At 48.0% G+C, this 281094-nt stretch overlaps 13 protein-coding genes, 1 long non-coding RNA gene and 1 other non-coding gene across 39 annotated transcripts; 3 read left to right on the forward strand and 12 right to left on the reverse strand.

Moving 5' to 3' along the window:
* Positions 1 to 102: 102 nt before the first annotated feature.
* Rhot2 (ras homolog family member T2) lies at positions 103 to 5670 on the reverse strand. 3 transcript variants are annotated; one of them, XM_027425099.2, is made up of 19 exons: positions 5571 to 5670; positions 5424 to 5482; positions 5256 to 5337; positions 5111 to 5154; positions 4276 to 4329; positions 3893 to 3945; positions 3707 to 3815; positions 3507 to 3608; positions 3265 to 3363; positions 3066 to 3174; positions 2869 to 2989; positions 2507 to 2591; positions 2290 to 2396; positions 2106 to 2206; positions 1900 to 2030; positions 1709 to 1789; positions 1442 to 1564; positions 1146 to 1348; positions 103 to 763 (listed from the first exon to the last, which is right to left on the reverse strand). In XM_027425099.2, exons 1-19 carry the CDS (start codon positions 5605 to 5607, stop codon positions 637 to 639), a joined length of 1827 nt encoding a protein of 608 aa, XP_027280900.1. In that variant the 5' UTR covers positions 5608 to 5670; the 3' UTR covers positions 103 to 636. The 3 variants fall into 3 exon arrangements, with proteins under 3 accessions (XP_027280900.1, XP_027280899.1, XP_027280901.1); XM_027425098.2 differs by having other exon boundaries at positions 1142 to 1348; positions 2290 to 2432; XM_027425100.2 differs by having other exon boundaries at positions 2290 to 2432; positions 5571 to 5669.
* On the forward strand, positions 3594 to 6068 carry LOC118239178. The gene is made up of 2 exons (XR_004770845.1): positions 3594 to 4693; positions 5159 to 6068. It is a non-coding gene; the product is annotated as an uncharacterized LOC118239178 (long non-coding RNA).
* On the reverse strand, positions 5736 to 22936 carry Wdr90 (WD repeat domain 90). Of its 5 annotated transcripts, none has more exons than XM_027425096.2 (41): positions 22517 to 22936; positions 22242 to 22418; positions 22055 to 22163; positions 21712 to 21882; positions 21382 to 21496; positions 21222 to 21289; positions 20778 to 20872; positions 20490 to 20708; positions 20053 to 20121; positions 18378 to 18488; positions 18157 to 18302; positions 18021 to 18078; positions 16717 to 16835; positions 16465 to 16626; positions 16254 to 16384; positions 16072 to 16188; positions 15466 to 15701; positions 15146 to 15285; positions 14857 to 14987; positions 13731 to 13861; positions 13289 to 13450; positions 13037 to 13165; positions 12702 to 12817; positions 12587 to 12627; positions 12288 to 12419; positions 11860 to 12051; positions 11545 to 11642; positions 11070 to 11172; positions 10768 to 10889; positions 10456 to 10615; positions 10170 to 10360; positions 9698 to 9866; positions 9502 to 9613; positions 8977 to 9148; positions 7982 to 8104; positions 7691 to 7865; positions 7449 to 7579; positions 7222 to 7365; positions 7034 to 7153; positions 6812 to 6896; positions 5736 to 5904 (listed from the first exon to the last, which is right to left on the reverse strand). In XM_027425096.2, the coding sequence occupies exons 1-41, from the start codon at positions 22850 to 22852 to the stop codon at positions 5876 to 5878; spliced, it is 5547 nt and encodes a 1848-aa protein (XP_027280897.1). In that variant the 5' UTR covers positions 22853 to 22936; the 3' UTR covers positions 5736 to 5875. The 5 variants fall into 5 exon arrangements, with proteins under 5 accessions (XP_027280897.1, XP_027280895.1, XP_027280896.1 ...); XM_027425094.2 differs by lacking the exon at positions 5736 to 5904 and adding an exon at positions 6003 to 6450 and having other exon boundaries at positions 22517 to 22934; XM_027425095.2 differs by lacking the exons at positions 5736 to 5904; positions 13037 to 13165 and adding an exon at positions 6003 to 6450 and having other exon boundaries at positions 22517 to 22935.
* Positions 22937 to 31871: 8935 nt separating this feature from the next.
* On the reverse strand, positions 31872 to 37031 carry Mcrip2 (MAPK regulated corepressor interacting protein 2). 2 transcript variants are annotated; one of them, XM_027425101.2, is made up of 6 exons: positions 36874 to 37031; positions 36661 to 36790; positions 33846 to 33946; positions 32801 to 32928; positions 32459 to 32560; positions 31872 to 32213 (listed from the first exon to the last, which is right to left on the reverse strand). In XM_027425101.2, the coding sequence occupies exons 2-6, from the start codon at positions 36742 to 36744 to the stop codon at positions 32143 to 32145; spliced, it is 486 nt and encodes a 161-aa protein (XP_027280902.1). In that variant the 5' UTR covers positions 36745 to 36790; positions 36874 to 37031; the 3' UTR covers positions 31872 to 32142. The 2 variants fall into 2 exon arrangements, with proteins under 2 accessions (XP_027280902.1, XP_027280903.1); XM_027425102.2 differs by lacking the exon at positions 33846 to 33946 and having other exon boundaries at positions 36874 to 37030.
* Positions 37032 to 44657: 7626 nt separating this feature from the next.
* Trnag-ccc lies at positions 44658 to 44728 on the forward strand. Its single transcript has one exon. It is a non-coding gene; the product is annotated as a tRNA-Gly (tRNA).
* Positions 44729 to 45084: 356 nt separating this feature from the next.
* On the forward strand, positions 45085 to 46588 carry Mettl26 (methyltransferase like 26). Of its 2 annotated transcripts, XM_027425104.2 has the most exons (6): positions 45085 to 45316; positions 45541 to 45703; positions 45794 to 45853; positions 46053 to 46120; positions 46206 to 46284; positions 46356 to 46588. In XM_027425104.2, the coding sequence occupies exons 1-6, from the start codon at positions 45120 to 45122 to the stop codon at positions 46401 to 46403; spliced, it is 615 nt and encodes a 204-aa protein (XP_027280905.1). In that variant the 5' UTR covers positions 45085 to 45119; the 3' UTR covers positions 46404 to 46588. The 2 variants fall into 2 exon arrangements, with proteins under 2 accessions (XP_027280905.1, XP_027280906.1); XM_027425105.2 differs by lacking the exon at positions 45794 to 45853.
* A 290-nt stretch (positions 46589 to 46878) lies between these two features.
* Wfikkn1 (WAP, follistatin/kazal, immunoglobulin, kunitz and netrin domain containing 1) lies at positions 46879 to 51436 on the reverse strand. Its single transcript, XM_027425103.2, has 2 exons — positions 49091 to 51436; positions 46879 to 48419 (listed from the first exon to the last, which is right to left on the reverse strand). The coding sequence occupies exons 1-2, from the start codon at positions 49268 to 49270 to the stop codon at positions 46941 to 46943; spliced, it is 1659 nt and encodes a 552-aa protein (XP_027280904.1). The 5' UTR covers positions 49271 to 51436; the 3' UTR covers positions 46879 to 46940.
* A 135-nt stretch (positions 51437 to 51571) lies between these two features.
* Rab40c (RAB40C, member RAS oncogene family) lies at positions 51572 to 86723 on the reverse strand. The gene is made up of 7 exons (XM_027425106.2): positions 86670 to 86723; positions 86383 to 86567; positions 63426 to 63486; positions 62635 to 62695; positions 54788 to 54865; positions 54297 to 54519; positions 51572 to 53405 (listed from the first exon to the last, which is right to left on the reverse strand). The coding sequence occupies exons 2-7, from the start codon at positions 86522 to 86524 to the stop codon at positions 53125 to 53127; spliced, it is 846 nt and encodes a 281-aa protein (XP_027280907.1). The 5' UTR covers positions 86525 to 86567; positions 86670 to 86723; the 3' UTR covers positions 51572 to 53124.
* Positions 86724 to 92102: 5379 nt separating this feature from the next.
* Positions 92103 to 109097, reverse strand: Pigq (phosphatidylinositol glycan anchor biosynthesis class Q). Of its 5 annotated transcripts, XR_003487044.2 has the most exons (12): positions 107973 to 108129; positions 103659 to 104348; positions 100243 to 100374; positions 99981 to 100101; positions 97747 to 97873; positions 97350 to 97503; positions 97123 to 97234; positions 96618 to 96698; positions 95978 to 96092; positions 94289 to 94350; positions 93901 to 93985; positions 93316 to 93454 (listed from the first exon to the last, which is right to left on the reverse strand). XR_003487044.2 is itself a non-coding variant. In XM_027425108.1 (11 exons), exons 2-11 carry the CDS (start codon positions 104336 to 104338, stop codon positions 93302 to 93304), a joined length of 1737 nt encoding a protein of 578 aa, XP_027280909.1. In that variant the 5' UTR covers positions 104339 to 104348; positions 108996 to 109097; the 3' UTR covers positions 92103 to 93301. The 5 variants fall into 5 exon arrangements, 2 of the variants coding, with proteins under 2 accessions (XP_027280909.1, XP_027280908.1); XM_027425108.1 differs by lacking the exons at positions 93901 to 93985; positions 107973 to 108129 and adding an exon at positions 108996 to 109097 and having other exon boundaries at positions 92103 to 93454; XM_027425107.2 differs by lacking the exon at positions 93901 to 93985 and having other exon boundaries at positions 92103 to 93454; positions 107973 to 108128.
* Positions 109098 to 109168: 71 nt separating this feature from the next.
* Positions 109169 to 110461, reverse strand: Nhlrc4 (NHL repeat containing 4). Its single transcript, XM_035448063.1, has one exon. The coding sequence runs from the start codon at positions 110148 to 110150 to the stop codon at positions 109509 to 109511; it is 642 nt and encodes a 213-aa protein (XP_035303954.1). The 5' UTR covers positions 110151 to 110461; the 3' UTR covers positions 109169 to 109508.
* A 2122-nt stretch (positions 110462 to 112583) lies between these two features.
* On the reverse strand, positions 112584 to 114616 carry Prr35 (proline rich 35). The gene is made up of 2 exons (XM_027424835.2): positions 113574 to 114616; positions 112584 to 113229 (listed from the first exon to the last, which is right to left on the reverse strand). The coding sequence occupies exons 1-2, from the start codon at positions 114614 to 114616 to the stop codon at positions 112584 to 112586; spliced, it is 1689 nt and encodes a 562-aa protein (XP_027280636.1).
* Positions 114617 to 122878: 8262 nt separating this feature from the next.
* Capn15 (calpain 15) lies at positions 122879 to 149768 on the reverse strand. Of its 7 annotated transcripts, none has more exons than XM_027425112.2 (13): positions 149513 to 149758; positions 137757 to 138045; positions 128672 to 130148; positions 127930 to 128138; positions 127648 to 127831; positions 127357 to 127580; positions 126592 to 126717; positions 126358 to 126525; positions 125152 to 125313; positions 124846 to 125072; positions 124574 to 124740; positions 124316 to 124494; positions 122879 to 124241 (listed from the first exon to the last, which is right to left on the reverse strand). In XM_027425112.2, exons 2-13 carry the CDS (start codon positions 137930 to 137932, stop codon positions 124064 to 124066), a joined length of 3477 nt encoding a protein of 1158 aa, XP_027280913.1. In that variant the 5' UTR covers positions 137933 to 138045; positions 149513 to 149758; the 3' UTR covers positions 122879 to 124063. The 7 variants fall into 7 exon arrangements, with proteins under 7 accessions (XP_027280913.1, XP_027280911.1, XP_027280917.1 ...); XM_027425113.2 differs by having other exon boundaries at positions 124064 to 124241; positions 126358 to 126510; positions 149513 to 149755; XM_027425110.2 differs by having other exon boundaries at positions 124574 to 125072; positions 149513 to 149757.
* A 3218-nt stretch (positions 149769 to 152986) lies between these two features.
* On the reverse strand, positions 152987 to 228583 carry Rab11fip3 (RAB11 family interacting protein 3). 5 transcript variants are annotated; one of them, XM_027425118.2, is made up of 15 exons: positions 226577 to 228583; positions 197102 to 197195; positions 188162 to 188268; positions 180007 to 180218; positions 177165 to 177314; positions 175408 to 175542; positions 172346 to 172381; positions 167942 to 168035; positions 161026 to 161129; positions 157566 to 157706; positions 155929 to 156010; positions 155554 to 155691; positions 155205 to 155360; positions 154937 to 155077; positions 152987 to 154842 (listed from the first exon to the last, which is right to left on the reverse strand). In XM_027425118.2, the coding sequence occupies exons 1-15, from the start codon at positions 228215 to 228217 to the stop codon at positions 154729 to 154731; spliced, it is 3345 nt and encodes a 1114-aa protein (XP_027280919.1). In that variant the 5' UTR covers positions 228218 to 228583; the 3' UTR covers positions 152987 to 154728. The 5 variants fall into 5 exon arrangements, with proteins under 5 accessions (XP_027280919.1, XP_027280920.1, XP_027280921.1 ...); XM_027425119.2 differs by having other exon boundaries at positions 188162 to 188253; positions 226577 to 228582; XM_027425120.2 differs by lacking the exon at positions 175408 to 175542.
* A 25844-nt stretch (positions 228584 to 254427) lies between these two features.
* On the reverse strand, positions 254428 to 263354 carry Decr2 (2,4-dienoyl-CoA reductase 2). 2 transcript variants are annotated; one of them, XM_035447966.1, is made up of 9 exons: positions 263126 to 263354; positions 262100 to 262168; positions 261195 to 261246; positions 260563 to 260698; positions 258764 to 258888; positions 258599 to 258692; positions 258305 to 258409; positions 257561 to 257778; positions 254428 to 254717 (listed from the first exon to the last, which is right to left on the reverse strand). In XM_035447966.1, exons 1-8 carry the CDS (start codon positions 263317 to 263319, stop codon positions 257561 to 257563), a joined length of 993 nt encoding a protein of 330 aa, XP_035303857.1. In that variant the 5' UTR covers positions 263320 to 263354; the 3' UTR covers positions 254428 to 254717. The 2 variants fall into 2 exon arrangements, with proteins under 2 accessions (XP_035303857.1, XP_027280924.1); XM_027425123.2 differs by lacking the exon at positions 254428 to 254717 and adding an exon at positions 256766 to 257257 and having other exon boundaries at positions 263126 to 263353.
* Positions 263355 to 264896: 1542 nt separating this feature from the next.
* On the reverse strand, positions 264897 to 268284 carry Nme4 (NME/NM23 nucleoside diphosphate kinase 4). 2 transcript variants are annotated; one of them, XM_027425125.2, is made up of 5 exons: positions 268200 to 268284; positions 267173 to 267306; positions 266898 to 266999; positions 266656 to 266768; positions 264897 to 265277 (listed from the first exon to the last, which is right to left on the reverse strand). In XM_027425125.2, exons 1-5 carry the CDS (start codon positions 268282 to 268284, stop codon positions 265154 to 265156), a joined length of 558 nt encoding a protein of 185 aa, XP_027280926.1. In that variant the 3' UTR covers positions 264897 to 265153. The 2 variants fall into 2 exon arrangements, with proteins under 2 accessions (XP_027280926.1, XP_035303813.1); XM_035447922.1 differs by lacking the exon at positions 266898 to 266999.
* Positions 268285 to 281094: the final 12810 nt, after the last annotated feature.

Raw genomic sequence — 281094 nt, forward strand, 5'->3', positions numbered from 1 at the left:
GCACCAGGTACATACACAGTACACTTATATACATGCAGGCAAAGCAAACATAAAAGATAAACATGTTTTTAAGAAAAAAAAAGCCATCTTGAGAGACCAATATCCAAGAGATGGAAAAGATGAGTGAAGTTTAATCAGGAAACCCAATTCCACTTTCTCTGAAGCTGGTACAGTGTGGGTAAAGCTCCCACTACATAGAAAGGTGAGAACTCTGTGACTATCAGGTCCCTCCCCGATTTGACCACCATCTCTTGCCGCCCCCCCCCCACATGCCTACTGGCTATACTGAACCAGGAAGTACCCTGAGAACTCCTGGTCCTGGTCCCTGGCTTCCTTACCCACAACTGAGTCCCTGACACACAATACTCCCTCCAAGACTAAGGCCTACACCTGCCACCTGTACTCTCAGGCACAGCTGGACAAGGCAAAGCACAGCCCTCTCATGGAGCAGTAGGTTTTTGAAACCAAGGTTTAGAAACAAAGTCCCTGAGCAGGTCCCCCACATCAGTCCCGGGGACCCTGTAGCCACACAGCCATTACACCACCAAGCTGAAAACTCATACTTCTCTGCCGTGTGGGCACCCACAAGGCAGCAGTGTGCTGTGCCTTGGTTAAGAGAGGCTCATGGGTCCTTTATCATCGGCTCTTCACTAGGACCCTGTATAGTGAGAAGCTAAGGACAGCAGCCACCGCAGTCCCGACAGCCACCAGCATTCCTCGGAGCCAAAAGGAGGGGGGGTGCAGCTCTGTGTGCATCAGGTGTCTGTGGAGAGATGAATGTGCTAAAAACTCACTGCTGAAAACCCATGTCCCAATCCCAGCACTCGGGAGACAGAGGCAGGCAGATCTCTGTGAGTTCGAAGCCAGCCTGGTCTCCAGAGCGAGTGCCAGGACAGGCTCCAAAGCTACACAGAGAAATCCTGTCTTGAAAACAAAAACAAAAACAAAAACCACCACCACCAACAACAACAACAACAAAAGAAAACCCGTGTCCCAAGCAGTCAGAGGCCAGGCCAAAGGAGGAAACCCAGGACAGCTCTCTGGGCCACAGGCCCCACCCTGCAGCTCTGACACCTTAGTACCCAGATGACAGACTAAGCCCTGGGATAGCCACCCCACACTAAGGCTGTGTTAGGTGTACCCACGGGAAGGTGGCCATGGTAGCAAGTTGGGTAAAGACGGCTGGGCTGGGCTGGGCTGGTCCTAAGCAGGAGAATGAGGTGGGGGCAGGCAGCCGGTGTCTTCTGCAGAAATCAGCCGGTGACAGGCCTGGCTCGGCAACACCTTCAGGGAGATCAGCTTTGGAGGAGATAAAGAGGCAGGGGGTTTGCCCGTCCATGTAATGGTGCTGTCAGGAAAGAAACAGGAGAACTGAGTTTGCTGGCCTAGCTAGCTAGCCAATGGTTGTGAACCCCTTGCAGGACCCAAAGTCAGGACTTGCCTTGTATATGGTAGCACAGTGTACAAAGGTCTTGGGGTCACTGCTATCAAACATTAAGCAGGCAACATCACAGGTAGGGTCCAGAGAGGCATCCAGCAGGCTGTCAGCACTCACTTCACACAACTGGGACAAACAATAGCCTTAGCAGCTTCCCAAGGCTTGGTCCCCCAACAGCCACCCTGCGACAGCTCCATCAGGAGATAGAATGGGGAACATGGGGTGTCACAGGTCTACCCTCCAAGACAGGGTGTACAGTCCCTCACTCACAATCAGGTACTTCTCTTGTCCGCTGACCCGCACTGTATTGATGGTGTGCATGGGGTGTTCCTCGGGGAGTTCTCTGGCTTCCTGTGTGGAAGAAGGAAAGAAGCCTTTATCTCCTGGCTCCAGAGTTCCCTGTGGTACCTCGCCTGCCCCTTGAGTTCCCTGGTAGAGGTTGGGGCCGCCACAGTTCTCACCTTCAGACTGTGGCCAAGGAAGGCTTGTAAGAAGGCGGACTTGCCCACTCCTCGGGCTCCCAACACTTTGCACATAAGGACATTGCGCTGTGTCTGCCCTTTCTCCTGGTCTATCCTCTTTTCACGGGTAACTGTAAAGAGCTCACATGAGGGGGTTGGGCACTAAGGAGGAGCTGGACCCAGGAGCCAAAAAAGTAGCTACCCACCTGTGATGGCCTGTGCTTGGGAGTCCTGCTCACAGAGGGTGGGGTAGCCCAGGTAGCCAAGGTGTGCAAGGCATTGCTGGACATCTAGGTAGGTCACCAGGCTGGGGGTAAAAAGAGGCACAGTGCTAAGGGGAGTAAGGCAAGAGTGGGTAAGAATAGACAGACAGGTGCAGACTGTACTTACGTCCATTGGCAGAGATAGCCATGTAAGGTCAGCCGGCCAGCCTGAGTGGGGACTGTGTATGGGAGCTCCGGGCCCCAGGGAGCCACTGAGAACACACTGAAGAGATTCTGTAGCTCCGTGGATGAGAGGGCACCATCATGGTCCTATAAGCAGAGGGGCTGTGGTGACATATGCTTGGTGTCTGTTGAGGGGCAGGTGAGGTAGTAATGGTGCTCACCTGGTCATGCTTCTCAAATACCCGCTGCACAAACTGGTAGCCACGGTGGTTGAGCTCTGTGCTGCAGCCAGGGGGTACATGGAGCCTGTGGGGATTCAAGAGGCAGTCTAGTGCACGTCAAATATCACAATGCAGGATCTGCCTGGGCAGTCAGGCACCCCAACAGAACCCTCTGGTCACATGGTTGGGGCTAGGAAAGGGGAGTGGCTACGAGTGTGTGTTGAGAGGCCAAGCTGGAGTCCCCAGGTCACAAGGCAGATCCAACAGGAAGCCAGAGCTGAGGGCCCCAACCCCAGACAGTCCCGGTGAGCAGGACCCACCCCAAGAGTATAAGTCCCACTGCCCACCCGCTTGCAACTCACGGTGGGCAGAGGTAGTCAGGCGTCAGCTCCAGTGAGTCACTGTAACCAAAGCGCCGCAGGATGGTCCACGTGGTCTCATGACGGCCACGCTGGATGAAGAGTGTGTTCAGGAAGAGGAAGCCTGTGAAAGGATGGAGGACTAGCACTCAGACCAGCCACTCCCCACACATACGGGCATAAGATGATGTCCGCCTCACCTTCCAGGGTCAGCTGGTTGTCCTGCACGCCACCTGCCACATTCTTGCATACTACCCTCTTCACATCATCTAGGGCCTGTGGGGCCAGGGGATGGCCAAAGCAGGACTTCTACCTCCGGTAAGAAAGTGCTTCACGTCAGTCAGCTGCTCATGATCACTCTCTTATGAGGGCAGCTAGGGTCTTGGGGTAGGGCCACACCTGGAAGGCATTAAGCTCCTCATCGCTGAGTGCCTGGTCTAGGTCCTGATCCGAGAGCCTGAAGATGCGTGTGAGAGCCTGGGCGCACGCAGGTCTTAGCTGCAGGGATACAACACCAAGTAGCCCTTTCCCTGTTCATCCTGCCAGTGCTCCCATTCACTTGCTCTCCTCATCCATCACCTCACATAGGCCTTGGGATGAGTCTCGGGGAAGTAAGTGTGTGGCCCTCACCCGCTACTCACCTGTTTGGCCTCAGGGTCATAAAGGGGGGCCGTGGGGTGCAAAACAGCCTTCTGGGCATAGTAGAACATCTCTGAGATATTCCTCAAGTGCTTGGCTGAACACTGGACGAGGGTGGGGACAGAATCAAAGAGGGATCCAAGACAGACCTAGGAGGCTGCTGCAGGTTCTTAACACAGCCCTTCTTAATCTCCCTGCTCACCTCCACACAGGTCTCTATCTCAGGAAACTGGCTCATGATGGGTAGCACAGCCTCCATGGTACTCCCTGGTCGCAGGTCTGACTTATTGCCCACCAGGATGATGGGCAACCTGGGAGAGAGGCCATGATCACCAGGGATGGGGAGCAGGTAGGGTCTAGTCCCCCTAGCTGAGGCCCTGCGGGTCACCTGGGCCCTGCTGCAGTCCTGCCATTCACCAGGGGGATCCACTTGGTTCGGATCTGAAAGACAGAGTTCAAATGTGAAGGAAGAATGCACACATGCTTCCCTACCTGGGGCTAAACAAGCTTTAGGAATGGAGCAGAATTGGAAGCCAACTATGGTCCTGTGGATGAAGCTGGTGGGAGACTGAGGATGACAGAGAGGGATTTGTCTGTTCCCAACAGCTGCAATCTCCCCAAGCAGTCCCTAGCTCAAAGGTATGGGGCTCAACAGAGATGAAGCTGGGAATGAGGATGAGGTTGAGGAACAAGAGGCCAGGTCAACTGCCAACTAAGCCAGGCACTAGCAGCAGAGGCTGAGAATGGACAAGGAGCTCCCCTCTTGCTCACCTTCTCAATGGTGGCTTCCTCAGACACATCGTACACCACACACACTACATTGGCCTAAGGGAAAGCAAGACACAGGGTGACCAGAGGCTACCTGCTCACTATAAACAGCATGGGCCACTCCAGAATGTCCCAGGTGCTCACAGCAGGATGGGCTATGAAGACTGGGAAGCCCACTTTTACCAAACAAGCCTCTCTCTGCCAGCACTCCCTAAGAGACACCAGACACTAGCACCATGGCTCTAGTCAGCATATCCTTGTCCTGTGTGCTTAGGACAGACCCACCATAGGCAGGGTACAGTCCTGACCAGAATCTCTCACTTTCTAGCTCAGTACAAGCAGCGAGGACACATTGGACAAGAGCAAGAAGACACTGCCAGCCATAGAATACAGAGACTGAAGGACTGCATTCAGGAACATGGTAACTCTGGCAATGGCTAACTCCTAATTAAGATGCTATCCACCACAGCCTGGGAACCAGGCAGTAGACTGGAGTACAGAGCCATGATACTGGAGAAAGGGAGTTTAGTGTTTAAATAGAAGCAGTGAAGGACACATGTATCTGCTCCCCTTAGACCCTGGGAAGGACCAAAGAAGGGAGGTCCCTTCTCTCCCTGAGCACTAATGGAGGCACTGGACCAGTCCTGGTTCCCAGAAAGCTGTGATCTGGGAAAGCCACTAACATTCAGTGCTGAAGGTCACAGCAGAATTATCAGGGTCAACCACAGCCAGTCACCTAATCCGGCTCTGCAGAAGAAGCCGATTAAGACTAGGTGGCAGCAAGTTAGGACCAATGAATGGGGCTCAGTACCCACGGGCCCTCAGGATCTCCACGCACCTTGTGGATCTCCTCCTGTAATTCCTCCTCTGTCTGCTCCGCTTCTAGAAGGAAAGAGAAAGCGATGCTGAGAGGCTGTTGGGCTGGCTGCAGACCGGCTGCAGGCCAAATACACACAGGCTGAGGGGGCAGCACTTGGAGATACCTGAGTAATCCACGATGTGGGTGGGCACCTTCTCCGGGGTGACGTCGGCGGGGATGGTTATCTCCTCGGCGCGGGCAGGGACCTGTAACAGGTGGGTCGGGGTTGACTGCGGAGCCCGGCCTCCCAGAGCTTCGCTTCCGCCCCGAGTGTCCAGTCCAGCCGGCACACCTCCTCGGGAAACTCCTCGCCGACCAGCGACAGGATCAGAGAAGTCTTGCCGACCTGGGCTGCGCGCAGAGAGGCAACAGTAAGTAGTCAGGAGCATGGCCGAGGTCACAGCGACCCTACCCGTCTGCCCGCGGTCCCAGCGCCTACCCTCGCCTAGCAGCAGGATGCGCACGTCGCGCCGCATGGCTGCCGCCCGCAACAGCACCCCAAACCCACCCCTCCCGGCCCAAAACGGACCAACTAGACCTAGACCCAACCCCAACCCCAACCCAGCCCTCTCCTTCAACCCGCCCAAGCCCCCACACTTCCTGTCTCTAATCCCGCCTTCATCCAAACTTCCGGGCCCGCCCGCGCAGCTCCAGCTAGTGGTTGAGCTACGCGTCGGCGCCGCCGCATGGGTGCTCTTAACGCTGCAGGTGATGCAGCCAGTTCTCTTGGACCCAACAAGCTTCTCAGGTGGACAGGCCAGTGGCGAGAAAGGCTAGACAAACGACAGGATTGGGGGATAGGGGCAAAGACTGAGCTCAGGACAGAAGTGATGCAGAGATGTAATTTATGGGGCAATAATAAAACAATGTATCAATATAGCAAATGCCAGATTTTATTTAAACTGTACATAATAAAAATAAAACAACCTTCCCAGTATGCTAAGTCTTCTGTGGTCGGGGGTGGAGGGAATGGTTCTGGGGATCAAATCCGTGTCCTCACACACTCTAAGAAGACATTGCCACACCTTCAGCTTCCTTAAATCTTTTCAGGTCACCCCCATGCAAAATGGTGTAGTTCTGAAGCCTGTCCCAGCCATCCTGGCTCAGCATACATCAATCCACAGCCTGGCTTTTCTGCCTGTTCCTAGCAATAGTTCAGGGGCTGGGGCTGGTGACTTCCCACACCAGGATCTCATTGTGAGCAGCTGTGAAGAGCAGTCTGCCAGATGGGGTGAACCTACACAGGTGTACTGAGTCATCATGGCCTTCAAAGTCCTGGGCAGTCCCTGACTCACAGTCTAGGAGCCTCAGCATGCACTCTGTGGGTAGATGACAGGATGAGAGGACCAGGCAGCACCCAGAGGGATGTCCAATCCTCTTGTGCCCCCAGCCTGACTCAGTGCTCCCACCAAGGAATCTTGCTGAGAGGAGTCAAGGCCATGATCAATTTCTATATCCCCAAACCTGCTATGGCTGAAGGCCATAAAAGCTACCCTATTTGCCTCAGTGCAGGTGTTGCAGTTAGTTGGTGACTTGCACCTTGCCTTTGAGCTTAGGCCCTCTTTGGGGCTATGCCTCCACACTCTTCAAAGAGAGGGAGCCCCAGGGCACAGAGATGAAGAGTAGGTGAGCCAGTTTGCCACTCCCCCAAACAGTACAAGTGTGTCTACCAGCACTCACCAGCAAAGCCAACCACCATGAGCTGGGCTCCTGGGGACAGGCTCAAGGACATGGCAAAGAAGGGCAGCGGTGTCTTCTGTACCACCTATAGGAGGACAGCAGACAGCGTGACACTGAGGACTCCTGCTAGGGACACAGCCCAGGCTCCATGGCCTTATGACCCTGTGATGCACAGCCCTGGATGCCCACCTACAATGCAGCATCTATTATGAATGCACAAACCTGCTTTTGGCGGAGACTGTAGAAGATCACCTCTTCATGTGCACCAAGACCAACGCACACCAGTATCGCCCTATCCCAAGGGCAGAAGGCAGCAAGAGAGGGGGGCAGGAGGCCTAGAGCCTGTGAGAAATAGTATGTTGAGTTGTGCAGGTCCCAATTCCCACCCATATGCCCCTTGGAACTCTTACCTCTGAGGTGGCAGGTGCAGGAAAGCTCAACCACTCCAGAAGTTCACAGCGGTCCCGGAGCCAGTCAGAGGCCCAGACACTGACCCGCTGATCCCCACTTGCAGCCAGCCACAGGTCTACACCCTCTACCCCTAGGTCTCCATACTGGGAGAAATGAAGGACATGAGAACCTGCCGACTGCCCACAGCATCCAGACCTCTTCCCACCATCACATGAGGTTGCCTTACCTCTTTGCTTATGCTCTGGATAGCAGAGATTGGAGCACCCCGGTGGTCACTGAGTACACGGAAGGTCATTCCTGTGCAGGGGTGGCTTATAGCCACAAGCCCATCCTTGTCTCCAGATAGGATGGTCTGACCTGTGCCAGATGGAGACTATGTTGCCACACTGTGAGCCTAGCCCATGCCCTGAAGTGTGATGTGGGCTAGATGAGGCTGGCGCTTCACTCTCTGTGGCCCCATCTCCTCACCATCACTGGAGAAGGCAATGGCTGTCAGAGCAGTCCGGTGGGGGTGCATCTTGAGCTCCATTGCAGTACGAGAGATGCTGAAGACTCGAAGTGTGCCATCACTGTAGCCTGCCACCACCTGCTGCTGTTCTGGGCGTCCACAGGATGGGGGGGTCCACGCAAGGCAGAGGCAGCTCTAGTGTCCCCAGGGAGGTGACAAAGGCACCAGTTTCAGCCCACGGGAGCATAGCATATGACCTGGGCTCTGCTTTGAGCATACACTAAGTCTGCCTCCCAGAACTCCCCACTTACCTGGTTTAGCACTTGGAACTGGATCACCAGCTCCATGCTGGCCAAAGACCACACCCTCACACTCCCATCCTCACCACAGGTGGCACAGTGAGACTCGTTGGGGCTGAAGACCACCTCGTTTACCTGTGGGATCCCAGTATGGGTGAGGGAATGCCCAGATGGGCCCTTCCTACCTGGTCTCCAGGACCAGGCTACCCACAGAGAAACATCTGTTTTTTGCCCAAGCCTACTTGGCCCAACCACCTCCATGCGAAGGTACATGCTATTTCCCTATACCTGGGGATGACCCCATCAGTAGGTGGGACTTGGAAATCCATGGGAAACATTAACAGAACCTAAAATATATAATGTGACCCAGTGTCTCTGGCAGGCTAAAGACTAAAAGCAAAAGCACAAGATGCTTGGCTGTCTCCAGTGCTTGTGACATGAGTGGCTTTTTTTTTCCCCCTTCAGGCTGTTGAATGTCTTGTTGGAGAAAACAGATGTGTATCTTGTGGACACCACTGAGAATCAGGATTTTTGGAGAAAGGTGGCACAGATGCCACAAAGCAATAAAATTCAGTGTAAACTGATGCATGCCATTTCCTGGAGGAAATTCAAGGTTGAGAGTTGGTCAGGGGTCCCGGGTCTCATCTCTAGCTCCATTCAGCTGACAAACAGTGGGACAAACATGACAAACATGATGTTCATAACACAGCTTCTGGGTCTGGACCTCTTATCAACCCTTAGTGCTGGAAAGCAATCAGGACTGCCAGCACATCTCAAGGGCTCAAGACCCAAACTTGTATGAGAGAAAGAGCATGCTGGCTATTTGAATAATAGGAGACTGGCCACTGACACACACAGGCTGGATGAACCTGGAAATCTGATGGACAGTGAAGGGAGCCTGATACAGGCCACATGCACAATCTATCACATGACTGTCAGGCTTGCCACCCTAGTCTGCCCTGCCTGGGGTGGAAATCCTGTCTTCCTTAACAGCCCAGCAGGTTCACCTTGCTCCTGTGGCCACTGATGAGGCGGGTGCTAGTGCCCTCTGTCCAGCTGATGTACCAGAGCGTGCCAGCTGTGGTGCCCACTACACCCATGTCCATGCCACTGTCAAAGCTGGCACTCACAATAGCCCCATCCAGGGTCAGCTCACGCTCCATGAAAACAGAACTGGATCTAAAAGAATAAGAGAAAGGAGTCTTGAAGCTGAAGACATGAGCCAACTGAGTATGCCAGGTGATAGAGGAAATAGCAGCCATCTGGTGCTGTGCTCTCATGGGTAAAGGAACCAAGACCCTACAGAGCCCAGGGGCTTCAAGCCAATGTCTTCTTGCTCTGTAGCCTGCAAGGCCCATGCTATGCGTGAGTGTATTCTCAAGAAGGGACCCAGCTGATGACAGATATATAGGGCAGCTTTCACGTAAGAACTGTGCTACAGGAGTGCTGACTTGCAGGAACCATCAAGGACTTGAGACTTTGCTGCCAAAACCCAAGGGAATTGTGCAGGGCAGAGGCCCATGGCAGCTCACCTGGCACTTGAGCCCTTGCGCCTCAGCTCTGGCACAACCCCCACAGCCCAAAGGCGCAGCCTTTTTGTGTTACTGCCACTGACCAATCTTGAACCCGAGCACAGCAACACTCCTAGAAGACAGGGTGGGTAGAGATGTCCATCCCCCAGGTTGTGACAGCTAGTACAGAGGGCTACAGAGGTTGTTGGGCACCTACCAATCTCGCCTTCATCAGCCTCCCAGGCCAGGAAGCAGCGGCTAGTGCCAGTGTCCCAGACACAGACCTGGCCAGAGCTGGAGCCACAGTAGAGCAGGGGGCTGGCCCCATAGCAGAGTGAGGTCAACTCAGATGCCCCCAATTCCTCAGGGACTGGTTCCCGGTGTACCTGACAGAGCACAAGGGTAGCTGTGGGTCAGTGATGTCCTGAGGCAATCAGATTCCATCCTTTGAAGCTGCCCATGAAACACTTCAGGGCTGAAGGCTCAGCAGTTAAGATCACTGGCTGCTCTTCCAGAGGCCCTGGGTTCAATTCCCAGCAAACATATGGCGGCTCACAACTGTCTGTAATTCCAGTTCCAGGGGATCTAACACCCTCACACAGACATACATGCAGGTAAAACACCAACGCACATAAAATAAATAAAAAAAGAAAAGAAAAAAAACACCTCAGGTACCATCAGTCTGGTACCTGAAAGCTGGTGTCTGTTCCATTATGCTGCAGGAGCCAGAAGGTAATGGCACTTGTGCCCACACTGATGAGCTCATTGGCATCCCAGGGGTTGAACGCCACACCATGCACAGGCTCTGGGAGGCGAGTGGATGACAGGAGTTCATAGGTGGCTGTGCTCCACAGGACAAGCGTGAGGTCAGCATAGTCCCCTGGGGACACAGAACAACGATGTCAGGCATGGTCCAGCCTCAGAAGCTCCTCAGAAGTCTGCCCATTCTCTCTCTGTTTACCCAAGCCCACCTACCCAGTGTCACAAGGAACTCATCATCTGGTGAGAAGGCCAGAGCTTGAATAGCTGTGTCATGGTGGGAAAGGAGGTGCTGACAGAGGCCCTTGGAAACATCCCAAATGCGGATCTGGCAGCGGGTAGCTGTGTTGCCACAGCAGGAGGCAGAGGCCAAGACCTGCAAGCAGGAGGGTAAGTGGTCAGTGGAAGGCAGCTACGTATGCCTGCCCTTGCTGAATGGAGAAGAAGCTGGGACGGTGCCCTTCATGCTGAGCTAGAACCAAGCTCTGTTGTACACTATGTGCCCATGTACATAGGTAGGGTATGCACCTGGCCATCCTGGTTGAGTGCCAGAGTAGAAATCTCCTGGGGATGGCCAAGCCAGTGCCGTTGGGTACCAGAATGCAGGTCCTCCACCACCACCAGTCGACCACATGTGTAGGCAAAGAAGCCTGTAGGCAAGGAAAATGCCAATGTCTCTGTCACTGCTGGCAGTCAGACCACATGGAGCCCTGGCATAACAAGGACATGTGCCAGTGCCCTGCACTCTAGAAGCTTCAACTGTCATCCAGTGTTCATTTGCTATGGAGGACCTGCCCTAGAGGATGAGACTGCCACTGTAGCAACTCTACCTGTGTCGGGCCTCCAGACCATGTTGACCCGCCCGTTCCCATTGTAGCCCACAACGGCCTTCAGTCGCAGCTGCTCCCTGCCAACGGGAGGGAAGGAGACACTCTACAAGGAAGCAGACCCTGAAAGTTGGTAATCAGCACAGCTGGCCCCAAGACTACACAGGTAAGCTGATTGGAGATACGCAGTGGTCAGGTAAGGGACCCAGGGTATAAATAAGGAGACAGGTGGGACACACGGAAGCCATAGGAATTTGATCATCCTGGAGTGTGGAGGGGCCAGGGGCAGCACTGGAGAGAGAGCATCAACAGAGCACCAGCAGGTTGAGTATATGTGGGTGCAGGACGGATAGAGTGAAAGCTACCCTTCTGGAAACAAGACCTAAAAGAGACCCCAGAGAAGACTGAGGGGGCCCACATTCACCAGAAAGGAGTACTCTCAGAAACCCCTTGAGTGGCAACATGGTACGCTGCCAACCTTGACCCGTGTAGAGGCCTTATATCGAGCTGTGAAGTGCTTGTAAGAATCCGGACGGGTGGGGAGCCCAGGCTTTACTCTCCGAAGGCTCCAATCACCTGACAGAAGAAAGAGGTCATAGGATACTGAACGGCCTACTACCATCTGAGACCCCTCCCCAGACACAAAGCCCAAAACCCGGCTAGGCTGAGAGAGCTGTGTTCCACCTGTTATACCACAGGTATAACAGGATCCCCAGAGTCCTGGAGGTGACTTCAGTTCATCTTTGAAGGAAGATTACTACAAACCCCCAAATTGCCCTGAACACCTGCTTACTTGTCTGGCTGGGGTGATAAGGAACTACAGCTGGTGCCCAAGAGCCCTTTGCAGCCTGCCGAGAACCATCCCCAGCTCCACTGGCCTCCCTCTCCACAAGCACAGGTGGGGTCGGCGCCTGGGCTTGCAGGAGTGCCTCAGAGACATGGTTCTCCTCACAGAGTCCTTCCTCATCTGATGTGGAGAAGGTACCTAGGGTTAATGCCAACAAGGAAAGGGAAACAGACATGTTTGGCATGATGATGAAAGGCGCACACCTTTCATCCCAACAAGCAGAACCAGGGAGTTTGAGGCTACCTGGTCTACAATGCAACATAGTGAGACCCTGTCTTGAAAGAAAACATCTACCTGACACCACCCCAGAATCAGCACCAAGGCACACACTGAGCCCATGTACACTCAGACCTGCCCATGACCTCAACTCTTACCAGCGCTGTCTTCAAGGGGCCTGTCATGGATACTCAATGGGGGTGGTGATGCCTGAGATGGTATGGGTACTTGCAGCCGAGGGAGTCCACTGGCCCCAGATGCCAGGTCCTCCAGTTGTCCTGCAATGGAGTCTAGAAAGATAAAGGCCATTACCAGGGCTGAGCGTATCAGATCTGTCTTTTAGACAGACACATCAGGCATGGGGGAGGAGATGGCGCCACCTGCCCAACCGCGTGTCAGCTGCACACCAACTATCACTGCTATAACCTCTTCTTCCAGCTAAGCCTGGGTCACTCACCGGGCTCATGGACTGAGAACGCCCCAGATTCATTTTGGTCACTGAGAACAAGAAAAGGTGTTAGAGGCCAGCCAGCAAAAGGCCCATGCAGACATGGTGAAGGGTGGATACTTGCCTCTCAGGAATGTCCAGAACATCCCAGAGGAAGATGGCATCCCCCACACTGAGGACCTGCTTCTGATCAGGTGTGAAAGCTACAACACGCACAGGCTCTGAGTGGCCAATGTAGACCTAGGGACAGCAAGCATCACATACAGGGACCCTGAGCATGCCCAGGATTCTGTGCTCCCAGTATCTAGGTATCCCCATGTAGCATTTGGCCTTAGCAGGTAGAGGGTTCTTCACATCACCTTCCATCTTTCTAGTCCCTGCCTTCCCTCACTTGGTCCTCCAGGGGTCTCCTCAGCCACCTATGGGGAGCCACAGCCTCTTGCTGACCACAGCACATACCTGGCAGCTGGAGTTTGGCTGTGTTGGATAATCCCACACTGTAATGGTCCGACCAGTGGCTGCCAGCAGCAAACGGGCATCCACACTAAGAGCCAGGGAGGGGCAGGCTCTGGAGCGGACACTGGAAAACTAGAATGAAGTATTCTCAAAGACACCTCTTTGTGGTGGCACAGTGGGCACGGGGATGGGGGGGGCAAGGCTGCAGGAACAGGGAAGGATCAGCAGGCCAGCTGCCTTTGTCCCATGACTCACCTTCCGGAGAGTGTGTCCCGACACAGCATCCAGTACTACAACCTTGTTAGAGGAGGTGGACACCAGTAGATGGCTTGAGTCCCCAGGACTAAAGCAGACAGCCACAGCCCAGTCCAGGTGGTTGCTGGCCAGGTTGAGGGTGCTGACATCAACACGTAGTAGCTGGGGAACAGGTGACCACTAGCCTCCAACTCCAGGGTTAGCGGGGTACCACCCAGAGCTTGGGAGGGAAGTGGCTTCAGGAGTACCCACCCACCTGGGTACCCAGACGCAAACCTCACATAGGAAGCTGACCTTTTGGAGAGCATGGTAAGCCCAAGACCCCCTTAGCATGGTGGATAGGTCTGTGACTGCTCCTGAGCAACTACAGCCTCTTACCTACTCCTGGACCACTTTATACTCTATATCTAGCCAGGCAGAACCAGTCAGGTCCCACACTCACCTCGTCCAAGGAGGCTGACTCCATGACTGTCACCGTGCACTTAGAGGGGCCCACAATGGCCAGCCGGCAGCTGTCTCCACTGACTGCCAGAATGTTGGGCTTGGGGCGGCCATCCTGACATACCACGTTGGCTGTAGCAGCACGGGGCAGTGGGTCAGCAGGTATGACAGGATAATTCAATCCCATCTCCCCTGCAGCATACCCTGGCCCTCTACAGCTTCCACAGAACTTGTACTTGAGTTCACCAGTTCTCACAGGTCATGGTCACATAACCACTTGGCAGGCATAAGTCAAGGTGGATCACCAGAGGTACAGATGCCCTTGGAACAGGTCTCTCCCAATCATTTCCCTGGTGCCCAGGCTGCCCACCTTCCACAGCAGAGTAGACACAGACCCTTATTGACCCTTGGCTTGTGAGGAGGGTTCAAAGACCCTTCCTTGGTGGGAGGGACATGGCATAATATAGGTCCTGAGTGTGGGGGTGATAGCCCTGCTCTGGTTAGATATTTTTGTAAACTTGACACAGCAAGGGTCATCTGGGAAGAGGGAACTTCAATTGAGAAAATTTTTCTAGCAATTTGCCTATAGACAAATCCGTGGGGACATTTTCTCTTCCTTCCTTCCTTTCTCCCCCCTCCCCCCTTTGGTTTTTCAAGACAGGGTTTCTCTGTGTAACAGCCCTGGCTGTCCTGGAACTTGCTTTGTAGACCAAGCTGGCCTTGAACTCACAGAGATCCACCTGCCTCTGCCTCCTGAGTGCTGGGATTAAAGGTGTGTGCCACCACTGCCCAGCGGAACATTTTCTTGACTAATGACTGATGTGGGAGGGCCCAGCCCATTTTGGCAGTGCCACTTTTGGGCAGATGGTCCTGGGCTGTGTGAAAAAGCAGGATGAGCAAGCCATGGGGACCAAGATAGTAAACAGTTCTCCTTCATGGCATTTGCTTCAGTTCCTACCTTCAAGTTCCTGCCTTGATTTCCCTGGGTGGACTGTAAGCTGTAAGGTGAAATAAACCCTTTCTTCCCCAAGTTGCTTTTGGTCATGGTCTTTTATCACAGCAATAGAAAGCTAACTGAGACAGGTTTCCGCAGTGCCTTGGAAGCAGTGTGTGGCTTGGAGCCTGACCTGCCACACGCAGGACGCAGCATCGGGAGACAGAACAGTTGTACTGGACCAGGGAGCCCTGAGAGCAGGAGCTGAACAGGAATCTGCCGTCGGGAGTGATGACCAGACTGGTGATGGTCCCTCGGTGACGCCTGCACCACACATAGGACACTCACTGACCTTGGTCCTGAGAGCTAAAATGGGGTTCATGGTAGCACTGGCTTTCCTCCCCACCTGGGATCCCACATAGCTCCTCAGCTTCCATGATCACTGCTAGTGTCTGTGAGCACTGGTCCCCTGGGGCACTCACGTGTGTTCTACCAGGACTTCAGAGTTCTCCAAGCTGAAGGAGCGTACAGCCCCACTGCTGAAGCCACAGAAGAAGTTTGGCAATGTGGGGTGGAAAGCAACGGCACAAGGAGTTTCATCAGAAGACGAGAAGTCGTACAGCTGGAGGGAAAAGGCCACCATAGAGGGTGGGTAGGGGCCAAGAGAACCCAAGAGACAAGAGTACCCTGTGATTTTAACACTAAATTCCAGAGATTGGGCTGGGAGGACCAAATCCCCTGCCCATAGCCTTTTTGTATGGCATCTGGACCTATCCCCTGTCTGCCTTTTGTCACTCCCCACCTGTTGGAGGGTAGCCAGATCCCAGATTCGGACAGTATGGTCAAGGGACACAGTGGCCATCTGTCCCCGGTTTTGTTCTGTAGAAAGTGCCAGCACTGGAGCCATGTGGGAGCGTGTGAGCACAGTATATTCCCGGGAGGGGATGTCCAGGAAGCCCAGGTGGCCTGAAGTAGTGGTGGACAGCACACGCATGCCATCGGGACTGAAGGAGACTGAACTGACAGGGCCGTCGTGTTCTGTGGGAAGGGTGGGTTACCAACCTCTGGGGCCCAGCAAGTTCCAGAACTAATTCCAGGAAATCTCATGCCACACTATGTGTGCACTGAGGTCCCCAGGGTACAGACCACCTGTTCTGTTGCTGCCAAGGTCTCCAGGGTTTCGAGAGTATCCTGCCCACTAGCTACTGTCCCCAGAGCCCCTGTGAAACCAGCCTGCAGCCAGCACTGGTATTGATAGGCAGCCAGGCTCAGGACAGCCCCCTGACCTCACAACTCACTGTCCAGCCCAAGAATAGTGTTACCAAAACCAGAGCCAGAGGACCCCAACCTCCCCTATGGCAGGGCCAGCTCTCCCCAAGTTAGGATAGATAGACATCTGTCGTCTCACCAGCCTCTAGGAGCACTGAGGAGAAGTCCAGGGGCCAGAGTCGCAGGTAGCCATCCTCGGAGCCCACGGCACATGTGGTAGTAGAGACGCCGAGGCTGCTGATGGCAATGCCGGACCCTGGGAAGGGCAGGCATCAGCACCCCAAAGTGATGTCACTTCCCCCGGGGATGGGTGCCACCTACCCACGCTGAAGCTCTGCTTCTCGGTGAGTGGAACACCGGGGGACTGTGTGGGCAGCAAGCGGCGGATGTGCCGCACAGCCATGCGCTGATGGTCAATCTCCAGGATGTGGCCACTATGGCTACAAACAAAGCTGCCCAAGGAAGGTAACAGGTGAGGCAGGGTACTCAAGGTACAGGGGTGGACTGGGCAACAACAAAGGCAGGGACTCACAGTATGCCGGCCAAGGACGCCTGGTGGCCATCCAGGGCCTGTGCAAAGGCAAGGTCAGTGAGCTCCAGCGCACAGTACTCCCCCAGGTCCACGGCACAGGATCGCAGGGCACCACCCCGCAGTCGCCACAGCCGCACACTGCCCCTACCACATGACGCCATCCTGTAGGCATGGAGGCGTAAGTCATGTGGAGCAGAGGGGCTCGAGGCCCAACAGACCCCGCCCTAGTACCATGTAGCCTGGCCACATCACCTGGTTTCATCAAAAAAGGCAATCCGGAAGGCCTGGATATCAAAGTCAGTATGCACCTTTGCGAGAACCACTACCTCGCCACCAAGTCCCACCTGGTCTGTGCCCCAGGCTACCACCACCTGCAACAAACCCACCATGAACTCCAGTTGTAGACATCGAGTCCTGTGAGATCTTTGCCTGGCCCTGCCCTGAACTGAAAGGACTAGTTGGGGCCCAGCCCCTCAACAGACAGAGGCTTTCACCTGACTCAAGAGATTTGTCCCTGGACTGTCTGCAGTGACAAGTCTGCATCTGTAGCTGTCAGTCGATATAAGCAAAACCTGACTGAGGCTGGGTATATCTATCTCAGTGGCAAGGCAATCGTCTAACAATCCAATGCTAGGATTGGATTCCTAGCATTCAGGGGGAAAAAAGCCAGTGTAGCATACATTGAAACTCTGGGTCACTTCAGAGCAGCTAAATGACTACAACTCTGACAACGGTGAGCATTTAAATACAGATCTAGAGTATGGAGCTTTGGCTGGCCTGGAGCTTGCTATGTAGACCAGACTGGCCTAGACACATGCCTACCTGCCTCTGCCTCCCCTATGTTAGGGCTTTAAACCCAGCACTAGAAGCAGAGGTAGGAGGATCCCTGTGAGTTTGAGGCCAACATACAAGTTCCAACCAGGATTGTTCCACAGAGAAACCCTATCTCAAAATGAAATAAAAGGAATGTGCCACCACACCCAGTCCATCTTGATTCTCTCTGTCTCTGTCTCTCTGTCTCTCGGTTTTTTGGTTTTTTTTGTTTGTTTTGAGACAGGGTTTTTCTGTGTAGCTTTGGAGCCTGTCTTGGAACAAGTTCTTGTAGACCAGGCTGGCCTCAAACTCACAGAGACCCACCTGCCTCTGCTTCCCGAGTGCTGGGATTAAAGGCGTGCGCCACCACCGCCCAGCCTGATACTCTCTTTTTAAAAAAAAAAAAAAAGATTTTATTTTTATTTTATGTATGTTAGTGTTTGTCTAAATGTACGGCTGTGCACCACGCATGTGCAGTGCCCACAGAAGCCAGAAGAAGACATTGGACTGGGAATGGGGATCCAAACAGCTGTGAGCCTCCATGTTGATACTGGAAGTGAACCCAGAGGGCCCTGAAAAAACAGCCAGTGCTCTTAACCACTGAGTCATCTCTCTAGCCCCATCTTAAAGCAAGGCATACACACTACTTTAATAAACAGAAATAAACAAAGACAAGAGTTTTAGAAACCAGAGGCTGAATGGAGCTCACTATCTTAAGTATACTAGTTTTATTGACACATTACCGTCCTTCCATGTCTGTCCTTGCCCACACCGCAGAGGAGCGCCCCACTGCCTGAGAAGCTGTAGAGGTGGAAGATGAGGTCAGCAACTTCTGGCACCTCCCATGCCCACTGCTGCCCCGCCCCAAGGCTAGCGCACCTGAGGGAGCAGACAGTGTGCAGCGGGCTGCGGAAGAGGGACAAGCATGCCCCAGTCTGGAAGTCCCACAGGCGCACCATGCTGGGAGGCTGCACCTGGGCTGAGGCTAGCAGTGCATCATTCCTATCAAGTGCCAGGGCAGAGACCTGGAGAAGTATATAGAAGAAGGGTATGTGGCCTGTAGGCTCACCTCTCCCCACCCAGGCCCAAAAGGCACATACCTTGTCTGTGTGGCCAAGGAAAAATCTCTGCTGTCTAGTGTCAACCCGTAGGATGATGATGACTGCATGGCAGGGGTAAACAACAGCCATGCCATCTTTGGTCCACAGGGCCTAGCACATGAAAGCCAGAACCAAAGTCACTCACAGAAACCTAGCCAAGTCCCTCTTGGCTGCTTAGAAGGGGAGGCTAGTGCATGCACACACACACACACACACACACACACACACACACACACACACACACACACACACACTCACACAAAAAGGCATTTGGCCACCCAGAGACATATCTGTCCCCCCCCATCGCAAGCATTTGTGGAGAAGACAACTAAATCTCTTCAACATAAGAGATTGGCCATCTTGGTAGCCAAAGATCAAAGACTTAAAGACCATGCCAAGAAAGGCCTGGTGAGCCGGGCTTTGGTGGTACACTCCTTTAATCCCAGCACTTGGGAGGCAGAGGTAGAGGATCTCTGTGAGTTTGAGACCAGCCTGGTCTACAAGAGCTAGTTCCAGACAGCCTCCAAAGCCACAGAGAAACCCTGTCTCGAAAAACCAAAAAGAAAAAAGAAAAAAGAAAAAAAAAAAAAAAACAAAAAAACAAAGAAAGGCCTGGTGAATACCCAGGGTCCTTGGTGGGCAGGAAGTAGGGAAACATTATTCCTTTCTAACCAAGGTTTTCCCTCGAAGCCATTGCATATGCTGGAACCAACATTCCACATCACACCCAATTTCAACAGGTCTGGTCTGGATCAGAGAGACCCTTACTCATGGATGGTCTAAAGATGTAACTGGGGCTGGAGAGATGGCTCAGCAGCAAAGAGGGTTTACTACTCTTGAAGAAGACTCGAGTTCTGTGCCAAGCACCTACATGGTGACTCACAACTGCCCTTAACTCTTGCTCAGGGGATCTGATGCCCTTCTCTGATGTCTGTGGGCTTCTGCACACATGCAATAAACATATATACATTCAGGCACACACATACACATAAAATAAACAAATCTTTATGGGGCTGGAGACTCAGTAGTGTAAAGCTCTTGTTGCTTTTATAGAGGGCTAGGGTTCAATTCCTAGCACTCACGTGACAGCTCACAGAATATAACTCCAGTTCCAGGGTATCCAATGCCCTCTTCTGACCTCCCCGGCACTCCTGGGACACATATATACATACAGGCCTAACACTCATACACATAAAATAATTTTTTAAAAAACATGTAATCCAGGGCTGGAGAGATGGCTCAGAGGTTAAGAGCACCGACTGCTCTTACAGAGGTCCTGAGTTCAATTCCCAGCAACCACATGGTGGCTCACAACCATCCGTTATGAGATCTGGTGCCCTCTTCTGGTGTGCAGATATACATGGAAGCAGAATGTTGTATACATAATAAATAAATAAAATCTTAAAAAAAAAAAAAGTAATCCAAAGCTATTGGGTCTTTGAGAGCCCTTTAATCCAGCCATTCATTACCTGTCAGACCTTGCCAAATGAATAGAGGGCACCCATGACTTGTCCTACATTTGTCCACAAGGAATGAACAGATATGGTCAGGGCATGGCTTTTTAAGGACCATAGGGAAGAGAGTACCCAAAGACAGGACTAGGAATCTGTCCTTTCCAAAAACTCACTCATGCCACCCAATGAGAACTGGCCTGGAAACAGTCTCAAAGCCTCACCCATTGGGTGCTGTGACCCCCAAAACCGATGATTCCCTTGAGCCTCAGGACTGGGTCTGGGAGGAAAAGCTGCAATAGGAGAATGAAAAAATCAGACTTGAGGAAGTCACTCCATCCCCTGCAAATGCCCCACCTGTGCTACCTCTCAAGGAAAAGTTTGGGTACAGGGCGGGAGGTGAGAGAGTGGGGGGCAGGCTCATTTAGCAGTAATCTTCTGCTTTACAGTAGTAAATCTTTACAGTAGTAAAGCCTCTAGAAACGCCATGTCCTGTCCCTTGACAGACTATCTGGGGTGACCCTTAGAGGAACAAACCCTTCTTTATTCATCAGTAAGGTCTCTTGCTCAATGCAAGGAGGATTAGAAGCCCATCCACTGTGAATGCAGCTCACGGGCCTCCATCTCACTAGTGCCCAAGTGCCTTTAGATGGGCACTCACCTTACAGGAGCCAAGGTCCTCAAGGGCCACGGGCACGCCAGATGATTTGTCGGCGAGTGCACGTCTACCACTGACCACTGTGTGCGCATCAGTGGCCTCAACCCAGGCGGAAGGGTGTTGGCCAGGGATGCTGGTGGCACCTATGCTGGAGACCTCTGGATGCTGGTAGGTCAGGCTGACCTCCGGGAGGAGTCTGGGTGCTGAGGGGACCTTGCAGGGCTGTAACAGAACATGTACCATCAGCACCCTAGGGTCACCAATCCCTAGCTCTTTCCCAAGTGCACTCACCAATACGGGACTAGATATCTGGGCCGCAGAGGACCTATTGCTCAGCAAAGGTTTGCCAAAGACTGCTGGATGAGGCGGGCGCTGTGACACATGCCCTAGGAAGATTACAACAGAGTAAAGAGCCTGAATGGAGTAGCAAGATGCCAGCAGAGGTAGCTCCCCTCACCCATTCTATAGACACCACGTAACAAACACTGTCATCACTCTACCCCAGACCCTGCAGCTCCCTGCCCAACTGGAAACCTGGGAGATCAGATGCCATTTGCACAGACCTTAAATGTGGTTCTAGAAGCTCAGATGACCACCAGCTAGGCCCTTCTCTGCACCGACCTCCAGGCTGCCCCAGGCACACACAGTTAAAGTCTCCACACTCCTGAACCCCTCTCAGGATGCCTGATCCTGTTCCCACCAAGCCCCATGCACCATGTAGTGCCATAAGCCTACCTGTCTCTGGAGGGTTACAGCTCTTTTCAACATGCTCAGAAGGTGCTCTTGAGCCATAACTTGGAAACCTCATGGGTGGCAAACACAGGCAGAGGCAAAATCAGTATCTAGGGGCTGAAGGTCACATGGCCCCTACCACCAGAGGTTCAGAACTGCTCACCGAACGTGGATGTAATGGTCATGCCATCTCTCCCCTTTCGGCACTGGGAAGGCCATTTCTCGAGGCACAGGGCTGACAGGCAACTTTACACGCCGGGCCTCAGTGACAGTGACAGCTACAATGATCAGGTTGTTCTAGATCAAGGGGAGTTTATCCTATCCCTTGCCATCCCAGGCAAGATGTAATATCAAGCATCTGCCAGTGTACTGTTGAGCCACCAGCCCACCCCATTGCTTTTTCTAGAACTGGGGGCGTTGGTGCATGGCTCTCATCTGCCAAGGGAGGGTTCTAGCCTTCTGATTAGGATGGGACATGAAGTGTGGACCTTACCAGGGTCAAAGCACAGATCACTGGTGTAGAGGTTTCTGACTAGTAGGTTGGCACAGAGCCTGATGCTCTTGAGGTGGCCATAGTGCCGGCTCAGGTAGAATATCAGAATGTCACGAAGGTCCAGTTGTAGGCAGGTCCAGCGGGCATTAGGAGGAGCTACACCTGCCAGGTCTGCATGATAGGTGCAAGGTCAGCACTGACCATTTTGTTTCCCCATTTCCATAGTTGCAACCCTCTCAGCCCCAGACCTCAGCAGTCCTCGAGACCACACACAAGCCCAGCTGGGCCTGTACCATCCCATTCTAGGCCTTCAAGCTGTCCCTCCTGAACCAGGTCTCACTACCTCTTCTGGGCGTCTTAGTCTCGAAGACAAAGGGGAACTGAAGCCATGTAGCAGAGGACTTGAACTCCTTAAAGAGGTTGGAAAAAGATACACGGATGACCTGGCCGTCCTGTGAGGCAGAGCGAGGCCATTAGATGGAGATTACGGGGGAATAAGCATCAACCAACCCTCCTTCCAATCTGAGCACCTCGGTGGACACGTCCAGGTGGATGACAAAGTGCTTGGTAGGCAGGGGCCGGAAAAGCACATACAGATACCGCCCAGTCAGCCCCAGAGACTGGGTGCTAGTTCTAGGGAGCTGGATGTAGTTGCTGGCAGAGACAGACCCACGAATGCGATACACGGAGCTCTTCAGGACCTTGTCCTAGAAAGAGAGAGGAGCTGCGAACAGCGCAAAGCTGGAGGATACTAAGAGTGCCCACCACAAGATTTCTGAGGAGCAGGAAGGCCCCCGGCCAGTACCGTCACCAAGGCCACATCTCCCTCTTTGCTGGACCGTTTCCACTCATCCACCCTGAAGTGTCTGAATACGTTGAGGAAAGGGAGCTGCCAAGATGCAGGAGAAGGGACGCCGCCTGAGCACCGGTCCTGGGCAGAGCGCCGTGATCCTCCCCCTCCTCTTGCGGGACAGGTCTCCGCGCGAGGAACAGTCAGTGACGCAGGAGGCACCTCGGACCCGGTACTCCCGGGACGCGAGACCCGACCACAGCGCTCCAGGCGCGCACAGCTACCTCCGGCCATGGCGCTACAGCTCGCGCTTCCCGCCTCAGCTGACGCCGTCCTACGCAAGACACGCATCACGGCGCCTAGCAACAGCCGCCAGGCAACGTTGCGTCACTTCCGCCAAGGCGCCGCACGGAACTCCTGTGGCTGCGTGACATCCGATTGCCTAACAGCCTCCCACACCCCTACCCCAGACTCTTGAGAGTTCCTCGGCCTCCCTAGGCTCGCCCTAGCCACTCCCACCGCTGTCACTTCCTGCTTGGGCCTCTGCGGCCACGCCCAATCTCTCCTCACCCCCCCCCCCGTCCCCCCCTCCCGCCCCGGACCACCTGTTTTAAGTAGGGTAGTCGCCAACGCTCTCTGAGGCCTCCGTATTTGAGAGGCTGAACCTTTTTTCTGTATGTGAGCAGGAGAGGTTATGATGAGTACTGCCCATGTCCGCAGTCCATCCTGAGCCTCATCTATGCTTTCCAACACTGTGGAGGCACCTGATCAGCACCCAGTTAGTCTGGGTCTGCTTCAGGAAAACAAGTTACCAATGCCTGCTGGGGCTAAGATTCCAAACAACTACAGTCAACACAGGTTCACCATATGCCCAAAGACGCTTGGGACATCTTTCCCAATATCCCCCAGTCAGGCCTACGAGCTTGAGAGAGCAGGCAGGACCTGCAGTCTAGGGCTAGGATCCCATTCCAGTTCAGTCCCTGTGTAAAGAATGGACTCAGCCTCTAAGTGTAGACATGCCCTGGTTAATCCTATGTCAGGGACCTGGCTAGGGCACCAACCCTAGTAGTTAGGATTCACCTTACAATAAAGTGCATTTTTTTTCTTTTTAGAATCCCTGTCTCCTAGTGCAGTCCCTCCCAGTCAAGCCACTGTAAATTTAGGCTGGGTCTGCCAGTCTTTCTGAGGCCTCACTGCGGGGTAGGGGGCTGGGGATGGGTGACTTTTTCTTTCAGACACTGGCCAGGGATTAAGTATGTTTCTAAAACTCAACTAATGTGTTGGATTTCTTGTGCTTTTTCAACTCTTTTGAGACAGAATCTATGTAGCTTTGGCTGTCCTAGAACTTGCTGTGTAGACCAGGCTGTTTTGAACTCAGTGTCAGCCTGGGGATTTCAGGGATTAAAGGCCTGGGCCACCTCCCTCTGCCTGTAGCTAGGTGGCTGACCTCCTTATCTGCTTCATCTGCAACAGCAAGTCTTTTGATCTCTTCCTTCCAGGCAGATTAGATTTACAGCTTGCCTGCCCTAGGGTTTTTCTTTTAAAGGCTAGTAAATCCCCAAACCCCTTGAGATTATGTTGGTGTCCATTCTTTTTTTAAGACAGGTTCTCTCTATGTAGTCCTGGAGCTCACTTCCTGGGACCAGATTGGCTTCAAACTCAGAGATCGTCCTGACTAGCCCCTTAAATTGTTTTTTTGTTTTGTTTTTTGTCTGTTTTTGTTTTATCGAGACTTGGTTTCTCTATAGCTTCAGAGCCTGTCTTGGAATTCGGTCTGTAGATCTGTAGACCAGGCTGGCCTCAAACTCACAGAGATCTACCAGCCTCTGCCTCCAAGCGTTGGGATTAAACGTGTGTGCCACCACCCCAACCGATGCCTTTTAATTCTTTAATTAGCAGAGAAAATAAAATATGCACTGCTGCATCCCTAGCCAGCATCACCTGATTCTTAGGATCTGACTTTGGTGTCTGTCAATTGCCAAGAAGAGGTAGTAGAGTCAGATAGGACAGCTTGGTTCTGCATACTTCCCATCAACCTGGTTAAACTCAGCATGACAGGGCATGCCTTTAATCCCAGCACTCTGTGAGTTCCAGGCCAGCCAACTATCTCAAAAATAAAAAGAGCGGGACAAAGCTATAACTCCTGCTAATTACTCCTAGAGATGTGGTTACCAGGGGATGTTGCAACCCAACCTGTAATCCCAGCTACTGGTGAGGCAGGAGGATCAAAAGTTCTAGGCTGGTGACACACATCTTTATTGCCAGCATTTAGGAGGCAGATAGGTCTTTATGTGTTCAAGGCTAGCCTGGTCTACACGGAAAATTTCAGGTCAGCCAAGATTACATATTGAGACTCAGTTTCAAAAAGAGAAGAGGAACAAACAAGTAATAGTAGTGAACAGAAGGCTAGGTACATAGGTCAATAGTAGAACTTATACCTCATATGCGTGAGGTCCTGAGTTCAATTCTTGTGGGGGACCAAAATCTTTCCGCTATGGAATATTTTGAAAAAAGATAAATCGGGTTATTTAACCCTTAAAGCAGAAATGTGCATAAAATATATATAAGATGAAAATGTCAGCCAGCAGCTGACGAAAAAAGGTAAAGCGGGTTATTTAACCCTTAAAGTAATGGAAGATGGGCAAATGAGAGAATGTCAGTCAGCAGCTGATGAAAATAGGTAAAGCGGGTTATTTAACCCTTAAAGGAAGAGAAAATGCAAACAGTAGGTGTGAGACTGAAATGTCAGTCAGGTGATTAAGTAGTAAAATGTAATGTGTTAAACTCCGGAATGAAAAAATGCAGGTAATTGTAAATATGAAACAGGAATATTAGCCAGATGGTAAAGAGAAGTAAGTTAGCCTTGAAAGTAAAAATGTATATAGTTAGAGAAATCTGGCAGGTAATTGTTAGTCAGATGATTGTATATTTATTTACTTGGGTATAGTTTAATAGCCAGGAAAGCTAAAACAAAGTGAAAGCAAGTACAGGAGATTTTAGAGTTTAAAAGTTTTAAAAGGATCCTTGCTTGCAAAAGCCACTGCCATGATGCAGCATTTCGAGTTGTGCAGGGGCTTGGGAAGACAGGTGCGGCCTCGCATACACGCAGGCCCTCGGGAGATATCTGGGAATGTAATGGAGAACAGAAACCTCCGCGCCTACTTAGGGGCAGCTGGATGGTAAAGAATATACAGGACAAATGATTGGGATCAGCAGGGAGAGAGAGTTAACAGAGGCTGATAGGGAATATTACTGTAGAAGCCTCACCCCTAGGAAATTGAAAGCGGGTAACCAAGGCCTGCCGGTCAGGAGGAGGATATTTGTTATAGAGAGCAGGCAGGGACCTAGGGAGTTAGTTCAGAATTGATTTCTAGGCCTGTATGGAATTATACAAAAAAGTTAGAGACACAGGTGTTGGGAACTTTGATTGTGAAACAGCTAGCTATGAGAAGGCTGGTACTACATGCCAGACCTCGCTAAGGCCTCACAGGAAGAGGACTGATGTGGCGAGTTCATTAAGAATTTTTCAGGTATGGACCTAGCTTACACTCAGGGATGGGCGATGGTGGCTGCCTTACAGGAAATTCAGTTAAAAATAAGTTATTCCAACACAGAAAGTGTTAGACCCCCGAAAACTCAAGTATCCGGGGTCTCAGGCCAGGTTCGAGGTCACCCCAATCACCAGGCAGATTTGAGAGCTTGCTGCAAACTGCACGAGGCTTTATTGTAATTTAACGAACTAACCCCATGTTAGCTCGGGTCTTTTACCCACCCGCCATGGCGGACGGCTAGCAAAAGACGGCTCCTACGGGCTCCCAAAAGATCTTATAGGGCAGCGTAAGGGGAGTGTCTAGGGGTACGCACAGGCTTACGCACAGGCTCATGATTGGTGTGCTTCCAGGCTTGGAGGGCTTGCCCTGTGTTGATTGGTCAACTGGTTGTTATGGCCCATAGGCCCTCCCAGGGTGGTTGCTATGCTCTCTACGTCATTGTCGTGCGCTTGTCCGTAAAGCACACCCAGGGTCGTAAAGCATAGCGCCACCAGGTAACTTCTGATTGGCTCCCTGTCACGAGACAGGCATCTGACTTTCTAGTGTCTAGGTCAAGGTCATAGAAGCACATGTTCGACCATTATGGCTGCCAAAAGGGAAGCCGGTTCCTTCAAAAGCAAGGCATAGGGAGGAAGAAATGCACAGAACCTTCTAGAGGTTGCTTTGGACATGTTCAGGAAGAGCTCCAGGTCAGACAGAGTCCCAACAAAAGAGAAAATAAGGGATCAGCCTTGTGCCCGAGATACAGCCGTAGATTTTTCAGCGGCCCAGAGGGCATAGCCGAGCTAAGGCCAAGGTCAGCCGTGGCAGCAGCCGAAGTCTGCCGGCCCTCAGCCAGCGGCTTGGTGCCACCTCGTGCAGGCATCTGCGGCAAGCTAGAAAAAATGGCTGATGGGGCAGCGGACAGCCTGCCTTCTCGTGGTAACTTACAGCCTTGGGAGGTGGCACCATGACTGATACCTAATCTATGTATATAAATGCTATTGATACAGCCAGACAGAAACTGTTTTTGAGACTTATAGAGGAGAAAGGGCAACATATTTAAGCTTAGAATTATTCAAATTTTGTATGCTCATATATCAATGATTGACTATAGCTACTATGTTAGAAATTTCAATTAGGGATTTTTCTTTTCAACAAACTTATCATAACCTAGGCAAAAGGAGAAATGTGAGACATATGCAAGTTATGAATGAACGGTGTGGCCACACCTGGATATGTGATGGATTATGAATTTATGAATGCGGATGAATGGAAATGTCTAAATTGCCTTGAATATGATTAGAGAGATATTTACATTGCCTCGGATATAGTTTTAAAAATATCATGAAGGAACTGGCTTCCCTTTTGGCAGCCATAATGGTCGAACATGTGCTTCTATGACCTTGACCTAGACACTAGAAAGTCAGATGCCTGTCTTGTGACAAGGAGCCAATCGGAAGTTAGCTGGTGGCGCTATGCTTTACGACCCTGGGTGTGCTTTACAGACAAGCGCACAGCAATGACGTAGAGAGCATAGCAACCACCCTGGGAGGGCCTATGAGCCATAACAACCAGTTGACCAATCAACACAGGGCAAGCCCTCCAAGCCTGGAGGCACACCAATCGTGAGCCTGTGCGTACCCCTAGACACTCCCCTTACGCTGCCCTATAAGATCTTTTGGGAGACCCAAGGAGCCGTCTTTTCTAGCCGTCCGCCATGGCAGGTGGGTGAAAGACCCGAGCTAACATAGGGTTAGCTCGTTAAATTACAATAAAGCCTCGTGCAGTTTGCAGCAAGCTCTCGAATCCGCCTGGTGATTGGGGTGACCGCGAACCTGGCCTGAGACCCCGGAAACTTGGGTTTTCGGGGGTCTAACAATCAGAATCACTTTAATATGGTCAAAAAAAGCATCCAGTAAGTCAGTCAATGTCTTAACAGGAAAAATTATGATTTGAGCCCTAGGAAATAGTCAATTAAAAGGTTAGCAAAAGCCTATAGCGTTAGCTTAGAGACATGAGGAATCTATGGATGATTCTGTAAAATTTGACAGATGAGAGGATACAGGTCTTGCTAAATTTTTATGGTTAAAAAAGGAAATCTAGAAAATAAAAGTTGATACATGATTTTAATAAGGGTTTGTGAAAAGCCTCAGGAGAGAGCCAACCTGTTAGGTTCTCAGCTTGATTGTGTATTTGCATATGCAAATTAAGCCAGGTCAGCTAAGATGCTAATGAGGTCTTATCAGCTTGTCAGCTTCGAAGGTTAGATTAGAAAAGGCTACTCAGAAACTTTAAATAAATCTGGAGAATTATTAAAGACATGTTGTATTCTAAAGAAATTAAGGCTTAATAGATAGCAATTGGAAAAGATAGTTTAAAATCTTTAAATGAGTTTTTAAGAAATTGTTATAAAATATTCATTGGTTAAGTATCTTTTTTGGAACATCTAATGATGATTTAAATCCTTTAAGTAAGATTCTATAAGGAGATAATGATCCAGATGTACCCAGACAGCTAAGAAGGTAGACAAGTTCTATAATTAGAGGAGATGATTCAGCATCATCAAGATATATTGACTATACAAAACCATGGGAAGCTTATGTACTCCCCACAAAGCATAGTCCGACTTCAGTGCTATGGCAGAAGGAACCATTACTATGGTTGCGCCTAAATATTTTAAACCCTTATTTTAAAGCATTAGCCCACATGGTACAGAAATGCCATATAGATTCTAAGAAGTATTTTAGGAGAGAACCAAGTATGATACATGTCTCCTACACTAAGCAACAGTTTAATTGGTTGTTTCAGAACAATGAGTCATGGGCGATTGGCGATTGTCTTTGCTCAGTTTTCAGGAGGAATCAATAATCAGTTTCTAGCTCATGGACTGTTACAATTTGCACCAATACATCCTTTTGTATTTCCAAAATTGCAAAAAAACAGTCCTATAAAAATATGCTATGTTAATTTTTACCAATGGTTCTATTGGGAGAGTCACTTACATAGATTATTAATTAAAAGGAATGGATAGAGCAGACAGCTCTGGCTTCAGCTCAAATAATCAAACTACAAGCTGTTGCAATGGTCTTTCAGATCCTGGTAAATAATTCATTTAATTTGTATACTGACAGTCACTATGTCTTTAAGGATCTTGAGGTAATAGAGACAATTCCATACATAGGATCCAATATTAGATTGATTTGAGCAAATTCAAAATGTTATTCACCTAAGAGAATTATCATGTTTATGGGTCACACTGGGAACCTATTAAATAGGCCTTTCCCTGATTACTAGCCAAAGGGAATGAATTAACTAATTAACAAAATTGGTTGATTTGCCTTAAATATAAAAAGCTCGACAGGCTTGTAACTTTCTTCATCATAATAGCAAGTCTAAGAAAGAAATTTGGCTTAACCAGAGAGACTGCTGGTCAAATCATCAAACAATGTGGAATATGTCCACAATATGGCTATGGCTAATTTAAGGGTGAATCTTCAAGGCCTGTTCCCCAACCATTTATGGCGAATGGATGTGAATCACATTACAGAGTTTGGCAAGTTAAAAATGTGCCACTCCACAAACAGGAGAAGCCACCAGGCATGTTATAAGTCACTGTTTAAGATGTTTTGCTTACATGGGAGTGCCAAAAGTTATAAAAACAGATAATGGGTCTGGATATACTAGCAAAGCTTTCCAGCAATTTTGTGATTAATGGAAAATTGATCAAAAAACATGTATTCCTTATATCCCCAAGAACAAGGAATAAGAGAGCGGGCCCATAGTGCCCTAAAGCACAGCTTCTAAGACAAAAAGGGGGGAGCTGTGCCCCCAGTCTCCACATGATGCGTTAAATCACACACTGTTTATCTTAAACTTTTTAAATATGGATGCCAATGAGCAATCTGATGCAGACAGATTCTGGCATGAAGGAACTCGAGCAAATTTTGCTCAGGTCAAATGGAGAGAAAAATAGAGGGGACCAGACCCCGTAATTATTTGGGGGTCGAGGGCATGTCTGTGTTTTCTTGCAGGAGGAGAACGAGGTGCACTGGCTACCAGAAAGATTGGTGAGATGCATGGAACTGAGAAAAATGGGACCTGGGCCCACAGGGGACCATCTGAAACAGCTGGAGTGAAACACTGGACCTGTGTTCCTGAACCTTGAGGACATCTGACCTACAGCGGAGGAAGAAAGGAGACACACCCAGTTCCAGTTTCGAGATGCTTTCCAGAGTTCCAGCCTCCCTACAGACGGGCTACATTCACCTCTCCGAATCCGTGAGTGCTCATCCAGGAGCAGACTAAGAACTTGATAAAAAAACAGCTTGCTTTCTTGCCACAAACAGACACACAAAACTGTTTTGCCAGTTTTCTCATTGGGAAAAAGGACCCATTTAGGACAGTCGGATACTGGCATAAACCAAAGTGGCAGAAGCTCCTTCACAATGCTTAAACAAGAAATGGACAAAAGACTTTTTAGTTAACTTTCAAAGACTGTTTTTACAAACCTGATGTTAGAACTTCGGACTTTGAGCAAAAAATAGATAAGTTTCTAGGGGCATTGAGTCCCAGGTAGGGAATAAAAGAGGGTTTACAATTGTGAAATTGTTCACACCTCACAGATTGTGAGAATATCTTATTGTCTTTTGATTGCTTTGTAACTCACCCTAATGTATGTTCATGATGGAATTGTTAATGTTTGTAATCTTGCTATATGTGTTATGTAATTGTTATTAGAAACTAGAAGTCAGAGCTCATTCTTACAGGAATGTAACGTACAGTTTACAAGCCTTAGGATAGAAATATGTTTTAGGGAGCAAACTTTAATAAGGTCCGTATCAGAGGCACTAGAGGCATTGCCACAGATTTTAAAAAGGCCATTTTAACTTTTACATGTCTTCATCCGCAGAAGATTTGCTGCCAAGCTGAGATGCTTTTCTCCTGTAGGTTTCTTGCTGATTCAGAACACTTGGAGCAGGACTATGGCCCATCCTCCACTAACCTTATTTGTTTTACAGAGACTGGTTTCAGCCAAAGACGGTAGGGTTTTCCTTGCCTTCAGGGAATCCTAAGACAGAACACGCATGATGGAATGCGTGATTCCATGACGGGCACCCCTGGTGTAGGTTGAAGGGAGCTCCTAAAACAGGCACAGTCATCTGTCCTGATGCAGAAGCACAGGTTTCTTTTTATTAATTTAAGAGAGAGGAATTGTGGGGGACCAAAGTCTTTCCGCTACGGATTTTATTTTGAGATCCGGCTTTGGTTTCACTAAACATGGAGCACCAGAAAGTTCCGGCACACTATTGTATTGTTAATGCCAGTAAAGCTAATACTGTTTACCATGGCCTCAGGGTAATATGCCTCCTAATTTGCATCTTTATGCGCCTAAGCATCTGAGTAGGCCCTCACCTGGACAGAGGAGCCAGAGGTGTGTGAATAACTTGTGAGGACAGAAAGTTAGGAAGGAGGAGAGGCAAGCAGCCAGAGCAGAGAGAGAACAAAGAGGAAAATGGTTTTCCTCGTGGTATTGGCAGGATGGTTAAGAAACAGCAGAAAAGATGGCTAATAAAGAGAGCTCTCTGAAGATGACAAGATGCCTGTGTTTGATCTTTATCGCCTTTGGGTTGCTAGGAGCTTCCAGGTCCACACCCCCCCACTCAGGTAGAACCTCATGGCTGTCATGGGTTAAAGCTGAGACAAGCCGGGTCAAGACAAATTCTGAGTATTGCAAAGGGCTGGGGGAGTCTAGAGTCTGAGACTGAGAAACAGAGGTGGATAGGTGGACCCAACACCCCCCCCCCCCCCCCCCGTTTCCCCAGGCACTGACACTCTAAGGCAGTTTTTCAACTTTATTAGCCTGGGCTCCTCCCTGCCAGCCCCAGGGGCTGGTCCCTGGGCACAGTGAGCAGGATTGAGGTTAGACAGGTTTGGCCTCTGGCTCTGGCAGCTTGGGATAGCCAAGCCAAGGGAACAACAGGTGCAAAAGTCCAAATGTTGGCACTTCAGGTGTGGCCGGTACCCAGCCAGGCCACAAGGTGGACCGGCGCACCATGGTCCTCTTCGGACAAAGGGTCCACTATGGCAGCATTCCTTCCTGGTCAGGTGTTAGGAACAGTTGGTGATTCTAGCCAGGAACTGTTGTGCCCACCACTCATCCAGGTCAATAGGTACAAAGTCTGTGGGTAGAATAGATGATGGGCAGTGATGCTGTTTTCCAAACTGGACAGCACCTCTGCCCTCCAGCTGACCACAGTCCTAACCTGGACTCCTAGTATAGTACTCAATGGAAAAGGCGGGGGGGGGGGGGGGGACACACGACACGGACGGACAGTCTGGCCCAAAACTTCCCTCCCTAATCCCCTAGGGCTAGAACCTTGTGGAGAGGACTCTTTAGGGATGTAGGGCATGAGGAAAGACTCACTCTGCAGCCGGGGATCAGGAGTGTTCTCCACATACTGCACAGGCCGTGGGGCACTCTCATCGGCAGGGCCGCCATCCAGTTGTCGCTCTACCTGCTGCCAGGCTGTGAGGGAAGGACAGTTAGAATGAACCAGGCCCCTGATATCCCTCCCACCCCAGAATCTGGTGGTCACCTTGGACTCCAGCCCAGTTCAAGGAATGGACATGACCAGGCAGAAAGCCAAAGAACAGTCTAGCCCTTGGGCTGCTAAGAGTCAGGCTATAGTGCGGAAGGACAGGGCAGAGCCAGGTCCACACTACTGGGATTCTGCGGCCAGGGTCACACCCCCTGGTCCCTTACTACCTTCGGACACAAATCGGACGTTCTCCTCGTGGGCCAGTGTGTAGGTCTCTTGGGTTCCCTCGAGGGATGTGGGTGTGGTGAGGGGCCGCCTGCCATTCACTCGATTGAACACAAGCCTTGGCCCTGAACTGTGAGAGGGTAGGAGAGAGATACAGTTGGCACAGCCAGGTCCAGGAGCTATTCTGAAGAGTTCAAGAGCAGCCTCAGTATTTACTCAGTGCACCTGCACAGGCACAGACCCAAACTAGATCCTTCCTTAGTCACAGAGCAGTGCCCTCAGCTGCTGTGGGACAAGGCCTCTCTGCTGCAGACCCTGAGCTTTCTGCAGTTCAGCTCACACCTGTAGCCCCTGGGGCCAGGGAAGGTTGAGTGACTGCAAGTCAGAAAGAGTCCCAGCTCTCTAACCAGACCTTTGGCAGGGAACCGGAATACTCCACCTCTGCATTCCTAACTCCCCACCTACAGAGTGCTCCTGTGCACTCTTAACTCCTCACCCAGAATGCTCCTCTGCACTCCTAACTCCTCACCCACAGAGTGCTCCTCTGCACTCCCATCCAGGCAGGCTTCCAGGAGCCCGGTTTTAACCTCTGCCTGATCAGAACTCTAGTCCATCCCCACCCACCGGGCACAGATACCCCTTCCATCTAGAGATGCCCCACAGACCCAGTCACCTCAATGACACCCCCACTGTTGGAAAACAAACCAAATAAGGATGGATCAGGATTTGCCCTTCCCTCTCCCTGGCTGCCCCCAGGGAGATGAGCACAGAATGCTGGGGAGGACCCACTCCTCAAGGCAAGAAAAAAGGGGCAACTTGAATGAGATGCCCTCCCATGGCTCTGTGCTGCATTCAATATTCAGGGGTGAGGGGTGGCTGAACCCCTCCCAGCTAAGCAGGCCCAGGTCAGGGCAGGAATGTGCCATTCCAGTTTACTGGCTGGTGGCAACTGGCCAAGCCCTGTGCTCATGAAGCCTGGGGTGGAGCCATGGAGGGAATAGGGCCGCACCTACAGTAGGAGGTGGGAGCCAGAGTCCTGGGCTGCACCTGCCACTCCGCCAGGCACTCGCGGTCCCGGTAGGCCTGCTCGCCTTCCTGGGCTCAGGTGGCCCACGCCGCTCTGGGTTCCTCCTCAGGTGAGAGGGGCACTAAAATAAAGAGGAGGGTCTTGAGGGGCACAGGGTCCTGCCAGTCCCAGGGCTGGCAGGGTCTGGTGGCTACAGAAAATCTTAAATGTGCAGGTGGGAACCACAAGGAGGCAGGACTCCTCCCAGACCCATTGGGTACCTGAGGTTTTGGTGAACCAGAGGGCATGAAGGCATTCTTTTTTTTTTTTTTTTTTTGGTTTTTCGAGACAGGGTTTCTCTGTGGCTTTGGAGGCTGTCCTGTCTAGCTCTTGTAGACCAGGCTGGTCTCGAACTCACAGAGATCTGCCTGCCTCTGCCTCCTCAGTGCTGGGATTAAAGGCGTGGGCCACCAACACCCAGCTTACACTTTTTTTTTTTTTTTTTTTTTTTGGCATGAAGGCATTCTTAATGGAAATCCCCCTTTGCTTACAACCACCTCTATACCTCAAAAGGTTTCAAATGATGAAAGCTTGAGGGCTGGACAGTGATTCTTTTTGCATGAATGTTTTTGTTTTGTTGAAGCAAGGTGTAGACACGCAGAAATTGTCCTAAGTACCAGGATGCAGGTGGGTGTGTACTACCACGCCTACCTGGGGCTTACTCTGATTCTTAAAAGAAGGAAATCCCAGCCAGGGGCTGTGACTAGATCAAGGTGGTGGCCCTGACCCAGAGGGCAAGGGCTACAAACCCAAAGCTAAGCCCGGCCCCACCCCTGCTTGGAGGCAATGGTTATGTAAGACAAGGCTCTGTAGGGGAAAGGGCACAAGTCCCAGAGTGCACCTGTACCCACTCCTGGGAACAGTGACTGCAGTGCCAGGCCATAGTGCCCCACAGACCTCCTCTCATGTACTCCCTCAAGGTGACTGGTCACCCATTTTTCATACTGGGAAGAGAAACTTCTTGCCTGTGTCATGCAACAAAGGTGGTCAATCTAAGATTTAGCAGTATTTTGACTCCAATGCTCACAACTTTGACTCTGGCCCACTTCTCTTCTGCCTAGTGGTCCCTGAACATTCATTCATTGCTCCATCTACTTCTGGGGGGCAGGTAATCAGTCATATGATCTCATCTCGAGTCTCTCCCATCTGTCTCTTGCCAGGACAAAGGATGTCACATCTGACCATCATCTCGGGCAGCGCCTATACCCAACTATTTAGTGAGTTGAAAGATTTGAGATTTTGCCACATGCCAGCAGGAGGATAACCAGCGCCTCCCATGTTCCCTTCTCCTAGAGCTTGTCAGAGAGATGGTAGCTGAGGAAAGCTCCAGGGAAAACAAGAACGGGAAGGTAGTAAACACAGATTTTGAAGGGTGGCCTTGAGAAGATAAAAGATTAGATGTAGATGTATTTGTGGAATCCCTATAGGAGCTGGAAGTTACCAGTATGGGGTCAAGGAAGGAGCAACTCCCCAGAAACCTCGAGGAAGTAGGGGGGACACCTTGCCCTGTCTCCTCAGCTCCCAGAGCCTAGAAGTACTTGAAATCACTGTCCCTCACGCTTCAGGTGCTTTAACTGGCCACTGATGGGTGACTCGAGGCCTCCACATCAGTCTAACTTCCTATTTAGAGTAAATAGCCAGTGTGGTGTCCCTTGCAACTTATGGAGTTCTGGAGACTGTCCTCCTCATGGATATCACCCTCAATATTGCCACAAACCTGTCCTTGCTGTCCCCCAACAATGAGGACTTAAAAGGCTATTCCAGCTCCAGACTCCCTGTCTGGTTGACCACTTTGTGGTTACACACCTGCACCATAGAGTCCTCCCAGAGACATAAGGGCAACGGGGACATAAACTGATATCATCAGGAAGCCCCCTAGGAACTGCTCATCCAGAATGTAGCAGAGTTGCCAACATGCCTCTGTAGCAGGAAGCCCTCAATTCTGCCAGAATGTCAAACACAGTCCCACACAGGTGTCTCCTACCTATGGCATCTGAAGCCCAGTAGCTGAGAGATGGGGTAGACTTCACCACACCGACTCTCCAGCTGAGGCTAGTCTAACTCTTGGCCTCCTTACAGATTAGCCTCAACTTGTGCCCCAACTGAGAGCCTAGGGCCCTTAGCTGGTCACATGCCACCTATACCAGCATCTTGAGCCCAAAAGCCTACATGCCTGCAGCGATCAGGAGCAAAGTCTATTGTCACAGGAAACAGTAAATTGAGCCAAAGAAGTATAAGGTTCAGCCTTGAAGGGGTGGGACCATTTCCAGGTCACAGTAGCTGAAATCCAAAGTAGTCTGGCCTGAGCTTCCCTGGGGCCTTGGACACACTGCTAGTTCTGAAAGTGAGGAAACTGTTGGGTCTGACAGGCCCTGACACTGGCTGGGGAGGAGGGCTCCAGTGCCCCAGGGTGTCAGTGAAGGGCAGGGACCTGATAAGGCCAGCGGGGAACACGTGCGCTTTTTCTGCAAGGACAGGGCCTGAAGACCTTGAGGGCCAGCGCCTTGGGCAACTTTCCCCAACTTTGACCTCGACCGCTTCTCAATGGGTTCAAGTTAGCGGCCCACGGTCGCCAGGTCCCTCGGTCTTGGGTACCTGAGGTCCTTGACAGGCAGGTGCGGTCGGAAGCCCGCAAGGCCCCACGTGGCCACCAGGGTCCACGCACGCCAGCTGGGCCCAGTAGTAGCCAGCGAGCCGAAGCGCGCGAGCCGCCTGCGCCCCGCCCCCTGCCCGCCAGGACGCGTGGTCCTCATCACCTTCTCCAAGGTCACTCTCGTGCCGGGCGGCCCCGCTCACCTTGCCAGTGGCCAGGGTCCCTGAGACTGTGCCGAGGGCTGCTCGCGCGCGGGAAGCGCGGTCGGCGGCGCGGGCTGCCGGCATTTCAGGAGCTCGCCGAGTCTGCTCTCTACCTGCTGCTGTGTGGGACCTGCGGGCCGGGCGGAGGGCGCGTCAGCCGCCGCGGGCCAGCGGTCAGGACGTCCCGCCTGCCTGCCCGCCCGCCCTGCGCACCTGTGCGGCGCTGCGCGACCAGCTTGCTGGGCCCCTTGGTGATGGTGTACATGGTGCGCCGTACCGCCTGCCCCTGGCAGCGGTTAGATCAGGCACCCTCCACCAGCTTCACTCTGCGGTCCCTGGGGCACGGCCCCTTTAAGGACGGAGGACAGACTGGGAGGGGCGGAGCGACCCACACACGCCCCCTGCCCTTAAAGGAACCGCGCCCACTTGGTAGCCTTTCCAATCCTTTAGAAAATTGGCCAAGATGCTAGATCTGAGCCAGAGGCGGGGTACACTCACCAACGAGTATGCCAGACTGTAATCCATCATCAGATTGGAGCGTGTGTGTGTGTGTGTGTGTGTGTGTGTCTGTCTGTCTGTCTGTCTGTCTGTCTGTCTGTCTGTCTGTCTGCCGGCCTTCTGTCTTTATCTGATCTGTTGTCTGGTATTTCTGGTGAGGGAGGCTCTTTGAGTGGGCGAGGGACTTCTGTGTGCTGGGGTAGTTCTCTGAGCTAGAGATCCTGTGCAAACTCTGAAATCAACAGTATTCCCGTTCATATTTGAGGCCCCTCAGCCAAGTGCTTGGACAAGCCTGGGCTGATGGGGATCACCGTTGTCTTGGATCTGCTTAGAATGAGTGGTCTAAAACAAAAAAGATGTGTTTAAGTAGAATGAAGTTCTCTGACTTTCCCCAGTGAACAAGAATATCAAGGCTGAGCCGGGCGTTGGTGGCACACACCTTTAATCCCAGCACTCGGGAGGCAGAGGCAGGTGGATCTCTGTGAGTTCCAGACCAGCCTGGTCTACAAGAGCTAGTTCCAGGACAGCCTCCAAAGCCCCAGAGAAACCCTGTCATGGAAAAAGAAGAAAAGAAAAAGAAAAGAAAAAGAATACCAAGGTTGCCCTACAGGTATCCTGAAAGCCTAAAACCCAGAAAAAGACCAGAGGATATAAAACTCGGGGTGGTGGTGGGGTAACCCAGCCTTAAGGTACTAACATTCTCCTCACGGTTATGTCCTGAACCTTCCTGGAGGTGGCCCCCTTTCTCAACTACTGCAGAAGCTAAAAACCAGGTCCCATCAGGCCTGTGGGGAGAGCCATAGGGTTTCCCAGTATACCATGATGGAAGGAAAACCCCCAGAATGGGTGGAAGCAGCCTGACCCTCCTCCAGTTGTTCTAATGACCCCTATGAAATGAATGCTGAGGGTTTGAAATGTGTCTCCCAAGACTTGAAGAACACTGTTGCTATATTTGAAAAGGATCAGTTTGCTGCCACCAGGGACTTGGGGAGGCAGGTCTTTCTGTCAAGTCTTGGACCACTCAAGCAAGAAACACAATGGGGAAGGGGTGAGGGTGGGTAGTTGATCCACCTCAATCCCAGGGTACCCCAAACCACCTGTGTGGCTTGCCAGTGGAATTCCAGAGGACTTCTACCCAAGATGGCCAAGCTGCCATGATTCTTCCAGCCCAGGGTACTTTGGCCTTACATTATCCAGAGAACTGGAGAACAAAAGGCCTCCCCTTCTCCAGCCCTGGGAAGACTCAATTGAGTGTGTGACAGGCACAAGGGAGGCATGAGAAATGACGACACAGCTGAGATAGTACACAGACAACAGACCAAAGAAAGAATTCCACCCAAGTCTAGCTGGTGAGCCAGTGACTTTCTTGAGGTCACTTACTGGAGCAGGTAAGAGCACGACCTTCTTGAAGCTGTATCACTGAAAAGCCCACCGAAGTGTAGGTGACAGCTCCTGAAAGCTGAATTGTTCCTTCCCAAGGCTACTTCAGAGTCTCCTTTTGGCTCCTGATTGTATAGCCTTTGGGGAAGAGGCTTTCCCAAGCTTCACAAGTCTCAAATTTCCTTTGCTTCTTGAGTCTTAAGAGCTTCCTCTCCTTCAACCAGGAGGGAATGTTTCAATCCCCAAGATTGACTATCAGTCCTGTGGCTGCAAAGGCTGAGTGGGGATATGGGAAGAAGTTGTGTATCCTCCCCACCCCACCCCCCAAGCCCTGTCCCTGCCCAGGGAGTCAAGGCCTGGACATTTATGGAAAGAAAGGGCTACTTCCTGGCTAAATTTGTTCATTCCTACTTCCAAAATGCCTGACCTGCCCCCACTAACCACCAAACTGCCAGTCCTGCCAAGGCCACTGTAGCCTGAATCTAGTGGCCTTGAGCATGCTGCTCTTAATCACTCATTCGTGGTAGGGAGGCAGGATAGGATACTGGGGGCTCATGTTGGTTTTTGCAGTTTCCCCTGAAATGACAGCCATACTGAGGGCAGGGGCAGGAAGGATCAGTTGGATCAGAATGAAGCGCTTATAGTCAAGGAGGTGCAAGGCCCTGGTGTGGGGCGTATGCACCCCATACATAACACTGACAGAAGCTCTCTGGAGACAGGTCCCCCTACAAAGAACTTACAACCCCAGCTACTACCACTGAAAGCCTAAAGCCCAGCTTCAAACAACCTCATCAATGGAGAAACCCGGTCTTTGCCTAAATAATTGTTGGCCCGAACTAGAGGACAAGGCATCTAGTCAACAGCTGCATCAGAAGTCCAAGGTTGGGTGCAGAAAGCCCTTAGATGGGCTCTCAGAAACAAAAGGGTGGGGGCTCTCAGGTGGGCTTGTTCTAAGGCTGGGGCATAGGCAGGTGAGGCTGGGATGAGGAAATCTGGTGGTCCCTAAGGAGCAGGAAGCTGAGGAGGTGGAAGGACAAGCTGGAGGGGCAGACAGCCTGTTAGGGGCTTGTCTTCTCAGGCACACTAGACCGCATTAGACCACTGCCACCTGAGGATGGAGCCTTGGTGGGGTACCAGTCGTGAAGGCTGATGTCTGAGGCAGGGAGTGTTATGGAAGATCACAGCTAGAGCCAGCAGTAGAGTCCTCTATCTCCTGACTATGCCCTTTTCAGAGAAAGACCAGGGATCTGGAACACCAAGGAGTAGGTATGAAAATGAAGCAGACTGGAGTCATAGTCAAGGGGCCAAAGCTGAAGGTACTGATAATGATCCAAAACCTTTATTCTGGACTTCTGATCTCCAGAACTGTAACAAAATGGATTTGTTTTCAACTACCAAGCTTTGGGTTAATTTGTTACAGTAACCACAGAAGGCAGAGTGAGACATGGAGAAGAAGGGCAGCAGCAAGGGGTGGGAGAAAGTCAGTGTGACCCTGGACTCTCAGTGGGGCTGAGGATAGTAACTATAAACACATGGGACTGGGCCAAGCAAAGAAGCAGAGTCCTGCTCAGTGCAGGGTGTGGTGAGACAAGCCACTGGTAGTGGAGAAATGTAGTGTAATTAGACACTCACTCAAGGGTTGCCCAAGCCCTACTCTTAGGCATACCCCAGGACAATAGCAAACAGGTAGAAGTGGGCCCAGAGAGGGGAGCCAGGACAAAGGCCAAGGCTAGGGGTGTGTGGGAGGACCAGAGCATGTTCCTAACACAACACAAAATCTAGGACTTGATGCTCTCAAGGGCCCTGATAATTTGGTAATGAAGATAAACTCATTTGGAAAAGCCAAAATCAGCTCCAAGAGCTGACACTTCTGACACTTTTTTTTGTGAGGGGGGCAGTTTCCAGACAGGGTTTCTCTCCCCCCCTCTCTCTCTTTTGTTTTTTTTTTTCGAGAGACAGGGTTTCTCTGTGGCTTTGGAGGCTGTCCTGGAACTAGCCCTTGTAGACCAGGCTGGTTTCAAACTCTCAGAGATCTGCCTGCCTCTGCCTCCTGAGTGCTGGGATTCAAGGTATGTGCCACCACTGCCCGACGACACTTCTGATTTTAAAAGGAACCCAACATCAACAACTATGCTCCCCATGGCTATCTAAGAAAAGTTCATCTTGGGCTGGAGAGATGGCTCAGAGGTTAAGAGCACTGACTGCTCTTCCAGAGGTCCTGAGTTCAATACCCAGAAACCACATGCTGGCTCACAACCATCCATTATGAGATCTGGTACCCTCTTCTTGTGTGCAGATATACATGGAAGTAGAATGTTGTATACATAATACATAAAATCTTTAAAAGAAAGAAAGAAAGAAAGAAAGAAAATTCCATCTTACATGATCCAGACCATGGCCAGCATTGAACACTCAGGCTTTCCAGGACTTAGGTGCCCTCACAGGCCAACTGCAAGCCATGCCTCCTGATCCCATCTGATGACATCTGTGCCAAGTACAGACCAGAGCAGTGACTCCTGCAGGAAGGTATTAACCAGAAGCCAGGAACCCTTAAACATTTTGTTGGGTACCATTCAGCTTCACTGGGGGAGGGGAAGCAGGAAGATCAATCTCAGGCTTGTCCTAACCCAGTCCCTCCTCCCCTTAGCCAGTGCCTAGAAAATCCCATTTGAAGTTTACATAGCTCCCTGGCTATCACAGGCCCTCTTCCTGGGGTCTCCCTTGAGAAAGGGAGTCCAGAACAGTGTTGGACTTTGAAGGAGAGAAAGGGCCATCCTCAACTTCTCCTGAACTTGGTCGTTCAGAAGACACTCACACCATACTCCTCTGCCACCTCAAATAAAATTCTATGAAGAATCTATAGAAAGGTAGACCAAGTGATAGAGGTTAAGGCAGAGAAAGGGAGAGCCTGATGCAGGCCCAGTCAGGGTCACATTCATATCCACCTATTAGGGGCTGCTCAGAGTTAGGTCCGGGGCTGAGCTTCAGGACTCTTGTGTAACAGGTCTTTCCAAATAATGACACAGAGACTTTTTATTAATTGTGAAAGCTTGGCCTTAGCTTAGGCTTGTTCCCAACTAGCTCTTAAAACTTAAATTGACCCGTTCATATTACTCTATATTCTGCCACGTGGCTTGTTACCTCTCCTCAGTACCTTATATCTGACTTCCTCCATGTCTGGCTGGTGAATGTCCAGCCTCTGATTCTTTCCCAGAGTTTCTATCTCTGCCTATCCTCTCCTGCCTAGTTATTGACTGTTCAGCTCTTTATTAAACTAATCAGAAGGTGTCTTAGGCAGGTGAAGTAAAACAGAGACACATCTTTACACAGTGTACAAAAAGGTTATCCCCAACACCTCCCCTTTAAGTCCAATACAAGGCTCTTTCTCTAACACCAATGGACTATATAGAATAAGAACAATTGTCAGGTAAGAAAACCATTCACAATGCCCATTTGTATTTGGCAACTTTGAGGAAAGTACTCTATTATCTATCCTATCTGGGTGAGTCAAAAGTTTTGTTTTTTTAAATATTTATTTATTTTATGTATACAAGTGCTCTATCTGCATGTGTGCCTGTACACTAGAATAGGGCATCTGACCTCACTAAAGATGGTTGTGCGCCATGTGGGAATTGAACTCAGGACCTCTGGAAGAGCAGCCAGTGCTCTTAACCTCTGAGCCATCTTTCCAGCCCCAAGTCCAAAGTTTTGTACCTAAACCACTTTCTATTACAACTTGTATTACCAACCTAAAAGTATATTTTTAGACATTAAAACATTTTATATTAAACAACTTAAGCTTTTATGTCTCTCAACCTTTATAAACTTCACATCTCTTTTGTGAGTTTATTTTCTGAATTTAGTAACAAGGAAAACTAAAACTATAACTATCTAGGTGGTGGCACACGCCTTTAAGCCTATCACTAGAGAGACAGACAGATTTCTTGAGTTCAAGGCCAGTCTGGTCTACAGAGTGGATTCCAGGTTAGGGCTACATAGAGAAACACTTTCTTGAAAAACTAAAAACTAAAAAATAAACAAACAACACTGGCTGCTCTTCCAGAGGTCCTGAGTTCAATTCCCAGAAAAAACATGGTGGCTCACAACCATCTATAATGAGATCTGGTGCTCTATTCTGGTATGCAGACCGAACACTGTATACATAATAAATAAATCTTAAAAAAATAAACAAACAAAACACACACACACACAAAAAAAGCCAGGCTGGGCATTGGTGGTGCACGCCTTTAATCCCAGCACTTGGGAGGCAGAGAACTCTGTGAGTTCGAGGTCAGTCTGGTCTACAGCGAGAGTTCCAGGACAGGCTCCAAAGCTACACAGAGCATCCCTGTCTCGAAAAACCAAAACAAACTAAAACAAACAAAACAAAACAAAAAAGACCCACAACTATAAATATTTAGTCTTCAACTCCATCAGAGACCTGAGAAGGATAAAATATTACTTGAGTAAACAGGAAGTACAGAGCAAGCAACTTTCAAAAGTGGCTGTGCCTACCACAGCCACTCTGCAACAAAACTTCTAATAAATGTGTAATTACGGTTGCTACGGTTGGTAGACTTGAATTTGAGAGGCCTCTAGGGCGGTTCCCAACAGGGGGTTACCTTGCTTGTCCCTTGTTAATCTGCATTCACTAGTCCAATGCTGGCCTTTTGCCACACTTGCATCCTCTGGAAGACTGGTATCTTCTTTATGACTTATCTCTAAAGAAACATTGTTTGTAGGAACGCTTGCTTATAATCCCTTTTGAATTGACCTTGTCTTGCCAAGGCAGAGGTAGGAGGACTGCTGAGAGTTCAAGGCCAGCCTGGTCTACAGAGTGAGTTCCCAGAGAGTCAGGGCTGCACAGAGAAAAAAACCAACCAAACCAAAACAAAAAAAAACCCCATGAACAAAAAAAGGACCTAATTATCCTTTTATTTATTTTTTGGTTTTTCGAGACCGGGTTTCTCGGTGGCTTTGGAGACTGTTCTGGAACTAGCTCTTATAGTCCAGGCTGCTCTCAAACTCACAGAAATCCGCCTGCCTTTGCCTCTGCCACCTGAATCAGGTGGAAGGTGTGTGCCACCACCGCCCAGCCTAATCGTCCTTTTAAAAGCATTCTGAATTATGCTTTTAAATTATCAAAAGCCAAGGATTCAATTAATATTTGTCTGACTTCTGGATCTGATATTATTTTATTTACAGCTGGGGTCTTGCGGAAAAAAATCAGTGAAGTCTTCTTTTGGGCCTTGTATAGTTTTAGTAAATGACTCAGACCTCTTTCTAAATTACTCAACCATTATCTACACTCACACCTCTATCCACCATGCTGACTGGACACACTTTGGACCGACATCTCAACAGCAACCCCAAGCAAGAGTAGTAGCCCATGTAAGCTTTGAACTGGCGGTGGACGTTTTTTGGTTTTTCGAGACAGGGTTTCTCTGTAGCTTTGGAGCCTATCCTGGCACTCGCTCTGGAGACCAGGCTGGCTTCGAACTCACAGAAATCCCACCTGCCTCTGCCTCCCGCGCGCTTGTATTAAAGGCGTGCGCCACCAACGCTCGGCTCTGGGGCATTTCTTAGAAAAAGAAAATTTGCAGACACTTTGAGACATGGATGCCCTCCACAACCACAAAGTACCCTTGTCTGCACACTCGTCGCCTCGCATTTCATTTCACTAGTCATTGACTGCTTTCTGTTATCTATCCGTGGACCTCGAGCTGGTGCCAGCTGTCTCAGCGTCACACTCAGCTCATCTGAGCCCCAGCAGTCCTAGCCATGGAGTCCTGCGCCTAGGACTGCAAAGCTCCACTCCGTAGCCACCCATTACGCCCTCAGGGTCTGACCCCGGCCTCTTAGTTTCCAAGTGCTCGCGACTGCTATGGTTTCCATGGAGCAGAACTAAATCCTGGCTGTCTATAAACCTCGCGTTCCCCACCTTTTCTCCTTTTCATCGGATGCCAGCAGCACTTTGGGATCTGGTGAGCTACTATGTCCTGCAAACCCTTGTCAATTGGAAACTGTAGGGCAATAGAAAAGACACAAGCACAATGCTCTTGCATTGGCCAGTGTACGTCACAGTTCGTATACGCTGTGGACTAGCCGAAGTCTCAACAGCGCCGCTGGTGTAGTGGTATCATGCAAGATTCCCATTCTTGCGACCCGGGTTCGATTCCCGGGCGGCGCAGTAGTCTTTTTCTGTTCATCTCTGAATGCTTTGTAATCTTAACCTCCTTCATAAAAAGGTGTGGCGTAAACGTAACAAACTTTTAGTGTGACAAACACGCTGAGAACACTGGCGCTTAACGAGGTGCTGGATTTTAGAGACTCCAGTAAACCACAGCCTCTACTCGATCCTTGATACCTACAGCCAAGCCTAGCCGCTGGGGCATCTCCTGCAGGTGCCGACCCATTAAGGAGTTGAGCGGTCTCCTAACAGTTACCCTGCAGCAGCGCACCCCCCATCCCCCACCCCGGTCAGTACGACCACAACTCCCGTAGTGCCCTGCGCAGGAGCTGAACTACAGCTCCCGTCATGCACCGCGCACATTCCTAGCTGGGCGGGCCGCACCGCAGCGATGATGGTGGCTGCGGCTGCTGAGCGAAACAAGGGACCCATCCTGTGCGTGCTCCGCCAGTATGTGGATCCTGCCCAGCGTGGCGTTCGCGTGCTCGAGGTGGCCTCCGGCTCCGGCCAGCATGCCACGCACTTTGCACAGGCTTTCCCTCACGCCGAATGGCAGCCGTCGGACGTGGACCAGCGCTGCCTGGACAGGTGTGGCGGCGCGGTGTCTCCCACTTGTGGCGGCATGGGGCTGAGCGAGCGACGGGGCTGGCGGAAGGGAAGACAGGGCGGGACAGGTCTGGGTGGTGGGACTGAGGAAGTGGAAGCGACCAGCTGCAGGACCGACAAAGCTACCCACTGAACGCTCCTAAGGACTTAGCCCCAGAGCCACTCGGGGGCTTGTGTGGCCCTCACCTATGCACTGCCCTTCACAGCATTGCCGCCGCCACTCAAGCCCAAGGGTTGTCCAATGTGAAGGCCCCGCTGTACCTGGACGTGACCTGGAAGTGGGAGCAATGGGGGGGGATACCGCCGCGATCGCTGGACCTGTTGCTCTGCATCAATATGATCCACATCAGCCCCCTGAACTGCACTGAGGTGAGGACCACTGTGAAGCACAGCTTTCATGTTGCAGGTAGGGAGGCCTGAGTTTCAAGCGTCCAGCTTACCCTGCCTCCCTCTCTTCAGGGGCTCTTCAAAGCAGCAGGACAGCTGCTTAAAACCAAGGCTGTGCTGATTACCTATGGGGTGAGTGACCGGCTCTACCTTAAGAGGTCCATAGCAGCCTTAGGGACCCAGTCTCCCGTTGCCCTGAGGCTAGGTCCTTGCCCTTTTCTTTCTTGGGAGCAGAGAGTGTTCTTTGAGTATTCTGGATCCCAGCCTACAAATCAGTCCCATGGGAACTACTGACCTTGGGCCCATGGATTGTGTCTCCTTGTTCCCACAGCCCTTTGCAGTCAATGGGAAGATCTCTCCCCAGAGCAATGTGGACTTTGACCTGACCCTCAGATGCAGGTCAGACCTGGGTGAGAGGCGGCTTGGCTCAGAGGGCAGGAGGCCTGGATAATTCTGCAAGTAACCTCTACCTCCCTCCCTGCAGGAACCCAGAGTGGGGCCTTCGTGACACAGCCCTCTTAGAAGAACTAGGCCAGGCCAATGGCTTGGTCCTGGAGAGGATGGTAGGTAGGGCAATGTGGGGGTGGGTAGTCTCCTTGTGACTAAGGGCCACTCCAGCAATGCATTTTTCCAGGTGGACATGCCAGCCAACAACAAATGCCTGATTTTCCGGAAAGAATAGCCTATTTCCTACTTCCCATGTGCCTGCATCTCTGACAAGGGTTCTGCCATGGTACAAACTAGACTTCAGCCCCTCCCTCACTGAGTCACTTCTTGGGATAAATTAGCCCCTCCTAGTCTGGTGGCCACAGGGCTGCAGAGAACCTGGGTCCAGTGGGGCCTTGAAATAAAGCCTTTCCAGCCAACTGTGGGACATCTATATCACACTGCTGGCTGGGAATACCTGGGGGAGGGCAAAAGGGGCTTAGTCTGAGGGAAGATTAGAGCATAGAGGGGTGGCTGAAGCAGGATTGAGCTGACTTTCCTCCTGTGTCCCTAGAGAGAAGCTTGTAGGTCTGTAGGAGGGCACCCAAGAGTGACTTGGTGCTGCTTGGTAACCTCAAGCAGAAATTGGAGCTCCATCTACTCACAGGACCCCAACTGAACAGACAGTGGTGATGGGGGTCTGCAGTTAGAAGGGAACCAGAGGCTATGAATCCCACAGGTACAGACATTTATTTAGCAGGAAGGAGGACAGGAACGGGGATTGTGGATAAAGCTAGTCTTGGAAGCGGTTGAGCAGTTCACAAGCCTTCTTCTCAAGCAGCTCTGCAATCTTCTTGACTCGCTTCTCACTGGCAGCACGAACATAGCTGTTGGCATCCAACATGGCCACACCTTCACGAACCTCACCCATGATGACCAGTGGCCCATCACCAGCTGTCACATTGGGGCATGGGCAGGCCCAGTCCATGCCACTCAATGTTACCTCCAGGTATTTGGTGCCCAAGAACTTGAGGCCCATCTTGTCATCTTTCAGCACATCATCTAAAGCCACACGAGCAATGCCACCCGCAGCCTCGGGCTCCTCCAGTACCTCTGTGAGTCGACCCACAATGGCAAAATCACTTCGGCACAAGCTCAGAGCCAGCTTGCTCTTGAGGCGGCAGGTGCGACAGGGTGGTGTGCGTGGTACAGGACAAGCATCTTCACAGCTCTCCCGGCTCTCAAAGTTATTGCTATTGCCTTCACAGCCACTGTATACAAAGGGGTGGCACTGTTGCAGCAGTGGGCTGTAGGCCCAGCGTGGTTCCCAGCCCTGGCAGGGGCCCTGAACGGCAGGTAGTGCACAGGCATCCCCAGGGCCACGGGCACAGGCCTGTTGGCATGCCTCATAGGTCTCAAAGCCCCGGGCAGCCCCATCACATTCGAGGGCTGGGAAGGTCATGCAGCTACCTCGCTGTGGGTCAAAGCGCCAAAGGACATGATGAGGGGTGGGGGGTCCAACACAGGCCTGTGTGTTAGGCTGGCACTCAGCCAGGGCCAGGACTCCTGGGTCCCTGTCCTGAGTATTTGCCCGCTGCAAAACAGAGAGGGGGAAGTCAGCCCGTAGCAGGCCAGCAGCATTGCGTGCAGTGCAGGTATACAGGCCTGCATCATCCAACTGGGCATTGTAGAGCACTAGCTGCCCAATACTGGTGACAACCACGTTGCCATACATCTGGTCAGGGCGCATGATCAGGTTCTTCCGCTGGTGGCTCTGTTTCTCCCACGTCACAGCAGGTGGCGGACGGCCGCTAACATCACAGTGGAGACTGGCTGTTCCCCCGACATGTACTGCCTGTGGTGAGGGGCTGTTGTACAGGGCAGGTGGCATGGGAGCAGCCCCAGGGGTTGGTCGAGCAGTGGTCTCAGGTGGTCCTGGGCTGCTGGGTGGCCAACTGAGAATGTGCTTGCAGGGTACAACATGCAGGTGGAGCCCCCGCAGGCAGGCCTCTGCATCCATATAGCAGCGGTTATAATAAGTGAGGCCATCAGATGCACAAGTGAAGCTGGGTTCTTTCTCGCAGCGGTCACGGCAGCGGCAAACTGGCTGCCCGTCCCAGATGTCACAGTCAGAGCCCTGTTGTGGGCACTGGAAGCCTTCACAGGAGGCTGCTGTCTCAGGTTCAGCTGGGCCACCACTGGGGAAGCGGGCTGCCACACAGCTCTGCAGCCCACATACATTGGTGCAGCACTTCTCAGATGCTGCACAGTCCTGAGGGACAGGGACAGTTTAGTGGAGCCCTGACCCCTTCCCAGCCTTGCCCATGCACTCACTACCCTGGGAGAAATGGCTGCCTCTCCCAAAGCTTGCTTCCCTATGGAAAATGGTGGCAGTACTTTCTGAACAGTGTGAGCAGCAAGGCCATACTGTGTGTCACCTTATTCAACCCCCTCAAAAAAAAAAAAAAAAAAAAAAAAAAAAAAGGCCACATTACCCCCCCCCCCCCCCCCCCCGTGCAGATGGAGCAGTGTGCAAGCAGCTGCTCTGCCATCAGAGGGCACACCACTTATGGAGATCTTTGTCCCCTTCCCAGTATGGAATATAAGGAAAGGATCACAGGCAGGGCAGGACCATCTGCAGGGGAAGGTCAGAGGCCTGGGTCCACATGACTTAAAGTGGTCAGGCAAGTCAGACAGAACTGGTGAGGATGAGTCAGTACAGGGATTGGAGATGTTCTTATTCTTCAGAGGTGAGGGCAAAAGGTGGCTGGAAGTGTGTGTGTGGGTATCCTTGACCCCTGTGTACAGGTCATGGCCCTAAATCTAGGTAAATGAGTATGGAGGAACCTCGGAGAAAGTGGACTCCTAGGGTTGGGGTCTACTCCCCCCACTGAGTAAAGAGCTGGGGTGGGGCCCAGGATCCCACGAGATGCCAGTGCTCACCTGGTCCCTGGTGCACTCACGCTCACAGGTGCTCTGGGCGTCCACCCACAGGTGGGGGCTGAGCTGGTTGGGGCACATGCCAGGGTGGCTTCCAGGATCTGGCAGCAGGTTAGTCTCCGAGGTCAGATGGATGAGCCCGAAGACAAAGAGCAGAGGCAGGAGTGGCTGTGGGGCAGGCATGGGGACCACAGGGCCAGGGGGTGGGAGTTTGTGGCCACCAGCCACTCTTGGAGCCAGGACTCCCTACAGGCATCCACCTTATAGGGTCCTGGGCCTAGGATTGCTACCCCTGCCTCAAAGGACCCTGTTCTGTGACTTCCTCGGCCCCCACCCCCTGAATATTGGAGCCCACAGCTGAGGCTCCTTTCTGGCAATGTGAATAGGTATTCTGGGGTCTCTCAGAACCTGTCCACAAAGTACTGGCTGGCCGTCTCCCAACCACTGTAGGTGGCTCCCAGGCTCTGGTCAGCATAGGACTGGGAATGGAAGAAGAGGAAGGGTTGGGGAGGGGCCAGAGGCCCTGAAGCTCAGAGCAACTGACCACTAGGGTCACCAAGGGGCGGAGAAGGGCCGGCTACATCAGGGAGGGGAACGCTGTAATCTGAGCCCCCCCCCCAAGCTGAAGCCCAGCAGGGATCAAAGTCTCCTTAAAGACCCTCCCACCCTCTACTCAGGGAGGAGGGGCAGGGCTGGTAGATTTCAGCTTTTGTCCTCAGCCAGTCTCCAGCCCTAGCTAGTTTAGGTTTTCTCCAAAGGCTGCCAAGGATGGCACCTGTCACAAGTATAGGCAAGACACATCTTCAGCTGGCAAGTGGTAGAGGTTCTGTTTTCTGTCAGGAACCTTCAAGTGTCACACTTGCCAGCAGGTTTTGGCATAGAATAAAAAACCTCCTAGGGTATCTGCCATGGTGGTGCACACCTGTAATCTCCTGAGGAGCAGGTGGTGGCAGGAGAATCCAGACTGAGGCCAGCCCAAAGCTACACAGTAAATTCCAAGACAGCCTGGCTACATAAGGAGACATTGTTTCTAAAAGACAAAAAGCAAACCATGTCAGGGCACAACTCAGCAGGATTTACCCTCCAAGACACACCTGTTTTTCTACAACAGGGCTCCTGGCTCCATAGCCAGGCTGCTATGCCACTCAGCTCCTTCAAATAGGCAAGGCAGGAACAAAATAAAATGGCTACCTTAGCAGGGTGGTGGTGCACGCCTTTAATCCCAGCACTCAGGAGGCAGACAGAGGCAGGTGGATCTCTGTGAGTTCAAGCCCAGCCTGATCTACAGAGTTTCAGGACTGACTCCAAAGCTACCAAGAAACCCTGTCTCCAAAAACAAAACAAAACAAACAAACAAAAAACCCCACAAAACAAAACGCTAGCTTGTCTGGGTGGAAACATGATCCGTGTGCACTGGCCAGAGACAGTCTCATGGCAGTGACTGTGGTGCATAGTATAAAAAAGGGCACAGAGAAGCCACCAAACTGACCACACACAGGGCTAGATATGTGATTGTCTCAAGGGATGGCCAAGCACATCCTTCAAAGACCAAGCATCCTAGATGTTGCTCAGGGATCTAAGTACATTCAAATCTTGCTCCAACAACCCATCATGAGGGCCAGCATCTATTCTTTAACTGGACTAGAGGCTCCACCACTGTGGGGGAGGGCAGGGAGATCAAAGCTGGTGGCAAGACAAAGGGCCTGCCTGGAATCTGCCTTTCCAAACCGTTTCTGTGGCTCCAGAAGTCCCCAGGGAGTGGTTTTCTCAGAGACAGGAAGGAAAAAGTCTGTGTGACCTTTTGTCTGACCTTCTGACCCAGGAGGCAGGGTAATAAGAGCCTGGTCTGGCCAGAAGATCAAGAGATGGCTACCAGGCGCCAGTGTCTGCTGCCTTACAAAAGAGCTGTGGGTGAGCTCTGATTCCTGGTGATGAGGGGGCAGGGATGCTCCTGAGGAAAAGTGCAGGTGGTACCTAAGTCAGAGGCCATGTTTAGAGTGAACTGTACTGCCCCACTCAGCTTTGCCTTCCAGTGTATCAGACATAACCCTAGCTGAGCAGGGCCCTGCAGAACCCCGTAACTGCTAGATGGTTTCCTTCAAAAGTTATCAGCTCCAGGTCCCACTTGCAGATGTCCTTGAAACTGTGGTAAACTATGTGAGATGGTCTGCTGTAGGCTATGAGCAAAGGCTCTGTGAATAGCAAGGCTGTCTGATACTAGCCTGGCCAGGACCAAACCCCAGGAAACAGTGTGGCTTGTAACCAGGCCTGGCTACTTTGCAGCTGGGAATGTGAACCCAGTGGATGGATGGTTGCAGGTCACCAAGGTCAGCTGCAGGGGACAGTTAACAAAGCCTGGGATCATTCTGGCAGGCACAAAGCAGTGGCTTCTATGGTAGAGCACAGTTCCAGACACCCCTCACCACCCCCAACAAACCACTGCCCAATGAAGTCAGACTGATGTTCACAAAGAAAGACAGGAGCTCACTGCTGAAGTACATTTACTGTACAAAGAAGTAAGAACAAAGAACCCAGGAATGGTGGAGTCCACAGCAGCAAGGGTAGTGTTGATGGTGTGCACGCAGGCCAATCCAGGTCCTCAAAGTCTACACCATTCTACTAGAGATTCAGAGAAAAGGTCTCTATCAACAGCAACAGGACTGGTGGGGAAGGGTGATGCTTGATTGTATCCAGCCTCTGGGCCAGGTCCCAGGGGCTGCTGCTTATCAGGCAGTTCCCACAACCACAGCCCTGTCCCTACAGGCATTAACCTAATCTCCCAGAACAGCAGGCCGGCGCTGTGTCTACCAGTGCCCTCGTAACACCCATGGCAAGATGGTCTTAAGAAATGTGCACTAAGAAGGACCCCAGTAAGGGGTCATGGCTCCTGCTATGGCCAAAGCCCTGAGGGCAGGAGGTAGAGTTAAGCACCAGCGTGCCTGAGGGCTGTATCAACAGGCAAAGACAGGGAAGCAGTCACATAGGACATCCACTGGGGACAACATCCCCACAGGGGTGAAGGCTGACTAGAACAGATTGGGGTAGGAGGAGCATTACGGAGGAATAGTCCATGGCTTCAGAAGTTGCTCCAGCTAGTGGGTCCCTAACAAGGGGCTTGATGTCTACCCCTATGGTTGAGGCTGCTGTTCCAGAGAGTGTCACTAAGAAACAGTTTAAAGAGATTCCAGTGACAAGAACTTATAGGCAGAAGGGCCACAATAGGCAAGGAGCAGCTATGAAACACAGTCAAAGTTGATGAGTTCAAGCTGCTGGACACTGAGGTCCTAGGCCCTGTGCCCAATGCCCAGAACCACTGGAGGCCATCAAGCACTTGAGTCTACAGAAAGCTCTGCCTCAACTTGGAGATGCTGAGTATATAGTAAACATCACCCAAAGTGCCAGGGCACAATGGGGAGGGATGCAAGTGGGGTTCCCAGGTACAACCAACTTTTCTCCTAGGCCTCAGGAACAGAACCCTTGCCTATGTCTAGCATACTGACCACCTTTGTCAGAATGGACGCTGCAGCCAAGTCTGCTGCCAGAGCATCTGTTTCCCACTGGCCTCTGAGCAACATCAACACCCAGGAAGGGTCTTTGTAAATCCAAACATCATCTGGCTTCAACACTGAAACCCTCCATCACTGCTTCATTCCTCCTTCCCTGACATCCTGAGCTTCCCCAACGGCTGATGTGGCTATGAGGGGTATATAGGCTTCCCTGACAGCCCTTTAAAAATGTACAAAACAGGTAAAATGTTCTCCATATAAATAAGGGGAGCCAGGCTCACTCCCAGCCTGGAGTCCAGAATTGGTTCAGACCTGGTCCCCGTAGCACCAGCAGCCCTGCTGCCTGGTCCGTGGAGCATGTTTTCTCCTGCACGCCCCTCCCCTCCACTAGCTCAGATGTGGAGGAAAGCCCGGAGAGACCCAGGCAGGGTTGTGTAGCCAAGTCTTCCTGCACACAGCAGGGCCTAGTGCCTGGCCATGAGTGCTCCAGCGTAAGCCCCGAGTCTGAACAGGCGGAACCCACAGGTCCCGCTAGGAGATCTTGCAGTTGCTCCGAGAACAGTTCTGAGGTGGGCTCTGGGGGGGGCGGATGGACTTGGACCTCTTAAGACTGTTGCCCTTGCTGCCACTGCCCCCAGTCCCACTTGCCAGGGAGTAGGATCGGCCGTGCATCATGACAGCGTTCATGCCGTTGGCCATGGAAAAGGACTTGAGGTGGCTCTTGATGGTGACAGGTAGTGGAAGCTTGTCAATGAGGTGCACGGGGGTACAGGAGACAATGGCACGGCAGCAGAGGTCCTGCAGGCTGAAAACTGTGAAGAGAGGGTAAGAAGGAGGGGGGAACAGACAGGTAATGAGGTTTTGTGAGAGGAGCTGTTAAGAGGTACATGGTCCTCAGACTACCTGTAAAGCCTGGCTGAGTCTTAAAACTCCTGGTGGCCTCACCAGCTCAGGCTCCTGGATGCCCCACTATCTGTCCAATGGGTGGCTCCCAACTCCTGCCTTCTTAGAGCAGAAAACACTACAAAGTGTTGCTGGGAGAGGCCAGTCTGTCCAGCTGCTCTATGAGACTGGAGGTGGGTGAGGAGGCAGACTAACTTTGGAATACAGCCCTTGCTATAACTCTGGTTGGGGTTAACTCAGTCTTTCCTGGCTATATTTGGAAGAAGTCTTTTGGCTCATGAGAGGGATTTAGTTACCCTGTTCTCCTCCGTGGCTTCATCTTAGGGTGACATTGTGATCATCTTTGTGCCCTACTAGAAAGTACCCCAAGAATAAGGTCATCGTTAAGACAATGATGGACAGTGATGGACATTGCTGGGCTGCACACACTGTTTCTGTGACCACCAGCAGTGAAGGTGACTGTGCAGAGATCTGCTCTCAAAGCATGGCAGAGGAAGAGATCACTTGATCTAGGTCTGGGCAGGCAGCCCATGTGACTACAGCTTTTTTTTTTTTTGTTTTGTTTTGTTTTGTTTTTCGAGACAGGGTTTCTCTTTGTAGACCAGGCTGGCCTCGAACTCACAGAGATCCACTTGCCTCTGCCTCCCGAGTGCTGGGATTAAAGGCGTGTGCCACCACTTCCCAGCCAGCTTTCAAGAGACTACCTACACTCCGAATCTACTATTGATGCCTGCAGCTCCACCATCAGCCCCCAGGACTCCACTAGCTAGCATCCTAGATGAACTAAGCCTCAGTCCCACCTCGATTGGGCCTCCAGATCTTCTCCATGCCATGCCGCATAAGCACGATACGAGAGAGCTCAGTAAAGGACTCAATGACGTTGAAGTTGCACAGGGGGCTGACTTCAAAGAAGGTCATGCAGTTCTTCTCTGCGTAGGCTCGGGCCTGCTCCGTTGGGACTTGCCGCTTGAAGGCCAGGTGCAGCCGGTTTCCAACCAGGATCCGGGGAACACCAGGTGCATGCTTAGGAGGGATTCAGAACTTAGCAGAGGCACAATCAAATGCCACCCCCACCCCTTAGCCATAGGCAGAGCTCCTAGTGTCTGCATTCTGCAATGAAGCAAGTCTAGGAAGGTCTGGACGGAACCAGATAGACAGCGGAGTCCAGTTGTTTATTGTTGAACAATGCTTCCAGGGTAGGAAAAAACTACAGTGGGCAGCACTACCAGGCATGCCCCAATTACAGCTTGGTCCTACAGTCTCTCCTGGAGAGGCCCAAACCCATGCCTACCTCATCGATTTCCTTGATCCACCGGTCAATGCCATCAAAGGACCAACGGTTGGTGATGTCATACACAAGGAGGATTCCCTGTGAGTTAGATGGATGGAGATTATCCACAGCCATATCTGGGCCCATTCCCAGGAAAATCTTGCTGGATAGGAGTAGTCACAATTCCTAGGTAGGGCTAGGAATATGGCTCAGAAGACTTTATAGATCATTATTAGCATGGTCATGACCTACAGGCGGGAAATGCATTGGCCACACAACAGGAGAGCATCAGGGAGGGACCTTCTGTGAATTAAATTGGCCCATCCCACATATGCCATCCTGTCCATCCCTTGAGAACACGGCTGGGGCAGAATTGACTTTTTAACAATTGTTTAAATCCAGGCCAGTCACAGGCATTACTCTGAAATCATTCAAAAGACACACAGGTTAAGCCTCCACACACAGGTCTAAGCTTTGGTTGGGGGAGGGGTTATGAAGAACTACAGAACTCACTAGAGGGCCAAGTATTCCGAAAAGTCAGTCCATCAGCAAACTCCGCCCTAGGGGCACCTGGGGCTGAATGGAGGCAGCTCTGAGTTTTTCAACTCCAAACTTGTACAGCAGAATGTCAGTCACTCAAGGAGCAGTAGTCAGTGAGAGCTGCCCCAGTCAGGCTAAGCAGGATTTGCTACAGGGCCTTTCCTGCCACATCCCTTAGAGACCAATTACTGGGAGTTCAGCTCTGGGCTGTCTCCATCTGCCTCAAACATCCCAGGGGGGCCACCATCACGGATTCTCCAGCAGGGGCGATAGTGAGCACACTGCCCACCACACAGGGTTAACACACAACTCAGCCTCTCCGGCCTGAGTTGACTTTGAGAGTTTCAGCAACCTGAGTCCACCCACTGAATCACCCACTCCTCTTCCATAGGTTCTCATACATGGAGGCCAGAGAAGGGCAGAGATGGGAGGAGGAGGAGGAAAACAGAACTGCCATTTCTGAAAAACTCAGGCTAGCTCCAAGTCTTACTAAGACAAAGGTACCCTTAACCAAGAGGTAACTAACAGGCCTGGCTTGATCAAGCAGGGCAGCAGCTGGGGAGGAACTTCTCTAGCCTGGAGGGGCCCATACCTACCTTGAGGTCCGATATTACCGAGAGGAGCCAAACTGGATGGAATGGTCGGACCTCAAGGAGCCGGGTCAGTGGGTGAAAAATGTTAATTTGTTTTTGGTTTTTGTCTTTTTTCCAAGACAGGGTTTCTCTGTTTAACAGTCCTGGCTATCCTGTAACTCACTTTGTAGACCAGGTTGGCCTTGAACTCACTGAGATCCACCTACCTCTGCCTCCCAAGTGCTGGGATTAAAGGTGTGTCACTACCACCCAGCTGAAAAATGTTAATATTTATTATAATAACTAAACATGGCAGAAATGGAGGTCCACATTTATAATCCTATCACTCAGGAGACTAAGGCAGGGGGACTGCTGCAAACTAGAGGCCACTCTAGTTACTAGTCTAGATAGCTAGGTCTAGGCCAGTCAGAGATACATAGCAAGACCCTGACTCAAAAACTATGATGGTTTAAATGAAAATAGCCCCCAGAGGGGGCCTAGTCCCCAGCTGATGAACTAATTAGGAAGAATTAGGAGGTATGTCCTTGTTGAAGGATGTGGGTTGCTAGGAGTGTCTGTCTTGCTCTTTCCGCCTGTCCACAGATCAGGACGTAAAGCTCCCAGATACTTCTGTAGCACCATGCCTGCCTGCATACTACCATGCTCTTGCCATCATGAGAATAATGAACTAAGTCTCCGAAACACATGCCTCCAATAAATGTGTTCTTTTAGCCAGAAGGTGGTAACTCACACCTATAATTCCAGCACTTGGGAGGCAGAGGTAGGTGGATCTCTGAGTTCAAGGCCAGCCTGGTCTATGAAGAAAGTTCCAGAGCAGCCAGGACTACACAGAGAGACCTTATCCTGAAAAACAAAAAACAAACAAAAAAAGTGTTTTGTAATAAGAAGTTGCCTTGGTCATGGTATCTCTTCATAAAAGCTTAACAGTAACTAAGTAACTAAGAAAAAACCAACCAACAATTAATAACCAAGTCTCTACTCCCTTCCCAAATCAACAAATAAGCACATATCTAGGATGAACCTGTTGCTTGAGCACAAAGAAAACTCTCATCTGCTGAGAGAGTCCAGACTTTGGAGGTCACTGTCCCACTTATAGCATCACAGCATGTAGCGATTCAAAGGTGTGCCAAAGACCACCCTCAAAGGACTAATCTCAGCATGCTTTAACAATGAAGGGTTTCTTTTGGGGAGGTGTGGGGTAAGAGGGGGCAGCTACAACATAGTTCAGTTGCATAGTTATAGCCTAGAATACACGAAGCCCTGGATTCTAACCCTGGCACAACAAAAGTAGGAGGGAGAAGGGAGAGAGGGAGAAAATGTCCAATGATAAGGGGCTGGGTGTATAGCTAAGTGGCACAGCATACAGTTTGCAAAGCTCTGAATTCTATACAGAGCATAGCAAAAGCAACAAAAGAAAAAAGTTCTAAGTAATTATAGTTAACAATAACAGTAAATTGGGAAGTGGGAATACAGATTCCCTTAGCTATGCATGCTGACACTTCAAAGAATGAAAGTATAAACAAAGGACACGATGTATAAGAAGTTTACACAAATAAGAAACAGGTAGTACGAGGCTAGATGGCTTTTAATCTCCTGTTTATGTAGACCCTAACTTTTTGCCATATCCAGAATTTATGTTCTATTTAAAACAAGTGAGCAGAAGGCCCACCTCCTGGAAGACATGCCCTGGCCCTGGCTACCCCTCCTAGCTAAGTCACTCCCAGCTTTGCTCTCAGTCAGGCCCTAACTGGGACAGTGTATGAGTGACAGTTGGAGTAGAGAAACTAGAGCTGCTGTGGGTTTCACAGAGAAAACCATCTGTGATAAACTGCAGACAAGACAGCTGAGAACCGAAATGAAGTTCTTACTAGAACCAGCTCCAAAGTCACCAACTGTGTCTCAAAGAGAAAGTACGAAAGACAAAAGGACTCTCTGTAGAGACATTCTGTCTTTTTCCTCTTTCTCCTCTCTTTTTGTCCAAGACAAGTTTCTCTGTAACAGCCCTGGTTGTCCTGGAACTCTGTAGACCAGGCTGTCCTGGAACTCACACAATACGCCTGCCTCTGCCTCTTGAGTGCTGGGATTAAAGGCGTGTCACCACCACCTGGCCATATACACTGTTTTTGTTCAGTTTAATATATAAGATATATTTTGAGAAGTGAAGCTAGGCCTAAGAGTAGATTCCTTACTGTTACAACTATTATTGTTATTTTTCAATACTATGTAGCCTTGGCTGTCCTGGAACTCACTACATAGACCAGACTGGCCTCAAACTCAAATCCGGGCTCTGCCTCCCTATTGCTGAGATTATAGGCGTTCATTGTAGTGCCCATCTTTTTACTAGGTGCTAGAAACTGAACTCAGGTCTTATACCTGGCTGGCAAGCACTACTGACTGAGCCATCTCCCTACTCTTTAATCTATATATCAGAAAACATCCAAGTTGAGACAAAGACATTGATGAGTTTTTTGACAAAGAAATATACCCATGTAATCGTCATACCCAGAAATGTAAACGGGGGTGGGGCAGAGACTGCTGTAAGATGTCTTCCTTACGCACCACGTGTGTGTGTGTGTGTGTGTGTGTGTGTGTGTGTGGTGTGTGTGTGTGAGAGAGAGAGAGAGAGAGAGAGAGAGAGAGGGAGGGAGGGAGGGAAGGCCTCTTACTGAACCTGTAGCTTGCCAATTTGGCTAGACTGACTGGTCACTAAGTTTTAGGGCTCTTGCTATCTCTACCTCCCCAGCACTTGGAATACAGGTATATGTTACTGCACTTGACTTTTAATATGGGTGCTGGGGATCCAAACTTCGGTCTTCAAGCTTGTATAGTAAACACTTCACTGACTGAATCATCTCCATAGCCCTCTAAAGTACTTTTCAAAAATAAAAATTAGAGTCAGTGGTGGTGGCACACGCCTTTCATCCCAGCACTTGAGAGGCAGAGGCAGGAGAATCTCTGTGAGTTCCAGGACAGCCTGGTCTACAGAGCAAGTTACAGGACAGGTAGAGAAACCCTATCTGGAAAAAACAAAAATAAATAAATAAAAATTAAAAATTGGGCGTTTAATATCACACTCAGGAGCAGCACTCAGAAGGTAGAGGCAGGCAGGTCTCTGAGCTCAAGGCCAGCCCCATCTATCAAGTTGCAGGTCAGCCATGGTTACATAGTAAGACTCTGTCTTACTCTGTCTCAAAATAACAAACAAAAAAAACGCTACAAATAACTTTTTTCAAGACAGGGTTTCTCTATGTAAATAGCCCTAGCTTTTCTGGAATTAGCTCTGTAGACCAGGCTGGCCTCTAAGTCAGAGATCCACCTGCCTCTGCCTCCCAAGTGCTGAGATTAAAGGCATGCATCACCACAGTCTGGATAAAACCCTAAAAATTAAGCTTGGTCACCAGGCGTTGGTGGTGCGTGCCTTTAATCCCAGCACTTGGGAGGCAGAGGCAGGTGGATCTCTGACTTCAAGGCCAGCCTGGTCTACAGAGGGAGTTCCAAGACAGCCTCCAAAACAATACAGAGAAATCCTGTCTTGGAAAAAAAAAAAAAAAACTAAAAACAAACAAACAAACAAAACTTAAGCTGGATCTGTTGGCACATGCTTGTAAATGAAGTACTTGGGAGGCTGAGGTAGAACTGCTTTGGGATCAAGGTCAGCTGATGTTACATAGTAAGGCCCTGGGGGAGGGAGAGGAGCAAGGAGAGAGAAAAGAGAAGAGGGGGAGGGTGGGAGAGAGTGTGCACCTGTCATGGTTCTACACACCTGTTACCCTATCACCTAGAAGGTAGAGGCTGGAAGATCAGCTCAGGACTAGCCTCAGAGATGGCTCCTGCTGCCAAGCCTGACAACCTGAGCTTGATCTTGGCGATCCACATGGTAGAAGAGGACTGACTGCCAAAACTTGCCCTCTGACCTCCACTAATGCACACTCTCCTCAAATAAATAACAAATGTAAATAAATAAGCATTTAGCACATATAATGTATCTGTGCGGTTAAAACTCCCAAAGCTAAATGTTCTCTCCTACATACCCCTACCTACACGCACGCACGCACGCACGCACGCACGCACTACCAAGTGGCACACTGATGTTCTCCTCAGCGATGACCTATTCGTGTGTATCCTTTACCACTTCTCATAGAAACCCTTCCATGTAAACAAACCTACTTCTGTCCTCAAAGGACATAGCACCCAACCACATACTTCCTGTACTAATGGAAGTAAACCCGGGCCCATCTGGACAGCACCTCCTGCTGGCACTGGTGTGGCCCCACCGGCAGATATTGTCAAGCCTGTCTTAGTACCTCCATATACCAAGCCAGGAGGATCCCACTCTCTCCCAGGAGGCAGAACAAGACTATAGGGATTAAGAGGCCACCTCAGGACTCAACCATAAAATCATTTGAGCTTGGCCACTGGTGAGGGTTAAAGGGATTCAGCAGCAGCCACAGGGCAGTGTTACATGTGACATGTGACAAAAGCCAGTGCCTTTATTTGTGCTATGTGCAAGACCCTGAGGGACCCAGAGGGCCTCTTTGGGTTGACAAAGGGTAGGAGAGCAGGGAAACATGTCCTGTCAAGATGGCTTGTCAGGGCCGGACGGTAGTGGTGCATGCATGTCTTTAATCCCAACACTAAGGAGGCAGAGGCAGGCTTCTCTGTGAGTTCGAGGCCAGCCTGGTCTACAGAGTGACTTTCAAGACAGGCAGAGAAACCCTGTCTCGAAAAACAAAAAACAAAACAAAAAACATGCCTTTTCAGGCCTGATTGTGGACACACCTTTAATCTCAGCATTTAGGAGAAAGAGGCAGGCCAATCTGTAAATCTGAGGCCAGCTTGGTCTACAGAGTTACAGGATGGCCAGGGCTACACAGAGAAACCCTGTCTTGAAAAACCAGATCAGGCAGTGGTGGTGTAGACCTTTAGTCCCAGCACTGTCTGAGTTCAAGGCCAGACTGGTCTCTGGTCTGCAGAGTGAGTTCCAGGACAGCCTGGTGTTTGTGTGTGTTCTCTTTTTCTCTCAATGCAAATAATAATAATAATAATAATAATAATAATAACAACAATAACAATAATAATAAAAAATAATGTAAAAGATACCCATCATTCCTCTCTTAAAAGAATAATGAGGCAGAGAGCAGTGGCTCGTGTATGTAACTCCAGCAGTTGAAAGGCTGGAGAAGGAGGGTCCTGTAGAGTTTGAGGCCCACTTGGGCTATGCAGTATGAGATCCTGTCTCAAAAATCGGGGAGAGGAGTTGTGGAGATGTCTCAGTGTCTAGGAGCATTGACTGCTCTTCCAAAGGGTCCAGATTTGATTACCAGAAACTACATAGCAGTTCAAAACCACCTGTAATTCCAGGCCTAGGGGATCTGAGGCCCTCTTTTAACCTCCATTGCTACCAGGCACACATGTGGTGCACAACCATATATGCAGGCAAAACACCCATATACATAAAAAATGTACGGGGCTGGAGAGATGGCTCAGAGGTTAAGAGCACCGACTGCTCTTCCAGAGGTCCTGAGTTTAATTCCCAGCAACCACATGGTGGCTCACAACCATCTGTAATGAGATCTGGTGCCCTCCTCTGGTGTGCAGATATATATGGAAGCAGAATGTTGTATACATAATAAATAAAATCTTTTAAAAAATTTACATACACATAAAAATACAATTTTAAAAGAAAAGAGAAGTGAGGGGCCTGTAGAATTCATCCTTAACCTAATGTTCCTCACTTTTTCATTTTTCTCTGAAAGTAACTAGACTTCAGAATATGCTTTTCCCCTCAGGGTCTGCCTCTTTGTTCCCAAGGCTTTTCCTGGCTGTCTAGAAGTAGGGTCTGAGCCTGGGGGTTGGTTCTCTGGCTCTCCCAGAAGTTTGGCATACATCACCAATGGAACTGAAGAACTTCTACTCACACCCTCATGTAGAAAGTAGCACAGGATCTAAAGCAGTTCTGTTTACACAGGTCTCAACTACTTCCCCATCCTCTAGTATCAAAGCGATTAAAAAAACAAACAAACCTGAAAGCACGCAGGGAATCCCAGGGAACGGAATAGCTAGCCATACCATGCAAGTACCCTGCGTGCATGCATGCATAGTGCTCTTCTACAGCCAAGATCCCCATAGCCTATTTCCTGTCCAGAGAATCAGCAACAGCCCATCTTTAGCATTTCTAATCTGCAGAGTTCTAGCTTTGATACAGCCCAGGTCTCCTCCACATCCAGTCACACCCCTCAGGAGGTTTACAAATCTGTGTGAGGGAGGTATTGGGGGACACCTTTGGTTTCTAGTAAAACCGATAAGTTGCACCTCAACAGCTTGAGAGGCCATAGCCGTGGTTGTGCCAAGCTTAGGGCACATCCTGAGGCACCATGAGAACAGCAAGGGCTCATACAAAGAGACTAAAGGTAGGTACAATAGATACTCAGCTGCCTCCCACACAGGCAGTCTGGAAATGGAGGCTCCAAAGCTGAGTATCCTTCCTTTACAGATGGGCTTTTGGAGACCTAATGTGTGGACATCAAAATACTTGGGAAAAAAGGGCTGAGGATGCAGCTCAGTAATGGAACCCCACCTATCATGCATATGGCCCAGAGCTCAATCCCCAGCACTGTAAGAAAACAAAACACATCAAAGGGAATAAAGTACTTAGCGAACTGGCAGGATAGTGATCCAGGTTCAGAAAGCATCAGGAGAGGCATATACCGGACAACACAATGGTTCTGGTCTTACCTGCGCACCCCTCGAGTAAGACCTGAAGATGGTGCAGAATCTGCCCTGGCCGGATGTATCCCTGAAACACATGGAAGGATCAGCAGCAGGTACAAACAGTCCCAGTAGGAGAGGTCAGTCCTGTCCTCTTTTTTTTTTTTTTTTTTTTTGGAGACAGAGTCTCACTGTGTAGTTTTGACTGGAATTTGCTGCATAGAACAGGTTGGCCTTGAACTCACAAAGGTCTCTGCCTGCCTCTGCCTTCTGAATACTGATTAGAATTAAAGGCAAGTGTACACCTGTTTTTTTTTCCCCCTGAGACAGAGTTTGGTTTCTCTGTCTAATAGCCCCAGCTGTCCTGGAATTCGCTTTTTAGAAGACCAGGCTGGCCTTGAACTCACAGAGATCTGCCTGCCTCTGTTTCCCAAGTGCTAAGATCACAGGCGGGTACCTCCAACCCAGCCTTAATTTTTAATTTTGTGTGTATGAGCAAGACATGCATGCCTGATGCCACTGGAACTGGAATTACAGACAGTTGTGAGCTGCCACATGGGTTCTGGGACCCAAACCTGGGTTCTCTCAAAGAGCTGAAGCAAGTGCTCTTTCTTATTAACCTCTGAGCATCTCCCTGGCCCCATAGAAACAAGTTTCTATGGGTAAAATTTGAGGAGGCTTTAAAATAAAACATCCTGGGCTTTTTGTTTGCTCATGATGGAGAAAAATCCAGTTTGAACAGGGTCTATTTAAATGGTTATTGCAAATAAGATGCTTCCTCACTTGGCTTCCGTGTACTCATTAGATCAACAACTCACCAGAGCTCCAGCTTGACGCGCCTTCCGTCCAGTAGAATGGTGGTAGTCTTATAGTCAATTCCTGTGAGGAAGCAGAGAGTTGAGAGTGTCCATCAGCAAGTGGCTTCACTGTGTGGTCCTCCTGCCCAAGTCTGTGTTGTAAAGCAGAAAATAATACTTCCTCAAACCCCACAAGGACCCCTGGGGAAGCAGGAGCAGGAGGAGTGTGCTCACTGCCTTCAGTTATGGCTCTCTCAGGGCACTTGCCTAGCTCACATTGTATGGTAGCCACGGGAGAGGCAGAAGCTCATATCAGGATAGGGCATCAGATACACTCCCCAATCCTAGCTCTGAAGAAAGCAACTGCCTGACTACTAAGCTACCCCTAGATGGTGCTGTGACCCTAGGCTTGCCAAGAGAGCAGTAGCTGCAATGGAACAGTGGATGGATACCTGGGAAGAGACATTGAGAGAGACAAAGAGAACACTGTTAGACCTATCAGCAACATAAAGACCTATGCTGATGGACCTGTCACTGTTCTCAGCTGGGTTCTGAGGTGGTCTCTGCCACTGACCCAGCTGACTGTGACACTGAAAGTCTCCCCAAGCCAATACACCTGCCTTTCAGAATGAAACACATTTGCATCATTCTAGCAGTAGACCTAAAGGAACCCCAGCACCAGGAAGGCCTGGAACACTTCTAGCATGGAGACACTTTGCAACTCTGGGAACCAGGTTAAGCATCTCAAGAGAGGAGTTGACCCAGGGGTGGAGGGACTAAGGGCCTGCTCTCTAGTGACTGCTTAGCTGTTGTGTGCTCACCTAGGAAACATGGGACAGTCATCAGTTAGTCCGTGAACCAGCCTCTCCCCATCAGGCTTTCAACATTCAGCAGCTTTTTAAAGGATGAAGCCCAGGGTCAAGCACAGCATTAAAACATGTGATTTGCATACATACACAAAGGTCTGGGTTCAAGTCCTAACACAGAGTGGGAATTTTTATCAAAATAAATCAATCAATAAGCCGGTCGTGGTGGCACACACCTTTAATCTGGAGGCAGAAACAGGCAGATCTCTGAGTTTGTAGCCAGTCTGGTCTATATCATTCCAGAACAACCAGGACTACATAGAAAGACCCTGCCTCAAAAACATAAATAAGTAAAAATAAAAATAGTCAGGTAGTGAAAGATGGTGCACACCTTTAGTCCCAGTACTGGGGAGACAGAGGTAGGCAGATCTCTGTGAGTTGAGACCTAGTCTACAGAGTGAGTTCCAGGTCAGCTGAGGCCACACAAAGAAATTCTGTCTCTAAGAAAAAAGAAAAAGAAGGAAAAGAAAAGGAGCAGTTTAGTTATGTGGTACTGCATAACTACCAGCGAATGTTCATTACATGCACCCACTGAGCTAGACTTTTCGGCTCTCCCGCCAGGTAGGGCAGGTGCTGCCTGGTAGACCTGGGTCTTGAGGAGGTCACAGGGTCAGTGGCAGGTGGCTTTGCATCAGTATCTTCTAGCAGCACTCCCCCACCCCTCTTTTTTTTTTTTTTTTTTTTTTTTACAAAGTCAGGAAAGTGAAACCTGCTTTCCTCATCCTGGAAAGCATCTCTACCTAGATTTCTAGTCTTCTAGCCTGGCTGAGCTCAAGGCTATTCAAGAACACAGCCTCCCCTGAGCTTCCTCCAGATTTTGGGCCTTTCTCCCCAGCAGAACTGGGTGATTTTAATGTCTTAGGTCCCAGTTCAGTGAGGAGGACCTCACTACTCCCATTGCTCACTACACAGTTCTGAAAGGGCTCTACACTAAGCAACCATAGAGAGCATAGTCCAATAGAAGTGGATGCTTGGGGGTCTAATGACAGTTCACATTAAAGTGTTATGCCAAGATTACCAGGGAAGGAGCCCCTGGCTTGGAAGTGTTCTAAAAGGAGCAATTATCCAAGTCTTGAGGGTAAGTAGGCCTAGAAAGGAGGGGGGCACAGAGGTGGAGGAGTGTGGTGGAAGAGGCAGAGCAGTGACCTGGAATGGGGCCTGAACCAGACACAAGAGAGACAGCAGGCATGTGGGGCATAGGCTGGCAGGGCCGCTGGCAGGGCCACCAGCAAGCTTGAGTCTGAATGTCACTGTAAGGGGATTGGTGAGTGTCAAGAGGATGCCTATCTATCCTAACACTTTCAGCACCATTCATTTTCCCTTCTGTTTAAAAATGTTTTTCTTTTTAATCAGCTAAGACAACACAGCTTAATTCAAGACACACAACCCAAAGGAGGACCAGCTGCCCCCCTCAGGACCCAGATCATCTGTGCTAAGGCTTCTCTAAGACGTCTCTAAGAAGTCTGTTGACCTACTGGATCTGAAAGCCTCACCTAACAGTTTGGCTCTGTCCTCATAGTCAAAGCGCTGCTCCTTTGGCAGACATGAACACGATCTATTAACAAATGTGCATTGGTGTTTTGCCTGCATGTATATCTGTATAAGGGTATCAGATCCCTGAGAATTGGAGTTACAGACAGTTGTGAGCTGCCATGTGAGTGCTGAGAATTAAACTTAGGACCTTAGAAGAGCAGCCAGTGCTCTTAACCACTGAACCATCTCTCCAGTCCCCTGAACACAATTTTTAACCTTATGAGATACATACCAAACAGGGAAAGTAAGGCAAGGAGGTTATAATACTTGTTCCATTTATGAGAATAAAACCATTAGCCAACATCCTGGCTCTGTCTACCATACAGCCAGGGCCTTTTGTTCCCCCATTTAGAAAGGACTTGGGTTAAGAGGACTCTGTTATTAGTTCCTTGCTTCTCTCCACCCTCATGCACCCGGTGGTGTCTGGTGTCCATGGCTCTATTCTCTAAGAGAATAAGCCTCCTGTGTTTCCTGGTAGAGTGGGACTTTGACATGCCAGCCTCTGGGCACCTGCTGAATTCAGCAGAATCCCTGTGACCACCCCACCCCCTTCACTCAGCTATCCTGCCTCCTAAACCAACAGCCTCTCATCTTACAGATTCATGTTTTATTGTTTTCATTTATTAATTTTGTGTATACAAGAGGTGAGCATATCACAGCACACATATGGAGGTCAGAGGACAACTTGGGGGAATCAGTTCTCTCCTATCATGTAGGTTCTTTTGTTTTGTTTGTTTTCAAGACAGGGTCTCTTTGTGCAACCTTGGCTGTCCTGGAACTTGCTCTGTAAACCAGGCTGGCCTCAAACTTACAGCGATCCACCTGCCTCTGCCTCTTGAATACTGGGATTAAAGGTATGCATCACCACTGCCCATCTTACTGTATGAGTTCTAAAGATCAAATTCATGTTGTCAGGCTTGGTGGCACCCTCACTTGCTAAGCCATCTGGGTGATCCCAGGTTTATGTTTTTCAAGACACTTTACTATTACTCAGTGGCAGTTCACGTAACAGCAGAGTTCTGTAAACTCCTACCTCACAGCAGGCATTGTTTTCAGGTGCAGCTGCTGCCAGGTTCAAGTGGTGACTGGAGGCAGGGAGGTGCTTAACACATGAGCCTGACAGCCTGAGTTAGAGACCCAGAACCATGTAAAGACGGGAGGGAGGATGACTCCACAAAGCTGTCCTCTGACCTCATACATGAGTCATGGCATGTGTACCCATATCCACAAAATAACAAGGTATTTTTTGTTGTTGTTGGGTTTTTGTTTTTGTTTTTCGAGACAGGGTTTCCCTGTGGCTTTGGAGGCTGTCCTGGAACTAGCTCTTGTAGACCAGGCTGGTCTCGAACTCACAGAGATCCGCCTGCCTTTGCCTCTGGAGTGCTGGGATTAAAGGTGTGTGCCACCACTGCCCAGCTTGTGCTGTCTTCTTCTGTCATAGGGTTAAGTATGTTTTATATATATTCAACATTTTGAGTTGTGAAAAATCACAATACTGTAATATCCCACTTTTCAGATTACAAGATTGAAATCCTTACAGAAAAATGCTAACACTAAACTAGATTAATAGTAAAATGGAGAGGCTGGAGAGGTTAAGAGAGCTTGCTGATTGGCAAAAGACAGTTCAAGTTCCTAGCACCTCTGTCAGGGAGCACACAACTGCCTAAAACCACTCCCGGGGATCTGACACCCTCTAGTGGCCTCCATGGGTACCTGAACTCAAGTATATATAGCCAGAAACAGACACATAATTAAAAATACACATAATTAAAAATAAATCTTAAAAAAACAGAAAACAAAAAATTCTCATTAGTGTCTGTCATTTGCAATATTTCAATGCAGCATCTGGCTGTTAGACCACCCAGCCAGTATTCAGGGAAGGTCTGCTCTCTTTCCAAACAGGCTCCCCCTATTGTGTGACTGCACTTTCCTGGAGAGGGCTGGAAGCAGGTATGGGATAGAGCCCTTGTTCTCACTGTGAAGCAAGTGCCCATGCCAGTTGCTGGTTTCCTGTAGAGCACCCAGAATCCACTTCTAGGAGGTGCAGCACTCCACCCCATCTAAACACAGTGCAGCCTACATAACTTCAGAACCAGTCCCAAAGTGATAGAAACAAACACCACTGGATGCAGCTGATTACTTCTTGGTGTGTTACTGTTAGGGAAGAAAAAAGGCTCTGGTCATGTGTCCAGAGGTAGACAAAAGATCAAAAGAGGAATTCAGGGGTGGAGTGGGGGTGGTCTCCTAGTAACAGAAAAGGCCTTTTATGTTAACTGGTAGACATGTAGAGTGTGGCACTGGTAGACATGTAGAGTGTGGCAGGGCTTTCTACCAGCAATCCAGGCTAGCACAGGGCCCTCTGGAGATTGGGGGCTCCAAGATCCTTCTACAAAGGCTGCCAGGAGCAGCTTAAGGCAAGGCTATAGTAATGCCTGTGTCAAGGATTTAGAGGGGAAATCAACTCTACAGATATTCAGTAAGTCCAGACTCAATGCTGCTCACAACAGATAATCTTGGCATGGTCTACAGTCTGCTTACTGGGACTCAACAGTATTTGAGAGTAAGTGGAACCTGACACTTGTCTCTGAGAGAATGAAGCCAATAAATGGGGTTACTCCCTGTGTCGTGTGAGACTGGATTCTGACTTGCTGGCTTAGGAGAGCCACCTATGGTGGCTTGAATGAGATGTCCCCCATAATCTTGGGCATCTGAATTCTTGGTCCCAGTTGATGGCACTTTTTGGCTTAGGAGATGTGATCTTGTTGGAGGAGGTATGTCACTGAATATGAGCTTTGAGAATTTAAAGACTTATGCGATCTCAAGTTTGCTCTGCTTCCTGCTAATGGTTTAAAATGCAAGCTCTCAGTTACTGCTCCAGCTGCCATGCCTACCTGCTGCCACACATCCCTCACTGTGGTGGGGATGGACTCTTACCCTATAGAACCATAAACCCAAATAAACCCTTCCTTCTACAAGTTGCCTTGATCATAGTTTTATCACAGCAATCAAAACATAATTAATATACCACCTTGAGGAAATGCCCACATGGACAGGATCCAGGGGTATCAAACAACCCACAAGGAAGGGATCACTCTCTAGTCAAGGCTCAAATGAGACCTAGCTTGCTCAACACCTTGCTTGATTCAGTCTGTGAGAGGCTCTAGAACCTTGTAAGCACCACCTAAACTGTGCCCAGGTTCCTGGCCTATAGTAGAAACTCTGTGTTGATAAGGCAGGTGCATAACAAAAAACAGAAGTTGGACACAATACCTCAACAAAGTATCTAAAACACAACTGCCTGTGACTTAACCAATGGATCTGAAAAATATACAGAGATTTAGAGAATGGTCTAAGATGCTGCCTGAGAACCTTGTGAAGCAGTGTTTTGAGAAACAATGAGTGTGGAATTCTGGCATCTGGTCTCAGCATGGTTTGTTATACCTATACTACAGAGCTCCAAAAGCAGGCACAAGCTCTTGTGCTTTCACAACCCATAGTCTACAATAGTATCACAATGCCAGGCAATACAGGGACAATCCTGCTTCTGCCCCCATATGTGGACAGAAGCAAGTTTTCTTAAATTTCTGCACACACTTTTCTTGAGTCAAGATAGATAGATGGTGGTTTTTTATGTTGTAAACATGAGTTTGAAAAAGACATGTGCCAGGCATTGGTGGCACACGCCTTTAATCCCAGCACTCGGGAGGCAGAGGCAGGCGGATCTCTGTGAGTTCGAGGCCAGCCAGAGTGAGTGCCAGGATAGGCTCCAAAGCTACACAGAGAAACCCTGTCTCAAAAAACAAAAAACAAAAACAAAAACAAAAGAAAAGACATGCCTAGTGGTTTCTTTTTTTTATATTTCAATGCCATAAAGATTTTTTTCTTCACTTAAAGCAAACTTTGCTAGGAATAGTGGAACATGCTTGTAATACTAGCACTTAGGAGGTTGAGGCAGCAGGACAAGTTTGAGGCCAGACCGGGTTACACAGTGAGAACCTATATAAAATGTGCGGGAGCACACACAAACACAAAAGCAAAACTCAGGGGAGTGAGAAAGAGGAAGAAAACTTTTTGAAATATGTGGTCAAAAGAGTAATAGTTCCCGTGTATGTATGCCCTTTAACTCCTAGTTTCTTCATAGTACAAAACGGACACAGCTAGGATTAAGGTATGATTAAGGCATAGCCAGGCAGTAGTGGCATACACCTTTAATACTAGTAGTATTTGGGAGGCAGAGGCAGGCAGATCTCTTTGAGTTTGAGGCCAGACTGTCTACAGAGTGAGTTCCAGGACAGTCACAGAGAAACCCTGTTTTAAAAAACTAAGGGGGGTGGGGAGGATTACTTAGAAGCCTTTCCCAGCTGAGTTAGAGAGAAGAGAATCAATCAAAACCCACCCTTGCTGGCTCTGAGGATAGCACACTCTATAACTTAGTTTGCAATCAGAAAAAGAAATATTAGTCTTAAAGCCATAAAGAACCCAATTCTGCTAATAACCCAGTAAGCAAGGAAATGAAACCTCCTCCAGACTTAGCCACCAATGCTAGCTGCCATCACCTTGTTTTTTGTTTGTTTGGATTTTTTGTTGTTGTTTATTTTTTACTTTTTTGTTTTTCAAGACAGGGTTTCTCTGCATAGCCTTGGCTGTCCTGGAACTTGCTCTGAAGACCAAACTGACCTTAAACTCAGAGGTCTGACCACCTCTGCCTCCCCAGTACTGGGATTAAAGGCATGTGCCAACACCGCCTGTTTGTTGGGTTTTTGTTGTTTGTTTTTGCTGTGGTAGTGCTAGGGATTAAACCCTGGGCCTGCCACATGTTCGATAAATACTTTCCCACCAAGGCACACTTAGTTCCCTGCCAATACACTCATTTCAGCTCAGAGAATAGCCCTGTTATGACCACCAGCTCTGCAATAGTGTTTCAACAGTAAAAGAGCAGCTACAGCAATATAAAAGTTACAAATGGGTATCCACTTTGGTTTTGTGCTTTATTCTTAAACTGGATACAAACTAAAAATCTACAGACTCAGGGAATGGCTAAATAACATAAGCTATCTCCACAGGATAGAAACTGTTCTCTGGCTGTTGCACACAAACAGGCATCCACCCATTAGCAAGGCTGAAATGAAAGCAGGATGCAGAGGAATTACCTTCCAGTTGAGACTATTTAGTAGTCTCTTAGGCTGATAAATACATGAATAACCTGTAACCCAGCACTTCTCTAACAGAAACCCACACACATGTTCACCAAAACCACATATGAATTCTATTTTTATTTTTTAAAATTAAGTGTATGTGGTATGTGCACACAAGTGTCAGCATACTCAGAGGCCAGAGGCATTGGCTCCCCCTGGACCTGGAGTTACAGGAGGTTGTGAGCCACCTAGGGTCCTCTGAAAGAGCGGTACACACACTTAACAGGTGAGCTATCTCTGCAGCCCACTTATGAAAATTTGTAAAGGAGCACTCCTTAGAAGAATTCAAATGTGGGAACTATCCAAATACTCATTGTCTACAGAAGAGACAGGCTTGTTCCAGTATTCACACACAGGATGCTACACAGTAGAAGGATACCACATACAACATAGAAGAACCTCAATGAGATGGAAAAGGGCCAGACACAAAGAATATAGAATGTGACTCTATTTATGTATTTTTGTTTAAATCTAGAAATCAAAAACTAGCCTATAGTAAGGTCAAGACTGACCTGCAGTTGCTGGGGCTAGAGGCACACAGAGGGTGGTCAGACAGCAAGGGGCTGCACATGGTTCTGGTCTGTCAACGTTCAACAAAAAATCCCAATTTTTCTGTATGTAAATTTATCTCAGTGAGGTGGAGTAATAAATAAAGAGGCTGATAACATCAGACACTGGACCAGAGCTTACATGCTCTGCTAATGAGAACACCAGGTACCACAGACAGCCGTCGGTGTCTTTAAAACGACCCACCCGATACCTCAAACAATACTTACTCATTTCTAGGTACTTATCTGAGAGAACTGAAACATACCCACAAAAGGATTTGTGTATTGTGGCTGTGTTGAATACCTTTTAATTCAGAACAAAAATAACCCGATGTATACAGCAGAAAACCAGAGAAACAAATTGGTTTCTTTCACATAAACACTACTACTCAAGGGCAGGAGCTCCTGGTATGTGTCATGAAGGGATCAAAAAGTAAGTGACCAAGCACTGGGGAGTATGAGGCCAGCCTAGCTATATAAAGAAATCTTGTGGTTTTCTTTTTTTGGGGGGAGGGGATGGTGGTGGTTACTGACACAGAAACACCTTCCATTTGTGGCATTCTGGAGCAGGCAAAAGTAACCTGTAGGGAGGGACCAGCAGACTGGTAGGAGCAGTAACTAACCACATGGGCAAGAGAGAACTTTCTGGGGTACTAACACTGTATCTTAATAAGGGGACAGGCTAGCTAGATATCTACATCTGTGATAGTTCCTACAGCAGTGATTCTCAACCTTCCTAATGTGCAACCATTTAATACAGTTCCTCCACCATAAAATTTTTGCTTCTATTTCATAACTAATTTTGCTACTGTTATGAATCGTAAATATTCTGAGACAGATTTGTCAGAGATCACAACCCACAGGTTGTCCTAGAGCCAGACTTCTAAGATGAGTACATTTATAAACTAACTATATCAATAAAATCAATTTAAGAGCTCATCATTCAGGAAACAGAGGTCAGTGGAAGTCTGAGTTTGATGCTACCTGCATGGTGAGTTCCTGGCCAGCCAGGGCTACACAGGGAGACTCTCTCTCAAACAAACACACAAAATAAAAAAGAGAGGGAGAGGGGGAGGAAAAGAGGAGAAGCAGGAAGGAGGAAGAAAAACCAAATAAAAAATTCCTAAAACCACAGCCAGGTGTGGGTGCACACCTTTAATCCAAGAACTTGGGAAGCAGAGGCAGGTGTATCTCTGAGTTCCAGGCCAGCCTGGTCTACAAAGCAGGTTCCAGAACAGCTAGAGCTGTCACACAGAGACAGAAAAACCTTGTCTCAAAAAACCAAAATAATAATAAAAATAAACCTATGCAAGATATTGATCTGCCTTTAGATTAGTATGTCTTCTTTCAAATGAGAAGACTGAACTGCCTGCCAAGATGGACCAGAATGCAGAGCGGAAACAGAGGGAGAGCCCGGGATCTGAGCTGCAAGCATACAAAGTCTGACTATTGATGGAGGAACCTACCAAACTGTGGAAATGTGCTACTCTGCACATGCTGTACCTAACAGATGTCCTTCAAAAATAGGGACATATGCATCTGCTGTCATGAGCAAACCAATGCCTGCAGCAGTACAGGACAGGAGGAGGATGCTAATAGGCACAGAAGTACCTTCTATACTGACATGCCAATGCCAGACAACAGAAAGAATGCCAGGGGAGTTGTACGTAGGGATCTTGTAGTGTCAAAGCTTTTACTTACTGTTCCAGAACCCACATCACACCAGATTTCTTCTATCTACTAAGAGCAAGCACACTCAGCATGGAAAGCTCAGTGAAATACAAAACACTCAAAAACCATGACCATTTTAACAACAAACCTACAGAGTCTTCATTAACTTCACGTGTTTCATTACACTTTATTTCACTTTACATCTGTACAGTATACAGTCACAATTGCCCACTGTATCTATGAGGTCCACATCCATGGTTTTAACAACTACAAACAAAGTTTTAAAAGAAAATTCACCGGCAGGTTGTGGCTCACGCCTGTAGTCTTGGCACTTAGGAGGCAGAAGCAGGCAAATCTTTGAGTTCAAGACCAGCCTGGTCTACAGAGTGAGTTCCCGGACAGCAGGGCAACACAGAGTAACCCTGTCTCAAAAGGGGAAAAAAAAAAGGAGGAGGAAGGGAGGGAGGAAGAAAATGCATTTGTACTGAACACATGCAGATGTATAGATTATTTATTTATTTATTTATTTTTAGGCAGCGTCTCAGTGTATAGTTCTGGCTGGCCCGGAACTTGATATGTAGGCCAATCTGGCCTCAAATTCATAGAGATCCACCTGCCTCTGCCTCTGCCTCTTGAGTGCTGGAATTAAAGGCATGTACCTCTGTAGCTGCTCAGACTTTTTAAGGTTTATTTTATCTGTATAAGTGTTCTGCATACACGTATGATGTCTGTGTGCCAGGTTTGTGCAGTGCCTGTTGAGGTCAGAAAAATGTTGATTTTCTGAAGCTATAGTTAGAGATGGTTGTGAGCCACCTCTGTAAGAGCAACAAGTGATGTTAACTGCTGAGCCACCACCCAAACCCTCATGTTCAGACTGACAAAAAACCATTATTATTATTATTATTATTATTATTATTATTATTATTATTACTATGTGTGCGAGTGTGTATATGACTATGCGTGGGGGAGGGAGGCAAGAAAGCCACAGCATATGTTTTTGGAGGTCAGAGAACAACTTGTGGAGTAAGTTACCTCTTCCCACTTTTACATAGGTTCTAGGATTGAATTCAGGCCACAAAACTTGCACAACAAGCACCCTTACCTGCTAAGCCGCCTTGCCAGTCCATGACATTTTTAGTATCAGTATTCCTTCAACACCATAGACTATTTACTTTGCCTTTGGTATGTAAGTCCTCTACAAGTCATTTAAAGCAGACAGAAGGATGTACAGGGTTAAATGCAACTGCTGCACCTTTTTCCTATCTTCCTTTTTGTTTTGCTTTTTTGAAGCAGAGTTTCTCTATGTAGCCCTAACTTTCCTAGAACTTACTTTATAGACCAGACTAGCCTTGAACTCAGAGATCTGCCTGCCTCTGCCTTCCAAGTACTGGGACTAAAGGCATGTACCACCATGCCAGGCTTCTTTCTTGTTTTTGAAACAGGGTCTCTTTATGTGGCCTTGGCTATCCTGGAACTTTCTATATAAAACCTGGCCTAAAACTTACCTGGGATTTAAGGGTGTGGGCCAGTACTCCTGGCTGTGTAGCATTTTATATAAAGGACTCAGGCATCTATGGATCTGGATATCCAAGAGGCTCCTGATACTAATCTCCTATGGACATCCACAGATGATGGCATTTTCCCCCACTTAACAATGTGTCAGGGATATATCCCTGTTTTAATAAAATTCATTAAATGTTCCTCTCAATAATGACATTTGTCAGAGGACTGGAGAGATGGTTCAGTGGTTGAGAGCACTGGCTGCTTTTCCAAAGGACCTGGGTTCAATTCCAAGCACCATATGGCAGCTCACAATTGTCTGTAACTCCAGCTCCAGGGCTTCTGACACTCTCACATCAATGTACATAAAGTTTAAAAACAAAATCAAAAAATTTTGCCTGGTAGTGGCAGTGACCCACACCTATAATCCCAGCACTGGGGAGGCAAAGGCAGGCAGATCTCTGTGAGTTCTGCAAAGAGAGTTCCAGGATGTTACACAGAGAAACCCTGTCTCCAAAAAACAAAACAAAGAACATTCAAAGGTTGCATAATTCACCCTATGAATATAAGCACAACATGTTCTATTGAGGCATTCAGACCATTTGTTTTTCACTTTTATTTAAAAACAAAAAGTCTTGGTTCCCTCTATTTTAGCTAGAATTTATTTCCATAGGAGAGAGTCCTAATTACTGGCCAAAGAGAAGGATTTTGGGGATGCTGATACATGGCTGTTCCCTTAGAAGCACACCCACACACCTTGAGCTCTGTGAGTCACCGGCTTTAGTGTCTGACTAGCTTTATGGGTAAACACACCCTTCAGCTGAGTTTAGGGTTCAACCTCTTTCTATCCTTTTCCATTAGTATCTCCTCTCTCTACACTGTACGTGTGGTCATGGACAGCTGTCCTGAAACAGGGAAATATTTCCAGTGACCAGACTGACCTAGCAGCACAGGTCTGAGACAGTGTGCATATACCCTGATCTGGTCCCGTGAGTTCCAGATCCTTTTTAGTAAAAAGTGTGGGGGAGCCTGTGCAGGAAAGCTGTGAACTTACTGTGAATTATGGATGGGTCAGAATACAGAATGCTCTTCCTACAAGGTGGCCTTCCTCAAAGAACTGCATAAACTCTGAGAAGTGAATGCACTTGAAAGCAAGGACACCAAGGGAATGCCTTGCCAGGTCCACATTATCTCTGTGGGAAAGGCAAAGGCCTGGGAGGAATATTCTTGGCTCTTTTCCCATGAGCAAAGATGATAAGACAATAACAGCAGGTGCATTCCCTCACTATACTTGTATTTGCTTAAAAGAACTGTAAATGTCACTTCACGTTATTCTTGTTTTAATAATAAAAATGAGAAGTGCTTTGTTTGCACTACTCTTAAACTCAAAAGCCCTGAGTCCCCTGTGTAGGTTTTTTTAAATTTTATTTATTTTTTTAAATTTTATTTATTTATTTATTTATTTTGTTTTTTTTTCGAGACAGGGTTTCTCTGTGTAGCTTTGGAGCCTATCCTGGCACTTGCTCTGGAAACCAGGCTGGCCTCAAACTCACAGAGATCCGCCTGCCTCTGTGCCACCAATGCCCGGCTCCCTGTGTAGGTTTTTAGAATTTATCTTTTGGCTGGGCGTTGGTGGCACACGTCTTTAATCCCAGCACTCCGGAGGCAGAGGCAGGTGGATCTCAGTGAGTTTGAGGCCAGCCTGATCTAAAACGTGAGTTCCAGGACAGTCAGGGCTGTTACAAAGAGAAACCCTGTCTTGAAAAAACAAAAAAAAACAAAAAAAAACAAAAAAAAAAGCCTAGACTGTTTTCTAACACAGCTTGCTTGCTCTGTCTGTCTCTTTTAAGAGAGTCTTACTTTGTAACCCTGGCTAGTCCGATACTCTACAGACCAGAAATCAGGCTAGCCTCAAAATGCCTCTGCCCCCAGAGTGCTGGGATTAAAGGCATGTGCCAGCTAATCATGATGGTGCAGGTCTCAGGAGGCAGAAGCAGGTGGATCATCTGAGTTCCAGGTTAGTTCTGGACACACAGTGAGACTCTATCTCAAAATAAAACAAAGCAACGCAAAGCAAGCATCAATAAAATCCCAAATACAACTGTAGTGATGTCTCAAAGTTAAGAGCACTGGCTGCTCTTTCAAATGGCTGTGTTTGACTGCAACACCCATACAGGGCAGTTCTAGGGGATCCAACACCCTCTTCTAGCCTCCACAGACACTGAATAAATGTGATGCACAGACATACATGCAGACAAAACACCCATACAAATGAAATAAAAGTAAAGGTTAATTTTTTTTTTCCTTGGGGCTGGAGAGATGGCTCAGCAGTTAAGAGCACTAGCTGTTCTTCCAGAGATCCTGAGTTCAATTCCCAGCAACCACATGGTGGCTCACAACCACCTTGAATGAGATCTGGACCCCTCTGCTGGCTTGCAGGCCCAAGACTGTATACATAATAAATAAATAAAATCTTTAAAAAAAAAAGACCTAAAAAATTTTTTTTTTCTTGGCTGGGTGGTGATGGCACTTGCTTTTAATCCCAACATTCTGGAGGCAGAGGCCAGCCTGGTCTACAGACCAGGACAGGCTCCAAAGCTACACAGAGAAACCCTGTCTCAGCGGGGGAAAAAAAAGGGGGGGGGCACGTGCCACCACACCTAGTAAATATGTACACATATCATTATGTAACATGGAAGGAAAAATCAAAATTTTGTGTTAGGCCTAGTAAACCTGGTACCAGGAAGGCTGAGATAGAAGGACTACTGTGATTTCAAGGCCAACATAGGTTATATGATGAATCTAAGGCCAATCTGGGCTACATAGCAAGATCCTGCCTTTAAAACAACAAAGTTTTCAATGCCATGAGTTGGGTTTTTGTTGTTTGCTTATGTGTGTGTGGCCCAGGAGCTGGAGTAATATGCAGTTCTGAGCTGCCTGATGTGGGTGCTGAGAACAGAACTTGGGTCCTTTTCTAGGGATGTGCACTCCTAACTACTGAGCCATTTCTCCAGTCTCATGGTTCTATCAGTTTTAAATGCCAATCCAGCTCTACACATGTGGGAGCTACTATCTCTGTCTCTCACATGAGCAAATATTTATTAAAAAATGAGAATTTTAAAGAAAGCTTTAACTCCAGCAACAGGAAAAGATTCCTGTAAAGAGAGCAAAGTGTGGAGGAGAGCAGGCCTTGGGTTGAGTGCTCCCTAAGGGCCCCTTCCCACAGAATCAAGGTCCAGAAATAATGCAGACTTCTGACTGGACTTAGAGCCCTTCTGTTCACACAGGCAACACCCTCGGTATTACTCACTTGCTCATGAACTATGTTTAACTACCTGTGGAATCTTAGATGCCAAAGTCCTTCCAAAAGGCTCAATGAAACAATTTCTTAAACTCAAGATTAGATAGATTTCACCTTGCCATCCCTATGCTTTGGACACACTGCATTTGCTGTTATGAATAGTAGTATTTTGTAAGTATTCTCTACTGAATAAGATTCATCTAAGAAAGTAGCCTAATAGGCTAGCTATAAGCTGGGTGTTGGTGGCACACGCCTTTAATCCCAGCACCTGGGAGGCAGAGGCAGGTGGATCTCTGTGAGTTTGAGGCCAGTCTGGTCTACAAAGCTAGTTCCAGGACAGCCAGGGCTATTACATAGGGAAAACCTGTCTTGAAAAACAGCAAAAACAAACAATTCAAGGCCATTCTTACCTATACATGGAGCTTTGAAGCCAGCCTGGGTTATATGAAACCATGTAAAAGGCATTATGCCTGTCCCCATGAAAGAAGAGCCAGGCTCTCTGGAGAAACAGCTAGTTCCAGGCTAAGCAGGGAAAGCATGTACTTAAGGCATCAACTGCACCAAAAGCAGGGGGTGATCAGGCACTCAGGACACAGCCCAGAACTGCCCAAAGAGGCCCCACAAGCAGGGCACTATGTGAGAACCACCAGGAAGACAGCAGAAGGCTATCACTTTACCACTGAGAAAGTAAAGGAACATCGCTGGCACCCATAATTCCTACAGGGTGGGAATCAGTGGGTACAGGAGACATCAAAGAATCCAGAATGGACCACCATTCAATGTCTTCCATCTGTCAGGGTCCTATTCTATCTGTTCCCAGAGCTTACGGTCCCTGACAAGTGGTGTGGCAGATCTCAGTCTGAAAGATTGCTGACTCACACTCCTTGAGCAAAGTGATGGCATGGGGCAGGGCAGAGTAGGCAGCCTGGGCAGTGACCCAGCTTTCTCCACTCCTTGAGCAAGGATTTTCTGAACCTAAAGAAGAAAGTCTTGGCCACACTGATAAATGTCACTGCAACTGCAACCTATTCACATAGGTTTATTTGTTTTGTTTTATTTTGTTTTTCGAGACAGGGTTTCACTGTGTAGCCTTGGCTGTCCTGGAACTTGTAGACTAGGCTGGTCTTGAACTCACAGAAATCTGCTTGCCTCAGCCTCTGAAATGCTGGGAGATTAAAGGTGTGCGCCCCCACTGCCCGACTTCACACAGGTTTCCTGATGCATTTACCCTATTAACTACCTTCCCATCTAGGTGTCACGCAGATCCAAAAGGTTAACAGTTAACACTCTTGTCTAAGGACAATGGGAAGATGTCCACAAGCACAAGATGTAACACACAACAGAGTGCACAGGTGGAAGGAACCAGGTCCACTTCAGTGATAGCATTCAACTTAACCTGTCCTCACACACGCCACAGCTGAGCAGAAACAGCAGCCTGGCCTCTAGGCACACAAACACATGGTTATCATATGGCTTAGCTCTTCCTCCAGGGCTGACGTTAACTCACTAGCCCAGAACTTCTGGCATTTGGCTGTCAACTCTTCGAAACAGTTCACAAACTATGAAGTTTCCTGTCCCAGTCCAGTACTCAGTTCTATCCCCTGCTCTTTTTCAGATAGATATCCCTCTCAGGACAGATGTCCTTTCTCAAAGTTAGTTAAGGGCATGTGTCATCACACAAAGATTTAAATTGTACAGTATGGCTTCAGGACTACCTCCATTGGAGATAAGGGCTGTTCTGCTTCTTCTGTCATCTAGAGACACAGCATCAACTCTGGTAAACCACAGCCCTTTCTGCAGCCCACAACATCCCGGCAAAATATCGATGGCATACATTGGTTATAAAACCCCTCCAGAAACCACAGTCCATCTCTCCTTCCTCCTTGCCTTCTGGGGGCCTGGCCACTTTGAATACTTCCCAACTTGCCCACCTGATATTTATTTTACTATATTTATTTTTATGTGTATGAGTATTTTGCCTGCATGCTTGTATGTGTACCACCTGCACACCTGGTGTTCTCAGAGGTCAGAAGAGGGAGTGAGAGCTCCTGAGACTAGAGTCACAAATGGCTGAACCATCATGTGGGAGCTTTTTGGTTTTTCCAGACAAGGTTTCTCTGTGTAGCTTTGGAGCCTATCCTGGAGGAACAAGTGTTCTTAACTGCTAAGCCATCTCTCCAGCACCCCCCCCCCAATCATCTGGTTGCCCCACTGTCTTCCTGCTCAAGTCTTCCTTTCTCTATCATTCCCATCCTCTCTACTTTCTGAAAGACAAATGTCCACAAATAAATGCTGTATTTGATATTCTGAGTTCAGCAAAAGAGCCATGAACTGGTGCACATGAGAGTTACCTGTCACTACCAGGCTGGCTGATGACTAGGACACCTCCTCTACCCAATATGTTCAAAATCTGAGCTTACCTTTTTCATTTACCGTCATTGCTATAGGACTCATAGGGCCTAGTTTTCCATCTATCCCCTGCCATAGCACAGTCCCCTAGACACAGGTGTTGGCCCACTCAGCCCCTCTCCCTGTGGATGCTCTGCTTCCCATTACCTTCTCACTGCTGGTGCCCAACACCTGCTTTACAAGCTGGTGGCCAATCAGCCTGGCCACCTACGTTGCCTCCCTTCTTGTCATCTTCAGCTTTCTCTCAACCAGCATGCTAAATGCTGAAGACCATTCCCTGTATTCTTAGGTAGCAGAGATGATAATGCTCTGGCAATGTACAGTTCCACAGCTTCCTGTTCAATGTGTCCTAGTTTCAGGCTGAGTGAGGGCAGCTTCACGGGGATCAAGCAAATTCATACCTTTCCAGTTTCAATCTTCAAAAAAACAGGAGGCAAAAGGACCTGCCAAGGGCCAGTTCCTTCCCTTGGTGTCCTTCCCACCCACTTCTTAACTCCTTGATACTGTTTCCTTCCTGAAATGCAGTTAAATTTAGATCACCTCCAAGCCACAAACAATCACACTGATGGAAAAGATGACATTATGTATGCAATGTAACAATCTCAAGTGTGACCACACACTACAACCAGAAACCTGATGGGTTATGCTGTGTACTCGCCATTTTGAGCATTTTCTGTGTCATTTGGTCTTGCTTATGACAATGCTAAGGACCAACAAAAAACAATTAAATATTCTAGTAAGGTGTGGTAATCTTAGCACTCAGGAGACATAGGCAGGAGGATCACTTCAAGTTCAAGGCCAGCCTGTTCTACACAGTGAGTTTCAGGCCAGGCAGGGCTACATTGAGACACGGTGTCTCAAAAGCAATATAAATTAAATAAAAGCAAAGTGTCTCTAATCTGCTCTGCCTTGTACACTGAATTCCTGGTCTATAGCCAGGTCCATTCTAAGACACTCAGAAATACATGACTGAACAAATGAATGAAATGATGAAGCTGCGGTAGAGGTACATGCACTGTGAAAAAAAGAGACCTAGTTATAGCAAAGAAACAGAAGGTAACCAACCCCCCAGGAGGTGACCTACATGCCCCGAGCCAGTGATGGTATGCACAAGCACAATGAGAAGCCTAGGCTATACTCGGGTATGGTGGAGGACAGTATGCTTCTCTGGGAATGGGACAGGCAAGTCACCATTTGCAGGGCCTGTGACAAACTATAATAGTATGTCAAGAAGTGACAACTCTCAACAAGGATGATGTGGCTTCCCAGATGATAGCTGGGTCAGGTAGGATCTGGGACAGGTATTACAAGGTGTGAATCTCAAATAAGAAGCAGTGGATGTCTAGCAACCCCAGGCACAAAGAAGGTAAAGAGAGGCAAACCACAAAGTGCCATTGCTCCACTGTTTGAGGTCTGGCCACCTCCCTATCAATGAAGGCTAGAAAAGAGCCAACCAGGAACCCGATGACCATACCACCCAGGATAACAGCAGTCTGTGCTCCTTAGGGCCTCATCTGTAAAATGGGGATGATGGTCTGGTGAAGATTAAATGACAAACAGGGAGATACACACTCAACTGCATGCCTGGAACAAATCACACACTGGAGGCATTAGCTGTTACACCACAGTGACTGTTCCTATTCCTCCTGGGCCAACAATCTACCAGAAAGTCTGGCATCTAACATAAGAAAGGCAGCCACCACCCCCATAAGTTACCCCAGAGTATCTACAGTAAAATCTAGACCAAAATGTCCAGCCTTGGACAGAGAAGAGAAAGGACTGTGAGGGGTTACCATGTGATCATGTGGACAAGCACCAAGTAACAGTCAGTATAGGGAAGCTGTACACAAGGTGTTCGTTCACTCAGAAATTCACATTTAAGTGAGGAACAGTGGATCTGTAATTTTAGCACTAGGGAGGCTGAGGCAGAAGGATAGCAAATGCAAGGCCAGCTTGAGGTTTACACTAAGACCCTGTCTCAGAAACAGATGACTAAAAAAGCAAGAGGGGGCTGGGCGGTAGTGGCGCACACCTTGAATCCCAGGCAGAGGCAGCTGGATCTCTGTGAGTTTGAGACCAGCCTGGTCTACAAGAGCTAGTTCCAGGACAGCCTCCAAAGCCACAGAGAAACCCTGCCTCAAACCCCCGCCCCCCCCAAAAAGCAAGAGGGGTATATGCAAGCCTCGTGCTAGTGCTGGAGATAAAGCAATTGATGAGACATATGGAATATATGATATAAAGGCAGGTCCAAAATGGAAAATACAATGCAGATGAGAGTTTTAAATTTATCCTTGCTGGGCAGTGGTAACACACACCTTTGATCCAGCATCTGGGATGTAGAAGCAGGCAGATCTCTAAGTTCAAGGCCAGCCTGGTCTACAGAGTGAGTTCCAGAACAGGCAGGGCTTCACAGAGAAACCCTGTTTTGAAAAAGAAAAAAAGTAATTCCCCTTGAGGGGAGCTGGAAAGTTGGCTCAGCAGTTAAGAGTACCTGTTACTCTTGAGGAGGACCTGGGTTTAATTCCCAGCACCCATGTGGTGGCTACAATCCTCTTCTGGCTTCCATGGGCACCAAGAATATACAGGGCACACAGACATACATGCAGGCAAAACACTCTTGCTTAAGCCTGATCTGAGTTTGAGTTCCAAATCCCACATAAAGATGGGAGAGAGAAACGACTCTCAGAAGCTGTCTTTTTTTTTTCCCCTTATTTTACTTATTTATTTTCGTATTTTTGAGACAGGGTCTTACTATATAGCTCTGGCTGTCCTGAACTCACTATGTGGACTAGGCTGGCTTCAAACTCACATTAAGCAATTGATGAGACATATGGAATATATGATATAAAGGCAGGTCCAAAATGGAAAATACAATGCAGATGAGAGATCCACCTGCCTCTGCCTCTGCCTCCCAAGTGCTGGGATTAAAGGCCAAAAGCTGTCTTTTGAATTCCATGTGAGTACCATAGCATGTACATGTGTATACAAACACACACACCCCAATAACAATAAAATAAAACATTTAAAAATTCCCCCTGAACCTGTCACTTAGAGAAATGGACTTCAACCCAAATGAGAAGAAGCATGGAACTAGGATTGTCGTAAATGTTGCTGACCTCTGGGTCATCGACTCTAGCAGGGACCTATGACATAGGCACACATTATCCTAACTCTTTCAGGGTGCATGCAACATCTGATTCCACAGACATCTCCATAACCATCAAATTCCAACATTCATGGCAAAATCCAATGCCAGTTTGTCCTATAATCTGCCTCCTTCCCAACTCCCTGGGCTCAAAGGACAATGGCACTCTGCAGCTTTCTTCTATAAAAACACTAACTCCCAAAGGAACAGAGAAATGAAACAACACCCATGGACTCATTAACAGATGTGAATCTTTCATGCTATGAGCATATAAACTACAATGGATTTTCCTGAAGGACCTAACACTTAGGAATCTTTGTCAGAGCTAGGGCAAGATGTAATTGTCTTAACAGAGGATGTTCAAGCCCACAACACGAACAACGACAGTCTTGTGTGTTGTAGCAATAATGTTTCCTGGGCTCAAGGGTGAATACCCAGCTGGCTGACTTGAGGCCAACACAGGCCTATCAATTCCAGAGCCACACATTAGAACCAGAGGCAAATCCATCCATCTACATCCAAGCATCTACATCACCAGACCTGGGGGCTCCTGCAGATGCTAGGCATGTGGCCACAGTAGCATATTGTCACTGTTTCAGGTGCCAGTGCTAATTAAAAAAAAAAAAAAAAAAGAAGCTGTTTTGATGACTCACATGTTTGTGAAGTCAGAGAGAGCTGATGTTCACACCTGAGGAACAAGCTAGACGAGACTAAGACAGGTAAATAACCCAGCTGTGATCAAGACAATCAGGGGCCAATGTGGAGCAGCAGGCCCCTTCCCAGGTGGGGATCACCCTACTGATAATCAGAAGAGTCCTAAACCTTGGAAAAAACAAAACAAAACAAAACAAAACAAAACAAAACAAAAAAACCTAAAGCTTAAAATGTCTGTGTGAGGGTGTTGTATCTAAGAGTTACAGACAGTTGTGAGATGCCATGTGAGTGCTGGGAATTTAACCTGGGTCCTCTGGAAGAGCAGCCAGTGCTCTCAACTGCTGAGCCATCTCTCCAGCTCCCATACTGAAGGGTTTTTGTTCTGTTTTGGTTTTGGGGGGTTCTTGGGTTTTTTTGTTTGTTTGTTTTCATGACAGGGTTTCTCTGTGTAGCCTTGGCTATGCTGGAACTCACTTTTTAGACCAGGCTGGCCTTGAAATCAGAGATCCCTCTACCACTGCCTTCCAAGTACTGGGATTAAATGTGTGTGCCACCACCACCCAGTCTGAAGATTTTTAATGATGACAAAGAAAATGAAACATTCATCTATCCTCTAAAAGAAGCAGAAGTCCAGCTCTTTCAACAGCAAACACATCAATCTTCAGAATCAACTATTTTATTGCTTCTAAACGCCTCTTCTATGAGGAGGCCTAAGTATTCTCAGATCCACCCAACTTCACTCAGTAAAGAATGCACCCCAAGTCAGTGACCCAATGCTCTGACCACAAAGACCTGATATTTGTGCTGTATGCATTTCAACCCGACACAAGAAATATGCTGCTACAACAGAGGCACTCTTTCCCCTCTCCTCCATATTGCAGGAGCCACACAAGGACCTGCAAGCATGCTCTGGCCTCACAGCTTGTGCAGTGTAAAGGCATTTGGTGAATGGTACCCTGGGATAAGCTGCCCACAGTCAGTCTCACACCTCTATACTTGTTAAGTGCTATGGGCCCCACTTCAGTTAGCATGTCACAGGAAATATGGCAATATACAGTTGACAGAGGAGATGAGGAAAGAGGGCCCAACTGGAGGTTGTGTGCACATGCCTGGGTGAAACTGGTGGAGCTAGTCAGATTGGAACAGGGGGCCACAAGCTGACTCTCCAAAGCACAAGTTACCACTAAGCACTTCCAAAGCCAAGCCCATCCCCTTCCAGACTTCCCTGCTAGAAAAACAACCCCAAAGCCTATCTGAGCAGAACTATCACTCTGGCACATCCAGTCAAATGCCAGTCAAGGTGGCCTGGCTGGTGCAGAGCTCACTTCACATACCCCAGAAAATAAAACCATGGCCCTTCCCTTCCTGAACTTGAAGATGTCTACTGTAGACTGAGGATGAGAGCAGGAGCTTGGGAAGGAGGTACAGAGAAAATCCAACACTGCTCGGAAGGAAGGGTCCTCCACTAAGGTCCTGATGTTCATCACCCTTGACAAGCTCTAAGTCCAAAGAGCGGGAGATGTCTTACTCACACTCACCTGTTATTTTCAAAACGGCCAGAGCTCAGAACAGTAAGACAGGGTTAACAAGATCCCAGAGAACCAGGTAAGGAGGTAGAGAAAAGAGACCCAGGAAGGGATGAAAAAGGTAAAATAAATCCAGTGATATAAGAAGGAAAGGCCCACTGGACATTAATTCCTCCGGAGTCAGCAGCCTACTCACTCAGTAGCCTGTGATCCAGTCCCACACACTGTTAACTACAATTTTACCTTAAATACCTAAATTAAAAGACAAGCTCAGGCAAGTGCTAGTGATGCAATCTACCTTGTGTATTTTTTGTCATGCACCCGGAAGTTAACAAGAATCACATCGCGGCCGACGTATTTTCTCCCTGCACAGGGTGCGGTGTCCCTGAGCTCAGGGGCAGTGCGGTGAGGACCCCGTGCGGTATCTGCTACATGGCCCACTCCAAGCCCCAAGGGACTCCAAAGACCTGCCAGTGAGACCTCTTACTAGACGGTCGCCCCCACCCCGGCCCGCTCGCCGACAGCTCTCTAGGGCAGGACTGAAGGGTACCGCAGCGACACGCGCAGAGGCCGCCCGCGCCCGCGCCAGGCCGCTCCCGCCCCGCGCGGCCACCGCCAAACCCGGCCTACCGTTGCTGTAGGCGTATGGGGACTCGGCGGCGCCGTCCTGAAGGCTCTCCAGGATCTCGCCCTTGCCCACGTCGCTGTCGCCCACCAGCAGGAACTTGAGCAGGTAATCGTAGCTCTTCACTGGGCTGCCCTGGGTGCCCATCCTCCCGCCCGCCGCACCGCGGCCCACGGCGCCGCCGCCAGATCTGTGGGCGAAGGCTGGTGAGCGGCCGTGCGGTATCCACGCTAAGGCTCCCGCCCGCTGGACACCGCCCCCAGTGCACCCGCCAAGCTGCCGCCAGCTTCACCTCAGCCTTCTAGCCGCCGCCGCGCGCCGCCGCCGCCGCGCCGCCCGCCGCTTCCCGCACAGCACGCGCAGCCCCGCAGCCCCGCCCCCGGATGCGCAGCCGCCATTGGCCACGCTCCGCCGGCCCTCCCCGGGCCATTGGCCTGGCAGACTGGCCGTCACGGTCGCCCCGCCCCACGTCTCCACACACACACACGCACACACACACACGCGCACACACTCACACAGCGCCGTCGAGCCCGGCCGCCCCGCCCTGCCCTGCCCACTCGCCACTACTATTGGTCTCCTGCCATCCTGTTTCCCACCGCTGTTGGTCGAGACGTTTGTCCGTCAAGTCAGTCCCGTCCCCGCCGTTTCGTACACAGTACTGCGGAGGCTGGCTATTCCCCGCCTCCTCACTGTGACCATTGGACACTTGCCCCTGATTTTTCTGAATCATTGGTCGCCTTGGCATGTCCGTCCAAACCTTCTACCTACTGCTTCCTGCAGACCGCCTCAGAGCCATCGCAGCCCTGTTCACGGATCTGCAACACCCTGGTCTCCCGCCCCCTCGTCATCCCTATTGGCTACGGCTGCTAAGGCATTTGTGCCATGTCCCATCGATCATAACCGTTTAGGTCCGCCCCTTTCCTAATTCTCGCCAATCAGGAGTCAAACATTGCACAAGTCTACCCCTCCCCCTTCACGGACAAGCGGCAGGATAGCCACAGCTCCAGCCTTAGGCCACATGACTGAGTCCGGGTGGGCCAGACTTTCTACCAGGCGGCGGTGGCTGCTCTCACAGAGACCCAGAAGGGAAGAAACGCGACTTGGACGTACAATGTCGTACTCGCTCTCCCCTGGGGGCAGGGCGGGGGCGAGACTCTCCCTGGTAGGCTGTTCTAAGAGGCGGGACTTCCTCCTGGCTGTGGAGTGGGCGGAACCACTGCCGAGAGCTTAGGCCCACCAGTCGTTCAAGTCCGCTTCAGAGCTGCTCTTTAGGGATTCTTTCTTGTGCGGACATCCCTCAGTTGGGATCCTGGAGGCGTGAACCAGCCTCCCGGAAAGTCTGGCCCACCCGGACAGGGCTGACCCGGCGGATTCCAGGGTGGGCAACCCGACGCTGGTGCGCTCGGTCGGCCAGCTCCAAGGCTTGAGGGCCACCAACAGCGTTTTTCATGAATGCATTCATAAAGCCATGTAATCAATTGCAAGAAATTGAAAAAGTAAACACAAATTGGAGCCAATGCGCTTGCGATGTAATCCTTAAGATATGAATTTGCTCTCTCTCCTGTGGCTTTCCATCTGTAATTCCCCTCATCCCCCCCACCTGCCCCCCCCTCACTTCGGCTCCTCCTGTAAGAAAGTAAAGACAGAATTTGTCCAGAAGTTCGAGGACTAGCTGTCCTGGAATAAGCAGCAAGCGGTGGAACAAGAGAAATCCTGTTTTAACAAGGTGGAAGGCCTGAACTGACTTCTGAACATTGTCCTCTGACCTCCACACACCATAGTCATATATACTGTAGTCACAAACATACACTGTACCTTGGAATAGTTTTTACCTATCTGTGCAGACTTCCTGAACATACAGCCAGATGACAGATAAAATGAGGGGCTGGATAGAGACTTGGCTCAGTAGTTCAGAACACTTGTTGCTGGTTCCAGTTCCCAACAGTAGCACCGACATGATGACTTAGAACCTGTAACTCTGGTTTCAGGGTTACACCTACACCTTCACCTTCTGACCTCCACAGGCACCAGGCATACATGTGATCGTAGACACACATAACAGGCAAAGCACCCTTCTGTAGCAGGCTTTTTGTTTTTGTTTTTGTTTTTCAAGACAGGGTTTCTCTGTGGATTTGCAGGCTGTCCTGGAACTCACTTTGTAAACCAAGCTGGTCTCAAACTCACAGAGATCCTCCTGCCTCTGCCTCCTGAGTGCTGGGATTCAAGGCATGCGCCACCACTGCCTGGCCCAGGCTTTTTCTTTAGGGCCACCAACCAGCTTCCAAATCATGACACAGTGACTTACTAGTTTTGAATGCTTGGTCTAGCTTAGATACGTTTCTGGCTAGCACTCTTAACTTGAATTAACCTATTTCTCTTTATCCACTTTTGGCATGGAGCTTATTATCTTTCTTCTGTATATCTTAATTTCACTGCTTCTGTGGCTGTCTGGCTGGCATTTGCCTAGTTCTTGCCCCAGTTGTTTCCCTTGTTCTCTCCTCCTCTTGTTCTTCTTTCCAGCCTAGATTTCTCCTCCTATTTATTTTCTCTACCTGGAAGCCCTGCCTATCCCTCTGCTGCCTAGCTATTGGCCATTGAGCTCTTTATTAGACCAGTCAAGTGCCTTATGCAGGCAAGGTGAAACAGCAACACATCTTTACATATTAAACAAATGTAGCATAAATAAGCGTAACAATCTTTGCCTAGTTAAAATAATATTCCACAACACCCTTCACATAAAATACCTCCCCCCCCCTCCGCTTTTTTGGTTTTGGTTTTTCCAGACAGGGTTTCTTTGTGTAACAGCTCTGGCTGTCCTGGAACTTGATTTGTAGACCAGGCTAGCCTCAAACTCAGAGATCCACCTGCTTCTGCCTCCTTGAGTGCTGGGATTAAAGACATATGTCATTGTTGTCTGGCTAATAAATTATTTTTTTAAAAAAGTAATGAATCTTGGCCAAAGGTGATGGTCAAGCTGTTTGATAACCAGCATTCATGAGTCAGAGGCAGATGGATCTCTGTGAGTATGAGTCTACAGAGTATGGTCTACAGAGTTCCAGGTCAGACAAGAAAACTGTGTTTTAAAAAAGATAATAAGAGCTGGGCAGTGGTAGCACATGCCTTTAATCCCAGCACTCCAAAGGCAGAGGCAGGCAGATCTCTGTGAGTTCAAGGCCAGCCTGGTCTACAATGTGAGTTTCAGGATAGCCAGAGCTGTTCTACAGAGAAATCCTGTCTTGAAAAACCAAAAAGACAAAAACAAACAAACAAACAAACAAACAAATAAAAAAAGACAATAAGCTGCTATTGATGGCACAAGTTTATGATACTGGCTGCTTGGGAAGTTGGGACAGGAGGCCAAAAGAGAAGTTTCCAGCCAAGCTAACTCAGATGCTGCCCCTGTAACTCAGGTGCTGCTTCTTCATAAGACCACTGAACAGTCAACACTTTCTGAAACACAGTCTGTACAGGAAAAGCCAGGGTGCTACCACAGTGATCAGGTGCCCATGGAGTACTGAGCATGTCCACAGCTGACATCTATTCTGGCTGCTGGGAAGGCAAGGAAGTCCCTAGTACTCAGGAGAATGAGGCAGGAGGATTGCCATGAGTTCAAGACAAGCTTGGGCCACAAAACAAAACCCTAGCTTTAAAGGAAGGTGCTGGAGTGATGGCTGAGCTGTTAAGAATGGTTGCTGGCTGCTCTTCCAGAGGACCTGGGTTCAATTCCCAGCACCCACATCGCAGCTTACAACTGTCTGTAACTCCAGTTCTAGGGGATCCAACACACCCCTCACACAGACATACATGCAGGCGAAACACCAATGTATATAAAATACAAATAAATTACTTTTTTAAAAAATGGTTGCTGAACTTGTGCAGGACTGGAGTTTGGTTCCCAGTACTACACCCCCAAAGCTCACAACCACCTACAACTCCATTGTCAGGGGATCCAATGCCCACTCTGCCCATCCTGGACACCCACACTCATACATACATACACTCACACAGATGCACATGTATAACAGAAATGAACCTTTTTAGATCCTCATGTCAACAATGGCCAAGCTGTGAAACAGATGCTGTGTCCAGCAGCCACAGAACAGCAGGTACAGTTTACAGCAGATGCTGATCTGTAAAAGGATAAGTATGTGGAAAAGCCAGGGCATCTACCAGACTCCCACACTGAAAACTGTCTCTTTAGTTGTGTGAATACGTCATTGACACTGCTCTTGCCGTCTCCACTGATTGGTTTCCCAGATTGTACAGAGTGGAGGTCAGCGGACAACCCCTCAAGAGAAGAGCAAAAGGCACAAAGGACCAGCCTGACGTACATGAGACCCCATTTCAAAAGAGAAGTTTCAGTTACTCACAAGTCCTGGCCATAGCCTAGCAGCAAGGAGAAGCCCCACAAGCCTTGCATAGTAGACAGATCCAGACACCTGGATAGACATTGTAGCTAGTGAAGAAAGAATGAGAAGGACAGGCTATTTTTGTGTCCCAAATGTCTGTAGACAAGTTTTTAGTTACAAAGGAAGGCAGCTTAAGATAGGAACCCTGACAGCTCCTGGGGAGAGTCACCAGTTTGACAGCGCTAGGCACCTGTCTACCAAGGTAATGTCCACACAGGTAACAGTCCTTGTTACAAATGCATGAGCTACGTCTGAGAATCTTCAGAAAAACCTCCATGGACACAGCTCCCTGCAAGAGGCAACTCCTGTGGCTCCAATGCCAGTGTTCCTTCAGCCAGCTCTGGTGCCAGGTCCTGACTGGTCCCCAGAAGGGCAGACAGCCCAGTACTCTGCTGCACAGAATGACAGCTGCCAGGCAAATCTTATGACAGGGCTGCACAAGAGCCAGCTGGGCTGAGATCAGCACCTTCTCCCGATGGGAGTCCAGGAGTGGAGGAGTGAGAACAGGCAACTAAAGGATGTATAAGGGTGGCCAGGCAGAGTGCGGACAGGATGCAAGTACAGGAAGTGGTAACCTATGTGCAGATGAGCCCCAAAGGATTACCAAGAAGCCCAGGTCCAAGGCCTCTGCACTTGGACCAAAAGACAGCTATGGGACCTACCTAAACCTAACCTCCAGTATTGCAAACGATAGAAGCCACTTTCAGCAAGCTCTGGATGGACACAGGCTCACACTGGGCCATTTGGCACTTCCCAGCTGGCCTCTACGGATCCCTTGAGGAGCCCCAGACTAGGAAGCAACTGAGGGCTTCCTCTCCATAATCAGGACAACAGGCCTGGAGGCATCTGAAGACTGCAGGTGGTAAGAGTCAGTTCAAGCCAGGTAGTGTTGGCACACGCCTTCAATCCCAGCACTTGGGAGGCAGAGGAAGAGGCAGAGGCAGAGGCAGGCAGATCCTTGAGTTCAAGGCCAGCCTGGTCTACACAGCAAGTTCTGGGACAGTTGGGGCTATGTAGAGAAACCCTATTAGTCCAGGTCAGTACTCTATCTTGTATGGAATCCACATATTCAGAGTTCAGAGTAGACACCCCACCCCCCCTCCATCCTCTCAGGGTGAAACTATAGCCAGAAGCCATGAGGCCCTAGGTCTGTTCACCTATCTAAGAGGTCTTTAAGGGTTTAGGGCTGCACAGCCACACAGCAGAGCCATTGTAGTGGCCTTGGGCAGGAAATGATGGCAGTCATTATGGAGTAACACAATGCTCCATCTAGCCCATGCACCTAGAGCCTGGCCAGACTTGAATCACACCCAAACTGGTACTCCAAACTCATGAGAGGTTTTATTGTCACCACAGGGTCAGGATTCATCTTCACCAACACCCTCCATTGGGTGCTTAAAAGTTGCTGTGGCCTACAGTAAAGGGAAGCAGGCACAGATGAACCAGTGTGGATAGTCCTGAGTGCCCCTGAGAGACAGACAGGGCTGGCTGCCCCTTCCTGCCCACAGTGGACACTTCTAGACCATAAGGCAGTAAAGCTTCCTACCCCCTAGGGACTAGCTCACATGGAATCCTACTAAGTGGCAGGGAATCCTGGCCATTCCACCTCCCCAAAGTCATTCACACACTGAGCAAAAGAAGTGCCTGTCCATAGGGGAGCTGTCTGGTCCTGTAAGAAGTCAATGAGAGAAGAAAGAATATTTTGCCAAAGGGCCTATCCTCTCATGGGGCACTAAGCAAGAGCAGGGCAGTAAGGTGGGCAGGTATCCAATTACCCCACATGGTATTACTTCAAGCAAAGGACACCCAGTGGCTTATTAGCAGCAATTTCACAAAGCAATCTCCATGGAGCAGCAACAAGCAAACCCAATGAAGTACAGAGTGAGGGATTAGTTCGCTGGGGCAGGGGATCAGCAGCTGCCTCAGTTTTCCAGATGGGAATGTTCTGCTGAGGCTTGTGGAGTGCACCAGGTACCCAGGAGTGTTCCTACCCAAAGCAGCCAAGGAGACCTGCCAGCATATCCCAGAGTCTGAGCACTCCTAGCAATAGGCTCAGTGCAACGACTGTAACAAACCAGGTGGACGCCACACAGCTGGTGCTAGAGCAGTGGTTCTCAACCTTTAGGTTACGGCCCCTTTGGGTGTTGAATGACCCTTTCACAGGGACAGGGGTCACCTAAGACCATAGGAAAACACAGATATTTACATTACAATTCATAACAGTAGCAAAATTACAGTTATGACATAGCAACGAGAATAATTTTATGGCTGGAGGTCACCACGACATGAGGAACTGTATTAAAGGGTCGCAGTGTTAGGAAGGTTGAGAACCATTGTGCTAGAGAGATGGAGTTCAGGACTGAAGCTGACAGGGCCTGAGAGCCAGAGTAGCAACTCAAAGGTAAGGCCTGCCTACATTTAGCACACAGAGAGTCTGGTTGGCCCAAGTGGGACCTGAGATAAAGCCATGGTCAGTGCTATCCTGGTAGTGAGCGTGATGGCTGTGTCCAGCTCCTCAGTCCTGTTTGTCCTCTCTCTGCCTCCAGGGGTAGATGAGCTCTCCGAAGAACAGCTTTCGGCACAGGGAGCCCCAAGAGTGCTTGGGGTGGCAGCCACAGCTAGGCAGGCGGTAGGTGTGCACCACATGGCTATAGGGCAGGGGGTTTATCTGCAAGGGCAGGGTAATTATTAGTGGGGTACGCAGTCATGGGTGCTTCAGTTGTGTCTACAGAGGAAGGTCTTGAGGACTGACACCCTGGGCCTGACTAGCCCTCGAGAGAACCTTTGGCAATTGTAGGGCGAGGCCAGCTAGGCCCTGACAAACCTTTGCCTGTGGGATAGCCAAGCTGATCCTCAGAGAAGCAGGCCACAATGCACTTTGATTCCCTGAGGAAGGGACTGTGACAGGGGAGCTCAATGTCCCTTTGGGTCAGTAATGCCCTATCTTAGGACCACTCTGCATCTGAGAGCTGCCTGGGAGAAGGATCATGCAGATGCCTGAGTGTCCAAAAGACGCCAAGCTTGGACTTGGCCTAAGGTACAACTCATACCTGGCCTGTCACCCCAAAACTTGTTCTGCTCCCTCCCATTGGGGCCAAGAACTCAATACTTAACAGTGAAAGAGCCAGGGGTCCAAGTCCAACAGGAAATGACTGCTTGTCCTGAGGCCTTTGTTAAATCATTTCTGCTTCATCACAACCTTGAGCATGATGGGGTCCAGGGCAAATCATGATGTCTGTGACCCAGTACAAGGGGCCCCCATCCACAAGCCAGACTATATATCAGCTATGTAGACATAATAGGTGCTCCCAACCCTGATGGGGACACTCTAGACACAGTGAGTTATGATACTCAGGTGCCTGGGAATCTACTCCTTGGCTACATTGGTCCCCTCTACCTGTATCTGACCTCTGGCTGACCCCAGCTGTCCCAGAACACAGGCAGAACATGGGGAAAGGGATCCCAGGTTTGGGCAGCAATGAAGGGCAGAGGGAGTTCTTACCTGCATCAGGAGGCGGAGGGGCCTGCCTGCCTCCTGTTCCAGAACTCTGAACTTCACACCAGCTATTAGAAAAGCAAAGTACTTAGGAAGGAAAGTGGCAAATCTCTACTCCCAGTTAGCCTCACGGGTCCCACTGTAGGTTAGCAAAGGCTGTTGCAGATGGTGAATTCTAACACTAGAAGCCCCTTTGAGCCTACCAGGCAGCAGCAGACCTGCTAGGCACACACGGTTCTCTCCTCCTCCTTTCCCACCAGCCTTTTTTTTTTTAAGTTTATTTTTTATTTTTATTTTATGTTCATTGGTGTTTTGCCACAGGTGTTGGCAGACAGTTGTGAGCTGCTGGGAATTGAACCCGGGTCCTCTAGAAAAGCACTCACTGCTCTCAACCACTGAGCCATCTCTCCACACCCCCCCCCACACCAGCCCCTTTTTATTGGGTGTCTGTCTTATGGTTTTCTATGTCTGGCTGACTTGGGGACCCACAGCACTCCTGGCCTGTAGTTTGGGCTCCCAGTGTAGAAAAGTTCTTAAAAAGAGCAGGAAATAGCCAAGCAGTGGTGGCACACGCCTTTAATCCCAGCACTTGGGAGGCAAAGGCAGGAAGATCTCTAAGTTCAATTCAAGGCCAGCCTGATCTACTTAGTGAATTCCGGGACAGCCAGTGCTATACAGAGAAACCCTGACTCAAAAAACAATAAACAGCAGGAAATGAAGTTTCCTTGAAGCCAGTGAGATGAGAAGGGACAGAACTGTGGACTGCTAGGCAAAGTTAAAGTGACCTGGACAAGCTATTGGCTCCAGGCTAGGGAGGAAGAGGCCCTGAATCCCAGGCTGTATCTGGGTCTACTGTGGCCCTCCTGTCTTTGTGTCTGAGGTGAAGAAGTGGAGGCAGAGGGTATGTGTGCAACATTGTAAATGAGTCTTTGGCCTGGGCCTCCTGAAGTTAATGGAGAAATTAGCTAGAAGGATGTTCTCAAAATGTTTTATAGGCATTCAGTAGCACTGCGATGCCTGCAGGCAGACCTAGATATTGATTCAAAGCCAAGGAATCTGCACATCCCTATCAAATGGCTCTGAGCTAGCTGGAAGTCAAATGGGCATACTGGTCACCTTAGAAATCACCTGAACTAGAGGTGAACATTGGCTATATCAGGTAATCCTGAGGCCCCTGCTGTATCCAAAACCCCAGAGACAAACAACATCATGTCTAAAAGACGTAGATTTCCCTCAAGGACTCTGGAATCAGGGGATTCCAGAGATTCAGGGGAACAGCTTAGATGATGATTATAGGCAGTGCAGGATGAGCCTGGCACAGTCTAGCAGCCCTCATTCTGTCCTGCTTCCAAGGGTGAGGGCCATCAAAAATGCAGACATATAGCCTATAACCTCATTGAGATAGACTGCTCTGAGCCATACCCTGCACAGACCCTGCAGCAAGACTCACATATTACAGGAAGGATGAGGCCTCAGGTCTTTATGTCTCTGAAATATACTCTCAGGGAGACAGAGCAGACAGCATGTTCCCGGGGCCAAGTCTATCTTCTACTCTACTGTGTTCTGCTCACCCATGCCACATCCACCAATTCTTTCAGGCAGGAGACACATGAGGTTGGCACAGGTGCTTTTGCAAGGCCTATGGGTATGTTGTACCATCTGTTAGAAGCCAGCCACCCTGAACCCAACACTTACCAGCCAGCCTATAGGGTCGGCAGAGTCGAAGGCCAAGGGAGTATAGCGGCAGGGAGTTGATGAGGTCCACAAGAAGATGGATTAGGCCCTGCACAGTGATCACCAGGAGCCGGAGCTGTCGCAAAGGTCACATTCAGGGCCACTGACTGGGGCTGAAGCCACACATCAGACTAAGAGGAGAGCAGCCCAATAGGCTCTTGAGCTATACTCACTAAGGGTGACCAGAGGCTCAGGAACCCTAAGGAAAACATAGACTCCACCCTAAAGAGACTAAAGAGCTGGCAGCAGAGCAGCTGGCACTCTTTCCTAGTCAGAAACTGTGTATTAACATTCCCAACACTTACAGGTCAAACCCAGAGGGCCTGAGCCATCTGGGGATCACTTATCTCATACTGTCCAGCCTGGTGTTGTTCCTCTACGATTCTATCCACCCACTATGGGGCCTGACCTCCTCTGTAACCAGCCCAGTCCAGGGCAGGACCCCCCAACTGCTTTAAGACCAGCATATAGTTCCCAGAGAGTTCAGAACAGCCACAGTGATGTGACCCGAAGAGATAGATGGCCCGTTCCCCATGTGACTGGCTCAGGCAGTGACCAGTCCAAGTTTTGTAGGTCCCAGAACAGGAGGTACTGGACTCACCAGGGTAAATACCAGGTAGTACAGAGCGGTGGTAGGCAGCAAGAAGACCAGGATGGTAAAGAGCAAGGTCCCAATGAACAGCTGTGGGGAACAAGCACACTTGGTATTATAAGACCAAAACCAGGGGAGGCCACTCCATCACTCTCCACACACACCCATCGTTAAACTGCTGTTGGGATTTTTTGGCCTCCTGTGCTAGCAAGGGTCAGCATGATCCCTTTACCATGAGGGATGTGTCCACATACCTTGTGGACCTGGTGGCTTGTGGGGATATAACCAGCAGGGTATACAGGCAAATATGAGGTTAGGAAAAAGTGCATATCAGGTCTGGGTGAGCAAATGGAATAAGCCAAATCAGGCCTTATGCCCACCTGAGCAAAGTATGTGTAGGTCTGCTGGCACCTCCCCCCAGGCCAACTGTCAGAGGATAGTTACAGTAGGCTGGTCACTGGTAGTGTCCAAGGAGTTGCCCTGACAAGGTCAGCAGGCTCAAAGCTGTAGGTACCTGGTCAAGATCATAGGAACAGGAATCCACCCGCTGGCGCAGAACATTCCACTTCTTCCCCCGGAACAGACGCCAGAGCGAGGAGAGGCCATAGATCTTCAGGCAGTACAGCCTGTAGGACACAGGCTCATGAGGGCCAGCTGGGAGCCTGTGCCACGCCTCACCCATCTGCTCAGACCCTGCTGTGTGCCCATGGCTTAGAACACTACACTTGGGTAAATACGTACCTGGCACCATAGACATAGAAGCAGTAGATGTGGAAGGTAAGGAGGGCGATGATGTCGGAAAGGATGGACAGGGCAACAGTCAGTCCTAGGCAGGCTGAGAGGCCCACATGCCACAGGATGTGCTCAATAAAGGGGGACATAAGGTGGATATAGCCTGCAGGATGGAGTTCAGCTATGAGTAGTGCCCAGCGAGGCACAGTGAGCCCCAGTTCCTGAGAATGGGCACCTAACACTTCAGGACACCAGTGAGTACAGACCCAGCCACTGGCCCGACACAATTGCTTCATATAAATGGGAGGCTAGAAAATGGAGGCAGAGGGGATGGGGACTGGCTAGGGTTCCTGTTCTCCTCTATCAGCCCTACTGGGCTGCTCAACCCTGCCCATCAGGCACTCACTGATCCACAGATGGATGTGGTACAGGAAAAAGCGGCCTAGCACCTGATCCAGTGCCCGATTCATCTTGAGCCCAGCAGGAGCACCCATCAGCCACTGCAGCAGATGCTGGAGCTCCTCAGCCACGCGCTACAGAGACATGGGGCAGGGAAGGGATGACATGGTCACACTGAGGTAAGTGGGTGGGTGGAAAATTATCCATAATGGGCTCCCACTATAGCCAGTCTATCTGGGCTGGGTAAGGGCAGCCACTTCTTCCAAGGTTCAAATCATTGTCCTTTTTTTTGTGGGGGGAGGCAAGGTCTCACTATGTAGTCCCAGCTGTCCTAGAACTCACTCTGTAGACCACACTGGTCTCAGACTCACAGAGATCTGCCTGCCTCTGCCTCCCCAGTGCTGGGTTAAAGGTGTGCACCACCATGCCCAGCAAATCATTGTCGGCTAACATTGCATAGAAGCAATGTTTCCCAAATTCGCCTGGCCACTGGACCCCTGACCCCTGGTCACAGATGATTTCTTTCTTTCTTTCTTCTCTTTCTTTCTTTTTCTTTCTTTCTTTCTTTCTTTCTTTCTTTCTTTCTTTCTTTCTTTAAATTTAAATGCACTTTATTTTTAAACAACCTACATTACATGTTTTTTTTCTTTTCTTTTTTTTAAATTTATTTATTTTTACTACATATATAGTGTTCTGTCGGCATATTTGCCTGCACACCAGAAGTGGGCACCAGATCTTATGAAAGATGGTTGTGAGCCACCATGCAGTTGCTGGGAATTGAACTCAGGACTTCTGGAAGAGCAGTCCAGTGCTCTTAACCTCTGAGCCATCTCTCCAGCCCCAGATCATTTATTTCTAAGATCCTGCTCTGAAGCATCTTCCAACATAAACCAGTTCCTTGGGCATGTGTCCCCACGGGATATCTACCTCAACTTGAGAACTTCCTTCATGCTCACTATCTTGCCATTTCAGTCCTGGAACCATAAGGCCTTAAACCCACGATACCTAGGTATGGCTGAGGTTGGATTGACCCTGGCTCAATTCAAACAACGCAGGGGAACTTGAGAATACTGAAGCTCTTGGTCAAGACCTCTCTCCTTGCCACTTGCTACCAGAGGTTAAGGCCACCCAGCAATCGATAGCCACCTTGGGTGAATGAGAGGGTGTCAAACCAACCAGGGACTAAGGAAGCAGGTTGGAGCACTGGAGAGCAAGGGCACTCAGAGAAAAGACAAAATTAATTGAGCACAGGGACTTCAACAGTAAGCAGGAAAACTGGACCTGGCTGCCACAGGAGTAACTCCTGTATCCCTATATGCTCTTTCCAAAGCCTCTCGCAACCCTGTGCAAGAGCCTTAGGACCACCAGGGAAGACAGCAAAACCTTCTTTATAAATAGGGCTTATTTAATATTTAAAGGATAAAAGCCTGGCAGCGGAAAGAGACTCCACTTTTTAATTAAATATTTATATATATATATATATAGTAATTTTGCAAAAAAGAATTCAGACAAAGCTGGCCAAGAAACAGAATATAGAAACAGCCTAACCCCTTCTACCCAACCACTTTCCTACTGGGATGCCCTCCATATAGCTTACATTTCAGGTAGCCGAGAGGAACCCACTGCTGCTCCCAGGTTCCCAGCCTGGAAACAAGCAGACCTGACATACGCCTGCACTGATGGGAGACCTTCAAGGCTTCCACAAGAGAGACAGGGCTTTGGCTCTACTGAAAATGAGATGCAGAACTGAAAAGTTCTGAGGCTGGGTGGAAATGAGGAGGTGGAGGAGGCCAGAAGAGCAGGAAGGGACCAGCATGATATGCTGCACACACCATGCAGGGGAACACTGGGAGCACAGAGGACAGGCCTGTGCCTCTTGTTCTCAGGATAAGAGCAATCTGGGAGTAGTGTCTGGCCAGCCCAACAACAGCCCAGAGCACCGAGGTGTCCTAAGGTTGACTTTCATCTGGAAGATCAGCCCAACATGGAAAAGGGGCCCATGAAAGCCTGAACCACAAGTGGTCCCCAGACACTGCCACCTTCAAAAAGCAACAGCAGACCTTGGCCAATACTGCTCTGGAAGACACAGGTACCAAGAGCACCTAGGGCCAAGGTCTCAGGCTAGGGCCAAGGGCTATGTCTCTAGGGTGAGGACAGGGAAGAGCTGCTCCGGCCAGCTGAAGGATTGCCCAGGAGGATTCCCCACCCTTAGGAAGCTGGGCATCACCCAGATCTACTCACATCAGCCACGGGGACCAGGGCATTGGCCAGCTGTCCAATTCGGTTATTGCTGTGGAGCCAAGAGAGCAGCAGCAGGCCCAGGGCCACATCCAGTAGCACAGAAACGAGCATGTTGGCTTTCCTGCAAGAAATGTCAGGAAAAGCAGTTGAGAGACCGCAAGACAGCCTGTGACCCACGAGGGGCCTGGCTGGAGGCACAATGTAGAGCAGAGGTGGAGAAGAGGACGGGCCATGCCACCCATCCTGGTAAAGCAAACCATACCTCATCAGCTGCATGGGACTCTGGGCTTTCTGGGTGCTAAAGATGAAGGAGAGGTGCTTGAGTCGGTGCTGAAGCTGTTCACAAGTGGAAAGCTTGCTTCTGATGAAGGCAAGGGGCCACAGCTTCCACAGCCTGGGGAGAGTATAAGGGCTGAGGCTGGCAGCTCCAACCTAGTTCTTTGGTTTTCCTGCCAAGGTCCCTTACTCTAGAAAGAAAGGGCCAGATCCACTCAGCCTGAGCCCTTTGGTTCCACTCCAAAGCTCAGCAAGGCCTAGGCAAGTATGAAGGCCAACACAGCCAAGCAAGGATGCATAGCACCCTCCTGAGCACCCCACCCCTCGCTATTCCGACTGTTACTCACAGAGCCTCAGGCATACCTGAGCTCACCAGACAATACAAAGATGAGTCTCAAAATGGCTGAAAAGTGAGCCAGGAGTGGTAGTTCATGCCTTTAATCCCAGTACTCAGGAGGCAAACAAACAGATCTCTGAATTCAAGGCCAGCTTGGTCAGGGCTACCCAGTCTCAAATACAAAAAGATAGACAAAACAAAACAAAACAAAACTGGGCAGTAGTAGTGCATGCCTTTAATCCCAGCACTCAAGAGGCAAAGACAGGAGGATCTCTATAAGTTCCAGGACAGCCTGGTCTACAGAACAAGTTTCAGGACAGCTAGGGTTACACAGAGAAACCCTATCTCAGAAGTGGGGGAGCCCAAAAGTGGGGATTAAATAGTCTCCCACCCACCCAGGACTTCCCCTGCTCAGCAAGGTTCTGGTGGGATTCCTAGTAAGACTGGATTCCTCACACAGGAGGCACAGAGATATTCCCACAGATGCTCACAGTGAGAGGAAATGTCTCTGAACCACGCCTGACAGCAACTGGGCTGCACTCATGTGAGCCAGGACATGAGTTGAGGAGCACAAGAACAGCAGCATTAGGGGCTGTATTGCCATTTAGAGCCCTTGCTGGAGGCAGGAGGGACCTAAGGGCTCCTGGGATGTGCAGAGCTGTGTGTAACCTCAGGGGAAAGAGCAGGACTTGACCTTGGAAGGTTTAGAGGCCTCTCTTCCACAGTGCAGCTTTGAGTCAGTTCTAAGAACTATACTCAAGGAGCTGGAGAGATGGCTCAGGGCTTAAGAGCACTGACTGTCCTTCCAGAGGTTCTGAGTTCAATTCCCAGCAACCACATGGTGGCTCACAGCCATCTATAATGGGATCTGGTGCCCTCTTCTGGCACACACTGTATACATGATAAATAATAAATAAAATAAATAAGAACTGTACTCAATAGAGCCTTCCCTTTCAAATAGCCAACCATAGTTACCTCTCACTGGCCACATGAAACTCCCAGACTTCAGGTCAGTCCTTCATGGACCAGGCTCACAACAGCCTTGGGGCTGTTTGAAAAGGGCACGAAATCATGACAGCCTTGCGTGTACACCAGCATCATAACCATTGCCTCTTGCTTAATGGGTAGGCAGCTGTCTACAATCAATACACAAGGGTCTTTCCTGAGTCCCTGGAGAGGATAAAGAAAACTAGGACTTTCTTGATGTAATGGCACCTGGGCCCACATATAGCTCCACCTTATTAATTCCAAAGTTGTCACAAAGTCTACACCATACATCAAGACACCCAGCAGCTCCTGCAACCTAAAGTGTATCCCATAGGTTACCCAGGGCTCCCTTTCTGGGAAAGTATCCAAAGGTCCCCAGAGCCCCTGGAAAAAGTGGCAAGGTCAGCCAGAGCCCATACCAGACACTAGTCTGTAGAAAAGGAGGGAGAAGCTGAAGAACTACAGCTGTTCCTTATGGGCAGCAGCACCAAGAAAAACATCATCTTAGCTTAGCTGCTAGACTGCTTGCCCAGTACCATGGTGGTGCATGCCTTTAATCCCAACACTTTGGTGGAAGAGGGAGGTGGATCTGTGAGTTCAAGGCAGGCTGGTCTACATAGAGAGTTCAAGGATAGCCAGAACTTCATAGTGTCACACTGTCCCCAAAAAATAAAGTTAGGGCTAGAGAGATGGTTCAGGGGTTAAGAGCACTGGCTGTTCTTCCAAAGGTCCTGAATTCAATTTCAAGCAACCACATGGTGGCTCACAACCATCTGTAATGAGATCTGGTGCCCTCTTCTAGTGTGCAGGCATACAAGCAGGACAAATACTATATATAATAAATAAATCCTTTAAAAAATAAAAACTAAAATAAAAAGTTAAAGGTCATCTATGGCTACACAGCAAGTTTGTGCCTGGCCTGAGATATATAAAAACTCAAAAAAAAAAAAAAAAAGGCAGAGTTGAGAAAGTTTAGAGAGAACATTTGTGAGAGCTCTTAGGCTCTCATTCACAAGCTAAACTATGGTGCTATCCAGCATTCCCAGGACTTGGAAGGACTTTTCCAAATCTCTCACCAGGCCAACAACCCATGATTCTAAAGCCTGGGTGGGGGACACCGCCCCAGGAAACTGACTGGCCTAGAGAGGAACCACATCAGTAGGACAGAGAAGCAGGGGAGTGGGCAGCTCTGTATCCTCACAGGCCAAACAACTCCAGGCTAGGCAGATATTGACTTTTAATCCCAACACTCCCAGAAGCAAAGAAAGGTAGAGTTTGAGATCTACATAGAGAATTCCAGGCCAGCCAAGGCTACATAGCTGAAACCCTATCTCAAAACAAACAAACAAACAAAGAAACAAACAAACAAAATAGTAGAATGAGCCAAAGAGACGGTGCAGTGATTCAGGGGACTTGGTGCTCTTACAGAAAATGCTGACTTGATCTCCTACACACACATGGTGGCTCAGAACCATCTGTAACTCCAGTTCCAAGGGATCTGACCCTCTCTTCTGACCAGGGACACACATGATACACATATATAAATACAGACCAATATTCATATATATACATTTTTTTAAAGGGTACAACAACCTAGTTTTGTGTTCATCACATTTTTGTTTGTTTTTTTCGAGACAGGGTTTCTCTGTGGCTTTGGAGGCTGTCCTGGCACTCGCTCTGTAGACCGGGCTGGCCTTGAATTCACAGAGATCCGCCTGCCTCTGCCTCCCGAGTGCTGGGATTAAAGGTGTGTGCCACCAACGCCCGGCTCGACATTTCTTTTTTAGATACTTGAAGTATCTATGGTTCATTCTCTACCCAGACAGATGGGCCCCTCACAATCAGTCTACAGGAAAAAAATTCTGGACCCAGAGGGACACAGGAACAGCAGCCTCTACTAGGACATCCTCTGAGATGCAAAGGGAGGGAAGGTAAGATGAGAAAGGGGTCTCCAAACAACAAACAACATGCACCTCAGGAAGGACCCTGGCTGTCAATGTCACTACATACTGAAGGGAGAGCCTATGAGTCTCATGGGACCAATTTCTTGCTCTACCCTTCCTGTCTGATATACCTACCTGCAAGCACTTGCAGCTGAGAGCAGGGACAGCAGGGAGGCCATCAGCAAGCAAACAGGCCCTGAGGCCTGCTTGGCCAACTCCACAAGTATGCTGGCCTCCATGCCCTCTGACTGCCAGTGGCTCAGGCGTACCGGGCCCTCATCAAATTGGTCATTTCGGAAGAGCACCTCACTGTGTGCCACCGTGTCAAAGATGTCAGCTAGGCCTCCAGTACTGGCTGTGGTCTCTCCAGCCTGGCAGTCAGGCAATGCTGTTGGTGGATGAAGCCAGGAGAGCAGCAGCTTGCGCTGATCATAGAAGATGAGCATGACCTGGTCTTCAGTGGGTGTGCCTTGCAGCTGATGGTAAGTGGCCTTGCAGCTCCAGAACCTGGTACCCCTCTCCCGGCATAGCTGCAGCCAGGGATCATGGGAGAAGATAGCACCCAGGCCCTCTAGGAAGTGCCCCAGGCTCTCCTCGGGTTCCTGCCGACGGTGGCACCAGGTGCCTAGCACAGCCACTTGTACTTGGCTGGCCTTGTGCACCTGGGCCAGAAGCTCCTTGACTTGGATGGGGATGAAGGGAAAGTGCGCCACAGCCAGGATCACGGCACTATTCTGTTCTGGGATCCACCGTCCCACTAGTAGGCCACTGTCTGCCGAGGCACAGCATGTGGGGAAGAAGGCCTTGAGCACCATGCCGGGGACCCTGGAAGAGAGGAGAAGGTGTTGGTTTAGAGCTGCTGCCTCTGTGGCTGCTAGATGCTGTGCCATGCTTATGGATCATTCACCTGGCCATAGGTTGGGAAAGCATGGTTCCAGATTTGGTGGCAGAGACTGTGGGTCATGGCTATGCATCTCATAGGGACTAAACTCTTCCAAGCACTGGCCCAGGGAGCAGCACTATATGTGCGACAGCAGGCTAGCGCTTCCTCACATTCTGAAACAAGCAGCCCAAAGGGGGGCAAAGTGAGGTACCCAGGCAGATGCTGTTGATAACAGTAGGGGGGCTGAGCCTCAGGTCTTTAAGGACCTAATGAGAAAGCCTTCCTTATGAGTTTCATATACAAAAGCACACAGTATGAACATGTACACAAATCCTAACTTTAACAAGCCAGAAGCCAGTTGTGTAAGGCATACCTGTAATCCCAGCAGTGGAGAGGAGGAGGCAGGAGTACCAGGAGTTCAAGGCCAGCCTTCAAAAGAAAAAAGAGGAAAAGGAGGAAGAGGAAGAAAAAGATGAAAGGATGTCTCTTGACTATAATTTCAGTACTCAGGAAGCTAAAGCAGGAAGATCACTGAGTTCAAGGCCAGCCAGGCCTACACGTGAATTCCAGAGATGCCTAGAATACAAAATAAGGCCTTGTCTCAAACAGCAACACACAGGATTTGCTTAAGCAAGAATTAAGATAAAAGTTTAAAACCTGGGACTGGAGAGATGGATCAGTGGTTAAGAGTACTTGTTGCTTTTGCAGAGGACCTGGGTTTGATTCCTAACACCCATATGGTGGCTCACAACCATCCATAACTCCAGTTCTAGCAGATCCATGGGCACCAGGCACACATGTGGTGCACATGCATACATACATGCAAAACCTCATGTACATAAAGTAATCAAATCTTAAAAATTATTAATCTGTTTTGGAGAGCCAGGGATAGTTTTGTTTTCTTTCTTTATAATTTTATTTTGTGTTTATTGTTGTTTTGCCTACATGGATGTCTGTGTAAGAATGCCAGAAACCCTGGAGTTACAGGTGTTAGCTGCCATGTGGATGCTGGGAATTGAACCCAAATCCTCTAGAAAAGCAGCCAGTGCTCTTAACCATGGTTTTCAACGGTAGAGTGCTTGCCTAGAATGTTCAGCATTCTGAGTTTGATCTCAAATACCACTCCCCCCCCAAAAAAAAAAAAACAAACAAAATAAAAGCAAAGCAAACCAAACAAATTGTGTTTGGGGCTCATGAAAACTAGATGCACACATTTAGTACTGGTCCTAGAGCTGAGTCTAAGGCCTAGGACTCAGAAGGAACCTATCCTGTAGCAGGGAGCATGTCCTTCTGCCACTGGGTTCAGAGAACAGTTCAGTCAGAACGGATTGCAAATTCAAGGCCTGCCTGGGCTACAGAGAGATCAAGGGCAACTGGGTCAATGTGGGGTGACACTCTGTCTTAAAGAGGAAAAAAGGGGAGCAGGGTGGTGGTGGCACTTGCCTTTAATTACAGCACTCAGGAAGCAGAGGCAAAGGCAGAGGCAGATGGATCTCTGTGAATTCGAAGTCAGGCTGGTCTACAAAGCGAGTTCTAGGACAGTCTCCAAAAGCTACAGAGGGAAACTCTGTCTTGAAAAAAACAAAAACAAAAACAAAAACCCAAGCTCTCTCTGCAACAGCCATTTCCAGGTAGATCAAGTAAAAAAAGCCTCAGGAAGCCTCTCCATAGAACTCCAAGTCAAAAGTCTCCAGTAAAACAAACTCCAAAGCGCCTGGAGAATGCAGCAACTGGCAGGTGTCCAGAGAGAAACCCCGATGCCCAACACTAGCCCCTAACCAAATCCCCAGGGCCAGTATCAAGAACCAATTTATCTGGTCCCTTCTGTGGGAACGTCTTCAGAGGGCCATGACATGGGGGCAGTAATGCATTGTAAAGAGTACTAGAGCAAGTTGGGTGGTGATAGAGCCCAACTTTAATCCCAACACTCGGGAAGCAGAGACAAGCAGATCTCTGAGGTTGAGGCCAGCCAAGCCAATACAGAAAAACCCTCTAACCACTCCCCCCTCCAAAATGGGGGTTAGAGCGATTTTGCTTGTAAGAGCCCCAGTGCACCACTGTTACAGGGGACCATTTAGCACAGCCCAAGCTTTTCTACAAACAACCCTGTAAGGATACACCAGCCCAGCCCAGTGAAGTAGTAGCCATCTGACTCTCCTGGGGAACACTTCATAAAAACCAGGGGAAAATGCTCACAACAGTGTGGGAAGAGAAAAGCCCTTGGTCTGATTATAAACAGATGGGGGGGCGCTAGTTTTGAGTCTGTTCATAATGAGTAAATTCAGTGTGCTATACACAGTTTGTGCATATCCGTTTAGTAAGGCATGCTTCATTTTCAGTTTACCTTAAAAAAAAAAAAGCAAAACAAAACAAAAAGCATCTCAGGTCAAAGGAAAGAAGACAGAAGGAAGAGGTTGGTGTTCTGATCTGTGGAGTACTGAGAGAACTCAAGGAGTTATGGGGCAAATTCCCACCCTCACTCCCAACTCAGGAACCACTAAAGTGTAAAGGAGTGTGCTTTCACTGGGCTGCTGGGATTCCAGCAGCAGAAAAAGATGAAAGAGCGGGCAATCGATACAAGAGAAGGTGAGAGGCTGGAGAGAGAAGGCACAAACCTGGGCAGTGTGAACATGTTTAAAGATGCTGATTAAAAGAACAGCTCAAACCTGGGAAAGCTGCCTCTGCTAGGAAGGAGTTAGTGCCCTCCGCAATAGACCATTCCCAGATAGGTTTAATAAAAGATGCATCAGGAAGTCTCTTGATAGAACTCCAGACTTCAGTAGAAGCAGAACTGCTGCTTACCTCCCCTGCATGACCAGGTTTGAGGGATGGCCCAGCTAAGAGGGGCCAGGGACACATCATAGTTGAAACTCTTCTTTGTGAATTTGCCAGGGTTCATGCTTATTCCACGTTCAAAACAACCAAGAAGGGAAAAAAAAAAAAAAACACACACACACACAAAAAAACAAAAAAACAAAAAAACAAAACCACTTTTCTGGCTGGAGATGTAACTCAGTTGGTAGAGTGCTTGCCTAGCCTGCAGGAGAACCTGGACTCAGTCCCCAGAACATCAGAAACCGGCAGTAGTAGTACATGATGTAATCGGGAAGTGGAGGCAGGAAAATAAAAAAATTCAAGGTCATCCTTTGCTACACTGGTACTTTGAGGCCAATTTTAGCTTTAAGAGAACGTGCCCAGAAACACTTTCTTGCCTCTGTAAATGCTTTCCTTTTTCATTTCAAAAGGAGGTGGTAAATCTGTTTCAGATCTTTACTGGGGTGAAGGACAAGTGTGAGCCTCTTTGCCTGTGCTCCAGGAATCTTCCAGCTAGTCCCCGCCTGGAAGAGAGGAAGGCCGCTCGGCGCCTTCAAGCTCCGGATTGCAGGCTAGACCCACAACGGGTGCCGCCGAGCCTGGAGGTCAGCTGCGGGGTGGCCACCGCTCCCTCCACTCCGGCCTCCGGATTTCCCATCTCAGAGTATTAGAAGACAGGCTGAGGACCAAGAGGCCTGCACGGCCTCGGCATTTCCTCCTCCTCTCCCGGCCCCGCCGCCCCTAGTGCTCACCGGCTGCTTCCCCGGGCCGCGTCCCCGAGCGGTAGGGAAGGGACTGCGTTAGGCACCGCGTCCGGCGGGCCCGGGAGGACGGACAGTGCTCGCGGCTCCCAGGCCCGCCGCGGGACTTCAGCCCCATTTCCGCCGGCTCCGCGCGTTGCCGCGCGACGGTCCGGTCCCCAAACGTGCACGGGCTGTCCACCAACTGAGCCCCAGAGTTCCGAGCTCGCGGCTCCAGCCATCAAACCTACTCCCGCCTTAAATGTCCTGAAAGACCGGGTTAAACCAGCTTGTAGGGACACAGATCTCTTTATTCTCACCTTCATGTCCTGCCTAGGCTAAGCCCCGGGCCCTCCCATCTGTCTCTCCATATTGCAGGTAGGGGTCACGCCGACATACGTGGGCCACCTAGCTCGAGAGCAATATCCCTAAAAACGCAGCAACTAATGTTTATTGAGCATCTACTTACACGTAAAGATCTTACATTGTCCATCAATCCCCCACAACATAAAGATCAGGGTATATTGGGATAACCTGGAGGGACGACAGATGTGTCGGTATAAACCACAGATCTCAATGTCCAGGTGACAGGCTGGGTATGCCACCCCACAGCCCGAAAGTTCAGAAGCAAGCACGTAGCAAGCACTTTTTTCTTGTTCCTTCTCACATGATCGGGACTAGTAAGCTCTACACATTCATTCTCTCTCTCTCTCTCTCTCTCTCTCTCTCTCTCTCTCTCTCTCTCTCTCTCTCTCTCTCTCCCTCTCTCCTCCCCTTCCAGATCTCATATGTAGCATTGGAGGAAAGGCCACCATTTTCCTGGCTTGAAAGCATATGAAAGGACTTATGCCACCCAGACCCTCCCAATACCCTACCCAAGAGCTCAAGAGTGGTTTGGACCTGGATTTCGAGAGAAACTGAAGACATCTTTCAAAATGGGACGTGTACAGGAGAGGACCTTGAAACCCCACCCTTAACATGTGTCCCTTCCAGGACACCTCAAGAGCTTGCTCCTCTAATTTGCCTACCCCTTACCTCTGTTGGGCCCAGAGTTGCTGCTGGAGGCTCAAGAATGGGGATGTCTCTGAGGCTGGGGGAGGGGGGCACTAAGAGACCACACCCATACCCCAAGCTGACCAGCCTAGCCACACCCTTCCAGCCTGCCTGCCTGCCTCTGATTAGGATGTAGAGGTTGGGGCACCCAGCACGAGATAATGATGCCTGGCTATGCCCTTGCAGATAGCCTCAGCACCCCAGAATCTGTAGCTTCAAGTGTCACCTCAAAGCCCAGGACTCCTGAAACCTATGCTAGCAGAGCTAGGGACTGGTGGCCCTTGGGGGTAGGGAGTATGAAGGGCCAGGGCATACTGAACAGGGACATGGAGATGGCCCAGTTTAGAGCCTCATGGGGAGGTGGTGATTCATGGCTGCTAAGTAGACAGGAGCATTTGCCAAGAGGATATCAGAAGGCCAGCTAAGGCCAGGTGTCAAAGCAAGGAGCCCACTAACCTTCCACAATAGTACAAAGGACTCAGGGCTGGCCTACCCTCAGGCCATCTCTCCAAGATACTGGTACACCTTGATGCAGTTGTCCCCTGCATCTGCCACTACCAGTTGGCCCTGGGGAGCACAGGCCATACCTAAGGGCCTCTGTAATCCCTCCAACTGCAAGCAGATGGGTGGCCCAACTCGGGGAAACAGGGTTACCTGGTGCTTCTGCTCATCAGCCACAATAATGCTACCCTGTGAATCAGCGCACACACCTGCTGGATGGCCAAAGCTATGCCCAGTCAGGGTACCCAGGGAGCCCAGAGGCTGGTGGGCACTGCCAAACAGCTGCACATCCCCAAACTCTTCACTCACAGCAAGGCCCCCATCAGGCCCTGGACCCACCCAGCAGGGGCCCTCCAAACCTAGTATGGAGGTTGGAGCCAGGGGCTCCAAGGTTGGTCCCAACATGAAGCTGTGCACAGTTCCAGGCAAGTAGTCTGTCACCAGGAAGTGGCCAAAGGCATCCACAGTTAGCCCTCTGGGGGACAAAAAGGTACCTACAGTCACCCAGCGACCCTGGGGTTCCCGGGAAGTGTACTGAAGAGCACACACGGCCCCATGGATGAGGTCACTGACCACCACAAGCCCTGAAGCTGTCACAGCCACATCCTCTGGAACAAAAGTTCCAGTTGTGGGCATGTGGCAGGGTAGTTGACAAATGGAATGTCCCTCAAGATCCAGCACATGGACACAGGATGCAGCACCAGCCGTCAAGAAGAGCAGGCCATCTGGGGAGCAGTGCAGGCCTCGGGGAGACCCCGAAGCCCCTGCTGGCACCAGGATTTGCCCCAGCAGCCGGGGTTGCCAGGAGCAACTGGCATCTCTAAGTTGGTCCAGTCTGAGATCAGGCTCTTGGGTGTAGGTGGCTGGAGGTAGGGGTGGCCCGGGAGGTCAAGGAGTCAGGACAGATGGGAGGCCAAGGGCAGCAAGTCAGTCATCTCAGCGTCTCTGCAGCTGCAAAGGAGTTGGAACACCCATGTGTGTTGATGGCAGCTGAAGGGTGCTGGCACCATCCTATGGTACTGGGGAAAGAACCGAGCTAAAGTGGGAGGGGGAGGGTAAGGCTGAGCTGTATTCATGCTCAGTTCCCCGAGAGCTCACCTGGTCCCCAAGCCCAGCAGTCACACAGGTAACAAGGTGTCTGCAACACTGGTCTGAGAGACACCGCCCTTATCCTGGACACTTCCTACTGACTCAAGAGGGTCAAAGTTTTTGCTCTAAGGCCAAAATCACAGGCACAGCTGTGTCCCAACTTGGGAGGGAGGGTGAGGGGAGACAGATGAGCAGCGTTTCTCAAACTCACCAGCAGCCCTGGGACAACTCCAGAGGGATGGCCTAAGCCCCTGTTAGTGTCAGGCCCCCAACACCACCACCACACACAACACACAGCTCCTCTGCTTTGACCAGAGACAGCCCAACCCCAGGCTCCCAGGGTTCTCCACTAGCCCCTTCCATAGAGACCAGGATATCCTTACCTAGGGTCAGGATCCTGCTCTGGCCTCAGGGCTTTAACTCAAGCCTCTGTTGTTGGAGACAGCCTGTGAGTGGTGGGGGGATGGTAGTAGGGGAGGAGTCGCCAGATGAGTCCCCTGCAGGGACAAGTTAAACAAGGAAGGAGGGAGGGAGGGGCTATTTGGGCTGAGTCCCTGGCCTCCAGGCCTGCACCCTCTTGCTTGTGTCCTCCCATGGGCCCCGCCCTTATCCTGGACACTTCCTACTGCCCCTTCATAGCTGAATGTCTCTCAGACAAACCTGCCCTCCCCAGAAGGCACCCATAGTCCTCTACAAATATAGGCCACCCCTCCAGGCAGGGCATTTGTGTCAGGACCAAACCTTGGTCACCCTTTTGCCACCTCCACCAGGAGGTCAAGCTGGCATTGTCTCTGTTCAGGGGAAGCTGGTGATGTTATCTCCCAGAATCAGAAACCAGGATGCAGTAGGCATATGGGGGTGCTGAGAGGAAGCTGCCTCAGATTTAGGACTTGAAGTTCCTTGGACACCTGGTTGTGCCCCCAGCAGTTCCCCAGGAAGCTTCCAGGTCAATGGTGTCCAGCTAGCATTTGGCCTGCAGCCACACAGCACCCCTGATCTGGCCAGCCAGAACTCTAGCCCCAATACCACCTGTAATGCCTCACAGTGGGGGGGGCTACCTGATGCTATCACCAGGTAGGTGGTTAATGGAGCAGCTGAAGGTCCTGTTTGGTCTGGCCCCAGCCTGGCCAGTCCAGCCCCAGTGAGAACAGTGCCTCCTCTGAGGGCAGCTTGTACTTCAGGGCATTCCTGGGTGGGCATGGAGGCTATAGCCCAGCTCCCCAGGGAGAAAAGTAATTTGCTATGGCTGGGGGGCCCCAGAAGCCCTCCCTGGCTGTCTCCCACCCTGGTCTGTGGAAGGCCAAGCAGGGCTGTACTGGGAGGGAAGCAGTGAGCTGTGAAGGCCACCGATGCCTATCATGGCTGCAGGGACTGGCGGGGGGCCCAGGAAGGCCACACGGGGTGAGCTGCCTGGAGCCATGGAAGGCAGGAGGCTTTGGCCACCACAGGCAAAGCTGGCATTGGGCTGCTTGGATGGATTCAGGCCCAAGGACAAGCAGGGTCCTTGCCCATCCTCAGTGAGCTGAAACAGGCCAGGTCATCCTGACATGTCTGCCTCTCTGCCACTCTTCTTTGATTCCTCTAATTGAGTGTACCCAGCCCACCCATTGGCCCCAGACTCTTTGGAAGAACCAAGTCTACAATAAGGACTTTGAGGCTGAAGGTGAACCCCCATGATGTCCAAGACACTGCTCACTGGGATGCTCAGACCAGGGACATGTCCTCGAGGTTGCCCAGGTGCTTATGCAGGGACAGAAAAGGAAAGAGACCCAAGTAAGGTGTTTGAAGATGGTTTCTATTTTAATGTCTGGAACTCTGTTTAATAAATAAATCATGACCTTGGTATGTCCATATGACCCCAGAGACAAACCTCTACCAATGGCTGGTGGGGGGAATGGGGGGATCTGTCCAGAACACATGCACACCGACACTGGACAGGTCCAGACAATAGGACCCAGGTCAGGGAGAGGAGCCCAAACATTAAGGTGGTTGTGGACAGACCTCAGTGCCTGGGAGGATCTGCAAACTTGGGGTATCTTTAGGGGTCTGGGAACTGCCAGCCCCAAGACGACTGCCCCAGCCACTACCAGGAATTACATGGTCCTCAGGGGCCTGGAGAGGGAGGACAGGAGGTGGGACACTGGAGTCTGCCTCACACTTGGTGGTATGGCTGGAGAAAGGCTCCAGTACAGGGCCCAGGATGCCGGAGGGCTCAGAGGCCACCCTTGCCAGCATGGGGCTTGGTTCAGGCAGCCCCCAGGGGTCTGCAGGTGCCTTAGTTCCCTTGGTAGGCACCCGCTTCACTGAAAGGTCCAGGGGTGTGTCCAGTGGCCGAGCTGCCCGGGCCAGTGCCTGATGGATGGTGAACAGCTCACGGCGAATCTTGCCAAGCTGCTCCCGTAGGGGTCTAGGGGCTAGATCCCCAGCCGGTGCCAGCTGCCCCAAGCACTGCTCCACCCTGGCGTAGTCACCAAAGGCCTGGGTCAGGTCCTCTCCCACTGGACCCGGACTTCCCAGTACTTGGCCTTGTGGTTGCTGCAGAAGGTGGACATCAGAGCCTGGAGCCTCAGGGTTACCTGGCTCCTTGTCCTCAGGCCAGAATATCAGGGAGGACCCTGTTGGCAGGCTGAGAAGTAAAAGCCAGTCAGAAGGCTATCCTAGCCCCAAAAGTCCCCCTAACCCCAGCCTGTGTCTTCTGCTCAGTGTCACCCATACCCCAGGGAAAAGAAGAGGCCCTAGTCTAGAACTGGACACCAGAAGAAAAGAAAAGAAAAGAAAAGAAAAGAAAAGAAAAGAAAAGAAAAAAGAAAGAAAAGAAAGCAAAGAAATGAAAAGGGACTCTGGTATCTGGTCCCTCTGTGGGACTCACTGGAGTCTCTACTCCTAGTGAGTAAGCTAAAGATGGCTTAATCTCCCACCCAGCCCACCCCTAACACCCCCACCCAAGACCCCAAAGCTCCTGATACCCACCTGCTCTGACAGCCAAATTTTGCCAGGTTCAAGGGGGCCTTTGGGAGCTCAGGCATATTGCCCGGGGGCAGCCTCTTCTGCTGGTTGCTCTGAGCCACTCGTTCCAGCTCTCCTTCATGCCCTGGGTCTCTGGAAGTGCCATGGGGCCAGGGTGCCCCTGGCCCAGGCCCAGGCACCTTCAGCAGCCTAGGGGCAGCCAGAGCCCCAGGAGGCCCCTTGAGGGGCACAGAGGACTTGGCAGGGGCAGCCCTGCCTGCTGGGTGTCCTAGGTTGTGCTCTAGTAGCAGCGGGTAGTACAGGCGGGGAGCCAGGCCTGGGCGCTCGGGTGTCTGTGGGGCTGGGAAGGCTGCAGGGGGCAGCAAGGGGCTTGCTGAGGCTAGGAATGGCATGTGGGCTGCAGCAGCAGCCAGTGAGGGCCCCAGATAAGAGAAGAGGCCTGGACCAAGAGGGTAGTTGACACCCAGCAATGACAAATGGAGGCTCTGGGCTTCAGGGAACTCTCCCTGGGTAGGTGGTGGGTAGCAGGGCACACTACTCTCAGAGCCTGATGAAGCTACAGCCCCTAGAGCCCCACTCATCAGACCACTACTTAGCCCTGGCTTCCATGACTCTGTCAAGAGACCACTGGGGCCTGGACCCTTCCGGATGGCTCTAGCCAAAGGGGGCAGTGACCCTGGGGACTCCTCTGGCACAGGTTTGGGCCCCCTGCCACAACGACGCTGGGAAAGGCTGTCAGGCTGGCTACCAGAGTCTGAGAAGTCTGTGGAGCAGTTGGGGGTGGGCACCCGAGGCCTGGGGGAGGGTGGTGCTCGGCGGCACGCCCAGTCAGGAGAATCTAACAGTAGCGAGAGGGAGTCTTTGCACAGACTGTACTTCATGTGGTTATAGAGATGTGACTTCTCCAGGCAGGTGAAGGGGCACTGGAAGCACTTATAGTTGTACGGCTTCCCCCAGGGTCTCGGGATGTAGTGTGGCTTCTTGGGCTTCCGTGACCGTGCCCTTGTCCCAGTGCCCACTCGGCATGAACCTGCCTCTCGAGACATGGCAGCCTGCTAGCAGGCAAGCCTGGGCACCATGGCTACCTGCAGATAGGAGAGACAAGGACCCAGTTAACACCAGGCCTTCTCACTCTCTGCTCCTCTTCACTAGGGGTCCCTTCGTCAGAACCCAAGAAGCCCCCATTTGCCTTGCCTGAAGGCTGGCAGGCCTTTGCAGTGCAGGCCTTTCATTCTTTTGGGAGGGATGTGGTGGCACTGGCCTGTAATCCCATAGTTTGGGAAGCTAAAGCAGGGGGATTTCTGTGAGTTCTAAGCCATCCTGAGCTACAAAGTGAGACTCTGTCAAAAAAAAAAAAAGGAGAAATAAGCAGGCGTTGGTGGTGCACACATTTAGTCTCAGCACTCTGGAGGCAGAGGCAGGTGAATCTCTGTGAATTTGTGGTCAGTCTGGTCTACAGAGTGAGTTCCAGGACACACCCAGCACAGTTACTCAGAAACCTTGTCTCAAACAAACAAGAAAGAAAGAAAGAAAGGAGAAAATTAAAGGGGAAAAAATGAAGGCCCAGGTACCCAGGTAGACATAAGTAAGTAGTTTGTAATGGTCTAAGATGACCTAGAAATTATGCTAAGAAAATATTCATTGTTTTTCTGAAATTAAGTTTAACTGGGTATCTTGTATTTTATTTAGCAAGTGACCCTGTAGAAATCCCCACTGCTGGAGCCAAGCTGGCCCTGCAGGTCAGCTTCTGGGATAACTGGTTCCCATTTAGTCTCTGCTCTTTGCACCAGACAGGTACCCACTGAGCATTTGGTAAGAGAATGAAAGCAGCCGTGTGTGACTAGAGCCACCAGTTTGATGGCCCTCTAGAGACACTTTCTTGGTTGAGCCACCTGCCCCTGCCAGAAACAGAAGCAAAGCACCGAGATTAGAAGCCACCAGAAACTTGAGATCCGACTAACACTGCATGTGCAAATGTGTGTGTGAGTGCATGTATGTATGCCCGAGCCAGCTAATGGAGTGTCAAGTAGACACTGGAGGTCTCTCAGGGGGGTCAGCCACACATGAGGTCCCCCAACCCAGGCTGGGGGGAGTGGATGTTACAGCATGGCCCCATGGCACAGCCACCTGCTCAACCCAGCTCCATCTGGGTGGCTTCAGGCGGGTCAGCGACTGAGCCTGCAGTGACCGCGCTCAGCCAAGACCCTCTTCTCCTCCCGTCCTGCACGCTGGCTCCGAAGCGCCTCTTCACTCCATCTGGGCCACCACCTGGGCCGTCCACTATCATAGCACTTGTGCTCGTGCATGGTGCATGTTCGCATAGGCTTTGGGTGTGTGCATACAAGCATGCAAGATTCCCAAGGAATCCTTGCTCTATGCCTGGAGGAACAACTGCTTGGCTGAGCTAACCAGGCACAGGGTGTGCCACCAAGGGCACACACATCCCTACCACTTCCCACTCAGAATGGATATGGCTGTCCACAAGGATATACCCACAATACAGACTATGTTCAAAGACACATGCCGACACGGCTGTGACTCACACTTGGACATAGACTCATCATATATGCAGACACACATGAGTCTCATGATTTGAACAGCAGGGTTGGGAGTGGAAGGCAGTTGCTGAACTCAGCTTTCTTGCCAGCTGGCCATTGCCCTTTGCCCATGGTAGATATTCATCTTTATTCTCACCAAATACCAGGTTGGCACCTTAGGTGGGCAGCTAGAAGGGTGAAAAGCATTGCATGCCAAAAGATTTGGGACCACACAGGGGCGTCCACATGGCCAGGCGGGCTCTGGAGATGGGGCAAACACAGGCTGAGGGAGACTTCTAGGTTGGGAGATGGATGCTGGCTCAGGAAAGGGTCAGGGGCTCCCTGAGGGGTTGCAGACCCAGCCTGGACTTGGCATGTATAGAAGAAGCCTCTTCTGCCTGCATCCTGCTCTCGCTCCCGAAAGATGTGATGACAGATAAGCATGTGTGCTCAGGCAACACAGGCGTCTGTGCGGGGCCATCGATCACCGAGCCCTGGGAGCCACACAGCTGTGCTGATCGGTGCTACTGCTCAACCCACCTCCCAGCCCTGGCTTGGGGGTCCTCCTGGGTCCTTGGACGCAGAGGTTGGGGCTCCTGTGTTTCCCTCCAGATCAGACACCCGAGGTGCTGACCTCTCCAAGACCGAGAGGATGCTGGGCACTGGTCCACCACAGTGCACATCCCTCCACCACACAAACACAAAGGCACACTCATCCTGCCGCCACCCAGTCCCAGCCCCAACTTATGACCTGACACGAGCTCCCAGACGCCCTGGCTGCGTGCCTGGTCAGGGGAACTAATAGCTGGAGGGGCCAGTCCACCAATTCATTAACCCTCTTGGGATTCAGTACCCTACAGGGATCCGCACAGGAGCTGAGATGGACAGCTGAGATCCCCAAACCTTCCTTTTGCCTCCCCGCTGCGGGCACCGCCCTGATGATACCTCAAGGTGCCGGGACCACAAGCAGCCCTTTACAGCCATTCCGTCCGGAGCCTGAGCCCCAACTTCACTGGAAGTGCTGCCAGTCTGCCTTACCGCGTCTGCTGAATTGAGCCTATGGTGTCTGCCAAGTGTGCGCCAGGCCCCGTGGAAGGGCAAACTTCCACTTGCGGACACCGCGGGGTAACTGAGGTCCAGAGCTGGAAGCGGTAGCGAATCCGTGATGCCACTGCCGCCGCCGCCGCCGCCGCTTTTCGCGTCCCTCGACGCCGACTCCCGGGCGCCCACCAAAGTTGGCAGCGAAGCGCGTGCGCCACTGCGCGAGCTCCCAAACGCAGCGACCTCGGACCAGGCTGGGCAAGGGAGGCGGGACAGCCTCAGCCGCAGACGGCTCCCACCTCCTTGCACGCCGCCCCGCACATTCAGTGGACGCGCTGGGACGGCTCCTGAAGGGAGGGAGGCTGGACCCGCCACGGTGCTGCAAGAGCTTGGAGTGGCGCGCAGGTGCGGGCCGAGTGAGGGGCTCCTGGCATCGTCCCCGCCCCCGACGCCTGCAGGCTGCCGCGGGGGTGCGCAGAGGCAGCCAAGTCTCCCGGGTCCCCGCAGCGGAAAGAGGGGGCGTCAGCACACATCCGTCAGGTCTCTGGCCCCTGTCAGCCGTCTGTCCACCCAAACCAGGGCCTGGGTGCTGAACCCTAGGATAGGGAGTCTCCAGAGCGGACCAGGAGGGGCCAAGTCCAGAGCTCAGGCGGTGGAACCTAAGAGTCGAGTCCTCGCCACCTTCCCCTGGGCAAGTCAGAGTGCCTGTGTGGTTCCTTTACTCCAAACAGGAGGCGTCTCCCACGCCCTTTGCTCGACCTGCTAATGGTCACGATACACTAACACCCCCAACTCCTGCATTCAACATGCCACTCCCGGACCTCACCTCATTCTCCACTTCCTAGAAGGTTCATCCCTGCTTCGGGACAGATGCAGTGCCTGTGCCCACTGTCTGAAGTGTCTCTTTTCCCCCACTGATGGCTTTTCCTAGAAGGACTGTGAGGTGACAAAGGACCCAGGAGGATTGGGAGTGTCCAGCACACTATAAATGCTGGAATTTCCTTCCCTTTAATGTGTTCGTGGCCAGAGCTGCTCCTGGGTTGTCACAATTTCACACCTGGGGTCACACTTCCTAGACAGGTCCCAGGGGAATTTGCCTAACTGTGGTGAGTTCCAGAGGTGCATGTGGGCATGTCATAGGGCACAGACAGATAATTCTCTCTCTCTCTCTCTCTCTCTCTCTCTCTCTCTCTCTCTCTCTCTCTCTCCTGCCTGTGAGTGGGGAGGCCACCTTAGCCCAGTAGCCCACTGTCTGTCATTTCAAGCATGAAAGAGTGATTGCTACCCCAGGCCTGCACTGCAGAGGCACAGAGGTCAAGAGGCTCTAGGAAACCCAAGACTCGGCTCCTGGCTCCTGGAACCTCTCCAGTTTAGATCTTGTGGAAGAAGGGAAGCTCTCTGGTGACTTTGGGTCACTACATGGGGGTAGTCATAGGGTGGGCAGCACTCAGAGTTGAGTATTTTTGGTCCCATGAACCTGGACTTGATTCTCATGTCTGTGTGACAGACAATATAATGGCCAAGGCCCAGCTTTTGGCCAAAGTCCAAGGGTTACTGGTCAAGGAGTAGGGCCTCTCCAGTCTAGTTGGCTCCTGTCTCCATGCCACCTTCCTCGAAAGCGGCCCACCCCCAACTGAGGGACACCCAGAGCTGGAGATGGTGCTATGGAAGGTATAGCATGCCTTTCTGCCTGCCTGGCCCAGCTAACCAGCTGACCATGCATGTGGCCTGGGGCTGGGAGACAGCTTGAGCAGCCATTGTGCCAGTAGTCCTGGGTCCAGGGGTCCAGCTCCTCATGGGCACTAACTAGAGATGATGGCAGACTCAGGCCACTCTAAGACAAATGGGGACACTAGGCATACGTGCCTTATTCCTAAGGATAGCTCTGTACCTTCTAGCCATGCCCTTTCTGGGAATTGTGGAACAGCTTCTGTCTGATAACACCAGGGGCAGGCTGACAACACCAGGGGCAGGCTGGAGGTTGCCACCACTGTCCAGGGATGGCCTGGCTTCAGCATGCAGAGAGCAAAGTCTGGTGCAGCTCAGGGTGACTGCAGAAGAAACCCAGAGACATGCTATGTAGCATCCCAGGCATGAGGTCAATAGCCCTAGAGGTGATCACTGCTTAGGCCAGCTCTATGGAAGCACAGAGAAGGGAGATGGCTAGAATATGTTGATACCCAGAACGAGAAAAGCAGGAGGGCACTGGAGGGGCCCATATGCCCAGCAGTACCACCTTTCACGGGCTTTTCAGAAATCTGGGTGAGAGGGGAGGGAAAGACTACATCCAAAAATGACCCTAAGTTTTTTCTATCACCTGGATGTATTTATTTCTGGGCTTCCTAGAGGAGAAGCTCCTGAGCTCTGGGCCTTGCTCATGGAGATCTGGAGAGCTTGGTATGCCCGATAGTCCCTCACCTTCTGCCCATGATGCTCTCAAGCACATCCATCCTTTTCGTGATTTCCCCTTCCTCTCCTGCCTCGGATTAGGCCTCTTCTGGGGTCTTCCACCCACCCTTCTAGCAGTGGGGTTCCGTCAGCTCTAGGCGATGGTTCTGCTTCCTGACGGGAGGCTGAGACTCCATAGCTTTGTGTTTGGGCTTGTCACCCTGAGTCTGAGACCCTGCCCACACTCCCTAAACAGCAACCCTTTCCTCTCCAGAGTAGAGAGCCCTAGTCTTAGCTTCAGGCCCTAATAGTGTCCTTCACTAGGACAGGGACCTGGTGGTCTCTTCTGGTGTGGGTCTTGCCTTTAACCTCATCTGGAGGCTTTTTTTTTCAGCTATTAACCTTCTCTGCTTGATCTGCCCATGGCTGGCTGCCTGTCACCTCCATTAGCACTGGCCCCGTGTGTGCTGGAGGCTCGTGAGCTGGATGAAGTTCCTGGACTCTGCACTGTCTCATTCCCTCAGCATTGCAGCCCTCACCAAGACAGGTATGGGGGCTGGCTGGTACTTCACAGTAGGCAGAGGGACAGAGATTAGAGCCAAACAGGGTCTAAAGCCCACGCACAGAGGGATTCCATAGAGTGGCAGCAACTCTGAAGCCCCAGCGTGCCACACAGTATACTTGGCTGCAGCGCATTTTACACCTTACAAGTACAGGGCCCATGGCAGCATCCAGAGTCCATGTGAAATCCCTGGTCCACAGAGGAAGAGACATCTTTGGGGTTTCACCTTTCTCGCACATTCAAAGTGTCCTTGGGGCCTGTAGGCTAATGGGGGAGCAGACTGAGGACGTGACTGCAGAGACAGCATTGTGCCTAAAGCTCTGTACCAGCTGGAGGCTGCAGGTCTTGATGGCCCCAGGAAGCCACAGTGGATACATGGTTTAAGAAGGGAGGCAACAGAACCTGGTAACTGCATAGGGAATGCCTAGGCTCAGGAGGTTAGGACATGGGTGGAGCCCATGGCATCTGAGTGGCCCATTCTGGGACATGCTGGGTTATCCACCAACTTGGGGTCGGAAAGGGCTGCCACTATGTGCTGGGCAACTGGATGGATGAGACTCCAGTGATCCCTGAGGATTTGAGCCAGGTGCTGTTTATGTGTGGGTGGTGGTGGTGTTTGTAAACTCACTTTCATGGGAATATTCCAGCTGGACAGGGGCCTCTTCCTTTAAAGGAAGCAGTCGGCCTGTCCAGGTGGGTGGGACAAGCTCAGGCTGCCCACGCCCCCACCCAGTCTCTGAGCCTGGCACTGGTTGAGCAGTGCCTGGGGCCGACAGCAGCCATATGTTGGGAAGTCGAGCTGTGTGCGTTGCTCTGCGGCCCCCGGGGCCAGCCTTCCTGGGCCTGTCATAGATGATTTTCCTTGCCTGAATGGCAGGCAGGATGGCGGGTGGGGCAGTGGGGGGCCTGTGAGCTGGCCCTCTGTCCAGGCCCTTCTACTGCCTTCAACACTGGGGACTGACACTCCTGGAGTAACCCAAGGGCTGGGCCTCAGCTTTGAAGCCCCCAGAATTTCACTGAATAAACCCTGTGGTGGACACTCCTTTTAACTCAGAGTTGGGGTTCAGGAGATTCCTGGTAGGTCAGCAGGGAGGGACCTCCTGCTTGGTTGTGAGCAGTGGCCAGGGGTCCACACCAGGCTGCTGTGTGCCCCGGGTAGGTGGAAGAGGGCCGGGAGCTGCAGCCCTGTCAGCCCAGTGCCCAGAGCTGTGCACAAGGAGGCAGGGAGGCCATGGCTAATTTGTACACTAAGTGCTTCTGACAGGGATGCCTCACAAGTGAGAACAGCCACTACCCACTTTGGGAAGGCCATAACGGTTAGCAATGAAGACAGTGGGTCCAGGAGAAAGGGCCATGGGGACACAGGGCCAATAGGGACCAGGAATTTGGGGAAAGCCAGGCACATGCTGATGGCTATTGGAAAGGTAGGACTTAGGAAGAAACATGGCACCACTGTGAGAAGGGAGGATGAGATGGACAGACAAGGGGGCAAAGCCCCTCACAACTGTCATGTCCACTGTTTGTGACTAGTCTTGTTGCTTTGACCTTTGTGACCTCCTGCTTATGACAATCCACCCCTGACTAGCCTAGCTTGTTGATGCTATGGTGTGAAGTCTACTTACTGCTTTGACTAGTTTGTCCACATCCCTCCTCCAGGCCATTTACTCTAACCAGAATCAAGCCTTCAGCAGCCTTTTGAGAAACCCTAGCCCCCTCCCAATACTAGCCAGAGTTGTGCTTATTTGTACACCTCCCCACTGAATAACCCTTTGTTCCCTTCCCCCATATGCTGGGGTACATGGGGAAGGGAAGGGGAAGGTATTTGCTGGGACCAAACAGAGTGGGTGGGCATGCAATAGCTAGACCTCCATCTTGCCCTGACACCGGAGTCCTGCCTTTTCTTGAGTTGTTCTGGGGCTGGAGTTGCAGAGGCCAGTGTGGTGGGTGCCAGGTGGAGTAGGGCAGAGGAAAGAGTAAGTGATCTTTAGCTGTCAAATGTGCCCAGAGCTGGCTCCTGCCCCAAGTATGCTTAGGTGCAGATCTTGCCCTCCACTGTAAGAGAAGGTCCAGCCTGGTGCGCAGTCGCATCGGGGCAGGGAAGGCGCTGTGGGCGGTGAGGTGAGATGTGTTGTGGCAGCTGCCCCGCTGCCCGAGGCCCGCCTGGAGCGAACACTGCTGGTGGCTTTAATTGCTTTCACATTCGATGGGCTGGCCTGTGACAGGCCTCTTACGCAGTGCACTCTGGCCGTGAACCCCCAGTCCCCGCTTGCCCAGGGGCATCTTCTAGCTCCTGAAGGGGCCTGGGCTGCTGGCCAGAGATGGGCTGAGAGGCTTAACGTCACCTGTGATATGAGATGGGCCCAGCCTGCACCAAGACGGGAGGGGACACAGCACACCAGCCAAGAAGAGAGCAGCAGCTACAGTCCCACTCACCCTCTGGCTCCATCTGCTCCTTCTTGGTGACTGATGGATTCAGACAGCCTTCATCCCCCCCAGTGCAGGAAAGAAAAAAAAATAGTACTTGCACACATGTTGTCCTGCCCACCATGTTGGTCCTACCTGGCTGTGGGGCTAAAACCCTAGGGTCTGGCTCCAGCCTGTCTCACCTGGATTCTCACCAGGAAGTCTGGCTGGCCTTAGGCAAAGTGAGAGCTGTCACCCCACAACTCCTGGTACTCTTGTGCAGAGTTCTATCCAGGAGACCCCCCATTCTGGCCTTTGGAATAGGCTGTTTATGTGTGCATAGGGACAGGGAGGGTGACAAAAGACTGAAAGCTCCCTTACAAAACAAAACGCTTTTATTTGGTCCTTGGAGCCTGAGTGGAAACGGCCTGTGGAGTCATCGAACAAGGAAGGGACTGATAGCTGATAAAATAGTCTCTGTGTTCGAAGAGCTGGTCGTATTTACAGGGTTAAAAATATTCACAGCTCAGAGTAAAAGGAGGCCCAGAGGGGAGGGGAATGTTTCTCTAGATATAAAAATCCTTGCAAGCCCCATGGAGGCAAGGACAGTGGGCATGCAAGCTACCCACTACCTAAGGGGTTGCAGGACAGTGGCAGCCAGGTGGGGGCCCAGGAAATGACTCAGGCGTCCATGTGGCAGATAAGGGCTCTGATCTTGACAAGCAGCTAGGGGAATGCTGGGAAGGTGGGCAGCTTGGCTCCCTCCTCTAGGGGAGGGAGTAGTCAGTCACACCTTACATGTGTCTGTGACGGGACTGGGGTAGGGGGTGTCCTTTGTGGACAGACTGAGGCCATGGGACAGTGCTGATTGTGGCCAGGGAAGCTAAGGACAGAGCGCTTCTCCAGACAGCCGGGCTGGGTCTGGTTCCTGACCTGCCACCCCATCATGGCTTCGATCCTGGCAGGTGCTCCAGGAATTGCATAGTGTTGCAGGAGGGGCAGCTGTCCCCAAGCCCTGGCTGATGGCTACCAGGCATCTGCTTCCTGCAATGTGCCACTCATGTGCCAGGGATATCAGGACCCTGTTCATTAGGCAGGGAGCTGGGATTGGGAACAAACCAAGGGGGGAAGCAGCAGATCGGAGCCCCCACAAAGGCTTGTCCAGGCTCTCAAGGCAGGATCATGGCCTCTGAACTCCCAGATTTGGTTCTATGAACATATATCTGGGCTGCCTCTCTACATCAAGTGACCCCATATTCACAGGAAGGGCAGCCCCATTTGGGCCTTGGCCACCTGAAGCTGTCCCCAGGGCTCAGGATAGAAGTACTGGAATGAAGCCCACCTGGCTCGAGGTATTCTGCATGGCAGCTGGGAGGCCTGGTGGGGGGGTGGGGGTGGGGGGGAGGCCCAGGGGAGGCTGCACCCTGTAGCCGGCGGCTCCCTGGGCAGGGTCCTGAGATTCTGGTTCAAGCATCCTCCATTGGGGGTCTCCCTCATAAAGTGCATGTAGGGGAGGGCAGGTGGGTGGATCTGCACACAGCCCCTGCCCTAGGGAACTGTAGTCATAGTGGCCGGGGTCCATGTAGACCAGCCACATCAGGTGTGAGTGGGGGACTGTGGGTACCCCTAGAGGCTGTCCAGTCGCTGAGGAAGGCCTGGGCTGCCTTTCGATGTGCCAGGCGGTGGGTGATAGAGAATCCGGCATTGCCTTCCAACTGGGACAAGATCACCAGGACCTGCCTGCAGGAGAGGACTGATGAGAGCCAGCGGGAGATCAGGGCCTAAGGTGGGGGGAAAAAACAGCAGGTACTCACCTGTGCAAGGGTGGTACACTATCTTGGGTGCGCAGGCTGCCACGTGTGGATACCACATTGAAGCTGTCGGTGCAATCACATTGCACGTGCAGGTAGGACTTGGGGTGCCGGTTTTCCACTACCACGATGAGCCCCGCCCAGCCATGAGTCAGGTAGTAGCAGGTCATGCCCTCACGGCCCTGGGCACAGGCACAGGGTGGGTGGGCCAGGGCTGGTGGTTGCCCACCCGCTGCCCTCCCCCATCAGGACCCCACCCACCTCATGCCGCTCGCCCCGGCTCTCAGTGAGCAGGATGATGGCATCGGCCAGTGTGGTTGGCTGCGCCTCCACCGGCTCCACCATGACCAGCCTGGAGCTGTACACTGCGAGTACGTGGCCGGGTGGCTCGGGGGCACCTCGGGAGACCCCTGCTGAGGGGCTGGAGGCTGTGGGGGGTGTGGATAAGGGAGCCAGGAGCTTTCCCGTGGGTGGGCTTTGGGGCTCAGAGGGTGGGAAGGCGGGTGTGGGCCTCATCTGGCTGGGGCCCTTACCCTGGGCAGGGGGCCCTGGTGGAGCAGGGTTCCAGTGGTTGAAGGCACAGCACACCACAGCATACTCGCCAGGCTCCAGCATGACATCACAGTTCACAAACTTCTTAACAGCACGTTTGCTGTGGGCCAAGAGGCGGCCCAGGCTCAGGCGGCCACCAGTGCCAAAAGTGGCCCGGAACACCAGTATGCACAGATCCAGGAGGTGGCTGTCTACTGAATCCGAGCGCCTGAGGGCCAGAGATAATGGGCTGGGTGCTCATGTGATCATAGCCATGAGCTTCTAGCTTGGGATAGTGCTCAACCTACCTGCTGCCCTCCTGAAAAAGGGCAAACTCCAGTGAGGCACGCTCCAGCACTGTGAGTGCCGTCACACCCACTGGTCCACTGGCAGTGCTTGGGAAACATCCCTGAACCCGAGCCTCCTGCCAATCTGAGTGTACCTTGCAGATGTCCACGGAGTCAAAGTACCTAGACAGTGAGGAAAAGGGCGACTGAGCATAGTGCAGCCCAATGCCCCACCTCTGGAGCTCTGGGATGCGGTGCTCACACTATGGTCTTTCTTGCTCAGCTTTCAGCACTCATGACAGTCTCCCTGGTTCACTGTTCTCTTTTAGTTGTCTCCTACCACCCAATCCCTGCCATGGGAACCCCTTTCTCTTCGGGAAAGGACCTCTAAGCAGGAAGCACTTCTCTAGGCCATAACCCTGTTGTGGTTTGCATGTGAAGTATCAGCAGGGAACTGACCTCATCAGTGGGTGAAGCCACTGATGAGTTCCTAGCTGAACGAACAGGCTATCAAGAGGGGGTGACTGGTTGGAGGAAGTAGGACACTGGAGGTCTGGTCTTTGAAGGGTACATCTGGCCTCTTCCTGTCTCCTGGTTCTCGGAGGCAACGAGGTGAGCAACTTTGCTCTGCCTTGCCAGATCTATAGCAACTGAGTCAGCTTCATGTGCTGAAATTTTTGAAGTTTTGTTTTGCTTTTGAGATGGGGTCTCATATAGCCCAGGCTGGCCTGGGACTCATTATGTACATCAGGAACTTGAAATCCTCCTGCCTCAGATGCTGGAGCGTTGGGATTACAGATATGTGTGCTAATATACCTATTCACTCCTGCTGTTTTTTTGTTTGTTTGTTTTTGTTTTTTCGAGACAGGGTTTCTCTGTGGCTTTGGAGGCTGTCCTGGAACTAACTCTTGTAGACCAGGCTGGTCTCAAACTCACAGAGATCCGCCTGCCTCTGCCTCCTGAGTGCTGGGATTAAAGGCGTGTGCCACCAATGCCCGGCCCACTCCTGCTTTTAAACTGTTTCTCTCCAGTGACAGCAAACTGACGTTTCCTGAACGCCATGGGGGTGCAGAATAACACACACAAGCCCTGCTTCATATAGACCTAAATTCCTTGGCCAGACCAAGAGCTGCCTTTCAGAAGCCTGTAGCAGCTAGGACACCGACAAGCTGTTTCCCTAGGACAGCTCCCTGAGGATCTGGCCATGGGATGAGGGCATCCAAGTACCTGATAAAGTCACTATACTCCATCCAGAAAACACCCTCGCTGCTACCGTGTGGCATGAGCTCAGCTCGCAGGTGCCCTGGCCAATGTGGCCACTCATCCGACCAGCTGCCATTCCAGGAGAAGCGGCCCCATGGGTTCCGAAGTCGCAGGAGCCTGTGGATCACAGGACTGAGAACCAAGACTATGTGCCTCATGTCCACACACTTGTCCATCCTCAGACAGTTGGGCCCTTACCTGGAGCCCTGAACATCACGAACATCCAAGACAGAGTAAGCGTGGCGGGGACGAAGACCCAGGCTCTCATAGGCTGCATCATCCACTTTCATGTTACCTCCCCCGCAGGAGGCACCCATGAGGAACCTGTGTAGGCAGAGTGGCCCTGGCTGATGAAATGGATGGACAGCAGGGGAGATGGCCCTTCTTGAATGTGGGGGTATAGTCTGGGACCCACGTGGCACATGCTTTCAGGAAGCACTGGCCCACTCTGGATGGGCTCAGAATGCCTGGGCTAGAACAAGCTGGTTTCTGAAGGCTTAGGCCTGACATGGTTCATAAGCAGTAAGTAGCACTGCCCAGGTTCAGCCCGAAGCAGGGATTCTGGCATTCTCTCCTAGGCCCAGGGCTTCTGTAGGTCTTTGGGTCTACTCTGGAAGGCCTTGGGAAAGGTAGTGAAGGTTCACAACACTGACTGGGGTGACATGTCTCAGAACACCTCCTCCCACTCCTCAGGGTGCCTCTATGGACTCACTCTTGCCTGTCTTTTCCTAAGTGAGACATAATGAGATCTGGGCTCTTCCTGTGTGGCTACTTGGGGCAGGATATAGCCTTTTCAGAGTGGCTACCAAGAATGGAGTACTAGTTACACTTCTTGGCTATGCTAGCTGCACTAGAGCACCTTGTTAGACACAGGCACAGTCAGAGGGTACTGCCCCCAACTTCGCCCCCACTCCACCTCTTCTGTCCTCCCAATGCCACAGACCATGGCAGTGACCGCCTTACCCAGCCTCCTTAGAACTCAGCATTTTGGCCCAGATGAGGTCAGTGTCAACAGGTTCCTCTCGGGGGTTGGTGGAGCTGACCTGCAGTGCCAGGCTCTCACAAGGGGCACCAGTGAGTGTGGCCAGGCCCTCAATGGCACGGCCTGCCTGGAGGGCAAAGTAGGAGCCGTGCAGCTTGGCCAGTGCCTTCTCAATGAGGGCCACCCACAGCTGCTTCCGCTGTGCCTGGGGGAGGGAGTAAAGTCAGAGGCTGCCTGGTTTCCTGACCCTGCCTCCCACCTTGTTGTCCCACCTGTGAGAAGAGCAGAAAGCCAGCCTCATCACAGGGCAGCATGTCATCCACCAGCACTGTTGTCCACGTGCCATCCTTGCACAACCGCACCTGGTAGGCACCCTCTGCACACAGGCTACGTGTGACCATCACTCTCTCCACAAGGTCAGGACGTTCAGCCAATACTGCCAGCGCACTCAGGAACCTGGATGGAGCCAGGCAACTTTATAACATGCCCAGAACTGGACCAGCAGCCTCCATCCTCCTCCCCTAAGCTTGTCTGGCAGGAACCTGGAGCCTCACCAGCAGTTCCCCAGCAGCCCCTGTAGGATGTCAGAGGGCCTCAGGGTGTGGAAGACTGACCACGGAGTGCCATGGTCCCTGAAGACAGAGCAGTTGATTTCGTGGGGCCGCAGCCACTGTTTCACTCGTTGCTGGACGCTGTCACCCACTGGGAAGCCGACAGATGCAGGGCCGGGTGGGAAGCTGTCATCCACAAAGTTCACACTATTCTGCAGGAACATGGCCGGACACTCAGGCTGGGCAGGGCGGCCTCAGGCCCAGAATGATTCCATTCTACCTTTTGGGGGAAAGACCCCCACCCTCCCAAGAGAGCTTTAGAAGACTGGGGTGGGGCTCTTGCACATTAGACCAACCTTGGGGCTAGGGCAACTCTGAATGGTTTGAAGGGCTCACCATCAGGATGATCCTGAATGGCATGGGGACACTGCAGGCCAATGGCAAGCAGCCACAGTGAACATTAACATTAGCCTGGGAGGATGGCACAGCTCCAGCTGCTCCTTCAGCTGACCCAAGGGTGAAGCCACCCAGGGCTCAGGCTCTGCAGTTCAAGCGAACACCAGGTGTCCCAGCCTTGAGCTTTAACAGGATATGGTTCCCCGTGTAGGACAGCCTCATCATATCCTCATCTCTCTGTGGGCTCACACATGGGAGGTCTGGGACTCCATGTGAGGGAGTGTAACATGGATAGTGGAGGTAAATGTTACTTTGGGCCAAGCTGGCTTTCAGAAAAGAAGCTACTTACCTCTCTGCAGAAAGCCACTATGTTCTCCCAGAGTGCCTTGGCCTCGCCCTCGTCTGTCTGCCTCCGCTTCTCCACATGCATGCTTTCCCTGCGCCTCAGGGGTGTAGTCCCCCGGCACTGGGTCACCAGAAGTTGTGGTGTATGGCAGGCTGCACAGTGCTTGGCCCGAGGTGTGTTAATCAGGGTGCAGGCAGGGCAGGCCCATTGGCCCAGACGATCAGGCAAGAGACGGGCAGCCTTGTGTGCTGAGGGAGCTCGTCCACAGGAACCAACACAGGGGCCAGGCTTGTCAGCACCACAGTCGGGGCAATGGGTAGGGGGTTCACTGTGCTCCTGGAAACCATGTAGCTTGGAGCCACCACACACTGAACACCTGGGGGCTGTTGTGGGGTTCCTAAGTGTGCACCTGGCACATGACCAGGTGGTGAAATCAGGGCTGGAGGGGCTGGCAGGTGTGTAGCGCACAGTGTCTCCAGTCAGGTCAATGACATCACTGCACGACTCACATCGGGCAGGGCTGCTCTCCGGGGCCTCCTCCTCCAACATACTCAGTCGCTTGCCTGATAGCAACTCCTTGCCTGATAGCAACTCAGCTAGGCGGGAGGCCCCAGCTGCAGCTCTACCAGGGCCCTGTGGAGGCCCTTTGGAGCTTGTGGAGGTCGAGGACTGAGCAGCCTCAGGCACAGGTGGCTGAAGCTGAGGGGGGACCTCCCGGCGGCTTCTGGGTACAGGGTTGTTCTGTAGGGTGGGTGAGAAGGAGCTGAAGGGTAGTACCCTGGGGGGCTCCTGGTCAGTGGAGGTGGGACCCTGGCTGGTAGAAGGAGAATCAGCTTCAGCACTTTCTCCAGGGAGGATAGGCTGGGATGGAGCAGGAACAACATGGAAGCCAGTAGGGGCCACAACCTCTGGAACCACCAGGGCCTCCGGGGGGATGCGTGGCAATGACAGTTTCCGGGGTCCCCCACAGGCAGAACAAGAGCTAGCCACTGGTGTGTTATGCAAGGTACAGCGCTGGCATGCCCAACCACTACCAGACTCTGCCCCTTCCCCTTCATCTTCCTGTTCCTTTTTTTCTTCTTCTTCCTCAGAGTGCCCTCTGGCTGGCTCCATGGCCACCAGCCCTGCTGTCCGCACAGGCCCTGCTTCCTCCTTGCAGTTGCCCTTTGGTTCCACCAGTATGGTGGGTGGCTTGGGCAGGACCCCATTGATAATGGGCAGCAGAGGGGCTCCAGGAACAGGCTCTGGGGTAAAGCCACACACTTCGCAAGCCTCTTTGCCTAAAAAGTTCCGGAATGTACAGCGCGCACAGGGCCATTTCTGTTCCTCTACACTGAGCCGCAGGATCTGGTCAAGATCTGGCTTGTGCCTGGGGGCCTCACAGATGGAGCACTGGCGTTGGCCGGCAGGGTTCAGGAAGGTGCAGCGCGCACAGGACCACTCCCCAACTGCGGCCATAGACCCAGGAGAATGTGTGTGGCTGCAAGGGAAGAACCTGATTAGTGTGGCTCCTTTGAAGCTTAAAGTCACAATGTCCCATGGGCAACAGGACACTTTTCCATGGAGAGTAACTGGGACTGAGGGAGATGCCTGCCTGGCTGCAGAGCCAGCAATGTGGAAAGTGTGGCCAACATAGGGTCAACAATGTTCTGTTTAGAACATGCTCAGGAGGTATAGAGTGGGAGTGGCCATCAGTCAAGAATAATCTAAGCCTTTGCTCAATGTGCATTCTCAGCTTTGTAGTCGTCCCCCCCCCCATCCGTAGGTACCACAGAGACCCCTTGAGCCCCAGTTCAGGGCATAATCAGAGCCTGAAACTGGGCATTCAGGCCTGTTCCTTATGGGTTTGGCATACTCCACACCACTAGGCTTGCAGCAGGGTGGCAGTGAGTACTGGAAGCTGTGTGGATCCTTCTTGGAAAGGAGACCTGAGCACAGCAAGGATACAAAGCAGACAGACACAGGGTGAGCCTGGATGGAGGTTCAGGTTATGAGATCTTGCATTATCCTAAGAACTTCTGGGCTTCAAGACAAATGCATAGAGTACATGGAGTGAATCTCTGTTGTGTGGCTGCGGGTTTCCTGGGCTCTTGGCCTGACTGCTTGCTCCCAGGATGGGATCCTCAGGTGGATAGAAAGGGTGCTGGGCTCCATGACAGGGCTGAGCTGCAAACATACCTCCACAATAACCATCTTTTGAACTGACCATAGGTGTTTTGCTTATATGAAAATCAATTGGTTTTTACAATGAAGCACAAAGCTTATGCTTCTAACCTTTGGCTCAGGAAGAAGGAAAACACGCCTCTTCAGAAAACAAAACAAAACAAAAAATAATTCTTCCCTACAAAAATATGAGTTGCCTAGGGGCCCAGAGTTGATTCTGATTCCACCTGCCTGTGTAGGTTAGGTAGCCCCAGGAGAGACAGGTAGAGAGAAGTTTAGGCTCATGTGGAGAAGCTGTTGAGCTGCCCACAGCTTTGCCTACAGTGGGCAAAGCCCAAGTAGACAGAAGGGGCTCTGAGATCCCTGGAGCAGCAAATGTGCAGGTGCAGTAGACTCAGCTAAGAGTCTGGAGATCACCAGACCTCTCTCCTCAGTTCCTTTACTTGGAGAGGGCTCATGATTAAGGACAGAACACAGCTTGTGCCAGCAGAGAGGCTGCCCCTGACACCTCTCTCATAAGCACTACTGTCTCCAGCTGCACATCTACTTCATAGAACAAGCAAGATGGGCATCCCAGAGGGTCCTGGTGGACCACAGTGAGTTTGACGGGTCACTTCCCAGGAATCTCTTGAGGGAAGTCAATCCTCATGAAATACTCTTAGGGGACTCTTGGGACATTCTCTGATTCAGCCTTAGGCTGCTGACTGTACAGTCTGAGAAATGTGATAATAATTAATGTTTACTGTCACCTTGGCTGGATTTGGAATCACACAGAAGACACATCTTTGGCAGTATCTTTGAAGGTGTTTCCAGAGAGGTTTAACTGAAGAGGAAGACCCACTCTGTAGTCCTGGCAGGCCTCAAACTTACAGAGATTTCCTACCTCTTCCAGTGCTACGATTAATAGCATGTCCCATTACACCTAGCCCAGAAGACCCACTTTGTGTGTGGGCAGCACCATCCCATAGGCTGGGATCCTAGATTAAATAAAAAGGGGAAAAGGAGGGCCAGTAAATCTGATGAACTGAGTTTGACATCTGGTGACCCACATGGTGGAAGGAAAGAACCAACTCTCATAAAGTGTCTGCTGGCCTCCACAGGTGGGCCATGGCATGCATGTACGTGCACACACAACATGAATTATTATTTAAAAAAGGAAAAAAAAGCAGAAAGCATGAGCCTCTTTGCTTCTTAACTGCAGACAATACAACCAGCTGCCTCATGCTCCTTGAATAATGGCCTTGCTTTCCTTGAATAATGGACTATATACCTTCTGTGATGGTTTGAATGAAAATGACCCCACAGGCTTACAGATTTGAATACCTAGTTAAGATTTTCTGCAAGGCCTTGAGAAGGCACAGTGCTATGAAGATAAATTCCAAGATGCAATGAACACCCCATGATGCTGGAAATGCCAGGACCATAAAATGTCTTCTGAGGAAAGCTGCATGAATGGAGTGGAGTTGGCCTAAAAGAGAGAGGCTATATGTGGTGTAGATAGCAGAAGTGGACAATGGGATTACTCAAGGCTGTTGGAGTCTAGATGATGTCACAACAAGCCACAGATGCAGAATTTGGGTTTTCAGAATTCTACCTTGCTATGCCCCATTTCCTCTCTTTTGGAATGGGGTATGCTTACTCTATGTCATCATATATTGGAATTATGTAAGTTTCATGGTTAAGAGACTGACTTGAATGTTGGCATGAGCCAGGTGTGGTGGCGCATGCCCATAATCCCAGCACTCTGGAGGCAGAGGCAGGTGGATCACTCTGGTCCCTCTGAGATACACCTCTGACTCCCACCAGCAAACCTTCTCTATTATGGAATATGAACACACAAAAACTGTAAGCTAGCCGGGCAGTGATGGTGCATGCTCTTAATCCCAGTGCTTAGGAGGCAAAGGAAGGCTCTGTGAGTGCAAGGCCAGCCAGGTCTACATAGTACTATGAGAAATCCTGTCTTGAAAAACTAAAAACAAACAAAACAAAACAAAAAACAAAAAAAACCTGTAAGCTAAAATAAATCCTTATTCCCTTAAGTTGGCTTTGTCAGGTTTTTTTGTTATAGCAAGGAGAAAAATGAATAATACAAATTTCAAAAATACTATGAAGGAAGATCAGGTTTCATCTCAGGAAACAGCCAGGGTGGCCAGGGTCTGGCTTTAGCTCAAATGAACCTAAAGCACAGCCGTTAGCTGGGATGAGAGGTAGATAGGGGAACCACATGGGAAACTCTTAGTAGATGAGCCAAATGAGGAAGACTTTATCTTTAATATAGGGCAGCTGCAAACACAACAACACCTAAAGATCAAACTTGTTCCTGGAAGTGGGACAGATTAGTCAGAGGCCACCCTGTGGTCTGCTGTAACTAGAAAACCTGTCATGACCAAGGACTCTCAGGGTTATCTGTGGTCATCTGTGTGCTGTGAACCTCACAGGGCAGGACCCCTACCTGTCACCCTCTTTGGTTCATTTGGCTAATGCCTATAGTCCATGGCCAGTCCTATACTGCAAGGCCTGGGAAGGACCCAGGGCTCAAGACCTGAAGTTCAAAGGTAAGACCAAATCACCACTAAAGTCTGCAGTAAAAGTCTGTGCAGTGCTGAAGACCCAATGCAATCTGTATACAGACTCTGGCAAAACCACTGAGGAATTCTCAACACCAGGGCTAGAGTGTCGCTAGGTGGCAGAGTGCTTACTTAGCATGTATGATACTTGATCCAGAAGCGAGAAGAAATTAAAAAGGGTTTTTGTACTTGATTTTCTAGAATTCTCAAAACAAACTCTCCTAAATCATGGCACATGAGCTCACAAAGTAATTTCAACTCTTCAGGACACCAGCTCACAACAGAGAGCATATATTGAGGCAACTGCCAGAGAAGTCCACTTAGAACATGGGCTTTGTTGTTAGCTTCCTGGGCATATCAACACTAAGACCTCATGCAAAGGGAGGTGACAGGCTCCAAAGCTACAAGAGTCTACCTGAGTAACCAGGAAATGAGCACCCAGGGGAGCGAGAGGCTGCTACCTCCTGCTGTGGTCTTGGCAGCAATCTTTTCTCTCTTAGGAAGAACCAATAAAACTACTAATCAGGCCACTAAAAGACGGATGCCCCTGCCCAACAGAGCAGCTCCATGTCTTGCCCTTGCCAGTTTCTTATCCCTAATGTGTGCACAAGTTAGACTGTCCTGAGGGCCTATATAAGGGTGAGGGTAGTGTCTCCCTTTCTAGGGAAATGTACCAGGCTCTTCTCCTGGGCTCTTCAGCTTGGCCTGCTCAGCCTTTCTGGATGGGTGTGTCCTGTTTGTCTGTCCCTAGGTAGCTAAAGCTAGCAGTGCTGACAGATATGAGGAGCTGCTATGGCTGCTAGTTTCCGCCCCAGGCTTCTCTCGGCCCACCTAGTGCCCTATAAGTGCTGGGGAAAAGGCTGTCTGTTTCCTATGCTTGTGTTGTGTTACTTCTGTGTGAGTGTACACACATTATGTGGAGAAGAAGTCCTGAAGGGTGGCCACAGAGTAGTGTCACCTCCTGCTTTCCTGCCATCCGTCTAGCCAGTAACCCTCTGATGTCCATCACCTCTCTAGCTTTGATATGTATAGATTCTTCCAGATCATTAACAGTTTATTTCTGATTCAAGTTGGATGCCAGCTGCTTACTGAAGTCCTAGGCCTAGTGAGAGCTAGTACATATTGGGGACATCAATTTAGGGGAAGACTGGAGCAATATGGAGTGAAGACACATCCTCATGCCTTGGGTCTCTCTCCTCCTACTTTATCTCAGATGAAAACTGTCCAGCCAAACAGTCCTGGGTGTCTTAAATTTGTTTTTTCTCACATAGTCCAGGCTGTTCTTGAACTCCTGATCCTCCTGCTTCTGCCTCTACAGTGTTGGCACTATAGGCACACACCATCATGCCTGGCCATTGTTCTGGATTTAAAAATTTGTGATTTATTTATTTATTTAGAGCCAGGGTCTCTCTGTGTAGCCCTGGCTGTCCTGGAACTCACCATGTAGACCAGGCTGGCCTCTAACTCAGAGATCCACCTGCCTCAAAAATCTTGTGCTTTAAAAAAAACTATTCATGTGTATGTGCTGAGTGCCATGCACACGCTGCAGCCCCTAGAGGTCAGAAGAGGCACTGCAATCCCAGGAGCAGAGCTCCAGATGGTTATAAGCCACAATGTGAACTGAGCCCAGGGCCCCTAGAAGACGGTTCAGTGTTCTTAACCACTGTGCCACCTCTATAACCTCCCAAATCTTGTGCCTTTACTTGTGTTTTTTGAGACAGGGTCTCACTCAGCAGCCCTGGCTAGCCTGGAGCTCACTATGTGGACAAGGCTGCCTCAAACTCTCAGCAATCTTACTATGCCTCTTGCCAAATTCTGCAGCTATAGGTGTAATACACAATGTTGAGCAACCCGTCATGCCCCACCCCAACTCACTTAAAAATCAAACAACAATGACCTTGAACTTTCATTTACATACATGAACTTAGTAAAATATAAAAGTAGGAGAGCCATCCACCCATATGACATGTATATGGTGACATTCTCTGCTGGGGCACTGCTTACTAATACAAGACTGAGAAAACAAGTCCAACATATAGCCGCAGCACACAAAGCCACAGTGTGGGCTTAGCAATTCTACTCAACATTTTTTCCTTAGGAGATACATTCATACATATATACACACACATATGAAAACATGAGATGTTCAACACTAACAGCCATCAGAAAAATGCAAATTAAATCAAGTAAAGCTCCACCGCACACCCTGCAGGATGGTTAGAGTCAAAGACAGATGATAGCAAGCATTATCAAACTCAGGGACATCAGAACCCTGTCAGCACTGTTAGTGGGAATGTGAGTGGGCCAACCCCCAAGACAGCAAGTGCTTCTCAGATGTTGCATAAACTCACCACAAACACAGTAGCTCCAGATCGGGGATATACCCCAAACCATTAACACATGCCCACATAAAAACCCTTAGCATGAATGTTCATAAAAGCTAAGTGGAAATAACACACTATTTATGAGCAGACACGCCAAAGGTAGCTTATTTTCACAGCAGAGTACCACTGAAGCATGTAAAAGAGGGAGGCCAGTCCATGCTGCAATGTGGATGAACCTTGAGGACAGTATGCTGAGTGAAAGAAGCCAGTCAGACACCCAGGTCACATGTGAAATCTCTAGAAAAGGTAAACCTACCAACAGGAAGCAGGTTAGTGGCTACCTGGGGCCAGAATGACTACAAACAGGATCTCTTTTAGGTTCAAACTAACTCATAAGCTTTGAACTGTTTGAAAATGACCTGAATATACATTGGTAACAGGTGAATTTGATGGTGTGTGTGTAGTTTTATGTCGACTTGATACAAGCTGGAGTCATTTTGGAAGAGGGATCCTCAACTGAGAAAATTCCCCCACTATCTGGTTTGTGAGCAAGCCTGTGGTGCAGTTTCATGATTGATGATAGATGTAGGAGGGTCCAGCTTACTGTGGGCAGTGTCACCTTGTATTGGTGGTCCTGGATGCTATGAGGCAAGCTGAGCAAGCCATGAGGAGCAACCCAGAAAATAGCACTCCTCTATGGCTTCTCCATCAGCTCCTGCCTCCAGGTTTCTGCCCTGTGTTCTTTCAGTGACGGACTGTGCTGTGGAACTGTAAGCTGAAATAAATTCTTCCCTCCCCTAGTTGATTTTGGTCCAGGGTATTTTATCACAGCAACAGAAAAACTAAGACTGTGTCAGTCACATTCTGAGAAAACTGCTTATAGGAGTTAAAACTTGCATTGGAGGTATTGCCTGTAGCATCTTGCAGTACTAAGGGAACGGAAGCACTGTAATGCCTTCATGCGCCTTCACTTGCTTGAGGTCCCTGCCAAACTTCTGCTTGTCCTGTCTCTCTGTACCTTGAGTTCCTAATGGTTGAGTCTCCCAACCACTAGCCTGACTCTGCTCTACAGACTCACACAGTCTCAGTGCCTTCTTCCAGCATCTCCTAAAGGTCACTTGTCTGCCAGCTGACCTCTTGGTGTTAAAGGCACCTCAGAAGGCAGTCTCTTGTCTGTGCTCTATGTTCAGCTATCTTCCTATGCCTGACAGATGGGTGAGTGAGCTGTTTGTGGAAGTCATAACCATGCACTTCTCTGAGTAAAGAACAGATCAGTGTTATCTGGGTCTCTAGAACAGAGCTACTAGGTCTGCATCCTCTCTGAGGTGGAGCCCTGGATATTTAGGGGGTGCCAGATACTCTTCCAAAAGGAGGCTAATGACATGCATGACTCCTGTGGTTCCCCACAGCCAGAATGGCATCCCTAGAGGCAGCTATACTGGAGTGTAGGTACCATAGGCTGGTAAGGGAAACAATGTTCAATTCTGACAATTGTGTGAAGAAAGCCAGCACTTTTTTTTTTTTTTTTTTTTTTTTTTTTTTTTGACAGGGTTTCTGTGTGGCTTTGGAGGCTGTCCTGGAACTAGCTCTTGTAGACCAGGCTGGTCTCGAACTCACAGAGATCCACCTGCCTTTGCCTCCTGAGTGCTGGGATTAAAGGAGTGCGCCACCAACGCCCGGCTAGAAAGCCAGCATTCTTAATGCATGCTAGCTACAAGGGCTGAAGTCATCAACTTCCCAGGCAGGGGATCTCCAGACAGCCTTCATAGGAATTGAGCAGGCCCTGGGCAAGTACTGCTCAACAGTGGGCCGTAGCAGAACCTTAGACAAAGGAAAGCCTCAGACCTTCCAACCAAGAGCAGCAATAACCCAGGATCAGATCAGCTCCTGTACCTTCAGGGGAAGTGAGTTGCCAGAGAGCACTGATAAACAGAAACCCTGTTCTGAGCAAGCATCTGTGCCAAGGAGGGACACATTGAAAAAGAAGTCTCCCTGCCTAAGACCCCTCAGGGTTGCCCCTCCCCACCTTCTTACCTTCGGGCCCGGGGACGTGGGTGCTGCCTGGTGACCAGAGCACTTCCCCAGACAGTCTCCCCAGGGCCGCTCCTACACCAGCCAGCTGCTGTTGGGGGCCCTGGGTAGGGTGGCCCCCCAGGGAAGCCGTGGTCTGACTCCGTCTCGGCAGCCAGGGAGGAGGCAGAGCTCCCCATGGCCCCCCTGACAGTGGCCACGTAGAGAGCGGGGCCTGGTCACCTCTGGCCGGTGGAACGCGAACGGAAGCATGGAGAGAGGAGAGGGCCCACACCGGAGAAAGGGCAGCCGGCTGGTCAGTGACACAACAACAAAAATAAACAGAATAAAAAGAGAGAAGAAACAGTGTGATTCACACAGATGAAACTCTAGGCCCTGGGAATTTCCCAGCATGCCAGGTGGCCTGGAGTACACAAGGACAAAGTGAGGTTCAGGGACCTGGGCATGACTTTAAAGAATTTAGCACTTTAGGGCATATCCTATAGACAAGACCCACAAGGGAATATAGGCCAGAGGCCAAAGGCCAGTACCAAATGGAGCAGCAGCTTATTAGGGTTTCAGGGTTATCATCCTGATCTGAAAGATCCATCATCCCTCTCAAACTTGTCTCTAGTCTTCAAAGGGGCTTTATTTCTCAATTAGGAGAATAGTTTTACCTTATTACAGAGGAAACTATCAAGGACATTTAGCACACAGGAAAGGGAAAAAAAATGAAGGCGCAGAGGGCACAGTGGGATGGTACTTGAAGATCTAAGAGGTCAGGGCCAAACTGTGCCTTTAGAAGGGCAGCAGCTGACTGTGTAAACACACATACTTACCAGGCAAACCCTAGACCTGAAGAATGTCAGGGAACCTGAGAAACTGTCCATGCCTAGGAGGAAGAGGGTAGACTGCTTGTGTTGCAGGGAGAGCCATTTTACACCTGCTGGCTAGGAGGGGGTGGTAATGAAACCAAACAAATCTGAGTATGATCCTTGGGACAGGGAGGACTTGGTAGTTGGGAGACCAACACACACTGGGTATGTGTGCAGGTCCCCTCTTTGGGCTCTAGGTTAAGGTGTGTATCATCTGTGCTGCCCACTGACTGGGTAGATCACAAACTTTTGTTTCAGCAGTCCCTACCCTAGGTTTCCTATCACCTGCTGACAGCACTTTTTCTGGCTTCTGAGTAAGCCTCTATAACACTGACTTTGGTAATAGGGTATAGATGATGAGAAACTGATAGAAAGAGCCAAGAGACACACCTACAAAGTACTTTGGGCTCAGGGGACAGCCCCACATGACAGATAAAAGCCTGCGTACTCCTCTGAGAGCCAGCACTGAGAGAATTACCAACATCAAGCCCAACTCCTCTCCAACACACCCAGTCATGGGGCCAGGTAGTTCTGCAAGAGGTTTCAATCAGAACCAGCTGTTTCTCTCATGAAGCAGCATTTCCCTACCACCTCTGAGTTAGCATGTGAGGGCTGCTTCTGCAAGGGACTGGCCCTATTGGCTTGGTGACCCGGTGAGATTTGAAAGCTTTTAATTCGTACTTTGAACTGGCTAGAAAACAAAATGAGCCATGTGATGGTGGCACACACCTTTAATCTCAGTGTTTGGGAGGCAGAGGCAGGTGGGTCTCTGTAGGTTCAAGGCTAGTCTGGTCTACAGAGTTAGGTGTGGTCCCCTGGCCCCCTCGAGACAGTGTTTCTCTGTATAACAAGCCCTAGCTTGTTATACCAGGCTGGCCCTCAAATTCAGAGATCCACCTGCCTCCTGAGTGCTGGGATTAATGGAGTGTGTCATCACTGCCAGGCCAGAGAAAGAAAGAAAAAAGAAAAAAAAAAAGAAAGAAAAAAAAAAGGAAGGAAGGGAGAGGGAAAAAGGGAGAGAGGAAGGGAGGGAAGGAGGGTGGGAGGGAAGAAGGGAGATGAACTAAAATGTCACATACACACTTCCTTTTTCTGGAGACAGGGTCTCACTATGTAGCCCAGATTGGGTTTAAACTCAGAGTCCTCCTGCTTCTGCCTCCCAAGTGCTGTGATAACAAGTGTAAGCTACCATGTCAACTTGAAATTTACATTTTAGTGTCTACAAATGGTTTTGCTAGACAAGGCTGTGCCCATTTATTTACATGCTGTCTGTGGCTTCTCTCAGAGGCCACACAACACAAGATCTGCAAGTGCTCCCCAACTGTTCCTTTAAGGAGGGCTGGCTGGCCCAGACCAGACCTACAGTACAGGTTCAGGCTTCCTGTAAACTAGAGGAGGCACAAGGAACTAAGAGAGGGCTGGAGATCTGGCCAGAACCCCCAGTGGAAGAACTCCCAAAACAGTCTGCTGACCTCCACATTTGTGCACATGTTCCCTGCCCCCCACAATGATGATGATGATAATACAAAAACTAAAAAAGAACAGGTAGAGCTGGGTATGTGCACATCTGTAATCCAGCACTAAGGAAACTAAAGCAGACGAATCAAGATTTCTAGGTCAGTCTGGGGTACATACTGAGACCCTGTCTCAAAAATGTACAAAGCAGGGAGCCTGAGAGATGGCTCAATGATTAAGAGTACTTGTTGCAGAGGACCTGGGTTGGATTCCCAGCATCCACAGGATGTTTCACAACCACCTGTAACTCCAGTTCCATGCTCTTCTGACCCTCATGGGTACCAGGCACACACACACATGCAGGCAAAACATTCATACACATTAAAAAAAAATCCCCCACAAAACAACAAAAACAAAAATCAGGTAGACTTCAGCACATTTTGTGTAAACTAACATATCTAGAATGTTGTCCTGTCAGTATAATATTACCGCAAATGACATTGAGTTACTAAGTATCCATTTTCTGGTCAAGGTGCTTCTCCCAACTCCCCCGCCCTTTCAGGATGTTACTAAGTAATCTTAGCTAACCTCACACTCCTACTGGCTTTGATTGTTTTCACATAGGGTCTTATAGTGTAGCCTAAGCTGGTAGCAAACTCCTGATTCTCTTGCCTCAGTTTCCTTAGTACTACATATATAGGTATGACCATGGCACTTGGCCCTGATCAAGATTTTTTTTTTTTTTTTTTTCCCCGAGACAGGGTTTCTCTGTGTAGCTTTGGAGCCTATCCTGGCACTTGCTTTGGAGACCAGGCTCGCCTTGAACTCTGCCTCCTGAGTGCTGGGATTAAAGGCATGCACCACTAACACCGGGCTCCTGATCAAGATCTCTTCATGGGACTCAGTAGCCACATGTGCTAATGGCTTTGTTTGGGGCATCAGTGAACTGTTGGTGGCAGGATTCTGTTTAGCTGTCCAGCAATATATGCTCCTATCTATCAGCCCCACATTACAATGGTCACCTAGTATATTGGCCTTTCCTGTGGTTGTGTCAGTGCCAGAACTATCCCCCAAACTGACAAGCCCTGCCATGGGAGTTTCCTCTTCGAGGCCATCCTGGTCTACAGAGTGAGTTCTAGGACAGCCAGAGCTACACAGAGAAACCCTGTGTTGAAAAAAACAAAAACAAAACAACAAAAAGAAGGCAGGTGGTGGTGACACACCACATACCTTTAATCCCAGCACTTGAGCGGCAGAGGCAGGCACATCTTTGTTGGTTGGAAGCCAGCCAACTAACAAAGCAAAACTACAGAGCAAGTTCCAGGATGGGCTCCAAAGCTACACAGAGAAACCCTGTCTCTAAAAAAACAAATCAAAAAACAAACAAACAAAAAAACAAAAATCAAAAACAAAACCCATGGCCTCCTGTGAGAAATATAGTCCAGCATGTCTTGTGCTCTTCTCTCATTCAAACCCTGAGCCGGTGAGAGGGAGGGAAGAGTACTGGAAGCTGGGCTGAGCAGAGATGCCCATGGGGCAGAAACTGCTTACAACAAGGCCCTGAGGTGATCTATTGACAATACTGGCCTTGCCACTTCACTTGCCTAGGGAGCCCTCTTATCTCAAGAAGCTAGCATCAGGACGTCTCTGTTTGTTTTCAGATAGGGTCTCATGTATCCTAGGCTAGCCTAAAACCATAAGTACCCCTGATCCTCCTGCCACTGTCTCCCAAGGGTAGGATTATAAGCATGTGTCACCACACCTAACTGTGCATGGGTGCCTCTTGAAACCTACCTTCCTTCTGCTGGCTTTTCAGCACAATATAGGCCCCAGCACCTTCTGTAGCCTGGTGGTTGACAAGTCCACACGTATGGTAGGCAGCTGTGCAAAATTCTACATGCCTTCCTTCTGGGTTCTGACAACTATACTCAGGGATCTCTGAAAGGGTAGAAGGGGGATCCAGCAGCAGCCTTAGCTACAGGCCTGGCTGTTTCTCTGGCTTGGTCAACCCTCTATAGAAGCAATTACCACATCTATGCCACTTTGCCAAGGACACTGGGCCCTTCTTTGAGTGAATGAAGCTAGCCCCTCCCAGGTCTTCCCCATCTAGGCCAGAGCACACCAGTATAATTAGCATGTGGTGACAGGTGGGGCACTGAAGAATGCCAACACAGGTGGATCCAGTCTTTGTTCACATTCTGGTTGCCTAGGCCGTACTCCAAAGAGAACACGAAGGAGAGGGCTTCATAAGAACATAGCTTGGCTCCCACTCTGGGTGGCAGCCCTGAGCCACCCCAATGGTTGTCCTTTCTCTTACAGGACTTGTTGGTGGACAAAGCCCCCTCCCTACTGCTGAAAGCACTTACTTCATTTGCTCCTCATTTTACTCCAGTGTGTGTGTGTTTAGCAAACACCGTTTGACCTCTGCTACAAGTCAGGCTGTCTTAGGAGGTTGGGCACAGCAAATAGTGATTCTCAGAGATCCCTGCCCCAGACACTGCCTCACTGTTTCATGACTTAAGTGTAACCACACTAGAGGCAGAAGGCAGGGTGAACTAAGAATCACAAGATTTGAGAGATAGGTTCACCTATCCTCTCAGCCCAGGGGTTTATGCCTTTCCCACTCCAAGACCTACCAGCCAGTTCCTCCCTTATTCGCATTTGGGAACTGTTCTACTTTTAAATGGGACAGTGGCCTAGATCTGGCCTCAAGGAAGTGGGACTGTCACTGCTCTGAAAGACAAAGTGTTAATTATCAAGATGTATTAGCATGTCCGCAGCCCTGGTGTGAGATGTTCTCTGCATATGCTGAGGGCAGCTGGAGAATATTCCCAGGACAAGCACGAGAAACAGGATGACACCTGCATGGATGCTGCATGGTCTCCTCTCAGTCAGGAGGCCTAATCCTAGTGATAACATCAACAGCCTCTCTCTGTTGTCCCCAGCTTCCTCTTCAGCCCCAGGGCCCTCTGAGAGGTGTTGGCCATGACAGACCACCGGGAGTGAGATACTTAGTACATCTCAGGTAGGACAGGCCCACTCTTCTTCCTCATGGGTGCTCAGGGCTGGAGGTTGGGTGGGGACCATAATGGCTCTCAAAAGCCACAAAACCTAAGGGCTGCAAACCCACTGTGAGAGCCCCTTGTTATAACCTGTCTTTTTGTTCCACACTGCCACAGCCTCGTCAGTACTTCTTGCCCAGAGCTCCCCAAGATTTGTGGGATGCCTGATTTCCAGGACAATCTGGGGATATCACCAAGTCATGACCAGGGAGACCTTGTGTTTCTAGAGCTCTTGGTATATGAAGTACAATGTCTCTCTGTCTCCCCATTTGGGAGTGCCCTGAGCAAGAAGCCCAACTCCAGTGAAATAAGAGTAGAATGGGTTTCCCACACCAACTGATAGAGTACCTACCACACAAGCCCCTCCTCTTGGTAATTTTACAAAGGGCCATCCTCTCTTATTTTAACTGCAGTAACCCCAATATCACTTCTCTCTTGACACAGTGGATGGCAAGAGAGTGCAGCAGTCCTAGCCCCACCTGGTACCAATAGCTATCCACCATACCTTAGCATTGTACCCACCAGGGCAGGAGGCAGCCAGTCCAGAGGTAAAGCCAAGAATAAACCACTGTTGGGAAGCAACTCTGTCAAAAGACAGAGGATATTAAGGCCAGCTCCAGAGGAAATGCCTGGGGATAGGAAGTGAATCCTCCCAACAAGAAACTGGGCTAGAATCTACCCCAGGGGAGGACTCAACCCTGTGAGAACTGGCTGAACAACATTCCCTAAAGATAGGTGGAGTACCTCCAAAGGAATGGACCATCTTTAGCTCTTTGAGTCTCTTTTTGGCCAAGATACTCTATAGTGTAAGAACTCCACGTAGAAGCCATTGACAGACCATAGGGGAGACATCTCAGGTGGTGTATCAGGAGGGTATGAGGCCCAAGTGACAGGACCAAAGCCCACTAGCATAGCTTTCCCAAAAACAGTTTCTGAAAAGCCAGAGAACCTAGCAGGCAGAGTATAGCATCAGGCTGGTCATTAGAGAGCAGTGGCCCAGAGAAAGGGGTTCCTCCCTTCCACCTAAGCACTCCAACCCTGCTGCTCCATCAAACAAGCCAACAAACAAGCCACAGCACTTAATAACTAGCTCACCTGAGGCCAACCAGATGAAGAGATGTCAATGTGCCCACACCTGAGTTGCTGCCCTGGGAAAGAGACTCTGAACAGGCTGACCACTGCCGTACTCACCAAGACAGCATGCTCCTCCTGTCAGGGTTCAGATTCTGGGCAGGAATGGCAAATGCAACCTTTGGGATTACCTGCATGGTCAAAGTCCTGCAAATGAGTCTGACTGGCCATGTGGCTCAGGCCCTGCCCTATTCTAGAGTGCTACAGTTAGAGCCTCTTGGAGAACTTCATTTACTGCCCCACCTAAGCATATGCTGCCCACGGACGCCTTTCCTTTAAAAAGTTGTGTCTGTTGTATAGCCAGAGACCATAGGGGACAGCATGGTTTGCTGGCTCTTCACTGCCATTGTCACAGGAACCAACCTGTCCCATGGCAAACAGGCCTGTGGCTAATCCTACATTGGTAGGACAACAGAAGGGGTTATTCAAAATCTTGTCTTGATGTTCTTCAACTTGGCTCTGCCCTTTGGCAGAGTTCATATCCAGGGCCACGGATCAGCAATAGTTGGCAAGGAAGCCTAGGAACTGTGCCCAGGTCGGGGCAAGGCTCAGGGGAACAGCGGAGTGGCACCAAGATTTCCTGGATGTAGGTCCTGGCACTATTCAGTCATTCCAACTGCCAACAGGTAACCACTGTTTCAAACTGCAAAGCTCTGCCTCTCTCAGCACCTGTTTACTACGGCAGGGAACTCTTGTGTCCTCATCTTGCACTTCCTTGCTGGGCCACTGCCTTCTCATATGAACAATACTGGAGACAGTGGCCATCACTTTCCTCCTGCACAGTGGGACAAGCTGAACTCATAAAGTGAAGCAGTGATTCTATTGAAAATGAAAATTTACCTAAGGGCCAAGTGTAGGAAAAAGCCTTAGGAAGAAGGGTGTTGTCCTAAACACCCCCTCTCACTCTCCTAAATGGAAAATGAAGCCAAAATGCATTACAAGGTACTTCTCAACCCTGAGTTCTAGATTTTTTCCATTCTTGCCAAATACTTCCTCGTCTCCAGCTCACAGGCAGAAGTAAAAAACTAAGGCTGGAGCTGGGCTTAGTTTGCACACCTTTATTCTCAGCACTCAGAGGCAGAGGCAGGTGAATCTCTGAGTTCAAAGCCAGCCTGGCCTACAAAGTGAATCCAGGATAACCAGGGCTGCACAGTCTCAGCACACAAGCATACACACACACACACACACACACACACACACACACACACACACACACACACACATATGCAAATACAAATTCAGTGGGGGCCTCCACCTTAGGCCTGTTCAGAACATATGAGACACACTCATCCTACTGAGGTGAACTATAGCATTTTTTTGTTTTTTGAGACAGGGTTTCTCTGTGTAGCTTTGGAGCCTATCCTGGCACTTGCTCTGGAGACCAGGCTGGCCTTGAACTCACAGAGATCCGACTGCCTCTGCCTCCCGAGTGCTGGGATTAAAGGCGTGTGCCACCAACACCCGGCTCTACTATAGCAGTTCTTGAGACTGGGACTTTGCATCCAGCGTCTGAGGCAAGGATAGTCTGAGACATCTACATGCTGGCCTTCTAGACAGGGAAATGGTCACTGAGCACCCTTCTCTTTCTGGAGTGGCACACCACCTTCATTACACGTTAGGAGAAGGGAAATTATGTTTTTCAAAATGGTACTGCCAGCAAAACAAAGGATTTCAGTTTTCAGTTCACAAGTTCAGTATTGTTTAATGTGGGTTACAACCTTAAGAGAAAAGGTAGAAGGCAGCCTGGTGGTCTTGCTATCAGCAGAACAAGAAATATGGGGCACTCAAGCTCACTGCTGGATCAGGACCATGAGGGGCCACAGCACGTCTCTCAGCACTCCCTTCCCCACTGAGCGCTGGCCTTTCCACATCTGCAGAAGAGCAGGAGCTGTAGAACTCATTGATTTTTCCATCAAATGGTGTATGGTCAGCAAGATCAAGAAAGGGACAGAAAGTCTGCAAGTTCTTTAAATCCAAAGGGCAACATTTTAAGAACCATGGAGGAGGGCATGGGAGCACACTCTTTAGCAAGGAGCACTCTGCAGCCTTCCCATCCTGACTATGAGCAGCAGGTATGGCTCCACCTTGACATTTTCAAGCAATAACTACCAACATGATTTCCTTCCAATATCCTAAAGCTCTTTCTAAGCCCATCCTCCAGCTTAGCCACCTGGGAAGTAAGGCAGGCAGTATCAGGGAAGCTGAGACATGGGATATGCAATAGGAGAGCCAGGACTATGCATTTGTCAATACAAGAGGGTTGGGGTCAATGCAAGTATTACACTCTGTTTCCTAACATGGAGACCTGAGCAAGACTGTCCTGGAGCCTAGTGAATCCTTACAGACGGTTGGCTACATCACTTGTTTCCTACACAGCAGTTGTGCAGAAGAGTACAAAAGAATAGTAAGACAGCCCAGTATCTTATGATGACTTACCTTAGGGTCCCACACTATCATTCTTGTATTTCCACACTCTGGTGGAGTACTCCTGTTCTCCTATAATTCTACCCCTAAAAACTGTGTGCCTAGTAGGACCAGCCTGGGAGGCAACATGTTGTTCACATCAAGATGCTTTCTGGTCCACTGGTCACAATGTTTCCACACACCTATGCCATGACCCACAAATAATAATAATCGGTGGCTAAGCAGGTCTCCAAGCACAGCCTTAACCCACAGCCTCCTCTGCTTCCTTTCAGTGACACTTATGCAAGGGTCATAGGCTGGTAAGTTCACTTCTGAGACTGAGAAACAAGATGAGGCCAGGTTCCTCTTTCCAGAGACCACGTGCTGCCCTTTTAGATCAGGAGATCTATCTCTTCAACTTTAGAAGTCAATTGACTCAAGGCTACCAATGGTCAGCAGCCAACTGAGGATGCTCATTGGCTACCTGGACTGAGTTGGGTACCAGGACCTGTCAAGAAATAACACACACGGACAGGCGATGGTGGTGCACGCCTTTAATCCCAGCACTCAGGAGGCAGAGGCAGGCGGATCTCTGTAGTTCGAGGCCAGCCTGATCTACAGAGCTAGTTCCAGGACAGGCTACAGAGAAGCCCTGTCTCAAAAAACAAACAAGCAAACAAACAAAAAATAAGAAATGACACACACAACTTGAGTAGGAGGGACTCAGGGAGCTGGGGTGCCCCCAGTAGACCCCTGGGAATAAGCCAGAATGATATCAGAGGTATAGGGGTCAAATGGCTCCAGACAACCAAGACATACTGGGGGTGTGGAAAGGCCAAATGGCAGAGACTGCATCCAGCCTGAGGAGTTACAAGACTAGTTAGAGCTTCTGGAACTAGGAGCTCATGCACTTCAGGATGCTCTTGTCAGGTGACACAGCCAGTATGAAGTAAGGAAAAGGACAGGGTAGTCAAGAGACGCACAGCCAGGAAAAAGAACAATCCCCACCCCTGGGGAGGGGTGGAGGTGGAGACAGGAAGTGTCCTTTTTGTAGGCCTGAGCCCAGAGCCTTAAGACCATAGCTGTGTTTTTCACATCCAGCCTCCCAGGCCAGGCAGTGTGCAAACCAGGACAAAATAATGTGACAAGTCACCAGTGATCTTGGGTTCCGTATATGTGTTTTCTAAAGAGCTCAAGGTTTTTTCATTTAATTTTGCCTTCTCAGCCCCAGCAACTGTTTAGTGCAGTGAGAGGCAGTGCTAATTAAAGACAACAGGGCTGGACAAGGGACTCCTCTACGTTCCTCAGACTCTTAACTGATCTGCTCATCAACAGCACATATACAGAAAGTTTTTAGGCCACCAAAAGGGCTCTTCTCTCAAGTGCCACCAACGAGAATGGAAGAAGTGACCCGGAATCAGAACTCCACCTACCCCTCCTCTGACAACCGCTGTCCTACAGTCTCAGTTTCCTCATCTGTAAAATGGGGCTTACCTGTTTTGCCCCAAGGCCTAGACAATGTACAACAGGGGTCAAGAAGGTTTGGGAGTAGGCAAAACCCAACAGTCAGAACCAGGGCAAAGCCCAGATCCAAGGATGCAGAGAAAAGAAACCCATTTCTTCTAGAGGACAAGCTGAGGCTGTGGGGTCAGGAATTGGTTCTGAGACACTATGACCAGAAGAGGTTTTGATAGTTAAGTCATTATACAGTTGTACAGTATCTGAGCCTTGGATCCAACAAGGTTTAAATCTGCATTCCTCGAGGTCACTGACCTGTCTGCCATTCAAACAGTTCCAGGGATTCTCAGATGTTGGAAAAGAAATGGGCACATCTCTCTGAAGAAGAAGAACTTCAAAGGAAGCAGGATTAACTATCTCAAGGAAACAGGTTGCTGTTCAGTAAGACACAATTATCCTATACTACAGAACTGTGGTTCTGAAAGCATCCCTGACAGCCTGGAAGCTGGGAGAAACTCAGAGGAAAGCTCCACATCTGTGATTTACAGCTCTCCAGACTGGGACAGGGGAAACTGCCACTGGAGGGGCAGAACTCACAGTTCCTTACTGAGGAGAGATTCTTTCTGATGCATGGCATGTATCGCTGAGCTAGCTGCAGGGCCAGCCCCAAACACCCACGAAGGTTCTCAGGTTCTGGGCCTGGTAGTTTAGAATCCTGAAGCTCAGGAAGGTATCCTGTTTTAGAGTCTAGGTGTTTCACGGTCCTGTTACCAATGTCTAGTAACAAACTACAGGCACTCCAGGGACCCTGAGGGCCAGCGCAGCAAGGGCCATCTGGCCTCACAACAGGGTTCCCAGATAGACCTGGAAGTGCCCCCTTTTCAGACAAAACAAAAAACAAAAAACAAAAAACAAAAAAAAAAGAGAGAGAGAGAGAGAAAGGAAGAAAGAAAAGGAAATCCGCAGCTGTCAAGGGACCACTCTAACTTTCCCTTGACTACTGACAGGCCCACAAAAACCGAAGTGTGGGATGGGAGGGCACACAGGACGCCCTGCGCGCTACTCTCGCTGCTGCCCCAGGTAGCCGCAGGTTTCTGCAGACCGTGCCTCCACTACAAACACCCTCATACAGTGTGGGCCAAAGCTTAGTCTCGGACAAGAGGGCATTCAAGGACAGGCAGGCACTGAGGGTCGCCTGCGTCTGAGGTTCCTGGGCTGGCCTCGAGAGACCCATACGACCAGCAACCCCCCCCCCCCCCGCGCCCCGTCCCCGAGCTTGCCACAAGCCAGGCTGCTGCTCCCAAGGCAAACACGGAATATCCGGGCTGATGCCCGGAGGCCGAGGTCTTCGGAGTCCTAGGCCGGCTGGCCCACCACCGCCTACGGTGGAACTCACCTTAGCGAGCCGGCGGCGCCTTCTCAGCGCTCTCGGTCTGGCTAGGCGGGCGCGGCCCTGGTGCCGGACCTCAGTCGGTTGACCCACAACTTGTACCGGAGGGAACCAAGGCCCCCTTCGCGCCAGCCGCGATGCTCCGCCGGCTGAGCGCGTTTCGGCACCGAAGCTCCAGTCTCGGCCCGGCAACCTTACGCCGCCTCCGTAGCGCCCGCCGTCCCGCCCGGCCCACCCCGTACGCCTTACGCCTCCTCCGTAGCGTGGCGCCCAGCCGGGGCCCGCGGCTACGGAGCGTCAGGGGCGCACGCGGCCCTGGGAATCGCGCCGGGACTACGGCTCCCACTGGGCAGAGCGACGTTGTTCAAGGCACACCGGGAGTTGTAGTCCACGGACGGCCGTATTCACTGGCCCCTTTCCCTGAGATCTCGCCCTCCCAACACGGCAGGAGCAGCTCAGTCCACCGATTCAGGTGGTAACCCCATGCCAGTTCAATGATGCAAACTAGATCCAAGGAAACAACGGACTACAGTTCCCAGGATGCTCTGCGAGGGACTTCTGGGTGGGCGTCCTCACTGCATCAGGGGCGATGTCTGGATCACACTTGTACAAGGTCCGAGGCAGTTGTCTGAGGCGCTGAGTCAGAAGGTGATCCAGCCCAGCCTGGCTGCATGGATTGCTCTCCACCTCTTCCAATCCCTTCAGCGACTTGTGGCTTCTGTCCAAGTGGTCTGAAGTAGTAATCATGCTGGACCTGCTCGGGTCCGAGGCCCCTGGTTACTCGTGTGCCAGATAGGCACATCACTTTTCCTAGAGAAACACTGGCATCTAACTGAGGCATCTTCCCAGGTCCTATGAGTGATGTTCACAAGAGCCCCCAAGTTATTTCTCTTTATGGCCCTTTGGCTACCAGAAGTAACTATTCCTAGCCACTTGTCCTCTGCAATCCCCAAGATGCACTAAGAATCAGGCTGCAGAGAAGGCACCACATAGCAGAGGGACACCAAAAAGAAGCCCCTGAATGCCCTGCACTCTAGATGCTGTATTGGGTGACATTTGCCCCAGGACCCAGAACACTACAGGTACTTGGTCACCTTTCTGGGAATCATTCATGCTCCAGAAGCCAACAAGCCAAAGAGAGGCCGCTCAACCCAAGATGCCGTGTGGGGGACACCTGTGTCTAAATGTGGCTGACAGCACATTTTGGCAAGATTGCAGCATCCTCTGGTATCTGGAACATACCTATGATTTCCAAAGTTGGGAGGTAGAGACAGGAAGATCTGGGCTGTCCTCAGTTACATAGTGAGTTTGAGGACAACGCAAATCACCTAAGACCGTCTCAATAAACAAAACAAAAAGGTATAGTTATAGCTGAGTAGTGGTGGTGCACGCCTTTAATTCCAGCACTTGGAGGGCAGAGTTAGGCGGATCTCTCTGAGTTTGAGGCTAGCCTGGTCTACAGAGTTCCACAATAGCCCAGGGCTACACAGAGAAACCCTGTTTCAACAGCCCCCCCCCAAAAAAAGGTAGTTATAAAGGTGCATGCTGCAGATATAGTTTAGTGAGAATGCTTACCTAGCACATATGAAACCCTAGGTCTAGTGAAATTCAGAAGCTATTAGAGAGTCAGAAATCTCCAATGGATCAACATGTGCTTAAGCATGACTGGCAGCTCAGCCAGTCTGGTCTAAAACTTGGGTTTAAGTTTCTCTGACTTCCATGAGTGAAATATGACATAAGCCAGAACACCAACCTTATAATAAACATAAACGGAGGGGCTGGAGAGATGGCTCAGTGATTAAGAGCACTGATTGCTCTTCCAGAGGACCTGGGTTCAATTCCCAGCACTCCCGTGGCAGCTCACAACTGTCTGTAACTCCAAGATCTGACACCCTCACACAGACATACAGGCAAAACACCAATGCACTTAAAGTAAAAATAATTAAATTTTTTTTAAAAGAAGCAAATGGAGGTTCCTGGCTAAAATTCCTGCTATATACTGGGTTCAAAAATGCCAGCAACTTCAGAGCAGATAGGTCTAGGCAGCTGCCCTGGGTTCTAACCAGGTAGAAAGGCACCTTCCTGGGTTCACCAGTAGTGGGTATTCCCAGGGTGGTCAGGGAGGTTGGTGTCAATTTAAATTTGCAGAGGCCAAGCTTCGTTTCTGTTGTTTTTATGAGACAGGGTCTCTCTGTGTAATAGCCCTAGCCATCCTGGAATCTGCTTTGTAGACCAGGCTGGCCTCAAACTCACAGAAATCTGCCTCCCTCTGCCTTCAAGGGTGCTGCGATTAAAGGCATGCATCACTACACCTGGCTGTTTATGCTATTTTGAATGGATAACTGACCAAGACTGGAAAGAGAAGAGCAACTCCAAGAGCCAACTGGAGACAGGATCTGCCTTGGGAAGACAGTTCTGCTTGCTGCAAACTTAAGAGTTGGCAAGCGCCAATGGTCACTCCCTTCATACCTTTCATCAGAGGTACAGTGAGGAGCATGCTAGGGGATACCAACCCTAGGCATTTGTCCCCCTTCAAGAAATTCTTGGGCAGCTCTTTCTGGAATGTTTCTACTAACAACCCATTTCAATCATGTGATCCCCTTCCACCATATCCCAAATGGAGAGCTGTCTTTCTGGGGTTCAATGCCCTCAGGATCTTCCACTAGGGGTTGACTAGACTATACTTAATTGAAAGTCAAACTGAGGAGCCGCCAGGCAATGATGTCCTCCTGGTTTCTAGCTTCTCCTAGGAACAAATGGGCCTTGCTGGTGCCACTCAAATGCCCGTGGTTAGAACCTGGGTGGGAGTGCAAAAGGTGCATGGTTTGCTGCTCTGGCCACACCCTTTAGCACTTCCATGGTGATGCCGGTGACCACCATGCCACAAGTCTTCAGAAGTCCTTCGGCCCTTCAGACTGACTTTTGAGCCACACTTGCCCGTTGGCTTTTGCCTATTGTCTTCCCTGCTCTGGTGTTCTGTGCTGGCCCCTCCTGAGGATGTTCTTCCTCACCTCTCTATCGCTCTGAATAGTTCAACCCTGACCATACTACACAGCAACTCCTCTCAGACATAGGATGTGTAGCCCAGAGGTAAGAGCACTGTGCCTGAGATCTGTGATCTACACACCTATATTCCCCATTCTTCCCATTTACCAACCTCAACTGAGGCTCACTGTGGCCCTCCTGGGCTGTATTCAGGGCACAAGATCCTACATGTAAGGGGTCTTGGAGGTCACTGGGACCTTGCCTTTAGAAGTGACTCTCAGTAGAGCTACTCCCTTCAGGATCCAGACCCTGCCCAGGCAAAAGCCCAGCCTAGAGGAACAATCCTGGGCCCTCAGGGTGGGCACAACCTGATTAAGGGAGAAAATGAAGGGTCTGTATTTAAATGACCAGTGTCACCTCCCTAGAAACCCAAGGGAAACAAGGCCAGGCCCATAACCACCCAACCCACCACCCCTGTGGAGAAAGGAGCCGGCCTCTGTGTGCGGTAACAGCTTTAATCTGTTGTGGCTGACACATGGGACAGGATCCTGCTGGCCTCCCATCCTTCCATGCCCTGGAGAAATAGCTATTTCTCAGGGAGCTGAAGCAGATGCTGTGAGCAAGTTGGTGATTGGTGTGTTTCCCAGTGTCTCCTGGAGACCCGTGTTTACAGTGAACACTGCAGGGCAGACAGCAGAGACAGGCCACAAGCCTTATACAGGACTTGGACCTGGGCACAGAAAGGCAGGGCTCCAGTATTGATATATTATACATATATATATATATATATATTTCATATGTATACACAGATAGTTTTCTCTCTGGAAAGTATTAAAAAATTGATCAACCTTCAATCTATAAAAAATACCTACTCTACATGATAGAAAAATCTCTCCTCCAAGTTTACACTGATTTACACACAAGGCTTTCCCCAAAATGTACAATACGAGGCAACATCTTAAACCGTAGTGTAGAAGGTACGCAAGGGCGGGGGATAGGCAGTGAAGGGATGCAGGGCAGCATGTGTGGGCACAAGCATACATACATTCATACTTGTGTGCACACTCATGCATGCACACACACACACACATACACACACACACACACACACACACAGCCTATGGTGTGGTCTCACTCAGTGTGCCCAGATTCCCGGGCTAGTGCTCAGGCTCAGGCCCATGGATGCTGCACTCTGTGAGAGTGGTGCAGGGGCAAGCAGCAAGCCTTCCTTCCTCTGCCTCTAGGTCTGTGTAGAGCCTTGTCCACCTACCTACTCACCAGCAAAATGACTCCTGGGGCACACCCAGGGACTTAAAGTCAAAAGCAGAGAAGGAAATTTTGTTTCAGAGGCCTAGACTATTGTCTGGGAAATGTCAACTTTTCCCAAGGCAGTAAAGTCAGCCTGAGGAGGGCGTAGGTCCAGGAGCCAGGGTAGGCCACACCTGAGGAGAAGCAGCACCTGCACCTGGGTGTTGACCAGTCCAGGAAGTGAGTTCCATAGTCAGCATGAACTAGCTGCCCTAGCCCCCACAAGAGGACCAGAGCTGACGAGTTACTGTGTGAGAGTCTGGACAAAGAATGGCTGTGTGGCTTGGAGGCCCTAGGTCCAAAGGTGAATGGAAGCCCATCTGGTGGGAGAAGGCTTGAGCAGCGCAAGGAGAACAGGTAGCCTGTGGCTCCGGACCAGATCCCACATATGCCATCTTTACCTGCCTGTCTTTCCAGAACTACCATGTCTATGTCCAACTTGTGGGTCCTCAGCTTGCATACCATGTGGGAATGGCCAAGCTTGGGTGGCACCATGTCAACATGAGTGAGAGGCAGCAACTGAGGTGAGGATTCATTTTCTCCCTCTCTTCCTAACAGGCTGCATAGCAGGAAGAGGGGTTTGTCAGAGAGTCATTGAGGGGCCCCTCCCAGCTTGAGAGACTATCCCTACACATTTTCATTCTGCTGAGCAGACATGGATGTTGCTGGCTAGGCCAGCTTACGGTGGGAGGCCCTGGCTTCCTGACATTCAAGGAGCCCAGCCTCATTCCTTGTCTGCTGTCGACTTCCCTTTCTTCCTCTTTACTGTTCTTTACTCTTTACTGCAGCCCTTATCTTTACTCTCCCAGTCCAGTTGCATGAGGCCCCGTATACTCTAGGTTTGGTAAACTGGAGGACCTGCAGGTCTTGGCTCAGTCACTCTGGTGCGCTGTGGAGTCTATAACCAGCCCAAACTGGGCTAAGATGTCCTACTTGACCTCTAGGATGGATGGGTTGGTCTCCAGGATGGCCACAATAATCCTGTCAATGTAGTCCTGCAGGCGGAAATTGATCTCCTCCTGCTTTTGGATTGCTTCCATGAGCTGCAGAAAAGCAAAGGGTCAGTATACAGTGAAAGGAAGGGACCTGTGCAGAACAGACAGACACCTAGGGGTATACAAAGGCAGGACAAGCTACCTCATCTCGGGAGACAGAGCTGATCTCTGCAGCCAGTGACTCAGAGAAGGACGTGGAGAAGAGGCTCTTGGCACCCTGGATGCTGAGGGTGATGATCTGTCCATTTAGCTCATCATTTTGCTCCTTCAGGTTGCGGTTGTCCTAGGGGACATGGCAGTGTTACACTGGGCTATGCCCCTTGCTGGGACAAGGAGCTGCCAGGAAGGACCTCATCTTGCTGCCCCCTCTCATGAGCCTCTGTGAGGGTAGGTGGAAAGGCAGAACACACCTGTTTGAGCCTGCGGACCTCCTGCTCAAGCTCACTCTCCCGCGCACGGCTGTTGTACTCCTGCAGGCCCAGGCTGCTGCTGCGGCCTCGTCGTTGCTCCACCTCAAGTCTGAGGAGCTGCAGATGTTCTAGCTGCTTGCGGAGGTCCTCGATCAGCTGTGAGGCAACCACAAGGTGGGCTCCTGTTAGTTGGCTTGACCACCCTCTCCTGGGAAGGTGCTGACCTGTGTTCTAAGAGGCTGCTGCATACCAGAGTATTAGAAAACAAAAGGGTTTCCTGGCCTCTGTCAGGGAACAGGCAGCATTCGACAATATGAGAACATGGGGAGGGACAAATGGCCCTGCTCACCTCCTGAGTTGCTTCTTTGTCTCTCTGGAATTGGTGCCGCTCATGGCTCAGCTTGTCCCCCATCTTCCTCTTATTCTCCTGTTCTTCACTGAGACGCTGTGTCAACTCTTCAATCTCATCCAGCATCTTCTGCTTCTCCTGCAAAAACAGACACCAGTGTGGACAGGTACTAATGGCACCAGTTTACCGGTATATACAGCCTAACTCCCAGTCCACTGACAGACATTACAGTTCCCACTTTCAGTTCATGACAGAGTTACCAATCTGCCCCACCCTTGCCCCCCAGAAGACCATACTGATTTGTCAGGCAGAGGGTTGAGGACAGTCTTCATTCCAGGCAGGGCCTTTCCCACAAGTACCAGGCCAGGAGCTCACCTCTTCCAGGCGCTCAATGTTGGCTTTCAGACAAGGTGTGCAGGACCGCAGCTCACTGTTCTCCTCATCCAGCTGCTGCAACCTGGGACACAAGAACAGGTTAGGGCATGTTCCGCCTAAAATGTGTCTCCAAAGGACAAGGAAGGCCTAGCTCTAGAGGAATACTCACACCCTGGGAACTGTTTTGTGACCCACAATAATCCCAACTGCATGGCCAGTCTTTACCTCACTACCCAGCTTTTTTGTTGTCTGTTTTTTGTCTTTTGAGATAGAGTATTATGAAACCCAAGTTGGTCTCAACTTTCCTGTGTAGACATGGATGATCCTGAATTCCTGATCCTCTAGCTTCTACCTCTTAAATGCTAGGAGTACAGGTATGTGTTACCTTGCACTGGCCATGATGACTTTAAAAACTCTAGAAAGTGCAGAGTGTCTGTTTTGGTTTTCCTGCTTGTCACTGTGCCACATCACAACCTGTGCTCAGCCGGATCACACTATTAATCAATGCACACATTCCACCAAACCTTAGGTCTTCACACATTATCCTTATGTCTTTTATATTTTCTGGTCTGTGTGCCTCCCAGACTGTCATACTGCGGTAATCTTGGACATATATTCTGCAAAATGTGCCTCAGACTAGTTTTTGGTGTTTATAGACTTGTGTGTATGGCAGGGGTGCTTAGGGAAATTTTTGGCATAGTGAGGTCCTTGTCACACTCCCACTACCATCATGGGTCACTTGGTTAAGCTGTGTCTACTAGGTAGGTATCTCTGCTGGTCCCTTAGTTTATACCTCCAGAGAGGGACCCCACACAAGCTCCTGGAGGGGAGTATGCAGACACTATTTGTATTTCTATGAGAGCAAGACTCTTGTCTTCTATCTACAGGCTGACAGTGTGGCTGAGGACTCCTGCCCGTCTCATTTACACCCTGTCTATCCTCCCATGGGATTGTTACCATTGCCATTCGCAGCTCTGGTCACTGGAAGCTCTTTCAGTTGGCTCCAGTGTCCCTTTGGCACAGTTCCATCAGTGTGTAAGTGTATATGGATATTTCCGTTATCAGTTTCTCCTGGATTATGACTGTTAATGTACCAAACACCCATGGTGTCAGTTCCAAGTGAACACAAAATTAATTCTGCCAAATTCTCTTAAAATAAAAGTTGATATTTTGGGGATGGGTTGGGGGGATGAAGTCTCTGTTTCCCAGGCTGGCCTTATGTTCAACTGAACCTGAATTTAATGCCCAAAACCCACATGGTAGGGGAGAACCAGTTCCTACAAGTTGTCCTATTGACTTCCACACTTGTACATGTGTACACACAAACACATAATGAATTAATGTAATCTAAAAATTAAAAAAAGAAGTTTTGGCAAGGCAGTGGTGGTGCATGCCTTTAATCTTAGCATTCAGGAGGCAGAGGCAGGAGGGTCTCTGTGAGTTCGAGGCCAGCCTGGTCTACAGAGGTAGTTCCAGGACAGCTAGGGCTGCTACACAGAGAAACCCTGTCTCAAAAAACAAATAAATAAGAAGTTTTAGGCATCTTTTCATGTGAGTGCCCCTTTTCTGTTATGAAGCTTCTCCTTCTATCTTCCAGGCTGACAGATTTCTGCTGCCTGCTCCAGAGCTTTGCTTACCTGGCCTGCAGGTTCTCGATCTCAATGCTCTTCTCACGTTCCATCTTACACAGGAGCTCCTTCTGCTTCCTGGTTTCTTCCAGGACCCTCTCTTGGGCTCTGAGCTCCTGCTCCTTCAGTTGCTCTTCCAGGGCATTGGCTCTAAGGGAAAAGGGGAGAAGTGTATATCTGTAAAGTATATGAAAGCTGTCCCAGTGAGACCACTACAAACTCAGATAAGTAAGGCCTGAAGAAAGAGCCAGAAAGTGTTGGGGTCTGAGGGCTGCAGCAGTGTGTAGAAAGCAACTGTGACAGCAAGTCCACGCTGCTAACACAAGTACAGACTTCATTGGCAGCACAGTTAGATGTGGTGACACTTGAGGGGCAAGACCAGCTGCTTGGTACATGTGGACCCCAAAGGCTGTGGTGGAGCTGCACCTAGAGAAAAGGATTCATTGTGCACCTAGTTCCCTCCAGGATCACTTACAGAAGATCCCTGATAAGGCTTGAGACTCTGGCCTCTTACAAACTGGGGACAGTCAGGGGTAATCCCTGAGAGAAGTACTGCCAGCCTCACCCACAGCTGTGAAAAAGCCATAGCCCCAGCATGTACACCTTAGCTCCTCTTTGTTGTACAAGAATGAAGACCAGTTAAGAGCACCAGACAGCACAGGAGTCTGGTAGCACAATGAACAAACACGTCATACAGGCATCTACAGTTTGGAAAGCCTTATGTCTGGTGCTGTGAGGAACTAAGAGTGGCAAACTATGGGAAGAACATATTTAAAAACAACTCTTAAAGCCAGGTGCGGAGGTACACACCTTTAATCCCAGAGACAGGCAGATCTCCGAGTTTTAGGCCAGTGGGGCCTACAGAGCAAGTTCCAGGACAGCCAGGACTACACAAAAAAACCCTGTCTCAAAATAACAACAACAACAAAATAACTCAGGATATACACAACCCTCAGCTGACTCTAGTAAGGGACAAAGTGGTAACATTAGAGATTATGAAAATGAAGAAAAAGTTCGACTATATCTACCATGACCAGAATGAAGAGACGAGACTGTAGACAGAGCTTTAGGATTCTCTGAAGGGCTGGCAAGATGGCCTGGCATGTAGAGGTGCTTGCCATCAAGTCTAACTACCTGAGTTTGAGTCCCAGAAACCACAGGGTAGGAAAAAACCAACTGCCTCAATCTGTACACACACACACACACACACACTTCTCAGAGTTAAAGACTGAAAGTCAATGCTCAGCACAGAAACCTGACAGCCACATGGAGACATCCAGGGAATACAAAGAACAGCAGCACAGGCTCCTTCCTAGGAAGGTCAGCCACATTCAGAACACATCTCCAAGGGCTCCTGATCCCCTCGCCTCCACCTCCTAAGTGCTGGGATTACACGACCCCAGACATGGCTCCTTATCAGTTCTTTCTAAAAGATTTATTTTTAGTTTATGTGCATGTGTGTTTTGCTTCCATGTATGTAAGTGTGCCACGTGTGAGTTTATGCCCATGAGGAGCTGGAGTTGTAGAGTTGTGAGCTGCTACGCAGGTGCTAGAAACTGAACTCAAGTCCTCTGCAAGAGGAGCAAATGCCACATCTCCATCCCCTTGGTTTCTTTTCATTTCTGGCCCCCCTCCCCTTGTTTTTTATGTCACTGTGGTCCAGGCTCCCTTGGAACTCACCACATTCCTGCCTCTTTTCTTTTCTTTTTTTTTTTTTTAAAGAATTTGAAATGACCTTTATTTCTTTCTCAAAACCCCCCTCTTTTCTTTTGCTCTATGCAGACAGCAACTCTGCCACATTTCACCTTGCCCATGTGAGGAGATCATGCCACTTGCCTTCCTGTTCAATTTGCTTTTTGGTTAAGCAGCTTGAAAATGCTGAGGTCTGCAGAGGCCATGCCCCTGCACAAGATCTTCCTTACCTGTTCCTCCAGGACAGAGCTCTGTCCTCAGCCCCACAGCCCTGCTGTCCTCTGAGGCCCTGGACAACCATGTAAGCTGCACTAACTCCATTTTCTCATCTGGAAAACAGAGAAAGTGTCTGCCTCCCACAGTTACTGAAGGATAAATGAGGGGAGCAAGAGCCTCAACACAGGGCCAATGCCACGGCTGGAATGTTTTCCCTGGGGCAGGTTCTCAGAAACAGAGTCATCAGAGGCTCCCATTCTATGAACTGGCTGCACATGGACCCTGGGTCAGTTCCACAAAGAGTACCAAGTGCTTCAGAAAACTGACCTGTAGCCTTTAATCCCAGCACTCAGGAGGCAGAGGCAGGTGGATCTCTGTGAGTTTGACTCCAGCCTGGTCTACAAAGTGAGTTCTAGGATAGCCAAAGTTACACAGAGAAAGCCTGTTCTGAAAAAACAAAACAAAACAAAACAAAAAACAAACCAGAAAAGCGGCCTCAAGGCTCTGGGTGCAGCGACGCCCTCCAACTTTGAGGGTCTGTCTGGAACTCAGCCTCATACAGCACATGCTCCACTACTGAGCCCCTCCCCACATGATTTATTTATTGTTTAATTTTTGAAAGATTTGTTTTATTTTTATTTTATCTGGGTGTTTTGCCTTCATGTATGTCTGTGCACCACATGTGTGCAGTGTCTGTGGAGGCCAGACGAGGCGGTGGATTCCCTGGAACTGGATTTACAGAGAGGTGCAAGCTGCCGTGTGAGTGCTGGGAAACAAGCGTGGATCCTCTTAGCTGCTAGGCCATCTCTCCAACACCTTGTTTTAAAAATTTTAAAATCTCGGTGTGTGTATGCAAGTGCATGAGCACGTGTGTGTTGTCAATGCATGTGGTGTCATCCTCAGGAACACTGTCCACTTCCTTTGAAGCCCGATTAGGCTACACTGGCTGGCCAGCAAAGCCCAAGGGTTCTCTTGTTTCTACCTCTCTAATTCTGGGATTACAACTGTGTGTCCTCATGCCTAGCATTTACATGGGATTTGGGGATAAAATCCAGGTCTCCATGTTTGCCAAGACAAACACTTTACTGGCTGGTACCATTTCTGATACCATTTCATATAGTCTAGGCTGATCTTGGACACACTATATACCCAAGAATAACCTTGAACTCGAGACCCTCCTACACTCCCCAAGTGTTTGGATTGTGCATATGCATCACAATGCCCAGCTCTCCATTTTAAGCTGTACCTCCCCAACTGCTTGTGATGGACAGAACTATCTCACATGCATTGAGTCAAGTAGTACCCTTGCTCACTTTTCTGGAACCCTACTGTCTATAATATTGTGGCAGATATCTGCCAGGGTAAGAGTATTCAGGTCAAAGTCTCAGATGAACCTGCCATAGACCTCTGGCCATATCTGGCACTCATCCAGTACCTGAATGGATGGATGGCCAGGTAGGAGCTAGTTCTCTGCAGATCCTGCTTGGTGAGGAAGAGAATACACAGGGCAAGAGTGATACTGTGATGGCTCCAGGCAGTGCCAGGCCACAAGCACACTCACCTGTGCACCAGCTGGAGGTTCTCTTGCCTCAGTCTGCCATGCTGCTCCCCAGCAGCTGCACTATCCTTCTCCAGCTCTGACACCCGTCTCTCCAGGAAGATGACCTAGGCAGAGAGATAAAGGTTTGAGGAACAAGCAGAAAAGTAGAAGCTGTGCCCCCAATGGAACATCTGCATGTCAGCATGGGGATTCCCATACCACCTGCCGAGTGGAGCCATGCTCATCCTTACAGACATCTTATAAACCCACAGCAGTGCGGCTCCCACAGGGTCACACTTGACGCAACAGAACAAGGCAAATGTCATTGGAAAATACAAGCCCTAAAGGGTACCAAGAGTACCTTCTGGCTTGTGCTTGGAACCATGAGGCTCACCCAGACACACATTCCCTTGTGAGATTCAAATGCCAGATAAAAAACACACAGAGGTGGCACAGATGTCTGAAGACAGTACAGATAGAAAGGTCCATGTCTCAGTCTTTTCCTCCTTCATGGGAGAATGTACTACGAGGAAGGATGGAGACAAGCAGAGGAAGGATTTAGCCTCAGAATACAACATAAGACTCTGAGGATTCTGAGAAGTGGGAGAGCAAAGGTAAGGCTGGGAGCAGTGAGAGATGAAGCATGGCAGAGAAGAGGCCTAGCAGAAATAGGAGGAGCCACGGCATTGTGAGGAGGAGACCAGGTAGGATACTAAGACAAAGCAGGCACAGGTGAATGCAAGGCAGAGTAAAGAGGAGATTAGGTGGCTAGGGAAACCTTAGTGGATATCATACCAGTACAGTGTGAAGAAAGGCAGGTGTACAGGCAAGTGAATTGAGTACGAAGAAGTTGGAGCTGGAAGACAGGGTGAGATGAGGTGCAGGGGAAGGCAAGGCCAGGCACAGATGCCTGGCAGGTACAGGAGGAACCATGTTAGGGTTGCTGCTGCCACCCTTACTAGACTCAGACTGGTCCTTGACAAAGGGACATGACCACAGTGAGGCTCCAGGTCAGGCTGCGGCAATGTACACAAGCCAAGCCCATGGGGGAGTTACCGCTCTGTGGAATTAAAAATGAGAATGGCCTTAAAGGACTCATGTATTTGAATAGTTGGTGTGATGGCTATTTTTGTTTGTTAGCTGACTACATCGGACATGAACTAAAACCCAAGCAGCAGAGTACATCTGTCAGTCCCAGCCCAGGAGGGTGTCAGCAGTTAAAGTAACAACATTAATTAATGACATTAAGAGTGAGATTGGGGGCTGGAGAGATGGCTCAGAGGTTAAGAGCACCAACTGCTCTTGCAAAGGTCCTGAGTTCAATTCCCAGCAACCACATGGTGGCTCACAACCATCCGTTATGAGATCTGGTGCCCTCTTCTAGTGTGCAGATATATTTGGAAGCAGAATGTTGTATACATAATAAATAAATAAAATCTTTAAAAAAAAAAAAAGAGTGAGATTGGGTAACTTGGGAAGGGGATGTGTGGGAAGACCCTATTGGAGCTGAGGACATTGAACCCTCAGGCTCTCAAGGGTTTATCTCACTTGAGGCAGTATTCTCTCCACCTCAGCAGAAGAAGTACTCCCACCCAACACTCTGAAATATGGCCTATTCTGCCTTTGACTGAGGAAATTAATCCTTCATTGTCTGCTAAACCAGCAATGACTTTGTCTGAAGGAAATGCCAGATAGCACAGTACTGATGTCCCTCATGGCTGGCCAACAGTTGCCTCTAGACCTATAATGAGACCTAAGGCTAAACAGGCTCTAGAGGGGAGGTAGAGAGTATAGTCCATGAGGTACACCACACTACTAAAGAGCTTAATGAGTTTGCTAATTCATTCCAGCACAAGTCTGGGGAACATGTGTGGGAATGGATTTTTTTGGGGGGAGGGGGTTGAGACAAGGTTTCTCTGTGTAACTTTGGAGGCTGTCCTGGAAATAGCTCTGTAGACCAGGCTGGCCTTGAACTCACAGAGATCCACCTGCCTCTGCCTCCCGAGTGCTGGTATTAAAGGCGTGTGCCACCACCACCCAGCTTGTGGAGATGGATTTTAAGGTATAGGATAATGGTAGATGGAACATAAAACTGGATCAGGTTAAGTTTATTGATACGAGCCCACTGAGTGGAGATTCTAGGTTTAAAATGGAAAAGTTTTGTTTTGTTTTTTAAAAAAAAGGGTGTCAAAAATTTTTTTGAATGTTTGGCTGGAACATTCGTCAAAAGATGGCCTACTAAAAAGGAGTTGGAGATGCCTGATATCCATTGGCTTAGTGTTGATGAAGGCATTTTTAGGCTCAGAGAAATTGTAATGCTAGAGTGGGTACACTGTGTAAAAACAAATGGGAAGACCCAGAAGACATGCCCTTCACTAACTGAATAATGGTGAGAGGGGCACCAGCAGCACATTTGAAGAGCTCTGTTGTCACCTTTTCCCTTGTGCCAGTCCTTAGCTTGGAAGAATTAAATACAATGGGTTTTACTGGGCCCAGAAGGAGCAGGGGCCAGCTGGCAGCACTGAATTGCCAAAGGCAAGGAAATCTAGTTATTGTAATGGTCAGCACAAAGTGACTTTTATGGTGGCATGACTCACATACGGACCTTTGGTACTGGCTAATCAATCCTGGTGTTTCCGGGCATGAAATAGATAAGAAGCCTCCTGTATTTTTGTTTGATCTTTTTAAGCAGAAAAATTCTCAAATGAAAGAAAGGTTATATTAGATTGTGGAAAAAGGGAATCTAGGCCTGTGAACCAATTTCCAGACTTGAGCCAGTTTTCAGACACAGTTGTTAGATGTAATTATGAGATGGTTATTGTTTTCATCTGGAAATTAAACATAACATGAGGAAATATGACTATATGTTAAATTGACAAGGGGTGAACTTGTGATAGGTATTTTTTGTTGTCAACTTGACTACAACTGGAATTAACTAAACCCCAAGTAGCTGGGCACACATGAGAGGGATTTTTTTTTTCTTTTTCTTAGGCTTTTCAAGACAGGGTTTATTTGTGTAACAGCCCTGGCTGTCCTGGGACTTGCTTTATAGACCAGGCTGGCCTCAAACTCCCAGAGATCTGCCTGCCTCTGCCTCCCAAGTGCTGGGATTAAAGGGATGCACCACCACTGGGGATTTTTTCTTAAATAAAACACCTAAATTGGGAAGACCCAAATTTAATCTGAGCCACACCTTCTGCTGGCAGCCTCTATAAGGACATGGAAGAAGGGAGCTTGCTCCCAATCTCACCAGCAAGTCCATTCTTTCACTGGCATCAGAGTCCACTTTTCCGGGATTCTGGCTTATACTAAAGACCAGATGAGATATCTAGCCTTGTGGATTTAACAACTACTAGATTCTTGGACCTTCCATTGGTAGATGGATTACAGACTGCAAACTATTCTAAGGGGGAAGAGGGAGAGAGTGAGGGGGAGAGAGGAGGGAGAATCATTCTATAAGTTCTGTTCCCTTACAGAACCTTCACGGCTTTTTTACAATGTGAGCTCTCAGCTACTACTCCAGTGCCATGCCTGCCACCATGCTCCCTGCCAAGATGGCAATGGACTCTTATCACTTTGGAACTGTAAACCCCAAATAAACTCTTCCTTTTTTTTTGTTTTTGTTTTTTGGTTTTTTGGTTTTTCAAGACAGGCACTCGCTCTGGAGACCAGGCTGGCCTCGAACTACAGAGATCCGCCTGCCTCTGCCTCCTGAGTGCTGGGATTAAAGGCGTGTGCCACCAACGCCTGGCTATAAACTCTTCCTTCTATAAGTTGCCTTGGCCATGGTTTTTTATCACAATAATACTGTCAGGTCTAAAAGAAACTTAGGATAAAATGGCTAACTGTAGTACTACTAGCATACCAAAGTATCTGCTTCAGTCTGCTGGCCATGTTCCGTCTACTACTTTCTCTCCTTGCTCTGCACTCTTCCAGAGGCCTCTGGCTGTACTCTCCCTCGTATCTACAATAAAAATCTTCTTCTTGGGCTGGAGAGATGGTTCAGAGGTTAAAAGCACTATGTCTGTTGTTCCAGAGGTTCTGAGTTCAGTTCCCAGCAACCACATAGTGGCTCACAACCATCTGTAAAGAGATCTGGTGCCCTCCTCTGGCCTGCAGGCAACATGCAGGCAGAACACTATACACATAATAAATAAATAAACCTTTAAAAAATAATAAAAATAATAAAATAAAAACCTTCTTCTCAGCCATACCTTGTAGCAGCCATGTCCTTATTTCATTCAAGTAGAATAAGATATTAGTTGGTATCAGGGGGTGGGCTATTTCTGTTGCAGGCCTGACCATGCTGGTTTTTTGGAAGAATGTCGAGGACATTGGGACTTTGGACTCAAAGTGTTGAATGCTATAAGCAGAGTTTAACCACCTGTCCTCATAGGAGATTGGAAGACAACAATGCTGAGAGCACTGTGGACTATGGAGGCCCAGCTTAACAAGTTTCAGAGGGAAACAATATTAGCAAGTAGGCTAGAGACCATTTTTAGAGTATTTTGGCAAAGAAATGTGGTTGGTCAACCTTTACCCATATCCTAAAAATCTGTCTGAGGCTAAACAGAAAACTAATTAACTAATTGTTTTGGCAGAGGAGATTTCAAGATGGCCTAATATTGACTCCATTGTGTGGTTATTAGCTATCACCCTTATGCAGTTCTACAGTGAAAAAGAGCAAGTGGGGCAAAAAGAAATTCAAAATGTACAGTTTGAAGAGGAAAAGAAAACCAGGAAACTAGCCGGGTGTTGATGGCACAGGCCTTTAATCCTTGCTCTGCACGGATTAATAGGCCGTGCAGGATTAATCTGCAAGGATTAATCCTTTAATCCTTCCTCTGCACTTGAGAGGCAGAGGCAGGCGGATCTCTGTGAGTTCCAAGCTAACCTGGTCTACAGGGCGAGTTCCAGGACAGGCTCCAAAGCTATACAGAGAAACCCTGTCTCGAAAAACCAAACCAAACCAAACCAAAACAAAACAACCCCCCCCCCAAAAAAAAAACCAGGAAACAATGTTAGAGCCAGGGCTTGTGTTGAAAGAGATAAAGAAAGGCCTGATGAGAAATGGAATAAAGGGAGGGGTGACCTCAGAGCAAGACCCTCACACCCCAACCCCGCTAAGTTTCCAACTTGTAAAAAGGAAATGCCTGAGGAATTTACTGCTACAAAGCAACAAGAAATGTAATGTGACTTAAGGAGACTAGGTTCCATCCCAACTACATGTTTCTGGCTTTAGTTATACAGGATACCTGAATAAAGGGATTACGGAATCTTACTCCGAGGTTAAGGAGAGCAGCTGAGGCCAGGCATGTCACAGGGAAGCTGTGAAAGTGAAGCCTGGATTCTGTTAGAGACCCGAGGATGTCGGAGATGCCAAAGTCATGAGATGTCTGCCAGGGAGAGCTGCATACAGGGAGTAGAACCAGCCCAGGAGAGAGAAGTATGTTGAAGTCAGGAAGGTTGGAAGGATGGAGTCATCTGAACCCTTTGACATTGGACATGGAGCTATAGGATTTGGAGTTTGTCCTGCTAGGTTTTGGTCTTGCTTTGGTTCAGTATTTCCCCATTGTACTCCTATCCCTCTATTCTGGAATGGTACTATATATTCTGTGCTACTGCATGCCAAAGTATATATTTCTTTTTTGTGTTTATATGGGGTTATGATTAAGAGATTACAACTAGGTGGTAGTGGCACACGACTTTAATCCTAGTACTTGGAGGAAGAGACAGGCAAATCTGTGAGTTGGAGGCCAGCCTGGTCTACAGAGTGAGTTCCAGGTCAGCCAGAACTACACAGAGAAATCCTGTCTAAAAAACAGAGAGAGAGAAGAGGAGGAGAGGGAGAGGGAAAGAGAAAGAGAGGGAGGGAGGGAGAGAGGGAGGAAAGGAGAGAGGGAGGGAGGGAGAGACAGAGAGACAGAGACAGAGACAGAGAGACAGAGAGACAGAGATTACCTTGAGACTCAGACTTTGAACTTTTAAATTATGTTAAGACTGTGAAAGATGATGGGATGTTTGAAGATGGACTATATACATTTTGCATTATGATATGGCCACAAAACTATGGAGTCAAGGAGTGAAATGTGGTGGTTTGAATGAGAATGGCCCCCATAGGCTTGTATATTTGAATAGTTGGTCCCCAGCTGAAGGAATTGTTTGGGAAGGATTAGGAGGTGTGGTCTTTTTGAAGGAGGTGTGTCACTGGGGGCAGACTCTGTGTTTTCAAAAGCCTCACCCATTTCCAGTTAGTTCACTCTGCCTCATGATTGTTTCTCAAGATTTGAGCTCTCAGTTGCTGCTCCAGTATCATGCCAGCCTGTTGCTGCCATGGTTCTAGCCATGATGGTCATGGGACTCTATTTTCTGAAACTGGAAGCCCCAAGTAAACTGTCTCTGGAATCTCCTTGGTGTTCCTTTGAAATGAATCACATAAAGGAACCCGGCACAATCTAATCCCAATAACTAATGGCAATCTGCTGAGATAGTTCACTGGGTAAAGCCACTTGCTTGCTACCAAACCTTACTATCTAAGTTCCATCCCTGCAACCCACATGGTTGAAGGAGAGGACCACCACATGTGTGGCATTAGTACAACCATATACATATACAATAAGAAAAAATTTAATAAAATGTGGCTCTGGTTTGGTTCTACTCCTTGTGGCTTGCTATGCCCAAATGCTATGAAATACCCCTCTTCTGTGACATAGGCATTTGAGGGATCCAAGCCTGAACAATGGATTTAAATAACCAGACAACATCATTGTCAATTCCACTGAGCTGTCCCAACAATATTCCTCAAGTGCTAAGAAGAAACCAGGTGTTCCCAAGCACCACCCACCACCTCACAGAGCACACAGGAAAGGCCTCAGCCCATTGCATTCTGGTAATATTGGTCATCACCTTGTCCCGGCTCTCAACACACAGCACCTACCTTGTCAGCAATATCCTCCTCTGGACACTCCACAGGTTCCGGGGGAGGGTCGTCCAGGGCCTCCATGGTCAGAGTCCCCGACTGGTGCAGATACCTACAGAAAAAAACCAATAGCAGAGGGAAGAATGGAAAAAACCAAATGATAAGCTCTTCTAACAAGAGTACTTCCAAGTCCCTCTGAAAGGCAGACATCAGCATCATGGAGCACATGCCCTCCCCAACTCCTGGGGGGTAGTTATTCTCCTGATCAAAGCACCAAAAAGGGGTGTCCCTGGGCCAGTCAGCATTACCAAGGGGCTGGGGACAAGCAGATTGCGCTCTGTAGCTTGAGTCCTCCCAGCACTCTCTGGAGCCTGTCAGCACAACCTTTCCCCTGCCAGCTGAGCGGACAACAGGGTACTTTGGACCAAGGCACAATAAAACACATCATTCCTCACTGTGATATGAATAATCTCAAATCCACCAGAGGCCCATCAAATAGTAATTTAGAATCTTGACTCCTGAGTATCATACCTACATGTGTGTGATTTGTTTTTTGGTTTTTGGTTTTTTTTTTTTTTCTTTAGAGATGAGGTCTTTCTTGCTATATAACACAGACTGGCCTAAAACATGAAATCTTCCTTTCGCTTCCTGATTGCTGTGGGCCACTGTGCCCAGCTCTACCTGAATTTTATTTTTGTTCTGAGACACCTCTTTCTGAGTTGATTGACTAGTCTGGAATTCGCTGTGTAGACCAGGCTGGCCTCAAGTTCAGAGATTCACCTGCCTCTGCTAGGATTAAAGGTATGTACCACCATACCCAGCTTCTACCTTCTGACAGTTGGTTTCCAGTGTGCTCTCTGTGGTACTGAAAGTTAGGGATTCTAAGGACATTGTGAACGAGATGAGTCATTCAGGTGGAACTTAATACAGGTGAACTAGGGAAGAATCCAGGTAAAGTCCTCTGGAGCACAAGTGCCAGTGGTCAAGGCTAGACCCAGGCACCAGTCCTGCAGAGGAACCCTAAGGACCCTCATTGCGTTCTTGGCAGGGGCCACGCCTCAGATGCAGATGTCTGGGCAGGTGTTGAGCAAATGGACACTGTTTGTGGCTCAGACTAACTTGCTTAATTGTGGCAAGTCTAATTTAGCAGCAGTTCATACACCTTTCAGGGTACTTGTACAGAAGTGGCAGTAAAGCTGTGTATTGAGTCTGTCCCACATTTGGGGGTCAGGATCTAAACTTGATGGCCTGATGATCAGATCTGTGTGACCTTGAAAAAGCATTCAAGCTCACTGAGCCTTCTCTTATGAAATGGGAAAAAATCTACAGGCAAGTAAGGCGTTTTCAACCAGGGTATTTTATAGACAGCGCTAGTGAGGATTCAGTAGACTGAGGATTCAGCTGTGGCCACTTCACTTTATCAGTGAATGGAGCTGTTTCCTTTCCCACTGACTGAGCTTGCACATTTTCTTTCTTTCTTTTTTTTTCCCTCCTGAATATTTTAGGGGGGAAAGGAAGCAAGCTCCTTTACCCCAGGACTATAAGCCTATGCACACTGGGAGAGCCATGTTCTTCTAGAGCCTGCTCTAGTGTTTCCTCAGATTCTCAAGAGAGTGCTGACCAGCACTACATTCTCAGTCAGTCACTGCTCTTTAACAGGACCTTGACCTCAATTTCATGCCACTCCCTGGAAAGGAAACTGCCCACCCTAGACCCTAGAGGCCACCCTGGGCACGAGCCAAGGCCTGGACCTACCTAAAGTTAGGGAATATGCTGTCCCTGAGCACCCAGCACGTGGCCTCTTGGTGAAGCTGAGGTTGTCTAGAATGGAGTGTGGCTTATTTAACCCCCACGAAGAAGAGTTCTTCCTTCAACTCAAGAACCCCCAGGAGAAGGGACCGTGGCCAACAAGAGGAACACGAAGTTCTGAGACTCCCCAGACCCACATTTTGCCCAAGGGGTGGAAATCATGTCCCTGTTGTGAATCTCACTGATCTAACTCTATGCTAGCTGCCTCAGGAAGGGCCACTTCCATAAACAGGGACAGGGAGGGAACAGCTTCATGGACACAGCCAGGTCACAGAGTCACAGCTGGACACTGCAAAATACCCATCTTAGCCACAATGTATAAAGGGTTAGACACCCTGAAACATGAATTATAGGACAGCCATTCTGTGTTTCCTGAGAATTCTTGGGATAGAATTAAGAGCACAGTGGCAGTGAATTAAAACCTGCATGTAAACCAGGCAGTGATGGCACATGCCTTTAATCCCGGGTGACAGAGGCAGGTGAATCTCTGGGTTTGTGGCCAACCTGGTCTATAGGGCGAGGTCCAAGGCAGCCAGAGCTGTTACACAGAGAAACCCTGTCTCGAAAAACAAACAAACAAAAATCTGCATGTATGCTCTGACATTATTCAGGTACACCACAGGGTGTACTTTTGATGCATAAATTAGCTATAAACATGAAAGCTGACTTTTGATGCAACAAATACACCTGACAAGAAAAATACATCCTCAGAGACTATTGCAAAGGATCAGACTTCACTGCCCAGCCTTCTCAGGGCACTGCCAGGAGATTCCTCTGATCCTAGATTTCCTCTAGACACAAAGCCTGGCAGCTGCCCCTGGCCCTGTCAGAATCTCAGCAAGAGAGGCTGAGCTCACCTCTGACAGTTCCAGCCACAGCTTGTTCGGGAGGATGTAAGCAGGGCAGCCAAGCCATTCCTTGTGGAACTGTAACAACGCACAGCTGGGTGGCTCTGGAGTTACTATGAGCTCAGTGCCCTCTTGAAGAGGTGACAACCAGAGAAGGTCGAATGCAGATAAGGCCTGTTTCCCACAAGCCCCAAGCAGCCAGGAGGCCACTGCTCCAGGATGAGGGGATGCAAAGGCACAGAAGACAAATCTACTAGAGATGCTAGTAGCTAGCTTCCAGGTGAGAGGGCTCACCTTTACTTTGCTCCTCATAATTAATGAGAAAGAGGGCTTACAACAAGACTCGTGAAATTTATTATCTTTTTCTTTTCTTTTTAAAATGATTTTGGGAATTGAGCTCAAAGCCCACATGCTAGGCATATACCCTACATTCCCAGAACTTTAAAAAAAAAAAAATTTGAGATACAGTCTAAGTTGAATCTCCTGCCTCAGCCTCCCTAGTAGTTGTGAATACAGGCCTACAGCACCAGAACCAGCGAAAAGTCTCTTGAGAAGCAAAGAAAACATCTTCCAAGCTTCCACAGAGAGAAAAGTCATAAGGAAACAAAGAAGTTAGATTTAGTAGCAACTCAGGACCAAAGGCTGTGACCAATGACTCCAGAAAAATCTAAGGAATATTCACAACTTTGGCCCAAAACAACCAGAGGAGACTCCCGCCTAAGGTCTTGAATTTTATCCCCTGTTCCTTCTCTTCTCAGAAAACCACAGGAAGATATGCAAAACAAAAAGAGGTAAGACAGGAGAAGGAAGGCTGGGGCAGGGAACTGGATGACTCAATCTCTGAAAGAAAGGATTCACAGGGTGTGGGGAGACATGCAAGGGCCTTAGCTGTGAAGCTAGGAGATACCCTGTGCAAAATGGGAGGGATGCTCCCTCATGTCCCCAAGAGAGGGCTGGGCAGTGAAGACAGCCTAGAGACTCAGAGGACAAGGAAGAGCATGAAGGTGATCACTGACTCAGCTTGTCTTGGGGAGGAAATGGAGTACTGCCTGAGCCTGGCCATACGGAGGGCATCAGCATGTTAACCCTGAACACTGACTTCAGTGAAGACTATCCAGGAGCCAATGGGAGGGCAGAAGCACAACTCACCTTTTATAGCAGGAAGCCAACAGCAGCCAAACTCCAAAAACAAAAGCTGGCCTTTAAGACTCTAGCAAGGCCAGGCAGTGGCGGTGCACACCTTTAATCCCAGCACTTGGGAGGCAGAGGCAGGTGGATCTCTGAGTTCGAGGCCAGCCTGGTGTACAGTTTCCCGACAGCCAGGGCTACATAGAGAGACCCTGTCTCAAAAAGTAAAAAAACAAAACAAAACAAAAAACCCAAACAAACAAAAAACCAATACACTAGCAAGACCATTCCCACCCACCCCTCTCTCCTCTCCATGTGAGCCACTGGGTTGACAGACCATAGGGCGGTCAGGTGGCCACCCAGAGCCAATTCTAAGAGACCAACTCCTAGAGCAGACACAGGGAAACTGTAGCCCATTGCAGCCCTTACAGGAAATCTATATCTAAACCCGCAGCCCTATAAATCCCGCCCAAAACCTCTCCCCTCAATTGCTTTCCATCCCAAAACATGAAATACAACTTGAAAGTTTGAATTTAAAAAAAAACCTGGAAAAGAATATTTTCTAAATGTTTTACAGAAACTATGACTACCAGAGTATTTCATAAGATTTTCAGTAAGTGATCGAGGCTCTGCCTACCTTGCCACCTTCCTGCTGGAGAGCCGCTTGGCTGGGCTGTGCAAAAACCAAACAAACAGGAAAATAGTGTCAGGGAGCAGACCGAAGGACAAGAGGAAACAGGAAGCTTGGGCTGGGGAGATATCAGGGCACAAGCATGCAGCCCCTTGTCCCAAGCCACATGCACGGAATGCCCACTCTGCAAGTCAGAGAACATGCACAGCCCCTTTCATAAAGGTCTTCACCAGATCTAATAATTCAGTCCTAAGACCTTAAAAGAAACCAAGCAGGCTACAGTACCTGACCAAGCCCAATGCCTAAATCCACCAGTGACAGCACCTGGGTCCACACCATTGGCTTCTGTCATGTTCTCGAGTGGTTCTAAAACCATTACCCCAGTTGACTGGCTATCACACTGGTCCTCCTATGACAGGAGGGCCTGTAATCGCTTTTGTTTGGGTCCTGACACTTCACACTCCAAATATCTATATGGTGAGGATTTAGAGACCCTTCCTGGAGCCATCCTGGATCAATAATATGGACCACCTACAGCAGCAAGAGCAGGCCCAACAAGTCTCGTCTGGCTCTGAGGCCAATCAGAGCATGGCCTGTGTTCAGGCACCTGTCTTGGCTCACAGCAGACTCACCAGCTTCCTTTCCCTTTCTCAAGGGCAGGCAGTCAGGCAATCTACTTGGAGAGTCATTCCTTTATTACTACTTCAGCTGGGTTCAAAATCATACTTTGAAGTGGCTCGGGGAAGTTCACTGTTGGGATGCATTTTCATTTGTGATGCTACATTCTGCCAATAGAGGGCATTGGAGAGCTGGTGCTGATAGCATAGCACCTAAAGATGTCTTTGCCACAGTTTCCACAGGGTTGCCGGCTGCTGAAGGGCACAGATCTTCTCCTGGGTGGATGGTGGGATTTGGATCCCTTGGGTGGTGCTTGCTACTGGTGATCATCGGAGCTCTTGCCATGCACCGGCGGCACCTTATGTTCCTGCCCTCACAGCTCTGGTCCCTCTGCAGCTACTGTATGGCTCCCTCTCCTGGCTGGACTCTTGAGTAGCACTGTAATTTTAGTACACATCTGCTTTTATCTTCCTATCATGGACACTCTTTGCATATTAAGAACCGACTGCTCCATCTACCTATCAGCTTCAGGAAAAGCAAACCCTGCAACAGTTTACAGTTTTGAAGACACACCTCTGGGTAAATAAGACTTCTTAGTTTCTATAAAATGCATTGTTTTTACAGATGCTCCCAGGTACCTAAAGAACACAACAGCTACAGGAATGTTATGTTGCCCACTAGGCAAACACCTGAGACATAATGTAAACCCTATTGTTATATGGTGAGTTCATAAAGTTTATCCTGAGGAAATCCATGCAGGCCAGGAGGCACAAATCAGCTCTCACTGGTATTGGGATACTAGTACTTGACAGCTGTGTCCTAACTAAAGTTAAAAGTCTGTACACTTAGGCAGAGCCTTTTAGGGGGAGAGGCTCCACCCATTTATGCTGAACCATATACTAGCCTGACCTCTGTGCCACAAGGCCTAACTGGTATGATCAACATCTTAGAGGCAGGTTTTTGTTTTGTTTTTTGAGACAGGGTGTTTCTCTGTGTAGCTTTGGAGCGTATCCTGGCACTAGCTCTCTAGACCAGGCTGGCCTCAAACTCACAGAGATCTGCCTGCCTCTGCTTCCCAAGTGCTGGGATTAAAGGCATGCGCCACCAACACCCAGCTTAGAGGCAGGTTTTTAGCACAGCAAAATCTTCAGTGACGGAGACAACACATGTCTTCTTTAAATCACACCTGCTCATCAGTAGGAGGGCGGTTCACCAACAGGGCACTGCCAGTCCCCAACACTCAACACATACACAGCAGGTGAAAGCTGTGTCCTCTACAATGGAAGCCATCAGGGTTTCTGGAATTACCAGAGACCGGATTTTTTCCCCTCATGTCTTGCAGAGACATGCCCTCAAAGAATACTTCTGGCTTCTAGCATTGTGATCAGGACCCTACCAGGTTCCCTCTGATCTTTCCCAACTGGCCAGGATCCTACTACACTAGGTGTTGGCTAAAGACCTCTAGCTTTGTGATGCTGCACAGAACACAAGACAAAAAGATAACATGTCAAGGGCACTAGGACAGGAGCTGGAACAGGACAGAGCTGTAGATCTACCCTGTCTAAAGCCCTGCAATGGCAGGGCAGACAAGGTGCAGCCTCTAACAGACTTCCAAGCATGCTGCACTACTGGATGATCTATCTTCCTTTCTGCCACAATACTTCTGCCCAATTAGAGCCTGTGTGATCACCACCTCTGCTTAGCAGGGGATGCCATCCACAGCTTCACATGCAGCCCATCTCTTCTGCAGACCTTCTTCTTCAACAACCCTCCCTCCCCCGCCAAGGACTCATCTCTACACACTGAGCCAAAGGGATGTCAGGGGGTTGGCTGACACGAACAAAGAACCTAAAGATGTTTCCTATGAGTTTGTGAAGCTACAAGGAACCAGCTGGTTCTACTGGGACTGCTCACAGAGATGCAGGGGACAAAGGGCAGAGATGAGTAACGCACAGGTGAGAAAGAAACAGGAGAGCAGGCAAAGGAGCTGCCAGGCATGGCATATAAGAGCCAAGCAGCAATGTCGAGTCATCTGCATTTGAATGTACAGCCATCCTACAGAACTGGAGGTCCCTGAGCACAGGTGATCATGATAACCTAGCATAAATTTGTTTTTAAAAAAAAATCTTTAAATTCCCCAGCTCTGCCTCCATGACTCAGCTGAAGGAAATTTTGGTAAAACACTGGAGTATCCTCTTTCACATGTTAGGTTGTTTCCCCATTCAGGGACAGCAGTCAACAAGACTGCCACATGCATAAAGGAGAAGGGACACAAGCAGCAAGCTAGCTCAAGGCATGCAGGGATAGGGTCCGCAGGAAGAGTCCCATCGTCTGAGTGCCTTGCTAGACTAGGTGACCAGAGCAAGAGCACTTTGGGCAACACCCAACAGGGAGCACTGCAGTGGGAGTCTCCCTGGGAGCACAGAACAAGACCAGGTTCTCCATGTTACCTATTCATCTCAAGATCAGTCAGACGGGCAGAAAGATCTTCAAGGCGGTTGATCTGTTTGTGGCACTGGCTACAGTAAAACTCAAAGACCTCATCAGTGAGGGCGTTGCGCAGCTTTGAGGCAAGAGGATTGGAGCTAGAAAGACAGAGGGCCAGTCAGGAGAGAGGAGGCCCTGTTAGGTTATCTTTGCCAGGCATGAGGTGGAGGAGGGAGGGAAAGGCACTGGACAGAAGTAGAGGAAGAGAACAAATGGTCCAGGGTGCTGGCTGTGCTCTGGGGACTACCATGAGACCTTCCTCACATCACCTGAGGAGCCCAGAATATCCACCACCTGGAGCAGCCAGGACTGCCACACATTCCCCCCATGCCAGGCAGTATACAAAACCAGGCAGTAAGAGCTGTAACACAAAATTCACTTTGTCAGAAAGGTAAATGAACACGCAGCCTTCTCCCCTGAGGAAATCACATGAATGTGACAGCAAAGAGTGTCTCCAGGGGGAGGTTATTTGCTAGGTTTTGTTGTTATTTTGAGATAGTCTGTCTCAAAAAACCAAAAAGCCAAAAGATACATTGGCAGATTTGTGCTTTTGAGACCTGTGTTAAAAACTCAGGATTCTTCCGGGAATGCTAGCTAACTCCTGTGATTCCAACTCAACAAGCTGGTGGACCATGACACATCTGTTCCTGGGCATGAGGTCAGGGAAGCAGCCTCATCTCTGGGGAAGGATCCACAGGCTGTAAAAAACTAACGTGGAAGTTCAATTTAAAGAAGGGTTGAGGGGGAGGTAGGGGAGGACGGGAGGGAGAAGGGAACTGGGATTGTCATGTAAAACAATCCTGTTTCTAATTCAAATAAAAAAAATAAAAATAAAATAAAATAAAGAAGGGTAGAAAAGAATACATAAAAATGTAGCGGGAAAATTACACTTTAGATTGGAAACACCAGTTGGAGATCGGGCAAACTGCAAAAACAGGAGAGAATACCACAGCTCAATAGACATGGATGCAGAAATGCCAAATTCTGGAACAAGCCCATTACCTCCAACTCAAAGTCCCTAGGACTTTGCCCAGAGGGACCGTGCACCAAGGATGCACTCAGAGCCCACTTCACAGCCAGTGCCATTTTCAGGTGGCATGTGAGCAGGAGGGGCTCATGTTTAGCCTACAGAAAGCCCTTCTAGCATTGGCTCCACAGTTCTGTGCTGCCATGATAACCAGGCTGAAGTGAACAAAATCAGGAACCAGGAAGCAAAAGGGAGATGTGGTCAGTGTGGAAGAGCTGGCCAGCCAGGCCTGAGTGCTCAGGAGGGGCTACTCAGGCCTTCAGTCAAAAGCAGTCAGGTATGCATACAAGTCAGTCACCTGAAACACAACTGAGGGAAAGCAAGTGTCTTGTCTAGTAGATGCCATAGTTTGATTAACTCAGAGCTAGAACCTTTCAGAAAATTTGGGGGGATATCAGGACATGGCAAAGCCTGGTTTATGACTCTACAGTCTCCCTCAAAGTCAGTCACTGGCTATGAAGTGACCAGTGACCAGCGGCTTCAGTGGCTCAGCAGATGCTTAAAGGTCTGCAGTGTACTGCAATGAAGAGATGTGAGGGGTGCAGCTAGCCTTCACACTGGGAAAGACTCAATACTTCTCCCCATGGTGTTGAACTACACAGCAGCAGAGAAACCAGCACAGGACACCGCAGAGAAGTTTCCCCATAACTAGGCATGGAGAGGGAGTGGACCATGCATAGTGCAAGGTGTCACCTGGGGCTGAGAAAAGAAGGGTCTCCGCAGTCCAGCTCGCCATTACAGAGGGCCTCCGGGGACAGCTCTGCCTCACTGCCCTCACCGTAATCTTCAAAATGTTCCTCACTGCCAATCACCATGACAACAGCCTGGCTGTGAGGGTGGGTTCTACAAAAGACAGACAAAAGCAATTCTGAGTCACTGCCACAGGCATCTGATGGGATGCATACTATTCAATAAGCCATAAGCCTGAGTTGCATCACCCAAGGAGCCACACTGCTAAAATCAAACAGAACTGAACCAGAAACAAGTGAAATTGATTAGTAATTGTGTTACTTAAACCATTTAATAACAGATAGGAAACTGCATCACTTAGAAGAAGCTGTTCTTTTGGGATAAGGGAGACAGTAAAGTGACAGACAATGCTAAGGGCAATCAGTAGGGTCAGCAGGGCCTATGCTATGCCCTTTGGCTGACCACAGTGCTCCAACAGGGTTGCAATTTCCAGTTTGACACCCATGGAACTCACACACAGCCAGTTTTAGCAACTGGAGACCATATCATTGAAGGCCAGGAGGTGGTGCATGCCTTTAATCCTAGCACTTGGGAGGCAGAGGCAGGCTGATCTCTGTGAGTTCCAAGCCAGCATGGTATACAGAGCTAGTTCCAGGGCAGCCAGAGCTATGTAGAGAAACTCTGTCCCAATTTAAAAAAAAAAAAAGTGTGTGTGCACATGTACACACACAAACACACACACACACACACACACACACACACACACACACACACACACACACACAAAACGTCACAGATAAACAATTCATGACTTTTTTTGCTAGTGCTGGATCTAGAACCTCAGACTTGTGTGTACATTAAGCAGTCAATATTGAAGCCACAGCACAGTCCAACAGTTTTAAATAAATAACTTACAACAGCATACTATTATACTTTTTAAGTGTTTTCTTGTCATTTTTCCTGTCATTTTGTTTTGTTTTTGTTTTGAGACAGGGTCTCATTGTAGTTCTTGGCTGGCCTGCAACTCACTGTGTAAACCAGGCTGGCTTCAAACTCACATATCTACCTGTCTCTGTATCTTGAATGCTGCAATTAAAGGTGTATACTGCCACACCTGCCAATGTTTAAGTTTTTAGTGATATATTTATTTATTATTTATTATGTCCCCATGTGGTCAATGCAGGGTATCACAAAGATATGTGAATACTATGTCCTCTTGCCCTGGTGTCGAGATTGTGCTAGGGGTGGCACACGCCTTTCTTTAATCCCAGCATTTGGGAAGCAGAGGCAGGCAGGATCTCTGTGACTCCAAAGCCAGCCTGATTTACATAGTGAGCTTCATGACAGCTAGAGCCACATAGTGAGACCCTGTTTTAAAAAATGATTTTGTGGCCAGGTGGTGATGGTGGCACATGCCTTTAATCCCAGCACTTGAGAGGCAGAAGTAGATGGATCTCTGAATTCAAGGCCAACCTGGTCTACACAGTGAGTTCCAGGACAGCCAGGACTACACAGAGAAACCCTGTCTCAAAAAACAATAATAACAACAATAATTTTTAAAATGTGCTAATGGATTGAAGATACAGCTCAGTTGTTAGGAGAGCTTCTGAAGATGAGCATTAGCTTCCGTGGCTGGAGAGCTGCTCAGAGTACTGACTGCAATTCCAGAGGGCACACACGGCAGTTCACAATTGTCTGTAACTCCAGTCTGAGGGATCCTACGTCTCTGGCCTTTCAGGCACTTTCACTCACATGCACATACTGGCACACGAATACACACTTATATAATTAAAATAATAAAAATTAACTTTTTTTCTAAAAGTGCTTGTGTAACACACAAAGTTAGAATTGATCCCTGACACTTTATAAAACACCATCACTTGAAAAAGATCAGAAGCACAATATCATCCCTGCCCATATAGCAAGTTCAAGGACAGCCTAGGATATGAGGCCCTAATATTTTTATTTTATTTATTATTTTTTGTTTTGTTTCTGTTTTACAAGATAGGGTTTCTCTGTTTAACAGTCCTGGCTGTCCTGGAACTTACTTTGTAGACCAGGCTGGCCTTGAACTCACCTGCCTCTGCCTCTCAAATGCTGGGACTAAAGATGTATGTCACTACCACCTGGCTATATGAGACTTTACATTTAAAAAAAAAAAACCTGTGCTTACAAATCTCAGAAGACTGAGTTAAGGTTTATCTCTTATAGTTTCCCTGTCTCTACAGCCAGATCCAGTAGGACATTAAATTCATGAGTGTCCTAGCAGGAGAAGCATAAGGGGATGTGAGCTGGCTGGAAACCAGAGAGGTGCAGCTCCACAGAGACAGTAGGAAGCTACATATGGCCCAAACTGTTCTACCACTGCAGACAGCATAGTCTCGGGAATCCACAAGACACACAGGGACACAGAGACACAGGACACATGATGGGGGACGTCCTTCTGTGTATATTTTGTCTTACTGATTGATAAATAAAGTACTGTTGGCCAATAGGAAAGCAAGATAGGTGGGACTAGGAGTCGAGGAGGATTCTGGGAAATGTAGTAGAGAGAGGAGTCGAGATATGAGCCCGGCAAGAGAGGACACATGCTGCCAGCATCCTCGAAGTCTTTATAAATATATAGATTAATGATTATGGTTGATAATTAAGACTGAGCTAGCAGATAAGAAATCCTAGTCATTGGCCAGCAGCATTATAAATAATTAAGTCTCTGTGTGTTATTTTGGCTGCCCATGTAGCAGCGGGGCTCTGGTGGCTTGGCGGAAAGAGTTACCCCTACAGACACAGACACAGACATAGACACACACAGACACACACACACACACACAGTATGGGTACAGACCTGCCTGGGAGCAACAGCAATGCACCATGGTCAGGCTCCTCCATCGTGTCTAGGCACTCTGAGGGCACAGCTGAGCCACCAGCACTATCAGCGTCCCCTTCAGGCTGAAGCTCAGGGTGCACCAGGGTGCTGGTGTCTTCATCTGTGAAGGTCTCACACTCACTGTAGGTACTCTCAGACCCCATATATGCGCTGTCTGTCACCTCGTTGGCCTAGGAAAGAAAACCAACAGTTAGCTTGAGCAGCTATGAAAGCCACATGGCATAGACGGCATGGCACCAGCAAAAATAACAACCACATCCCTAAACCTCGATGTTAGCTTATGAATCAGGACTCAGTGCATGTGTATACTGGCAGACTAAACACAGGGCCTCTCGGGTGCTCTGTGTGTTCTGCCATTTAGCTGTACCCTCAGCCCTTTACTTTTAAAATGCAAACGAAATGACAAAAATATGCATCAAGATGGGCGTGATGGAGCACATGCGTGCTCCTGGCGCACAGAAGGCAAAAGGCAGCAAGACCTCGAGCTCAAGAGCAGCCTGGGCTAAGTGGAGTCATTTTAAAGTCAGTTGAATAATAATACATCTGAAAGATACAAAGCACCCCAGAGTCACAAATATTCCCAACGGAACCACCTGCTTTGTGGCTTTCAGCATGGGTACTACTTATAGTCAAGGAGTTAATATACAACAATGTAAGACTGTGCCTTTTAAAATTAAGACACCGCCAGCTGGCAGAATGGCTCAGTGAGGAACGGCACCATCCGACAAACCTAATGATCTGAATTCACTCCCCAAGACACAACACAAATAGTAGGAAAAAACTGACTCCCCAAAATTGTCCCTCCACAAACACACTGTGACACCCCCATAAACACATATAAATTAATAACAATAAAAATGTAGTAAAGATCAAATTAAGATACCATCACCAACACTATTTTGCATATTTAGGCTACTGCTGGTTTTGGATCTTCTTCTTCTTCTTCTTCTTCTTCTTCTTCTTCTTCTTCTTCTTCTTCTTCTTCTTCTTCTTCTTCTTCTTCTTCTTCTTCTTCTTCTTCGGTTTTGGCTTTTCAAGCAGGGTTTCTCTGTGTAGCCTAGACATCCTGGAACTTTCTTTGTAGACCAGGCTGGCCTCAAACTCAGAAATCCACCTGCCTGTGCTTCACCAGTGCTGGGATTAAAGGTGTGAGCCACCATGCCCAGCCAGACTACTGCTTTGAAATATGAAGTGGCCAGGCATTGGTGGCGCACACCTTGAATCCCAGCACTCGGGAGGCAGAGGCAGGAGGATCTCTGTGAGTTCGAGACCAGCCTGGTCTACAAGAGCTAGTTCCAGGACAGCCTCCAAAGCCACAGAGAAACCCTATCTCAAAAAAACAAAAAAAAAAGAAAAAAAAATGAAGTGAAGATATAACTTCTAATACTTATTTGTCAATCATCTACCAACTATTATAGTTGTGTCTGTTTTCCCAATCATACCTGTTTTCTCCTATGGACAGAACACAGCACAGGATCCAACTTATAGCAGACTGTCAGAATTTAAATAATATTAACGAACTTAAAACTAAAGAAGGATAAAAGAGGGCATTTTCTACTTATAAGTTGAATTTTAATTACAACAAAGTTGCAAGTCTCTGACATTTCATGTTCAGAAGATTCTGAGGTTAACAATGTGTAAATAGGATTTCAGAAAACTTACAGTTCTAGCAGGAAAAAGACGCCCTTTGTCCCCAAGGTCTGGTGTTCCCAGGAGTGTGAGTGAGGACAACAGCAACAGCATCCACCTGAGCCTGCAGGCATCCTGGAAGACCTGAGCCTCTGAGAAGCCAGCTCCAATCTTGACCACCACTAACAGCACCGACTAGAGCTTCAACCACTAAGGGAGCTATAAAGATGAATCTTAAGGATTCCAGTGGATGACATGAGTGGACACTTTGTTTTGTTTTTGTTTTTCGAGACAGAGTTTCTCTGTGTAACAGCCCTAGCTGTTCCTGGAACTAGCTCTGTAGACCAGGCTGGCCTTAAATTCACAGAGATACACCTGCCTCTGCCTCCTGAGTACTGGAATTAAAGGTATGTGCCACGACCCCCTCGAAGGTGGACACTTCTTACAGTAAGGAAGAAAACAAGACTACAGAGTGCAAGCCTCCAGAGGGCACAAAATTCATCAATACTAAGTAACTTGTAGAAAACAGCCAAGTCAAAAATCTAAAACCAAAGCCAGACAATGGTGGTACACACATTTAATTCTAGCACTCAGGAGACAGAAACAGGCAATTCTCTATGAGTTCAAGGCCAGCATGGTCTACACAGTAAGCTCCAGGCTACCAAGGAGATAGAGTGAGACCCTGTCTTTAAAGAAGAAAACCCAAATAAGAATGACCTTTGCAATCTAGCTCTGTTTTGCCCACGCACCTAAGCAGCACTCTCCTGAATGAGGCAGGCCAGGACTCCATCCTGCAGAAGCCAGTTGAGAGACGAGCAGGCAGGTACAGGCAACTGTCCAAGGCCTGGCCTACAGGTGATGGTGGACAAACAGGACACCCTGCTGTACAGACTCCTGATAGTCCATGAGGGGAGGCTGATAGTCACTTACCCAGGCACTAAGAAAACCCTGCAGATTTCCAAGAAGAATAAAAACAAAGACTAGACATGTCTCATTAGTAGTAAGCAAAAACTTCTAAAATAATGTTGCCCCTGGTGCACAAGTATGGCCTCACAAGAGACCCTGCTCAGCACCAAGCTGTGGATCTTAGAGAAGGGAGCAGCAGACCCATGAGCTGGCCAACAAAGCTCCAACACTAACAGGCAGGACCTTCCAAAGACCTCAGAGTAGGTTGCTGCTTATAATAGAAAGTGACCTTGAGGTAACTTTAAAAAGCTTTAGACTTTTATTTTTGTTTTATGTCTACGAATGTTTTGCCTTCATGCATGCATTTGCACAACATGTATGCTTGTTGATTCTCCTGCGAGATGGTTATAAGCTACCATATGAGTGCTGAAAACTGAACATAGATCTGATGCAAGAGCAAATGAACCATCTCTCCAGCTTGAGGCAGCTCCCCCCACCCCCCACCCCACCCCGTTAGACAGGGTTTCTCTATGTAACAGCCCAGCTGTCCTGGAACTAGCTCTGTAGACCAGGCTGGCCTCGAACTCACAGAGATCTGCCTGTCTCTGCCTCCCGAGTGCTGGGATTAACCACCCGGGTTTTTATTATTTTTTTTTAAATTTATGTATGAGAGCTCTGCATGTATACCTGAAAGCCAGAAGAGGGCACCATATTCTATTATAGATGTTGTGAGCTACCATGTGGGTGCTGGGAACTGAATTCAAGTTCTCAGGATCTCTGAAGAGCAAGCCAGTGCTTTTAACCACTGAGCCATCTCCCTAGCCCTTGAGGCAGCTTTTTAAAAAGCCAACCTAAGTGGGTTTTTTGCAGATTCTTTGTCTCATATTGCTTTGTTTGTACATTTTTTAAAACAAATCTTACTGGCCTTTTGCTTGAATATTATGGTTTCTGATTTTGTGTTTTTGTGGGTTTCATTTTTGTCTGTATGTGTGTCTCAGGGTGTGAATTTCTGTGCTTTTTCATGTTTTTTTGTTTGTTTGTTTTTTAACTTGTTTTCTAAAAAAAAAAAAATAAAGAGAGAGAGAGAGAAAGACAGAAAGAAGATCTGGAGTTGGATGGGTAGGGAAGTGGGGAGGATCTGGGAGGAGATGGGGGAGGAAACTACGATCAGAATATATTATATGAATTTTCAGTTAAAAAATAAAAATATCTACAAGCGGTGGTGGCACATGCCTTTAATCCCAGCATGGATCTCTGAGTTCGAAGTCAGCCTGCTCTCAAAACAAAACAAAAAACAGATGACTCATCTAGTAAAGGCACTTGCCATCAAGCGGAATGACTGGAGTTTGATCCCCAGGATCCAAATGGTGACCTCCACACCTTCGATGTAGAATGCGTAATCCCCCACACCAATTAATGTAGTGATTTGGTTTTTTTTAAACCAGGTGCTCACTGCTCCTCCCTGGCCATGTACACCCAGGCTTTCCAGCACAGTTTGGACACTTGGAAAAAGTGTAACAAGTTCTCAGTGCAGTCAACACATTTCTTCCTGGGATGGAAAGAGTCCAAAGGCTGGAATCCACTCCTCACATGCAGTTATCATGATGCTAAGGGTGGTGTCTATGGGAGCATGGGCCAAGGATGGCACCTTCCTGGGAGTTCAGGTAGAGTATGAGAACAGAATCAACTCTACCAACATGAGGGCAAAGAGGCAAATGTGAGCGTCTCCATCTGTACCACAGATCCTGGAGGGAGACTGTCTGACACAGTCTCAACTCATTTCTAAAGGAGCAGTCCCTTCTGCAGCACTGAAGAGTAACTGCAGAGCCCCAGTCACAGAGAGGGAGACATGGTTCATGAGTAAAATTCAAAGTAAACAAATCAGGTCAACAGGTCCCATCCCCAAGCACTGTAAAAAGCACTCAGGGTCCTCTGTGGGATGTGGGACACAAACAGAAAGGCTCAGATTGCTAATAGTCTACCAGATGCAAGTTAGCCACAAAGAAAGAAGACCCAGCCTCCGAGACGCTGGGAGGACAGGTGCCTCAGACCCTGCCCCCTGCCAGCTTCTGAGACTCTGGTCTTCTGCCAGCCACTACTGTGCAAGGGGCAAATCTGTTTCCCCAAGGCCCTCCAAAACAGGCCCAAAAAACCCCACCTTGGAGCACAGTAGTACTGCACAGTTCATGACACACAATGCAGGCACAGCACACAGCCTCACCCATTGGGCTACATCTATCAGCCAGTTAGGACCTAGCTTTGCCCAGAGGACAACAACTCTATATTACCAACTTCTTAAATTTTTACATACTGCCAAAGTAAAGATGAATTCACTTTAAATTCAAAGTACCTTAAAAAAAAAAAAGTCCCAAGGTGCTATTACATATACTATGTAAGGCACCAAGAAACAGATGAGATCCTTAGTTCAGGCTATCAAGTACGGCTAACACTGCCTGGCAGCTCCCATAGTCCAGGCTATGGTTCCCCCTTCCACAAGCCTTTCTCTCCACAGAAACAGAATTCAGCACAGTCCAGGAACAGCACACTCTCACGTCTCTCCTTACCCTCAGACGATGGCCAAGCACCTTCACAGGCCTGTCTCTGAGTCCAGGCTCTGGGAAGGGGGTGTTGCTGGAGATGACCACCTCATCATGTGTTCCCTGCTCACCAAGTCGTTTGCTTCTCTTCACTGATTGTCACCTTCCTGTTTGTTAGCCATGCTGCTGTTCCTGCAAAATCCATGTGCCCATCTGAAGGCACATCACCTCAGAGAAAGTTTAACCTACTCCTAGACACGCTCCACTAGGCTGCTGCTGGCCAGGTGGCGAGAAGCAAAGTCCGGGAAGTGTCCTTGCTGGCCTTAACAAACAGGCAGGGAACAAAGCACAGCAGCTTGTTGTACACTTTAGCCTTCCTGATAACAGTTTATACAAAAGACACATTCTCAGCACAAGAGTGGTCTCCCCAGATCCCAGCAGTGGGAGAGGAGGGAGGTACACAGAAAGCACAGCCAAGACAATTCTGGAATACCCTTATCGTCTGGTCCTGCTTGTTCTCTGGGTGACTTCCTCACTGCCCTTGCAGAAACTCTGATAAGTGGTCTCTATCCACCGGCCCTCCCTCAGCCTGCTCAGATCCTTGGACAATGAGCTTTCTTCTCACCAGCAACTTAACTCAGCTCCCTAATTCTTCTCCCTCACTTAATAGTTTCCTGTTACAAGCTAAACACCCAAGGGGTCCCAAGGAAAGTGGTAGTAGGAGCTTGGACAGTTAATAGGAAGCCCTAACAGGAAGCTCTCATGAGCAAGCAATGCCTCATGTACTCCTGCCCACATGTGCTTACACACACCAAGTTCTACCAGAATCACGGGTCTAACAAGAACTATTCTCAGCAAGTCAGTAAAAGGCTAACATCTCTAAGTACCAAATACAGCATTTGGATTTGATACATAGATTCTCCACTTTAAAAAGATGTTAGAAACTGGGATCTCAGTGCTTGGGAGGCAGAGGTAGGTGGATCTCTGTGAGTTCAAGGCCAGTTTGGTCTATATAACAAGTTCTAGGACAGCCAGGTCTATGCAGAGAAACCCTGTCTCAGAAAACTAACAAACCAACAAAAAGATGTTTGACATTTTTTTGGTTCTTTTGTTTTTGTTTTCTTGTTTGTTTGCTGAAACAGGGTCTCACTAGGTAGTTCTGGCTGTCTTGGGACTTACAGTATAGACCAGGCTGTCTTTAAACTCAGAGACCTGCTTGTCTCTGTCTCCTTAGCGCTGGGATGAAAAGAGTGAGCCACCATATTTGGTGACACTTTTTTTTTTTTTAAATACAGGGTATCATAAAGTCTAGGCTGGCCTTGAACTCACAATGTCAGCAAAGATTACCTGAATTTCTGGTCCTCCTGCTTCCACCTTCTAAGTGCTAGGATTGTAGCCTGCCACTATGCCTAGCTGTTTGTTTTAAAGAGCAAACTGTAAATTCATAGCAGTATCTAGTTCTGAAAGCTATACCTGCAAACCTGAAAAGCAAGACATGGAAGAAACATGAGCATGCTGAGAAGAACATGTCTGAGAGTGTAGCTCAGAGACAGCAGGAAGGCAGAAACACAACTCTGCAAAACCCAGGGGCGGCCAGAGGCACATGGGGCACAGCAGAGCACAGGGGACTTGTGAGTAGGTAACAGTGGTCTGTGATGCTGTCACAGGGACATGTCTTCATGTGACCCTGAGAATGTTGGTCAACAATGAAGCATCAGCTGTGGCCCACCAGTGCCAGCGTGCTTGTAACAGGAACTCTATGGCAAGGCATCATAGGGAAATCCTCTGTACTATTTGGTCTATGTACTGAAAACTCAAAACCTTCAAAAAATGAAATCCTTCAATTTTTTAAAAGTAAACAAAAATGTAGAAATGTTTCTTCTATCTAAAATAGAAATTGGAGTGTTAAGAGAGACGGCTCAGGGGTTACTGCTTACTGCTCTTCTACAAAGCACAGTTTGATTCTCAGAACCCACACTGCATGACTTTCACCTGCCTTTTAACTCAGCTCTAGGGAAGCCAACACCTCTGGTCTCCATAGGCATCTGCACTCATGTGCACTGACTAAAACACACACACACACACACACACACACACACACACACACACACACACTTAAAAATAAGTCTTTAAAAGAAATTAGGATTTAAAAAACCTGACTTCTGTGGTATGTTAGTCCTTAAAAGAATCTACTTAGACATTACAGGGTCCCGCCCTTCATGTGACAAAGGAGCAAAGGTTCTGAGAACTTGATACAAAGAACCTTCAATGTCAACTGCCTATTGCACTTAGAAGGTTGAAATGCTGCAGCTGTCACTTCTGTCAGCACACCAAGGGCTCAGGTATAGCTCTTGTTTTCAAGATTGGTCTCATTGAATTGTCAGGCCAGCCTGGACTCCTAGGCTCAAGAACCCTGTCTCTCAGCCACCCTGAACACCAGGACAACAGCTCCATGTATTTGTAAAAAACAAATCCTATAGATCAGCCGTAAGGCATGAGATTAAACTCTTTCCAGTCTGCTGGGCAGTTACAGTGGTCTGCCTTTCTTGGCTGTGACCTTATCCCCAGCTGGGTAACAAGGAACCCACAGTTATAAGAGACATCACACAGCACAACCCTAGTTTTCCCTAGGAGTAGATAGTAAGGGACACAGGGCAGGAGGCAGATTAGCCAATGTTCCCCAATACAGACAACTGGTTTGTTTTGTTTTGTTTTGTTTTTAGTTCACAAAGGGAAACCTTCAACGTCTTCTGCTTTGCCTCTGCCTGGTAGCAGGTGACAGCAAGGACACCACAGAGCCTAACTATCCACAAACCTCTATTCCACAACATGCCCAACAGATGGCTTTTGAACATGTAGAGCCCAGGACCAATCAGGTCAGAGGGAATAGTCTGTGGTTTCTGCCACAGCCAAGCTACCCCACAGCCCCCCACAATATGCACAAGGCACAGCACCCCGTGAGAGCATCTGTGGCTGCCAGGGAGCAGAAGCTGTACTCCTTAGGAGGGAGAAGAGGAAATCAAAGTCAGGAAAGCACTTGCCTCATAGGTGACAAAGTCGTCAAACTCATCGGCGCAGGCAGGAGGCTCTTCGTCTTGGACAGGCTCCACATTGTACAGCTGGCCATCAGGATCTGTGGAGAGAAGACCTGGCCTCAGCAGGCCACCCAGAGCTGTCCAGAAGGGTACGAGGTGGAGGTTCAGTGTCTGACTAGGACTCCTAAGAAAGAACACTTCTAAGGCTGAGCTGCCATGAGATGGGTGGAGGGGAGTCACCGCAATTAAGGAAGAGAGTGTACCTCAAGCTGAGGACTCCAGGGAGAGGAGGCAGAAGGGGAGCACAAGAACCACATTCTTCAGATAGACAATAGTGCTCGCTAGGGTGATGAGAAGTTGGTGTGTACGTATTTTTTTGTTTGTTTTTTTGAGACAGGGTTTCTCTGTGTAGCTTTGGAGGCTGTTCTGGCACTCGCTGTGTAGACCAGGCTGGCCTCGAACTCACAGAGATCTGCCTACCTCTGCCTCCTGAGTGCTGGGATTAAAGGCGTGTGCCACCAATGCCCGGCGTACGTATTTTTTTTTTTTAAATTAAAGAAACAAACAGCATTGAAAGAAAAAGTGCAAGATACCGTGGGGGTTCTGCAAAATCATACAGCCTTGAAAAGTAGCTACATACAAACCCCACTCAACATTACCAACATCTTGTCTGGTGAAACATTGAGCAATACAGTGTCCAGGTGTTACACTCACCAGTTTTATTTTCCTCTATTTAACTACATTGTATTAAAAAAGGGGGGAGGGTGGACCAGAGAGAAAATTCAATGAACAAAGATGCTTGCCACCAAGTCTGACAAGCTGTGTTTGATCCCTGGAACCCATAGTCAAAATATAAAACCAAGTCACAGATGTTATTCTCTGACTTCCAGATGCATGCCATAACATGTATGTATCCACACATGTACACATGCTCATACCCAATAAATAATTTAGTGAAAATATTTCAAAATACGAGGTTGGGTTTAAATCTTTATTTTTGAAACAGAGTTTCTCTGTGTAGCCCTGGTTGCCCTGGAACTTCTAAACACTTCAAAACACCTGTATCTCCCTCTGTGGAAAGAGGTGCTAACACCCATGGTCTCCAAAATGCTCAGGGGCACAGTGCCCAACAAGGGATACAGAAGGACACTTATACCAACATCCCATTACTATGTAATTTGTTACATGGAGTACACTGACTTACAGTTTGGTTACTTAGTATCTTTAACACAGCCAGATGGTGGCGCTGCAGGCCTTTAGTACCAACACTTGGGAGGCAGAGGCAGGCAGATCTCTGAGTTTGAAGCCAGCCTGGTCTACAAAGCAACTCCAGGACAGCCAGGACTACACACAGAGAAACAATGTCTTGAAACAAACAAAATAAATAAGTAAGTAAAATATAGAAGGGGGAAAAAAAGCTCAGTCTCCCATTTTTGGTTTTGAGGCAATGTCTCATGAAACCCAAACTCATGTAGCCTCCTGTGTCCATACTCAAGCACTGGATTACAGGTATGAGTCAACCTTCCCCAGACGATCCTGAAGAAATGCTTTGGAATGGTCAGTGCTGGCTTCCTTTAAATGGGCCACAGAGGACCAGAGAGGGCTCACACTTTGATGTAGACCATAAAATCCCAACAGGTTCTGAGACATGGACACTAACAGACCTGGGTAACTGAGGACAGGACACACTAGAGAAGCTACCATGAGTGTCCAAGGGCAGTGCTCTTAACCACAAAGCCATCTGTCCAGCACTGCCCCCCCCCCCGCCCCTTTTGAGACTGTGTTTCTTTGTGTAGCTTTGGCTGTCCTGAAACTAGCTCTGTAGATTATCAGGCTGGCCTCCAACTCAGAGATCCACCTGCTTCTGACTCCTGAGTCCTGGGATTATAGATGCCACCTGAGATTAAAGGTGTGTGCCACTACTGCCTGGCCTAGCCCCTCATTTTTACTTTAAGACAGGGTCTCACTAAATTGTCCAGGCAGGCCTTAACTTGAGTTCTTCCTGCCTCAGTATCTTTATGTGGAAATTTTTTTGTTTTGACACACAGTGCTATTGTGTAGCTCTGATTGGCTTAGAACTTGTTATATAGACCAGGTTGGCCTTGAACCCATAGAAATCCACCTGCCTGAGCTTCCTAAGTGCTGGTATTAAAGGTGTGCACCACCACAGCTAGCTGTTAAGTGGAAAATTTTAATGTGCATTTATCTTCTCCTTCCAGAGCTAGGGATGTATGAGCCAGAGCCATGGCCTATTTGTAACAGTTCCCTGTCTCATTCTATTCCTGGAATAGTGCTTGTGGCTGTGACAGCAGGCGTCTTGCGCTTCCCTGCAAACTGGGTCAATATATTGTGTGGTTTACTATGCTGCTCCCCAATGTAGAATGAGGCTGACAGGCAATACAGGCTGTCCAGAGCTTCACCAGTATATTACAGTAAGACCTGAAGTGAACTTCACTGGAAATGCAGTTCAGATAAGCATGACTCCCTTTCTTCTAAATGCCATGACATAATTCAAAATCACCTCTGACTTCATCTTTTATTCTATTCTCACTGTGTCTTCCTAATCAAATGTAAATGAAACCCCAAAATTACAAAGGCAGAAAAGCAAAGCCTTTGCTCTAATCAGCAGGTGCACTGGGTAGTTCCTCAATGTCCTGGCTGGAAGGCTGAGGCAGGGAATTGTCCCACTGAGCATTCCCATGGCCTAGGCTGGGGGAGAATCATAAAGTTTGCTGTCACAGAAATGGCCAAGTCCTGCCACTACACCATTGGATGGCTGATATCTCTATTGCTCATTTTCTACCTCTGACCCCAACTCCCCTACAGGCCCAAACATATCAGGCACATACCCCTACAAAACACCCCCTGCCTGGTGTCACCCTGACTCACTGCCACACCCCCGAGTCTCCCACCTTATCATCTGTCTGTCCTCCCATCAGAAAGCCAGCACCAGCCAGGCAGTGATGGTGTACGCCTTGAATCCCAGCACTAGGGAGGCAGAGGCAGGTGGATCTCTATGAGTTCGAGACCAGTCTGGTCTACAAGAGCTAGTTCCAGAACAGCCTCCAAAGCCACCTAGAAACCCTGTCTCGAAAAAACCAAAAAAAAGAAAAAAAAGAAAGAAAGAAAGCCAGCACCAAAGGCAAAAGACTCTCTGTTCTGGTCTCCAGAATAGTTAGCACAGGTCTGCCTCATTTACCTGGTCTCTGAAGCTCCCCACAGTTCACCTCCCGTAAGGAGCCCAACAAGAAGGCCCAGACCATCCTCCAGGTCCAGTGTCTGCTCTGCACAAGCTGAACTCAAGGCAATGTCCCCCCACGTGGTATCAGGCTGAGACTCTGAAGCATCAAACTATTTCTAACAACTAGCTGGGAGATTTATATTCCTAATCAAATCAAAGTGAAGATATTAATGAAAAAGAATGCAAAAATGATGAAATAAAAAATGAACCCCAAAGCTGGGTGGTGGTGGCATATGTCTTTAATCTCTGCATGGGGAGAGGACTCACAGAGGCAGGCAGATCTCTGAATTCGAGGCTAGCCTGGTCTACAGAGCAAGTTCCAAGACAGCCAGGGCTAAACAGAGAAACCCTGTCTCAAAAACAAACAAAAAACCCAGTCCTGAATGCTGGGATTACACATACTTACTTATTGCCTGTTTCAGAGACTGTATTACTTGCCTACAATTGTATCCTATCTATCTGCTACAAGTCTATAAAGTAATCTTTTCAGAGGTGGGTGTGCCACACCTGTCACAGCATACATAGAATTGCTGTGAATTCATGGCCCCACCGGCTACACAGTGAATAAACAAGCTAGCCAAGGCTGCAGAGTAAGACCCTGTCAGCTCACCTGTAGTTCTAACAGTTGGCAGATAGAGACAGAAGGATCAAAAGTGAAAGGCCATCCTTGGCTACACTGCAAGTATGAGGCCAATCTGGGCTACATGAATTGGTCTCAAAACCCCACCAACATTTAATTCTAGCATTCAGGAAGTAGAGGAGATGGATCTCTGTGAATTCAAGGCCAGATTGTTCTGCATAGCAAGTTTCAAGCCAGTCAGGGCTACATAGTGAGACACTGTCTCAAAACAAAATGAAAAGGAAACAAAAGAGCCGGGCGTTGGTGGTGCATGCCTTTAATCCCAGCACTGGGGAGGCAGAGGCAGGCGGATCTCTGTGAGTTCGAGACCAGCCTGGTCTACAAGAGCGAGTGCCAGGACAGCCTCCAAAGCCACAGAGAAACCCTGTCTCAAAAAACTAAAAAAAAAAAAAAAGGAAACAAAAGCAATAAGGAAACGGAATCCCAGGAAAATGGACAGAAACAGCACAAGGGTGGGCAGGGCTGGGTTAACAGGTGGGGTCTACCAAAACACAGACCAGGAAATAGCTCCTCACAGAAGCCTCACAGAATGGGCTGTGAAGAGGCAGAGGAAGCTAGCAGCTTCACTGAGACCAGTTTGCTGCCTTCTCAGGCAGGAGCCACGAAGCATCTCCTAGGTCCCCTTCGGAAAGGACACAGGGCACCACAGTGGCTCTAATCAGCTCTGAAAGGCAAGGGGACACCGTAAATTCAGAAATGAGTCTCATCTGGCATACTGGGATAGAAATAGGGGGATAAACCATTCTCAAACAAGTGTTTGCTGTCATCAGAGATTAAAAACATCTATATTCTCCTTCATTCATTAAACCAAGACCCAGGCACTCAGAAGAGAGCCATGGTCACCAGCTAGCAAGCCCTCATACAGAGAGAAACTGACCCTGAAGAGCACAGAAGGCAGGAGGATGGGGGTGAGACCTTCCAAGTCGAGATACAAGGACACCCACATCAGAGAGCTCACCATTTCACATTAACTGAGGTCCAGCAGAACATACTAACTAGCAGCCATGGAGGAATCACATCACACAGACAGCTCTTGCTATGTAGATTCCTCTCACCTGCCCATAGCCCCAGTTGCTGTTCCTCCCAGATCCAAGAGGTTTGTACAATCAACTACTCGAATCTGAGCAAACCATCGAACTCTCCCTGATTCACCCTGACGGTACTGAGAGCAGCCTGGGGCTGAGAGTACAAACAACATACCTCCCTCCCTCCTGTGGAGACAGGACTAGGAATACTGGTTAGAGCCTGACAAGCAGAGACTGGGTAACACTGATCAGGTAAGTGCTCTGCACCTCTGTGGTTCCAAAGGAAACAGGACATAATGTAACATATCTATAATGAAATGGCAGTTATGACAAAGAATTGCCCATTTCCAACAAAACATTCAGAGTGACAGCTGTTACATGTTTCGTGTGACTTATCACACATGCCCATGGCTAGATGACCCATGTGAAAGGCTGATGGTGACAAGTAGCCCAATCATGCTTGACTCTAAGTCCACTGTCTCACTTCCTACCACATTCCCAAATACTTCCCAGGAGTTTTAGGCTATTGAGGGGAAAGGGGTCTTTGAGGCAGAGTCACACACTGTAACCCACTATGAAGAACTCACTACATACAACACTGTGTAGCTAGCCTCAGCCTCCCAAATACTCAGATTACAGGCAGTTGCCACCATTCCTGGTTTAATGCCAAGATTTTTTTTTAAAAAAACATTTAAAAATCAAGATTAAAAAAAATCAAAGCTGATGGGTAAAGAAATCATGAAGGGACTCCAGGGCTTCTGACATCCTTCCTCTTCTGGCCACCATGGGTACATGAACTCACAGGCACATAACTACACTCATACACATAAATACATATAACTGAAAAAAATTAAATCTTAAAAAAAAAAAAAAGAAAATCGCCGGGCATTGGTGGTGCACGCCTTTAATCCCAGCACTCGGGAGAGGCAGAGGCAGGTGGATCTCTGTGAGTTCGAGGGCAGCGTGGTCTCCAAAGCGAGTGCCAGGAATAGGCTCCAAAGCTACACAGAGAAACCCTGTCTCGAAAAAAAAAAAAAAAAAAAAAAAAAAGAAAAGAAAAAAGAAAATCTAATGACTTTCCATCTATCACGTATAAGTCAGGCTAACAGTCGGCACAAAGGGCTCAGTCTGGGGACTGTATTTATCCTGGGTACTCTCTATCTCATCCTCACTCCTTACCAAGGCCCCTGTGCTCAGCTCTGCTCACTTACTTGCCTACCTCTCCCCAAGTCCTATTCACTGGAAAAGTCACTGGACCCTCACTATGGCCCTGCTTCCTGGTCCATTCCCCCTCACACAGGCTGGCTCACTGCTGACCTGGATGAGGCATGCCTAACCTGGTACTCATGCTTTCCTTCTCTCTCCAGCTCCTCCCTGGAGAGGCTGGCCTGCATGGTAGTATGAGCTCCTGCCTACTTCCTAGACAACAGTGGTGCCTCACCTGTCTGCCTTCTTGTCACCACCCACTGGTCTCCCTTTGATGCTGGCTCACATCATCCCTAGGGGCTGGTCCCATAACACATTTATGGTGAAAAACAGTCAAAGACTAACACAGGTGACAAAACACAACAACTTCTTTCTCTAGAACCATTTTTGAGGACTCAGTATTTTAGAAACTCAGTCCTAAGTGACGCTGTCAGTAATAATTTGGGGTGGTAACACACAAGACAGCTGCTGAGACCTGAGGTCCAATGACATATTCAGACCTGATCTCACCTGGCAACTACAGATCCTCTCAGGCAACACTTGGTGTGCAAGGAGGCAACAAGCCTGCAGCTAACATAACCCAGTACCACCAACCCCATACCTGATGGCAGATGATAGAGAAATGAAAAGCTCTTTGCTTTCATGCTTGCTGCTTCTTCGTTTTTTTTGTATAGCCTTGGCTGTCCTGGAACTCTCTCTATAGACCAGGTTGGCCTCGAACTCAGAGATCCACCTGCCTTCCAAGTGCTGGGATTAAAGGTGTGGGCTACTACCACCCAGCTGAAAAGCTCTTTTCATAGTTGCAGAATCTAAGTCAAAAGAACAATAGCTGAGTAGTAAAGTTATATGCTTGCCAAGAAAAAAAAAAAAGTGACACACTGGAAGACAAATGTCACACAATTTCAATTTTATGTGTAACCTAGAAATGATGAACTTATGGGAACAGAGAGCAGAATTGTGGCTATTAGGCTTCAATGTGGGACTTTTATCAATGGGGAAACAATTGGTTTAAGGATATAAAACTGCAGTTGGACAAGAGGCATGGACTCTCTGAAGTCTTGAGTTCTACTGAGAGCATGATAAATATGGTTGATAACAATATGCTATATTTTAAAAGTTGTGAGACAGTTTACTCTAAGTGTTCTCAAAACAAAAATGATGAATATATGTGATATAACATGTTAATTGGTTTAATTTAGCCATGCCATTGTGAACATATTGTATTCTGTATCATAATTGTGCATGACTTTATTTATGAGCTAAATAAATGAATGAAAAAAAAGAACAAAAGCTGGACTAACTGGTGAGTGTAAAATGGCATGTCCACTGTGAAGACACTGAAGATATCCAGCACATGGCCAAACACCCATAGCCTAAGCACAGGACACAAAGATAGGAAAACATGTACCTACACAAAAGCTTATACACAGACATTCTGCAAAACCCTACTCAAACATCCCAAAACTTAGATAGGCGAGATGCATCATCACAATAGGCCACCATTCCACATCAGGAAACAGCCATAGCCACATGCAAACTGAGGAAAAGAAGTCAGATATATACAGGACACATTTTTGTGAAAACTGAAGAATTAATGTAAAGAAGCAGAAAACAGCATAGGGTTGATAAAAAGGTGGGAGGGCTTGAGAGATGGCTCAGTGGTTAAGAGCACTGGCTGCTCTTCCAGATGACCAGGGTTCAATTCCCAGCACCTACACCGACCCCACTGGGGTCCAGGTATTGAGTTAAGTCCTTCACCTGCAATGGGGAAATGAAAATGTGTTACCCACAGACTCCACAGTTGGCAGGGAATAAAGGGCATTGACCCCTTTTACCATCTACAAAACAGCTTGCTCACACAGTTCAGAGCTCAAGAGGTGCTCACAACTGTCTGTAACTCTAGTTCAAGGGGACTGGCATCTTCACACATACATACATGCAGGCAAAACACCAAATGCACATAAAAATAAGTCTTAAAAAAAAAGGTGGAAGGGACTTGGCATGACAGTCTTATCATAGATTTGAGAATCAAGCTCAGGAAACTGTCACAACTCAAATTGCTACACTTAAGATTTGCACATTTCACAATAGGTACATTTCTGCTTTAAAACAAATGCTGAGCCTGGCGTTGGTGGCGCATGCCTTTAATCCCAGCACTCGGGAGGCAGAGACAGGCGGATTTATGTGAGTTCGAGGCCAGCCTGGTCTACAAGATCTAGTTCCAGGACAGCCTCCAAAGCCACAGAGGAACCCTGTCTCGAAAAACCAAAAAAAAAAAAAAAAAAAAAAAAAAAAAGACAAATGCTGAACTCCAGATGATAATCAGAATGCACACAGAGCATTAGTGGGCAGGGCACAATATAATGAGTTGAATGCATGCCACTGGAAAGATGAACTGTAGACAATGGATGGAGGGATGAATGGGGCACACAGCACACACAGCAAGCCTACTCAATAGGTGGGGAATATATAATAATTATATTCTTTTTTAGTTTTGTTTTTTAATTTTTCCTCATGAAATGTTGGGAAAGTAGCTCTCTACATTTGTAAATAAGCAGTTGAGAGCCTTTCAATCGTGGAGGGCAGGGTTTTAAAAACAAACAGGGAAGAGGAGAACATCTTGAACACTAAATATTGTGGGAGTTCAAGAATAATGGCCTGAGATAGGCCTTTTGGCACACATCTTTAATCCCAGAACTTGAGAAACAGAGGCAGGTGGATCTCTGAGTTCAGATCAGCCTGCATAGAGCTACATAGTAGCTGGGGAAGAATGGATAGTTACAGAACACTGAGGAGAAAGGTGGTGGGGCACAGCAAGGGGCCAACTGACCTACCTCCATTTCTGATGGCCACAATCCCTTGGTGGAAGTCTTCAAAACTGATCACACCGACCCCACTGGGGTCCAGGTATTGAGTTAAGTCCTTCACCTGCAATGGGGAAATGAGAATGTGTTACCCACAGACTCCACAGTTGGCAGGGAATAAAGGGCACTGACCCCTTTTACCATCTACAAAACAGCTTGCTCACACAGTTCAGAGCTCAAGAGTCACTGACACTTCTGAGCAAGGAAGCAGAGGCAGCCACTGCAAGTGCTCCAGCCACAGGCAAGAAAGCCATCCTGGAGGAATCTGCCAGGAGCCATGAGTATTCTTAACCTTGGGAATAACATCCTGGTTCTCAGAAAGACGACAACTAAGCTCCCTGCTGAGAAAATCGGGAGTTTGACATTTTAGGGACTGTTCTAGCATGTTCTTACTGACATGAGCTTCCTCAACAGTAGCAGTGTCTTCTCGGAAAATAACCGAGGTAGATAGACCCTTGACATCACTCTCTCAAAAGGAAGAAAGATAACCCCCACATGCATGCTACAGTGGACACAGCTTTTTTGAAAGAAGACATAATTATATTGTCAAAGATCAATGGAATCTCATCAAAACTTTGTAAAGCAGGATGGGTTGGCTGATAGCACTCCAGAGGCAACAGTAGAGGACTATTTAAAATCAATGCCAGCCTGGGCTACACGACAAGTTGGGCTACAGAGAAAACCCAAATCAAAGAAGGGGGAAAAAACTGCTTGCTTCAAATACAACATTAATACAATAAAAAGAAATGGCAAAGACTAAGTGAAAATATTTGCAAATCATGTATAAAGGACTTGAATCTAGAATATACAAATGAATCCTAATTGAAAAGGAAAAAGAAAACATAAATAGTGAGACCTCTACAGAGGTGGAAAAATGACTCAGTTGGTAAAGTGCTTGCCATGCAAGCATGAGGACATGAGTTCCATACTAGCAAACATCACCCACATACAAAGCAAGGTGTAACAGTGTGCAGCTGCAATCCCAGTACTGGGGAAGCGGGAACGGGGACCCTGGTGCTCACTGGCCAGTCTAGCCAAATTGGTGAGCTCCAGGTTCAGTGAGAGAACATATCTCAGAAACTTAAGGTCGTAGAGCCAGGAAGATGGCACAAATGCTTGCAAAGCAGACATGAGAACCTGTATTTATTTTTTTTAACTATTTAATTTTTTTAAAAGATTTTATTTATTATGTATACCACATTCTGCTTCCATGTATATCTGCACACCAGAAGAGGGCACCAGATCTCATAATGGATGGTTGTGAGCCACCACCATGTGGTTGCTGGGAATTGAACTCAGGATCTCTGGAAGAACAGTCGGTGCTCTTAACCTCTGAGCCATCTCTCCAGCCCAAGAACCTGTATTTAAATCCCAAGCATCGATGTAAAAAGTTGGACATGACCGCACACACCTGTAACCCCAGTGCCGTGGGCGGGCAGAGACAGGAGCATCACTGGGGCTTGTTGGCACCAGACTAACTCCAGATTCAGGGACAGACTCTGTCTCAAGGGACTAGGTGAAGAGTCATAGAGCAGGACACTGGACACCCAAAGTCGTCCTCTGGCCTCCACATGCATATGTGCGTACACAACATACACACAGGCATCATATATATATATATATATATATATATATATATATATAGAGAGAGAGAGAGAGAGAGAGAGAGAGAGAGAGAGCGAGCGGGGGGGGGAGAATGAGTTGGGGAGGGAGTAAGGAAAAGAGTGATTAAAGAAGATACCCAACAACCACCTCCGGCCTCCACACACATGTGCACATGTAACCACATATACACATGCACATAAAAACATGCGCACACAAAAATAAATAAGCAAACACAAAAAACACCTATAGTCCCAGCTCTTGGGAAATTGAGGTAGGATAACTACTTGAGTCCAGGAGTTCTAAGTTGGGCTATACAACACAATGAAACTCTGTCTTAACAATACATACACAACTGTGCATCCACACACATATAAATGGTTGATAAGCACATAAAAAGACATTTAACATTCTTAGTCATGCAGAGGATAAGAGTTAAAAATGCCAGGTGAGGGTGCCCTCTAGACTGAATGCAAATGGAAGAATTGCAGAGTGATGAAGACTCTGACAACTGGGAGGCATTTGCTGGGATGTGAAAGTGTAAAAATTATACTATGGCAACAGCTGCACCCATCTCACTGACTTCCTAGAAAACCCTGAACTACACATAAAACGGTGGCAATTTCACCACACGCACACAAATCATATTCCAAAGCTCTTAAAAATAATAAAGACTCTAAAGGGGAATCAAGAGAAAAAGACAAATATGCCAGCAAGATGGCTCAGTAGGTAAAAATGTTTGTCACCAAGCCTGATAGCCTGAGTTTGATGTCCACAGTACAAAGGTAGAATCAACTCTCTCAAGTTGTTCTGACCTCCACACACATGTGCCTGCATACACAAGCCTGCACACACACATGGAAACACATGCACAGACACAATATACAACATTTTTTTTTAATTTTAAGATAATCTTGAAGTGAGGCAAACAAGATTCAACAGAAGCCTCAGAGAAGAAAATTAAAGCAAAGAAACACAATACTGAAATACACAAGGAAAACTCCCTAGGATTAAAAAACAAACAAACAAACAAACTCACAACACTTGGGAGACAGAGGCAGGCAGATCCCTGAGTTCAAAGCCAGCCTGCTCTACAAGTTCCACAACAGCCAGAGATACACAGAGACTCTGTCTCAAAAAACAAAAGACAATTAGGGCTGGAGAGATGGGTCAGTGTTTACAAGTGCATACTGCTCTTGTAGGAGACCCAAATTTAGCCACATCCCATGTAACACTAGCTCCAGGAGATCTGTTGCCTTCTGGCCTCTGCCAGCACCTATACTCACATGCACTTAAACACACACACACACACACACCACACACACACACGCACACGCACACGCACACGCACACGCATGCACGCACGCACGCACACACAAAATACATGTAATTAAAAATGAAAACTGAAGGTCTTCAGGGAAGCCTCCAAAGCCACAGAGAAACCTTATCTTGAAACGTCCCCCAAAGCCACCTCAAAAACCAAAAAACTGAAGGTCTGAGAAATGGCATAATAGTTACTGATGTTCCTTGCTCCCAGGAGCTGACCTCAGTTCCCAGCACCCACATCAGGTGGATCACAGCCACCTGTAACTCCATCTCCAAGGAATCTGATGTCTTCTTCTGTTCTCTGAGGGACACCCACCCACATACATGTGGCACATACACACAAACACATAATCTTTATTTATTTTTTGAGACAGGGTTTCTCTATGTAGTCCTGACTGTCCTGGAACTCGTTATGTAGACCAGGCTGGCCTTGAACTCTCAAAGATCCCTCTGCCTCTACCTCCACAGCCCAGCCAACACATAATCTTAAAAATAAAATCTTTTTTTTAATTAATTGTGGATTGAAAGTACAATACTAGGTACTTAAAGACATCAAAGACCTACTCCAAGACTTTTAGTCTGTGAAATTTTTTGACTTCAAAGGAAAAAAAAATCATTTAAACACTACATAAAAATCAAGTGACTTCCTAAGGGAGAAAGCTGGATTATCACTAAGCTCTAGGAGATCAGTGTCAAGTAACAGACATTTGGATTCCACCAGTCTAAGTGATGCTAAAAGCAGGAATCCTTTAAGAAAGACTTAAAAGATGGTCCAGACATGGTGATGCACAGAGGCAGGTGGATTTCTGTGTGATTTTGAGGCCAGCCTGGTCTACAGACCAAGTTCCAGGACCATCAAGGCTACACAGAGAAAACCTGTCTCAAAACAAACAAACAAATAAAAGCCCGGGAGTGTGGCTTAGTGGTAGAGTACTTGCCCAGCATGTTCAAGGTCTCTGAGGTCAATCCCCAGTATAAGGGAAAAAAAAAATTAAAAAAAAATCAAAAGTAGAACCAACTGTGGACATGGGGAGAGAAAGACTAAAATCTCAGCACTTGGAGGACTAGGAGTTCAAAGTTACCCTCAGCTATAGAGCAAGTTCAAGGTCAGTTTGGGTTATGTGACTGTTTCAAAAGAAGAAAGTGGCAAGGAGGGGAAGGAAAGGTACTGTGGCTAACTTGTTGTAGCTGTGGTCACGGTTTGGAATTCCTTCAAGGGCACTGTGTGAGAGAAAGCTACTAGAGAGTTAGGAGGCATGGAAGAAAATGCCCCAGTTGTGGTGTTTCTGAAAGAGGCAAGACGGACGGCGTGATGCTGAAGCGTGCCAACTGAGTGTGGTGCCCAGCAGCATGACTACTACAGCACATCTACAGGACTCAGGAGTCTTCCTTCCAGACAAGAACGACAACTGCAACAAACACATCAGGTATGCTTCAGTCTGAGGGCATAATTGGAGCCAATCAATTCACTGTGAACACCAGTTAAACAAAAGGAAGCAGCAGCAGCCTGGCTGCCCTGAGCATACCAAGCAGCAGGTGGTGCTATCCTAACTACTAACGCCAGTACCAGAACCCTAACAGCACCACCTCCAATCCTAGTCCAGGACTAGGACTCAGAACCAGATATTATAGCCAAGCAACGGGATGCTAATTCAGCCCATGAGAAGTGTGACAGAGACAGAAATGATTTCAAGAAGACGGATACATGGCACTTTCATGGATATGGTCCCAAACAAGCACAGTTCAAAACCACAGAGACACCAGGCAAGCTGGCTCAGTAGGAAACCAAAGGGGGCTAGACATGTAAGCAGAGAACCTGAATTGGCTCTCCCACACTCAGATTTTAAAAACTGCAGAGCACAACAGCATGCACATGTAATTCCAGCATGAGAATCAGAGACAAGAGGAACCCTGGGGATTGCGAGCCAGTTAGCTGCATCAGCAAGCTCTAAGTTCAGAGAGACTGGGGAAAAAGGTAGAGTGCGACTGAAAGAGACTCGCAATGTTAACCTGGGGCCTCTACTCAAGCACACACCTAAAGGTGGCAGAAATCCGAGTTATCACTGAATATAGATGGCGTGGAGCTGCTGTTAATTGTCACAGATTTGGCAATATTTTAGAGCACTGGTTTCTACATATACTTACTGATAAATCTGGAGATACTTCAAAATTCTGGAGCTGAGGTTGTGCCTCAATTGGTAGAGTGCTTGCCTAGCATTCTGCAAGTCCTGGGCTTCATGCCCAGCCAGGAGTGGTGGTACGTAACTTTAATGGCAGCACTTGGGAGGTGGAGGCAGGAGGATCAGGAGGAATACAAGGTTATCCAGGGCTACATAATGAGTTGAGGCCAGTCTGGGATATATAAGACCTTGAATCTCAAAATTAAATATGTATTAATACTTATATTTATAAATGTATTTTATATTAAATGTCTATATTTATTTAATACATTAGATATTATTGATCCAATATTGAATATTATCCTAATAATTAGAATATATTAGATATGTATTAATTAATAAAATATGTAATATTAAACATTAAATTACATATATGTGGGGTAAGTACAGACACAGCTGAATTTGCATGACTGAGTTATGAAAGCAGGAGGGGAGCCACTATGCTCCCCACTTTATTCTTCCATAAATAAAAGTTTAAAAATGAGGGAGGGGAACAAGACGGAGGGTAGAACATTGACTAAAGAGTCAGAGTGTCGGAAGGACGGCAAAGGAAACTTCTAGGATAGTGGATAGCTGTGGTTTGAATAAGAATGCCCCCCTTCTCATATAGGTGTGGCCTTGTTGGAAGAGATATGTCACTGGGGTGGACTTTGAGGTTTCAGAAGCCCATGACAGACCCAATCAGTCAGTCAGTCTCTCTCTCTCTCTCTCTCTCTCTCTCTCTCTCTCTCTCTCTCTCTCTCTCTCTCTCTCTCTCTCTCTCCCTGCTGCCTGAGGATCGGGAGGTAGAACTCTCAGCTGCTTCTCCAGCACCTGCCTGCATGCCGCCATGCTCCCCACCAGGATGATAATGGACTGAACCTCTGAAACTGTAAGCAAGTCCCCAATTAAATGCTTTCTTTTATAAGAGTCTCTTCACAGCAATAGAACACCGACTAACACTAGCATATGAATAGGGATGAATAAGTGTGTTTTGACCCAGTAGTTGCACTGGTTCTGGCTGAGGCCATATCCATCAATCCAAAGCCTAGACAATGACAGTGCCTCCTCAGTTGGGTGGCTGGCACACATGGCAAAGCAGCGAGTCACCAGAATATCTCATAGAAGCCCTGCCCAGGAGAGTAGCAGGGAAACTAGATTCTACTGCCAACCAGGGCAAGGAGAGAACACTGCATTGGCTGTTGGGAAGTGGGGCAAGGCCTGGGAGGATAGGGTTATGACACCACACATGGCACTTCCGACAAGCACCGAGCATCGTCTTTGCTCCTCTTCATACCACTCCTCTTTGTGGCTGCATCTAGAGGACCTTAGGTGAGCCAAATAAAAACAGGAATGTCAGCTGGGCAGTGGTGGTAACGGAACACCTTTAATCCCAGTACTCGGAAGCAGAGGCAGACGGACCTCTGAGTTGGAGGCCAGAATGGTCTACAGAGTGAGTTCCAGGATGGCCAGGGGTACACAAAGAAACCCTGTTCCCCAAAAATCTAACAAACAAACAAATAAAAAGAACAGGAATGTCAAGTCACTGTACAGACAGATAGCTGAAAACAGAAGAGCAAGAACAGGGTTCACCTGCCCCACAGGGACACAAGACGCAGGAGCAGGACAACAAAGCCAGCACCAAGGATGGTCAGAGCTCAAATGCAAGGAGTGATGGTTTAAGTGCAGATGGAAGGGGGCCCAGTAGGGGGACAGCAGCAGAACTCTGAAGGGCAGGCATGTGTAAAAAGAAGAAAAAGAAGGCAGACAGTAGCAGAGACACAGCTACCTCTGAGGACTCTAGCAGGACACCGAGTGTTCAATGGTCCATCGCATGCACCGGACCCAAAAGGCAGGACACTATCTCAAGAATCTAGACTTAGCCGGGCGGTGGTGGCGCACGCCTTTAATCCCAGCCCTCGGGAGGCAGAGGCAAGCAGATCTATGTGAGTTCGAGACCAGCCTGGTCTACAAGAGCTAGTTCCAGGACAGCCTCCAAAGCCACAGAGAAACCCTGTCTCAAAAAACAAACAAACAAACAAACAAACAAACAAAAAGAATCTAGACTTACAGGCACCAGAGAAGAGACCCTGAACAAATCAGGCCACTTTGTCCAGCCCATCCACCAACCATGTCACATGCAATTTCAAGTCAGACTCAAAATAGAATGACTAGCCCCAACAGTGCAAGGCTCATAAGCCAGAGACCATGTCTCCTCCACAATCATACACAATGGGGCTCTCTGTATGTCAGTGTTGATACTTAGCTTGGTGGTCTATTTATCAACTGAGTTAAAAAAATAATCTTTAAAGTAAATACATGGGTATTTGACCTGCATGTATGAATGAGCGCCAGGAGTGGAATTACAGACTGTCATAAGCTATGATGTGTGTGCTGGGAACTGAACCTGGGTCCTCTGAAAGAGCCAGCAGTACTCTTAACTGCTGAGCCATCTCTCTAGTCCCAAAAGCTGATTTCTGGGATACAAATGTCTCCCTTCTTACGTCAAGGCTTCCTAAGCACAGAAGTCTGCAGAACCCTGCTGTTTTCTGAAGGGCTACCCAATCTAAAACCACACTGGCCATTCTGTCCTTGAGAAATTCAAGAATATCAACAGCAAAGCTACTAACAGAACAACAAGTACTCTGGTGTTCATTCTGAAGTCCTAGCCAAACACTTTTAAGCAAATCATTAACTAGGAGCTTTGGGCAACCATAAAGTCCCAAGATGAAGAAACATTCACTTTCTGCATTGGATCTCCTCAAAGGTCCACCACAGTACATGGTGCCACTGAAGACCATATTGGTATATGTGGGCCATGCTTCTGCCCTAGGCCACGAGGAAGCCTAAGTTCCTTGTGGACATGTACAGTCTGCCACTGCCTGATGCCTTGGTGATGTTCTGAGGCTTTGCTTGGGTGCCTTTGAATGTGAGTGACTAGTATAGTTACTGAAGGCCCTGTTGAGGCCCATGGTCCATGCAGCAACTGAGGTCCAAGAGTGATCAGTGGTCCTGATGCAGCCAGGGGCTGTGTTGATGTCTGTGGCCAGTATTACCACCAAAGGCCATGTGGATATATATGATCTGGACTGCTGACTAAAGCTATGTTGATGTCCCTGGGCCATCCTGAGTTGTCCCTGCCCCTCAGGAGACTGGCCCCTCTTCTAGTAGGTCAACACAGCTATAGTTTGGGTGCAGGAAAGCTGGTACTGGACTGGCCTTGGTATAGGAGAACTGGCCCCATCCCTCAACAGCATGGACATGGAGTGGGCTTGAGGGAGTGCTGACCCCTCACAGATCTGGGAGTAGGAGAGCTGGCCAGCCCCTCACCAGCCACTACACAGCTCCACAGATGATGGCATCTGGTGGGGGTACAGGTGCAGAGGGGTTTTTTTGCTCCATTTTTTAGGGGGGGTCCATAGGTGAGGGGAGCAGACTATAGCACATGATATAAGATTCCCAAAAAAATAATCAATTAAAAAAAGGAAAAAAATAAAACCCAGCACTCCAAACAGGATAGTCACAGACTCTGTAGGACAGGAAGCCACACACACAAAGTGTCACTGCTCCTAAATAGGAAAACAGAATTTACACCATTTTTAATACAGAGGCTACATACAGTTCACTATTCTGAGAGTGAAGGAACCAGAACAAATACACTAGCTACAGTTCCCTGAATGCTAGAGCTCTCTATGGAAAACTGACTGCAGCCAGGCAATGGTGGCGCAAGCATTTAATCTCAGCACTTGGGAGGCAGAGGCAGGTGGGTCTCAGTGAGTTCGAGGCCAGTCTGGTCTACAAAGTGAGTTCCAGGACAGCTAAGACTGTTAGAAAGAGAAACCCTGTAAAATAGATGGATAGGTAGATGGATGGATAGATAGATGATAGATAGATAGATAGATAGATAGATAGATAGATAGACAGACAGATAGAAGCCCTCATGGCAAGGAAAAAGCATCCCTATGTTTGAATTTTGTTGTAATGAGCAACTCAAAATCCTGAGGTATTTTATCAGAGGCTAAGAGTCCTTGAACTTACAGAGATCTGCCTGCCTCTGCTTATAAAGGCATGTGACACCACTGACTGACTGAGGACCCCCTTCCTATCCATAAACTCCCCACTATTATCGGCATGAGCAAGAGAGACACTCAACTGTGGGGAAGTTCTAAAGATTGCACTGAAGGGGTGGGCTACAGTAAGCAGTGTCTGCCTAGTGTGTGCACAAGCCCTGGGTTAGATCCCCAGACCTGGGGAAGTATAGACAGAAGATCAGGAAGTTAAAGGCCACCCTTGGCTACTGAATCTAAACAAACACACACACATACACCAAAGCCTGCAGCCAGTCCATCTTGTTGCACCCACTCTTCCTTCTAAAAAGCTGCCAAAGTAGTACAGCATGCACACAGCCGACTGTTCTGCTGTTCATTAGATGACATCACAGGCATCCTGTGCTATGCCAACTTGGTATCCACCAAGGACCGGAAGAGACTAGCACATCTAAGACCTCGTGATGACATCAAATCTCAAATCTGTTGGTTACTTCAAGGTCTCTGCTCCCCTGGTGTAGGTTTATTGATAGTTTGTCTGGAGGGTAAAAACACAATTCCAAAGTAACACTCCTCAAGCGGCATGAAAGCCTTTTGTTGAGTTCAAACAAGTTGCAGGAAAGATGAGTGAGGGCCAGTCCAGCTTCCCTCCTTGGGAGCTGCTCCTACTTGAGGAGGCCGATAAATAATACTGAGTCCTGATGCTTCTTGGTTCTACACCGCGGTTCTGCCAATTCTCACCAGCTACAAACCAACCTACCCAGCCTTTCTCTCCAGCACTCTCTGCCACCAAGGGGCTGACAGGATGAGCACAAGTGTAAAAATGCTATCTTTTACGATGTTTTGAATGAGAATGTCCCCCACAGACTCGGATGTTTGGATTTCTGGTGCCCAGCTATTGGTGGCTAGATTTTAGGAGGTGTGGTCTCGCTGGAGAAATGTATGTCATGTGAGACAGACTTTGATGTTTTAAAGCCTCACATCATCCCCAGTATTCTCTGCTTTGTGTGTGCAGTAAAAGATAGGAGTTGTCAGCTTCCTGCACCTGCTGTCAGGCTGTCACTCTGCCATCGTAACCCTCTGTAACCGTAAGCCCAAATAAACACTTCCTTCTTCTGTAAGGTGCCTATTATCAGAAGCAACAGAAAAGTAACTAATATATCTCTTAAACATTAAATGAGGGAAAAGGAGACGGAGCAAAGACAGACTTACTACTTCCATGAATTTTGGAGCCATGGGGATGTACAAATTAAGCCTTTCAGACTTGGTTAGTATTCTGAGATGTCATCATACTACACAGACTAAGCTTCCCTGGAACAAGGAGTTGTCAGCCTTCCTTCACAGGCTGGGGCTGTGGGTTTTCAGGTATGCTTAGTATTCTTCAAAAAGCATTTGTTTCTTGGCTGAGCAGGGTGACAGGTCTGTCATCCTGGTATTAAGGAGGCTAAGCTAGTAAGTGTCTTAGTTAGGTTTCTACTGCTATGATAGAACTCCATAACCAAAACCAAAAGGATCGATGTCATCATCCATGGAAGTCAGGGCAGGAACTGAAGCCCAGGGCATGGATGGGTGCTGCTTACTAGCTTACTCTCCACCACTTGCTCAGTCTGTTTTCCTACAGCACCCGGGAAAAGATGTTACAGACTTGCCTACTGACCAATTTAATGGAAGCATTTTATCAACTGGGAGTCCCTCTTCCCAAATGACTCCAGTTTATGTCAAGCTGACATAAAACTAGCCAGCACATGAAGACTCCCTCAAGTTCCAAGGCTACATACAGAACAGAGCTATGCAGTGGTAGCACAAGATCTCTGAGTTCAAGATCAGCCTGGTCTACAAAGCAAGTTCCAGGACTACACAGAGAAACCCTGTCTCGAAACAACCAAACCCAAACCAAAATAAACAAAAATCTTGACTAGGGCACCAGCCTGATGGCTCAGCAGGTAGGGGTGCTTGACTCCAAACAAGACAAGCACAGTTCAGTCCCTGTGCCCCACGCAGTAGAAGGAGAAAGTCCTGGAAAGTATCCTCTGACCTCTACACATACGTGCACATGCACCACCATGCACAATAAATAAAATGAATTGTAATAAAAATGGCAGGCTCTCTAAACACAAAACAAAGACAACCAACCGCACTGGTTACCAGGTGCTACTAGGGAAAACGACATCATTAGAGCAAACCTGGTATCTACTTTCTTGGCAACTTAAAGGCAACGTGTGTTTATTCCTAAACTTAAACTTGAAAGTGAGACAGGTATGTTAAATACCGGAAGGTTTCCAACACTTGAGTGTGCTCATTTGCAGCTCAGCTTCTCTCAGTACAAAAATAGCTCTCTAGATCACCAGGCAGGGACACACCATGCCAACTGCCTGCGAAGATGAACTTAACAGGCTTTGTAAGGATAAAACACTGTCTTACATGGAAAAACGTCACTCCAAGAACCTGGAAAGAAGCTAATCATATTGGAGAACCCATCTGCACCCAGGTGCTGAAGAGTCCCCAGCTGTCTCTGTCCTTCAGCAGAACTAAGCTACAAAGCAGCCAGCACTTGCCCTAAAATAGCAAATGGGGTTTCTCTTACCAACAGGACCTGAAATGCAACTAAAAGTATCATCTAGCACCTCCCTTAAGTCTTCACTTTTAAAAATTACATCTTCTGTGTGCACATACATGCCACAGCACCATGTGAAAGTTGGAGACTTTTAGAAATCGGTTATCTCCTTCCACCATCTGGGTTCTGGAGATCAAACTCAGCCAGGCCTAGCAGCAAGCACCCTTACCACTGAGCTACCGAGCCACCCCACCTTCTGCCTTAAGCGCTTCCTCTGGGGGATCCACGCCCCTCTGGCCTTTAATGATACTTTCATTCACATAGTGTAACATAGACACATAGACAGACAGACACACACAGAGGTGGATGGATGGATGGACAGATGATTAGATAGAGAGAGGCTCGGTTGTTAAAAAATAACTTGCTGCTCTTCCAGAAGATCTGGGTTCAGTTCCCAGCACCTGCATGGCAGTTCCCAACTGTGTGTAACTCCAGTTCCATGGGATCCAATATGTGCACACGATGCACATACATACATGCAAGCAAAACTCAGACATAAAATAAAATAAAGTTGTTTAAAAATAAGCCAGGTGTGGTGACGCACTCCTTTAATCCCAGCACTTGGGAGGCAGAGGCAGGCAGATCTCTGTGAGTTCGAGGCCAGCCTAATCTATAGAGCAAGTTCTAGGACAGCTGGAGCTACACAGAGAAACCCTGTCTCGAAAAACCAATAAATAAATAATAAAATAACAAATAGCCAGGCATGGGTGGTATACACCTTTAATCCCTGCACTCAGGAAGCAGAGGCAGACAGATCTCTGTGAGTTTAAGGCCAGCTTGGTCTTCAGAGTAAATTCCAGGACATCAAGGGATGTAGCAAAAAAAAAAAAAAAAAAAAAGCATTAGATTCAATTCCCAGGACCCATAGAACTCTCATGGAAGTTCACAACCATCTATAACTCCAGTGGATCCAACACCCTCCTCTGGACTCCACAGATACCACGCACACACTTGATACACAGACATGCAGGCAAACACAAATAACAATAATACTATGTCTTGTTAAAAGAGGAAGAAAGGCACCAAAGCCAGAGAAAGTGGCTCATGGCTGTAATCTCAGCACTCAGGAAGCAAAAACTAAAGATCAGGAGCACAGGATACATGTGAGTATGAAGTCAGCCTGGGCTACATGAGATCCTCTCTCAAACAAAACAAAATACAAAACAAGAATTAAGACACCAAGAACATCCAGGTAGCTTGTTAATTTCCTCACCAGTCAATGAGCTACAGAGTGACTACTTCATAAAGGGCTTTTCATTCCAAGAACAGAAAATGCAAAGGACCCCCAGATCTTAGCACAACTGACTCCACGATGGAAGTGCCATCCAGGCCATAAAATTCAGCATGTAGACAGCACCACCTGCCAAAACGAAAACAAAGATCTAATCCACCAAAGTTTATAGTTCTGGAAAAGTCTCTAAACGCACTTAACCTTGCTTTTTGGCTCCTATAAATAGGGTTCTGGCTAACTGTTCTTGTTAACTGAAGTATGTCAATCCAGAATGTTTTTTGTTCTTAAAAGCTCACCCTGAGAAATGTTCGGGGCTACAATGGGATCACAAACACCAGTGTGGTCACTGGGTGGCTAATAAAGAATTTCAGAGCAGTCTTCCCTAGTAGACACCCCACAACAGAAAACTTCAGTCTTTCTCTTTAGACTCTAATATAAAGTGGATCAACTTGAACTAGGATGGCATTAACCCAGTAAACAAGTGAAGGAGGATAAAGGGTCAGAATGTGGGTGGAGAAAGGGAAACAAACATCAGTGGTGACAAGACTCTCTGGGGAAAGCCCAACAAAGAAAGATCATAACCATTCTCTTGTGTGGGAAGGCCACCTGAAGGAACAGCAGGAGAAATCTGAGCTACTGCCCAGAGGTCACTCATCAACATAATTGGAGTTTTTAGAGTCAAAGTTCCAGCTGGGTCAGCCAAAACATGGGCTCAAATGCCTGTTTTCATGGCCCAATTAAAGAGACTAGTAATGGTGAAAAGTGGAGACTAATTGAATGTGGACACACTGGACAGAAGAACAAATAAAAGCATTCAGTGACTCCATCTTCAGGGTATTAACATGAAATTTAGGCTTAAATAGAGGCCAGGAGGTAGGAATAACTAAGCAGTTAGTCAAATCTCCATCTATCTTTGGCCCATCATTGTCTTAGCTCAGATCCTCCAAGGTGGTCTAGTCCTGATAAACTGTTAGTCTCCAGAAGGGGACACCCTGATCACTTCTGCTCAAGGATACATACAGTTGGCCTTCATGAGGGTACATCAGTTGGTCATCATGAGGGTATATGCAGTTGTCCTCATGTGGGTACATACAGTTGGTTCTCGTGGACAACAGCCCTCATTGAGGGATAGGGGATCTAAGATTCTGTTCTTCCTGAAATCCAAGGTGACTACAGGTTTAGAACAATGACTTGTTTACTGTGCCTTCAAGTCAAAGGGGATGGATGGGTTAGACAGACACTCCTTAAATGATTAACATGCCTCACATGCAGAAGTGATCAGGTGACCCACATAAAGGAAAGACAAAATGAAGGCAGAGATTTATTGATAAACACAAAATACCTTCTGCAGCTCTCATCTCTGCCCAAGGACAGCCTACCAAATGCTGTCACCTGGAAAACCCAGTGACACAGAAAAGAAGTTCTCATGACTCCCTGACTATCATGGCCTGCTGCCTTCCACTGAAGAAGCCCACAGAGGCACCCAGATACCTGAGTCCTAAAGCCTGGAGGAAGGGAAACAAGAAGCAGACTACCCACCAGGGCAGAGTTTGCTGCTTCTGTAGCCAGTCTTCAGCTCCTTTTGATACCACACCCTTTGTGAGTTAGGAAAGGCTCCAAAGAGAGGAGAAAAGACTTTCTCCAAGTCAAAGCACATGCAGCCACTTGAATTTTCTTAACATTTTAACGTCACATTATTTATTCACTTGAGGGGGTGCATGCTTGCCACAGTGTGAGTGTGGAGACCACTTGCAGGAGTCAGTTCTTCCATCTACTATGTGAGTACCAGGGATTGAACTCAGGTTGCCTTTATCTACTGAGCCATCTCACCAGCCCCCAACATTTCCTATTGAGAATGCTTTGAACTAAGTGAGCCTAAGCTATACAGGGGCAGGACCCTGCCCAGCAACTTCATCTGCAGGACAAAACCGTAGAGATGCTGTCCCCAGGGAACTAACTGACTGAAGCCACAGGACACAATTCTGGTTTGGAAACAAAGCTCCTGTACCTAACCAGCTAGACCCATGGCTCTTTTGTCTCTGCAGACCAGGCCACCTATGTACAATATGACAGTCCCTCGTAAAGAACAACTAGCTTGGAGTCCCTCACATCTAGGATCAAATCCAGCATCAGGCTAGTGAGGTAGCTCAGTGGGTAAAACACTTGCCATACAAACCTGACGACCTGAGTCCAATCCCAAAAAACACAGAAAGGAGGAAGGCAAAAAGTGACTCCACAAAGTTGTCCTCTGACCTACACACATGGCACAGTCCACACATACAGCCACAAACCTACCATACACAACAATAACAAATAAAATGCATTATTATTATTTTAATAAATAAATTTATTATTTTACATCCTGGCTGTAGTTTGCCTTCCCTCTTCTCCTCCCCACCCACCCTCACTGTTCCCACCCACCCCCAAATCCACTCCATGGCAGGTTTCCCATTCCCATAAGTATCAACAAAACATGGCATATCAAGTTGCAGTAATAATAAGCACCTCCCGATGTATTAAGTTGGGCAAGACGGCCCAGTATGACAAATAAGGAATCAAAAGCCAGTGAAAGATTCAGAGATAGCTCCTGTTTCCACTATTAGGAGTCCCACAAAAGGACCAAGCTATACAACTGTGACAAATATGCAGAGTGCTTAAGTCAGTCCCACGCAGGCTCCCTGGTTATCAGTTCAGTCTTTGTGAGCCCAGGTTGCTCATAACCATTCTAAGTTCAGTTCCAGATGTGCCACCCTCTTCTGGCCTCCTCAGGTGCTGCACACATATGGTACAGAGACATACATACATGCAGGCAAAACACCTATGCATACTACAATAATAATATATAATTAATAATAATAATAAGAGCCGGGCATGGTGGGTCATGTCTTTAATCCCAGCACTTGGGAGGCAGAGAGGTAGACCTCTGTAAATTCAAGGTTAGCCTCGTCTACAGAGTGAGTTCCAGGACAGGATCCAAAGCTGCTACACAAACCAAGAAAGAGAAAGGGGGTTGAAAGAGAAACTTAAAGGCAAAGTCCAGTGTTGTTCAACATATCCTGTAGAACAGATCATCTGGCTTAGGATGAACAGGGCCCAGCTCAGGGCAAACTTCATTAGATGAAGAAGCCAAAGGCCTGGGTTAAATCTGCAATTCCTACTACCATCCTTATTCCCAAGACTCCCATCCCCAAAGCAGGAACAGTAACTACATCAGACAAGCCTCAAACAAAATTCACAGTTGAAGAGGCAGCATGGATAGTGCCCAGGTGTGGGAGCAGTCCAGTGTTCAGGGCTGCAGCTCAGAGGCCAAGCACTAACTGTGGTCTACACCCAGTGCATGATGGGATTTATACCTATGAAATGAGTCTGTAGCAGAAGCTACTTAGTACCAGATACAGGGGTTACTTTTATTATGGGGTATTTCAAGTAATTTATTTTTGCCAACTACCTGTACATGGACCTGTAAAATTTGTCAGGAGTCTACCAGAGGTAGTGTGGCGGGTGGCATCTCCATTCTCAGTGAAATCTTAGTGCCCAAGCTTGGCTGTGCATGCCTAACACTTGTTGGCTTCAGTGACAGTAAATACCAGTTGACAAGACTAACAAGTTACTGAATTATGAGGAGTAAGTCCAAAAAAGTGAACCCAGATTGCTGCTGTTCCTTGGTTTTGGAGAAGACTGGGACAGCACAACCAAGGCAGCCCACAGAGCTGAACACAAGCCAGCACTAGCAACCCTCTCTTGATACTTTCAGTGTGCTGTGCCTCTGGTCCAAACTCAAGACTATAAGACAGCAATCATCAGAGTGATTTTCCTGGGCTGAGGCTGTAGCTCAGTTGGCACTGTGTTCACATAACATGCAAGAATCCCCAGAGCTATACACACAGGGTGTGGTTGACAGCACCTATAATCCTAGAGCCTGGGGGATAGAGGCAGGAGGTTATTTCCCACAAATAGGAGGTTGGAGGCCAGACTGAAATACATGCGACCCTGGAGAGAAAGGGGCTAGGAATATTGAGTTTCATTCCCATCAAGGACTAAAGTCTCTGTCTGCAATACCCCTGATAAGACACTCCCTTGACCTTACCAGAGCCAACAGCAGGAATCTGGTGGCAAAGTAAACATCCCTCTTTCAGTCAAGTGAAATTCTCTTTGGAAATTAGGGTGCTGACCAAATCTAAAAGAACACCCATGATTTTATTGGCCATAAGAAGGAAAGAGAAAGCAAAAGCTCCACAGGTCCCAGGTGTGCTCGAGTCTGCAAACTGGCTTCTTCTTGTGCTTCCAAGTTTGGTAAAAAGCAGTTTCATCCCTAGCATGGAATCTCAAGCTTCTAAGGCATTCATATCGAACCTTCCATAACAAGAGGAATGCCAGGTATGATGAGGCACACCTCTAATCCCAGCAGGCACAGCTCTCTGAGTTCAAGGCCAGCCTTATCTACATAGTGCTTTCTAGGACAGCCAGGGCTGCATAGTGAGACTCTGTCTCTAAATAAATAAAAATACAAACAAAGAGGAATACAGACTTGGTATTCCACAAAGACTTTAAGTGCCTTCCAACTTCTGAAAATGTCTATTAGTTTACTAAGTAAAATAATGGGCAATTTACTAGGAACACAATCAGGAGGTGCTTTGCTGCCTGCCTGTGTGAAAGGAATAAGGCAGCTCTCTGTTCACATACACAGGCAGGTACAGAAGGCTCCTCTCAGGTACATTCAGTTTTTCCTTCTTTTTTAGACAGTTTTTTAGACAGGGTCTCATACAATCAAAGCTGACCTCAGATTCTCTATATAATAGTCAAGGATAACCTTGGGCTTCTGATCCTACCTCCCACTCCCAAGTGCTGCCTTGCAAGCATGTGCCAGGTGCATGGTGGCACAGGCCTTGCTAACCTTTTCACTTAATAAAAATTATGTCTGGCATGGTGTTGCCCACCTTTAGTCTCAGCACTCTGGAAACAGAGGCAGGTGGACTCTCTCTGAGTTTGAGGGCAGCTTGGTCTACAGTTGCAGCCTCTCCACAGTGGCAGGATCCTTTCCCTCTAACTCTGCCTTACTAACACTACTTAGCTCCCAAATGTAAGCTCACAAGTTGCCTCAAGAGTGTGGTGGTGCATGCTGGGATTCCAAGTGCTGGGGAGGTGAGACAAGAGGTCAAGAGTTCACCACTGAATCAGCTACAGGGAAGCTCAGAGGCAGCAAGAACTACACAAGACCCTTTCTCACCTCAGAAATACAAAGCAAAGCACTCCCTCCCCTGTAGAAAGGAGCTTTCCTAAGTAGGTCAAGTTCCCAGTTATACAACCTCCACATTACCTCCACCTTCCAGCATTACAGATGACCTGCCTGCTGCCACTAGGGACCGGGCAGTCCTACTCACTACTGAATGCCCAACAGACACTGCTGAATGCCCAACAGACATAAAGAAGGAAGGAGCAGCCAAGGAGCTGAAAGAACCCAGGCCTGCTGATTTTGTTTCCTTAAATTTAACATCCACTTTGTACACAGGAAGAATGGTTCTTGCGTCAATACACACAAAAGGGCACTACTTCAGAGACACCTAGGGTATCATAGCTCCATACAGAGCAGCTCATGCAGAGAAGCAGGCCGGGTGGCACAGCTTGGCTGCACCCCATCCACTGTGGGGGAAGCAGGTGCGGCAGCCAGCCTCAGGCTGGAAGCTCCAGTCTTAGCTTGTTCTCAAACAGATGGTACCTTCTAAAGAAGTACAACGCAGTAGCTCTTCCTAGGTGCTGCTTAGAGGCTGGCAGATTTACCTTGTGCTCCTGGTCCTGTACCATTGTGTCAGTCTTGATCTCAGAAAGGGTTTGCTTAGCCCCCAAGTCCAGTGTCCTCTTTGGGAGCACCCCTGGTTGTCTGGAGCCTCTACTCTTTAAGAGTGATACCCTGTGCCTTCATCAACTGTCAAGTTGATGGTTGGACCTATGATTTTCTTTTCTTTTTCTTTTTTTTCAAGTTGGGGTTTCTCTGTGTGTATGTAGCCCTGGCTGTTCTGAAACTCACAGAGATCTGGCTCTGACTCCTGAGGGCCCCACCAATGCCCAGGTGGACCTGTGTTTTCCCTGATGGACTCAACTTTGTGGCTTTATACAGCCATGTTCTTTACTATGAGAGTCCATCTGTCCATTCCTCTTCATCTTCCAGAATGCTGGGGTTCTGAAAAGTCCCAATGGACTTTTCAGGAGGCTGTTGCCTTACATCATTCAAGTTTTTCTGAACACATTCTCTATGTCCCTTTCATCTCTTTCCCAATGGTTATAGGAACATGTGTCCTTCCCCTATCGGATCCCATTCATCAGATACTGGAAAATAGCCAGGCAAGAAGCAGACTCCCTCGATCCTTTCTAGTCTCGGGCCAGGGGTGAGATCTCTTCTCATTTTGTATTTGTGTTCATGTGGGTTATTTTTCATCTTACCATTTCACATTATCAAGTTAGGTTTTGTAGCCCTAGGCTAATTCATGATCCTACTTTGCTGTCATCAAGCTTTAATTTTTTACAGGCCTAGTATATAGCCCTCACTGGACTTGGGCTCTTTTTACAAATTATTTTAAATTATGCCTATGTGTGTCTGTCTATGGATAGGTGACCACAGAGGCCTGAAAAGGGTATCAGACCCCCTGGACCTTGAGTGATAGGCAGTTATGAACTGCCCAACTGCAGGGAATCAAATTAGAGCCCCTGGAGGAACAGCAAGTGCTCTTAACTGTGAAGTATACCACCTGACACGATTAAATTAAATTGAAATTTATGCTGGGCAGTGATGGCACATACACATACACAGCACTTGGGAGGCAGAGGCAGTGGGATCTCTGTGAGTTTTAGGCCAGCCTGGTCTACACAGTGAGTTCCAGTACAGCCAGGTACTACACAAAGAAACCCTGTCTCAGAAAAATCTGAGAGAGAGAGAGAGAGAGAGAGAGAGAGAGAGAGAGAGAGAGAGAGAGAGGTGGCAAGCCCAGGCCAGAGAGTAGCAAGAACCCCATCAGGACAAATGGGCATGCAAGTGGACATGAGGTCTGTACTGTCTTCGTACAGTGAGGACAGAGGACACCACTACAGCCTGAGACTGTGTGGGGCTAACAGAAGGGTTCTTTACTTGTGAACACTAGAATAAATACACTGGGGGTGGAGGCTGTTAAAATAGGACATGGTGGAAGGACCTGCAAAGAATGACTGTGCTCAAAGCATTATATAGGTATTTCAAAGCTAGCCCAAGAAGGCACAGCAGCATGGTTAGGGAGCTGCCTGCCTAGGCTGGCTAAGTCTCACCACCCCCACCTACCCCATGGCCCAGCAGTCCCAAAGGATTCCTGTGTGGACTGTGTCACACACAAAAGCAGAAGCCGACAATCCTGCAGTGCAAGATAGCAGTTCCTGCAGTGCTCCTGGTGTGCTGGGGGTGGGGGTGGCATTGGGGTGGGGTGGGGTGGGGAAGAGGTGTAAGATCAGAATCTCAGGCTATTCAGATTCTTTGCTTTCTTCCCTGCTCACTCTCAGGCTGGGAAGTGTAAGTTTCCAGAAGTTAAATGGCACTAGATTGCCTACACAATCAGAAACCTGCCAGCTCTTGTTCTCTTTCCTTCCTTCCTTCCTTCCTTCCTTCCTTCCTTCCTTCCTTCCATCCTTCCTTCCTTCTTCCTTCCTTCCTTCCTTCCTTCCTTCCTTCCTTCCTTCCTTCCTTCCTTCCTTCCTTCCTTCTTTCTTTCTTTCTTTCTTTCTTTCTTTCTTTCTTTCTTTCTTTCGAGACCAGGGTCTCTCTCTGTGTGTAACCCTGGCTGTCCTGGAACTCTAACTCAGAGATCCACCTGCCTCTGCTTCCCAAGTGCTGGGATTAAAGGTGTGCTGCCATCACCCAGCTCCTGCCCAGCCCTTATTAAAATGTGAAAAAGCATTCTTTTCACAGTTTAAAAAAGTGCTATTTACAGAGCCAGGAAGTAGTTCAGTTGGTAGACAGGTTGCCTAATATGCACAAAGTCCTGGGTTTGCTCCCCAACACCACATAAACCAGACATGGAAGGTAGAAGCAAGAGAATCAAGGTCCGAGGTTATTCTCAGCTATAGAGTAAATCTGAGGCCAGCCTGGGCTATCTGTGATCCTGTTTCTCTCTCTCTCTCTCTCTCTCTCTCTCTCTCTCTCTCTCTCTCTCTCTCTCTCCCCCAATTCATGCTAACATATGGGGGAGTTTGGTTTGTGTGTTAGTCTAGTGCACTCTGTGCAAGCACCATTCACACCTATCTTCCCCAATCGAACTCTATCCCCAATAAATCACCCCATCCCTACCTCAATCCTTACACTTACATATCAACTTACATCAACTTACATTTTCTTCTCCACAAGTAGATCCTAGAAATCACTTTCTAGGACTGGGTATGTAGCTCAGTCGGTAGAGCACTTTGCCTAGCATGGAAGAAGTCCTAGGTTTGAGCCTCAACACCATGTAAACTGACAGGGGCATGGTGATACAAGCCTGTAATGCCAGCACTCAGAAGTAGAGGCAGGTGGATCAGAAGTGCAAGATCATCCTCAACTACATAACAAGTTTGAGACTAACTGGGCTAGATGAGATCCTGCCTCCAAAAATAAATAAACTTCCTCTCTATCGGTTCACAAGCATTCTCCTGTTAGTGTTTGCAGGTGCAGAGCTCTCCATTGAGTAGGTGGACTCTTAGATTTCCTTTTTTCCCTTTATCTCATAGCAGATTTAAAACTGTAGACACTCAGGTAAGTTGTTAGACATGGCAATGCTGGGTTGCAGCGTACATGCAGGATACCACTAGGTTCTGCTTGGTGGGCCTGTGCCACATGACATTATCACCAGCAATGCAGCCCACAGGGCTGCAGCAACAGGACAGGTGCAACATTGACATTTTAAAAGATAATTACTGCTAGTTATGTGTATATGGGAGGGTATGTGCAATGAGTGCAATACATGTGGAGGCAGAGAAAGGTATCTGATTCCCTGGAGCTGGAATTAAGTTGTGGACTGCCCAACATTGGCAAGTCCTCTGGAAGAGCAACAAGAACTCTTAATGGCCAAGCCACTGCTTCACCCCAAGATTTAAACTTTTGATAACAGGTGAAAAATGGTATCTCATGGAATTTTTTAAATGTATTTATTTTATGTGTCTGGGTATTTTATCCACACAAATGTCTGTTTTGGGGGTTTTGTTGTTTTCTTTTTTTTTTGGTTTTTCGAGACAGGGTTTCTCTGTGTAGCTTTGGAGCCTGTCCTGGCACTCGCTCTGGAGACCAGGCTGGCCTCGAACTCACAGAGATCCGCTTGCCTCTGCCTCCCGAGTGCTGGGATTAAAGGCTTGTGCCACCAACGTCGGACTAAATAAATAATCTTTTAAAAGGGGAGGTGGAGGTAGAAAGATGGCTCAGTAGTTAAGAGTGTTAACTGGGGAAAGAGGGAAGCTGGATGGTGATGGTGCTTGGGAGACAGAGGCAAGCGGATCTCTGTGAGTTCAAGGCCAGCATGGTCTACAGAGTGAGTTCCAGGACAGCCAGACTGTTACACAGAGAAAGCCTGTCTAGGTGTTACTCTTCTTACAGTGGACCAGAGTTTGATTCCCAGCACCAATGTCAGGTGGCTCATAACAGCCTGTAACTCTCACTCTAGGGTACCCTAAGCCCCTGGTCTTGGGCACCAGCACTCACATGCACATAACTACACACAGGTTTATACAAATATTTGAAAACAATAAAAATCTCTTTTAAAATTTTTGTTCAAAAAACAAAAGGCAAATACACTGGGCCAGGTGGTGGTAGGGCACACTTTTAATCCCAGCACTCAAGAGGCAGCGGCAGGAAGATCTCTGAGTTTGAGGCCAGCTTGGTTTACAAAGCAAGTTCCAGGACTGGCTCCAAAACTACACAGAGAAACCCTGTTTCGAAAAACAAAACAAAAGGTTAGCCACAGATGCCAGATAGTGGTGGTACATGCTTTTAATCCCAGCACTGGGGAGCCCGAGGTAGATGGATCTCTGTTAATTGAAGGCCACCCTAAGCAACACGAAATTGATCTAGTCTAAAAGAGAAACAGAGCTCAAACAAAGGTGATCCTAGCACTTGGAGTGACATGCCTTTAATTCCAGCACTAAGGAGATGGAGAAAGGAGTGATATGGCTGGGCCGAGAGAGGAATATAAGAATACACTGGGCAAAGGCACCTTACTATCTTCTGAACAAAATATGAGGTCCTGAGTTTCATCCCAGCTGCAAAGTCAACTAACTAAATAAAAGATCTTTAGTTCCTCCACTAGCATAATCAGGGATTAGACTCAATGGGACCCATCAGCATCAAGAACGCATTGAGAACCCAAATACTGTGACCCCCAAGCCTAGGATCCCACCACTGGGGAGGTTGAAGTAGAGGTGGTAACTCTAGGCAGCCTGGGCTGCACAGTGAGGCTTGTGCAGAGGAGAAGCAGAAAGCCAGCTATTTTCTGTTCTCTCTCCCGAAACCTGAACTTAAGTGAGAAAGATTATCTTTTTGGTTTTTGAGACAGGGTTTCTCTGTGTAACACCTCTGGCTGTCCTGGAACCTACTTTGTACAACAGGCTGGCCTAGAACTCACAGAGATCCACCTGCCTCTGCCTCCTGCCACTACTGCTGTCGAAAGATAATATCGTTGGCTAGTTTTCTTTCAGAGGAAATGTTAATCTTTCTAATCACTTTTGCTCATTTTTATTGGTGCTAAATCAGTTAGAAAATTAAAATTACCACTTAACTTTAAAAAGTTTGAGTAATCAGTTTACTGGCAGGCTGCTTAATGTAACCTAAACAATAGTTACAAAATTCCCTTAGGAACAGTGTTTCACTTACTAGGCCAATGACTTAAAGTAGTGAAAGATTTCACCTCTTTACAAGCCTAGAGAGGTGTCAAAGGACTCTATGTAGGGGAATAAGCCAAAAGAGTAAGCACAAAGCTAGTCTGAACTATCTAATGATACCTATCTCAGCAAAATAAAATGAGATGGCAAGGCATGGTGGCACATGCCTGTGAGTATTATAGCATATGTGTGTGTGTGTGTTTGTATTATAGCATATATATGTGCAGTATATATATTACTACATATTGGAAGGCAGAGGCAGGAGGCTTAGGAGCTCAAAATACCCATACACATAAAATAATAAATAAAACTTAAACACACATAGTCTTCCCTCCCACCCCCCAGGCATCAGTAAACTTCAGTTTCAAAAAAACAGGAAAATTAACACGGTAAGGCATGCCTATACTCTTAGCACTCAGGAAAGGGACAGGAGGATCATGAGTTCAAGGCCATCAATCCACAGAGAGATACTGTCTCACAGCTCCAAAAATAAAATAAATTTTAATTTAAAAAACTTAGAAAGGAGCCGGGCGGTGGTGGCGCACGCCTTTAATTCCAGCACTCGGGAGGCAGAAGCAGGTGGATCTCTGTGAGTTCAAGACCAGCCTGGTCTATAAGAGCTAGTTACAGGTCAGCCTCCAAAGCCACAGAGAAACCCTGTCTCGAAAAACCAAAACCAAACCAAAACAAAACAAAACTTAGAAAGGAGATGTTATTATGTAATAATCTCAGGGTAGGGAATACTGGTGACTCATTGTTATATTTGAGATCCCTCTCCCCTTGGTGGGTACTGAAACAGAGTCTCTCTCTCTAAAGCTGGCCTTGAATGTACATCAGTTTTCCCGCTTTAGTCTCCCAAATGTTGGTATTACAACACAAAGCCACCACATCTGGCTTCTGTATTACTTATTTTAAAGACTTATATTTATTATTTTTAACTACTTTAATTACGTGTCTGTGTGTGGGTATGTGCATGGGTGTATGTGTTCCAGTACCTGTGAAGGCCAGAGACATTGCACCTGGAGTTACAGGCAGTTGTGAGCCACTCAGTTTGGGTATGGGGAACCAAACCTGGGTCCTCTGGTGAACCATCTCTCCAGCCCCAAATAATAATTTTTGTTAATTTTTATTTATTGGTTTGTTTTGTTGTTTTGTTTTAGAAAGGGTTTCTCTGTGATAGCCAGGCTACACTGGCTATCCTAGAACTCGCTCTATAGATCAGACTGGCCTCAAACTCAAAGAGATCCACCTGCCTCTGCCTCCCAAGTGCTGGGATTAAAGTTCTGTACCACCATGCCCAAACTGTCTTATATTTTACAGCACTGTTTTCCTGTGCTTTGTTTAATAATAAGCATGTGTTACTTTTAGAATACAAAACAGCATTCTTTTTTTAGATGCTAACAAAGCTATCTGTTATCCAAAAACAAACAGGAACTTCATCTGATTTTAGCAATTCAGTCTACACAGACCCAGAGGTACACATTCCCCAAGCACTCATATACAATCACTCACACACATAGCCCACTCCGACACACAAAGGCTTCCACACATATCCAAGTTCACACTTGCCCATTTTCTTTCTTTCTTTTTGGGACAAGATCTCACTGTGTAGCCCTAGCTGACCTAGAACATTCTATGTAGACCGGCTGCCCTCAAACTCAGAGATACACCTGCCTCTGCCTCTGCCTCTGCCTCTGCCTCTGCCTCTGCCTCTGCCTCTGCCTCTGCTTCTGCCTCTGCCTCTGCCTCCTAAATGATAGGATTAAAGGTGTGGGCCACCAAGTCTGGCCACACAAGTCCATTTTCATTCCTACACTTACACTTAAATCCAAGGCTAGGACAGAGACTAGAAAGAACAGGGGAGCAATTAACCATAATGTCAAACACCTGGAAGACCTTCAAATCCCACTGGCAGAAGTGCAGGAACACTGTTGAAGATTATCTTGCAAAGCCAGCTGAAGGTGAGTCTAGGATACCTAAGACCCTTCCAAAACGAAAAAGAAAAAAATGAAAATGAAAGAAAGAATGGAAAAGAGAGATGAAGCTAGAAGTTCTACTGTGCCCCCTTCTTCCTCCTTCCACCTTCAGACCTCTGTAAATGACACTGGATGGTATTATACACCACACCTGATCTGCCACCAGGTGAGGTAATCAGATACACACACACACACACACACACACACACACGCGACAGAGAAGGACATGACAGCCATCTCTATTATAAATGGGAGTGCTCCTATTAAAAATTCAGGCAACCTGCTTAATAATTGAAAATGCTACCTTAATAAACAGATTACATAAAAGACACTGGAACCCAGCTCAGTGGCTCACACCTGTAACTCCAACACTTGGGAAATGGAGGCAGATGAATTGGGAGCTCAAGGTCACCCTCCTCTATCACTGAGACCCTGTCTCAAAAGACATTAAATATAAAAAATAAAAACAGGGTAGTGAGATAGTTCAGCAGGTAAAGATGCTTACTGCCAAACCTGATGACCTGACAACAAATATAGGAGATAAGCAAACTCCTGAATGTTGTCCTCTGACCTTCACACAGTGCTTGGCACGCCTGTTCATTAACACCCTAAATAAACGTAAAAAAGAAAAAAGAAAACAAAAAAAAAACCCATAGTTTAAGTTAGGCATGCAAGCAAGCACCTTTAATCCCAGTACCTGGGAGGCAGAGACAGGTAAATCTCTGTGAGTTCCAGGCCAGGGAAGGCTACAGAGTGAGACCCTGTCTCCCACCCATCCCCCGCAAAATCCTTATTTTTTAGATAAATATAGAATCATTCACAGATAAAGAGAGGGGCTGGGGAAATGGCTCAGTGATTTAAGGGCTTGTTGCTTTTCCAGAGGCCAAGTTCAATTTCCAGCACCAATGTCAAGTGGCTCACAGCCCCCTGTTACTAACTCCAGCTTTGCAGGCACCTGCATGTATGTCTCACACAGACACACAAATAAGTAAGTAATAAAGCAAATCTTTTAAAAGGAAGTGGAGGGCCATTACAGACAGTTGAGTCCTGACACTACTGGGACTTGAGCGAAAGCTCTAGAGGGCATCTCTAGAGGCAACACTCACCAGCTCGATCTACTATGTATATTCAAGATGTTTTTATCTTAAAATTTTCAAAATATAGATACTGTGGGAATGCTTCGCTTTTCTCTAAACTTCTGCACTATTGGTTAATATTCTTGTCTTTGCTCCTCTATAATGTATTCAGCAAGACTGAGTCATGAAGGCTACCGATCTCATCTTACACTGACATAAAGATTAACTTTCATGCCTTTGTGTGTTATCTGCTCCAAACAGTAAAACCACTCGAAGAAAGCAAGAACTCCCCTCCACAACCCCAGGAGGCAAAGTCAACCTAACATCTCTTCCTCCTAAGCTGCTAAAAAACAAAAGGAACTAGAATATTTCCCCTCACTCTCTATCCCAACAAACCTTTGACCATCAGGGCTTCCCAAACTGCAAATTCTGCCAGGAACTGTCAAATAAAAGAATTCTGACCCATTTCTAGTCTGTATTCAAGAATGTGCAGCCCTGGGAATGGTGACTCATGCCTTTAATCCCAGCACTCTGGAGACACAGGCAGGTGGGATCTCTGTGAGCTTGAGGTCAGCCTGGTCCATGTAGTGAGTTCCAGGATAGCCAGAATTACATGCTGAGGCCCTTTAAGGAGGAGGATTAAGAGGAGGGACAAAAAGTGTAGCCAAGTTTTCCCTAGAGACATTCTCAAAGAGAACTGTATGCGACTCACTAAACTGAAATTTGGCAGAAATACCCCAAGCCTTTACATCTAGAGTCACCTGTGGGTTAAGAGCTAAAAAAAGAAAGAGACTCCCCAGTCCTGTCCTAGTGAGGCCTGGAGAAGATACACAGCCTTTCCCAGCTTCTAGCTTCTTACCTGTAAAGTAAGGGTGAAAACTGCTTACCTAATTACCACCTCAGAGGGCTATAACAATGATACAGTGAAAACATAATAGCAGGGTCAGGTCATGGTAAAGAGCAAATGCAGCTCTGGCCTGGCATAGCCTACTCAGTAGGACTGGATGGATCTAGAGGCAAGATAAGTTTAAAGAGAAGACACAGCACACCAGTAAACAACTGCCAAGCACTGGGAAGACCTCTCCAGGCCAGGAACAAGAAGAGAAGTACCACAAGAACTAAGTTCTATGGATAAAGGCCAGAAAGAGGGCTCAATGTTAAAAAGCCTGCTGGAAGCTGGCTGGCCCCAGGTGTCAGATCAGTAGGGAGCCCTGAGTTAACCAGGACTCAGTTCTTTCCAACTGCTATACAGAGAGAGCAGTAGAGAGATTTTAGATTATGAGAGCAATAGAGAGGGTTTAACATTATGACTAATAGAAATATATCAATTTTGCTTTTTTCTCCTCCTTGGTTTTTGCTAAGTATGCAGGTTGACCACATTTTGACATCCTCCTGCCTCAGCCTCTTGAATGCTGAATGCAAGGACTACAGATGTGTGTGCCACCACATCCAGCTTATTTTTATCTCTTTTCTTAAAGATCATTAAGCTCAAACATGCAAATGTGCTTGGACACCCACTTAACAAATGTTTGCATGTGTGAAAAATGAATAACATGAGAGTGAACAGATGAAAATTACAGATTTCCAACCAATAAGTAAAATAAAGGGGAGCATGTAGCCTAATGTCTTTTCAGAGATTTCCAACCAATAAATAAAATAAAGGGGAACACATAACCTAGTTGACAGCCCTGCTGTCATCTTCAACCCAAAGAATTAGGTGCTGAAGTGGACAGGACTTGGTCTTGGAACCAGCTTCCCCAGGAGCTGGAAGTAGATGTGTGGGACCCTTGCACATGAGTTGTGCCTCTGTTACCTTTCAATACATCTCCCCTCTCCTGTAAGAGTGGAGGTCCAATAGCTCCACTAAACTTGGCACCTGCCATGAAACTCCTGGGTTCACTCCCTTCCTTTTCTTGATCACAGTGCAGAACTCATGTTTCTAGTGTGTGCATGCATGCCTGTGTTTGTTCTGAAACAGGGTGTTACTCTGTAGCCCAGGTTAGTCTTGAATTTACTATGTAGACCACTAAGGTGGTCTTGAATTTGCAGCAATCCTGTCTCAGCCTTCCAAATGCTGGCACTACAAGAATGTAGTGCCCAGCTTAAGATTTATTTTGTGCTGGTGACCTCACCACTTTACTGTAGAGCAGAAACCTTTTATGTGGCACAAAGGACTTAGCTCCAGGCCATAAGCATGAAGCAAATGTTTTTTCCACTGATCTACATCTCCAGCCATTTTTAATTCCTAGGTACTTCTGGCCTTTAATTGCACTACTTCTTTACTGTATGGGAAATACATACAGTAAAGTAACTCTGCTCAAGAGGCATCTACAAGTCTGGCCTCTGATGTCCTAACATGGGTGGCAGAACGAGGCACAGAACAGGGTGTCCCACTCCTGGGTCTAGGAAATAAGTAGCAGGTATAACGCTAGAGGAGGGGACACTTGACTCGTGAGTATACCTTCCTTTAAGAGGGAAGAGGGGATTCTGGGAAAACTACCCTAAACAGAAATCAGCAACACCTCTCCCGACCAGAACCATAGTCAGTTTGTTACCTGCTCCGCCCCGTAGACCGTGGCGAACTGTATGAAATCCTCGACGCGGACGAAGCCATCCCCATCCCTGTCCAGGGCATCGAACACCGTCCTGAGGCGCGCACCCTCCTCCTGGGCTGTCCCGGGCTCGCTGGACAGCGACAACGCCGGGCCTGGGTCCGAGGGTGGCCCGGGACATGCCTGGAGCAGCTCGCTCTCGGAGGGCAAATGCTCTAAGGGTAGGCCCCGCGTAGCGCAGCTGTCTTCTAGCTCCTCCGGCCAGCTGCAAGGGACTTTGGGCTTCTCTGGCTCTTTAAACTGGAGACACGGAACTTTGGGTTCCTCTCCATCCTCTGGCCAGAAGCAGGGTGCATCGGGCTCCTCCTGCCAGCAGCGCGTAGCGTTCTGCTCCTCCGGCCAGAGGCACAGCACCGGGGGCTCCTCCGACCAACAGCAAGATGCGTCGGACTCCTCTGGTTCGTTGCCCCAGAAACACGGTGAGCGGGGTGTATCTGGCTCATCGGGCTCATTGGGCTCCTCTGGTTCCTCGGGCCAGCAGCGAGGTGCACCGGGTTCCTCCGGTTCCTTGACCAAGAGGGACAGTACATCGGGTTCCCCCGGCCACAGGAGAGGGGTGTCAGGCTCCTCCGGCTTCTTGGCCAAGAGACACACTGTGTTAGCCTCCTGGGAAGAGCAGTGAGGGGCGTCAGGCTCTTCCAGCTCCACAGCCAAAAAGCACGGTGCGTCGGGCTCCTGGGGCCAGAAGTGAAGGGCGTCAGGCTCTCCCAATTCCTCTGCCAAGAGAAGCGGTGAATCGGATTCCTCCCACTCCTTGGCCAAGAGGCACGGTACGTCGGGCTCCTGCGGCCAGCAGCGAGGGGCGTCGGGTTCCTCCAGCTCCTTGGCCAAGAGGCACTGTGCGTTTGGTTCCTGGGGACAGCAGCGAGGGACGTCGGGTTCCTCCAGCTCCTTGGCCAAGAGGCACTGTGCGTCTGGTTCCTGGGGACAGCAGCGAGGGACGTCGGGTTCCTCCAGCTCCTTGACCAAGAGGCACTGTGCGTCTGGTTCCTGGGGACAGCAGCGAGAGGCGTCGGGTTCCTCCAGCTCCTTGGCCAAGAGGCACTGTGCGTCTGGTTCCTGGGGACAGCAGCGAGGGGCGTCGGGTTCCTCCAGCTCCTTAACCAAGTGGCACTGTGCGTCTGGTTCCTGGGGACAGCAGCGAGCGGCGTCGGGTTCCTCCAGCTCCTTGGCCAAGAGGCACTGTGCGTCTGGTTCCTGGGGCCAGCAACGAGGGGCGACGGGTTCCTCCAGCTCCCTGGCCAAGTGGCAGGATGCGTCGGGTTCTTGGGGCCAGCAGCGAGGGGCGTCGGGTTCCTCCAGCTCCTTGGCCAAGTGGCAGGATACGTCGGGCTCCTGGGACCAGCAGCGAGGGGCGTTGGGCTCTTTGACCCAGCGACTAGGAGCGTCAGGCTCCTCTACCTCTTCGGGCCAGCAGATTGGCGCGTTGGGTCCCTCTGGCCACCGTTGAAGCTGGGCGTGTTCCTCGGGCTCATCTGACCAGCCGCGAGGAGCGTCGGGCCCCACCGGCCCCTTGACCCTGCGGTGGGGCCCAGACGCCGGCTCGCCGTGGTCCGACAGGGAGGTCGGCTGGCTCAGCTCCATGATCCGGCTAAACTAGGGATGATGCGAACGGCGCGGGAGGCAGACAAAGGCGCTCAGGGCGCGGCGGCGGGCGCGGGCATCCCGCGGCGACGCGGGCGGGCGCGCGCGCGGGCGCCCGGGCTGCTGGCGCTGGCGCTCGGGCCCTGCTCCGCCCTCGCCCATCTTCGCACCGCGCCTTAGCGGCTCCCGGGGCCGCAGCGCGGCTGGCGCGGGCCCATGTCGGCGGCGCGGCCCAGACGATGTGAGGACCCGGCGGCGGGGAGCGGGCGGTGGGAGACAGGCACCGGCCGGGCAGTGAAGGATGAAGCCTTAGTGCCAGAGCTGAGGGACCCAGTGAGGGACGCCGGCGCCGGCGCCAGCCCGCCCTCCGTCGCGCGTGACGTCAGCACGTCCTTAGTCTGACCACGCCCCCCTGAGATGCTATAAAGTCCGGTTCGAAGCGAGCGCAGTTTAGGGGCGACGGTGCTCTCCCCAAAGCTTGGTGTCGTGGGAAAGGCGCATGAGGATCGGCTTTGGGAAACTACTGCTGAACAGGAAACCAACATGCCCATAACCGAGAGAAGCTGCTAGTCTCTCCTGTGTGACTCCTTCACAGACTGGTAGCACAAAGCAGAATACTAATGGGAGGGAGGGCTACCAAGTAGAAGCATAGGCGCGCTCTGACGCCGCGCCAGGTGAGGAATTGCCCAAAGTCACTCCAGACAAGGCTAGGATCTGAGGGGCTCACACATTCTTCCACGGGAGCGCACTGTGTAAGTGCGGAGGCACAGATTTTGTTTTCCTTTGATTTGTTGTTTCGTGTTGTTTTGAAAGAGGAACTTACGCAGCTCAAGCTGACTTACCCCACCTGCTCTTTTAAATTTGATATCCAGTGCTGATCGCCAGTTTACCATCCAATGCCCTTGTCATTAGAGGGTCACAGTCAGGGGTGCCAAGCAGTAGTAGACTAGGCCAGATGGGATCCGATAAGGTGCATCCGGGCAAGAACAAGGAGAAAGTATAAACCAATTTTCACATTCGTGGACTCCATAGATAAGTGTGGTTTCATAAGCAGTTTTCGCAAAAGCTAATAACTGAACTCTGTTTCCAGGTGTACAATCTACTGAGTCATCCCCCATGGCAAAATTCCCAGCACGTGATAGGCTTTGTGCTGCTGGCTTTGGGAAAAGGAATATGATATGGTCCCCTCTCCAAACTATAGTCCCATTTTCTTGTAAGAACTGTATGCTTTTGTAAGGAAAATACATTCAAAGAATAAAGTCACTTTCATCTAATGCAAGGACTAGAAATTGCCTTTGGCTAGCTAACATTCTCAGAGGCAGTTCCAGCAAGTGTCAGCCTTTCTATTTAGGGATGTTATGGTAAGGATTCATCTGTCTTTGGTGTTCTCAGTCAGGTCCAAGGCTGGCTTTCTGAGGAGCAGGTGTTCCTGTTGTGTGCCAATGCTAAGAAAAATATTCATGGCTTCCATGGCTTGTGTGCCCAAGCAGAACCACTGCATGGAGAATGTGCACATTCCTACTTGAACCAAGTGAAGGGATTGTTTAAAAGCAGCAAATGGAGCCCAGGAAGATGATTCAGTCAGTAAAGTGACTGCCCTGAAATTCTGAAGCCCTGAGTTCAGATTCCAGCACCCATCTGGAACACACAATAAGTGTGTACCTACAATCCCACCACTAAAGGCAGGAGGGGCTCTATGACATGCCAACCAGCCAACCTAACTGAATTGTGAGCTCCAAGTTCAGTGAAACACTGTCTCAAAAAATAAGGCAGAGGACTAGAGAAATGACTCGAAGGTTAAGAACACTGTCTACTCTTCCTGAGGACCTAGATTCAGTTCCTAGCACCCACATGGCACCTCACAACCATGTGTCAATCCAGTTCCAGGGGATTGGATTCCCTCTCCAACACCAGGCATACACATAGTACACAGATATATATAAGCAAGCAAACACTCATACATATAAAATAAAAAAATTAATTTTTAAAATTAAACAAAAAGTAAGATGGGGAAATGGCTCAGTAGTTAAGAGCAACTGTTGTGCAAGCATAAAGACCAAGTTTACCCAGATGGTGGTAGAGCATGCCTTAAAACCCTCACTCAGGAAGCAGATAAAGGTGGATCTCTGTGAGTTCGAGGCCAGTCTGATCCAGAGCTAGTTCCAGGACAGCCAGGACTACACAGACAAACCCTGTCTCAAAAGAAGGAGGAAGGGAGGGAGGGAGGGAGGAAAGAGATATCCTGCCTCAAGGAACCAAGGTGGAAAGTAATAGCTTGTACCTTCTGGCCTCCACACACAGAGACACCCGTCCACACATGTGCATATGCCTTACACATCTCACACACATGCACACATACATGTACACATACACACAAAATGAGGTGGATAGTGATTGAAGAGGACACTAGACATTTATAAGATGTCAAGTTCTGAACTCCACAAACACAGGCACACACAGTTGTACTCACACGGGACTGAAGCAGAAGGATTGACATCAATCTCAGGCTAGACACAAAAAAGCAAAGCAAAGAAAAAAAAAAAAGAAAAGCAGCAGTAGCCACTTTTGCTGAAAAAAAAGCATCGGCTCTTTACTCATACAGGCAAAGTTGAAGGTAGAAAGATAAGTCATTGCTCTAACCCTGCATGTGAGGCCACACTGTGGAGCAAACAATCAGCACACGAGTACTAGACTTTACTCTCAAGTGATGAGACCTGATCAATCAGACTGCACCCTGAAAGGACTGTTTAGTTATGAACACCTCTTCCCTTGCCCCACTCACCCTCCCTTACACATAATGTTCATATACCAGGAAGGTGGACCTGGGGTCACTGAACCTCTCTATTCTTCCCATTGTAGCCAATTAATCTTCCCCTTCACATTTTTTTTAACCACTATTCATCTGTCATTGCCATATCTGTAAGGGTGGCCAAGACCTTTGGGGCTGCCAGAGCCAAAGGTTTTGCTCTAAAGACTCCACACACTGACTGCCGTTCCAAACCAGGAACTCCCTGGGGAGGAAGACCCAGTACAGCACAAATTTCACTTATCCCAGGGGGCAGTACCAGGATGACCAGGGCCTGTAGTCTGTACATATTTTTTAATCTTACTTTTATTATTTTTAACTACGTGTGTGTGTGTGTGTGTGTGTGTGTGCTTGAGCGTGTGCATGCATGTGCTCATGTAAGTGCAGATGCTTACAAAGACCAGAGGCATCAGATCACTTTAGAGCTGCAGGTATAAGCAGCTGTGAGCTCCTTGTGTGGGTGCTAGGAACTGAATCCAAATCCCCTGCAAAAGCAGTGCTCGCTCCAGCCCCCTGTACATTTCATCTTCCAGGGGAGCCGGGCGTTGGTGGCACACGCCTTTAGTCCCAGCACTCAGGAGGCAGAGGCAGGCAGATCTCTGTGAGTTCCAGGCCAGCCTGATCTACAAGAGCTAGTTCTAGGACAGCTAGGGGTGCACAGATAAACCCTTTCTCAAAAGAGTCTCCCATGGTGTCTGACAAAAACAAAACAAAACAAAACAAAACAAAAAAAACATCTGTACTATTTGGGGAAATGAATCTGGCAGGCTTTAAATTAATTTTTTAAAGATTTATTTTAAATGTATGAATATTTTGTCTACATATATGTAGGCGCACCATATGCATGCCTGGTGTCTGTGGAGGCCAGAAGGGGACATTGGATTCCTTGAAATTGGAGTCACAAAGGTTGTAAGCTGCCATGTGGATTCTGAGAACCAAACCTAGGCTAGCCACATAGCTTTCTGCCCTCAACCCCTAAGCAGTCTCTCCAACCACTTAAATTAATTTATGATTGTCTGTATCTTTCTTCCCCCTAGAAATAGGACATTGAACTCACTTTGTAGACTATTCTTGAACTCCTGATTTCCTGTCTCCACTTCCCAAGTACTGAGATTACAAGTGTGTGTCACCATGCTAGACTTATCTATACTTTAATTATACAATATGTTTTTATTTCTCCAGTAAAGTGATTATTACATATAACCAAATTAGCATACATCACCTTCCATAAAATCTCATGTGGATACTGGTTGGTATTTTTGGCTTTTTTTGCTTGCTCAATTTTCAGTTTTTTCAAAACAGGGTTTCTTTGTGTAACAGCCCTGGATGTCCTGGAACTCACTTTGTAGACAAGGCTGGCCTCAAACTCACAGAGATCCACCTGCCTCTGACTCCCTAGTGCTGGGATTAAAGACGTGCATCACCACTGCCTGGCTTGGTATTTTTGGCTTTTAAGATATGAATCACAGGCTGATGAGATTGGCTCAGTAGGTAAAGTGCTTACTACACAAGCTTGATGACATCAGTTCAACCCCTGGGACCCACGAGAAGATAGGAGAGAACTGATTTAGTGAAGTCTTCTGACCTCCAGATTTTTGCCATCAGACATGCACTCACACAAGCACATCGTGCACACACATAATTATCATAATAATGATCATTTTTAAAAAGAGATAGGACTCACTATATCTATCCCTAGGTGGCCTTCAACTCAAGATCTCTTGCTTCAGCATCCTGATGATGAGAATACAGATGTGAGCCTGATAGCAATGATGTTTCTTTTAAAAGACAAAAAATGCATTAGCCAGACTTGGTGGCACAAACTTTTTTTGGTTTTTTCTTTTGTTGTTGTTGTTTTTTTGTTTTTTTGTTTTTTTTTTGGTTTTTTTGAGGCAGGGTTTCTCTGTATTGCTCTGGTGTCCTGGCACTCACTCTGTAGACCAGGCTGGCCTTGAACTCGTGATCCTCCTGCCTCTGCCTCCTTCAGCAAATCTTACCAGCATGCACCACCACAACCTGAGGTGGCACAAACTTTTAATCCCATTTTTGGGGAGGGGTTGAGACAGGGTTTCTTTGTGTAACCCTGACTGTCTTGGAACTCTCTTTGTAGACCAGGCTGGCCTCCAACTCACAGAGATCCTCCTGCCTCTGCCTCCCGGCTTAATCCCACTTTTAATCTCAGGAGGCAGTGGCAGGCAGATCTATGAATTCAAAACAACAACAACAACATCAAAAAAGCATTAAGTTTTTGTACACCCTTGTCCTAGGAGTAAACCAACTATCATCTTCATAAAAGCAGTTGCGTCTGCTTGCAAAAGATCATGGCTAGGCTTGCTGACTGTTGTTGACATTTCTTATAGACGAGGAGGCCTGGACACCTGCACATCCAGCCACTCCTCAGCAAGTTATAGGCAGTTCTTCCCTGATTGGATTGGCCTTGAGATCCATGATGGGGCAGAGTAAGTAGACTGGGGAGGACTGGGGAAAAGGCGTTCCACCTGTGCAGCCATGGGGAAGCCGTCTTCCATGCTGGGTACAGACCTTCCAGAATGTCTGTTTTAGGATCACCCTCACCCTTGCCTGTAACTTCTTACCCAAGCTCTATAAGAAAGCCTAATAAACCCATTGTTCTCCATGGTGAATTTTGGTGAAATTCTACTTTGATTTGTCATTGGGATCTAATAGGGTTAGATGTTGCCTAGTGATCCCACCACCACTGGGAGAAAGTCCTTCCACAAAGGGAGTTATTTATCAAAACATGGGCAGTTTACCAGTGGCTACACCATTTAAAAAACAGTACCTTCTCTCTCTCCCTCCATTCAGTACCAATAGTCCCTCAGGGAGCAGTGGGAGTTGAGAATACCCTGGCCGATTCATGACAGAATGTTGATGGACCCAATCAGGTGCAGATGACCCCAGCTACTATGAGTCTGTGTGCTCAGCAGTCACGTCATGTCTGGAAAACAGCTTTCTGCAGCATTCCTCTCTGTTCTCTTGTTCTTACACTCCTTTTGCCCTCTCTGCAATACTTTTTGAACTTTGGAGGGGGTGTATAGAGGTCCCATCTAGGGCTGAGCATTGAAAAGTAATTTATTGTCAGCACTTTGACCAGTAATGAGTCTTGGGTAAGTGCTATTCACTGATAGATAAATGAGGCTTCTTGGATCTATAAGAAAGCAGGCTGATCCAAGCCAGAGAAAGCAAGCCAGTAAGCAGCTCCCCTCCATGGCCTCTGCATCAGCCAAGTTCAAGCCCTGCTTCAGTTCCTGTTCTGACTACCTCCAATGATGGAAGTGTGAACCAAATAAACCCTTTCCTCCCCAACTTGCTTTTCCCTCATGGTGTTTCCTCACGGCAATAGAAACCCTGACTAAGACACCACGGGAAGGATGAACATTGGGGCATATGAATAAGTGAGGAGAAATGAATTAGTAGAAGGCACCTTGCAAAATAAAGATGTTGCAGACCTAAACTGAAATACTTAGGCTATAAAATTATCAGCTGCTCCAATGGGCACAGTGAGGCACACCTGTAATCTTAGCTCTTTGGAGGTGGATGCAGGAGGATCAAAGATTCAAGATCCTCAACTACATAGAGAGTTTAAGATCAGCCTGGGCTAAAGTGCTTCTGGTTGGTTTAATAAACTGGCACAAAAAAAAAAAAAAAAAACTGACTGGCCAATGGCTAGGCAGGAAGAGGTTAGGTGGAAGAGCCAAACTAAGAGGACACTGGGAAGAAGAAGGGTCATGACAGAGTCATGAGGAGTTGCCAGGAAGGCACAGAGGAAGCAGGGGTGAACATGCTGTGCTGAAAAAGTGTAGATGAGAAATATGGGTTAATTGAAGTTGTAAAAGCTGGTTATTAACAAGCCTATGCTATTGGCTGAGCATTTTAATTAATAGTAAGTCTCTGTGTGGTTATTTGGGAGCAGGCTGGTGGGACACAGCTTACTGTTGGGACACAGAAAAGTCCACCTACAAAGATGGCATAGAGCCGGGCGTTGGTGGCACACGCCTTTAGTCCCAGCACTCGGGAGGCAGAGGCAGGCGGATCTCCTTGAGTTCAAGATCAGCCTGGTCTCCAGAGCGAGTGCCAGGACAGCCTCCAAAGCTACACAGAGAAACCCTGTCTAGAAAAAACAAACAAACAAACAAACAAACAAAGATGGCATAGAGGGTTAAGGCATTTGCTGGCAAGCTTTACTACTTAAATTCAATCCCTGGAATCCACACAGTGGAAGGAGAACACCAGCTGTGGTGGCTTGAAAGCAAATGGCCCCTATCAGGGAGTGGCACTATTAGGAGGTGTGGCTTTGTTGGAATGTGTGTGGTCTTTGTTGGGTAAGTGTGTCACTGTGGAGGTGGGATTTGAGGTCTCCTTTGCTCAAGCTATGCTCAGTGTGATACACAGTTGTTTCTACTGCCTGTGGATCCAGATACAGAACTCTCAGCTCCTTCTCCAATACCATGTCTGTCTGCATACCACCTGCCATGACAATAGTGAACTAAACCTCTGACACTTAAAGCCAGCCCCAATTAAATGTCTTCCTTTATAAGAGTTGCCATGCAGCATGGGCAGGACAGAGCTTCGCTACCCCCCCCCCCATTAATGCTTGGGGCAGGTGGGAGAGCCGGCCCGTGGTCATAAGAGCAACTGCAAGAGAGCCAATCTTATCAGTGCAGGTATGGGTGAGCCAGCTCCAAAGTTGTCAGCATGGGAGAGCTGTCGCCATTTCTCATCTGGCAGGCCAATCCTTCAGCTGACAAGGCCCAGACCCATGGTTATGAATTGACCCGCCCCAACATCCACTCCATCCATGAGCTGCCGGAACAGGAGAAGGAAGCTGACCAACAAACCCAAAGCTGCAGGATCTCTACAACACAGGGCAACAACGGATACCCAGGAAGAGTCCTAATGAGAATCCAGCATTGATAGTGTAGCAGAAACTAGAGGCCTCAAACCAGACCAATGACTCTGCAACAAACACTTGCAAGTAAAGGTACATGGATGAAGGAGTTTACAGCATGACTTGCTGTGTCACACTGAAGCTCCCGGGATGAGATTTTTAATTTTTTCCTTTTTTCAATTTTTTTTTCATTTTTTTTCTCTTAAATTTTGTTTTAGTGGGAGTGCTGTGCAGGGCAGAGAGTGGATACAAAGTAGCAGGAAATGAATGGGGTCGAGATACATGATATAAGAGGTTGGAGAGATGGCTCAGCAGTTAAGAGCATTGGCTGCTCTTCCAAGAGAGCCTGGTTTCAATTCCCAGCACCCACGTGACATCTGACAACTGTCTATAACCACAGCTCCAGGAATCCAGCACCCTCACATGGGCATATGTGCAGGAAAAACACCAATGTACACAAAATACAAATAAATTATATTGAAACAAATTTAAAGGATAAATGATGTAAAAGGCACATAGAATAAATGCATAATAAACAAATAAATATGAATTGTTACGGTCATGGTGTCTCTTCACAGCAATTGAACACTAACACACCAGCTCATAAGTTGTCCTCTGACCTCCACACACAAGCAATAGCCCAAGTACACACACATACACATGTGAACACATATACATATATACTACATACACGCACATACACACATAAATACACAAATGTAATTTTAAAAAATTGACAATGTGCTGGGTGGTGATGGTGCATGCCTTTAATCCCAGCACTCAGGAGTTAGAGACAGGCTGATTTCTGTGAGTTCGAGACCAGCCTGGTCTATAAGAGCTAGTTCTAGGAAAGCCTCCAAAGCCACAGAGAAACCCTGTCTTGAACACATACACACACACACACACACACACACACACACCGCAAAAAAAAAGAAAAACAAAAAAATCGACAATGCCTAGAAAAGAATGAATATTAAGTGAATAAATGTACAAATCAGGCTACCTGGAGAACTACACTGATTTAGGGCTAAAGACAGAGATCAGTGCAAAACCCTGTCTTCGGTCTCTAGAACCACAAAAAAGAAGAAAGTGGTAAGTATGGCAGTTCACTCCTGTAATCTCAGCGCTTGGGAGGTAGAAGCAGAAGGAACAGGAGTGCAGGGTTAACCTTGGCTACATAATAAATTGGAGGCTAACCATGAACTACCTGAATGCTGACCACATTTTTGTGTGTTGAAGCCTAGGGTCCCAGATGATGGCACAATTTTGGGATGTTGTAGAAGTTTAAAGAGGTGGTTCATTAGGAGTGGATTCTTAGAGTATGTGGGACATGCATGGATGAGTGTTGTCTGAATGTCTGTCTTCCCCCAACTCCCATCTGCCATGAGGTAAGAACCTGCTCTGCTGCTGCTATGCTCTACCAAAAGCATGGGACCAAACAACCCTGGACTGAACCCTCTGAAAACATAACCCCAGGTCTTCCTATCCTTAAGCTGTTTCTGTGAGGAATTCTCACAGCAATGAGAAAACGAACTACTGAGGTATTTTGACGGTTTGAATGACAATGACCCCCATAGGCTCATATGTTTGAATACTTAGGCCTCAGTTGGTGGAACTGTTTGGGAAGGATTAGGAGGTGTGGCCTTGAGGCTGGGGGTGTGTCTCTCTGCCTCATTGTTGTGTCTGAAGATGTATGCTCTCACTACTGCCTCAGTGTCATGCCTGCCTGCTTAGACGTCTGCTGCCATGCTCCCTACCATGGTGCTCACAGAATCTAACCTTATGAAACTGTGAACCCCAAATTAAATACTTTCTTTTATAAGTTGCCTTGGCCATGGTGTTTTAGCACAGCAATAAAAAAGTAAGACAGGTGTTTACCTTATTCTTTTTCTGTTTTGTTTATGCCTACATTGAGAAAACTCATCTAGGTATTTGTTATAAATGTCTTTATTTCTTGGGGAATGGTGGGATGGCTCAGTGGGTAAGAGTACTTGCCACCAAGCTTCACAATCTGTATTAAATCCTCATGACCCACACACTAGAAGAAAAGAACTGACATCTGCAAGTTGTCCTCTGACCTCCACACACATCTGATGACTGCACACATACACAGAAGCCACAAAACAAATAAATGTAATTTTAGACTGTCACTCATTAAGCAGAGTCAGATGGGTCTCTTTGAGTTTGTGGCCAGCATGATCTACATAGCCAGTTCCAGACAAGGCAAGACTACATAGTGAGTCTCTGTCCCCAAAAAACAAAAATTTTAAAAAATGTACGTTTTGTAGGTTTTGTTTGTTTGTTTGTTTTTGTTTTTGAGACAGAGTCTCTTTATATAGTCCTGACTATGGTAAGTAGTCTGGGCAGTATGTAGACCAGACTGGCTCAGAGATATAGCCAACTCTTTAAAAGATATAGCCAGGTGGTGGTAGTGCACACCTTTAATCCCAGCACTCGGGAGGCAGAGGCAGAGGCAGGTGGATCTCTGTGAGTTCGAGGCCAGCCTGGTCTCCAGAGCGAGTGCCAGGATAGGCTCCAAAGCTACACAGAGAAACCCTGTCTCAAAATACCAAAAATAAAATAAATATAATTTTTAAAATGTCCTCCTTGGATCTACTTATCAAGAATAAGAGCAGAGCTTGGAGTATATTCAGTGGTATAGAGTATACTTAGCATATATAGAGAGACTCCATGTTTAGTCAGCAACAACATACACACACAATTAAAAAGCCAACATTGTGGCCCATACTTACAGCACAACATTCTTTACTGCATGATGTTTTCATATATCAGAACTCTATATATGTGCAGTTTATCACAAGTTATTCATATCTCTATAAGACTATAAACACTGTAATCCCAGTTTTAGTATTCAGTCATCTGTACTGGTCTGTCCTTGGGGTTCTGACAGGATACACCCTCAGCTACAGCCACTAAGAACACATTCACTATGTTCCCTTTTAAAAGTGCCCTGCCTACCTCCCATTCTCCTCTCTCTCTTTCTCTCCCTCTTTTTCTCTCCATCTCTCTGTCTGTTCCCCCCCTTTCTTTTCTCTCTCCTGCTGCTCCCATCCCTGGAGGCTGGTCTCCCCAGTCCTCTTCCCCTTTTTATGATCCTTTTCCCTAATAAAAAACCCCTCTGCTTGAACCCTGCTGCATAGTGTCTTTCTCTTTTGCACTGCTTTTCTTAAGTTACAACACCCAGCACTCAGGAAGCAGAGGCAGGCAAATCTCTGTGAGTTCAAGACCAGCCTGGTCTACAGAGACAGTTCCAGGACAGGCTCCAAAACTACACAGAGAAACCCTGTCTCAAACAAACAAACAAACAAACAAACAAACAAACAAACAAACAAACAAAAAGACTATAAGTAAAGGATGCCTGACAAATACTTTTTAAAAATTTGTTAGTGGGCTGGAGAGATGGCTCAGCGGTTAAGTGCACTGATTGTTCTTACAAAGGTCCTGAATTCAATTCCCAGCAACCACTTGGTGGCTCACAACCACCTTAAATGAGATTTGGTGCCTTCTGCTGGCATGCAGGCAGAAGAGTATATAAAATAAATAAATAAAATCTTAAAAAAAAAAGAAACCCTGTCTTGAAAATCCAAGGGGGCTAGAGAGATGGCTCAGAGGCTAAGAACACTGGCTGCTCTTCCAGAGAACCTGGGTTCAATTCCCAGCACCCACATAGCAGCTCACAGCTGTCTGTAACTCTAGTTCCAGGGAACCTGACACCCTCACACAGAGACACATGCAGGCAAAACACCAATGCACATAAAATAAAATAAATAAAAATTTGTTCGTGTGGCCAGTCATGGTGGTGCATGCCTTTGATCCTAACACTCTGGAGGCAGAGGCAGGCAGATCTTCAACAAATTCAAGGTCAGTTTGGTCTAACATATCACATTCCAGGATAGTCAAGAGCTACATATTGAGTCCTTTCAATTAAAAAGTAAATAAATGAATAAGTTGTGTTTACATGCTTCATACATGTGGCTATCTCAGGAGTCCAGAAGAGAGTGTAGGATGGCCTGGCACTGGATTTACACATGAGCTACCTGACATGGGTGCTGGAAACTGAACTCAGGTCCTCTGGAAGAGCATCAAATGCTCTTAACCACGTAGCCATTTCTCCAACCCGAAATGCTTTTAAATTCTGACATTGTGTATTTGACAAGCAAACTTAAGTGAGAAGTCAATTTATGCCCATATGACACACCCCCAGGGCCCACAGCAGCCAAGGGCACAGAGCCTGCCATGTTTACTGATATTTTATTTAGTGGTGAGGATTTTTTTTCTCACCTTCGAATTTGGCAAAGTACATTCCTTTGAGTAAAAATAGAGTGTGAGTTCGTAAGGCAGAGAGAGTTTAATTCCTCCTGACTCAGCCCGAGGAGTGGATGATTTTCTTATTTTAACATCTCATGCTGAAGTTGCTCACACCTGCCGCTATCTCCCTGGGATGGCAGCAGCTCCAGCCCCCACATTGTCCACCCACCATGCCTCCCTCCCTCAGCAACATTTCCCACACACACAGCCTGGGGCAGAACCGCCTGCAGGAGAGGAGCATCCACAAATCAGAACTTCCTCCCTGTGGCACCAGTCAGTTTCTGCTATGGCTGAAGAATGTCCCTATCCTCCTCATTGTCCAAATACCATGTGATTACATGTGGAAGAATTCTAAATGATTTTTTTTTTTGAAGCAGAGTCTTGCTATGTAGCCCTGACTGGCATGGTACTCTATTTAGCTCAGGCTGGCCTCAATTTTCTAGCAGTTCTCCTGGGTCTCTATCATATCTCACTTCAAAGTCAAATTTATCTATCTATTTATTTATCTGTCTATCTATCTACAGACAAGGTCTCAAGTAGCCCAGCTTGTCCTTCAACTGGCTATGTGGCTGAGAATGATCTCCAACTCCTGATTCTACTTCCTCCTTTGGAGTTCTGGATCACAAGTATGTACCACCATGCCCAGCCATATTTTCTGTTTGTTTTGTGAAATTCTCTTGCTCTATAGCTCAATCTGGCCTTTAAATCTTAAAAATCCTCTGACTTCGGCACCCTGCATGATGAGATCACTGCTATGGACCACCATGCTCAGCAAGTCTTCGTATTTTTAACAAATGTTCCTCCTACTTTCTTTGGCTACCATCTCACAACTACACTTGGATTTCCAAGCTTCCTTGGCACCAGAGAAGGGGAACTCAGATCCATATGGTCATAAAAAGGGATGCAGAAGGAACAACATATCCCCTCAGAGCTAGGGCATAGCTTGGCAAGTGCCAGTGTGACAGGTCTGACTCAGGCTCTTCCATCCACCCCAGGCCTGGAGCTCTGTATCCTACATCTTCCCTGAGCACTGGATTGTACAGTCTAGGAGCTAGCAAAAGGTCCAGGGCTCTCCTTAGATCTACGGGGCCATAGCAGATTTGTCTGCATCCAAGTGAAAGACTGATATGTCCTGAAGACAGTGCCTCAGGGACCATGCCCAGCTGACAGCTAAAGCCAGCCCGGGAAGTCCTGACCTGGGTCCACTTGTCCAGTGTTCTAGAAGATATTGCTGTGCACCCAAAACCTCAGCACAGAACCAGGGACAGACAAGATGCCAGTCGTTGCCTACCTATACATCCCTTGGAGAGCTTCACCAGGACAAAGCAGGTTTAATTTGTCCCACGAAAGGAGGACGTAGTGTGGACCCCAACAGGAAAGAATAAGCACACTACAACAATTTTGAGCCAAATTTGAAGTAAGCTTTATTAAATACTGGCTGATGGATACTGGCCAGGTCCATACCCAGGATTCCAAGAGTATGGCAGCAAATTACATTAGTTAGGGGTTTATAAAGGCAAAACCCACAAGGCAACATTTGTCCCACCTTCATCCAATCAGGGCCAAGCACACACATCCTGACATACTTCCTGCCTACATACCTCCCGCTTACCTGTGACCAACACATCCTGTGCAGTTGGGTCAACCAAGATTGTTTACAGAAGCAAAAAACATGTGGCTTATTACCTTACATGAACAACAGTCTCCAGTATTCCAGAAAGTTATCTGTCCTTGGGCTTGCAGGTTATAAGTATTTTTCATTTATAGATCTCTTTCTAAAATTTATTTATTCATGTATTTTATGTATGGGAATTCTCTCTTCTTGCACACCAGAAGAAAGAATCTGATCCCATTACAGATGGTTGTGAGCCACCATATGGTTGTTGGGACTTGAACTCAGGACCTCTGGAAAAGGAGTCAAGTGCTCTTAACCACTGAGCCTTCTCTCCAGCTCCCTTTTATAGATCTCTTAAACACAGTAATATAAACTTAAAACATAACTTTAGCCATCCCATTAGCTGCTAGAGGAATGTCTGCTGGCCTTAAAATGTTATAGCTAATGTAGGTTTCAAGAAAATATTTCAAAAAAAATAAATTAATCAAAAAGAAAATAACATCTCTTCTTGTCTCCCCTCCACTCAGTCAGTGTGTGAGCCTACACCACATGAATACAGACAGAGAGAAGATAAAAAGACATAACCATAAACACCAGCACTTTCCAGTGGGGCTCGGTTCACACACTCTGGGTGGCGAACTCTTGGTACCTACAATGTCAGATTGGTGGGTATAAAACTGTTGAGAGGCTGGAGAGATGGCTCAGCTGTTAAGAACACTGGCTGCAGGATACTCCTGCCAGAGCTTCTGCCAAGGCCTTTCAGATGAGTAAGACGTCAGACAACATTGAGACAAGGTGTTAATGGCCATCAGTTTAACAGACAGAGAGGTATAAGCCATGCAATGAAAGGAAGAGGAAGAATAAATAGAGGAAATACTAATTAAGTAGTCTGTAAACTATAATATCAGTGAATGAAGATTAGCAAATTTTGGTATGATGATTGTCAAATTGAGAAATGTTTTTTGCATCAAAAAGGTATGCTCATTTCACATTAATAAAATGTATTTCAATGTCAAATAATAATAAAAAAGAACACTGGTTGCTCTTTCAAATGACCTGGATCCACATGGCAGTTCACTGTAACTCCAATACCAGGGGACCTGATGCTCTCTTCTGGCCTCTCTGTAGGCACTACATACCCATGGTGCACAAACACATTCAGGCAACACATTCATACACATAAAATAAATAAAACCTCAAAAAATTTAATGTTGAAGTGAAGAGGTCACCTCCAGGGGCCAACGAGATGGCTCAGTGAGTAAAGCCACTGCCAGCCTCACAACCAGAGTTTGATCCCTAAAATACACATACACACAAAAAGAGAGAACTGACAGCACACCATTGTGGAATATTTGTACACCGTGTGAAGATATATTGCTGTGATTGCTTTAATAAAGAGCTGAATGACCAATAGCTAGGCAGGAGGTATAGGTGAGACTTCCAGGCAGAGAAAGGAAATAGGAGATTGGTCCCAAGCATTAGTCCAAGCTTTCATTATTAATAAGAATGTGATTATTTGGGAGCTGACTAGCAGGACAGAGGACTCATTACAGCACACAGTGGTCCTCTGACTTCCACATGAATGTGTGCTCCCTCCCCACACCATGCACACACAGTAATGTCCGCCAGCAAGATGGCTCAGCAGGTAAAGCCCACCAAGCCTGTCCCCTGAACTAGATCTGCAGGACCTACATGGTGGAAGGAGAAAGCCAAGTCTTGAAATGTGTCCTCTGACCTCCATGTGAGCATTATGACACATGTGTACCCACACATATACATGCAAATAAATAACATGAATGTCTAAAAAACAAAAAAGACACAGAGGTCACCTTCACCTTGTCTCCTATGCTTCAATGGTGTGGCCCCACCCTGGCAGACAGAGAGGTGGACCCAGTGTTTGGGAAAAACCCCCATCGAGAAAAGTGGATTCTGATGCCAGACCCGTGTAGCACATGTAACCCACAGCTGGGCTCTGCAAGTTACCAAGGCAACAGAAATCAGTGGAAAGGAACCCCTCCAAATTAACACTGTTTATTTTGGGCAATTTTAATGGTTTTGTTTTCTGTATAGACAAAGATAAACATACACAGACCTTCATTTGTAGTCTGTTGTTAAGAAAGTACCTGTATGGCTCAAACCAAGGCACAGGATGAATAAATACAGATTTGTTTATTCATTCAACACATACAACCCAAGAAACTTTGGGTTTATGTTTTTCAAGACAGGGTTTCTCTGTGTAGCCCTGGCTGACTTGGAACTCTCTCTGTAGACCAGGTTGGCTTCGAACTCACAGAGATCCACCTGCCTCTGTGTCCCAAGGGCTGAGATTAAAGGTATGGGTGACCACTACACGCTTTGTCCATTTTAAGACAGATTCTTTTTTTTTCCAGGCAGGGTTTCTCTGTATAACAGCCCTAACTATCCTGAAACTCGATTTATAAACCAGGCTGGCCTCAAATTCACAGAGATTCACCTGCCTCTGCCTCCCAAGTGCTGGGATTAAAGGCGTGCACCACCACCAACCAGCTAAAACAGGTTCTAAACCATGTACCCCTAATGGCCAATAGCCAATTTGTAGCCAAGCTGGTCTTGAATTTGTGGCAGCCATGCTAGTTTCAGGACAGTAAGGGCTACACAGAGAGATTCTGTCTCAAAAACCAAAACCAAACAACAACAAAAAACATGAGCTAAGCCAGGCGTTGGTGGCGCACGCCTTTAATCCCAACACACGGGAGGCAGAGGCAGAGGCAGAAGCAGGTGGATCTCTGTGAGTTCGAGGCCAGCCTGGTCTCCAGAGAGAGTGCCAGGATAAGCTCCAAAGCTACACAGAGAAACCTTGTCTCGAGAAACCAAAACAAACAAACAAACAAACAAACAAACAAAAACCCCAAAAACCATGAACTATTTAATTGTGGATTTAGAACATACATTGTAGCAAAGGAGTCTGGGAAGAAGAATCATGAATGTTGCCAGCATGGGCAACATTGCACGACCCCTTTTCAAACAATCATTCTCTGAAGGGAAAGGCCGAGAGTGCAAATCCCCATATCTTCATGAACATTTCAGGGACAGATAGGTCTTTAACTACATACAATAGTTTAAATGCTTCTGGCAGCCAGGCCTAGTGTAAAGGCCAATAAACCCAACTGAGGCTGAGGCATGCACCACCACTACCTGGCTTCTGAAATAAGAGAATTACAAGTTCAAGGCCAGCCTAGACCACTTAATGAGACCCTCAAAATAAAAAGTAAAAAGAGAGCTGGGGCAGTGGAGAGATTTTGTTCAACCCAGGTTGGGTTGCCTGCACCTACATGGTGGTCATATTCATCTGTAACTCCAGTTCCAGGGGATCTAATGTCCTCTTCTGGCCTCCATGAATACCACGCATGCACATAATGCACATAAATACATGCAGACAGCCGGGCATTGTTGGTGCACGCATTTTATCCCAGCACTCAGGAGGCAGAGGCAGGAGGATATCTGTGAGTTCAAGGCCAGCCTGGTCTACAGAGGGAGTTCCAGGATAGCCTCCAAAGCAATACAGAAAAACCCAGTCTTGAAAAACCAAAAAGTAAAAATAAAAATTCATGCAGGCAAAACACACACATATGTATATATGTATATGTATATATATGTATATATATATTTGATAAAATTAATAATAAGATAATAATAAGAGCTGGGGATGGTCTACAGAGTGAGTTCCAGAACAGCCAGGGCTGTTACACAGAGAAACCCTGTCTCAAAAAACCAAAAAATAAAAAATAAAAAATAAAAAATTCCAGTTTTGCCAGGCAGTAGTGGCTCACGCCTTTAATCCCAGCACTCGGGAGGCAGAGGCAGGTGGATCTCTGTGAGTTCAAGACCTGCCTGATCTACAGAGCGAGATCAATGACAGTTGCCAAAGCTATACAGAGAAACTCTGCCTTGGAAAACAAACAGACAAAAGAGCTGGGGAAGAGCTAAGTATGCTTGCCTAGTATGTGTAAGTCCCTAGGTTCACTCTCTAATACCCCAAAATAATAAATTCTCATGGAATTGCCTGTTTGTCTTTAAGATAGTTGTGCTGTTGGTTTGTCTTACTCTGAAGCCCCAGCTGGCTTCAAACTTACCATCCTCCTAATTCAGTTTCCTTAGTGCTGGCCTGTAGGTGAGCACCCTGATATTGTGAAGGCTCCAGAGACATGATTGGAGATAATGTATTTCTTCACCAATTGCTATGCTGTAAAATATTTCCACAGAGTGATAGCCAGGTCCACGAGCTAGATGGTGTACAGTGGAGCTAATGCCACTAGAAACCTGGCCTTCTCAACCTATCGTCTGCCTTTCCGGCCTTGTCAGTAGAAAAATGACACTTGCTGAGGATGCCTGTGACTAAAGAAGTTCCCATGACTATCCTAGGCCTGCAGGCCAACAGACCAAACAAGTGCAGACTCTGTCTATAGAAACCTTCTGAGCCAGGCAGTGGTGGTGCATGCCTTTAATCCCAGCACTTGGCAGATCTCTGAATTCCAGGCCAACCTTATCTGCAGAGTGAGTTCCAGGACATCCAGGGCTACACAGAGAAGCCCTGTCTCAAAAAACCAAAATAAAATATAAGAAAAAGAAAATGCTCTGGCTTTACAGCACTTACTTCTGAAGTCATCTGCCCCACTGGAGGGAAGCTCACTAAAGGGTGCAGGGCGGGGCCTTGATACCGTTTTCTATTTAGATAAGTGTGAACATACACACTTTTAATAATCCCAGCACTTGGAAGGGAGATGCAGGCAGATTTCTGTAAGCTCCCAGCCAGCCAGGGCTGCACAGAGTCCTTATCTAAAAGAAAAAAGATAAAATTAGGGCTCTGTAGTTAAGAGCACATACTACTGTTGCAGAGGGCTTCAGTTCTATTTCCATCAACCATATTAGGTGGCTTTACAACAGCCGGTAAGTCAGGTTCCAAGAAATCTGACATCTCTTTTGCACACACATACATAGCACACGTTTTAAAATTTAAAACATTTAGGCTTTTTTTTTTCCTTTGGTTTTTGAGACAGGGTTTGTCTGTGTAGCTTTGGAGCCTATCCTGGCACTTGATCTGAAGACCAGGCTGGCCTCGAACTCACAGAGATCTACCTGCCTCTGCCTCCCCAGTGCTGGGATTAAAGGCTTGCACCACCAACGCCCGGCAACATTTAGGCTTTTATTGTTTGTATGTGTATGATGTGTGTGGGGGGGGGGAGGCATGTGTATACCCCAGTGAACATGTGGTGGTCAGAGGTCATGTAAAGTCATTTCCCTCTTTCCAGTTCCAAATATGGTTTTAGATCAAGCTCAGGTCAGTCATTTGTAGCAAGTGCTTTACCAGTTGAGCCATCTCACTGGTCTCAAAACTTTTTTTTTTTAAGACGGTTTTCCTGTGTAGCCCTGGCTGTCCTGGAACTCACTGTGTAGACCAAGCTGACCTTGAACTCAGATCTGCCTGCCTCTGGCACCCGAGTGCTGGAATTAAAGATGTGCAACACCACTACCTGGCCAAAACTTTCTTTTTTCAGTCAGACCCCTTGCTAGACGATGCTGCTGTCTCAACTGCGTACCTCAGTCTTCAAACACAGCAGACCTACTGAGCATGGTGGCTGGGTCCTTCTCTCCCACCAGACCACTCCTCTGAGCTCACTTCACAGTGGACACTGCAGTTCTCAGGCACTCCTTATGGTCTGTTACTCACTGGTTCTTACTCTGCATCCCCTAGGAACTATTCCTAAGGCCCAAGACTTTCTTTTATTGTTTTGTTTCTGAGTTTTCTGAGTTAGAGTCTTGACTCTCTAGGTTGGTCCTGAACTCACAGCAGTCCTCCTGCCTTAGCTTCTCCATGATGGTCACAAATCTATAGCTGAGAGTACAGATGTGAACTACTACACCTACCTCAGTATTGGTGGTGTTGACAAAAGCATCACAAGGGCCACCCCCTGCCTTTATGAACTTCATAGCATTGAGCTCTGGCTTCCATGACTGACTTACTTACAGCAGGTGAAGCCAAGCACAAACTGCAAAGCCCTCCCTGGCAGGCGGTAGCCTTCCTAGGCTGGACAACCATTTCCCCAAATCTTCAAGAGCCAGAGGCAGGTAATGGATTGCCTCCATCCCAGGAATGGGGCTTGTATGTAAAGTACATACAGTCTAATAGTAAAGCAAACTGACTAATGTAAATGGGATTTTGCACTGAGGCAGCAAACCAGGGACCCAGTTGTCCAACATGCAGAGGTAGGTCTGGTCCCCTGCCAGAGGACTGAGGCACTCTTCCTTTGGGGCTTCCATGTTAGACCCCAGACTGAGAGAACAACTTTCATGGAATCTGGGGGTCAGCTGTTTGAGCAACTTGAAAATGAGCACATTTGCCTTTGGTTTATTCTAGGAGTGCATTGCTCAAAGAGGCCTTGCCCAAGGCTGCATCCTGTCCCTCCGGGGCCTATTCCCAGGAGAACCAACGTGTTTCAGTTCTAGAGACCAAGGGAAGATGGGAGGCTGGCTCCAGCAAAGCCAGTGTGAGGCTCTGTGTGAGGACAGGCAGATGTAAGGGGATAACACTGTGAGAAATCGTGGGCTGTCGTTGGCCTGCACAATACAGCCAACTCCAGGAATAGATACCACTGAGTCTCTTACGTGACCAGGTCCTATAACATTAGACATGAGATGCAGGCTCTCGGGGAAGCCACTCTCTTGTCAAGACCCTCAGAAGCCTCATCTGGACTATCCAGGGTTGCTGGAGAAGGCTAGACACCAAATGTTCTGTGAACATCTTTGGGATGGTCTTGTTCATTCTGGGTTCAGCATGATGGTCACAAATCTATAGCTTGACAGATAAATGTGTGTGCACTTATCTAACACCTTTGGACGGGGAGGCTGGGGCTCCTTGTGCTTCACACGTTGATTGAGTGCTGAAATGGCATCCTCCTTGAACTGGCTCAACAGCATAAACCCAATACTGTGTCTGCCAAAGGGTCTGGAAGTAAAAACACAACAGCACTGAGTGTGTTCAGGATTTGCAGTTAAACTGGGGGTTCAGAGAATACAGATGAAGACAGGACTGAAGGGCTTCAGAGGGAAAGATGCTCCCTACCACCAAGGTGTGATAAATATTTATTTGTGATTTATTAAAATGCAAAATCATGTGTAAAAATATTAAAGAACAAAGGGGGAACCTGAGCCAAACCACAAGCCACCACCAATACTCCCAATTGCCTGCTTCCTCACAGTCACTTGCTTCCTTGCTTCAAAAAGCCACCTCTTCTTCAGTCACATCCATCCCCAGTGAAAACCCTGCCCCTGCCTGGCGTGGTGGCACAAGCCTCTAATCCCAGCAACAAGAGGCAGGAGGGTCTCTGTGAGTTCAAGGTCAGCCTGGTCTACAAAGAGAGTTCTGTTACAGTCAGAGCTATTACACAGAGAAACACTGTAGAAAGAAAGAAAGAAGAAAGGAGAGAGAGGGGGGAAGGAAAGAAAGAAAGAAAGAAAGAAAGAAAGAAAGAAAGAAAGAAAGAAAGAAAGAAAGAAGAAAACCCAGCTTCTTGGACCAAAACACTCTCCTGAATTGGATAGAGGACCAGTGACAGAATTCCCATAACATTTCCCACTTTTTGACTAATTAAGAAAGAAAGGTTCTAACAATAACATAGTAAAACTGTATACAGTAACAATTATTATCAAGTATTGTCCAAATAGAAAGGAAAGGTAATAATAACAAAAATGAAACTACATACAACAGGAAGAATTATCAAGTAAGAAAATCATTCTCAATGTCCAGTCCATAAGTATTTGAAAATTACTGTACTCTCCTGAAGAGCTCAAAGTTTTGTACTGAAAGACCCCCGAAGAGGTACTTTCGTAGAGGGAGACCCGCACCCAGGAATCAGCGAGACCACGAACTTGGATGCAAACTGCAAGAGGCTTTATTGGAGATACGGGTACCCGGGCGACTTAGCTTCTGTGAGGCCAAGCGCGCCGAGCCAAGGGAAAGGGGTCCTTATATAGGGAAAAAGGCACAAGCTAGAAGCAGGGATTCTATTGGATAATTCTAATGAGGCATTGTACAGAGCTATTCCCATTGGTCAATGTAAATGAGGCGCTATACAGGGTTATTCAAATGAGGCGAAGTATAGAGCTATTCAAATGAGGTGAAACACAGAGTCTTTCAAATGAGGCGAAATACAGAATCATTTCTATTGGATGGTTCAAATGAGACACAGAGCCATTCCAGATCAGCATATTCTCAAGGTCTGGTGTCTGGTACAACAGACTCAATTCCCCCCCCTCCGCGTCCAGATGGCTGACCTTGGGGGCGGAGACCTTGGGACGGGCGGGGGCTCAGGGGCAGGGCTCCAGGCCTGCTCACTTGGTGTTCGTTCTCGTGCCGGCCCACCTGGTGCTCGTTCTCTGGCCGGGCGTGCGGCGGGTGGTGGGGGAAGTGGAGGTCGCCGGGGGTGGGGATCGGGGAAGCCGCCGACAGGAGGAGGAGGAGACAAACTTGAGAAAGAAAGGGCTAAGGGGCAGGGGTCTTTCAGTACCTAATATACTTTTATCAAGATTCGGGAGAACTGTAACTGTCTGGTCTTCAACCCTATCAAAGACCTGAGGAGGAAATAATATTACCTGAGTAAGCAGGAAGTGCAAGCAAGCAACTTCCAAAAATAAGAGAAATGATAGAAACAGCTGGCTACCTGGACAGTCACCCAAAGTTCCTCTGGAATGTTGGGATCCGTCTTTGGCCTACAGGCCTAGAATATCTGACAGACTTTTTTAGAGGCAGGAAATTTTGAAGGACTGTCCTACCTTGTCTTGGTAAAGTTTGGCAGCTGCCTTTCTTTATGTCCTGCTTGTCCTGCCAGCAGCTGAGGCAAGGGCAGTTTCTTGCCCTAATGGCTAGCTTATGCCACAAAGAAAGCAAACTTCATACGAAGTTTTGATGCCATCACCCTCTTTCAAAGTAGATTGGTGCTGCCAGGAGTAGATGCATCTCATGGAGAGACAAGTCTAAGTTATTAAAACATTTTAAATGCCATATTCTGTAGGTCTTTGAAATATAGCTTTGTATTACCTTGAAAACTTAACTAACATGACTATAAGTTTGATAGTTATGGGTGACTATTATCTTGTATTTATTTATTATCCTGAATAGCTTTTAAGGACTAAAATTTCATAGTGCATAATTAAACAAGCTGTATAGATAATACCTTAAGCAAAAATAGAAACAGATGTTCAGTGTAAGGACAATAACCTTAAAATTTTAACAATATACAAAAGTATCTTTTGTTGGTTTGTTTGCTTGTTTTGAGAAACAGGGTTTCTCTGTATAACAGCCTTAGTTGTCCTGGAACTTGCTCTGTAGACCAGACTGGCCTCCAACTCACAGAGATCTGCCTGTCTCTGCCTCCCAGAGACTAATCCCAGTGCTGGAATTAAAGGCATATGCCATCACCTCCCAGCTTACAAAAATATCTTAAACAGAAATAGAAACATATATACAGTACAACAAAAAATAACCTTAAGTTTATAACAATATACAAAAATATCTTAATAGAAGCAGAAACAAGCCAGGCACACCTTTAATCCCAGCACTTGGGAGGCAGAGGCAGGTGGATCTCTGTGAGTTTGAGGACAGCCTGGTCCACAGAGAGTTCCAGAACAGCCAGGACTGTTAGAGAAACCCTGTCTTGAAAACTAAAAAGTAGAAACATATATCATATATACAGTATAACAAAAAAAACCTTAAATTTGTACCAATATACAAAAATCCATACCAATGTAAATTATTTAAGACTAGTAGCTGCTTTAGTTTGAATAATCTGCCTTTTTATCCTATCATATCTATCCCCCATTTTTCTTTTCCAAAGAAGATCCCTATTACGATAAATCTTTCTGCCAAAAGCCAGCCAAGCCCTACTGCCACGTGAGCACTTTCCACCAGCTACCTGAGTTCTGCCTGCTGAGTTAGGGCCCCAAATAATAGAGAGTTGTATTAGGTACAAATACTGCTTGGCCAATGACTAGGATTTCTCATCTGTTAGCTCAGTCTTAATTATCATAAATCTATATATTTTATAAGACTTATCTTATTTAGGATGCCTTCCATTGGCGTCCTCAACCCCAGATCACATGGAGACTCTGGAGAAGAGAGAAGGGGCCCACTTCCTTCTTTCCCTTGTTTATATATGAGTCTCCTTGCCATGTCACTTCCTGTGGATCACCACTTCTTTACTACATTTCCCAGAATCTTCCTTGACTCTCTTAGTTCTGCCTAACTTGCTGCCTCATTGGCCAAACAGTACTTTATTTATCATCCAAGAAGACAAACACATACACAGAAGCACTTCCCCCATCAGATCCCTAATCTTTTTCTTTCAGCCCCTATATATTTTTTGACCATACCATATAACAACTTGTAACCAACCCCCCTACATGATGACAAATATCCATAACCCCAAGAAATACCAAAAACCACCCACCCCACCTATTGGGAAAGTGGACATTGTGTTCTTAAATTTACTATTTACTTCCTGTTGACTGGGGGGATGACAGCATCTCTAGGGGGCTCTGTAAAAACCAAGTCTTGGGAGAACTAGCTGCATTACTTGTTGCCAGTCTCTGAGTAATGGGAAAGTGTAGGAGTTATATGAAGTCCTGGCTGGAGTGGTGCATGAGGGTGGACCATCTCAACAAGACAACTTGGAATTGTCCTGAGCAGTTTGTTGTCCAAAGCCAATCATTGGGTGGTGTAATGATAAATCTTTCTGCCAGCGGCCAGAGCCCCACTGCTACGTGGGCACCCAAAATAGCACACAGAGACTTATGTTATTTACAATGCTGTTGGCCAATGACTAGGATTTTTTATCTGCTGGCTCAGTATTAATTATCAACCATAATCATAAGACTTAACTTATGGAGGATGTCGGCGGAATTCATCCTGTCTTGCTGGGATCACATGGTGGCTCCAGAGCAGAAAGCAGGAGGAAGAGGAAGAGAGAGACTTCCTACTCGTTCCTGCTATTATTCTGAGTCTGCCTGGATCACAAGACTTTACTACATTTCCCAGAATCCTCCTTGACTCCTAGTCCCACCTATTGTTCTGCCTCATTGGCCAAACAGTGCTTTATTCATTAACCAATATGAGAGACATATATATACAAGGACTTCCCCCATCAGGGTGGTGTTTATTAGCTTAGTGGCATTATTGCAATCCAGGTACAATCACCATCATCCTTTTGGAGACTTCAGAGATTGCTGTTAGGAATGTTTATCAGCTGAGCAGTGGTGGTGCACACCTTTAATCCCAGCACTTGGGAGGTAGAGGCAAGTGGATCGCTGTGAGTTCGAGGCCAGCCTGGTCTACAGAGCTAGTTCCAGGACAGCCTCCAAAGCCACAGAGAAACCCTGTCTCAAGCCTCCCCCCCAAAAAAGAGAATGTTTATCATTCACTGTAAAAAATTAAACATGTTAAATGTCACATGGTGTTGATTTTAAGGAGGTTAAAGAAGCATGATTTATTAAATTTATCCAGGACATCCAGGCTTAATTCCCAAATGCCTGTTTAAACTCAACCCTGAGATCACCTATAGGAAGCTACATGAAACCTAAGGTTAGAATTAGTTAATACCTTATATTATCATAAACAGAAAGTTTAAATTTTGAGATAGTACTTATACCTCATGGATAAAGAGTCAAGAGGCTGGATAGATGGCTCAGTGGTTAAGAGCATTGGCTATTCTTCCAGAGGAGTCGGGTTCAATTTCCAGCACCCACATGGCAGCTCACACCTGTCTGTAACTAAACTACAGTTTCAGGGGATCTGGCATCCTTACACAGACATACATGCAGGCAAAACAGCAAAACACCAGGCGTTGGTGCATGCCTTTAATCCCAGTACTTGGGAGGCAGAGGCAGGTGGATCTCTGTGAGTTTGAGGCCAGCCTGATCTACAGAGCTAGCTCCAGGACAGACTCCAAAGTAATACAGAGAAACCCTGTCTCAAAAATCCAAACAAAACAAAACAAAACCAAAAACAAAAAAAGAATAAAGAGTCAAAATAGATTTGAGGGGTATGATATTTGTGACAATAATAGTCCCTAGATTTTGGTTTCCTTCTGTCCCATACCAGGTGACTCTTGTTATATGAGACAGAGACTTTGGATTTTCTTTTAACAACATGCTTGCCTTTAGAGAAGGAGAGAACCACACTCCAAGTCCAAAGCCAGCTTTAATGTTTAATTGAGTCAGGACTACATAAAAATTGCCTGTTTAAAAAAAATACTTGTTTAGTCTGATGGTGGTGGTGCACGCCTCTTATCCCAGCACTTGGGAGTCAGAGGCAGGCGGATCTCTGTGAGTTTGAGGCCAGACTAGTCTACAGAGCGAGTGCCAGGACAGGCTCCAAAGCTACACAGAGAAACCCTGTCTCAAAACAAACAAACAAACAAAAAAACAACAAACAACAACAACAACAACAAAAACCTGTTTAATATATCTGTAGAAACCAGCAAAAATGGACATTTTGAAAGGTTCATAAAATTTTACCCTGTAGAAAGTATTTAACATTAGGCCAGATTACTCCTTTTCTTGGTATCTTAGTAAATTTTTTTTGGATGGTTCTCCCTTCTTTTTTCTATGTTTCATTTGTCCAAAGGTCTTTAGATTCCTCAGTTAGATATTGTTATTTTCCTGGAAAGACAAAAAAACGAAACCCTGCCCTTACCCTTTCGTCAGTTTGAATAGCCACATTGATTGATGGATTATCACCTCTCCTAATCAATAGGTTTCTCCTGTTTAAATCGAATCTTTATCAATTTTGATGGTATCCATAGGTTTTCTTCTCCTGTGGAAACAAAAGCAAAACCTATTCCCCAGTGTAACACATGTCCTGGTTTCCATTCTGAGGTCACTAGACCTTTAAAGTATACTGGCTAATTTAGTGCAGTGGTTTTTTGTCTGTTTGTTTTGTTTTGTTTTGTTTTGTTTTGTCCAATGTCTCTCTGCAGCTACTGTTCGCTTTTCATTAGGTTTTTAAAAAATTAAAGTAAGCCAGGCGTTGGTGGCACATGCCTTTTGTCCCAGCACTCGGGAGGCAGAGGCAGGTAGATCTCTGTGAGTTTGAGACCAGCCTGGTCTACAAGAGCTAGTTCCAGGACAGCCTCCAAAGCCACAGAGAAACCCTGTCTAGAAAAATCAAACCAAAAAAAAAATTTAAAGTCAATAAAGCAATGTGAAATCTATCTCTGGGGGTCATTATTACCCCTTTCTGTTTATTAAACATATCTTTTAAAGTGCAATTAGATCTTTCCATAACAGCTTGTCCTATAGGATTGTGTGGTATACCTGTTGTAATATGAAAAAATATTTCATTACACTAGAGACATATACTGGAGCATTATCAGTCTTATTTTCTGCAGATATTCCCATGATGCCCATAACTTTTAATAGATGTGTAATTATATCAGCCTTTTAAGAACTCAAAGCAGTTGCCCATTGAAATCCCATTATGTATCTATGGTATAGTATACATATTTTAATTTTGCAAACTGTAAAATGAAACACATCCATTTGCCAAGTGTAATTTCTTTGAGTACCTTTTGGGTTAATTCCTGCAGGTAGTGGAGTTTGGTTATATGTCGAACAATTTCCTTGGCACGATGCCAACTGATGGAAAATCTTTTTCACACCCTTGTTATTAATATGCTGTTTTTTATAAAATTTTGAGGCTTTTAGCACATTTCCTACAATAGCTGAACTATTTTATCATTACCTTGTGCTAGAGGGCCTGGTAGACCCATATGGGATCTGATATCTGATAAAGGGGTGATTTCTATTTCTGATTACTTGTTATAGTTGAATAATAACAGAGTTAATTCTAAATTATCTGGAATAAGTTCAGCAGTTTCAATATGTAAAACAACTCCTTCTGCATATTGAGAGTCAGTAACTATATTAAAAGGTTCAGAAAAATCTAATAATATCATAAGAATAGCATATAATTCTGATTTTTGAATGGAGTCATAAAGGCTTTGAGGCACTTTGCTTAAATTTCTTGATTTATAACCTGCCTTTCCTGATTTATTTGCATCAGTATAGAATGTAGGGGCTCCAGATATTGGTGTTCCCCATACAAGGACCCAAATGATTTTTTTAAAGATTTTATTTATTTATTATGTATATATAACATTCTGCTTCTGTGTATATCTGCACACCAGAAGAGGGCACCAGATCTTACAACCGATGGTTGTGAGCCACCATTTGGTTGCTGGGAATTGAACTCAGGACCTTTGGAAGAACAGTCGGTGCTCTTAACCTCTGAGCCATCTCTCCAGCTCCCAAATGATTTTTATAAATTGGAGTCTCTTGCTTTTGGGATATTTGTTGTTAATCTCTCTCCAAAAACTGACTGCAATATCTTTGCCAATGTTCATTTTCTGCCCATAAGGAAGTAATTTCAGCATTAGTAAAAGTTACTAAAATTTCAGTTGGGTCCATTGCTTTTAATTGAAGAAGTACCAATTTTTCTTTTAGAATCAATTCAGAAAACTTTTCTACATAGGTCTTTAAAATTCTGTTCTGTTTGGCAAAAATATCCATTTCAGAGTATTGTCTTCTCTCTGCAGAAGAATTCCAGTAGGAGCCTCCAAAGCCACAGAGAAACCCTGTCTAGAAAAAAGGAAAAGAAAGAAAGAAAAAGAAAAAGGAAAGAAAGAAAGAAAAGAAAATCAAGAAGCTGTGCTGCTGTGGTCTGTTAGTGGGAGAAGAGAGTGAGAATCAACCATGCTGAAGAAACACAGAAGGAAAAAAAGACAGGAAACACAATCCCCTATTTCAGTGATAGAATCAAACTTTTTAATTTTCTTTCTAGAAACTCATAAATTCCATCTGATAGATATTTTTATAGTAAAAATTTATTTTTAAAAAGAAAACACAATTTTCTGTCAAAAATCAAAGGAACCCTTCAGACACCATAAGCAAACATCAGGCTAGGCTCATGACCTAGTCCTACCCCCCTGAGATGTGGGCTTTGGAGACACAGAGCATGGAAACAGCTTGGTCCCCAGAGGAAGGGCTAGATGGCTAGGATTTCCAAACGCACATTCAATATTTCTGTGAGGCAGGGGGCATTTCCCAGGAAGAATACTGCCTCCTGGATACATTTTTTAATACAATGTTTGTTTGTCAAAAGATGTATCCTCCGCAGAGGATGTAGTTCAGTTGATACTGTGCGTGATGCCTTGGGTGTGATCTTCAGCACTGCAAAAAAGTGGGCATGGTGGCCCTCTTATAATTCCAACACTTGGGGTAGAGACGGGATAATCAGAAGTTCAAAGTCATCTTCAGCTATGCGGCGATTTGAAGATAGCCTGAGGCACATACAATCTATCTCAAAAAGAAAGAAAAGTTTGTATCCCATTATGCACTCCTATAATGTAAGCACTCCCGGAGACTAAGGCAGGAAGATTGTAAATTCAAGGCTGTAACCCTCCAATAGGGAAGAGATTCCTGGGAAAAAACCTAGTGCCAGGAGCCCACTTCCTTCACAGCCTTGGAGACCGTGTCTGCAACAGGGGCAGGAATGGTCCTATGAAAAGCTAACCCATAGTTCATAGCTGCACTTGGCACAGTAAAAGATGGTGGCATCCAAGGACATATGGACCCCAAGAAGTGGAAACAGCTGGTTACCTAGAGCTTAGCAGAGGTGGATCCAAACTCTGCCAGTTGCTTGAGGTCATTTGGGAATGTCATCCAGCTGCCACCATCAACTATCAGCACAATCCCTGAGACATAGGAAGCCAGTGGGCTGGCCAGGTAGAGCACACTGTGGGCAATCTCCGTCTTGTTTCCAAGTCTTTGCACAGGGCTTGAAAAACTCTTTAATTGCAAAGTGTCCTGGGGTCCCCCTGGAAGGTAAAGGAAGTCAGGACCGAGTAAGTCCCTAGAACACAGTGTTTGCTGCTCCCTCTCCCAGCACTCTCCCCAGCCCACATCTGGAAACTGTAGCTGCTCTACCAGGGCCTAGCAGATCAGCAATAGAGGATGTGCAGAGTGACACAGAATCCACAGGAGGGAAAGTGACACCCTCTGGGCAATGAGGGTATGGAGACCCTGAGAGTAGGCCAAGTTAGACAGGGTAGAAGGTCAAACATTTGGATAACTTCTTGACTGGAATAAAACAAAACGTTTCTTGTTTTTTGTTTATGTTTTTGTTTCCCAAGACAGGGTTTCTCTGTGTAACTCTGGCTGTCCTGGAACTCATGCTGTAGACCAGGCTGGCCTCTTCGAACTCATAGATCTGCCAGCCTCTGCCCCCTGCGTGATGGGATTAAAGGCATGCACCACCACTACCTAGCTGAAGACAGACTTTTTAAAGCCCTGCTACAATTTGAGAAGCTTTGATGGATGTCCCAAACTCCCGAAGAGACTGACCCAATCGCCGCATCCCCTCTGTACCACTGATGGGACCAGGAGCCAGGCTGTTGACACGGATATTATGGGGACCCCACTCCACAGCCAAGTGTCGTGTCATAGCATCTGCATGGAAGAAATGCACACAGGAGGGCAAATCGTGAGGTGGCGCTGACTCTGGGGTAGCCTAAACGCCAGTGGGAGCCCAGGGTCAAGTATCGGCCTCTACAGTATCCACGGTTAGGATCAAGTTCGTGTGCAGATTATCAGCCTCCAGGGATAGTCAAGGGGATAATCCACAGGGAGCACTCATACCCACGGCTGCCTTAGCAGCGCCTGCATGGAGCTGCAGCACCTGCCCCCGCATACTGAGAGTGGCGGTAATGTTCACAATCACTCCTCCATGGTCCTGAAACATACAAGGGATGACAATGAGAGGGTAGCCACAGGAAGAAAGGCCCCTGCCAGGAGGGTACCCACCCGGAAGAACTTCTCATAAAGCACACGAGACACATTGAAGGTGCCGATGGTGTCAATGTCAACCACAGTCTTAAAGGCGTTGAAAGACAAAGCGCTGGCAGGGCATAGGAAGTTTCCAGCTGCACCTGGAGAACAGAAGGGGAAAGCTGGTGGGCTGAGGCTCTGAGAAGACAGGGCGCTAAAGGGCTAAGCTCTGTCAAGAGTACAAAAAAAGATGTCTGTAGGCAGTCAGAGTGTGGAGACCCTCAAAGCGGCCTCAGCCAGACAAGTCAGGACTCAACAGGCAGAGGATAGAAGACTAGATGCCAAGAAGTTAAGCTCTAAAACCAAGTATGGAGGCAGCACTTGGGGCAGAGGCAAAGGATCTGAAATTCAAGGTCATCTTCAAGCAAGCTTAACTCTAGCCCAGGTTATAGGAGATTTTCTCTCACAAAAATAGATAGATAGATAGATAGATAGATAGATAGATAGATAGATAATTTTTTGGTGTTTGTGAATGTGACCTTATCTGAAAATAGAGTCTTTAATTGCCATGATGGCCCAGCTTTTAGTCCCAGCACTCAGGAGGCAGAGACAGGGGGATCTCTGAGTTCAAGGCTAGCCTGGTCTACAGAGCAAGTTCCAGGACAGGCAGGGCTACACAGAGAAACCCTGTCTCAGAAAAAAAAAACAAAAAAACAAAAAAACAAAAAAACATGGTGCCTTAATATGATAATAATATCAATTATTCAACAAATATAACACTTGAGTAATAACAGATATTGTGAAGTGATTACACAGAATTCTGTTCTATCTACTTAATTATTCTTTAAGGCTATGAAATCAACTTTTTTTCTGGGACAATAATAGTAACCAGGGCTTTCTGCATGATGAACTCCACTCCCAAATCTATTACTTTGATTTATTTGTTTATTTATTTAGAGATAGTGTCTCTCTATGTAACTCAGGCTGTCCTTGAACTTAACATGTAGACCAAGCTGGTCTCAAATTCTCTATGTAGATAGACCAGGCTGGCCTCAAACTAAGAGATCTGCTTGCCTCTGCCTCCTGAGTGCTCAGATTAAAGGCCTGTGACACCATACATAGGGAGGCACCCCCATACTTTCAACACTTATTTAGTATATGTATATGTGTGATGTGTGTAGTTGTACATATGCTATGGCATGTGGAGGTCAGAGGACAACCTGTGGTAGTGGATCCATTCTTTCCAACATGTGGCCCCTAGGGATATGACTCAGGCCTAAGCTACTGAGCCACCTCACCAGCACACTTTTTTTGGGGGGGGGGTGTTTTGAGACAGGGTTTCTCTGTGTAGCTTTGGAGCCTATCCTGGCACTCGCTCTGGAGACCAGGCTGCCCTCGAACTCACAGTGATCTGCCTGCCTCTGCCTCCCGAGTGCTGGGATTAAAGGCATGCGCCACCAACGCCCGACACCAGCACACTTTTTAAAGTGGAAATCTCAGTACACAAGAACACCTCTGAATTGTGACTTAGTCATGTTCACAGGGCACCCAGCATAGCTCAGGCTTTGCTGACCCACCACTCAGAAAGAACAAAGATTGTCCAGGACAGAACCTATAGCCTAGATTGTGCCTTTGGCAAATGCAAAGGTCATGGCTGTGCCAGTACAGAACCTGTAGCCTGAGTCTTGTGTCTCACAACTGTGAGGCCATAGTTGGGCCTGGACAAGCACCTAGGCTCTCTGGCACAATTCTACCCCTGGCAGCAGAGTTCTGGAGCTTCCACACAGCCCTATCGACCTAAGAGAAGACTCTGGCCTCACTTAGTGCTGACTCACAGTTAATAAGGATGTCAACTTTGCCAAACTCTTTCAGTGCCTGGTCCACAGCAGCCATGACAGCTGGGGGAGCTCGGACATCCATAGACAGAGGGAGGCACCGCTTCCCAGTGGCAGCAACCAACTTCTCAGCGGCCTAGGCAGGAGAAAGAAAGGGGGTTGGCTAGCAGCTTCAGCCTGGAGAAGCAGCCTTTAGACCTCGATGGAAATGATACACTACATTAGCACCCCAAGTTTGCTGTGGTACCCTGCCAAGGGAGACTTGGCTTGAAAGTAGCCACCTCCTGGGGCCATGACCCCTGGTGGATGTTGGTAAGAGATTCTGCATTCTCTATAACCTGTCACCTGTCTCAAATCCTACCTTCTGCCTACCTTGTAGGCATTTCCCCTGGACCTAGATGGGTAAGATGATGACCTTCATAATGCTGGTAATCCTACTGAATAATTCTGGAACCATTATTACTTTCAAAACCACAGTCCAATAACCACATTTCTAAAAAGTCAAGGATACCTATAAGGGTCCATTTTAATGAGTTCCTCTACACAAGAAGAAACAGACTTTGGTGTTTTTATACCCTTGTCCTCAGGACTCTTCCCTACCCAAGTTCAGAACCCCACAGCCTTCCTCTCACCGTGGACACTCTTGGTAGACTCCTGCTGGCGATGACAGTGTGGCAGCCATGCCTGCAAAACCAGATGGCAGGCTTGAGAAGACAAGAATGAGGAACACTCCCTGGGGTAGCCTCTACCAGGTACTATGCTACAAGAACTCCCCAAAGAGCTTCTTAGGCTGAGATATCAATCAAAGCCAGCAGTAGGTACAGGGACTCAAGCAGCGCTGAGTAACTCTAGGGCTGCTGGGTACCATGGTTGCCCACTCCCATGTCTCTGGTTTGGGATATTCTGACCCAGATACCATGTACATGGCAGAGAGAGTGTGGTGGGCCACTGGTGCCAATCCCAGATCTGTACAGAGCCTGCTGGGGCATTGGGGTGGAGGATAGAGAGCCCATTTTGAGAGAGGAAGCATCATGGTGATAACAATGGGTACGATCTGCTACACAGGTTCCACAACTGCACTGATTAATCTAATCTTCATGGTTAGATAACACACAGAACTTTGTTCTACTGAGAAGAAATTGCATAAAGCCACCAGCTTCAAATAATAGTCTATTATCTAGAATCAAAGTCAATTCTCATGGGCTTCACTTGGGGTTGTGAAAAGTAGACTACTGGGGAGAACTGGAGAAGGGCTCTTCTACCTCTGCCTCAGCCTAACTATGAGCCTCCACCAGCTTCAGTAGCAAGTTGCTAACCCTCTCTTGATGCCACAAGACCTGTGTCCCAAGAGACACTCTTCCCCACCATAGCAGTCCACTTACAACCTATGAGGCTTGTCACACAGTCTTGCCCACATCGAGGAGACCCCAAAGGTCCTGTCTTCCTCCCAGGGCAGCATACAACCACTCCCCAAAATCCATTAGGGTTCAGCTAAAGGGAAGTAAGGTGCTAAAGAGGGTCCCAGAGTAGTGTGTACCTCATGAAAATCTCAGCAATCCGGAAGCCAATCCCAGAACCACCACCTGTGATAAAGGCCACCTTGTCCCTTCAAAAAAGGAAAATGTAGTCATTTAAAAAAATATTTATTTATTTATTTCTCTGAATGTTTTGCCCGTGTGCCTACAGATGGTTGAATCCTCCTGTGGATGCTGGGAACCAAAGATGAGTCCTTTGAAAGAACAGTAAGTGCTCTGAAACACTGAGCCATCTTTCTAGTCCCTAGAATCTACTTTAAAATCAATGTTTTAGCCTGATTGGTGATGCATGCCATTAATTCCAGCACTTGACAGGTGTGTGGGGGGGGACAGAAATTAAAGACCAGCATGAGCTACATAGTGAGTTTCAGGGCAGCCTGCGCTATATGAAATTCTGTCTCAATAAACAAATCACTGTCTGGGCAGTGGTGGCACTTGCCTTTAATCCCAGCCCTTGGGAGGCAGAGGCAGGCAGATCTCTATGAGTTCGAGACCATCGCAGTCTACAGAGAGTTCCAAGACAACTGAATCTATACAGAGAAACCCTGTCTCAAAAAACCAAAACCAAACAAATAAGCAAATAAATAAATCACTGTTAACAGAGAGTAAATAGGTGGCCAAAGGAGGATTTTGACCCCATGAACTTTCACCCAGTGTGGCTGTGAAAGAAAACATGCTCCTGCAGATGATGGAACCCAAGGGTTTGCTACACAAATCCCCAGTCATAAAACTGCTATCTTTAAAGTATGTTATTCTTGGGCTTCCTAGAAGTTCAGGGGTGAAGGGGAATATTTAACCAAAAACGTTCTGTGTCCTAAGGTGTCAAGTGAGACGTTTTCAAAACGAACAAGGTTCCTCCTCCCTCGTCCTTCATACCATCCTTCCAGAACCCCCAGATCAGGTCTGTGATCGCCCAGGAGGAGGGTTGTGATCACCCAGTCCTCTGTGCTGTCACATTCAGTGGCAGATCCGTTCTGACCTCTGTGCCCCAACCCCGGATCACTCCCTAGTTCCCTGCTTTAGCTCACTGGAGAAGGTCCGGACAGAAGAGGTGGTGGTATTCAGAAAGACAATCGTCCTCCTCAACGTCGGGCGGTTGCTGGGCCATGACGCTGTGTGCGGGCCGGAGTGGCGAGGACAGTAAAACTGGGAAACAGACCAACCCTACCTTTCCAACGCTGAGCACAGCGTTGTTCAAGGGGCTCGCTCCGCCCAGAAACATCCAGGACCAGAGTCCCACTCCCACCGCACCCCGCCCACCAGACGCTCCCTGCAAGGAGGCCCCGCCCACAACGAGGTGCCCCGTCCCTCTACGCCTTCCTATCATACGCCCTCCCGCGATTCCCCGCCCTCCTGGTCTTCCCATTCCACCCCGCGGGCACCCCACCCATAGTGGCGCGCGGCCTGCTGGGACCGCGAGTAGGAGGAGGTGCTGACGCAGACGCAGTGGGATGCTCCCGCCTGTTAAACCCCGGAGTCCTTCCAGTTGAATGCAGCCATTTGGTCCAAGCATCCAGACTCGCCAGACGGTGTAATATCAGCTGTGGAAGTCGGAACTCCTGACAAGCACTGCTCTGCCTCTTGGACTCTCCCTCCTAATTCAAGAGGATCGGGAGTCTGCAAAGCCAATAGCTCCCTCACGTGGCCAGGCCGAGGGAAACAAAATCCCAGAGTGACCTCTTGATGGCTGACAAGGATCACAGCACTTGATCCAGATTTTCCTGAAACTGCACAGGCAGACCGGTGTTGAGAACCCAGGACTGAGTTCCATCAAGATGTCAAAGAGCGAATGACTAGTCAATTAGCGGTCATGTGTATCAGCTACTTGTGTCAGCCACTTCAAAATCCGGGGTGAGATGTGACTTGTATGTATCAACGTGAAAATAAAAGGATGTCAGGCAGTGGTCACTGTCACAGATCACATCAGGTCAGGAGTGGAGAATGCACTCTGGTGCCTGGGTTGCTTTGAGGGAAAGATGAGAGTAGCTCCTGAAGTTTAAATCTTCCACTGTTCCAACCTCAAGCACTAGCACCTCTACCCACAGGCTCTGCCTTGAAGAGGCCTTAGGCCCCACCTATCCCTTGTCACCACCCTCTCTCAGAATTATCATACAGGCAGGAGCAGAAATAGCACCTGCCAAAGAACTTTGTATGGATTCTCTATTTCATGACTCTTGAACTCTTGCCTGGTTCATATTATTTACCGAAGTCAAAGAATCCTCTTCCTTTAGCTGTAAGCCTCAAGCCTACTGTTTACACCATGCATAAAAAACACTCATTAGAGTGCTGGAATAAAGCAATTTTCTCCAGATATTACTACTGGATACAATGGAGCAGGCGTTGCTATGGTGACCTCTAAAATGCTTGGCCCTGCAGCCATGCCAATGAAATAAGTGGAATACAGTGGTAGCTGGAACTAGGGTAGTGGTAATCCAGAGCATCACAGAACCTTTGCCTTAGATTTCCCACCTGGTACTCCTTCCAGCTCTTAAGGGTCTTAGGGTAGGGATCCTAGGGTGTATAAGTCGTAGGTTAACTAAAAATAGGGTTCCATTGTGCAGTTAGTTACCTTGATTTCATTACCCATGCTGGCTGGGACTTGACAGTGATTCAGCGTTCTGAAGTCACCCATGTCTCTGTCATTCCAGTGAAATCATGGGTTCACCAGGTTGGGAAGGGACGGACTTGTTACTGTGGTATATTGTTGGTGCCTTGTGTGGGGTGAACAGGCATTTGTTCACATCTCCCCAGGAAAGGTCACACAATGCTGAGATAAGAAATAAGTATACCATTCCCATTTTAAGCAGAAGATTTTAATGTCTCTTCTCTGGGGCAAGCAAAATCACCTCTGACAATGTATAGGATATGGGCCAATATTGTGCTGGCTTAGGATACAAAAAGGCACATAAAATTGAGGCTTAGGCTCCCCTGGGCTGACGTTAGACAAGAGGAGAACAGGGAGCGGTTTGGGAGATAGGAAGGGTATGCTTGAGTTCTTGTTGGCAGAGGTAGTTGGTCATGGATGAACCCTGAAGTGCAGAGAGCAGTTCAAACCTTCAGGCCGGGCAGCAGCTACTGGGGTGACCATCATCTGCCCAGTTCAACAGTTCACTGCTCTTAAACCACAGCTGGATCTCCCTCTGGGCTCCTTCCACAGAATCACTAGCATGGATGATATTCCTGGGAGAGGTGGAAAAGGTGGTGACAGAGAAACAAGGTGATGGTACAGAAGAGAAAGGATTCCAGGACAACCTCCAAAGCAATACAGAGAAACCCTGTCTCAAAAAACCAAGGGGAAAAAAAAAAAAAAAACAAGAAGAAGAGGAGGAAGAAGGAATTTTGGAGCCAGTTAAGGTGCTACGAGCCTGTAATACCAGCACTGGAAGAGCTGAGGTGGGAGGAAGGATTGCTTCAAGTTCTCGGCCAGCCTGGATTATAGAGGGAGACCCAGCCTCAGAAAGGAAGGGAGGTGGGACTGGAGAGATGTTCAGCAAGCAGTTAAAAGTACATTCTCTTGCAAAGAACCTGCTTGAGCTTGGTTCCCAGCATCCAAATAAGGCGGGTCAAAACTACCTGTAACTCCAGCTCCAGGGCTTCTAACACCCTCTTCTGGCTTACACAGGTACTGCAGGCACATGCACACACACACACACACACACACACACACACACACACACACTACACAGCACACACACACACACACACACACACACACACACACACACACACACACACAAAGGAAGATGGGAGCTAGAGATGTAGCACAGTTAGTAGAGTGCTTGCCCAGCATGCACAAAGCCCTAATTTGATCTCCAGCACCACATACACCAGGCATGGCAGTGCGTGTCTGTAACCCAGTACTTAGGAGGTAGAGGCAAGAAGATTATAAGTTCATGAGATCCTATCAGGGGGAGAGGGGGGGGATGAAGGAAGGGAGTAAGGAAAAGTGTCTGGGCAGTAACAGGGGCTGGAAATTTGCACCTAGGCTGGGCTCAGTTTCTTGCAAGCTCAGAAGCCAGTCTATACATCAGCTTCTAAGAGCTGCCTTCCCTACCAGTCATCAGAGCCAAGCCCTCATGGTTGTTGACCAAAATCAAATACTAAAGAGCTAGGGGAAAGGGCTTAGTCAGACATGTAAGCTCAGGTGGTAGACGCCCAAAGATCAGGAGTTAACTACTTAATAAGCTCAAAGCTAGCCTGGCCTACCTGACAACTTACCTCAAATAAATAAATAAGTAAAATCTTATAGCAAACACCTCACTATCAGGAACTTTCAGCCCAGCAAGACACCTAGTTCTCAAGGATCTGTCTTCCCCCGAACCCTCCCTCCAAAAAAAAACAAGGTTTCTCTGTGTAGCCCTGGCTGTCCTGGAACTCACTCTGTAGACCAGGCTGGCCTTGCACTCAGAGATCCACCTGCCTCTGCCTCCTGAGTGTTGGGATTAAAGGTATGTACCACCATGCCTGGTTTCAAGGATCTGTCTTAAGTGCAGGCTGTCATCCTAAACTAGCCTTCTTTACCCTACATTGAGAGACAAGGGTGTCAGAGTCTCCATACCTGCTGATGTGAATACTGAAGTCTCCCCTGATTGTCCCAGGAGCTGCCTCGGTTGAGTCAGTGTGTCCTATCATGGTCCTTGAGATGCGGACCACATTGTGCCCTTCCCAGACCTGCAGCACAGATATAAAGGTTGGACAGAAGTCAGGGGACCCCAGGTGCCATGGGCTCAATCCAACCCCTTTCTTTTGCTTGGGGAGGACACCCCACACGCCCAGTCCATTGCCCCTGCCCTGCTGTACCATGGCCACCACAGGCCCAGAGCTCATGTAGCTGATAAGGGCTGGGTAGAATGGCTTCCTCTGTAGGTCCCTGTAGTGCTCAGCAAGAATGCTCTCTGGTGCCTGTGTAGAAGGAGGGGTAAGAAGAACCCTTGGAGAATAAGCCACCAATTGGTGTCCTGAATTTGGGGCACCTTTCTGACACAACTCTGGAAGCTAGCTCCCAGAATGGTTACCTCCCAACCCTTGCAACTGCCAGTGCTAGACTAGGGACACCACACGCCAAAGATTGATACCTGCAACATCTTCATCCCCACCAGTTTGAAGCCCCGCCTCTCAAAGCGTTCTATCACAGTCCCCACTAGCCTTCGCTGCACCCCATCTGGCTTCACAGCAACCAGGGTCCGCTCCTGGGGCCAGGAAGGCCCTCCTGCAAAAGAGGTCAGGGGTGAAGATGCTCCACATTTTCAGGTCTTTCCCACCTAGATTCCTGACAGCTTAAACAAAAGAATAACAGCCACTGCCGGGACATAGAATGTCTCCTTCAAGATCAAATGCTACTTTGTTTTGTTTTGTTTTTGTTTTTGAGACAAGGTTTCTCTGTGTAGTCCTGACTGTCCTGTAGCTCACTCTGTAGACCAGGACGGCCTCTGCCTCCTGAGTGCTGGGATAAACGGCAGGCACCACCACCACCACGGGCTCAGATTCTACTTTTTGGAGGGTCCCAGGCCCTGGTTGTCTTGCAAAAGTGTACCAAAGAAAGGAGAAACACCATGTTTAAGTTAGAAAGGAGGGATCAGGCTCCATCCTCAGGCCACAACGGGTGCCCACTACAACTCAACGGGCTGAATAAAACTCAAGGGAGGAAGTCTCCCTAACCTGCTTGTCCCCCTACCAGAGATGACAGGGAACCCAGGATAGCCCCAGAGCTCTAATGCCTGCTGCTGTGTGTCTTGATGAGACTGTTCAATATTCAGGGTGCATGAAAGGAACACAAGTTGTTTGGCTCTCAGCAAGCACCCCATGAATAGGTAACAAGATCAGGGACCCCATGAAGTGGCCAGGTTGTCTTAGGCCTACTCTGGGAAAAGCGGCTCCGCGGAGAGAACGTGACCCCCACCCCCAATCCTTAGGAGGCACGGGTCTGCTAGACTTCCCGCCTGGGCTTTGGTTTTCTTCTGCTGAAAGCCCTGACCCTGGCTGCTGGGGATAGCGCTTGCACGGGTCCTCCGGGACAAAAACCAAGCCTTCAGCTGCCGCACGTGCGCAAACAAAGGCCGCGCGGCAGCCATCTGCCCAGCTTCCCACGGGTGCAGGACTCACCGGATCTGGGGCGCACCAGCAGGCCTGGAATGCGTGGCCCGCACAACAACGCCCTCAGCGCGGCGCGCCCAAAGAGGGAGCCCATGGTGCGGGCTGGCGCCGCGCGGAACGCAGCGCGCACTGGGCAGAGGGCGGTGCCAGGCTTCGGCCCGCCCCGCCCTGCCCCCACCCCAAGGGGACCGTGGGGCCCCCTCACCGTGGGTTCCCCCAGAGCTGGCAGGCTCCGAGCTGTAATCTCCGTTAAAATCAGGAGAAAAACGGCTAGGGTGCAGTTCAATGACAGAGCGCTTGACTGGCATGTGCAGAGCCTTGGGCTCGACCTACCCAGAGGGGAAAAAAGAAAAAAAAAATGCAATTTTCCATTCAGTGTTTAGATTATACTCGTCTTCATACCGCACAGTCAAACACTGTAATTGTACTTCATGGAGAATAACCCCCTTAAATACCAGTTGGGTTTGTTTAGCTGGGTTTGGCAGTCCTGTTACTACATCCTTAACTATTCAGAGTATTTATTTATTTATTGGAATTTTATTTTATTTAAACATTTTTTTCTTTTCTTTTTTTCAGATTAAAACTTTTTTTTTCCCCCCAAAAGCCTGGCTGTAGTGGTGCACACCTTTAATCCCAGCACTCCAGGAGGCAGAGGCAGGCAGATCTCTGGAGTTTGAAGCCAGCCTGTTCTACAGAGTGAGTTCCAGGACAACCAGGGCTACTCAGAGAAGCCCTTCTCGAACATTCCCCCATCCCCCAAAATTTATTTACATATGTTTATGTACAATATTCTGTTGTGAGCTGTCCCACGAGGGTGCTGGGAACCAAACTCAGATCCTCTGGGAGAGCAGAAACTGCTCTTACCACTGAGCCAACTCTCCACCCCCTTTTAGTTTTATTTTCAGTGCATATTTGTCTAATGTATGTCTGGGCACTACCTTCCTGTAGTGCAGAGGAGGCCAGAAGAGGACAATGGATTCTCTAGGACTAGAGTTACCTGAGTCATCTCTCCAGCCCACCTTATGTTTGTATTTGTGGGTTTGATTTGTTTTTGTTTTTGTTTTTGTTTTTTTCTTTTCTTTTCTTTTTGAGACAAGGTCTCTCGGTGTAGTTCTGGCTGTCCTGAAACTCACTCTGTAGACCAGGCTGACCTTGAACTCACAGAGATCTGGCTGCTTCTGTCGACTAAGTGCTGGGATTTAAAAAAAAAAAAAAAAAAAAAAAGGTCAACTTCAACAGCATTTTTGTTTTTTGTTTTTTCAAGACAGGCTTGCTCTGTGGTTTTGGAGCTGTCCTGGAACTCTGTCTGTAGAACAGGCTGGTCTCAATCTGACAGAGATCTGCCTGCCTGCTGGGATTAAAGGCATGTCACCCCACTGCCCTGCCAACAGCATTTTTTTTTTAGATTTTATTTATTTTTATTTTACATTTATGACTGAACTTATGTTTGCGTGAATATATGTCTGTGTACCATATGTGGAAGCTGGGAATTGTTTTTTCTTTGTTCTTATGACAGAGGTATTATCCTTGCTGCTGTCCCTGAGCTCCATATGTAGCAGAGACTGGTTTTGAACTCATGATTTCCATGCCTCATGTGTCCCTAGTGCTGAGATTACAGAAATGCTCTCCCAGACCAAACGCAATTTTTTTTTTTTTTTTTTTTTTTTTTTTTTTTTGGTTTTTTCGAGACAGGGTTTCTTTGTGGCTTTGGAGGCTGTCCTGGAACTAGCTCTTGTAGACCAGGCTGGTCTCAAACTCACAGAAATCCACCTGCCTCTGCCTCCCGAGTGCTGGGATTAAATGCATGTACCACCACTGCCTGGCCATTTTGTTATTATAATTTAACATGGTTTTCTCCTTTATTTCTCCTCCTTCTTTTCTTCTTTTCTTTTTCTTTCTTTAGATAGGGTCTCATGGTATGTCTGGCTGGCCCGGAACTAGTTATGTAAACCATGCTGGCCTTGAACCCAAAGTTCTATCCAAGTACGGAACTGGCTGGGTGTGGTGGTGCACATCCTTAGTACCAGCACTCTGGAGACAGAGGCAGATGGGTCTGTGTTTGAGGAAGAGCACTGACTGCTCTTCCAGAGGTCCTGAGTTCAATACCCAGCAACCACATGGTGGCTCATAACCATCTATAATGAGATCTGGTGTCCTTTTTTGGCCTGCCTGCATGCAGGCAGAACACTGTACACGTAATAAATAAATAAATCTTAAAAAAAAAAAGCATTAGCACCACATCCAGCTATTTTTATTTATTAGGGAAAGGGAGAGTATGTAGTGTATGCACATATATATGAGTGTGTGTGTGTGTGTGTGTGTGTGTGTGTGTGTGTGTGTGTGTCTGTGAGATGCATGCACGTATTTATGAGTGTATGCCTCTGTGCAAAGGCCAGAAAAAGACATTGGTTGTCCTTCTCCATCACTTTCTACCTTATTCTTTTGGGGCAGTGTCTCTCCCAGAACCTGGAGCTCTTGTTTCTTTTAGTAGGCTAGTAGTGAGCAAGACCTTTAATCCTCCTGTCTTCACTACTCTCCACATTGCTGGTGCTAACAGTTGTTCTCAGGACCATGCCCAGCTTGTTACATAGGTGCTGAAATCCAGACTTATCTTCCTTGATGTGCAGCAAGTGTTCTTAAGCGTAGAGCTAGATCTCCAGCACCTATTGTTATGATTGTTGTTGTTCAGACAGGATTTCTTGTAGCCCAAGCGGTCCTCATAAATGTGGAGGGTGGGACTGACTCCAAGGTTGTCCAATGGCCTCCACAAGTGTGCTGTGTCTTATACCACACATGTCCACATCATGCACCCATAAGCACACACCAATGATAATAATAAATCAATAGAAGGCTAAGCATGATGTCATACAATTTTAATCTCAACACTCTGAAGACACATGTGGAACTCCGTGAGTTTGAGGCCATTATGGTTATGTGGTGAGACCCTTGGAGAGAGAGAAAAAGAGAGTTCAGTCCTTGATTAGTGCCCCAGTCTTTAAGGTTGATTAGAATTTGGCTCAGTTTAGAGCAATTCTCCTGCTCAGTCTTTCAAATGCTGGGATTGCAGGTATGTGCCATCACACCCAGGGCTACCAACCTCTTAGATGAGAGGAGTCTATCCCATGATTGTGGAAGGAAAGAGGTAGGCAGCTCATAGCAACACACTGAAATCCTTCCCCTATGGGACTAGCATCTTGGGAACATACCAGCTGTTCCTGTGCTGAAGCAAAAGCAGAACCAGAGTGATGATGACTCACAGGCATGGAGGCAGGAATCACGTTACACAGGAAAAACTCTGGATTTCAGCTGTGCTCAGATCACAAGTACTTTTAAAATTGAAATTTGCTATTATTTTGGTAAGGAAGCAGAACCTGCATACCCAGAGAGGTCTTCCAAAGAAATGGGCTGTCTTACTTAGGGTTTCTATTACTGTGAAGAGACACCATGAGACACTTTTCGTTTTAATTAAAATATTTTTATTTTATGTTCATGAGTGCTTCGCCTGCATATATGTCTGTGTAAGGGTATCAGAAGCCCTGGAACTGGAGAGCTGCCATGTGGATGCTAGGACTAAACCCAAGTCTTTTTTTGTTTTGTTTTGGTTTGGTTTGGTTTTTGGTTTTTTGAGACATGGTTTCTCTGTGTAGCTTTGGAGCCTATCCTGGCACTCTGTAGACCACGCTGGCCTCAAACTCACAGAAATCCACCTGCCTCAGCCTTGAGAGTGCTGGGATTAAAGGTGGGTGCCACCAACACCCAGCTGAACCTGGGTCTTCTGGAAGAGCAGACAGTGCTCTCACCCACTGAGCCATAACTCCAGCCTCCACCATAGCAACTTTTATAGAGGAAAACATCTAATTTGGGGTGGCTTACAGTTTCAGGAATTTAGTTTATTATTCTCATGGTGGCATGCAGGTAGACATGGTGCAGGAGAAGGAGCTGAGAGTTCTACATCTTTATCTGCAGGCAGCAGAAGCAACTGTGTGTCACACTGGGCATAGCTTGAGCATATATGAGACCTCAAAGCCTGCCCCCACAGTGACACACTTCCCCCAACAAGGCCACACCTAATCCAACAAAGTCCTACCTCCTAATAATTGTCACTCCATATGGGCTAAGCATTCAAACACATGAGTCTATGGCGGCCATATCTATTCAAACCACCACATTCCACTCTCTGGCTCTCTCAAGCTTGTAACTATAACATAGTGAAGAAATGTCTTCCCCATAGTCTACAGTGGTCTCAAACTTGTTTGTTTGATTTCCTTTTTTTTTTTTTTTTTTTTTTTTTTGGTTTTGGTTTTTTGAGACAGGGTTTCTCTGTGTAACAGCTTTAGCTTTCTTAAAGCTTGATTTGTAGACCAGGCTGACCTTGAACTCACAAAAATCTGCCTGCCTCTGCCTCCCAAGTGCTGGGATTAAAGGGATGCACCACCACCTTTCAGCCTCAAACTTGTTTAAAAGTCCAAAGTCTCTTCTGAAACTCATGCAATCTTTTAACTGAAATCCTCTATGAAATCAAAAGCAAGGGACTGGAGAGATGGCTCAGCGGCTAAGAGCACTTACTGACTGCTCTTCCAGAAGACCTGGGTTCAATTCCCAGCACCCACATGGCAGCTCACAGTTGTCTGTAACTCCGGTTCCAGGGGACCTGACACCCTCACACAGATACATGCAGGCAAAACACCAATGCATATGAAATAAAATAAATCAAAAAGCAGATCACACACTTCCAACATATAATGGCACAGGATATACATTACCATTCCAAAATGTAGGAAAGGGAGCTTATGAGAAAATACTGGACCAAAACAAGACCCAAACCAATTCTGCAAACTCCAAACCCCAAATTTCCATGTCTGATGTCAAAACACTCTTCAGATCTCCAACTACTTTCAGCTTTGTTGACTGCAATGCACTTCTTTTTCTTGGCTGGTTCCACTCCCTGTTAACAGCTTTCCTTGGCAGGTATCCCATGGCTCTGGCATCTCTAACATATTGGGGTCTCCAAAGTAATCCAGGCTTCAATTTCACAGCTTCTCACAATTGCCATGCAGTGACACTCCTGCCATACACCTTGCATCAGTGACTTTTCTTAGTTGAGGAGAGAGATTCCATAACCCCTTTGAAGAAACCCTATCCTTGACCCTAAAGCCAGAACCATGTGGCCAAAGCTACCAAGTTCTACTGCTTGCTGGGGATGAAACATGGTCCCTTCATTCAATTACATCTTCTCCAACTTTCTGTTTTCAACGGTTTCCTACACTCCAAGCTTGGCTGCCCTGTAACTCAATCGGTAGACTAGATCCCTCAAGTTAGATATCTCTGTTGTGCCTGTTGTGTCCAGACTCTGAACCCCCAAAACCACCAAGAGACCAGTTCCGATGCAAAAGCAAACAGTCTTTTTTAAATAACGAGTTAACTGGGATTAACTTGTGTCCTGTGTCCATCTGACACACCGGGTGGAACAAGAGGGACCCTGAGCAGCAGTGGGGCAGGGAATATATTGAGGTAGAGCAAGGAGAGTGCCTGGGAGTCTGCTAGATGCATGGCAACAGTCTCAGAATTGGTGTACCTCCGGGCTTGGGCAACCTGTCCTGAGCTGATTGATCAGCTGCAGCTGCAGCTACAGCAAGGTTGCTATGCCTAGAGCGCCCCCCAGGGCAGTTGCTATGTCCTGCATTCAACTATTATCAGTAAAGCACATATAGAACCAGCCAGCTAACTTCTGATTGGTTCCTTGCCACATGGAGGGTATCTGGCTTCCTAGTGATTAGGGCAAGGTTGGGAGCTCAGCACATGTTGCTGAGTCAGAGACCTACATCTTGCTGGGTCTTTTCTGCAGCCTGTCATGGCTGCCAAAGCAGGGGGCTGGGTGAGGGGCTGGGCCCTTCACTCTCAAACTCACAGATCCACCTGCCTCTACCTTCTGAGTACTGGGATTAAAGGCATGCACCACCATGCCTGAACCTAAACTGTTCTTTAATTCCTTTTCACAAGTTGGAAGTTTAGCTGGGTGGGGTCTTTGTTAGGAATAAAGCTCAAGGGTTATCTTGGTGAATTTCGGGGCGGGTGAAGGTGACCGAGGTGGAAAACAGACATGCCAGGCAGATAGAGCTTAGTGAGAAGTTTTATTAGAAAGGGAAAGTCGGGGGTCGGGGGAGAGGAAAGAGGTAAAGAGAGACAGAGACAGAGAGAGGACAGAAGAGAAGGAGACAGGAAAAGCCCTGTATGCCCCAGGGGAACAGTAGGAAAGAGAACATAGGTGGGCAGGAGTCTTTCTTTTAAAGGGATCCTTTGCACCTGCATGCAGACTACACAACAACCCTGGGCTGATCAGGGTACTGCCTGAGTGCAATCTGCCAGGTGAAAGGGACAGGCCAGAATAATGCCTGAATCCTTACAGTCTTGTCCTGTAGTCTACTTCTTTATCTGTTTACCTCCTTGAACACAGGACTTAGCTCTATTCCACTTCCTGGTGCCCTTCTGTACATTTTGTGTTTTTACTTGTTCAGCTTGCTCGTTTTCATTATAAATCCTTATTAGAGTTAACACCATACGACAGAGTCTATACTAGGCTGTTATGAGATTTCCTCTGCCAATGGAATTAATCCAAAACTCTTTAGCCTCAGGCAGACACTTCAGACAAGGTCAAAAAGCAGCCATTTTCTTCACTAAAATATCACAGGAACGATGTTAAGGCAACATACTAAAATTCCTCTCCTCTGGAACCTTTTGAGCCACCCCCACAGTTCAAATCACCCTCAAAACCACTGTCATCCTGCTTTCCTACCCCAGCTCCTCTATCACCAGACACTAGCTCTACATGTAGGCTTTGAGATTTTCTTTGTTCAAGCTTCCCTAAGTGCAACTTTCAGTTGACTTCCTGTTGCCTGTGAGATGCAGGACTGACTCCTAGCTACCTCTCCAGAACCAAGACTGCAGACTGCCTGCACATGCCATGCTCCCTTCCATGATAATGGACTGAACTGTAAGTGAGCCACCCCTACCATGATGACAATGGACTGCACTGTTTTCTTTAAAGAGTTTCTGTGGCCCGGTAGTGGTGGTGCCAGCACTTGGGAGGCAGAGGCAGGAGGATCTCTGTGAGTTCGAGACCAGCCTGGTCTACCAGAGCTAGTTCCAGGACAGGCTCCAAAGCCACAGAGAAACCCTGTCTTGAAAAACCATAAGAAAAAAAGCCGGGTGTTGGTGGTGCACACCTTTAATCCCAGCACTCGGGAGGCAGAGACAGGCAGATCTCTGTGAGTTCGAGGCCAGCCTGGTCTCCAGAGCGAGTGCCAGGATAGGCTCCAAAGCTACACAGAGAAACCCTGTCTTGAAAAACCACCAAAAGAAAAAGAAAAAGAAGAAAAAAAAGAAAAACCAAAAAAAGGAGTTTCTGTGTAAATTATTAAAAATAAATAAATAAATAAATAAAAGTGCTGGAGAGATGGCTCAGCAGTTATGAGCACTAGCTACTCTTCCAGATGACCCAGATTCAATTCCCAGCAGCCACATGACAACTTGCAACTATCTGCAACTCCAGTTCCAGAGGATCTGCTACCTTCACACCAATATACATAAAATAAAAATGGTTAAATAAATTATAAAGAGTTTCTGTGGTCATGGTGTCTCTTCACGGCATTAAAAAAAAAAAATCCTAAGACATAGGTCTATAGTCCCAACACTCTAAAGCTGGAGACAGGATGGTCAGAACTTCAAAGTCACTCTTGTTTATATAGACTTAGAAGGTAGCTGGAGCTACATTAGATCTTGCCTTTTTTTTTTTTCTGTTTTTAAAAGACAGGATTCCACTGTCTTTTTCATTTTCTTTCTTTTTTTTTTTTTTTTAAGACAGGATCTCACTGTGTAGTTCTGGTTCTTTTTTTTTTTTTTTTTTTTTTTTTTTGGTTTTTCGAGACAGGGTTTCTCTGTGTAGCTTTGGAGCCTATCCTGGCACTCGCTCTGGAGATCAGGCTGGCCTCGAACTCACAGAGATCTGCCTGCCTCTGCCTCCCGAGTGCTGGGATTAAAGGCATGTGCCACCAACGCCCAGCTGTAGCTCTGGTTCTTCTGGAACTAACAGAGATTCAGATCTGTCTCCCTCAGGCTTCCAAGTGCTGGTATTAAAAGCACTTACCAACCATGCATGACTAAAAAAAAAATTTTTTTTTCTTTTAATTAAAGTTTTGAGCAGAGAAGAGCATCCTCTGTGGTGGAATTCTCTGTGCTTAGAAGGGGAAAAAAATAGGGTCTGAAAAGTTAGCTCAGTGGTTAAGTGTTTGCTGTGCAACTCGGAGAACCTGAGTTCATAACCTACCATCCACATACCAGGCCAGCTATTATCTAATATGTGCCTGTAACCACAATGTTCTCTGAAGCTTTCTGGCTACCAGTGGAGAAATAGAGCATCAAGATCATTGGAGACCATCCCCACATCCTCACCCCACATGCATTCTCTCTCTCTCTCTCTCTCTCTCTCTCTCTCTCTCTCTCTCTCTCTCTCTTCTCTCTCTCTCTCACACACACACACACACACACACACACACACACTACAGATGTTGGGGAATATTATTTTAAGGTGTGTGACTTTTATTTATGCTGCATTTGTTTAACTCTGTGAAGCTGTGATTCTTTGCTTGTCTAAAACACCTGATTGTCTAATAAAGACCTGAAAGGTCAAAGCAAGGCAGGAGCAAGGATAGGTGGGGCTGGAATATCCATCTAGAGCCTGAGAAAGCTGGAAAAAGACATGGCTCCTTTAAGAGGCACTGCTGTTCAGCTGGTATCGCTAAATAGAAACTAGAAACTGCAAGCTAAGTAAAAACCCCTTGCAGCAGTGCAGGTGCTGACTTCCATAGCTAGAAAGATTTAATGCAGTTCTTCCTCTTGAAGCCCCACCAGGCTGTGAGTTCTAGGCTTGACTTTCCAATACCTGACCAGAGAGTGGACAGAGTCAGCCAAGAGAACCGAGGGAGGGCCCAGGTGAAGCTTAACAGTTTAAAGTTTGCTCCTATGGTCAAAAAAGATTACAGATACACAATAAAAGAGGTCCAGACAGAAAAACCTCTAAATAGGGATTCTAGTATGTTTTACAATGTGCATAGGCTTAAGAAAGAAAGAAAATGGGTATAGACAGTCATAGAAAGAAATAGATTGAAAAAAATAAGGTCCTAAATAGACACTAAAAGTAATGTAAAAGTAAAAAGCCACACAAAGATGGGAAGTATACAGGGATTCTGGATCCTGTATGCTATTGTGTTGACTTTGAATTTTTTGACTGCTGAAAAGCAAAGGACAGTAGCTAAGAGACCTGAAATTGAAAGAGGGACTGTGGAAATAAACCAGCTTGGATATTTTAAGAATGCCTTAACTTTTATAAAGTCAAAAATATATTTGTCAAATGGAAATCAAAAATGTTTTGGAGAAGCAGTTTTGCTTTTTTTGTCAACAGGAAACAGAGGCTATGGATTCATTCCAGGTTGATTTGGATCTGGTTTAATCAGGGAAGGCCTCCTGAAACCTGACAGGTGATATCTACCAACAAAGGTTATAACTGTTCTTCCCAGGACTTGGTCATTATCTCCAATTTTCTCAGGGACCCTAAAGATACTTCACCCACATTAAGCAAGAAGCAGTCTAGAGAATAAACAACATCCACATTCCCAAGAGAAAGGGGGTATGGGTGGTCTTTGGTTATTTTGTGGGTAATAGATGTTTTTTATAATTTAGGGGAATGTAGGATTAAAAAGTATTAATCTCAGCATTTTGCCTTGGCATAGATTTTTGTATATAGATACAATTTCAAAGTCAATTTTGTTACACTGTATGTTTCTACTCTTGTTTAAAGGATTTTTGTATATTGATACCAATTTGAGGTTATTTTTGTTACAACCTATTATATGTATGTTTATACTCTTGTTTAAGGTATTGTGCCATGTTGTTCATTTTAAAATGTAAGATAAAGTTCTAGTTTTTGAAAGCTATTATTATAAACTATGTAGGACAATCAAGAAACACAGGTTAGTAGTTAATCATTTATAACTATTTTTGTAGATATGTCTTCAAGATCATATAGAGATATATTTTAGATAACTAAATGACCTTCAAACCTTTCAAAGACCTATAGAATATGGCATTTAAATGTTTTTTTGTTTGTTTGTGGGTTTTTTTGGTTTTTTGAGGCAGGGTTTCTCTGTGGCTTTGGAGTCTATCCTGGAACTAGCTCTTGTAGACCAGGCTGGTCTCGAACTCACAGAGATCTGCCTGCCTCTGCCTCTGCCTCCCAAGTGCTGGGATTAAAGGCATGTGCCACCAACGCCCGGCTAAATGTTTTTTTTTAAGATTTATTTATTATGTATACAGTGTTTTTCTATGCAGGCCAGAAGAGGGCACTAGATCTCGTTATAGATGGTTGTCAGCCACCATGTAGTTGCTGGGAATTGAACTCAGGACCTCTGGAAGAACAGTCCGTGCTCTTTACCTCTGAGCCATCTCTCCAGCCTGGAGAGATGTTTAATGTTTTATTAACCTAAGGTTTTACATGACAATGAGACACATCTGCTCCCAACAACACCAATTTGCTTCAGAGAAAATGATGGACATTGAAAAAACTCCATAGGAGTTTGCTTTCATTGTGGCAAGGTTAGCCATTTGGACAAGAAGCTGCTCTTGCCTGGATTGCTTGACAGTATGTTGTATAAACTGGACATGCAGGACCCTCAGGAAAATGACTGCTGAACTTTGCTAAAACATGCAGGATGGTCTTTCAGGGTTCCTGTTTCACAGAAGAAACTGCCAGACATTCTGCAGAACATAGAGGAAAGTGACTAATAAATTGCCAGTATAGTTAAGACAGTCTTTCAAATTTCCTGCTTCATTGAAAAGTGTGCTAGATAACGATGGGCTTGTAGGCTGAAGATGGATGCCCCAATGTTGCAGAGGAACTTTGGGTGACTGTCCATGCAGACAGATGTCTCTGTCATTTTTAGAGTTTATGGAAGCTGTTCTGTTTGCAATGCACTTTTTGTTTGCTTAAGTAATATTATATCCTTCTGGTGCCTTTGATGGAGTTGAAGACTAGGTAGTTATAGTTGCAGATTTCCTTAGATATGATAAAAAGTAAGTTAGGTGTAAAACTTTGGATTCACTAAGATAGGATAGATGATGTATTATTCTCTCTGAAGATGCTAAGTAAAAAATGGACAAAATATTGTAAATTAATTCCTACTTGTTAACTGTTTTGCTGTATATAGTTTTACTATGTTACAGTTAAAACCTTTCTTTTTGTTTAGACATAAAGGGGAAAATGTTGGGGGAATATTAAGGTGGGTGACTTTTGTTTATGCTGCATTTGTTTAACTATGTGAAGCTGTGTTACTTGATGGGCCTGTCTAAAATACTTGATGGTCCTAATATAGAGCTGAACAGCCATTAGCAAGGCAGAAAGGATAGATGAGACCGGCAGGCAGACAGGATAAGTAGAAGGAGAAATGAGGAGAAGGGAGGAGCAATGAGAGAACAAGGAGAGGGAGGACATCAGGGACCAGCCACCCAGCCAGTCACCCAGCCACTCAGCAAGCCACGGAGTAAGAAGGAAAGTAAGATTTACAGCAGAGAAAGATAAAAGCCCAGAGGGAAAAGGTAGATGAGTTAATTTAAAGCTGGCAAGAAACAAGCCAAGCTAATGTCGGGCATTTATAACTAAGAATAAGCCTCTGTCTGTGTGTGATTTATTTGGGAGCTGGGTGGTGGGCCCCTCAAAAAGGCCAAAACAGCCAAAGAGAGTAAGAGCAAAAACATCATTCAATAACAGAAGAATAAATCAGGGGAGGGACAGAGTAGAGAATACACACACCACACCCTTCCCTGTCCTCCATGCTGGCACACAGATTTCCCCATACCTGCACACAAGCACATATAACACAAACAGGAATTGAGGGGAGGAAGCAATTCCTAAAAGAAAAAAATAATCTTAGCAGGTAAAGGCACTCGCCTTGCAAGCCTGACAACTTGAGTATGATCCTTTGACCTTGCATAAAAGTGGAAGGAGAGAACCAAGGCCATAGAGTTGTCCTTTGATCACCACATACACGGTGCATATAGGCAATATGAAATGATTTTTAAATCTGTTTTGTCATCTGAGTATATGTGTATCCGTATCTCTGTGTGTGGGTATATGTATGTTAAGGTAGGTGCCATGGGAGAACAGAGAAGTCTGAACTTCATGGGATTGGAGTCACAGACAGCTGTAAGCTGCCCCATATGAATTGTGGGAACTGAACTCTGGTCCTCTGCAACAGCAATGTGTGCTCTTAATCACTGAACCATCTCTCCAACCCATAGTAAATAATTTTTAAAGTCTGTTTTATTCATCATCATAATGCAAAATAAATACTTCATATTTTCTTGTCAGAAAATGATCTTTTCATTATGAAATAGATAGACAGTACTTGAGTTTGGGAGAATAAGTTTGTTTTAGTAAAACTAAGATTCAGAATTGGTTTTTCTGTTTTGGAAATAAAGTCTCACATTTATAGTCCAGCTGGTCTTGAATTCTCAGCAATTCTCCTGCCTCAGCCTCCTGAGTAATATAGTTACAAGCATGAACCAGTATATTTAGCAAGATTCAGAAATCTTATGTTGGTGATGTAGAGTAAGGGTAAAAAGGCCAACTGTTAGATATTTATTTATTTATTTATTTATTTATTTTGGTTTTTCAAGACAGGGTTTCTCTGTGTAGCTTTGGAGCCTATCCTGGCACTCGCTCTGGAGATCAGACTGGCCTCGAACTCACAGAGATCTACCTGCATCTGCCTCCTGAGTGCTGGGATTAAAGGCATGCGCCACCAACTCCCGGCTAGATATTGATTTATGATTCATTTAGTGATTTACTGAAAGC

Source organism: Cricetulus griseus, chromosome 7, assembly GCF_003668045.3.
Source record: "Cricetulus griseus strain 17A/GY chromosome 7, alternate assembly CriGri-PICRH-1.0, whole genome shotgun sequence".
NCBI lineage: Eukaryota > Metazoa > Chordata > Mammalia > Rodentia > Cricetidae > Cricetulus > Cricetulus griseus.

Bases quoted from the DNA above. Each gene is read 5' to 3' on its own strand.
- Rab11fip3 (XM_027425118.2), bottom strand. From the start codon at position 228,217: ATGGAGCTGAGCCAGCCGACCTCCCTGTCGGACCACGGCGAGCCGGCG. The intron at 197,196-226,576 runs GTAACAAACTGA...TCCCCATTGCAG, and splicing joins CGGTCTACGGGGCGGAGCAG to GTGAAGGACTTAACTCAATA. The intron at 155,078-155,204 runs GTGTGTTCTGCC...CATGTCCCCTAG, and splicing joins AGGTCCGCAGGCTCAAACAG to GACAACCGCAACCTGAAGGA.
- Wfikkn1 (XM_027425103.2), bottom strand. From the start codon at position 49,270: ATGCCTGCCCCACAGCCACTCCTGCCTCTGCTCTTTGTCTTCGGGCTC. The intron at 48,420-49,090 runs GTGAGCACTGGC...CCTGTCCCTCAG, and splicing joins GTGAGTGCACCAGGGACCAG to GACTGTGCAGCATCTGAGAA.
- Mettl26 (XM_027425104.2), top strand. From the start codon at position 45,120: ATGATGGTGGCTGCGGCTGCTGAGCGAAACAAGGGACCCATCCTGTGC. The intron at 45,704-45,793 runs GTGAGGACCACT...CCCTCTCTTCAG, and splicing joins GCCCCCTGAACTGCACTGAG to GGGCTCTTCAAAGCAGCAGG. The intron at 46,121-46,205 runs GTCAGACCTGGG...CCCTCCCTGCAG, and splicing joins GACCTGACCCTCAGATGCAG to GAACCCAGAGTGGGGCCTTC.
- Wdr90 (XM_027425094.2), bottom strand. From the start codon at position 22,852: ATGCGTGTCTTGCGTAGGACGGCGTCAGCTGAGGCGGGAAGCGCGAGC. The intron at 20,709-20,777 runs GTGAGTGCACTT...GTTCTGTTACAG, and splicing joins AGATATCTAGTCCCGTATTG to CCCTGCAAGGTCCCCTCAGC. The intron at 6,897-7,033 runs GTTTGTGCATTC...GTCCTCCTATAG, and splicing joins ACAGTCTCCGCCAAAAGCAG to GTGGTACAGAAGACACCGCT.
- Capn15 (XM_027425110.2), bottom strand. From the start codon at position 137,932: ATGGGGAGCTCTGCCTCCTCCCTGGCTGCCGAGACGGAGTCAGACCAC. The intron at 128,139-128,671 runs GTAAGTAGCTTC...ATGTTCCTGCAG, and splicing joins TAGTGGCTTTCTGCAGAGAG to AATAGTGTGAACTTTGTGGA. The intron at 126,718-127,356 runs GTAAGGCGGTCA...CTGCCTACACAG, and splicing joins CTGAGTTCTAAGGAGGCTGG to GTTCCTCATGGGTGCCTCCT.
- Nme4 (XM_027425125.2), bottom strand. From the start codon at position 268,284: ATGGGCTCCCTCTTTGGGCGCGCCGCGCTGAGGGCGTTGTTGTGCGGG. The intron at 266,769-266,897 runs GTACAGCAGGGC...TCTGTGCTGCAG, and splicing joins CTGGGCCTGTGGTGGCCATG to GTCTGGGAAGGGCACAATGT. The intron at 265,278-266,655 runs GTATGGAGACTC...CACCTCTCCCAG, and splicing joins TTCAGTATTCACATCAGCAG to GAATATCATCCATGCTAGTG.
- Prr35 (XM_027424835.2), bottom strand. From the start codon at position 114,616: ATGTCTCGAGAGGCAGGTTCATGCCGAGTGGGCACTGGGACAAGGGCA. The intron at 113,230-113,573 runs GTGGGTATCAGG...TTTACTTCTCAG, and splicing joins AAATTTGGCTGTCAGAGCAG to CCTGCCAACAGGGTCCTCCC.
- Rhot2 (XM_027425100.2), bottom strand. From the start codon at position 5,607: ATGCGGCGCGACGTGCGCATCCTGCTGCTAGGCGAGG. The intron at 3,946-4,275 runs GTGAGCAAGAGG...TCTGTCTTTCAG, and splicing joins AGGAAGCCACCATTGAGAAG to ATCCGAACCAAGTGGATCCC. The intron at 2,207-2,289 runs GTAAGTACAGTC...TTTTACCCCCAG, and splicing joins GGCTATCTCTGCCAATGGAC to CCTGGTGACCTACCTAGATG.
- Decr2 (XM_035447966.1), bottom strand. From the start codon at position 263,319: ATGTTTCTGGGCGGAGCGAGCCCCTTGAACAACGCTGTGCTCAGCGTT. The intron at 262,169-263,125 runs GTGAGCTAAAGC...CCTTTTTTGAAG, and splicing joins TTCTGTCCGGACCTTCTCCA to GGACAAGGTGGCCTTTATCA. The intron at 261,247-262,099 runs GTACACACTACT...CTGGTTTTGCAG, and splicing joins ATTGCTGAGATTTTCATGAG to GCATGGCTGCCACACTGTCA.
- Mcrip2 (XM_027425101.2), bottom strand. From the start codon at position 36,744: ATGCCGGCAGCCCGCGCCGCCGACCGCGCTTCCCGCGCGCGAGCAGCC. The intron at 32,561-32,800 runs GTAGTAAGGGAC...CTTCCCTCACAG, and splicing joins CGTCCGATTTGTGTCCGAAG to CCTGGCAGCAGGTAGAGCGA. The intron at 32,214-32,458 runs GTGAGTCTTTCC...TTCTACCCACAG, and splicing joins TCCTGATCCCCGGCTGCAGA to ACTTTGTACCTATTGACCTG.
- Rab40c (XM_027425106.2), bottom strand. From the start codon at position 86,524: ATGGGCACCCAGGGCAGCCCAGTGAAGAGCTACGATTACCTGCTCAAG. The intron at 63,487-86,382 runs GTAGGCCGGGTT...GCTTCCTCACAG, and splicing joins CCCATACGCCTACAGCAACG to GAATTGACTATAAGACTACC. The intron at 62,696-63,425 runs GTGAGTTGTTGA...CATGTGTTTCAG, and splicing joins CGCGTCAAGCTGGAGCTCTG to GGATACATCCGGCCAGGGCA.
- Nhlrc4 (XM_035448063.1), bottom strand. From the start codon at position 110,150: ATGCCCACAACTGGAACTTTTGTTCCAGAGGATGTGGCTGTGACAGCT.
- Pigq (XM_027425108.1), bottom strand. From the start codon at position 104,338: ATGGTGCTCAAGGCCTTCTTCCCCACATGCTGTGCCTCGGCAGACAGT. The intron at 97,504-97,746 runs GTGAGTGCCTGA...TCCATCCTGCAG, and splicing joins CCACATCCATCTGTGGATCA to GCTATATCCACCTTATGTCC. The intron at 96,699-97,122 runs GTACCTACAGCT...TGTTCCCCACAG, and splicing joins GTTCCTATGATCTTGACCAG to CTGTTCATTGGGACCTTGCT.